Source organism: Molothrus ater, chromosome 4 (assembly GCF_012460135.2).
Source record: "Molothrus ater isolate BHLD 08-10-18 breed brown headed cowbird chromosome 4, BPBGC_Mater_1.1, whole genome shotgun sequence".
In the NCBI taxonomy this organism is placed as follows: Eukaryota; Metazoa; Chordata; class Aves; order Passeriformes; family Icteridae; genus Molothrus; species Molothrus ater.
The window spans coordinates 31692116-31965193 of NC_050481.2; the positions used below are offsets into that span (position 1 = coordinate 31692116).

General features: G+C 38.6%; 7 protein-coding genes across 8 annotated transcripts; 4 read left to right on the forward strand and 3 right to left on the reverse strand.

Annotated features, from left to right (window-relative positions):
* Positions 1-9611: 9611 nt before the first annotated feature.
* GASK1B (golgi associated kinase 1B) lies at positions 9612-26597 on the reverse strand. The gene is made up of 5 exons (XM_036382821.1): positions 26439-26597; positions 24566-25848; positions 17414-17628; positions 14185-14411; positions 9612-13885 (listed from the first exon to the last, which is right to left on the reverse strand). The coding sequence occupies exons 2-5, from the start codon at positions 25560-25562 to the stop codon at positions 13678-13680; spliced, it is 1647 nt and encodes a 548-aa protein (XP_036238714.1). The 5' UTR covers positions 25563-25848; positions 26439-26597; the 3' UTR covers positions 9612-13677.
* Positions 26598-30987: 4390 nt separating this feature from the next.
* TMEM144 (transmembrane protein 144) lies at positions 30988-46218 on the forward strand. 2 transcript variants are annotated; one of them, XM_036382989.2, is made up of 12 exons: positions 30988-31077; positions 33207-33403; positions 34461-34583; positions 34935-35034; positions 35615-35695; positions 37516-37597; positions 38289-38362; positions 39250-39368; positions 40636-40755; positions 41206-41303; positions 43235-43288; positions 44189-46218. In XM_036382989.2, the coding sequence occupies exons 2-12, from the start codon at positions 33265-33267 to the stop codon at positions 44270-44272; spliced, it is 1074 nt and encodes a 357-aa protein (XP_036238882.1). In that variant the 5' UTR covers positions 30988-31077; positions 33207-33264; the 3' UTR covers positions 44273-46218. The 2 variants fall into 2 exon arrangements, with proteins under 2 accessions (XP_036238882.1, XP_036238883.1); XM_036382990.2 differs by having other exon boundaries at positions 31040-31073.
* Positions 46219-98849: 52631 nt separating this feature from the next.
* RXFP1 (relaxin family peptide receptor 1) lies at positions 98850-145954 on the forward strand. The gene is made up of 18 exons (XM_036383125.1): positions 98850-98986; positions 115313-115468; positions 127605-127709; positions 128506-128611; positions 129876-129947; positions 131541-131612; positions 132659-132730; positions 133534-133605; positions 134365-134439; positions 134720-134791; positions 135643-135714; positions 136459-136530; positions 136935-137006; positions 138984-139055; positions 139291-139520; positions 140866-141276; positions 141794-142012; positions 144048-145954. The coding sequence occupies exons 1-18, from the start codon at positions 98938-98940 to the stop codon at positions 144347-144349; spliced, it is 2301 nt and encodes a 766-aa protein (XP_036239018.1). The 5' UTR covers positions 98850-98937; the 3' UTR covers positions 144350-145954.
* Positions 145440-147754, reverse strand: C4H4orf46 (chromosome 4 C4orf46 homolog). The gene is made up of 2 exons (XM_036383126.2): positions 147568-147754; positions 145440-147472 (listed from the first exon to the last, which is right to left on the reverse strand). Exons 1-2 carry the CDS (start codon positions 147727-147729, stop codon positions 147317-147319), a joined length of 318 nt encoding a protein of 105 aa, XP_036239019.1. The 5' UTR covers positions 147730-147754; the 3' UTR covers positions 145440-147316.
* A 155-nt stretch (positions 147755-147909) lies between these two features.
* Positions 147910-167543, forward strand: ETFDH (electron transfer flavoprotein dehydrogenase). Its single transcript, XM_036383127.2, is given in 14 exon segments — positions 147910-148000; positions 149950-150096; positions 150525-150754; positions 151603-151684; positions 151943-152061; positions 152369-152399; positions 152402-152445; positions 154982-155128; positions 156870-157010; positions 158965-159108; positions 163993-164161; positions 165888-166070; positions 166411-166632; positions 166939-167543. Coding segments are annotated over 14 exon segments (1857 nt in total). The 5' UTR covers positions 147910-147966; the 3' UTR covers positions 167103-167543.
* A 343-nt stretch (positions 167544-167886) lies between these two features.
* Positions 167887-182322, reverse strand: PPID (peptidylprolyl isomerase D). Its single transcript, XM_036383128.2, has 10 exons — positions 182178-182322; positions 180387-180527; positions 179834-179940; positions 176360-176548; positions 175483-175605; positions 173845-173951; positions 171068-171209; positions 168772-168858; positions 168655-168697; positions 167887-168118 (listed from the first exon to the last, which is right to left on the reverse strand). Exons 1-10 carry the CDS (start codon positions 182260-182262, stop codon positions 168030-168032), a joined length of 1113 nt encoding a protein of 370 aa, XP_036239021.1. The 5' UTR covers positions 182263-182322; the 3' UTR covers positions 167887-168029.
* Positions 182323-191149: 8827 nt separating this feature from the next.
* FNIP2 (folliculin interacting protein 2) lies at positions 191150-241675 on the forward strand. The gene is made up of 17 exons (XM_036381792.2): positions 191150-191508; positions 213700-213826; positions 215792-215926; positions 217003-217103; positions 217190-217261; positions 217860-217960; positions 219377-219448; positions 220058-220187; positions 223600-223801; positions 224370-224458; positions 225313-225459; positions 225577-225746; positions 228998-230306; positions 231091-231247; positions 232980-233180; positions 236462-236577; positions 237810-241675. The coding sequence occupies exons 1-17, from the start codon at positions 191414-191416 to the stop codon at positions 237886-237888; spliced, it is 3303 nt and encodes a 1100-aa protein (XP_036237685.1). The 5' UTR covers positions 191150-191413; the 3' UTR covers positions 237889-241675.
* The last annotated feature ends 31403 nt before the right edge of the window (positions 241676-273078 follow it).

The window sequence follows — 273078 nt, forward strand, 5'->3', positions numbered from 1 at the left end:
TTAAGACAGCCTTGTGTACTAAGCACGCCTCAGAAATGGAAAATTGTATCTTACGGTAAATTAGACGCCATCCCCCCCACAAAACAAGATTAATTCCTATAGGATATGTTCTGGCACAGTTTCAAGCAGCTGGGTTTGCACAAAGCAGCCTTTTCTTTCTTTAATAGATTCTGGTGAAGTTTTGTCCCTGTCTGTACAAATTGCCTGTATTATCCTGAAAATAGAAGCAATTGAGCTTTCCCTGACCTGATCTGGAGGAAACATGAAAAAAGTTCATTTAGTTATTAAACCTATTTAAATTATGCTCTCAAAGTTTATCACAAAAACTTTGTTGAGAATTATTTGGGAAAGCAAGAAGTGCCTCCAACATGCTGTTAATTACCATCCATTTTGTGGCTGTCACCCATTCTGATTCCAGGGCAGTGCTCTAGAAGCTTTTTGTGTGCAACAACTGCACAACAGTATCCAAGCCAGACACAGAATTTCCTAATATACTCCAATTTCATGCTGGGGAACTACTAAAAACATCTATTTGTGTGGCTTTCTGGGATGCAAGGTCAGGTCCCCAGCATCATCATATTGCTTTTGCAAATGAACACAAGCACAGCTGTGCCCAAAACAGAGATCCTCATCCTGCATGAAGGTTTTATTCCACAACAAGGAATATCTTTCAAACAATCACACCGTGTTGAATAGTCACAAGATATTTAAGGATTTATTCAATTTTTAATTAATGCTTTCATGCTGGTTTTTGTTTTCAGTCAGGTCAGCTTTAAAATGTTTAAAAGCGAGATTGGAAAGCTCAAACAGTGAGTTCTGTATGCCTTAATTATACACAAATAAACAAAACTATAATTCTAACACCAAAATTATCTAGATGTCCTTTTGGATTTTTCATTTTCCATGGGATTTTCTTGTCTGGGATTCCTTTTTCCTTTTTTAAAGCCTGTCTTCAAAGTATTGCTCTGTTTCAGGCCTTATCTCTTGCTTTAAACAATTAATTTCAAATATGTCTATAAAACATACAATTTTTAATGGCATCACTAATTATATTCTCAAAATTACATGTATTTCCATCCCCCACCAGATCTCTCTTTATTTGTTGAAAGTGTGATCAAGCCTGGATTAAGGAATTGAGGCTAAGTAAATGTTCAACTTGAATGTAGAAAGAAGTCTATGTATCCAATGTATGCCTCCCTTTATTGTATTAGGCATCTTCATCTTTGAGCAAAGCAATTTAAAGAAATAGGTGATAGTTTTTGAGGTATTACTTGATACACTTGGAAAATATAGGCAAATTTTCAGGTGCAGAACCCTAATCAATTGTAATTCAATGATAGCTCTGTTTCAATTTCGAATGTAGTTACTATCACAGGTCAATACACCAGGCAAGAATCACCATTTTCCCACGTGAACCAAAGTGCAATCCAAATTATATTCAATTAGAGACTTAACACACTCACAAACCTGTGCTCTAGCTCTTTGCAGACAGGCATGCAGGGCATCTAAAGTGCAAGAGACCTGACAACTTGTACCTGAACTGGACACCCATTCCCACACAATATAATTAGGTCTTTCTGCCAATGCTTTTTATATCAAATTAGCTTTTTAACTCCTTGCATCTTACTTTCAGGCAGAAAGAAAATGACACAGAACAATAACTCTGTAAAACCTGAAGATAGATCTCAGACAAACTCTGCATGCAAACTGAATCTGAATTTGAATCCTTCCAAGTTAACAAGTTCTTCCAAGACTCAAATAAAAACCATCTGAATGCATGTAATTTTTAGAGTGCTCTGCCTTTTTCAACCCATCATGTTTCCTAAATCCTCTTTTATATGTAACTGAAATGTCTTGGATGTGTGAGAAGTTTCATACATTTGAAGTTCTGAACTATATCCAAGCTCCAGGAAACAGGCCCATTTAACAGGAGGTAGATCTGTGTAGGTGCAGATAAACTACTTGACAGACAAAATGCCTACAGCTCTGATGTTAGGCTCTAACACTGATATTGCTAACTATTGAAACACACTTTTGTCTGCTCTCAGGGCTGCAACAAAAAATTATCACTACAAGAAAGCAGCTGCCTGTAGAGATACAGAAGAAACCCACAGAAAAGTAGGAGATGAAAAGGAAATATGTGTTAACAAGAGCCGGTGGAAGCACACAGGGCTTCATTAAGAGCCTTCTGGTCCCTTGGGGGCTTTGCTTCACAGCCCAACATCCCCCATCTGAGCCAAGCAGCTGGCAAGTGTCACCCCTTCCAGGACTTGGCTCCAAATCAGAATGGCCTAATTAAAGATTAATGCTCTCTGACAAAAATTAGTAACTCCTTCCCATGCTTCAGAGAATTCATAAAAATATTTTCATAAACTTTCAAGAAAATTAAAGCTACCTAATTAGATTGTAGCTTCGGGAACTGCAGGTATTTACCTGGACATACTCTTGTGATAGTTTCAAAGCTGATTTGAAGCTGTATTGTCACGCAGTGTACATCACTCAATTGACTGGCTTCCAAGGCTGCTATCAGATCCTAAGTCAGCTGTAACTCACAGCATTTTAGGAAATATTTTTCAATAGTAACATCACGTTCATGTGAAATTTTCTAATTAGAGTTTAAAATCACCCATCACATCATCAAAGTGACAACTGAAAGGGAAGCCAACTGTCTCAGTGTATCATACTTTTACTAGAGTATATCTAAAATTATATGTAATGAATGTCCATTTTAAGAACTGTTTGATTGCATAATTCTGTAACTAATTAATTAATTTTATGTGGCATCTAATATTACATCTTTAATAAAAAAGAAAACAACCAATTATATGAATGAGCCCAGAAAAAGGTATTATGAGCAGGCAGTATCAGAATCAATGCACAGTCCTATCCTTTGATAGCTTTTCCTCCATGGTGTCAGGCAGAAATGACTCCCACGCAGTGATTAAAAGAAGTTGTCCTCTCAGAATGCATTGTGATGTGCACACACTTTGTCAGCAGAGATTCTGTAACAAGCAGGTGGGTAGTTTTTCATATGGCTACACTGGAAAATGTCAAATGTTTAAAGTTTTCCAGCATCTGTGTATTATAAGAGAACTCACCCACACAAAATGGAGCTTTCTCCAAGAAAACTTCCTTGGTTTTAAGCCTGTTTCATTTATTCATCTTTTCCATCATATTTAGACTTATTTTGCTGCTTTATTTTTCTTTTTTGTGTTTTGATTTTGATTGTCTCCTTGGAGCAAAGTGCTTGATGATCTTCTATTTTGGAAATCATAGATCTAACACACCATGCTGGGAAGACAGATTAACCTGACTCTCAACTGACTGTGTACCATCATTATGAGAAGCCTGAGCCAATGGTTATCATATTCCCTGGGACTGCTGCCATTAGGTCTTCAGGGAATGTTCCACCAGATTTTAAATGAGGAATGACCTCCAGATAAAATGGCTGCATCCAAACAGTTTAGACATGCTGTTTTAGCTGGAAATCCATGTTGATCTGAAATTACCTTAAGATTTCTTTTCTGATGTAAATATTCTGCTATAATTGATCCATACTAATTTGCAATTTGAAACTGCAGCATTGTGTAAAATGTAGCACCCAAGCTAGTAGCTTTTGAACTGATCATGAAACCTGAACAAGAACAGAACTTTAAATGGACAAAAATTCATGATACTACACATTTGTATTAATTCAAAGGTGAAAGATGTTTTAGAAAGCACTAATGTCCTTCCTTGTGAACCACATTTGCAATATCTAATTTACCGTATCCTTCTATATTGGAGGCTGCAAAATTGGTTTAAATGAAAAACTACTCTGAACTATATTTGCAAAATGTGTAGAAGAACACTTGGATTCACAGACCCATAGAATGACTTGGTTGAAAGATCATCTAGTTCCAGCACTCCTGCTATTGGCAGGGACACTTTGCTCCAGACCAACTTGATCAAAGCCCCATCCAACCTGGCCTTGAATGCTTCTACGGGTGGGGCATCTACAATTCCTCTGGGCAACCTGTTCCAGTATCTCACCACTCTCACAGTGAAGAATTTCTTCCTATTATCTAATCTAAATCTACTCTTTTTCAGTTTGAAGGCTTTTTCCATTGTTTCATCGCTACATGCTTTTTGTAAGAAATCCCTCACTGGTGAAAACTTCCTATGTGGATAAAAATATATTCATTTTTCATGTGTTCTTTCGAGACCCTTGGAGAGCTTTCACAGGATATCTCTGTGACACATCCTTCCATTAACTCCAGATACAAGATTTTGTACCTGCAGCTAATGGAAAGATGTGTCACACCACACCTAATCCAGCAGTGCAATGTTATCTACTGTGCTTCTGAAAAGTTGATACTTATTTTAGCAAATATAGAATATATTTGGGGCTCATTTAACATGCTGAAGCACCTTACACTAAATTTACTGTACAGAATTCTCTATTATATAACTGCCAGCATAAATAAGAACCAGAACCCCGTTAGGAACACATTAAGAACTAATGTGGATAATTTGAAGTCTCCATTTTTTGTGAAATCATGCCCAGGGGTGTATTTAAACATTGCTAATGTTTAGGGAGGAGCTGGGTAAATTAAGAGAGAACCTAGATACAACCCACCATTACCTAATCTTCCATTAGCCATCTTCTTTCCAAACTATCTTGCTAGCCCCTTTTTTGCCTGTGACTCACTATGTGAGAGACACACCACAAAACACAACTCCGACTGGGCAATGTCCTAATTTAGCCAGAAGAATATGGTGAAAGCTGGATGTCTACATGGAGGAAATCACCTATTTTCATTGGGAATTAACAGCTGCAAACTTGGCCAAAAGGGTCTTTTTCTGGAGAATTCTAGTGTTTTTTCTCCACTGAAAAATATGAAAATTGCATAATCCATATTGAGTTCACTCCAGAATGCTTGAATGGATCTTGGTGACACCTGTTTGCCAAGTAAGAAACAGGAAACAATTGCAGAAGTTTCCCTAGAACTGGAGGCTCAGATGTGAGCCTTAAAGAATGCAGCCTTTGCTTTCACTAATGCAAGTAAGGACTTAATTACGAGTAAGGACTTGAAACATATGCATGACAAGGAAGGAATCCAGCAAAGCTGACCATACAGTGTGTTGTAACACAAGCCTATTGTGGCTCCAAGAAGTTGTAAGAGTGGCCCCCAGGGATGGGGGCTGGAGGAAAGCAGATTACAGACAGCTACGTGAGAAATTATGGCCTCCCTTTATCTGGATCCCACAGCGAAAGTCATCCAAAGTGCGGGACTTTTCCAGGCTTTACTCAACATATAGTGACAGGGAGGGTGGCAGTTTATAAAAAAAAAAACTGGTCAAGGAGATTCTCATAATTTTCTTAAACATTCATCCAGTCCTTAAAAAGTGGAATAGCCACAATATTGAGCTCCACAAGTGATTTTTGCAAAACTGAATGAGTATCAAACCACATTTTCAGACCTACACTTCTGAAGTATGCTTTTTTCTGATGATCTGCAGTCCCTTCTTATAATGCATATTTACGCAGTTTTTGGCAGGACTTATCCCCAAACCAAGAGAAAAAATTACTTTTTTTTGTTTGCTAATTATACCATTACCTATGCTTAAAATCAGGGAAATCAAATAGGTAGAAAATTCGACCCTAAACTATATGTGGGAGGCAGGTTGCCAAGAAGTACTGAAACACATGTAAGTTTTGTTTTCTTAGCAGGAAAGAGAGCAATTGTGAAAGCCCAGGGATATCTACACTGGGTAGTAAAGCTAACAGCAGAAAATGAAAGAAATCTTAGCACTAAGCCAACAGTGTAACAAAAAATAGGAGTCAGCTCTTCGTGGCCATGCAGATTATCGCTCTGATAAGACTGTGATAGAGGGTAAGAATTCTTTCCCGGTATGGTGTTGACACTGCATAAGCTTTAATCTGTTGCTCTTTGGCTTTCAGATCTCTTGCTTCGCAACACAAACACTAACAAATTGACAAAAGCTGTGTTTGCACATTAGAGCTACTTGCAAACTAGCATTTCAAGTTCAAGTTTGGACACAAAAGCACACAAGGCAAAATGAAGTGGAAAGCTGTGATTTTAATGGGGATTTAATCTCTTTTGTTCTTTGACCTTTGGCGGCTCTCAGAATACATCAACGCTTCTGTCGCATGAGTTGCCTTACTGGCTTAGCTCATGCTGATACAGCCAAGCAAGCATTCAAGTGTGACTGCAGTGTAGAGTTTGATGGTGTATTGCACTCTTCCTAGCAGCAAGTACAAGAGTCTTATCAGCACTACCCAATGGGGTACAAATCCCATCAATCAGCCCAGGTCCAGCTGTGATCCCAAGTGCAGTGACTCCCGCAGCTGGACAGAACGAGCCACAGAGCTCAGACAGAAAGTAACTTTTGAAGGAATGGCTCAAGCAGCTGGCAGTGCATTGAGTCTGGGAGAAACACCAAGCCAGCTGAGTATCTGTCCTGCAGAAGGTCAGAGAAAGGCAGAACAGCACTGAAACAGGACTGCAACACAGTTCCATCAAGTCTGATTATTAAGAAAACAGAATACTGAATTTAGTGTATGTAATAGGGCAGGTTTATTTCCCCTTCCCTTTTAAGCCACAAAGTCTTCTCATCTAAAAACCCTGTAATGGAACTCTCCCAATCACAAGTGCAGCAGGAACTGAATGACTACAAAAGGAACTCACAGGAGAAAAAGAACCCACAGCAGGAGAAATGAGGGCCACAATAGTGACCAGTCAAGATGGACCCAGCAATTCTTTGTGGATTACCTGTATTATAACAGTTCTAACATTCTTCCACTAAACTATTAAAGAGAAGAAAAAAACCCAATGACTAGGCTTCTGACATTTCTCATAAGAATCCTTCTCTTACCTAAGCCCGCTTTTCAAAAATTCAACTGGGTACAGTCTAATAATGATACGAAAGAAATAAATTGGGAGGTTCTTCCAAGCATTTTTCTATCCAAGCTGCAACTGAAATTCTGGATAGTAGCAGTGATATCTGCAATAACAGGAACATTATATGGAAGAAAAAGATCTGGTAAGGGAAAAAGATGTCACATTTGTAGTTGAAATCTGAGAAATTATTGGTATCAATGCTTAGCATTGTTAGAGATCACCAAGAGAAAAATTCCTGGTTAATGATCAGCTGCAAAAGAGATCTGTATTTTGTAGGGATCAGATGTAACATAAAAAGTGCAGGTGTAGTGTTCAGAGTTTTTCATGTAAGTGATTCAGTTCCAGAGGAAGAAAAAGTTAAGCCTATTACATTGAAAGAACCAACAAAATTTAGGCATATACTCGGTATTCTAACATATTCTAATTCAATTTCTATCTAATTTCAAAAACCTTCATGTTATAAGCCAGTGAATTGTGATGGAAGAATTGTTCATGTGATCAAGAAAAGCAGTAGTAGAATGAGTGAATGGGAGTTTGGGGAGTGAGCTGCTAGAGTCTTTTGGGCCTGATCATATCTCAGATCAAAAGCCCCAGATATCCCTCGGGGGATATCCCTCACATAATAAGGGTTTCTAAAGCTAAGTCTTGTCATATATAACAGGAGGAATCCTTTCATCTTCCTTCAGGACGATGTTTTTATCAGGCAGGTCTAGCTTTCGTTTGGGTTTCACCGCTGTACCGCAACTATGCCACAGCTGTATTCAGAGTATGCTTCAGCCAGTTCTCACTTTTACTTTTTGACTGCATATTTCTATTTTGGGAGACCTGAGGTAGGGAAAAAAATGCCAGATGACCAGAAAGACCCTGTCTTAAGCATGAGATATGTCCACTTACATCTGAAAATTAAGTTGTGTGACCTGCAGCTGTTTCAGAATTCCCAGAGCATAGAAGCACATTGGACTGCTAGCTTGTACCATCCATCAGGCATAATCCTCACACTTCAGAAGGCTGGACTTCACACAGTTAATAAATTCCATCCAAATCTCAAAGTGTTTCGCATAGCCAGCTGAAGAATACCTCTGATAAGGCGTGCTTGGACAGCTTAACAGACCTCCATGGAATGCCATGCCAGCTTTTCCATGGAAGGAAACAGAGATAATGTTCCTGAACAGTGAATGCTGAAACAAAATGATTAAATAAGAATTAAATGTACTGCAGAAGACTAAAAAGGAAATAACTACTGAAACTGAACTAATTTTTAGAGAAAGCCACTTATTTCAGTCACATAATGGTACTGGTATACCCAGTGCCAAATATAGAAAGGACAATGCATCACAGTAAGGAAAAAAAAAGTTTCTGCATTTTTGTTCATTTTGTTTTTTCCAAAAGAACAAAATCCATGGAAATGCTTTTGGAAAATTATCTTTAGGCATTAGAAGTTTGCCCTCTGTTTTCCTTCTCTTCTTTCATCAAAGACAAAGCAGATTCACAATACCCCAAGCATCCCCATACTTGCACACAAAGATAATTCTATATATTCTTATTTATAAGGGAAAGCCTGAAGAACTTACAATATTGCATCTGGATGAATAGCCTTCAAATATAAAGATATGTGGAATTTCCTGCTTGGTGCCACTCAGCCCAACAGTACAGCTCAGACTGTGAGCTGAGAACATGAGCTTGGGGCATTGGCTGTGGCCCCTTTCCCTTATATTCTCCAGCACCCAGAATTGTTGTATCAGGAATGTTAGAGGATAAAACCTTACCTAATTCTTACAAAGTCCATATATAAACTTGTTGTCCTTGAATTTATCTAATCCTCTTTGAATGTCCTGACACACAGAAATACAAGTGGAACAGGCTGAAAGTCTTCAAAGTACACTTGTAGATCCTTCTTGGATACCACAGATATTGTTTAGAGAACTTACATTCTAAGTTCTATATTCATGCTATATTTCAGGAAACTGTCCATATTTAATATGTCACTCTCCCAAGGCCTCACTTTGACCTGACGGTTCAGTTCTCCAACCTCTGAGAATACAGATTAATCTAACTGATTTAAATTGTTTTATCTGGAAATGGGATAATTCAGTGAAATGGAAATTAATTTACACAAATGTATCTGACAGAATTTTACCTGAAGCATGCAGTAATGTGCAAAAATAAATAATACTTTCAATAAAATGAACTACTTTTTGTGGGAAAGAGAATGTTTTAAATGTTTCCGCATCTTTGTGTTTCCCATTAGTCTCTCTTGGATCGTGACAAAAACTAAAAACTTCAGACGCCAAAAGTTTTTAGGCTACTTTAACTCTGTGTGAGTCTCTATACCACATGGAGTCCACTGTCTTTCTGCTATTCCTGCGTTTGCTCATGGCATGTTGGAAAGTTTACAAGTCATTGACCAATGCTTCTGTCCTGGCATTATAAATGAGCATGGCCTTTTCTGCTCAATGTTTGTGTAAGTGGCTATTGTCAGAATGGCTAAAGAAGGTAGCAAATACCCACGCTGTAGTAACCAGAAGATTCACAGCTACACTGAACCAGCTTAGTGAGAAAGAGTTGCAAGTCTCATGAGTAAATAGCTAGAAAATATTTCTACAGAAAGATTCCTATGATCTGTTTTGGATTGTTTCTATGAAGAAGCAGTTTCAAGGCCATAGTTCTTTCTAAACAGTAACTAATGATCCACGTATTACAATAATATGTATTAGGGTTCTTTTATTGGAACTTAGAGATCTGAACTGAAAATCTGATACAGATATTTCTTTATTTTGGATATGTCTACATATTACATGACAATAGCAGCAGAGATTCAAATGAGTCATTACCTGTGAAAATACTGTTACTGTTACTGATTAAAGTACAAATAGACTTTAAAAATTCACAAATTCCAAAATAAAATGTAAATTCAATATCTAGTATAAACATTTTTAAAAATCTGAGTTGATATCACTCTGGAAGTTTAGCACAGATACATACCGCTGTTTTACTCTACAACTGTCAGTAAAAAACTTTTAAGATAATATAAATGTGTTAGCAAAGGAAGAGTTAATCCTTTGAGGACAAAAGTTTCATCTATTATTTTGTTTAAACTTCAACTTGTGTATACCAAAAATTGGACTTAGGCTCACAAATACAATTCTTCATGTAAACAGTAAATTATATAAACAGCTCACTCTTTATTAGCCAAATTGACCACTCTATAGAAAAAGCCAAAGTATAAATACATGTACAAGTATTTTTGTGTCTGCATACACATATATGCATGAAAGTGTTCCCAGGTTTGCTGTGGAGCCTTGTCCCTTAATGTACCCTGAATCTGCATTTGTAAGTTTGAAACCACAGAATTAATCTGTTTATTTATTTATTTATTTTAATATGGTGTTATATAGAATACCCACACAAGAAAAGAAAGAAACTGCTCTCACAGTGCTCCCCAGTTTTCATGTCCTCAGCTTCTGGAACATTTAAGACTATTAACTTGCTGGCAGGCTCCCAAGGAATTTTAAGGCATCTGTGCCTGCGCTACTTATTTTAAGCTCTGTCTTCCAGTGTTATGAAATCTCAAACTCTTTTGAGAGCAAACTCTTCTGACTTTCTTAGTAATTCCACTTCATGTGGTTCTGGCTTTCAGGCAGATTCAAGAATGACATAATCGCCTTTTCCCACCCACAGGTTTTCACTGTTGCTGTTGGTTACACCCTTCCATGTAATGTGCAACACGAATCCTTGTCTGATCCCAAATGCCCAGAAATGGAAGACGGCCCAGCAAAGAGGACTGAAGCACAGTTTCTTGGCTTTCTATCAATCATTATAGGTTGAATAAGGCTTCTTCTGGATTTTTCCTGTGAGTTGATATTACTTTAGCTACAGTGCAGTTCCTGTCAGTCCAAAGTCATGGTACTTCCAAAGGATGTGAACCAATTTTCCAATAAACTTTACCCCTGTTACTGAGGCAGGTATCTTAAATGTAGTAGCAGAGAATAAACAAACTTAAAGTGCTTCTTTTGTATTTTTTACTATATCATTTATGCAAATGCACTCAAAAAATACAGAATTCTTCATTTTTATTTTTAAAAATGCTAGAACTTGGCTAGTATGCATTCATAAGAGCTATTGCAATCATATTTTGCATTATTAGCATTACTGAATTACATAGCAAGCTCCACAGAAGCAAGATAAAAAGCACTTTCTGGAGTTTGTTACCAACATGAGAGAACTAGAAGCAACCTGCAATCCTGTCTCACGGTCCAATTTCACAAAGAGTCTCCTGGCTTACCTGAAGACTACAAGAGTATTTGTACATGAAATATGGCATGCTAACACAGCATAGGTAGTATTTCTTTGCCCTTGGAAAGTCTCCAGAAATTTTTCTTTTTACAGTTACGCTTTTCATACTTGGTCAGATTTTTAAGTAATGCACAGCATTGTGACTACTCAGTTCTCTTGAGTCCAGGACTACTGAAAGGCATTGGTTCAAGTCAGCTTCAGGGCAATTTCAAAGGCAATTATATTGCTGCTTTAAGAGCTGGCACTGAACTGCCAGGCAAAGAAAAAAGCATGTATGATGCTCAAGGAAACACTAGTCCACGTCCAGAAGAAATGGAGAAGAATGCATCAAGTTATGAGCATAAAAAATAAATTATCCAGCCTGGAAAGATAATGGATTTCCTTGTCTTCTTCAGCAATGAGCCAATTCTGGAAAAAAATTACAACTGGGCAATGACTCAGCATCAGGATGTGCATTCTAAAGATAGAAGAAAAAGTTCTCATGGGACCTTGTCATAATCAGCTACATTCACAACTCTGCTGGGCCCTCTCCTAAGTTCAGTGCAGCTGAGAGTCATGCCTTTCTCTCACTCCCAGCAGTGAGGGATTATAAATTTGATTGCTAGAACAGGTATCTAGCAGGGAGAAACCTGTGAGACAGGCTAGAAAATGAGACAAACTGATTGTGATGGCTACCACAGAGTGAAATCCACTGCAACAGGAATTCCATGTGAAATGTATCCTGATGATTATTTATTTCTCTAGACTCTGCTCACAGTACAAGCCAAAGCAATATTTTTGTTTCTGTGATGAAAGTTATCTGGCTAATAAGTAACAACACTTTAAAGAAAGGGATGAATTCAAAATCCTGTAAAATTCTACCTTGGTGTTAAAAAGTCCAAGGCACTCTAAAACACATTCTCTTGAGGCAATAGTTAAGTTCTAGGAAGTTTTAATAAATTGAACTGTCCTTTGCTGACAAAATAAAATAAAAGATTATTTGGCTGACTAAGGTCTTAAAATTTTACTAACACTGCCTATAATGAGATCTATTTCTTCTAGTAATGCAATTATTGTTAATTGGTTTTCTGATACTATGAAAGAAAACTGATTTTAGCTTCAATGGAACTGTAGTTATTTAAAACATTAAATTCACCCATCCACATTAACAGCGACATGAGACATTTTAATTTGTCATTAATAACATTACACAAGCACTTTCAATATTCTTTCACACCCTATATATTTTTACAACACATAAAGACAAGGGTAGCTGTGAAAGCATCCAACTTCTACCATTACCTCATGGCAAAAAGATGATATTTCTCTAGAAAGATGGTAAGAGTGTTTCTAGACAGTCAGGTAGAAGATGGATGTGATGATAGGCTGTGTCAATTGATATTTACTTTCTGGAGCTTTTCAAGGGTAAAAATCTCAAGCACTTATCCAACCTTCCCTAACAACCACACTTGTGAGAACACTTGGGGCAAGTTCTCAGTTACAATCATCACCCCATAGTGGTCAATCTTAATGGAAACCCAAGCTTGAATTGCTGGCTGGAGCTGAGCACACGGAATAAACATTTCCTCTGCTGGGTTTAACAACAGTCTAGTTAGGAGTTCTGCTTTTTGATAATATTCTCAAAAACTACTGTCAAGGATTTTTCAAAAATAAAACATGTACTTAGTTAGCAGCATATTCACACAAAGATAAAGCTCTTTTGTTTTAAATACTCAGTTAATCATTAAACAGAAAATATCAGATCATCCACCCCCACATCAGAAGAAATTGCATTGAAAAAAATACATTGCAATGAGTGACTCATGATGAATTGTACTCCATACTGGACAAGTAAAAACTGTATTTGTCAGAATAAGCATTACTGCTAAAGCCATGTTCTCCTCACTCTGTTTTAAAATTCCCTCATGTCCAGTGCAAACACTCCTGCATCTAAAAGAGTTGAATTTAGTTCTCGTATTCCAAAAGATCAAAATGAAATAAAGTAAAAGAAGCCCTTGGAAATGTTGGCATTTTAGAATACTTAATAAAAGAACAAATTCCTGTACTATATATGTTTCAGCTAGTGTCATCAATGTATCAGGTGCTTACACATCTCTTTTCCCATTTAAACTCGCAATAAAATCTACTGACTTCAGTGAGGGAAATAAGAGCAATCCAGCCTAATGTACTGAAAATCCTGCTGCTAATTTCCAAATACTTCAATAGAAAGAGTGTTCATGGTACCTCCATATTACTGCATATTATCATTTGGTTATTTTCATTTCACTGGTGACATAGAAGAGACTACACTGTGTTAAGGTGCAGCTGACACTTAAATGTTGCTTTTAACCATGTAAAATTTCTTATTTAAAAGTAAACTTGAAAGTTTGGGAAAAAAATAATGCTATGAATTAAATCAATTTTACTGTCAGTTTCTGAGTTTCTGCCCCATAAAACATTTTTAAAGACTTTCTTTCAGATGGAAACAAGACTGTTTCATTCATTCATTCATGGGCAATACTTTGGCTCCATGTGCATTTATATAAGTAAGAAGAATTTTGGACCTCCTTTCTATTACATCAATAAGCTTTTCAATTCCTTTTCTGCCTCCTTGGCTCTCCCAGTATATTTTGTCAAGGAACAAAGACTGGAGCAACTTCTCACGTAAACGCTGGCTCCTCAGCACTGAAACTGCAGATGCAGGGAATCTGGAAAAGCACAAAGAAATTCATCAGGTTTTGCCATTACTCTGAATTGCAGTATTTATGTTGTGGTTTAGCAATCAATTCTAAGAATATAGGCTGCAACTCAGCAAAGGAAGTCCATGCATGCCTAATCATATGTATGTTAATTGTATCTTTTACAGCTGTGGGATTACTCATACATTTTTAGATACATCCTGTCAATGTCTTGGGCCAATAATATCAATTCCAGTAGCTTAGTTTCTCAAACTCAAACTGGGAAGAAATTATTAATCCTTTTACAAAATTGATAATTTAAAACTTACTCATTGATTCCTTGTAGTATTTTGAAGTCAAGATTGTCCTCATTTCTGTCAAAGAAACCCTTATTGTCTATAAAGACCAAGTGCCTTTGGTCATGCCTTCTCTGAACGATGTGTGTCAGGTCAACGGCATCCTGATCATTGCATTTCAGCTTCAGTCCTTGCTGCATACAGGAATCCTCCTTGAGAGGTTTGAATCCACAACAATTTCTGTCTAGTCGATTATAGATCTAAAACAAAGTAGAGCAGAGTGCCAAGTGAAAACAATACCAAAGTACTTGGGGCAAAGTGTCACTGTAAGACATTGCTCTCTAACCCAGCTGACAGGAAAGCAAGCTCAGGACAAGCAAGTGTAATTAAAAACAGTGAAACAGCATTGAAGACCTGGTCCTCACACCTCAGGTACTGCTAAAAGCAATTTCTCATACTGTGTATTTTATCCATTTTATAGCCATGATCTATTATGTCAGTAGAAATTCTTTGAAAATAATGGAACAATACCACTGTGTAACTGGAATAACAAGATGGTGAATACAATTCTATTTTCTTTGTCAGAAGCTTTCTTTTTTTTTTAAATTTTCTGTGCTGGAGAACAATAAAAATAGCAGAGTCTGACACACATAGAGGATGATCTTTATTTTGTGAGATCTATTAGGCTAACAGTATGCAAAATAACTGAAAAGATCAGTGAGGGGCACAAAAAACCATCAAAAGCTATAAAATTGTTCTTACACTGTAAGAACAGTGTATTTATAACCACAGAGCAGCCTCCCTGTGGTATACACTTTTATGACATGATGGTCTAAACTATTTTTTCCCATGCAAAACCTCAATTATTCATCACACAGCACTTAGATGGAAAGAATACATAAATCTGGACTAATTTTGGTGGTGTAAATGTTAGGCCTCTCTTTTGACTTGGTTGTTTCTGTTCCCTTTCATGAACAGTGACAAGAACAAGGCACATTCAGAGCAATGAATGCCCATTTTAGGATAACCATCTAATATAGGAAGGATAAATCACTCCTTGAAAGTGCTGCTACCCCTTGAGAGTAGATGAGAGTAAATATTCAACATTGCTACAGCCCTGATCACACAAATTTGCCTGGATTGCCCTTAAAAGCCTTCACCTTGAACTTTGCCCCTGGGCACAGGAGCCCCCTTTAAGCTCAGGCCCCCTTTAACTCCCCCTCTGAGTCCTGTAGAGGAGGGGATGTGGGGGGTGTTTTGTGCTGCTTGTTCCTGGGTTGTTGGTTGAGATTCCTGCCTGTCAGTCCTGGAGCTTTCTTGTCTATGCCTGATGCTCACAGGGCTACAAATGGGGCCTGTGGCTTTCAGCATCCTTCCTGCTGGCCTGCCTCTCCTGCTGCTGACCCTGCCTGTCCTGGAGCTGCCTTTGGCTCCAGCTCATCTTCCCAGACAGGAGACCTGCTCCTGCTAACAGGAGTTTGGAGAGTGCACTGGTCTGTGCACAGTGCACTTCTATGCACTGGTCTGGTGCATATAAGACTTGATGAGTGGCTCATCAAAGTTCAATCATTTGTTCTGTCCTTTGTTGTTTACTGTTAATTCTTCAAAATGCTCTAAGCATAAAAGCATTACTGTTCACATAAGCCTTCTAAAATTACAATTTTATTGTTGTAACTTCCCAGCAAAATTAGGACCCCATCCTATGCAGAATTTTGTTGCATGTTGAAATAAAAAGGTCACCTCTTTAATCAAATGAAAGTCTGAGAATTGGGTTTGTTTTGATTTTGTTTGGGGTTTTTTATACGTAGTTCTATTTCTAGTTGTATTGTTGACAGTGTTTCTTTCCAAACATCAAAATCCTGAGGAAAGGAACAGACTTCTCTTCCTCTTTCTCTTTTCATGAGCAGCATTCATTATCTGAAGGCTGTAGAACCCCTCTTGCTTCCAGTGTTCTCTCTCCTGGGATCTCTTATTCAATCCATCCAAAGGTAAAAAAGTAAAGCAGAGTCCTTCTAGAAAGACTGCTTTGATGTATAGACCCCATTCCTTTGCACTTCTCTGCATGCATTAAATAGACAAGGAAATCTTGTTCTTACAGCCAGCCTCTTCACAATATCTTGCACATTTCAGTGCTAAGATATAATGATGGAACACTCTGGAACTGATGCATATAGTTTGGCAGAATCTTCTGTCATATATTTATGCACATAAGAGGTCCAAACCCCCAAAATTAAAGAATCCATTTTGCTTGAGTTCTTGCAGGAGGCAAGTAAAGGTCAACTATAAGCATTTTATATCCTGCTCCTATGTTGTACAACATTTGAAACCAGAGATTAGGAAGATCTATTAGAAGTGCCAAACCTATTCTTCTGAAGGAATTATGCTTAACAGAGAATACTCTTCACCATTATTCTTTATTTCTGAATGACTCATGAAGCACAGCTATTATTTTTCTTAATACTAAAACATTTCTTGGCTTTTTTTTTTTTGTTTTCAAATTTTCATATTCTGCTGCTGATAAACTTTGAGAGCACACAGATAAAACTGTAATCTTTAAGAACTATGAGAGTCACTTTCACTCACTTTCTGGAATGCATGTTCTTGTCTGGTAGGCAACAGGAGATATAAATCCCTCTGATACCAGCTATTAGTACAAGAGTAATTTGTCTCCTGTCATGTGAAGTGCAATCCTGTTGTATCTTATTTTAACCAACCCCTCCTTCTGAATAATAGAACAGCAGATTTATCATTCATCAGTCACTGTTCTACTCCTTCTTTACTAAGTCACTGTCTAGGGTTTTGTTTTTTTTTAAAAAAGGAAAAATTATCCACTACAACTGTTACCTTGCTCCAGATTGCAGCTCACCAAAACCACTTCAGTCACCTCTTGGGGCTGGGGAGGTGCAGGAAGGACCACAGAGTAAACAGAGATTTACAGTTGTGAACACAGTCAAGATCTCTGTTTGGAGAAACAAGGAGTGAAGGAGAAACAGTATACCTGACTCAATATGAAATAAATCAAGGCAAAAGCCTTTGCTTCCTCTTTAAAAAGAAATGAGTCAGTTAGGTTTCCTGCCTAATTATAGGCTGCATTTTGGATATTTTAATCCTAAGAAATTACCAGAAATAATTTCAAACTATGCAAATACCTCTCTTTCCTATTTAAAAAAAAATTAAACACACTAAAATTACTATTTCTCAAAGTCCTATGTTTGATCACATGACTTATGAGGCGAATAGTTGTGTTCAGTAAATATTTTACCTGCAACAGAAAATCAAAGAGTGCCATCTTGGACCATTCATGATGATGAATTTCAGTACAGCCCCACTCAGCTTTGGGAACTTTACCATTCTGCCAGCATTTCTTCTTCAATAGCTGCTGATATTGTCCCCAGGTTAACCTCACTGAAGAATGGGTACTATTATCTGTTGGACTCAGCGAGGAATCCCAGAGAATAACAGGACAGGCCTGACCACCTGAAAAAAGGGAAACAAAATACCATTATTATAAGTGCAATACTATCAGTTTTATTTGATTCTTCTTTAGACATTGCCTAAGCATTAGTAATTGTACCATTTTACAGATCTGGAAGGAGAACCAGCCAAGGACGAATATCTTGACATTCTTTGGTTAATGTAGTCTTATCCTACATCCATAACCAGCCACTGCAGGACTGGAAACATAGGCATAAATGTCTTCAGTGTATGGAAGACTTTCTTTGTTTGAAGCAAGAGACTAATGTACAAAATCATATACTAAACCAAAGTATTAAAAAGTGTCTAGGTAGGTTAAAAGCCTCCAATGCCACTGTGAATCAACAATGTAATTTCCTTCTGATTGCAGTGAACTGCTGATTTTCAAGAGCTGGAAACTTATGTCAAAGGGGGTTTTCTTTGCATAATGGACATAGAGACACCACAAATCCCATACTCAAAGTGGATTTCTTTTGTTATTTTTAGTATTTTAAACCTATAATGTATTACTCCACAGCTCTGAAAGGATATATGAGAATACTAGTGAATGTAAGCATAGCATGAATAAACAACTTCACAAATTTGGGCTTTTTACCTAGATAGGAGATCTGTTTTGTATAGTAGATATTTTAGCCAAATTCTTTAGTTCTTCTGTGTATAAGAATATTCTTCTGTGTATAAGAATATTCTTCTCTTCCCTGAAACAAATACAGAGGACTTCTCTTTGGTGACTTCTAGTGTTCAGCTTCACTGTGAGAATAAACCTCATCAAAGAATTTAAAATTAGCTTCTCCAGTATAAAACTGATAAATTTATTTCACACAGCATCAAGGAACAGATAGATCTATTTTATTACAAAATTCTCCTTTTATTCCTGATGCAATGCTACTGCTGCTGAACTGCTAAGGACCCAGGACTGACCGCGGCTTGTACATATTAAAACAAAGAAATCCTTTATATTTTAGGGTGTGTAGACAGAAGATCAAAATATGTCTTAGTACAGAGAGGAAGAACCATTTAACTGCAAAGCTTAACTGCTGTTTACTAAAAAGTGTTGAAACACATATAAAGCTTTAAAATTATTCATATTTATCTTGAAGTTCATTGAACTTAGTCTACACTATTGCACAATTTATTGCATATTTAAGTGCAGCCTAAATTGTCTCTTTGTCTTCCACATGCCCAGGAAGACAGAGACAGATTTGCAAAAAAGCTTTTAGAAACACATGAAGGCAAGAGGTCCAGGCCACCTTCTTCAGAAGCAAACCAGACAGAAAATAGCCCATGGAAAACAGGTGTCAGTGCCAACAGCAGGGTAAAAGCTGCCAATGTCAATGCTCCATTTGTAAGCAGCCAGGACTGTGAAAAACTATCTCCACACAGCTGAATAAAAAAGCAACTTGTTCAGAGGATGCTGACTATTGTAAAACAACAGATAAGAAATTATCTTTGCCTGTACCTGGCTCTGAAACATGTGCAAAGTTCCATCTCCCATTCACCAAACAAGCATGACAGACCGGCCCCGCATGCAATACAGCCCAATAGAAAATCCAGCTCCTTTCCAAACCAGAATGTACCTGATCTTCTCTCTGCCATGGCTTGCACATACAAGGTTGTCCTTCCAAAGCCAAGCCAACCCAACCACCAGCTCTTTGACTTCCCTTCCAGTTGCCCAGTGTTTCCTTAGAAACACAGAATGTGCCTTTCCATTAGGAACATCAATCACTCTTTATTTATGATCAGTATTACCTTTATCAGCACCATGTTCCACACTCTCCTCCACTGAAAAAATGAGCTGAGCATTCCTGAAAATCAGGCTTCTCCTCTACTGAGGTGTCTGAATAAGTATTTAGGTAACCTGTTTGGGAAATCCTACCCATTTCTCCATCTCTCTCTCTCTCTGGCTCTATCACCTACACTGTAGATGAATTTACCCAGGTTAGATCAGCTATGAGATAGTTTCTTTTCCAAGAAAGTTTGGAGACAGTCTATCTAAGCACTGGGAAGTCTCACAAAAAAAAAAATAAAAGACAGAAGGACAGCTTTCATCAGGACCAAATCTGATCATCCGATCTATTATTTTTGTATCTCCAGTAACAACTTATGTAACTATTCATGAATTCTTCCACAAATCAAATACATAAACAGTTTTCATAAACATCTCCTGTCTACCCAAAAAGGACATGATAAACAATAGTAATATAAATACTTGAAAACTATGAATAATATCATGCCAGTTTCCATTAAGATACAAAAATATTTTTAAAAGACTAAGGTTAAATACAGGAAATGTTTGCATTTAAAAGGAAATGGGAGCAGAAAAGATGATCAAAAAAAAAAATCTTTCAACTCTGTAATATAAATTGGATTACAGGAATATGAAACAGCAGCTTCAGTAAAGAGCAGTGACTCAAATTTTTGACACTTACAGGAAAAACATGAAGATGCTGAATTAAAGCAGATAAGGGGTCTGATTCACAGCTGCATGAATTGACACGACCCCAATCAAATCAGTGGAGTTTTTCTGATTCAAACCTCATTAGGATTGGGCTGAAGTTGCCTTAACAGTGAAGAGACCTACAGCCACAACTGGAAAGGTGAAGCACATTTCAGAAAAAGTCCAGTGTATTCTGTATGTGCTTCTTTCCTAGTCGGCTTTACATATTAACACAGAGGGGTACTGCTTTTCTGTTGCTGCAGCTGCACTGCACTGAATCTCATCCAGAGCTGATTGGGTTAATTTTATTTTTATCTGCCATTTTAGATCTATATACCTACTTAACTGTCCAAAGGCAATCTTCAAAATTGTATGGGAAAGATTTTTCAAAACTCGTGCTGAAACCTCCTAGTTATTCATACACATTTTTAAACATTTCTGAACATTTTGAACATTTCTAAAAATGTCTTGGCTAAGTTGAAAAAGCTAACACAGATGAAACCTCAGGCTGTTGAGATTAGACCACCTCAAGGTACTCCAACTGCTTCATGTGCCGCTCGCTGACATACCACTGCATGGCTTCTTCAACACAGGCATCACCTTAGATTTCCACACCCCACATCACTTTGAAAATAAACTGCATGCTTCTGAACTTCACGTGGTTAGGAACCACATTTTGCTCTTGCAAACATTTCTCTCCTCATGTGCTCTGACTTATAGCTACAGCACTTTTTCTAACTTCCTCAAAAGAAAATATTTTCAAACATGCCCAGAAGATCAAAGGTAAAACCATAAAATCTTTCATGAGCTAGTTCAAGCCCTTTCTCAAACTCACCATTGTTCACTCTAAGGCAGTACATCTCACCACTGCCACATTTACAAGAAGAGTTCAGTTTTCCATGTATTAGCAAGAAAGGATAATTTAGTGTGGAAAATGAGAGGGACCAGCATACAGAGAATAATTTTGAGGGTTTAAGTTTTTAGGGAAAATATAGGGAACAGAAGCAGAAAGCAGAGAGAAGTTGGGACATTTATTTTTCTTTCTTCCCTATGCACCTTATTGCAATGTTCTGTCCTGTGCTCATATGGATGTCAGCATTAAGGAATGCATGAAATGTGCATTAGTTGCTCTCTAGACTATGGACTGCATTATTGCTTGTACATTAACTTCTCTACCCAACAGAATACTGGAAATATGCTTCTCATACCCCTTTGAGAGGTACAGCACTATGTGAAAGTATTTTAGAGCACTCTGAATGCATAAAGCAGTGTTAGGTTTTTATTCTTTGCCCTGACATTGATGATTAATATTGCATAATTTAAGATGGGATGGCAAGAGCAGGCTGATAGGAGAGGATATAACACCGAAAAAAATGGGACATGTTTTAGAGTCATGCAGAGGCCAGTAAAGCAAAACAAGTGCAACCAGTGGAGCTATCATCTCATTCATCTATTTGAATTAAACCAACCATGAAAGGTGTTACTCAAAGGAAGAGTTTCCTGCAAGTTTGAGGGAAAAAGGGGTTCTGGACAAATAGTGGATTGAGTACATCAATGCTTATTATTCTCAGTTTAGTCAGACTCAGAATATCAGAAAACCAGAGGGGAGGAGAAGCAGCCCTCAGCACACAGTAGTTCAGTCCCTCAGCAAGAGATGCAACAAAATTGCATAGCAACAGCTATTGTACCAAAAGCCATCGAAGCCTCACTGCTACTATCCAAGGAGCCAGAGCACTATCCTTACAGCTGTCAGCTCAGACAGAGAAGCCAGCCTGCCCCAGCCCACAAACTCCAGCTGTAGCTCAAGCCTAAAAAATACTGCCACTCTCCCAGCCTGCAAATGCAGTCACTGAGCTGGAGGCCACACATGCATTTGACTTAGCTCCTGTGCAAAGGTCATTAAGGTAGGGCTGCAACACCAAGCAAGGTCACTTATGTCTCATATTCCTCAGGTTAAGGTTATGAAATAATGAAGTACCTTCGTGCTGTAGTATTAATGTGACCATCCTATAACTCAGACACATAAGGGTCAGCCTTCATTTATTCCACAATAGACAAAATTTTATTATTATTTCCTGGTGTTTTACAGGATTGTCCTTCCTTTTTAGTAGGAGATATTTTTAACATCTTGTAGGTAGCAATGGAAGTAGTGAATGACTGCTTGTGTATGCACAAAATCATGCTCTTTTAGATTTCTACGCCCAGCTCAGATACCTATACTACTCAGGCTTTTTATATTCAGTCAATTCATTGTAAAAGTATGAGAGAAAGAGTTACCATACCTGATTTTTCCATCCAGGGTGGATGATGGAAAAATTAGACAAGCCGCAAAAAAATTCAGTTAACACTTAAAAGGGTTTACAGTTAACAAGGGAAGGTGAGGGCAGCAGACGGGGAACTTAAATACAGTATTTTGCTAGACTTTAAAAAAAGTCAGTGTCAGATCTGTGGGAATAAGGGAAATAGAAACTGTACAGGGATTTACTAAGCAGTTCTTTGAAACTGCTTTTGACAAAATGAATGACAGTTTTGAAAAGCCCATTTTTTAAGATTTTAATGCTACATCAAACATGTCTTGTTGGATCACATCACAACTGAGGCAAGCTAAAGGGATGTGTCAGGGAGAGAGAAATGTGCATAGAAATAATGTATATTCATACACACATGCAGTCTCTAATCCTGCATTGCTTGCTTTCCCATGTGAATAATTGATTCACACAAGCCACTCTGTAAAAAACTTTACAGTGCTCACCTATCTTAACATATCTAGGTCATTTCAGTGAGCTAATTACTAATATTATTTTTAGGAATTATATTTTTGCTCATTTTCCTACCACAAATATTTTCACATTATGCCAGACACAAGCACATAAATAGTAAAGAGCTTAAGTAGTTATAAGGCATCTGAGTTCCAGCATATTTCCAGGCTAAAGAAATCATGAGAGACAAGGTACAGTCACTGTTCCAAATGCTCTGTTCAGCCTTTAGCTGGAAAAAATGAAGTGAGACCAAAATAGTGTTATTTCTCTTCTCATCACCTAGCAACACTCCTCTTGCAATAGGAACTTAGCCAGTTATGAGGAAAAGAAAATTAGAGAGCAGAATGACACACTCTGTCCCAGACAGTCCAAAACATACTGTAAGGTGACAGACACTGAGCAGCACAATGCACAATTAGCCTAATAGCAGTTTTCTGAGGTTTGCAGTCTGTCATCTCTGCAGCCACACTGTGCAGAGTTCCCCCATCCGAACTGCCTTAATGCCTTATGACAGCTCTATAGCAATAGATCTTGTTCCTAAAAATAAAATGGGCATAATGTATCTTCCATGCTCTGCAAGTATGAATAATATTCAGAAGCCTCCAAACTGTTGTTCCTAGAGCTTCATTCCCATTGTTGTACAGGCTGCCAAAGGGAAGGTTTACAAAGAAGGAAGACACTGGAAATCACGAGGTTGTCTTCCTGCTGACAGATTTTAAAAAATCTTTCTAGCATTACTTTTCTTTTTAAGAAATGCAGACTGATCTAAAACTATTTGGTATAAGCTGATTTCAAAGCAAGAAATGAACAGCAAAAACATAGCTAGCTACTTTTGCAATGATTCACTAAAATGCAATATAGTCCCTTTGGATTTGTGATCGTACAAAAATAGGGCTTATGCTGAAGACATATTTAAGAAGGTAGCAATTTTAAAGCAGACTTCTAGCTCACATTACATGTCTGAATTCTACCTTTAATTTCACTAAAGGCTAAAAATCAACTTTTTAATTGGAAACTCTATACTAATCACGCAATAGGCATATTGAGGTATTTACTATGTGTGTTTCTTTAGATAATAGATATCTGTATATATGTAGGTACTGAACCTCAAAAGGTACAGCCAAATTCACTGAAATGTAGTTTGTTTGGGTTTTAACTGAAGAAAGGGAAGCACTTTTTAAAAATTTTCAGTTCCCAAGAGGATTAGTGCCATGAAAGAAGATTCAAGCTTCTGCAAGCAGGTTCCCTACCTCTCTGAGTAGATTATCTGACCCCATTCCTACCACCTGAGAGATGAACTTTTGTGAAAAGTTCCAATAGTATTTTATTAAAGTCTATTCTAAAAGATGAGAAGTATATTTTTAAATATAAGAAATACCCATTGAATCACAGAGATTCTGGACTCTCACCAGTTTCACTTCAGGCAGTCTGTACAATGTCATGCAATCTACTGATTGCTCCTTCTCTTTTTTCTTGTTCCAGACTCGTGTTAGGAAACTCTTACTGCCCTCAGCAACTCTATCGTATTTGAAGCAAACTTTGGGGAACTCATCCTCTGGACAGAATAACTGCACTGCAGAAGTTACACACATACACTGGCTTTATTTCCCTGTAACAATGGGGTTAGTGCTCAGGCTCACAGGAGTTAAAGGGGGTGGCTGCTGCTGCCCCATGGCTAACACCAAGCGGGAAGGAAACCTCTGCACCCCACCCGCAGATGCTGAAAACCACACAAATGTGTTACCTTGGAAGAACTCTGATCTCCTGCTTACAGAAGGTAAGCTCCTGTTTAGCCCCAAGATCCTGTCCAAATGAAAGGCAAACACCTCACTCATGTCCAGAGGTCTTTTGACAATTCCACAGTGTCCCTGATTACAAGCAGTTCCTGTAGTGCTGGGACCTCTTGCAAATACTGCCAGCACTGCTTTTTGTGAAGGAACTTCTTGAATGCTCTCTATGGGAGAGTCTGCCAGCATGCGCATGTTTAGGATGTCATCTTTGCTCATCCATGAGGGAGGGCTCTCACTATAAATCCTGATATTGCTTTCCTCAGGCTGGAGTTGTGACTTTATAGCTCCAGAAATCCTCCCAGGTCTCTGGTGACCTCTCTCCCTGATAGCCATTCCTTTATGCCCGTGTTCATCCAGTTGGTACTTTCTTGCCTCCAGAGGGATCGCTGCTCCCTTGGTGCCGGTGGCAGGTGTGGCCCGCCCTGGCTGTTGGGCAAAGGCCTCTTCCCAGCCCATAAAAGTGGCTTTTGGAAAGTGCTGCCCATAGGACAAAGGGATTGCATTTTTCTTCCTGCGTTTTGGCTTCACTGTGCCTCTGATGTTGGCGGGCTTGCTGCGCTTGGACCGCAGGGTGATATAAACTACATTGGGTGGCAGCAAGGTCCCATTGCTACCAAGCTGGGGTTCCTGGAAATTGGGTGGTGACAGGGTGCCATCCAGTGGGATGCCCAGAAAAGGAGTTTGAGCTGCATCTTGGAGACTCCTGGAACTGATCTTTTGATGTCCTCCTTTGTGCTGCGGTAAAACATGACCCACTTGGCTGACAAGAAATCCCAGGTAGATCACACAGGCAGTGCCCACGAGCAGATTCCTCCTTGTCCTCGGGCGCCTGCAAGTCCAGAGCCTCAGCAGCCGTGAGTGCCACAGGCAGCAAATAAACAAGTTTTTGATTTTACTTGGCTGATCAAAAGGGGTCATTTCTCTAGTGAATCCACATGATGAAAACAGCATAAAGTCTTCTGTACATCCCAGCCAGGATGATGATGCATTATTTCTCTTCCCCAATTTCTATTTCTCCTTTTCCAAGTAGCTTCCAGCATGGGTGATGGACAGAGGCTACTGATATGCCTGGGAAAGTGGTCAGCACTAAGGATGCTGACACTCCACCTTCTCAAACTGTAAATTCTTATCAGCCACCACAGAGGAAGTGATTGGCTTCAGAGAATGAATGGAGCCAGCTGCGTAAGCAAAGTTTACTGACTTGTAGTCTAAAAGATCTATGTATCTTCTCTGCAAACTGCAAAAAGAAAATAGTAGCATTTCCTTTCATTGCTTACACATAGCATCTGTGGCTCTATATTTTTCAGAGAAAAGAAGTTCTAGATGAGACAGTATGCATGTAGGAATTTGTCAGGATAAATCTTTTACTTTCTCATTACAGTATAAATCAAACACCAAAACCATTAAATACAGGCTCAATTTTCAATCTCAGCTAGATGTAGTCCAGCATTAGAAGAAATGCTTGTCAAATCCAGATCATTATCTTTTTCTTACAAGACAAAGTCTTCACTAAACCTCATGTTATGGAAATGCTGTAAATGATTCAAATATGAACCAGTGACTAGTAGTTAAATATGCACATATTCACTAATATAAAAATATATTAGCAGTGCCAAATTTCCCTAGTTGACTATGAATATAGTTTCCATAATACATAAATACACATTAAAATTGAAAGATGGTTAATTCTCTTCACTCTTGTGAAGCCATAAAAAGAATCTAGCTAAAGTTTTAAAAATAAAATGACAGTGGCTTATATATCCTTTCCAAGAAACAAAGAATAGGTGCACATTACATACAGATTGCTATAAAAGTAAAATTTCTTACCTATTCAGCTTCACACATCCTTTGTTCTGGTAAACTCCTTAGGTTAATAAAAGTAACTGAGTAAAAGCTGGCATCTAGAACATATTTCACTTTTAAGTATGGTTCACATTTAGGTATTTCATTGCAAGCTAGGAACTGTTGAGAAGCTAACTTTACTGAGAAATGGTTGCATATAAACTGCTGTAAACTTACATGAACCTCATGTTATAAAAAAAAAAAAAAAACCAAACCAAACCAAACAACCCCACACACAAAACCACAGCAACTTCTATTTTAAATTCTGTAATGAAAAGTCCTGTGAAGTATGTGCCTTTCAAAAGTGCATTCCATCTATTTCTAACTCCTGAGAGCCCTCTAGTGCACTACATGCAAATGTACTAAAGAAACTCCCTTAACTGCATTTATCTTTTGGGGGTTTTTTTGAGTGTGAAATACCACCCACTCCCTGGATTTTAGAACTTTTGAGGATCATATATTGATGTGGTGAGAAGTGAAAAAACAGCCACTTTTAAAATGCTCTTAATCTGCTACTAAACAGCTCAGGAGTGTCTCCTATTTGCGCTTTCTGGAGCAAGGCATAGCAGAGTCCCTGTACAGCTGGAAAAGTTGGGGCAGACAGAAGTTAAGGGCAAACTTCTGACATCTGACCCCTTTCCTAGTCTAAGTATAAAATAACAAAATGTATATGTTCACTGTAATTCAAAGAATTGAGATATTCTCTTCTCCATAGCTACTACTAAAGAATAGGTAAGAAATTAGTTTATGTTTCATGTTGGTCCAATATTAATTTATAAAAATTTTTGACTGTATTTTTTTTTCACAAGCCATCATTTATCATTTATCCTTACTTTTTGTCTAAATATGTACTGTCAAGTTAAAACTGCAGTACCCATGCCCATGAACAGTAAAAGAGCCTCCCTGTGACCTATTTTTTCCAAATCTGAGTTTTTGGAGGAATTGAGATTGTAACAAATCTCTTCATCCACTTCAGTTCTTCTTTCTTGTTTTGGTTCAAATTTGACTGATGGGACATACCCCAAATAAAGAGAATTTATTCCAAAATCTTCAGACAAGTTGCTTGAGTTGGAAATGCATTACACTGCAACAGTTCTTTTCAAATACCCAGTTCCTGCAAGTACACAGCACCTGTCTATTAGAACCAAGCAGCACCAAAGCACTCTACATTCCAGTCACTAACAGCACTCCTCTGCTGTAACAATTCTCTGAAATTCTCTGTAATCTAAGTATTCTTTCTACTGCTAGTCTTTAAATATTATCTGAAGGAAATTATAAAAGGATATGGAGGGTCATTCTTCACTTCTCATTTCATTTGTAGCCTTGAAATCATAATGTGGTGTACATACTGATGTACAATGTTGACTGCTGGGGTTTTTTTGAGGCTTTCTATGTGATAATAGCAATGGTAGTTCCTTTATTTATCATGTTCAGAAGAGAGAACTCAGGTACTGGTATGTTCTTTGGAATGGATGGTGGTAGAAAATCAACTAGATAGAACACAGTACCTTGTTAGTTTAACAGATGTTTGCCTCTAATTTTGGATCCTTAAAAGGCAAAATATCAAGTGATTTTTTTTCAGCCCCTGTGGTGTACAGCTCCAGTGCCCTAACAGATACCATAAAATAAGGAAGGCTGAAATTACTATGGAGTTGTCTGGAAAAAAAACATTCCATCGTGTTTCACAAGAAACAAAGAAAATGGTTTTTGTTCAAGTGGGTACTATTCTTCTCTCTGGAATCATTCTAACCCAAAGCTACAGCAAAGCACTAAAGAGCACTACCAAGCTGAAACAGTACTTCCCCTGTGGTGATAAAATATTTAAGACAAACTTTCAGAACAGCAGTTGCTGTCTGACCAAATTCTGGCCTGCATTATTTCACTTTGCTACCTACAGCTAGCCTGTAGTATCTGTCAGATTTTGTATTTGCTCCTTGCTCTAAACTATAACTGTGATATTGCCATCTGCATCCACTAAATTCAGCTTTTCATGTAATTTCTTCATATACTCATATTTCATGGTCAGTGTTGTATCTTCCTAAGGTAAGGAATAAAAGCATATAAAAACTAATATAGGAAAATAGCAAAGAATGGAAGAGGGGAATTAAAGAAGTATTTTCTAGTCCTTCACAGACCTAGGTATACTTTTTTCATGTGAATGAATAGCTGGATTAACTGTTTGCAATTATTTTCTTCATTTTTTCCCCTCTTTGTTTTGTTTTTTGTTTAACTTTGAAATTCACCTCCACCTCCACCTGCATTTGAAGAGGTTTTCTGCTGGTGGTGGACAAGCTGCAGAATCTGAAGCAGCTGGTGGCCTGCACTGCTCCAAGCAGGCGGCCTCTGGCCAATTTGCAGAGACAGGTGGAGTGTGCCAATGCCCAGCAGTCACAAGGTCCTTCATGTTGACTTTATCCCTGGGCACCTGAAAGGACATGGCTACAGACTAGGCTCCTTGATGTGTGTGCTCTTGCTTTCCATGTGCAGGCACTTCAATGGAATAGGTTAACATTTTTTCCCATCACTTCAGAATAAAATAACACAACACATATACTCGCACTGCCCTTAGAATTCTTTTTTCTGCATGTTACCGTTGTGGTTATGATATTATTTCTCTTAGATGCACTATAGCCATATTGTTTCCATAGAGATGTTCTGCTATTCATCTCTAAATGACACATGGACAGACATTTATGTTAAAATGATTGATAAATGGTGCATTCCTAGCTTTACTGAATCCATACGACTGACAACTTATTCTCCAGAGAAACAAAGTAAGCCCTTATTATGGATAATGCAGATTTGATTTGCAGAATATGAATCATTACTTTAGAAGGCTCGTGCTGTGTTTGTAAGGAGATCAATTTGGGCTGCCATCTGGAAACTGTACTTCAAGAGTGCAGAGAGAAATGTTTGCTTTGTGACTAAACATGCTGACTAATAGTCTGTGCTTTAACTGGTCCGGATCAAATCCTTACAGGGAAATCTGCAAAGACCTCTTCTTGACATCATGTAAAAGATTTTTTTCCTACTTGATTTTGCTTGCCAAACAACACAGGGGCTTCCAGACCAACAGCTGGTAATTTTCGTGCTTAAGAAAAATAAAAACCTGGATGCCCTGACTAGGCTTGGTGGTTTCCTTGCGTTGCGGCACACCACAGTGTAGGGAGATACAATGTAAGAAAATAAAGGTAGTATAGAAAGTAATCTTACCCCCTAAAGAGTTGCTGCTGGGTTAATTATTAAAGATTAGGAGCAGGCCCGATTTTAACAGGCACAGCTGTAGCCAGTAAGAAGAGGGTTATAAAAGAGTGGATTGGTTGGTTAAGGGGAATTGGAGTTAGTTGGCTGCTGTGAGGATGAGGAAGAGTCAGTGCCTAGAGGAGCTGCCTACAAGAAACATCAAGGAGGTATGAAACTCTAGCAATATGGAACCCTTGCAATGTAATGGCAATAGACCTCTTGCACTATAATGACAACACCGCAGGGCCAGCAGCTGTTGTATGGCCTCAAAATGTCCCTGCCTCTCCCAGGATGCCTGTCCCCTCTGCAGGTGCCTGCAGCCTCCAGCAGCCAGGGAGACCTCGGGAGCGGGAGGAGCTGCAGGGAGGCCGCGCTGTCCCCTCGGGAGCGGGAGGAGCTGCGGGGAGGCCGCGCTGTCCCCTCGGGAGCGGGAGGAGCTGCGGGGAGGCCGTGCTGTCCCCTCTGCGAGCAGTCCCATCCTGGAACCACGTCTGTGTTCCTGGGCGAATGCTGCCAAAACTCGGCTGCCTTTTCTGGAACACAAGTCCTGTGAGGAGTAGCTGAGGGAACAGGGCGGGTTTAGCCTGAGGAAGAGAAGGCTCAGGAGAGCCCTTACTGCTCTCTACAACCACCTGAATGGATACTATAGCCTGGTGGGGGTTGGCCTCTTCTCCCATGCAACCAGCAACAGGATGAGTTGGGCATAGCCTCAAGCTCAGCTTGGGGAGGTTTAGGCTGGACATTAGGAAGAAATTCTTCACAGAAAACATTGCAATATAGGGATTTGCGCCTAGGGAGGTGGTGGAGTCACTATCCCTGGATGTGAACACTGGAATGAATGCAGGGAGGTACTGGAGGGGCTTAAGACAGGATGTGGCACTTAGTGCACTCCAGGGTCTAGCTGGCAGGTTGGACTCGATGATCTCCAGAGGCCTTTCCCAACCTGATTGATTCTGTGACTCTTCAGTTACGGTCACAGCACCACCGGCCTGTGGAGTCCACAAGCTGCACTTCCCACTCGGGAGGGACTGTCTCATCCGCGCGCTTACGGCCGGGAGGACCAAAGGCGCTTTTATCACGACATGAGTGCATTAATTTAAATTTTCTCTTAGCGATTCTTCCCCGCCAGATGGGAAGCCGCCATGGCGGCGAGACAAAGGCAGTCGAAAACCACCCCCGGCTCGCCTCCGCCCCGCTCCCGGACGGGGAAGGAGAGCCCAGTGGGCAGAAGCGGATGGAGGCGGGCGGGGCCGAGGCGCGGGGCGGTACCGGCGCGGGCGGGCGGCCGCGGTGAGCGGCGCTGCGCGGGTCCCGGCGGGCGTGGGCGCGGAGGGGCGGCGGAGCCGAGGCCGCACGGAGGGACGGGACCGGGGATCTGTCGGTATGGGCCCGTTCCGGCCGCCTTCCGCCCCGGAGCGGAGCGCCCTAAAACCCGCCGCGGCGCTGAGCACAGGGCGCTGGGGGAAGGAAGGAAGGAAGGCGTCCGCTTGGAGCGGGGTCTCGGGTATCCTCTTGGGGTGCGGGGCCGAGGGCTGGGCCGGGCCCCGCCTGCAGCCCGGGCCTGCCTCGCCGCAAACCCGGCGCGGTGGCGTCAGTCAAGCCCCAGCGGCCCGGGTGGAGCTCTCAGCTGAGCGTTTTCCTTGTTCCGTGATAGCACTTAGAGAAAACAGTGCCCGAAGAACGTCTTTTCAAAGAGTTCACCCCAGGGAAGTAAAGATACATTGCTAGAGTAAGGGTTATGGTGTCGCTTTGGCACGTTGATCTGAGCCACCTTGGAACCCATAGGAGTGCCCTAAGTTGAGGGTAAAAGTATCCACCCTTAATGGTAAATGGATAGTAGGAGAAATATGCAAATGAACAGTCAGTACGACACGCAGCATTTAAAAAAAACCCGCTTAATTAGCAAAGAGGTTCTTTAGAATCTTAGCAACAATTTGGTTTGCCATTGAGGGTGAAGGCTCTCAAAGACAGGGCCTCTTGATTTTTGTCCCTCTGCAGAGATCACAGTGATGCATTGCTGTTCCAGTGAGTGAGCGTTGTGGTTTGTTGTGTCATATTTCTGAGGGAATTGTGGAAATGCAGAGCACAGCACTCCAGTGGGGTGAATGAGTGAACTTAGGAAGAGAGCAGTGTGCCAACAATATTTCAGCATCCAACAGCAAAATTGTATTTTTTTTCTGCTGCTGGGAATCCTGAAGTGCCTTTCAGGAAGGGCAACTTAGAGGAAAAAAAGCCTTCAATAACAGTATCAATTGCAGTTACCTTTGCTTGAGTTTCAGATACAATCATTATGCGTTAAGAGCATAGCAGCTTCAGCATTTGGCATTTGTTCTGGTTTTGGCATTTGTTACCTCTTAAGTCTTTGGAGGGACATATGCAAGTCCATCTGGCAATAACATAGGATTGAAGAGAAGAGGCTTCTAGTGAACTCTCAGAAGCTCGCTGATGTGGAAAGCATGTAGAAAAAAATGCAGTTGGCTTAATGTTGTGTAACAATTTATTAGTTGCTCTTGACATTTGATCATACAATATTAGAATTATTTAGCATGGAAGGGGTCTCTGTAGGTCATTGGTTCAATTCCTTGCTTAAAGCAGTGCTGTTATCAAAGTTAGAGCAGGTTGCTTTAGGCCTTGTTTAAGCTTTCTCTTGAGGATTTGAAATGGAGTTGAAAGTTGGGTGTGAAATTTAGCCAGATTTGGAACAAAGTGTCCCAAGTTTTGGAAAGTTAGGTACACAAAGTTCTCATTCTTATGGTTGTCCTCAGAGACACCTTTTCTGTCAAAGTGATACTCCATATCAAAAGTGCATGTGTGGGCTCATCTGTGGAGTGTAACCTCTAGATGACTCACTTTAAAAAAAGTCAGAGATATTCTGGGATTAAAACAATCTTTGCCTTTCTTACTAAACTTATGTGGAATGAATGAGGAAATTTTAGAGGCAGCTTCTCCCTTTGCTCCCCACAGAAAAATGAACCTTTATTCATATTTAGTATTAGCTAGAGCAATCCCTGTGGTTCCCTTATGATTCCCTACTGATCTCACTGTGGCACCTATAGAATCTCTGCACCTGTTCCTGGCTTCTTGACAATGGGTCTGCTGTAAATGCTTCTGCCAGTTGAGATTTTGTCTAACCCCATTTTTGATGCACCCCATTGTGACCTCCCCCTTTGACTACGTGAATAAGGAATATTCTGATAGCATCTCACTAAAGCATCAGTGCTTCCCATTGCCCTCACAGATTCATAACCTTTGAGTGCACCTCTGCATTCTTGTCTTCAGATAAAGCATACAATATTGGGGGTTTCTTTGTTTAACTGTTCTTAAGTCATTTTATTAATCTTTTTTGTCTGGTTTTTGTGGGGTTCTACATGAACCTTTTCTGCATTAACCTCTTTGCAGTTCATAGCAGCTTTGAGAGATTGATAAGTAGAGTCTTTTAAGTTTCAGATTTCTAAACCAGGTTGGTATTAATTAATAGTCCACGTACTTAATTCCACTCTTTGATTCCAGATTCTACCTGGACCTGCAGCAAAACGACTCCACCAAAAGAAACACCTTCAGAACAAAGATGAATATCGGGAAAGCTTACAGTGCTGCTAACATCAGCAATGGAACAGATCTAGCTATTGGCTTTACCTCTTCCACAGTAGCTGTCCTTCTGTTTGGGACAAACTTTGTGCCTGTCAAGAAATTTGATACTGGTGATGGTAAACTTAATTATATTATTTTCTTGGCTATTTTTGCTTAAAAGAATAATATTTTACCAGCAAATTACTAGAGGCCATCATTGCAACCTTAATCCAGAGAGTATGTTCAATTTTGTCTGCTGTTGCTAGGGTATAAAGCAAAAATACTGCTTCAGGATGTGGCACATCTTGAGAAGGGCCTTTTCATAAGTTGTACACTTTGACAGTGATGATGTACATTTCATGACAATTCACAATGGAAGGTGCGATGTTCTTTGTTCTACCCTTGTGGATATCAGATACATCAAGTGTTATTTATACATGAGGTAAAAGTTATTGGACTTTGGAGCATTACCTTTCAATTGTGCACCTTACATAAAAACCTGAGATTTTAGTAATTTTATTTGCTGACTTGTTCAGAGGAAATTTTCATGTTTATATGAAGCATAACCAATTATCAGATCTGTAAATGAGTAAATTTGCCATTTTGTTATTGTAATATGGTACCTGCATTGCAGGCTGGATATAGCCTCTGCTCTTTATGCCAAATATGACCCTAACAAGACAAGCTTGGGCATAAAGTTAACTGGTTTGCCTAATTGAATACTACCCTTCAAGAATATACAGAGGTAGAAGGGATCTGTTGCTGACCATCCTCAGTGTCTGGGATTACCAGAAAAGCTTGAGCTTTGAAAAAGTCTCATCCTGTGCAGTCCTCTGTGTTAGCAGCTACTGGAGTGGTGGGAGAAGTTTACAGCAACTGAATATCACCTTTGTCAAAAGTCCATCAAAATTTTCATGTGTTTAAGAATTAGGGCTTGCGTGAACTTTGGCCAGCAAAGTGTCTTTTGCAATTCTGTAGGAAGAATTTGTGATAAGGAAGGTTAACCAAATTATAAGCCACCCTAAAAATACATCCCTTAAAAAAATTATGAGGTTCCCAGCATTCACAAAGGCTGTGGCCACCTTTTTGATTTTTTTATCTACTAGTGTATCAAAGATAAACATAAACTGTTAAGATATTCACACATGCAGTATTCTACAAATTCCCTATTGTGTGCATTTGATTTTTCCATAGGCATGTTCTTCCAGTGGATTCTCTGTGCCTCCATATGGATAGTTTCTTTGGTGGTCAATTTGATCCAGAATTGCCCCCGGTTTTGGCCCCTGGCTATGGTTGGAGGTTTTGTGTGGGCTACAGGTGAGGATAAAGAGATTCCAATTCTTGAAACTTTTCCATATATAAGATATTAGTTATTTAATAGTTATTCAGTTCTTTAAAGCCTCACTGTTAATGGAACTGTACCCCTATGGTAAATACTGTTTTACTATGCTTATTTTATAAGAGGCAAATTCACACCAAAAATAACATTTAAAACTATATGGAGGAAAAGTCTATGTTCAGTGTATTTATTTTTGAAAACATTGTTTCATACTGCCTTGTAGCTTCCTAAATTTCTTTGCCTTCCAACCAAGCACAGAACCGAAAGCAAACATATACAAGATCACGTTCTATTTTTTACTGATTTCAGTTTTGGTTTTTGTATTTCAGGCAATGTTACAGTTGTCCCTATTGTTAAAACTATTGGCTTAGCTCTTGGTCTCTTGATATGGGCTTCTTTTAATTTGCTGACAGGCTGGGCAAGTTCAAGGTAAGTATGTTTTAAATCTTAAGTCATTAATTAATTAATAACATCATTAATGTTGCCAAGTGTTCATTTATAAGTGAAAACTTACCTGTAGAATCATAGCCATTCAGGTTGGAAAAGATCTTTAAGATCAACTCCGCCATTAATGTAGTGCTGCTAAGTCTACCACTATCCTATATATTAAAACTTTTTCCTTCTTAGTGGAAAGTACTCAAGTTAACTGTTTTAGCTTTTTGTATTTCCTCTGTTTTAATAGAAAGAAAAATGCCCAGTGATGTGATTGAGTCAATAAATAATGAATTTCTTAATGTAAAACTAGTATATATTTGCATTTTTTTTCTTCTGCAATCTGGTCTGATAAAATAACTTCAGTTCTTAAATATATATCTTTTAAAAATGCATGTTAAATTAAAGGTTGTTTTTGTAAAGTAGATGTTTTTTGCAAGCCGACTGAAGCACTGATTTAATACTAAAAATACTTAGGCAGATTTATTTACATGAGTCAAGACTTCAAGGACTAGGTTATAATTTAGCTATTTGTATAGAGCCCATGCATCTAAGTGAAACTGGTTAAATGTTCCAGGTTTGGTTGGTTTGGAATTGATCCAGAAGAGGTATCAAGACCAATCTTAAACTATATTGGAGCTGGACTTTCACTTATAAGGTAGAAATTGATTCTTATAATTAATATCTGTTATGTAGAATACATATTTAATAACCAACCACCAGGATGATTTAACAAGAGAACAAATATATTGAATAATCTTTGGCAAATCCATATACTTCCAAATTCGTGAGCTATCCATACCTAGTTGGTCAGTGTTCATGTAGAAACAGACATGTTATCCAGAACAGGGGTGAAATGGTTATCCATAAACACAAAAATATATTTTTTTGCTGGTAGGCATGTTCAAGGCAAAGCAGAGTTGCATGGATTGCCTCTCTTCCTAGCTTATTCTAATGGTTGACTTCCCCAAATCCTGTTGGAGGACAGACTGACTAAAACAATCTTGTTGAGAAAACATCAGATCTCACTTCACTCAGTCAGGGGTACAAATCTTAGTCTCATAACAATAGAATATGCCACAGACTTCCTTCAGGATTTTTGGAAGGACTTTATTCTCTCTTTTTGCTTGTTTGCTCTTTGTATGAATCTGTATGTTTTGGTCCAAACACAGAGGAAAGAGGATCTTTGTTATGTAGCAGTGTTCTTGCTTTCCAGCTGGGTGGCTGGGAAGATGGCCCTAAATCCAAAGGCTTACTGTAAGCATGCTGGCAGAAGATTAACAGAATGCCTTTCAAAAACGGAGGGTGTTAAGAACATGAAAATAAGCCATTTCTGACTGGTAGGACAGAGCTTCTGCCTTAGATTCATGATTTTGGCTTCCACTTTCCTTCTTTTCTAAGAGTCTGCAGCTTTGTATCCATTCCTCTTACATGTGGCACGTGATTTTGGGAGGTACTGAGAAAATAGCAGCAGTACTGCTATTCCTGCCTGATGGATTCATGCAGATCACCACCTGCTTCCTGTTCCCGAGATATCATGGAGGAGTGACCAGCAGGGAGAGGGATTGTGAGCAGACATGTTTCCCTGGCAAAGTGCACAAAGCCTGTGCATGTTGCTCTGTGGAGCCCAGAAACAGGCTTTTCATTTTAGCTTCCTGTGTGAAATCTTTGTTTCCTCTGGAGGAAACTGACATCCTTGTATAACTATGCTTATTCCATCAGTAAGAAATGAATCCTTCTTCAAATGGAAATATTCCGTTTACAGCTAGGAGAAGAAATTCCTAGGGCATTAAAATGTTTTTTCATAAAAGTAAAGAACAGATCCTTGCAGTTCTGATTGCAGGTATTTACCTGGTCTCCTGGAGGCAAGGTTAAGAGTAGTAATATTACCATTTTTTCTCCATTTTATTCACTTAATGCACTGAGCAATATCCCTTTTCCTTCTGTATGCTCACAAGGCCCTGTAGCAGCAGTATCCCATTCCTCACATATGATGGAAGACTAAACACTAGTATTTTTTCATGAATATAGAGGCAATTCTATGCGGGTTTAAGCTGTTTGATATAGAATTTTCAAGTGTGTATTCCATTTGTGTGGGGTATGGTACAAAAGGCAGTGTTAGCTAAAGCATCTGTTGTTAATATGGTTGTAACTACATACTGTTAAAAGATGATGTTTCAATAATACATAAGAAGAAAGATCTATGAAGTGAACAAAAACTGATTTATTTACTTTCACTTAGATTATCTTTTAGCTAAGTAAAATTAATAACTTTAAATTATTACATTTACATATTTTATGTATATATAATCATAGTAAGTTATGACTTTAAAGCAATTGCATTTTTAAATATACTGCAGTGACTCTAGGGTAATAATGAAAACAAAGGAATATGCCTCAAAATAAAACTTTTGTCTCTGGACACTAAATGTTCTTATAACTGACATGGTATTTATTGGTGTATTTTTCTCTTCTGAGTGCTGTCATATTTCTTTTTATAAAAACTGAAGTCCAGAGTTCTTCAACTTCATTAGAAAGCACACCTTTACTGAGAGAAAGTGTAAGTACTCTACAGTTGTTATTTTACAGCAGTGAAAATACATATCCATTTTAAAACAAAAAATGTGTTTGTTAGTCAAGTTTGCTAGGATATGATAGACTACATAAAACAACACAAATATGTACTGATTGTATCTTAATCTGGGGGTCTTGGACATCATTTTTGATATTAGCAAAAGATATTCCCAATTGTTCTTTCTTGTTTGTCAGCTTTAGATGGCTTATAAAGTCCTTCTTCATTATGATGGAGATCATATAGAAGAGTGTATTACTTTCTTACATGAAAAGAGGAAGCAATTTCATTTAAACATTAGCTGTAAAGCTGTGAGGGTGCTTAGGTGAAAGGCCAGGTTTTTGCCCTATTGCAGAGCCAGGAGGCTGCCAAGAGTTGCTGACTGTCATCAGCTGTGGCACAGGCTGGAGGCCAGTGAGGGGTACCAGATTGGCTGTCTGCTCCCTAGGGAGCCCAGAGTATGCAAGGAGAGCTGGAGAACTACAGGCTCCTCCTATTAATGTACCTTCCTGCTGGAGGTCAGTGCTCAGTGGCTGCCTGAACAGAGAGCCCTGAGAGTTTTCTAGCTGTGCAGGCTCACTAGATGTTCCAGTCCACCAGACTGAATCACAGAAGACTTTTAAAAAATTGCATGTTTTAAGAAATCAAAATAAACCAAATTTGCATTGGTTTTTTGCAGTCTATAAATGTTTCTGAAGAGACCACTGAGGACTCATGGGTGAACAAGCTTTCTCCAGCAAAAAGGAGACTCATGTAAGTTGCTCACAGTTCTTTTGCTGATGCATAGAAGTAGCCAGAGAGTAGTAAAACACAGTGTAAGAGCAGAATATGTGATTTCCTAGCAAAGTCACACAATAAATGACAGGTTTTTACATACAAGTGTAGTGTGCAAATCTATATATGAATAGTTGCACAACTATTTAGATTATTCCATTGGCACTGTTGAGTGTGTCTAACCTTACCAATCAGGTATTAGGTACTACTGTGAAAAATATCATTTGGCAAAGGAAATAATATCAACTCAGTAATTATAGAGCTGGGTTTTAGCACCTAGTTGATTAGCACTCTAGCATAGAAGAAGCCTGTGCTAATGACATGCTTCCAGGTGTGGTTTCCAAGTGAACACAGCTGGAGAAGGCATGGCAGCATGGTAAGGACACAGTAAAAGTGCTTCAAAGTGGAAGCAAGCCAACAAGAAGCCTTGTGTGGGGAGTGGAGACTGCCAAGAGTACAGCAATCTGGAGATGGAGAAACAGACTGAAGAGTCAATGAACCTGGGAAATTACAAAGAGTATATAGATGGCAACAACAAAGGTGAGGGTGGGAGCATTTTCAACTGAATTTTTGTTTGTTGTCCCCTAGCTCTGCTTTAGGAAATCCTAGTTATTTAATTTCCTGTGTCGTTAATCTAGATTGCTGGCTTTTGCAGCAGGCATTGTTTGTGTTGTTTGGCTACCAAGTAGGAAGAAACTACGTGAACCATTTCTCTACCAGAAAAAAAAATGTGCTAAAATGTTTTACTTTTATGGCTAGCAATTTTTATATGATGCACAGTTTTTACATGCACTACTAGGCTTACATGTGTTGTCTACTTCTTAACTCATGCAAGGCTATTTTCTCCTATTTTTGTTCTTTTAAAGAGGATGTAGCTTGGCTGTAGTGGCTGGAATACTCTATGGTTCCAGTTTTGTACCAGTACTTTACATCAAGGACCATGGAAGAAGAAATGAAACTGTATACACAGGAGCAAGTCAGTTTGGTAAAGGCTTATAGATCACTTCTACTTCATTTCATCATTGTGTTCTCCTCCTTTTTTGAAGGCATAGGGTGAAGTTTTTGATATGCCTGAAAATATACTGTGACAATTTATCCGTTCTGCACTACTTTAGGTGTCATAATCATAGCCCTAGCACTCCCTTTTACTCAGAGGTTAATTACACCATAAAAAACACTGAGAAGCAGCCCAAAGACTACCATACTTAACTCACAGGTATGTTTCTGAAGGCATTAAATACTAGCATTCTCAAAATACAGAGTTTGTATGAGTGGAGAATGAGGACAGGAGCTTGCCAGTTGCCAGCAGCAATAAAGGAAGAGAAGATTGATCATAACAGATGAGGAGAGCAGACATGTAACAACATAAGTAATTAAAACCATGTTGGTTTTTTAAATTGAAACCATTTAACATAAGCCTAATTGCCATTTTCAAACAACATTCCCCCAGGAACATTTTCCTTAAGGTTATACTCTTATCAGGTAATGCCTGAAGCACCTTAAGAGCAAAGTACTGCTGAGAACACATAATGTCACCATTGTCATATACATTTTCTCTTGAATACTGCAATGTATGTATTCCCCAGCCAGGCAAAACAGATGTTGTCATTACCACAACTGCCTTTCCTGTTGAGAATTTATAGCTCCAAGGAGACAAGGATCACCTTGCCACATGCTTCTGCTTCACCAAGTTGGAAATATGCTCTTAGCATGTACAAAATCCATAAAGGGTTTGTTATTGTTCATAATTATAGTGATCAAAATTATGATACATCCTTCAAGATTAAGAAAGGACAAAACTGAGCTATATATAGCTTACATAGTCTGTGCAGTTGTCTTGCCTTTAAATGTACAGAACAAAACAAGGATACAGGAACATAATTACAACTTCTCTTGACCATCTACAATTATGTAGAATACCCTACCCAGTTTTGTAGCCTCACTTGTGGATTTTCTCAAGGTTGTATTAAGTTTATTCAGGAATGTGTAATAGAGTTCTGAAAATAACAGCTCATAGAAATGTTTAGAAGCCTGTAATAAGTCAACTCAGCATTTAGTTCATATTTAATAGGTGTCACTGATTGTATGCATCCACAGACTGGCAGCTGTGTTCAGCACAATGAGATTTGAATTTGAATTCTTAGGAGTAGCACCTTTATGCATTTTTGTCTATATAAATGTTATCAGTGAATATAATTTTGTTAAAATTAATAACTGGTGTTTTTACTAACATTTTGTAATTTCTCTTCCAGATTTAGATTATGTTTTTGCACACTTCAGTGGAATATTTCTTACAAGTACTGTCTACTTTTTGATCTATTGTGCAGTCAGGAAGAATAAACCTTATGTTTATCCCCAAGCCATATTGCCAGGTATGACTGTTTTTTAAATCAGCATTTCACTTCAGCTACTTTTTTGGACCATTTTGCAGTGATTAGTTCAAGTTATGTTCACCTTTCAAGTATCTTCTTGTCTCTTTTGAAAGAGCACTATTAGGTTACTTAATTAAGGGTAGGAGACAGCGGTAACTTTTGTTCTAATCTGAGAAGAGAACAAAGTGACATTGCAGATTTTCAAAAAGTGATTGCCAGAATGGAGAGCACATTGCCCAGAAAATAATAAATTGATTTGCTACTTCAGTTTGAGTAGCTGATTTTTATTCTTCGAGCTTTGGTTTAGTTTGCCAGAGCCAGCTTGTTAAAGTAGTTAATGTACTAAACTACTTCTATACAATTGCTTTATTATGCTACAAGTATGAAACTTCCACAAACTGCAGCCCATACCTTGCTATGCATGTTTTTGATTGGGATTTATTTTTCTAGGGTTTGTTTCTGGTGTGCTTTGGGCAATAGCCAATTGCTGCTGGTTCCTGGCCAATCACTATCTCAGTGCTGTCGTCAGCTTTCCAATAATTACTGCAGTAAGTATATAAAAAATAAAATCTCTAACTAGAATTAAAAGTGAATGGCTTTTTTTGCCCTTCTGTCTTTGGATTTCAGTTGAAATTATGATGGGTCTAGAGCATTGTTAGTCAAAATTATGCAGTGCCTACTTTGCTTGTCTGCACTAGTCTTTGGATTTTTAGGAACATGAATGACTGTGACAAGCACCACTTTGGTCAATGTCAAGCATAAGAAAAACTAGATGAATTGAGAGTGTGAGTCTTCAGGTTATGTAAAAGCCAAAGCTTTGTAAACAGAATTATATCAATATTAACTAATTGAAGTGATTTTAAGAAGAATTTTTTATGCTTTCATCCCAGGAAGTACATTTTGGTCTGGATGTTTTTGAATTTGTGAATTTTATCCCCTAGTAGTCATTTTGCTTGCTTAAGTAATTTTTTCTTTTTACAGTTCGTGAACAAACAGAACAGATTATGTACTATTGAAAATAATGTTCTTATGCAAATGTGTGGAAAATAGTTTGGCCTGGTCTGTCTCTGTTTTATTCCTGTTCATGATGTACCTTTAAAGCATAAATTCCAATTACTAGGTAAAAGTAAACTTTGCATTTACTCTTTTGACACTGCCCTAGTTGGTAATACAAAGGTGGCAAATGGGAGTTAATAAATATTAAGGCCAAATTGTTGCCTAACAGCTGTATTTTGGGAGCAAACTAATGAAACAGCTTTAATAGGGATTAAGCTTTGCCTTAAGATGCAGTAAGTCAAAATACACTCTGTAGTGTGCAAAGAAAAAAAAAAAAAACCTTGGGATTATTCTAATTAGAAATTGAAGGATTAATGGGAAGCAGTTTTAGTAATTTAGTTATCAGTATGCCTGAAGGACAAGGATGTAAAATCACAAAATGAAAAATAAAAGGAAGCACTGATGAGAAACTGCCTATCTGGACCACATGTTCAGAACTGCTGCATTACTTCACTCTGGAGAAAATTTTTAGAGAGGTATTCATCACATCCCTTTAACACTTTGTTCCATTTTTTCAAAGTGCATTCCTCTCACAGCGCTTATTATCTATAAAGTGAAATAACCCCTCAAATAATAGTTGGCAAAGTCACTAGGAAACAGCACCCACACATATATTCAGCATGAGACACTGCTTGCTGCTTCTGTGTCCCATCAGCTGCATTGAGGATGAAGAGAGGAAGGTCACTGGCCAAACATCTGTCAAGTTTCTCAGAACAGCTCTAATGCAAAGCATTAACAGAGCCAGTTTTTGCTTCGTGTTCAGATATCTTCTCATGAGAGATGAAAATTCTGATCCTTTGTCCCTCAGGGGAAAAACTCTATTACCAAGAGTGCCTGGAAGTTGCTGTTGTGTATTAGTGTTTGCTGTTAGCCAGGAAACCTGGCTACAACAACATCACAGAAAACCAGGAGTTTCCCTGACCTGTCTCCCTGGCTGGCTTTGTGCTTTGTCCAGATGCCAGCTATACAGGAAATACATCTGTGTTTGTCTCTTGATAACCTACTGAGTGATAAAATCAAACTTTGTCCAGTAGTTAGTCATGCTAATAAAGGAAATGTTAGGAAACATTGTGGACTCTTAATTTGGACTAAAGTGAGGCATGTTATTTGGAGTCCACTGAAAGAGCATGTAACAGCTGGAACAGACTCTGCAGTGTAATGTAGAAAGAAGTTGTGCCTACTGAAAAAAAAAACCAAAAAAACCCAGTTTCTTGACTCTTTAGCCCTTCCTGAAGATTTTATTGTATCTTACTTAGTAAATATTTCAGTGATGTTTATGCTTTTGACATGAGTGCTTTACTTATACAGAATGGAAAGACTTAAATGTGTTATGCAGACAAAATTCAACCACCCTGAGAATAGTAATGAGACAGAGTAAATTTTAATGAAGTGCTGCAATGTACATATTAATCTTATTCTTTAGGGTCCTGGCCTTGTTGCTGCAATGTGGGGAGTCCTTGTATTTAAGGAAATCAAGGTAATGTAATTAGGTCTCTCACCTAATAACTCTTGCTTGCCTCTATGTGTAGAGACAGCATGACTTGGTATACAGCTGTATCTCAGATTCCTCTTCCTTACGAGTATTGCATTATTAAACTGAAAGTGATATCATGCCATATTAAGTTTTCCAAGAAACCTGAAGAACTGTGAACAATTTTTAATAGGAATGAGGATTTTAGTTCCATGGCTGTATGAGGGGCAGTGGATGTAAATGAAGACTGTAGCCAGGAGGCAGGATGCTAGGCACTGCCTGAAGACAGTTTGCATTTGAGCTAGTTCTTTCAGTGGAGCAGGGGAGTGAGCAGTTGTCCCAATAATGCATCAGCAAGTAGATAAGTTTTTAGGGTCAGGTTCAACAAAGGATGTAAAAATGCAACAGCTATTGTAATTACAGTTATATTGTAATTACAGTTAGTATTACATTGTTATTATTATTAGAAGTGTTATTGTTGTAATGACCTTTGTAATTACAGTGTAATGTAAAGATTCTAAATTGATACAGCAGTGGTTGTCTACAGCAAGCTAATTTACTGGATTTTAACATATAGAGCAGAACTTAGTTTTCTAGTGGAATCTGAAGCACTGATGATAGCAGTGTAACACCAGATTCTTTTTGCCAATCTATCCAGGATCCATAGGTGCCTAACTTGGATCTAGAACTAAAAGTTCTGTCTCCCACTGCAGATTAGTGTTCTGCCAAAGTAGAAGATCATAATGTTCATTACCCAAATCTTTTATAACTCTCTAAGCCTTTCATTCTTTTCATATAATTTCCACCTAAATGAAACTTAGTACTTTGTTCTACTTTTTTTTTTTTCAAGTGGTATCAATAATGACAAGATGATATTTTCCTTTTTCTCTTCTTTTGCCTGTGCAGGGACTGAAAAACTACATGCTACTGTCAGTATCGTTTTGCATCATTTTGGCTGGATCACTTTCCACAGCTTTTTCTAAAGTTTGAAAAGACCTTCTGGACCAGTAGATGGTGCTAGCATTTAACACAAATAGAAAGATCATGTTGGTAGATCACAATACATAATAATTTTCAAAATGTATGTCCAATGTTTACAGTAACTTACTTCAGCCAAGTGGAAAATGAAAACATTTGGCATGAAAGAAAATCTGGAAATATTTGTTCCTGTTTTTCTTGGAATAGTAAGAAAATCAAAGGACTTTGATTAATCAAAGCTAAATGATTTTATTGTTACTAATTTTTTGATTTTTTTTCATTCAGGTGCTAAACTTTATGTCATCATAAATTTTGGATAAATTGTTGTGATAGTGGATAGTGATTTTAATGTTAGTTTATAATACTGTATGTGTTTGCAAGCTGATTTGTTTTATTAAAGCATTTTTCTTACTGACTTAAATATGAGATACATCTTGAAATATTCCTTATGAAACTGATACACATGAAGATAATAAAGCTTTTCTTTTATTTAGAATCATTATTCTTTACATTCATTAGTTTACATGAAAATATTATCTTCCAGTCACTTCAGATCTGTGAAGGAAATTGAGTAAAAAGGGTGCTGCAAAATAAACTACTTTTGTTTCATGTTTTCCATAACCACCACTAAGAGGGACAACTGTTTATTTTCTTACTTGTGGCAGCTAACCTTCATGTATACAGAGCATGTTATTTGAATCTCCCCTTAGCCTTTTCTTCAATACATTGGACAACCCCAGCTCCTTCAGTCTTCTCTTGCTTGTAACTTGCTTGCAATTTCTCTGTATCTTTCCTGATAATAGAATGGTTTGGCTGGAAGGGACTTCAAAATCATCTAGGTCCAACCCCTCTGCTAAGGACAGGGATGCAGTTCACTAGACCAGGTTGCTGAGAGCCCCATCCAACCAGACCTTGAACACTTCCAGAGATAAGACATGAGCAGCTTCTCTGGACAGCCTGTTCAAGTCTTTCACCACCATCTGAGTAAAGAATTTCATGCTAACATCTAATATAAACCTAACCTCTTTCAGTGTAAAACCATTGCCTCTTGTCTTATCACTGTCTGCTTGTATAAAAAGTCCCTCTCTCTCCTTTTATACAGCACCTTAAACTTCTGGAAGGCTGCTGTGAGGTTTCCCTGAAGCTTTCTCCATGCTGATCTCTCACTAAATGGACTGGGTCTGTATAGAATACCAAAACATGGCAGTCAGGCTAGAGTCTTGTAGTCAAAAACTAGGAAGAGCAGCAGTAAGACTGTGGGTATTTTTTGCTATCATGGCTTGATATTGTTAACATGTTTAGATTGCAATCATAATTTCTCCTTTCTCCCACCATTCTTTGTATGCTCTGCACCAGATTTGATTTTAGAACTGTTACTCAACCTGCTTTTTCCCATCTTCTGTTGTTTATTCCTACCTAGGTCTCAGAACTTGGTGTCTGACAGTTTTTCCCCCTTTAAGGCATTTCTCTAATTTTGGTCTGTATGTTAAACTTGTCCTCCAACAAGGTGGCAGCATTTTTCAGCCAGATGTCATCTGCAAATATAATAAATGTACTCTCTTAATTACTATAAATAATTAATGAAAATGCTGCATGTTACTGGCCTTTACTTATATTTTGGTATCTAATACTTCTTTTTACTCTTCAGGGAACAATTGATTAACCTTTGAGTACAATTTTCCTATGTCTTGCAGTGCTTTTGTTTGGACTGCATTCTCAGAGCTTTTACATAATATCAGGTGGGAAAGTCAAGGTACATTATGTTTTCTACCCTAATACCTGATATTAAACTGAAAACTGGTATTTTTTTTCTGTCCAGTGCCCAGGTCAGGCACAATTTCTCCTTGACAGGCATTGACTGTTACTTACCTAGCCATTATTCTATTGACTCAGACAAGGAAAAGTAATATATTCACTGTGGTTTTGAAATAACTTGAATTAAACAGGACATTTCTTAATTTCCTTGGTTCTGTTTAATTTCTTAAAATTCACAGTCTTAAGGATTCCCTTCTTAAATATTCCAGGAAGTTATTCCATGCCAGAAAGTTGCTGATCGACAAAGAATTGGAAAAACCAAAACACAATTTCCTCAGGCTCCTCAGATTTACAGATAGGCTTTAATATGGCAGTGAGGTGCATACACTTCACTAGTTTATGTACAGTAAATTACTAATGCCTTAGTCCTGCTCCCTGGGCGGTGCAAAGGCAGCAGCAGGACAACGTGCCTTGGGCAAGCAGGTGATGGCGGAGGGGGCAGGTGCCTGCCCTGCACAGACCCTCTCCTGGCCAAGGGGAGCCACGCTCTCAGCAGTGAACTCTGCAGGAAATGTCCTTCCTGCTTCAGGCAGCTGCTCTGGGCTGTTCCAGTGCCCCTGCATGGAGGATGGCCAGAGGGTGCTGGTTTTCCAGCCATGCTTCCAACAAGACTATGCCTGCTCCACCTCAGGAGCAACGCAGATGCAGGCATGCTATCAGAGTTTTGGAACTCAAGGGCTTTGTGGTGTCTAGAATTATGATCACTTTAGGTAAAGATGTCACTTTTAGATGAAGAAAAGAAACTTGGTTGCAGTATTCCATGCTGAGCTGTACAGGAAATGTTACAAACTGTATGTTCTGTTCATCATCTCTGTAACAGCTATGACTTTAAAGGCTTGGGCTATTACATTTACTACAGGAAAAAATCCCAACCAAACTAGTAACCAGGGGTGTTTTCTTCACAAATAGACATAGACCTATTTCAGCTATGGAGAAGATACATGCTCCTGTGGCTGCCAATATGTCCATGATGATGAGAGACAGAACTTCCACCCTTTCTGCTTTCCCCATCCTGTATACATTCTCTGGGATAGATGATCTTACAGCCTCTGCTGTCTCTCTTGGGGGATGCTGTTAAATTAACTTTGAATACAGGCATAGCTTTCATCTACTGGATATGATTACAGGAAACAGTTAAATCTTCCAGGGCAGGAGCACCTTTGCATTTCCTAAATTTTGTACAAGATCATTGATTTTTCTGGGGGGGAGGGAAACAAACACAGAAAAAAAACAACAACAAACAAAAACCACCTGAGCTCCTGTCCATAGCAATTGCCATGTAAATAAATGTTTGTAGTCTGATGCAGTTCTCCAGTCTATGTTGTAAAGCTATCAGATGTGCAGGCTTAATTGCTGACTGCTAGGATGTTAATTAAAAATCTTCCTTATGACAGCTCAAGTATGACCTTTATTAAAAAATTTTTTTAGAAGCTATCCTATTAGATTTGACTTGTTGACTGCAAGATAAAAAATCCCACCTCTTCCAGCACTTTTCTGTGAAAAGTCCCCTGTGGCATTCCAAAATAATTTTTGTGATGTTCACTTGGAATATGTTGTATAAATATTCCACTCATTTCTGAGATTTTTCTTGGTCTTGACATTTCCATTTAGAAATAACACTGTTACTTCTTTCATGTGAGGATGCTGGATTAACAGCATGTTTACAGAGTTATTTGTACAAAATGGTCTGGAAGTAACTGAGTTTAGTAAGAGAAAAATCTACAGCTAATATAAATTGTCCTGGTTCTGTTTATATCAACTTGTTTTTGTATAATTGGAAGAATCACATCTCTTGGAGAAAACTAAGCTTTCAAATATTTGTTTATGCCTGTTCAGCAACTTTTAAGAATATATTTGAGCTTGCTTTAAGAATTTTTCTCTGGTAATACTTAGAGGCAAAGTAGCCTTTAAAATATAGGTAAACTGGGAGTTTTTGAAGATTTTTGTGCAGTCTTGTGAACTGGGGAACTCGGTGTCATCTTTTTTTAGATTTCTTTTACCTCTTTATTCCTTTGCCTATGTTAATTATCAGTGGATGTTTTGAGGCTCACTGCCCTTCCAGAGTTTAATACCTTCATATTCTTAGTAAAAATTATTGTAAGTGGAAAAATAATTTAAATACAATTGCTCCTGTCTTCAAGTGTAAACAATGAAAACTGGTGCTTTTTTAATCCTAGATACATTTTATATTTCCTTTGCATCATAATTTTCAACTGATATTCAAGGTTGATTAAATACTATTTCAACTGCCTGACCTGATCCTTGAGCTTTCTTGCAGCTGGCCTAAAAATAAAATTAAGATGATGCATGCTAACAATTACTGTTTTTTTTCTTTTCATTTTGGCATGTTTTCAAATATAAAACTGATGTTTAATGCCCTATTCCATAATTACTGAATTACTAATGGATTATACTTTCCTTTAGCTATATGTAATGCTGATAGATAGTGACATTGGAGTATATTATTTTAATTGCTGAAGTGGTGATTCTTACATTCTTCATGCTTACCATAATATATTTTTAAAAATCTAAAATATATTTAATTTTTAATAAATACCAAACAGTTCTTGTGTCTCTTGCTGCTCTGAAGGGCCTGTTTGAAAGTCTAACCTGAGAGAGGAAATAAAGGAAACAGGACCTGCATTAGTCCTGCTGCTATCAGTGATTCAGGCAGTCCTTGGGCAAGTAATTTGGCATAACCTCAGGTTTTGGTATTCATATAGGGACCAATTCACTGGTACTGACATAAACCATACCTAGAGATAATAAAGTTATTACTCATGTCTTAGCATTTTTCATGTTGTAGATCTTCTAAAAACATTACCTGCAGAACTGGGAAACAAACCACACATCTTCCAGGACCAAAGCAGAGAAGAGGTACAGAGGATGAGATTTTTCATCTTACTACTTAATAAAATGAGAGAGCTTGTGGCAGCAATTTTTCTGTGCCCCTTGATTGGTTTACTGCAGTGAGGGAATCTGTCACAGCTCTCTGAGCTAGTCTCACTGAGCCTGTAGGCAAGCCTCAAAGGATATTGTTCATTGACACCATTCAGGGATCAGAATAAAAATGTTGCTGTTTGTGGATAGAGGCTGGGGAAGAGGAGCATTTGTTCAGGAGTTGCAGAATGATAACTGTTCCCCACCTATATTTGTACACCTGAGCTTTGATCCCAGCCAAGAAAGAGCCCTGATAATACAAAAGCCACAGGCTCTTTGCAGATCCATCTCAAGAGAAGGGCTGATCTATTCCTTAACTGGATGGCAATATTTCACATCAGGTGGTGCTCTGACTCTGCAGGTTATTTTCCAGTTGATTTTATGTGCAATTGAAAGGTTGGAACTTGTATAAAAGCATCTCATGGCTTGTGTTCCTTGAAGCATTCTCTGCTTGTCAAGTTCAAAGGAAATGGTTTAGACTGTTGGCTTGTCTTACTTCCAGATGTACTTGCAGTGAGCATGCATGACCTCATCATCAATTTCTGCTTCAGATGTTTGTGTCTAGCATTTTCAAGTAGTTGAAATTTAGTGCATAAATCCAAAAACTAGCATTTCTATCTAACCAAAGCTTTATGTGATTAAAAAATAGCCTTGTTTGGATGTTTCTAGAATTTGGCAGCATAACACATTACGTTATGCGAACAACGAGATATTTATTACAAATAGGTTAAGCACTTGCAGCTTGTGAGTTGTAACATACATTGTGTTTCCTTGACTTTCAAGAGGCTAGTCACCACATTCTACTTATGCTCTTCTAACTTTGCAGACATTGAAGTGAAATGCAAATGCTTGTCCTTTTTTCTTCCTCGGTTACATTGATTATAGTTCAGAGGCAGATAGATTCTTTTTCTTAACTTAGTGGGCAACAGTTGATTCAATAAAGCAGTAGTGAATTTCACAGAAAGGAGGAAAAGCTGAACTATGTAGACATATTTCTGTAAGGGGTTGGTGATATCATGCCATGCTATTCTTTAGCAGATCACACCTTTTCATACTTTTATTTGGTAATTGTCATGTCCCCAGCATTTCCCTTTTTTTTACAGGAAATAGCGATAATCCAGTTAGGCTGATCCAATTAATAAACTTCTGCTATTGAATCTGGATTTCACTCATTGTTCTCTTTATGTGGGTCAAGTTGATTAAAGATTATGCCACTACCCAGCTGTTTGCTACTAACAGACACCTTGCAGGGAAACCAATGGATAGGATTGTGAGGGAGGTTGTGAACTTCTTGGCAAAAAAAACAGCTACATTAACTTTCTTCACTATGACGAGGTCACCTGAGGAAATTCTGGGGGTGGGGAGCAGCACTTTAACCTAGCACATTAAGAACATGTCCCTGCCACTTTTTATCTGTTTGTTGTGACAGAACTGCTCTTTCCATAACCCTTTTGCTTTCCTCTTTGTTTTACTTCAGTGAGAAGATTCAGCTTAATTTTTTTTACCTGAAGCTAAGAAATTTGCAAACGTCTGTAAATTTACCATGCCCTGCAAGGCTTGCAAATTTATTTGCTGCTTGTCCTATTTGGTATCATTTCCATGCCTTTACAGGTAACATCTTGATTTTACTAGAAATTCAGAATCCTGGCTGTTCCAAGCACAGTTTTTAATATGATCTTTTTAATATTATATGTTATTTATTAGCTATGCCTTGCACATTGCATCTTAAATATTGTCTGCTGTTGATTGCTGGGGCTGTTTAAGGATGAGATATGCAAAGTTTCATAGTCTCTTTCAGTTTTAAGTCTTCATAAAGTGTCATTGTGATAACTGCAACTTAAAACACAAGGAATTATCTTGTTTGCTGGGCCTCCATGAAATATGCCCTGACCAAGATTTGGAGATCTCTTACATTTCTTTCATGAGGAAGATCCAAAAGAGCATGGTTAGACTCCAGCAAATGGATTTCAAAGAGCTGCCATGCCATGAAATGACTTCTGAAAATTTAAAAGAATTAAGCACCCCAGTAACACTGTTCCACTCTGTCTTACATTAGTTGTGTCTATGTATCTGTTGCTAGAAACCTTAGCTTTCACATCAATGGCAACTTGCTGATGGAAAATTAGTCAGAATATCAAATTTTAGGGCTACCATCAAAACATTTCAAGGAATATCACAGATCAAGTGACCAAGTTATGTATATCTACAAATACCTAAAAGTGTAAATATCAATATATGTGTGTAGACATGTAGAGATACACTCTAAATTAGGTCCTTTTAGTTCAAAAAAGATCTGGGAGTTTTTGCAACTAGGTACCTGAAAATGTCAATTCAGTGATTAACAGCAGCTGAAAAATGCTAGCATGTTTGAAATTATTAAACAGTAAGGGGGGAAATATCACTATGTCAGTGTATAATTTCAATTCACTGATCACTGAAATACATGTTTAATGGATTTTTAAAAGTCATGCAGAAACAATAGATCTTCCCTTTTACAGAGTAATTCCTCCTTTAAGTAGCACAAGACCCAGCCTGAATGTGATAACATTGTCAAAATGTGATAACAACGTGTCCATACATTAACAACAAGAAACATGTTAATAGGGATTGATTAGTCACTGTGGCTTATGCAAGAAAAACTGAACACACAATAAAGTTATTAGAAATGAGGTCTGGAAGACAAGAGTGACTTTTTCAAAGAAATCATAATCAGTGTTTTGAAACTTACTCTCAGAGGATTTAGTACCCATTAGTATTAAAAATGGGTTCTGAGGCAATTAGTGAAAGATAAGGCCATTTCTGACTATCAGTCACTACAGCTGATCTGAATGGAACCTCTGACTCCAGCCTTTAAGCCACCTGATTTCCAGAAAGAGCTGTTTCATGAGAGAAAACATTTGGTTCCAGACATAATCATTCAAAGTCCAATATTTGCAGACTTCAGCTATTCTACTACATATAGAGAACATACAATATAATTTCATTAAGGTGGTGATATAAATTCCATGGCAAGGTTAAGCACATAAGCACCTTTTCAGTGTAATTTTTCAACAACTCTCATTATTGGGATGTTCCCAAACAGTGCAAATGTTTTGGGTAATACTGACATCCAATGCTTAAATTAGAACCTAAATTTTATCATTTAAGTCTGTTTACATTGACCAAGACCATTAGATTAAAATTCAGAACTTCGGTAAAAACTTTGAAATATTCCTTCTAATGCAGAGCTTTGCACAGAGCAGAGGCTGTTTCTGGCAGGTATCATTCACACTAGCAGCTCTGTGAAAGATTACACTGTTAGTTTGGTTTCTATCTGCTGTGGCTTCTGTCCTGTTGCTCACTGCCCAGCAAAGAAATTTCTCCATGGACTCAACGTGTGATCATTGGTACAGGTGGGGACTACTTTTGATTAGGGGTGATTGTATTTTTTCTTCAACTTCTGTCCAAATTTGTCACCGTGGTTTGTGCTAATTGTGATGACAAGCACAAGGAAGTCAAAAGGCAAAACTCCAGAAGATAGTAAAACAGAAAATATTAAAGAGAGATAATTGAGAAAAGCAGAAGGAACAAGCTAGTAGAAATGAATGTGATGAGAAATATAAGCAGAACATTGATGTAGGACTTCCACTAGAAGGACAATGAGCTTTTAATTAAGATGTGGCAGAAATTCAAGAAGTACAGATGACAGATCAAACCAAGATGAAGCTGATTGTCTTTCCACTGCAGTAATAAAATTAAGAAGCACTGAAGTTACAATAACATTTTCTGATTATCTGAATTAAAGGGACTTTCAGCAACTCTCTGACATACTGAACTGATTATGCTTCTAATTTAGGGACTGTGGAATGTTTTAGCATAACTTTGCTCAGATAAAAACTTGGAATCTGTCTCTTCCAGCCTTATGCAGTGAAGTAAAGGAGGCTAAAAAGAGCAGTCTTTGTACAATTTTATCAGGGAATGCTTTCAGTATTTCTCCCCAACCATTGCAATGTGTCAGCAGCATAACTTATTTTCCTAGTTACTTGAGTAATAATCCCATTATTTCTCTGTGTGTGTGTTCTCAAAATAAACATGACTTGGCAAAAGTTTCCATTGTGTCTTCATTTTGAAGCCTGTAGACAGTAAAGCTGGCTAATAATATTTGAGCCTATTAGAGAAAGGACATAATAGAAAAGAAAAAAATATGGTTTAGTCCTCTTGTGGCTTCTTAAATGACTATTAGAAGCAAATTCATTTAGAAAAAGTGTCCTTGTATGTAACTAAAAATATGAATGCATAATTAGGTCTTATTTCTGTCAGTTTCATAAGGGAAATAAATGTTCTAGTACCAGGAAAATAATCTTTCAATTTAAAGTATAGTTCTTAACAAATAGTCTTGAACTGAGCAGCATGCTGTCATTTTCTTGATAAGACAGTGTCTCAGTTCTCCTAACCTGATCATTCTAAATAAAATAGCTTCAGGGAGGACAATATTTCTGCTGTTTTTGTGATGTAAACTCAGCTGGTTTTCATATTTTTTAAAAATTTAAGCCTAGGCCCAGAGCCACTGCCTGGAAACAGGAAGTATGCATCTGTATACCATATTGATGCCAGTTTAAAGGGATTATTTTATTTTCCATTATCTTGTCTTCCACTTTAAAATGAGATTTGAGACCATGTCCTTCAGCTGGACAAGTTTCACAAGAGGCTCTGGATGAGCTGTGTAACGAGCTCAGCAGTGGGTGGAATTTAGTAAAGGTAGCTAAGATGTGCCAGTCTTGACAGGAATGAGTCAGGTGGACAAAATGTGTGTGCCCAACCTGTTCCTTGTGAAATGAAGTGCAAGGGGAAAAAAATAATTTCTTAAGAAAGGATATTCTCAAACACATCTTCACTGGCAAGAAGCTAGGGCAAGGTAATTTTAAGGAGTAACAATGTGCTTTGGTCATGAAGTGATAAAAAATATCTCTTAGTAGCCAGGATGCTTTGAACATTTCAGTAAAATGTTCTTATTTTGACCACACTGGTGTCTGTAAACATGAGCAGCTGCAGGGCAGAAAGGGTGGGTGATCTGTCTCTCTCTGTAACCACACCCTTATGCAGCAATGACTTGTACAGAAGAAAAAAAATCAGCTACTCCTAGAATCACTGCCTGTTTCTGGGGTAAATATTAAAGAGGTTTTTTTTTTATCATATTGCAGCAGGTATCAGAATAAACCAGTTTTTTCCCTTCTAAACATAGATAGGAAAAAAACCTATTGATTACATAGCAATATCATCATCATTGCTTTTTTATACTCCTCTTTAATTCTGCTATACTTCTACATTTTGCAAGATCAAGTAAATGTGATTATCTCCTGCAACACTTACTCTATATTTTTAGTATAAAAATTTTCCTATCAATTTCAAATACTGAAGATTCAGAGAGATTGTCAGCACCTGAGGTGAGCTGTCAAATTGTTTAATAAGAATGATTCAAAACATCAGCATGGGTTTTTCTGGTTTGGTATTTTTTGCATTTTTTTACATTTCCCATTTTTATTTATCTATGGAAAATCTTTTTATGGAATAAAATCTAAGAAAAAAATATAGATATTTATGTAGACTTGAAGCATAAATATGTATATATAAAGAAGACAAACTTATTTTGCTACATTAAGATTCACAGCAGTGAAAATATGCATAGCAGCATTACAAATCCAAGACTGTCAGTTCTCTTAAGCAGAGATTTCTAATGCAATTTTCTCAAAAACAAAAGCAAAATCAAAGATGTTTTATGGCAAACAAACATTGCAGATTGACATCCTGGGTGTCCTTATCACACTAAGGAAGAAAAATTATTCTGGCTTTGCTAGTAAGATGGAAAACCAGCCTTGGGAAGTTATGCTTGGTCTGTTCAGTGCTAGGAAGAGGAAAACTTTGAGCACTGTCCAAAGCAATGTATGTAGGAATGCATTTTTAAAATGTTTCTGCAGAAGAGTTTTGTGTACCCCACCAGAAGACCTGTTTAATCTTAACTTTCTCCTCTTCAGCAGTGTGATCAATAAGCAAGCCAAACAAATAGAGAAAGGAGTGTTGTTCATGGATGGTTTTGCTTTTCAGTCAGATTGAATCAAGGCATCCCTGAGCTGTAATGGGTTCGTGACATCTGAAAAATATTGGGAAAGAAATACAAACATGCTATGAAACTTCAATTTGAAAACAGTAATAAGGGTTCGGGTTGGAGGTTTTTGCATTTGATGTCGTGCGGAGGTGGCGGTGTGTGTATGAATAAAACCTCTTCTAACCCATAAAGGAATCTCCAATTTAAGTAACTTATGCGGTTTTCGGGGGGTTTTTTAGGTTTTTTTTGGGGGGAGGGTTTGGTTTGGTTTTGTTTGTTTGTTTTCTGTTTTGGTTTGGGGTTTTTTTGCATATCTCCTTACAGCAAAGAATCAAAATGAAGGAAGAAGTAGGGAGGAAACTCATGTGCTACAAAGATTTCGCGAAACACCTAAAATGCCTAAACTTCAGTGCAAATATAGAGAGTTATTTTCATTATATCTCCAAAAGAAAAAACAGTTTATTGAGATAAAAAAAATTTTGTGCCTAACTTATTCCAAAATACTGCTGCAACTAGGAAAGTGTCATGGTGATAGGGGAAAAAATGTTACTGTTGCACAGAGGATTCAAATATTATTCTTACAGCAAAGCATAACAAAGGCTGTAGATGAGTACAATATTTCCATATTATTGCAGATTTATAAATAATATGTATTTGTTATTTTAGGTATGTAGGACTCCCACCACTGGCTGGTAATTCTGCTTCTTGGAGGTTTTTCCTGAAGGAGAACTGGTTCACAGCAGTGCAAAAGGGTCAAGTGTCAGAACACACAGGAATAGGTCTGACATTATGAAAGCTGAGCAATGTACCATGAGGTACTTCAGGTAAATCTTGACAAGACTTAGTGGGGAAAAAAGAAGAACTCTGAAGAACTGTTAATGGCCATTCACCTTGGAGTCTAGGAGATCCACAGTGTTGGCTTGGTAAGGTGTTTATCCCTTCTGCCTGGGCAGAACTGAGAGTGTATCTTAAGATTTTGATTGATTTTCCTTCTAGGAAACACAAGGGGAAGAAGAAGGAAAGAAAAGGGGAAAACCCACCTTCCTAAATTTTTTAGACAGAATATATTCAAAATCAATAGAAAAAATTATTGTTGTTGCTGCTATTGGCTAACTAAGAAACTGAAACAAATGAAAGCTAACACATGTAAGAGAAGACTGTTTACATTTTTTTTCTTTAGAAAAGAGAGGCACCTACAAAAGAAAAGGCATTCCCAGGTAAAATATGAGCCAAAATTCAAAATGCCATCAGAAGAAAGATGTCTAACTATTAAGTTTTAATGTGCCCTTTCTCACCCCAAAACATCTCAAGAAATGTATACGTTAAGCTGCTGGCTCTTGCTTCTAAACTTTTTCGAGTCATAGACTCCCAGGTGTGTTCCTCTGCAGGATTTTCCAGTTCAATAGCTTTCAAATTGTTTAGTTCCATATAAAACATGAATTTTAAATATGTGTAAATTAAAAGTGCTCTTACAGTGAAAAACATTGACTTCAGCAGATTCTCATGAATGGAACATGAGCAATTATCAGAACAACAGCATTCTTGCTGACAGTCTGCCTTAAACATCCCTATTTCTGATTTTCTCCTGCATTCGTCTTTGCCCAAAATTGACTTATCTCATGAGCTATTCTTTTTGTTTGCTTGGTTTTGTTTCTAGGCATGGAGTTTGAATTAAGATAATTTAAGAAGATGTAGGCATTTAGGAGGACAAAAAAATGCACTGGAGAAGTGTGTGGGGTTTATTTGACTTAGGTGCAAATAGGGTTTTTAAAACACAGTGTTGTTTGTTGAGCTTCTAACTAATTGTTTGATAGGAAAGCATTAAAGAACCATCTGTTGAAGAAACAGCATTTTAAAGATGAAAGCTCATAATGCAAGTCTTAACAAAGAGGGAAATGTGTGAAATAAGCCTTCTTATATGATTCAAGAGAAAGGAGACATTTCCTAGGGAAATTTAAAATGTTGCAGGCTCAGAGGCCAAAGCAATTTGGGGTGCAATCTTTGAGAAGAAGTGACTTTCCTCTCCTCTCATGGTTTAAATCAATTAAATGAAGGGATATAAAATGAATAGTCATAGTCTCTTTCAAAGACTTCAAATAAATCATCCTGTTAGGTGGCACTCCTTCAGATTTCATTTTACCTCTGGCCCTACCTCATTTTCTCAATTACACAGTACATCAAGTTCCATTTTTAGACTATCATAGAAGACATATATAAGCACTCAAAATTCAAAAGTTTCTTATTGCCTTATACTTTTCAGATGTCTCTTACATGAAAAGTTCCTTTATTGCAAAATATATAAATACTTGTGTCTTTATGGTAACAGAATAAAGATCAGTATCCATAATATTATTTACTTAGAATAATTTATCTAATGATTATTACAAAGAAAAGGACATTATATGTCTCACTCTTTTCTTTTTAAAGGAATGATTGAATTTTTGACTGTGGTATAGAATAGCTGTGCTATAACGCTTGAAAAAACTATAGAATTACATATAGATATTAAAAATTCTAAATTTCTGCAAATCAGGGACAAGTCCTCTAATAATGAGACTTCTTATCTAATCCCTCTCTTATTTAATTAATAAAATCAAATCAGTAAATCTAAACAACAACTTCAAAATTCAGCTCTGGGTGTATAACACTATGTATTAGCAAACAATGGTAAAAGTGGTAACATTCAAGTAAAAGAAAAGGAGGACAACTTAGTGATGTTGAATACACCTTTAAAAGGATCTTCTCTCTGTTGATGGCTGAGCATCATGATAATGAGGCATGATAAACATGATAATGAGGGCACACTGAAGACATTCAGTGATTTTGCTGTCACTAAAACTACCAATACAAAGTAAATAAGACATCATCTGCAATACAAAATGACAACGATTAATTAAAGATATGCTCTTTGTGCACATTTTAGTCTTATTCAAGATCTAATATAATATTTTTAATTTTACCACCCACCACCCCTCTAAACTAAACAGTCACAACTCCTCTGAGATAAATAGAATTCACAATAGAGCTCTAATATTTTTATATTAATGCAAATCTACCTTACCTGTCGGCCATAAAGATAAAGTGACACAGAAATCCAGGCAGCCAGGTATTTTATTGCTTTTATGCAATTTCATAATTTCAAAGTGTTTATTTTGAAGTGCTGAATAATTGCAAAATCTTTTGTACAGGTTATTTATTAAGGTGAAATGATGGGGGGAGGATTACTTATACCCAAAACAAAGAAGAAATTCCTGGCACATCCCATTCTTTTCTGATGTGACATTTAACAATGTTTGATTGCTGGGCTTAAATGGCCAAAGTTATTTATGTAGCTAGATATTATTATTATTATTATTGCCTTTGGCTTCAAATTAAAAATTAATTCACAGGCATCATTACTGTATAGTCCTTTGAATATACTCTAAGGTCTTCCAGCTGCATAAGCTTTAGCTTTCTACCCTAGCACCTGTCACAATGCATCAGTCTCACAACTGCACTTTATTTAGACATTTATTTCAGAAATTGTATCCATGAATTTTTGTTTGTGGCTGTTTGAATTCAGCTCACAAACTGGGATTCTGCTACACCTTGTGCTCAAGGAAATTAACATCTGAACAATATTTGTTTGTTGATCTACAGAGTGATTCATTACAAGCTCTGAATCAGTTACTTCTGGGAAGGCTCCACATTGTTAAAGTGTGCCTTGCAGTGAGTAGAACTGCTGAGATAATTACAATTTGAAACTTGAAACTTTAAGGTTACTTCAGTACAAACAGGGAGCTGAGGTTTGGAGGCATTTATGTGAATCCATGAATAATTAGAAATGCTCATATGCATATGCAATTGAATTTATTAAGAAAAAAAATGCTTAATATCATCAGGAAGGTAACTGGGAAATAATTTTGTCTCCATTATGCTAGGTAAGTAATGAACCAATAATCTTGTTCTCCCAGACCATTATATGTGTCTGTCTCCCAACATGTTTGCACCTGTTTTGCAATAATTGTTCTGGATGTACCTTGGATCACCAGAAAACTGAAAAAGATAAAAAATAGAGTTTTCCTAAGATGGAAGATGGTATAACTATTACTAGATTAGATTTTTTTACTTCAGTAAAAAACAAAAAATTCTTTTTCCTGCCTCATAACTACAGTAGAATTTTCTTAATTGGTTTTGAGAGTTTTCTAAAACTCCCTTTCTCATAGATGGAATTTCTTAGATTTTAGTCTTCTATAGAAAGATATTCTGATAAAACTGTTAGATGCTAAGTTGAAGTTATATTAAGAAATTCATAAACTGGTGTTACACAAATGTATTTCTATTTATTTTCCCCGGGTCTCTAAAATAATTTCTAATGAAAAAAATAGGGCAGCTATAATAAAGAAAAAAAATCTTTACAAAACGAATAGTTCAAAAAATAGTTCAAGCCTAAGTTTTTAATTGTAAATTTCAAGTCTGATTCCCATCTGTTTAAATTCCATATTGTGTCACACAAACTGATTTGCAGACAAGGTTATTTGTGATGCTGCATTAGGATGTACAAAGAGCAGTGTGATGGGCTCTGAGCTCTTCCATCTCTGGGGCAGGGTTTGTAAGGAGGCCCTGAGGTTCATCTGGCAGGAGCCGGCAATGGGGGAAACCCTCTCAGTAGTTATTTCACCCTTTCTGGAAAACTTCTTTCTTCAGCATGTTACTGACTTGCTTATTTCTACTGGCAAAACCTAGGCCTGTAAATGTTATTTCACTGGGTGAATATTCTAGCTACTAAAAGTTGTTCTCTCTAAATAACTACAAATTTTATGTACAGGAAGTGAAAGTGAGTCTTCTCAAAATAATTCTTCTTTCACCCTCTTCAGTGAATCCATCCACAAAGAACCTCATACTGAAATGATGGGGAATGGAGCCCAAATTGCCATAGTAGGTAATTCCTAAATTGCTGCCTTTGGGGATCTCTTTTTCCACTACGTAGCCACGTGGTGCATTTTTAGGAGACCGAGTAGACCGATCCTACCCTTTCAAACATAAAAAAAGAGGAGATTTTCCACTATTTTTATAAATATGTTGCAGTTAGGAAGCATGTATGATTTAGTTTCAAATGCTGCTGGTAGAATTGGCGGTTTAAATGAAATGTTTGTTTAACTTACTAGACTAAAGGACACAGTATTTCATTTCACTCTGTGAGACAGAAAAATACTTTATTTAATCATTGTACCAAAAAGTGTAGCCTGCTGGGAAGGTAAACTTGCAAGAGATAATAAAGATTTTACTGCAGTTCTGTGAAAATATAATGCTTGAGTCTAAAGATAGAGATTGTAGCTTTTTCAGAGAAACTTTGTATAAATTCTGTATGTTGATTTTGAGTCTCTTCATTACTAATTTATTTCTATAAGTTAATGCACTATGAATGAACAAAACAGGACCAGAAGCTCTGGTTCTATCTAGCAGACATCTTGGGACCATAGAGGAGAAGAGGAACAAAACCAGAGATACTGAACAGAGACCTTTAATGTGGGCATAAAGTGCTAAACAAGCTGAATAAATCTAAATATAAGAGAGGGCTGACAAGAAGATCCTAAACAAACAGGTGAGTTAAATTGAATTTATGCTCCAATGTTCTTCAATTATCAGTTCATTGATCTTGAAAACTAAGGCCTTCTCAGAGAGAAGGAGGATTACCACATATCTTTGTAACAGCAGATTATTTTATTCATGATAATCTCTTCAGTTGTTAGAAATGGGAATTAACAAAAACGTGTTAGCATTAAATTCAGAAATAGTTAATAACATTAGCAGACTACTTCTGCATTTTGGCAGGTGTAGGAAAATCTGCATGTTCATGGATTTTTTTTTCTTCTCAAATTAAAATGAAATGTTTTGGCAACTTGACCAACCCTATTTCTAGTTTCTTTCTTGTCATAAATCCTCCATTCTTCTCAAACCATTCTCCTGACTTTCCTCTTGTAAACTAAATTCCTTATGCAATTTCCTTATGTTACCACATATTTTTAACCCTCTAGATCCAACCTAGATTACCCTAAATGCTCCTCAGTGAGCTTTCTGCTGCAGTCACCAGGAAAATGAGAGCATGGAACTGTCATGAATGCAGAATTTGGATTTGCTCAGTTTGGCCAAAACGTAATAGAACAGTGCACATGTGCAGGAGTGTTTGACAACAAGGATAAAATGAAGCCATTGACACACTTTGCTTGTAGGGCTGATCTGCTGAAATATCTTAGAGGTTTTCAAAATGAGAGAAATAAGTTCGAGTACATGGGAAACCATTTGCAGAGTTCTGGATGCAGGTGTTGAAATACCAAGGTAAGCCCTGGCCAGCCCTTGTACCACCCGGTGCTACCAGACATTCCTGTGTGAGGGATCTGGGGCCTCCAAAACCTTTTATGTTCACTCTCTGCAGTAATCTATGCAAGGGAATTAAAAAAAAAAAAAAAAAACAAAAACAGAAAAATGCAAAAGAAACATATCAGAAGCCTGACTTTGCAGGTCTCACATTATTTAATTAGGATAAGGATATTTCTGTGGAAGGGGACAGAGAGACTGGTCTGGAATGGGCAGCTCTGAACATTTCTCAGAGAATCCCATTGAGAAAGGGTCAAGCCTCAGTGGGCCCTGTGTTTCCTGATGGTTGGTTTCAATGTTTCTCTGTGGTTACCACAGTGACATCGTTTTGTTGTGGTTTACTAGGGAAAGTGACTTGTTCTTGATCCCAATTATTCACGTTGCATTAGTTTCTGTTTCCTCTTTCCTTTATTTGTTTAAAATTAAATTGAAGAAATAAATATTTCATGAACGTTTTAATTTAATTGTGCAAAGGAATACAGAAAGCAAGAACCAAAAACAAAATGCAAACTATCCTCTTTTCTTTATTTGTTTAAAATTAAATTGAAGAAATAAATATTTCATGAACGTTTTAATTTAATTGTGCAAAGGAATACAGAAAGCAAGAACCAAAAACAAAATGCATACCAAACAACAATTTTGGATTACTTTTCCAGAATATGAGGGAAATTCAAAACTCAGAATTATAATGGGTCCATTCAAAGATATTTTTTTAATGCAAAATAGAGGAAAAAAGCAAATGTTGGCAGAGGTGCTTGTCCAAGCCACTGCAACCTGCATCAGTTTAATAGTTTCTCCTTTACTGACAGCTAAGTCAATACAGCAGCATTAGACTACTGTGGGGTTCAAAATGTTATGGTGCTTGCTAAATTGAATTATATCAGCGGAAATCCCTAAAATTGAGAAGCTGTACCAGTAAAACTGCATTTTTCTCAGTAGAGCTCACATAACTAATTTACCACATTGGTACAGTGTGATCTTTTTAATACACCCTCATTTATACCAAGAATGTTTTGCTTCTTCCATACCTGACTCTGCTGGCATGGTAAAGCACAACTGAATTGAAAACATTTAAGAATACAAATGACCACTATTTCTCAACCTTAAAAACCTGTGTGCAGAACAATACATTCCATCATGAGCAATTTAAGAAGAGGCATGTTTCCCCATAGATTTTTTCTATTTCTATTTGCTATCCTCAGCTTAGCTTACAATTCTTTTTTTTTGTGATAGTTCCCTTCCAACATTATTATCATTGGTTTTGTTGATATTTATATTTTTGAAGACAAATTTGTTTCTCTAAAGGAGATGTCTGTGAAAGAGATTTTATCAACAGAAGGATAAGGACAGAAGGAATGCTTCTTTTTCTTGGTCCTTTGAAAGAAAGTTGGCTTTGAAAATTCTTATCACTGTACTAAAGATAATGTTGCAGACTGTTAAATCACAATTTGATTCCTCAGAGAAAGTTAATTAACCTTCAAATGCATTTAGTCACACATCCTATGCATTTCAGCATAGCTCAAGCATTAAGTACTGAGACGTTACTTTTCAAGAAAAGGTGAAATGAACATATAACATTTGAAAAGTAGGAATTTTAATCAAAACTACATTAAAAGGATATAATTTGGGATCCACAATGCTGAACCTCCAGATGACTGGGTTTGTTTCAGATCAGTGTTGCTGAGCATTATTTTTACTTGACAGCTGCTCTGCATCAGCTGCACTGAGCTACTGGTTACAGCTCATACCCAGCTGGCAAGGCCCTGGGTAGTAATTACCACTACCTGGTGGTAGTAATTAGCACTAATTGGTGGTAGTAATTACCACCAAGTTCCACAAGTACCCAGTTTACCTGGGTAGTGGGGCTACAGGCCAAAGATCTAACTACTAGCAGAGGGGTAGGATACAGAGGTAGGATAATGTGTGCTGCTTTTCCTTGGGATGCATTTTCTCTTTCAGAGCTACAAACTCTGAATTTTTTTGAAAATTTGCACAGCAACCTTTTCAAGGAACTTTGAAAATTTCAAGGTAGATATCTCTATTCAATTCCCCTTAGCAAAGTACATTCAATTTGGTGTCCATTACAGATGGACCCATTAACTAAATTAATTGGCTTTAAACAGGGACATTTCTACTAATGCTTGCTCTTTTCTTGCTTCTTATGATCTTTCAACTATTTTAAAGAGATGCTGTCAGTATATTATTTTTAAAAGAAGCAATTTCTGAACTCTGAATTTGGTTAAGACCATGTCACTCTTTTAAAATGTCACTTACAAAGTACTTTTCTTCCCTCTACCATTTTTTTTCCAGTAATGATTTTCTCTGACGCTTTAAACTCAATAACATGAATTTTCAGCTTTGAGGTTGGTGACCTCCTCCTTTATAAAAAGTCAGCTTTCAACTGCTCTGCATTTTAGTGAAATAACCTCATAACATTTTCCATAGCAAGAGGGTATGATGTAATTGCTGTTGAATTATGATCACTGCAAGATACTATGAATAAGAAAACCTAACAAGCAAAGTAAAGTAATAGCTAAGCATTTTTTTCTTATAAATAGTCTATTGCAAAATTTTTCTGTGTGGAAGTTTTCCTTTAATAGGCATTGTATTACAAATGTATGATGGTAGAAGATATGTTCATTCTGAGGAGACGTGGGCTTATTTAAACGGATTATTTCTCAACACAGCTGTTTCTTTAACATATGGAAAGAAAAACTTTGTCTCCATTGTCAGCTGGAAAACAGTCAATTAGATTCTCATCATTGTCATATGTAGTGACAATTAGGGTAAGAGCTATAAATAAGCACCTGACAGATATGAGGCTTCTTCTCCTCACCTGTGCCCTGCCAAGACATTTTTTGTAGACTGGTGCTGTACTTAGGTTGTTCTTCACAAATGCCCCTTCAAACAGGTTGTTCAGCTTCAGCTCTTGGAGGTTTCATGAGCCATCTGATGAGTGGTATTATTTAGAGTATCATATCAATGATTTGGGTTATAGTGTACTGTTGCTTTTGCTTAATTGGAAGATTGAGGTATTTCAGTTGTAAAATCATGCCTAAAATCTTGCTAGAAATCTCCTATATTTTACATACATAGTGCCAAGAATTTGAAAACTGTTTCATGTTCACCTACAATAAACAAAAAAATTTTTAATGCCGTTATTGGCTTTCTACTGTTCCTTCAAGAAAAAATCAGATATTTCAGGATACAAGCTGAGAGTGCCTTTAGTATGAAAGCTAAAGTTGGGAAATGAAGTGCTATTAGACAGGTATAATGTTTCCTTAAGACCAGAAACAAAACAAATGAAAAACCACCTATATTCTAGTTAAAGAGAATCCAGCTAATAATCATTAAATGTAAAGCTACTCTAAATCTTGATTTTTATGATTCTGCTGAATTTAAATCCTGAGAAAGATGTAATGGGAAAAAAATTCATCTCAAAGAGGACAGCCTTTGAGAAGAATGAATTAAGCAGAAGTCATCAGAGATGCTTTCCATTTCCATTTGTGCTGCTTGTCATGCAACATCTTTTTTTCCAGATTGCTCTTTCATAGTTTTAAAGAAGTGGGGAATGCTAATCCTGTTTGATTGCTAACAGGGCTAACATCAAGCTGGTGAGTGGTCACCAGTGAGGTTCCTCAGGGCTCCATAGTGAAGGGCCTTGGGGAGAAGCCATATGAGGAGTGGCTGAGGTCACTGGGGCTGTTCAGCCTGGAGGAGACTGAGGGGAGACCTCACTGCAGTTACAACTTCCTTGTGAGGGGCAGGCACTGATCTCTCTCTGTGGTCACCAGTGACAGGACCCAAGGGAATGACCTGAAGCTGTGTCAGGGGAGGTTTAGGTTGGATATCAGGAAAAGGTTCCTCACCCAGGGGTTGGTTGAACATTGGAACAGCTCCCTAGGGAAGCGGTCACAGCACCAGCCTGGCAGAGTTCCAGATGTGTTTAGACAATACTCTCAGTACATTGTCTGGCTTTGGGGCTGTCCTGTTCAGGACCAAGAGTTGGACTTAGTGATCCTTGTGTGAGTCCCTCAAAACTCAGGATATTCTATCATGTCTTCATAATTTGTAACAGTGCTGGACTAGTCCAGCTCACCCCATAGTATGAAATCTAAAATTCATGGGTGGGTTGAGAGTAAGCTTTGGCTCCTGTTGGCCCAGAGTTTTCCAGAATGTGCTTTCTAAGACTTCTTTAAACAACTTTTGATATGTACCATTTAATGAAAGGAAAACACAGTTATTGTCTTAGACTGAGATTCTTAGGACATGTTATGCCTAAATGAGTAAAGGAGGAGAAGGCATCAAAATTAGAGGAAATCCTTCTGCAAAGTTTTTTTATTGCTTTTTAATTTGATCAGAATTGTAAAATAAATTGTGCTGGGCTTTGATTCCCAAATTCTGTTGATGTCAACAAAAAGTCATGCAGCATTATTGATTTCAAGGGCTTGGTTGCAGAGGACAAATTATTTTTTGCAAACACAACAGTAAAATCCATATCTCCTGAAGGAAGCCTTGCAGTACCTAGAAAATAGCATGATGTTTGGGGTTTTCTATGGGACTACTTAGTTTTATTCTTTGCAAGTGAATTTTCATTTTTGGTAGATAAATAGCCTCCAGTCAGGTTCACACAGGAGAGAAATTACAGATTTTATTTTCATTTCTTTGGTACGAAGGCTGGCTTAAGGCTGCCTCTGATCCCATTCCAGTTACTTCATTCAGTGACAAGCTTCAGAAAGGCTGCTCTGAAAGTGAGGACAGCTACAATTCTGTGATACAGTCACATCAGAGGGTCTCCACAAGGCAACACTGAAAGACCAAGGCATAGCACTGACCGCGCTGAATACCACCTTCTTTAGTAGTCTTCTAAACCACGGAAAAACTCAGCAAACAGAATAAAAATCTTCTGGTTTCCACCTGCCAGTCTATAAAGAATTAATTTTAGGAGGAAAAAAAAATACTGTTTTGTGATCTGAAATCACAATATGATGTGGAGAAAAGCTTTCAGTCTACAGACTTCTTCAAAGACAAATTTGAAAGGTAACTGCTTGACAGTAGGCTTAAATTTGCTGTCCTTTACTTAAAACTTCATTAGTTAGCATTCCACAAATCAAGAACTGTTGAATGCTTCCACAGAAAGATTTTGTGATGCAGGGAAGGGGAAATCTATAGAAAATGTTTCGGTCCTCAATTAAAACAGTATTGCTTTGCAGCATGTGGTTTGGGCATAGATCTGCAAACAAATATGCTTTTCAGCAGCTATGGCAAAACAGTCTGAAAAAAAAATAGTCTAAAAGTTTGACAATATTGCAAATATTCATCTCTCGAGAAATAAGGCAAGAAAAAAGGAATAAAGCAATGAGAAATAGATTTTCTTAGGTTATTTTTTATTTATTCTCTTCCTTCTAAGCAGAAGCAAACAATTTATTCTCTAGAGCTCTGAAAGGTTAATCACTTGCAGGAAAATAAGGATGTGAAGGATATCTAAGTAATAAGAGCTAAAAATGTCAGATGCCTGGGGATAAAGCAAATGTTTCTGTGTTTTTCAAATCACTAGCTATTGTGATTTTTTTTTAACACAAGGAAGGATATTATTTTAAGTAAAACATTACCTCCTGCTTAAGGGGAATTGTCAGTGGATGCAAAGAAAAAAATCAGTTCGGAAGTGGTGAAGGACTGTGACCAGTATTCAGCTTTTTAGTGAATAAGTGCAGCAGGCAAGGAACTGCTCTGCTGTTGGAAAGCACATTCCCATGCACGCCCAGCAACAGGCAGGCACCAGCTGAATTCTCTTCAGAGCTATGAGCCAAGCTGTGAGCCTGGGTTCTGTAGGAAAAGACACTCAGAAAGCTCATGGTAGAGTGTATTCAAAGGGTGTTATACCATCCCTTTCCTAATCATCTCAACAAGCAAGGAAAAATAACTGGATCATTGCGCACAGAAATTGGTTTTCAAAAAATCTTGGTTTTCTCCATAGCAGGTTTTTCTGGGTTTTTCTCAAGACATTAAAAGATGTGGTTTTCAAAACTTGCTCAGAAATCCCTATTTCTGAGGGGAGTTTGCATCTGAAGACTACAAGTGTATCAGCTAGAAACATTTAAAATAGAATATTTCACCTTTAACTTAGTGGCAAGGGGCAAATGAAGAGTTTTTCAAGGTTATAAAATTCCTGATATATAGTCTCTCATTTCCCTTTCAGTAGATCACTGTAGTTGCTTAAGCTTGTCTTAGTACTGGAGTCAGAGGATCAGTATTTAGGTTAGAGTCAAGCCTCCTGATTTGCAATTAGTGCTTTTAGTATTGAAAGTCTGGAGATTATTATTATTTTTTCATCTTGCTTTCTAACTATTTACTTTCTGCTAATTTGTTTTGTGCTGCTCTCTGTCTTCATGACTCCCATGCCCAAAAATGCATACAAATTTGTAGAAGCTGGTTTGCAGAAGTGTAAATTTGTCCTAACTTATATCACTTTATAATCTACAATTAAGTGATTGGAAGAGATTGCCTTGGTGGTAAATACAATTTCAATGAAACACCTTCTAAATCATGTTCTGATTGTACACTCCAATCTTTTGGAGTTTTGTAAGGCATGTTCCTGCTCCGGGTTGTAGCCTGCTTTCATTCCCTTGCTCCCTACAGACAAGCTGAGGGTGTTCCTGCCATCCAAGGCAGTCCCAAAGCAGAAAGGGAATGGGGCTTTGGCTGCTCACTTCTCTTTGGTTGGCAATGAAGGCATTCAAACAGAACATTTTTCACATAGTGCACTTTGTGATTGAAACACATCTATTGCTTAAATGACCTTTTTCACGGTTGGGCACAATTTGGTTAATTTTGTGAAGGATTTTATCTCCCAGGGCATCGTGTTCTGTGGATACATTAAATGATCTGTCCTACATTTTAGATGTATCAGAGCCAGAGTTAATTAAAATACATACATGCTGTGTAATGTAACAACAGCACTGAGGCCATTCCTGGCTCCCAAGGAAATTATCTACGCTAACCAAAAGTTATTTTCTCTCTATACTGTGTAGCTGTTTCTTTTATTTAACATATTAAAACCATTTTAAGCTTTGAAGTTCTGTGGCTTACTTTGGCTGGTGTTTTCATCAGATGTTATTCATCCTCCTAAGGCATATGTTCTGCTTTCAGAGCAGATATGGGCACTTCTCAGTAATTTATTCCTGTTAAAAATTAAAATGCATTTAAAATGTTTCATATTGGCAGAGCTGGAGATGATAGTCTTCTTTACTTATCCACACGGCAGAAAATGCATAAACTGTAATAGTGTCAATTTTTCTTTGTTAACTTAATCTAGCACCTGTGAAATGATGGTTTGTTCATGATATTCTTAAATATGTATATGTGTGTGTGCGTATGTATATATATATGTGTGTGTCCTTCTTGTACCTTTCTTATGTAGAATAGCATCTTCTCCTCTTGCCATCAGTTTTAAGGACATCTTGCTATGAATATGCTTATACCTATTCTGGCTGTGAAAGTTTATCAGACAACTTTGTTTCTGTACAGATAAAAAACTGGTGGTGGAGATGATTCCCTTCATTGTCCTATGGGCAAGTAAAATCAGTTTTAGGGAACTGACTTCAAATAAGTTGGTCAAGAATTTTGAGGCAAGGGTTCTATAATGAGGACCATGAGATTTTTGAAGCAGTACAAATACAGTCTCTAGGATTTTTTCAATGAAAAGTTTCTGTTTAAATCACACTGAAAGAGCCATGTCCTTGAATTTTAAGAGACCTTATGAAGGTCTTAAATGAAGAACAATCTCCATTTAAGATGCATAGTAATCTTATGAAGACTATCCAAATAGCTTTCATTTTAAACCAGCAAATGCTACTTCTTGCTTTGGAGACATGCATAATATTTCTAAATTTTATTGTGAGGATAATGTTACAAATATCCACATACACATAAATTACTAATTTCTTTAGATCAAAGGGCACAATCTTTTTGGTGCAAAAATTCAAATGTGCTGCTGAGGTTTATGATGGATAAAATAACTTTGATCCAGTTTGTCAGAGATGCAGAGGGTGTCCCCATTTTTAGAGCATACTTTTTGGGTATGGTTTGTGGGATGCACTTCACAACAGACTCCATTTCTCTTTTGAGCACTGTTAGTAATAAAGCAGCTTTGTAGGTTTGGACAGGCATTTTCCACTGCCTTCTTGTCACATGCAATAATGCCATATTAGTACATCCAGAGAAGTAACAAGTACATTTTACATCTTGACCATAATTAGTTTTCTCACCGCTGCCATTTCTAAAAGATAGAGGGTTCCACTCCTGTGGCATTCACATTCTCTGAAAAATCCCTTCGCCCAGGATTTTTCTCCTGGGAAGCTGAGAAGACTCAGAGAAAAGGAAAGCAATTCTTATCTTATTTGCTTCTCCTCTATTTTGCTCACGTGGAATGTGTTTGGAGATTGTCAAAACAACTCACACAGGAATCCAATGAAACAATCACCTGTTGGTAAACAATCTGGCCAATCAGAGCTAAGCTGTGTCAAGACTCTGGAAAGGGTCACAAGTTTTCATTATTATCTTATCAGCATTTAGCATTAGTATCATTTAGCATTTACAGTAAGTATCCTTTCTGTATTTTTTAGTTAGTATAGTATTCTTTAATATAATATTATAAAGTAATAAATTAGCCTTCTGAAAACATGGAGTCAGATCTGGCATTCTTGCCTTCATTGGGGCATTCCCTGCAAATGCAATACACTCCTTTTTCCCATCATGGTAGAAAATTTGTTCATTTATTCTCAAGGCAATCCTGTTTTATAGCCCTTTCCCTTCATTAGTGTTTACTCTGGCAGCTATACCTAGAGGAATTAAGTTTAGTCCCTTGGCCTTCATTTTTTCTATGCTGAATTATACCACTTTCTTTTCTGTCCTATCATAAAAACAAACTGTGGCTCCCTCCTGACACGTGTCATAGCAGCAGCCCTTCCCACTTACAACTGGCATTGCTTTAAAAACTATTTCATTGAAAGACAGATGGAGTTTCTGGTTAATATTTTTGTTTTGTGTTCATGATGTAAGTGAATTTTTGGTCGGGTGTGTGAACTGAGAAGTGGATGGCAAAGAAGGAGCCATCCTAAACCAGACTTGCTACTCTGAGCAAGGGGTCGGACCTGAGAGGGGTTGGGGAGGGGACAGAGCAGCTCTCTAGAAGCTGAGTAAGGAAAAAAACAGATGTTGTTTCAAGGCACTTTGCTTTTGTAAGGCTGTAACTGAACAAGGGCAATCAAGCTTTCTCCTAAATTGTGATCCTGGAAAAAAACGACATATCTCAGAGGATGCCTGGTGGAAAAGAGAACTTAAACTGAATGTAAATAATTGCTTGGTCATCTCTTTTAAGAAGCCAAAGTTTGTTGCAAATACATTTCTTAAGAATAATTCTGAAAAGAATGCCACAAAGCATTTGTAGTAGAAACAACTAGCTCTCATAATTGTCAGAGCTGCTGCTTGTAAACTGAATCTAGACTGCTTCAAATGAGATCTGGAGTTCTAGCAGAAACAAAATCCAGCTTTGTGTACTTGTGTTTTTATTCAGCCTAATAGGAGACAGAATTCTTATAAGTCTTGATATAAAAAGAAGAAAAACTGGCTGTACTGACCTGAATCCATAATTAACAGCTCTCCATTCATGGAAATGATACTGAACTTTCTTGGCCTTTTAAAAGGCAACTGACATAGTTGGGCCTTCATCTTAATTTAGCTCTTCTTAGTGACTCTAGGGAAGTTTTGTTACCTGGAGCAAAAAAGAATTGTAATCTGAAAGGAATTCATGGAGACAAATTTTCAATCCTCACAAGAGATAATAAATGAACAGAAATTGGGTCAAGTATCAGGAAATGAGCTTATCGGTGGCTAAATCTTTTGCCTCTTTCTCTCCTCCAGCCACTTCTCCCACCTCTGAGAGGAGATCTTGAGATTCAGAATTTCCTGGCACCACAATTGAAGGTACAGCTTGGAGTTCTGCAGAGGCATTCTGTATGGACATGGTGTGACATTAGTTACATGCAGTTTGAGATCTTAAGAGCAAATTACAGCAGTATAATGTCTCTGTAAGCCTGGAAAGAAACAGGATGAAAGTGTAGCTCAGGCCTTGTGTTGGCTGAATTCTAGCAGCTGCTGGACCTGCCCCTGAGCCATGCAGGCATCTGTGGAATGCTGGCTCCTCCTCTCTGACAGCATTGGATGCAGTGTCTGCCTGACAGTCTCAGCTCCAGTTGCTATAAAAGTAGAAAAAACCAAACCACCAACTAAAAATCTGCTCCAGTCTGTTCATACTGAGTGTTGCTGTGGAGTAGGCATCAGGCATTATTTTCTGATGCTTACCTTTGGGATCGTGCTGGCTGCTGATTCTTCTCTACCCACACTGCTGTTTGGGATCTGAGAACACTAACAGCTCTAATATTTTGACCTTTTCTGCTTTTCATTTCTGAAGAGCTAACAACAAATGCTTCTTCTCTCATCTAAATACTTCTTTTCCAAGAATCTGTCATCTTTTTTCCAAAGAAAATAAGCTGACTTCTTACATTATAAACCTGTCATCATTCTCACTCTTTTTCTTCTGGACTCTCTATTGGCCATTTCCTTTGAGAACATGTTTCAAACACACCCAGTCTTTTGGCCCAGTGAGATCCCACCAGTATCAACTGGAATAAAAGAATAACCCCTTCCTCATACGCTTATTAATATGCATCAGTGTCATATCGAGATTTGGGGAACTTTTGCAACAATCTATAATAACAATCTATAATCTGTTTTGAAGTCTTTTGTTCACTATAACACCAGAATTTGTCCTAGATGTCAACACCATGTTGAACATCTTTGAAGCTACTTCACAAACCTTGCCAGCTTGTTCTCGATATGTTCATCTCTTTCATTATATAAAATATTAAATATCGGTACACATGTGAACCAGTCTTGCTCCCATGGAACATCTTAGGGATTTTTGTTTGTTTTCCTTTAGGATGAGACACATCCAGTGACTTTGTGCAAATCTTTCTACTTGTTTATACAATTCTCCATGATGTTGTTATAAACTCTCTCCACACACAGAGTATAGTGATGTTGCACTGATCATTCTGAGTTTGAGGTAGATCCTTTTAAGGAGGAGGTATGAGATTTCATTAACACATAAAAATTACAGAAATAAAAATAAACTCTGGTAACAGTTAACCAGAGGCACAATGCAGGGTGTATCAATATTCAATCAAACTTTGTCTTGGCTTTTTTTTTTTGTGGCTTTTGGTTGGTTGATTTTTTTAAGAGTTAGGATATGTGATGCTTCAAGTAATGAAGAAATCATGAAAGAAAATCAGATTATTGTGGATAACTTACTCTTTATAACTCTCTATGCAAACCTGTTAGTACTTCAATATTAAATATCTCCTGGTTTTTCTAGATATGCCAGTAAAGTCTGTGAATAATGATAGTACATGAGGACATGTTTGCAGCAGAGAGGTTTCAAAAAGCAATGCTTCTCGTTCTCTGTACAGGAATCACTTTTCAAGGAATTTCTGGACATTACACTTATTTTCTGGTTAGAGATATAAAAAGCAATTCTACAGTGCTTTACTGAGAATTCTTATCTGAACAGATTCCTGCTACTTTGGGATATTAGTAATTGAGGGGACCTTACTGAGTTTATAATGGAGTCCTCAGCTGTGTATCTAAGGCTGTTTTGTTGTGGTCTCTCAATAATTGGCATTAACAATATTCACTGCAGTGATGAATGGGGTTAAGATAACCTTCTGTAAGGCTCCTATTTATGCAATTTTTTATTACTTTTCTATAGGAGTTTGTACTAGATCAGATACAATTTCTGAGATTTTAGTTGAGGGGGAAATGTAGTTTTGATTCTATATTTCTGGAGTGATTGTGACTGAAATCAAAAACTAAAACTTGCATTTCACCAAAGTGTGGATTGTCGTGTTGAATTTTTCTGGCGCAGAAAACTACAGTTACTCAAGTAATTCCAAATACTCACTCTCAACTGCTCAAAGTCCTTCAAATAAAAACTGGTGTAATTTTTACATAGTCTAGTTTTTATTGAAAAAGGAAGAAAACTAGCTCACATATTTTAAACTTCACCTCCATTTCTACTATAGGGTTAATGATATTTACATCTTTCTGGAAATTGTATTCCTCCCTCAGCTGAGCTAATAAGCAGGAGTTTTTAGTTTAACTTGTTTGCTAATCATCAGTCATGTAGAAGTAATCTTTTTCTCAAGATCCTTAATTGTAAGTTTCACACTCAATATGCTGAATCTGATAATGAATTATATTCAGGCAATTTAATGTTCTTTATCAATTCTGTGTTGTTGAGGATTTAAAAACTAAAATAGCCCCATCAGAATTCTTGTACTTAATGTCCTAGCTTGAAAACTTTCCATTTTTATGGACTAATAGGGCCGTGTGTTTTCTTGTACTTTGTCAAATATCTCAGAGCAACACCACTACAATTTCAAGAATCTTAAACCATGAAAGTGCTGTCATCTGCTTTGTATCAACATCATTTTATGGGGTTTTAGAACAGAGGACAGTTTCCTGGGAAAATGAATATGCAGTTTTAGCCTGTGAATGTCAAAGTCTAGTTTGACCTACATTATGGCTAATGGTGATGGTTTTCTATTACCTCTGACAGAAACTTGATCCCACTTCTGTGAATGATGTTCAGAATTTTACTGCACTTCTACATATTGCATAGCTCACTTGTTCAAGATGGAGAATGTAGTTCTTGAATCCCTTGCCTATCCTGTTTCATGAAATAAAGCAATGAATTTCATTCCACTGGGATTAATTGGCAGCAACAGAGTTTCTACAGAATGTTATGCGCTCTTAAACAGTTCTCGCTTTATCAGTCTCTGCAAAACCAACATGCTGCACAATTCCATTCTTATAGCTCTTTTATGCTTGAAATGGAGGAAATATTATGCAATTTTTGTTTATTTCAGTAATTATTCAAGGATCTTAGAGAGTTTGCTGGAAAAAAAATCTTCTGAAGGATTTACTCTTCCCAGCAAATCACACTCTGCCCAGTTTGTTTTGTCATGCCTTTGGGTAAACAACTGAATGAGGATGTTTTTAGAAGATGTTAGAAGATTCTCAAGCAATTCCTCACCACATGGTATGGTTCAAGGAGACAGCTTGATCCCAAGCTGTACAGGAGGGCAGTGACTTTGCAGTAAAACTAATAAAATAATTTTTTTAAACATAGATCTCAGATTGATTTGAAGATCATAACTCTGAATAAAATTGTGCTAATTTTTTTTTTTTACCTGCTAGCCAATTTTTTTCCATATTGTGAGGTAGGAGTTCCCAAGGAATTTTTTTGGGGGGAGGGGAGAATCTCCTCTAAAATATTGTGTGTTGTGCAGAGAATTACCTCAAGAAAAATACCCTCTAACTTCCTTGCAATTATGAGGTTCCACAAGTTGTTCTGTTCTTTGGAAGACACCAGCCTATTTCTCTCAGTGCTGTTTGCTTTCTCTGTAGGTTGCCATGAAGGTAGTACAGCCATCATCCTGCTTCATTCTTATTTGTGACTGAAATTCATTTTTCTTTTACATGTCTATCACAAGAATAAGCTGTTTGCCCCTCTTTTCAGCTCCAATCTGTCTTAAAACATATACTACCAAAGCTCAAATCTTTTATGGTCCATAAAAGGTTTTCTGTCTCAGCCATGCTGTCACTGCAATTATTTTCAACTAAGGGACATCAACTCTTTTGTTGATAGCTTTTGTTGGCTGTCTTGCTTTTTACTGTGAACCTTGCAAGCCTTGAGTGAGAAGTATGAAATATAAAGTGAGGATGATTTTAGATAACAGAAACTAAAAATTAAACAAAAAGAAAAATCAGGCTATGCTTCAAGGTCAGTTTGCCACTGGCTTTAAAAATAAGTAATAACATTGCTGCAAATCTAAGTTGAGCTCCCTCACCATGACTTTTTTTTTATTTAGACACATATTCACAACATAAATTTCATTCTATTTCTGGACATTACTGCTTCCCAAAACTGTGGTTTAGTTACCCTGCTCCTGTACATCCTAAGGGTCACTGCTGACAGTATCATGAGTGCAGCATTTTTCACTGCTACCACCTTATGGTCACTTGGGGTTCATAAATCAGTTCTACAGGACAAATCAGGTGAAGCAAATAATTCAAGGCTTTAAGGATAACTCTTTTTTTATTATTTCTGAGAATTATATTATTAAATCTCTAAATAATCATGCCTCACGCAAAAGGAAAAATCCTGAAAGAGATGCAAAATATCTGTATATGGTCCCCATGTAATTTCCCTTATCTGTTCTGATCATTTCAGACAGGTCAGTCATCTTCCCTCCTCTCGCCTCTGTGAGCCCACAGAAACTCCTGTCTCTTTCTGCAGTTGTGTCACAGTCTGGTTTTACAGACTTCTGTTATGAAACGTGCACCTCACTCTTTCGTTCTCTCCCCAAGCACTAGAGACACCTTCCCAACTCTCTCAAAACTTGAGAGCCTTGAAATAAGAATTCTTGAAGTCCTGATTTGGCAGGTGTCCCCTTTGTTCTCCTTCCAAGGAAATACCACCATTTTCTAGAACTGGAGTAGGCTGGACAGTTTTCCCTAATCCCTACCATTCCATTGCTCATATAAATCCTTTTGACAAGTGCCAAAGTTTTGGTGAGCTTTCTCTTTGCCTGGTTTCCAATGGTGAAAGAGATGTGACAACCATGGCTTTGCTTGATTGCATTAATAAATAATGTACTCAAAAATTTAGCAGTTTAATATCCTCCCCCAGAACTAATAAAGTGCACACAGGTGATTCTTTTTTAGCTGACAACCCCAGTAGGTTACCTTTTCAGTATTTTTTTTTTAATAGTATTTTGTTATTGTGAGGAAAAGAAAAAATGTATAATTTGATTTTTTCCATGTTTAACCTGATTTTACAGTGAGTTATCTTAGAAGAGACAATCAGCAATTCTAAGTCCCTGCAGAAAAAAAAAGAAAAAAAATATTAAAATCATGTCTGCAGTCTTTAATGGGTAGATATAAATGTGCTAATCAGTCTAGCTCCAAATCCATCAAAGCAAAAGCACATCAAGTAGCAGAGGTTCATAAGGTCTAGATAAAAATCCCTTTCAAATATTCTGTTAGTCTATGTATATGAATTTACATTCATTAATAGACTTAAATATGCACAAGGAAAATGGATTCAGCTCTGGGCTATTATCATGAAATATTGTGGCACATCTATTAGTAGAGAGTAATTTCAATATCTCACTATCTAAATTCAGTACCTGAATAACTCAGCTTCAGCACAAGACTCTTAACAGTGTTAGCAGCATGATTTAGTGGGTGTGGAGGGACTCTCTTTGTTTCGCTTTACATCTAGGGGCACTTTTGCAACATATGGATGACTATTGGACTTGAGAAGAAAAAGCACCCTTTATTTCCACATTCCCATCCAGGAAAGCGTGTATGGAATATCTTTTGTTAGAGCTTGATGCAATAAAGGATTTATGATCTTGATTATATCTGAGTATTCAGGTTACACATTAAAAATATATAAAAGAGACCCCTCTGTGACACTCACCTCAACTTTTCAAATTCAGGTTGTTCTGGGGTGTCACAAAGATGCTAACTGACCTGAATCGTTCAGAATTCCTTCTAAGACTAGACCTGCAGCATCCTGGCAATCCTACAAATACATCTGCATTGCAGTAATGTGAAAAATCATTCTTTGCACCTAAGTGCTACTTCAAAAAAATGAGGTCATCTATACCTGAGACACATGCTATAGAAAACCTGAGAATAAAAAAATCATCCATTTATCACAAGCCCCTGTAAAGAACTTTGAGGTAATAATTGACTAAAAGCTTATTTTTTCTGTCACCAAGACTCTGCCTTCTGTTTTGTCATATTCAATGCCTTTTCATTTTGCCATCAGAGGCCAAATGGTGTGTCTCTTCTTCCAGTCAGAATAGTATTTTCCTGCTCTGAATGGACCAGCTCCCAGGGAGTTCACAGCTACAGGATTATTAGCTAATGCCTATTTCAACAGTGTCTGGAAAGATACAGCTACTTTAGACATTGAGTTATGAGGGCAGCATCCCTTTCACTTTCAGGTTTTGGTGAAATTTCAGGAAAAGATTCTTGGTCAAATCCTTTAATTCATAGACAGGGAATCTGAAAAACAAATTTAATTTTTCAGCCTATGTACATGACCTCAAAATCTCATGACACTCAGAAGGAGTATCATAGAATTATAGAATGGTTCAACTTGGAAAGGACATTAAGAATCAACCCCTTCCACTGGGACACTGAAGGAGAGAAAGAATCTTGTTTGCAGTTAAAGACCAACTTTCAAAAAATCATTTGTTTTTTTATAATATTTAAAGTATTATTCTATTGTATTTCTTCTGACAATAGTAAGAAGCAGCCTGTACTACTTAATGTGGCTATTGCAAAGTGGGTACTGCTCCTGCATTCCTTTTTATAATGTTGTTTGCATATGCATACTGTTTCTCTCTATTAACTACTCCATTATATATTTTCATTCTGTATAAGCAATCAAAAGAGGGCACTGTTAAGTGGTAACAACCAAAAAAATTAACTGCACAAAATTCCATGTCCCCTCAAGCTTTATGTCTTGTATAAGGTAGTGGTTTTTCACTAATTTTCCTTTGAAAAACTGCTATAATACTACAGATCAGAAGAAAACCTAGGAGGAAGGGCCTGAAAAAAAAATGGCATTAGAGATCTGAAGCTGATGGGAGCCACTTTCTGCTGTAATTTTTTTTCTACAAAGCCTTGGTACAAAATAAGTTAGCAGTGCTACTCAAAAAAAAAAATCTACTGATGCTATGTAATGTTGTTTTCTGACAGAAGAGCCTTTTATAAGTGACATAAAACCTGGGAGTTTCATAGTGGAAATGGGAACTGCTAGTTTGTTCAGTATTAAATTTGTAGTTGATTTTCTTTTAAGACTCAAAATTAAAGTTGCTTTCAAGGCCTTTCAGATATTTTATTTACTTATTTACTTTTTTTACTCTCATCTTCATCTTAAAATCACATTATAATTTAACATACAGCTTCATCCACTTATAAATTGGCTATCCATGTCCTATAACTCTGGGGATATGTCTCAGAGAAGGGGAGAGCACAGGTCCTGAAGCTTTCTGGGATGGAAAGCTCAAAGGCCAAGAGCTTGCAGACCTGAGAGGGCTCTGGCAGCTTTGTTTTCTGTGTGGCAATACAAACCCCTCCACAGAGAGTAAAAGGAAACAAGGGGGGGGAAAATATAAGAGAGGCAGGGGCATAAAAAGGCAAGATAGTATGGGAAAAGGGGCAACAGAGGAGGATGTTTAGGCACTGGTAAAAATCTGGGGGAAAGAGAAAAAAGGTTTAAAATGTAAGGAAGTAGAATAAGAAAAAGAGCAAATGGAAAGGAAAAAGGTTTCAATGGTAAAGTGTACCACTGCTATAAATTTTCTGGGAACTATAAGAGAGGTAAGAAGAACAGTCTGTGATCTGGTGTTCAGGAGTCAGAGCTGAATAAAGGGAAAATTAATCATTCATGAAAAACAAATACTTTATTCAAAGCATAGAATTGTAATAAATAATCACATTGGTCACTAGATATCTTGTGCATTTAGGGCTGGCACAAGTCTTTGTGTAGAAACCATTTTGTTAAGCTGTTATTAACTTTTGACTGTTGGGCTCTGAGAGGTAATATTAAGAGGGGAATAGGAGACCAGTCTTATGTTCTATGTCAGTGCCAATGGGCTGTGCAAAGCTCAGCTGCTGACATTATAAATTGCAAGCTGGCCAAATGGCAACTATGCCTGCTCTTTTTGCTTTCTCCCTCCCTTCTCCCCATGCTTTTTAAGGTTAGAAATTGCACAGCAGAAGATTTTATTTACGGAGACCACAGTTTCATACATCCTCATTCGTTTCCATTCCTTCTGAGAATATTCAGTAGGTGCTGCAGAAGGTCAATGTCTTCTGAGAATAGTTCAATGTCTTCTGGCCCCTCTACTAAGTGTCCTGTACCCCTAGACATCCAACAAACAGCAAGACAGTTTGTTAGAAAGGGCTTTTTGGTTCACCTTGAGAACTAGGATGTGTTTTGGAGTGAATATTTGAACATGCATAAATTCCACATTTAACATTCCATATGTGGTGGGCAGGGGTGTCAAAAAGCATAGACTCTTAATTCATTTATTCTTACTGTACTAATGTTACACCATATTTCAAAACATTGTATTAACATGCAGCTGCTGAGCTACACAGTTTTTAATGCTAAGCTTTTTTTGTATTTCAGTGGGGTCAAGAGAAAAGGAAGAGAAAATTAAATAGTTATCTTCAAAGCCCACCTTGCATAGAGCCAATATGTGACCTGAAGCCTGCTTTGGGGAAGTTGATGAGTAAAAAGGATGAAAGTTGCTTATATTATTTCTTATGGTAAAGTTAAATGAATTACAGAACTAAATATATGCAAATAAAGAATATTATACTAGCATTGGTATGTAGGCAGATGGTGCAATAAGTGCATTTTCATAACATTGTTGTATGATCTCAAAGCACAGAATTATCCACAGCTTTGTATACTGGGGTATATGTCTGGCTTGAAACATGTAGACAGCTCTATATTGTTTGAAGAACTCAGAACATAAGGAACCAAGTAAACATTAGAATATGAATTATGTAAAAATATTTTCAGATAAATATTTGTTGAAACTCTTCATCTTTGTTAGCAAAGACATGCTGTTAAGTGCAGTCAGACTAGATTCAGACTCTGAAAGAAATTGAATACTAGGAGAAAAAAATGTTCTATCTTTTATGTCCTAACCATAGGATAGCAATCAGTGAGGTTATAATTTAATTCTACAAAATATGATTATACATTTTCCCTAGAGTCAGATGAGTTCATTCAGATGAATCTTTCATTCTAAGAATGCCTTGAATGTGCCTGAGTATTTCTACCTGAGGTTCTTGCTATTCTGTTCACTCTTGCACCAAAATAAAGCATAAATCAAAACTATCTGCATATACCAGAAGTCTTCATCACCTACATCCACTACCTCCATTTTCTTTTAAAATTAAAGAGCTGTAATTGCTAAATGACATTCAAATTATTATCCACACACCTTGCAGAGACAATAGGATGAATGTCACACTAAAATATCTTTATTCACTTCACAGACTTATACAGATACCTGACCATCATTATAGTAAATTACCAAAGCTAAAAGTCTTTGTCATTTTAATGCACAAGCCTTTTCTTAATGCATTTTTTTGCCTTTTTCAGTCCCAGGACTATGAACTGCATCATACCACCTTCAGAGCACTTTTTTTCCCTCTGTTTCTATGAACAAAGGAGAAGGGGAAACAAGGTTTGAAAATGTCAAGGTTTTGAGGCTTAGTGTAGATAGAAAACATTCTTGTCTGAAAGGTGGTCTCTTGCATGGCTGGTGTGGTAGACACTGAAATCAGGGATGAATCCTGCTCAGCTAAGGACTGGCAATGTGTTACTCCACTTGTGCAGGTGACAAGGAAACAGAAAACAAGTCTGTTATAAGATGAAGTACTATGGAAAGGTGGAAAGAGCTGCAGAAAATTTTAAAAAGTGTCAGTGTAAGCTAATCTTATTAGGTATGCTTATAGTAATTGACTAATTGGGAGAGAGGATTCATCGTCTAAGGGGAAGCTTGAGGTAATTAAAAGATGTTAATATGCAGTGAATATGATAGTGTGTCCCAGAAGGAAAAAAGAGAAGACTTTAAGAGCATTTTCAGTACATATTAACATCTTTTAATTACCTCAAACTTCCCCTTAGACAATGAAACCCCTTTCTCAACTAAATGAGACTTCTGCGTGCAATAAACTTTTAGCAGGTAGCTAGAAATTCAGAGGAAAATGAAAAGAACAAGGTTTTTATCTTGTCTGATTTCAGTCCCTTGACTTAGTTGGAAAAATTTCAGAGACTTTAAACAGAATTTCTTGGATGAGCAAGGAAAAGGAGTGTTATTACTCCTGGCAAAATGTCACATTAATTGTAAGATAAACCTTGGGGACTGCAAATCTGTGAATGGTTTAGTGGAAAGGTTATGATGGGAAGGAAAAAAAAAACTGTTCAAGAAGAGCTTTTCAAGTCTGACTTATCAAATCGTTGAACTGTATTTTTTTCCCTTTTAATGATGTATTGACACATTCTATAACACTGTGTATCAGTATATTTCCCATACACTACTTCAATGAAGGGATTTAAGGGAGAAGCTGAAATTAAAATTCCTGTGTAAATCACAACCTTCACCTCCTATTCCTTTATATAAGTGAAATTGCAAGTGAAATCTGGCAAGCCAAGCATGGCTAACACAGAGATGGATAGTTCACATAGCCAAACCAGAATTCTTTCTGTTCATCAGTTATGATAACAAGCTTTGGTCATATACTCTCTATATGCATACTTGTCCATGCCTGAGTCAGAATATAGGAATTCAATCTCCTTTTCTTCTTTCCCTTTGAAGCCATATTCAGGTAATGAATTATGAGCCCTTTCCAGCTACCAATGTTTCATATGCTACTAAGTAGGTTACAAACAAAATTGATCAGTCTACATACATAAAACATACATATTCTTGCCATACAAATAACTAATTTGGGATAATTCTGACCATTCTTTCAATAGGCAAAGATGTCATTTTTCTGGAAGAGATAGTCATCATTGCTATTCACCAGTAAACTGAAGGAAACTGCAGCACCTCAGCTAAATAAAATAATAAATGTGGATTTAATAGCTACTTCTGGGACTATCACAAACATCTGTTTGCACTGTTGTGTAGGTGTGTGTAAAACTTTGTTCCTCTGGAAAATGTCTGCTACTTTTATTTTTTTTATTTTAAGTATTGGCAAAGTAACTGTACTACATTATTAGGTGCTTCTTATACCCAGAGGCACTTAAGTTCTACCTTATCTAAGTTTGTGCAGCAAAATGTGAATTTATGAGTAACTTTGAGCAGGATTCTGACACAGAGCTAGAATTTCGCTTTCCCTAAGCAGATGGCAGAAAAATAGTTGCTGTGGCCATCAACCACAAGCACAAGGCTTTAGGCTGATATTTTTTTTCTCTGATCCCAGTGGCTGTTCTGCAAAATGCATGTTAGCTCCTGTTCTCCCTCTGTGCAGGTCATGCAAGGTTTTAGGGAGTAGGGTGGGAGATTGATCATCTTAACTTCATCAGAAATAGCTGCTGCTTTCCACCATGAGAGCAACAAACACAGTTTTATTAAGGACTCATGTCAGTATTCCCCATTTTTCAGCCTAATGTGGATGAGGAATGTTACAGGAACAGACTGCTTGGGGAAGTGCTTGCATTGCTCTCTAAAATGTTGGGTGATATCAAAAGCTGTCTGTTACAGGGGAAATAAAACACTCTTCAATGCAACAGCCTTTATTTGCATATCAGTCAAAGGAAAGTTAATCAAAATAACATAACTACTTTAGGTTTAACAATATTCAGACAAAGTGTGCAATTATCAGATGCTCGATATTCCTGGTTCATGATCTTTCATTTTAATTATCTCCATTACTGGAAGTTACTCTGTTTAAAGTATATTCTGATGTCAGACACTGTGCATTAAACAGTTATTAGAGATCTATAACTGCAGGATAGCCACTAAATGATATGAACTGTCAGTGACTTGAAGCAGCAATTGTCCAGAAAATACAAGGGAAATCTTATTGAAGGAAATACTGATCAGAAAATGGTTTCCTTCAGACCTTTTCCTGTAAGAGTTGCAAATATAATCATTCTTCTCCAATAGCTTTACATGTTAATGTACTCAAAAGTTGTGCAAGAAGTGGTTTTAAAAAGCTTTGCTTATTAATGGCCCTTTGACTTTTAACTGAAGACCCACATGGATTTGGGATTTTGCACCTTTTGTTTCATGTTTCCTCTGTGGTCTGAGATAATTTAATCACTTGCATGTCAAGTTGATGCTATTTAGCTTTCAGTTTTAACTAAGCACAAGAAAACTGTTTTTATTTTAGGTTTGAGTAATAGTAAAAATATGTAAACAATTATTAATGTCAGTGTCTTCTTTCCAGGTATTACCTCATTGCTCAGACTAAAGAAATGTTAAGTTTGGCTAATGACATGCACTATTACTCAAAATTATTTTAACAAAAAAGAGATTTTTTAATAACCATTCTACCTTACCATTCTACCTTACCACAAGTATTGAAAATTTTAGAATGTAAAAGGAATAGGATTATCTGTTTGTATTCATTTGGAAGATAAATTGCAGTAAATTATATTTTCCTCAGAATATTTGTTAATTAGTGTGAGAGAGATTTTTATATCAGGTGTCCTGTGAAAATTAAATTGCTTACATTTTACAAGTGATTAGTATTCAGCATGGATGCTGAATCTTTTTGCTGTTAGCAAATCAGTACAGTTTTTCATAAACCATATTGTCAGCAGTTTTGTTGTAGTAACAGGTTGAGACACATTATATTCTGCATTTATGAAACAACTAAATATTTTGTGATTCCCTATTAAAAACAGCATGAGTACAGAAAGATTTTATGCAGACAAATGCTAAAATGCTGAAGCAATCTTAACGTGTTTTCTTTTTTTCCCCTCTCACTTCTGTTAAGGTGAACAGAGTAGTCATGGAGTCCAGTTGAAATTGCAACCAATAAACCCAGCAGCTGGATCACAGTAAAGGATTTGAACCAGGGAGATCAAGACTGGGTCATGGTGAGTTGATTTTTGATCACTAAGAAAACCTATAGAATTTGTGAAGACAAGAAAAGAAGGTTCTGTGGAAAAGACATGTAAGTAACAATAAAAGAGATAAAAAGAATAACAGCACTGCCTCTTCCTTGAGATGGTAATGAAATTACAGAAGTGTGGGCACCATTTTCAGTTAGTCTTGTACATCAGGACAACATACTTGCTATCTTTCTATTGAAATAATGCAATAAAAATCAATGTTCCCCGAGTCCATAAAGCTGATCTCTGAAATTCCTGTACCAAGGAGGCTTCTTTGCTTCCTTAGGGTAATTTATATTATGTCATATTTTAAAAGAATACTAAAAAAAAAGGAAATTCCATTAACTCCTTGTAATATTGGAAGGGATTATTCTAAGAAGGAAGCAAAAAAACCCGAAGTATTTCACACCTCTGCCAGAAGCAAAATATATTTAGCCATTTGAATCTTGATCATTAAATCTGGAAGAATGGTTCAGTAAACCCTGATGGTCCATCTCTAGCAGTGCTGACTGTCCAGCATTCTGAAAGACAGACAACATAGGGATTTTTCTTCATGGCTTTTCTTTAGTCTTAGAAAAAATTGGCTGATGAAAATGTCTGTGCAGGAGAGTGCTGTGCTCTTTAAAGAAGAGTCCAAAACAAATCTATTTTCCTCTTCTACAGTTTTGTATTGTTGCCCATCTGTTTGCTAGCTAGAATTTCATGCTGTCAAATCTGATTGTAGCATCAAAGTCATAATTGTATAACCTTCCCCAGAGGAAAAGGACTGCACAAGATGTAATCTTCTTCATTCATCGATCCCTTGCACTGAAGTGGTGTGTTCTACAAAAGTAAGGAATTTTTTTTTAAAAAAAATCAAATCTCCAGGGAACTCACTGAAACTCAAAAATTTCCTCAGCTAAGTCAGAGCAGCTCATGGCATTTTTCACTTGCAGACCCCAATATAATTTCAAGAAAACCCTAATACTGTTGCTGTGTTTTTAGGGAAGCAATTGGTACCTGTGAATCATTCCTTTTTTTCCCTACTATTTCCTATTCTTAATTTGCACAGAGAGACCCAACAAGGAACTGAACAACAAACTAGCATAAGACACCTGCTCCTGGTCTGAATGCCCCCAGAAACTAATTATTCTTAAAAAGAAAATATAAACTACACTGCACTGTATTCTTACATTCTTTTTTACTTGCCATTAAAATAATTATGTGCACCCAAATATTTTAAAACCTAAATTTCAATAAGTTATATTACTCAATATGTATTTTAAAAAGAACTTCAAAGTTAACTCAATTGATCTTTTTTAAGCAATATACTTGATTTAAATGTAATTCTGGGGAAGAGCTTGTATGGTTTCCAACACAAGGAGACTGCAAGGCTTGCTAAACAGCAATTCTATCTCTAGGAAAATAGATGTGGCATGTAATAAAGGAGGCCATAAGTGGAGAGAAGGAAAAAAGAAGAACCATCACAGGAATGCTGAGATGGTTGTTTTCATCAAACAGATTATCTCAAGCCAAATTGAAAGCAATCTGGCAGACTTAAAACAGGATGCTAGCAAGAATACTTGGTGACTATGAGTAAAAATGTAAGCATCAGTCTTCAGCAGTCTCCAACATTTTATAATGGCTGTTTAGAACTTCTGGGAGTGCATATATAGAGGCTAACTCCAAGTACCCTATAACAGCTCCCTATTGTCAGTAGAGCTTTTCAATAGAATGGTGAAATTTAGAATAATCCTTGTAAGTTTCACTGGAAACACAGGAACATGGGCTTCCTATCACAGACATCTAGATTAGGTGCCTAAATGTAGAATATATGAATTAGGTTTTTCTGTTTCATTAATTTGCCTTTTTTTTTTTTTTTAAATAAGGCACTACAAAGAAGCAATCTTCTCATTGTTTCTTTACATAAGTAATCAGGGACACTAGGAAGCCTCCTACCCACATTTTTTGGCTGAGCTGTGTTTGTTTTCTAATCAAATTGCCTGGATGAAACATCTAAATTGATCCAGTACCTTTACTCTCTAAAAAAGAAAAAGGGTTTATGGCCCAGTGAGGATCATGTGACACAGTTTCACCTCTAGTCTTGCACAAGTGATCGGAACCCCTCTGAGTGTTGCGCTTTCAATCATTACAGAACAAATGAGTAAATGAGCATCCCTTGATGGCCTTAGTGAAGAAGCTATGGGAGGGTCACATGTGACCTTCAGAGGCATTGCTGGTGTGCAGAGTCTTTATGACAAAGCCTGAGATCTCTTCAGAAGTGTCACATGAGAGCAGCCCAGCTTTTTGTGCTGGTTGTTTGGGGAATTTACCAACCAAATAGATGGCAAGGATGCTGACATTAAACATACAAAGGAATGCTGAATGTAGGGATTTCTACTTTAACTCCACATATGAAGTGGCAGTTCTTTATTAAGGCAGGCCTAATGGCTGTCCTATCATCTCATAGATCAGGAACACTCGCCCTCTGTGACCCACAAGATAAACCCAATTAGGAAACCACACAAGGCTTAGCAGTCTCAGAGCTGTGCTCAGGCCAGTTTTGCTGCAGCAAGCAAATACAAAACTTGTATTTATTCTCCTGCTGGGGGGGAAGGCCTGGCTCTGTTTGAGGTGGCACACATCAGCTGACTAAACAACCCTTCTAACACGACCAACAAACACATTTGGGAGCAGCTTCGTGCACATGCCATGGAAAGTCCATGAGCTTTCATGGAAATCACTGGACAGCACACAACAGCAGGAGCATGAGGAAACAGAGCACACGAGAAATGGCAAAAGTTTTCTCAGTGCCTGTGGTATGCTACATCTCCCAGTGTCCTTGTTCTAGCCATAAGGGAGTCTCAGGGTGGCAGAGGAAATGGGATATGCAGCACATAATCACTGGCCACACCACATGGGGAGATTTTGAATGATCAGCTCCTATGTCACGTGCAATTTTTCCCAATCTGGAAATATGGCAAAGTACATTGTTCTAACACACTTTGGAGCATTCAAAGTGCCTGCTGATTGTATTTTATTGTGCCCCTACAGAGAGGGAACTGCCAATCTGCATGGGGCATATTGTACCCAGCTAATTTTATAGGACACGTGGAAGAGGGGCACGTGTCCCTGCTGAATAAAATTTCAACTTAAATGTAACTCTCTGCTTGTTGTCTAGAGATGTGGAGTCACATTTAATTGGCTTGCATTGATCGTTTGAAACTGCTTATTAGTGTTAATGCAGTGTTTTGACAAAACTGTAGCCTTCACATAAATGGAAAGAGGTTGCTATTGTATTCAAATTTTCCATTTACCAATATATCAATTTATGAAAAGCACATCTATAATCTCCAAGATTTGCTGGGGTTTTTTTGACTATATACAAAAGTGGAATCTCAACAAAATTAAAAGGTGGAGACTGACAGAAAAGCATTACTCTTTCTTCTATATGTAGCTCTTAATCTGTGTCCCAAGGGAATACAAATGGCTTTAAACAGGGGTAAGAGTAGTGCAGCACTACTGGAATGGAAGTCTGCACTATCCTTTACAGGTAGTTAAGCATTTACAAAGGTACTTTACAGGACCAAAGACAAACAAATTAGTTGCTCTATTTGCATAAAGGTTTTTTAAACCTGCTGACCGTTGTTAGTGCGGTGCTCAAGTAAAAATTGCCTTGCCAGTTTATGAAGGAATTAAATATTTTGCAAATAGCACCTGTCAAAGTAGGGTGAAAAAAATCCCGAGCATAAAAAAAATGAAATAACTACTGCTTGACTTGGACTTCCTTTGGTTTCAATCTCAAAACTTTGGATGAAGAAGAGAAACAAAACCTGACTGATCTGACGATTGCTGCTGGTTTATCTTAGGAAAAGCTGCAATAAACAGCTGAAACAAGCAGGGTTTGTTGACTGTTTCCAAGGGAAGGAACCACTCCCATGAAGGCACAAGCTTTGCTAGTGTTCAGTAACTCCTTCATCATGCTGCATAGCAAAACCTTTATATTTAAGTCTTTGAAGTATATACAAGGGAAAAAAGACTTCTTTCCGCCTCGGTGGTCTGGTTAATAGCCATTATCAGAGCTCTTATAATGGTAAACTCTGCTTCAAAGTAAACTTTCAATAGCTCTATTTTGACTTGATTAAATCTATTCTATTTTTACAGCAGCCTTGCCTGCTGGGTCCAAATATATTGCACATTCACACCTGAAGATGCCCTTATCTTTTCTTGATCTCTTGTTCACACTTTTAATTTACAACTTTTGAACTATTGAGTAGCAATACCCACGAAGTTGCTAGGTGGGCTGTGCTAAACTTTAGCTTGCAGTTTCATGTACGGAGTTAGACTTTTGCTGAAAAGGGCTTTTAAATTCCACACTGGAAAAGCCCATGATTTTTTGGGGGAGTATTATGATGTTTTCAGTCTTTAAAATAAAGGAGCAGAGTTTTCCCAAATTCTCTGTGGCATCTATGCAACACCTGTGAATGGATGCAGTTCTGCATTTCAGTGTTTGCTGTGCCACAAACTATGTATGTTTACATAAAAAATTACATTTCTGGCTTTTATAAACTCATTCTTATCCAAAAAAAGTATGCATGTCTTAACTGTAAAGCATTCAAATTCTGATCAGGCAATAGGTAATAAATATATATTCTCTGTTCTGAGATGTAGCCTAGGGTTTCTGTGTGCCATCATGCTTCCAAATGGAAAGTGTATTATGTCATTTTTGGCCATGTGGATAAATGAAAAGAATTTTCTGAGTTTAAGTCTTCAAACAATAGCTGAAGGGAAAAGGGAAGGAATATAGCACACAAAATTCTACCGAAATTTCCCCCAAATGAGCCCAAACTGTTAATGGGTAAAGCACAGTGTATATAGTGTTTCCTCTGGTCATTTATTCCCCTGACTAACTATACCCATTATTAGAAAGTCATGAATTATTTCTTGTTTGTGCTTATCTGGCTTTCAGCTCCTCATTGCTGCTTCATATTACATCTTTCTATGTTATATTAAATATCCCATTAGTACCCAGCAGAAGTAACTCTGCAGGAAAGTGCTTATAACCTATAATCAAATTACCTTTTGAACTCTATTTTGAGAAAGTAGAGCAAGCAACTCACTAAAGATATTGTATTATTTTTTAGCATGTTCTCAGCATTTTTTCCTAGTTTTTAACTTCCCTTTTCACTAATTTAAATTTATAGAAAACTGTCAGGAAAGTAGGTCAACTATTCATGAACCTGACTGTGTGTAAAGATAATCATTAAACTCTGTAATTGACTTAGCCAGAGGTTTGAGGCACTCTAGAGTGAAGCTCATTGGTCCAAAGCAGTAGAAAGATGTTGGACTTGTTTACATGTATCCCAAAATGTTATTTACCTGCTTGCCTCTGTTTGTTGCTCTTATGTTGGCCAGCTGATCATCCTAAAGTTTTGAGAGAAAACATCCATATAAAGAGCATTAAAAACTCTTAAATGCTATTACACTACAGAGCCTTCACAGGACATTTAAAGCCCAATTTTGTCCTTTCTTTTAAATTATGTGTCCTGCAATTTCTTGTTCCTCTTGATGTCCCTTGCTAAGGGACACCTTGGTTTGCACCTTGGTTTTGTCCTTTGGTGATTTGATTTTGGCCAACATGCCTGATCTATACCTTTGTAAGTATAGATCATTTCCAAGAATCTGATTTCATTTGAATGTCCAGTATGGCTCTTTCCTGCACTAGAGAATTAAAAATTACTGGTTGAACCCATCTGATTTTTTCACTACTCTGTCTTTCTTCCCCCCAGAATAGTAGTGTTTACACTTTAGTTCTAAATACTGCATTGCTAGGGAACTGCCAGATTTCCTCAGGAGCTTTTTTTAGATCAGCATCCCAGAAGACTTCACCTATGAAACCTCTGATTTATGAGGTCTGCTTTTTGAAGCCTGCTATTTTTATTTTTTGTACTGCACCAACTTTTCAAGCCAAAACTTTCCCACAGCTGTATTTTGTCCAAACATGTCACAAGTTTCAGACCATTTGAGGGTTTGTTAAACCACATGCAGATGCTATAAAAAAGAAATAAAAATCACGTACGTGCAATAAGCATGCAGGGAATAATGACTGCCTAAAGGTGGCAGCTTGTCAAAGGATTTTGTGGTATTTTATTTCCTCTCATGAGAACATTAACAGGAGAGGAAAGCTTTCCCCAAAGGAAAAATTTGTGCATCATTGCAGCCAAGATGCAACTTTTTTAAAATGCATGCAGTAGCACACAGCTAAAACCATATGACCAAAATGGAAATCTTACGCCAAAAGAAACACCAAACTGATTTAAAGCAAAACAAAAGAAGTATTTCAAAAATTGTTGGAAAATTGCCTGCCTCACCTTGATTTTCCATAGCTTCTATCATCCAGCCATGAAGAAAACACCTGAAGAAAATCTTGTGGCTGGCTTACTTTTAGTAAAAATTACCCAGACTTTTATCTTGCTTGATGGTGAAGGATTTGACCTGTAACACTTGTCACTGAAAGGGATTCCACAGAACGAGAACCAGCAGATAGCTCAGAGCGTGACTGCTGTTGATTGCAGCAGTATTAAAATCTGGCTCTCTGATTTTAATACCAGGTAGATGTTGCATGGATTCCCACCATGGGTTCAGATCGCAGGTTGCAAATGTTTGTTTAAAAAAGTACAAATTTCCCACCTTGTTCTGTAAGGACACCAGCATACCTCCTGCTGCACTCAGTGTGGATGGGCTCTGTGCAGAAAGAACTCCTCCTGCTCTGGGCTTTTGGATTATATGCTCTATCATTGGAATGCAACTATTTAAACTAAAACTAATTCAGCACACAGTTATTGATTCATCTTTTATAGTAGAAAATTCAAAGGCTTTATAAATTTATATAGAAATAGAGACCTAGAGGAAGACAACACTACTAGGCATTTGAATGATGCCTGCATAAAGCATGAGAAATGTAATAATTGTTGCTTCTCAGAATTCTACCCATCAGTTCCTATTTATTTGTTTTAACATTTTGGGCAATTACAAAATCAGAAAACTCATACTTATTAATTATTAATTTATTATAAATAATAAATATTATTTATTATATCTGGTTTTCCTCAGAGACCTGATGATTAAAGCTGATGGCTAGAAATGTAGATAATCAAAACACATACATTAAGTTGTCTGAGATCAAGACCTTTAGATATAGACCACATCTTTTAAGCAAGCAATAAAGGCTAAAAACTGTATCAGCTTTTTGAAATCCCAGAGCATTTATACAAGTAAAATTCATTGCTAAATTGCTGCTTTCAGGCCACTGGAGATACAGTTCATTATCTGCAAGTTTTATTTCACTTTACTTCAACAGAATGCAGAAACTAGGTATTCATCTGCCTGAGCCCTCTGAAGACAATTTCAGAGCACACCTGTAGGACAAAAAAACTCCATACAGAACATAATGATGGCCCCTGCTGTTTCCTCTAATATGAGCATGTGTCAGCACCAAGCAGTACTGATTGTGTTGCCTCCTTTCATGGCAGAGCCCAGCATTTAAGGCTTTTGAGCCAGGTGAGAAAAATTTCATTCAATGCTCTCATGTCTGACAGGAGTACACAAGGGAGCAAGGGTAGCAGAATGAGCTGTTTCTTTTAACGAATCTGCTTTTCTGAACAAAAAATAATCCCAGACTCAGCCAGAAAGGGAGCACAAAACACAGTGTGCCACTAAAATTCTAGATGCTCAAGCACTTGTCTAGAATTTTTATTATCCCTATCACAAAAATATTTCCTATAATTAACATAGAAATCATCCTGGGATAAAATACAAAGCTAGGCTACATGCATTCTTTGATGTTATCTTACTCTTCATTAGATTCTACTTTATATTCTCAAAGATATTCGAAAATTCAAGAATATTGGAAATAAATACCATCAACGGGAAAAATATTATTTTTATAGCGTTAGTCAGCCAGACACTTGGCAAAAGCATCAAATATTTTTACTTGAATTGTAAAACTGTTACTTAGTCTTGCAAACCTGTAAACTTCTGCTATGTTTCAAAACAAAATAAGGAAACAAAATCAGAAAAAAAAAAACAAACCTGGACCATAGGTCGTAGCTTCCTATGGTTTAACCATACATTCTGCATGGTTATGTTGAAAAGGTTTTCTCTACTTGTAATATCCCAGGGCTTTAGAACTGTATGCTTAATATTGAAATCAATTCTCATTCTAGTTCAAGCTGGTCACAGAAATATTGATTTTTTTTTTCATGCACAATTTATTTGAAGGGAACGTAACAAAGCTCACCTAAATAAAAAATCTTCTGCTAATTTAAGCTCCTTCATGGCAGGGTATCAGCCAAACCAGACATCTTTGCTAGCTCTTTCAAGGAATTTTCCTTTCATACTTCTCAAAAGGTGCAATATTAGATACAGATAAATGTTATACTTATTTTCTGATTGCATCCAATGTGTATCTGTGTAAAAGAACAATCTAAATAGTACCCCAAACAATGAACTCAAAGCCCCAGTGAATTTAGGTCCTAAATGTTTACCAGCATTAGGAGAATGTTATGATACTGATCACTTGCAATTACCTAGCAATGACCGTGGGATTTCTGAATTTCACAGCTCCTTCTGCTGTCTCTGTTGGTTGGTTTGTTTGTTTGTTTGTTTGGGGGGTTTTGGTTTTTGTTTTTTTTTCAGGCTGTTTTGGAAATACAAAACTAGAATTGTAAATTAAGGCATTATATAAAGGCACTGGATTGGAAACCATACCTACTTCCCAAAATACGGGTTCATGTTAGAGAATTTATTTTCTTCACAACAGTGCAGTGGGTATGGATAGTCTTACATTTAATGTCCCAAATTCATTCTTCATTTCAGTGACTCCAACTTTTGTTAGTGTCTTCTTATATTACATATTTGCCCTCGAATAAGCCCTGCTTCCTCATACTGTAACTTTCATCCTCTTTCTCCTCACTTCTTTTGCATTTTGGGAGATGTTATTGGGCTCTTTTTGGGTTTGGGTTTTTTTTTTTTGGAGTGGGGGGAGCAGGGTGTTCACCTTTTTTTTGGTGGGGAGGGGAGTGTTCACTTCAACATATGTTTGTCCCACATGTCTAGTTGTTCCTTTTCTTGATTTTAGGTTAAATATTTCCTAAATTCAGCAATTTCCTTAAAGGGGCATTGTGGATTCACATGTAAAGGCATTGATGAGTAAGCAAAGTGTAAACAGTTCAGAAGGGTCCTGGTGTCCTCTGAGGATAATTTCTTAATCTGGGAGATAGCCCAAATGTACTGCCATTCTGCTACCACACATCAATTTCTCTCTGACTTCAAAGTTGACTTTGATAATTCTTTAACACAAAGGTTTCATAGCTGAGTTACTGAAAGACCTTCAGTTCTCAAAACTTTATATACTATATCTCTTTAGAGTACATTTTATCAAAGTGGGACTTAATTGTCAATGTTTATGTCTGGTACCATCTCATGTTCAAATGTATAAATAAATTCCTAGTGAACATTTTATGAACTTTTCACTTTGGATATTCAGCTATTCATACTTGGGAGGTCTGCCTTTTCTTCTAGAATCTTAAGTGCTATAAAACAAAAATTGCACTGCCCCAAATATGAAGGACAGAGGCAACATGGAAAGAGCCATATTGAAAAATCAAAATACAGTTAATCTTGCATCTTTCAGTCATAGGCAGTTACTATAATGTTCCCAAATGGTATAATGATTTACCAAAGCCATTAACATCATAGCTGTAATCATACAGTCATAAAAATACTGTTACAATCTTTAATCAGTCAAAAGACTGGTTGGTTAGGAAGAGATATCATTAGCAAAGTTTATATGTTTGGTTGTTTTTAGAAGTGTACTTTCAATATTTCAGTGGCAGCTTTGAGTCAGGCACGCTGGTGAGGTTTTATTTAATTTAGTCAAAACACCCAGTTGAAAGAAACAGCTGGAGAAAACTGGGGAATGAGGGAGGAAATAAGCAAGTTTGCTCTGACTGTGGCCTTCTTCCACAGCAGCTGTAGAAGGACAGCTGGGCAGGGTCACCAAAGCACCCAGTGGCTGAGGGTACTTTTGTAGGAGAGAGGAAAGTGTTTCAGTGAGCTCAGAGCTAAATTACTGCTGCTTGTACACCATTGTCTTCAGGCAATATACTGTCCTATCCACAAAGAAAAGACAAGTAAGGGAAAAATGGTCATCCAGTAAGGTCTCCTCTTCTGTCTGCCTGTTTCTTGTGGAAAACTGAAACCCATTGTCTGTGTTGCCCTTGTAGCTGCAGCCTGAGACCTAGCAAGGGAGTTATGATCACCCTGCAGCTGGGAGCTGCCACTAGAGGCAAATTTTGTACAATATCTTTAGCTTAGAATAACTTGGCAGAACTGATTTCTGTTTTAAGGCTTTTGGTGGATATACATTTCCACTGAAGAAAAAGCCTTCCAGGTGAGAATATCTAGCTCAGTTTTTCCAAGAGAGGAATATCTCTCCCCTTTCTCCAATGCAAGTGTCAGTAATCCCAGCTTAGCTGCAGCTGTGCTGATAAAAAGGGTCTGGAGAAGGAAGTGAGAAGTCAGAAGGTCCTGCAGCAGAGGTGCCTGCACAGTTAGCCTGGCCCATTAGGTCAGGTGTCCCAGGCTCTTCAGGTTTCGAGAGATAGACCCTATTAAATCTCTGTAATTGTGAAATGGGAAGAGTATCTTTTCCAAAAAAGTAGTCCATTTTTACAGCACTGCTTGAGGCACAAGGGTATGAGATAGAGAGGTAGATAAAGGTACTGTAGTGCAGCTTAATGTTTGGAAAGAGCTGCTGTAAATGAGGTCTTTTCTATCTTTCTGAGCTTAGACATTCTTGTGCTTCTCTTAAGAGGTCCTTTAGTTTGCTTTGCTCTGAACTCAGGGAACCTGAATGTGGGTGTTAAATGAGGAATAAATCCTCTGAAGGTAAGAGTTGCCCTGTAAAATACGAATGTCTTATTCTCAGTTGTACTGTCTGCAAAGTACACTGACAGAGCTTTGAATGCAGTGTAAATTAAATATAATTAAGCCAATTATGTTCATTTTCACAGCTAAGTCTTTTGGACTGTGGGATTGATGGACATAATGAAGGATTTAGATTTTAAATGCTGTGTTCTGGAGCCTTATCTGTCCATTAGTTATTCACATAACTATAATACAAACCTTAGATTTTGGTCATCAAATGGCTGAGAAAACAAGAGGGTCATTTCTGGGGCTGTCATTTTTAAGTATGAACTGCTGTAATACATAATCTTCATGATGCAGGTGGCAACATGGGCCCAGTTTTACTTTCAGTGCTTCATCCTGCACTGTTCTGTTTTTCACTAGAAACACAGCAAAACAGCTGACAAGTTAATGAGCATTTTCAGCTGAAAATTTGCTTTGCCTTATGAGCAACTCTTAGTAATAAATGCACCATTGGCATAGCAATTGTCTTGTGGGGCTTCAATTTGATGCATGACATAAAACATCTTTGAAAGCACTCCTAACTAAACCAAGGAAAATACCAGCATTAGGAAAGAGCAGAAGTATATCCATACAGTGAGATCCATACTACTCGCTACTTGGAGAAGCATGGCATCAGGCAGACTTTGGCTGAATCCATTTGCCTCATTTAGGCTAAAACTTAGAGATACAACTTTTCTCCTACCTCTACTGCATCTGCCTGAAGCTTATCAGTTGTAGCATTGAGCCAGTTTGGTGTACAGTGTTTGTTAACCTTCAAAGGAGAAGCTGCAGCCTGCGGATAAGTAAACCTTTTTTCTTCAAGCTGAAAAGGAATTCTAATTTATTTCCTTTGTAGCAGATTTACAGCTTAATATATTTTTATTTTAAATAATGAAAATTACAATGATGATGCATGCCGCTATGATTTCTTTACTTTTGTGAAGTTCCTTCTACCTAGCACCTAAGCGGAACTATAGAAAAAAGACTACAAGGTGCTGGAACTTCACTAGCAACTTATTTGAAAGTGTCTAATAATTGCAGTTAATTAATTCTTAGTTCAAAATTTGATTATGAGCACTTTGTCATAGACACATGAGGTGCTCTTCTGGGTGGCAAATGGCAATTATTTGGATTTAGTGAAACATTAATGTATTCTGATAATTTGTGGTTTGGTGTCACAATGTTTTTTGAATGTTTGGGGGGGGGGGGTTTGCCCCCACAGATATGACAATTAAGTTCCTTCAGTTTAGATACTCTTTAGACTGAATTTCAATTTTAGAACTCCTGTAAGTAGAAATAAAAGCAAATACTGACTATCCCAATGAAGTCCAATGTCTTCTCAAAGCTGTTTGAAAATATGCAATTCTGATGATTTATTTCTTTGCTGTGTAAGGAATTAGTCTATCAAACCTATTGTTTTCTTGAAAAGAGCTCTTAAATGCCAACATGCCATAACGTTTTACATTTTAGTCAGGAGGGAAACACTTACTGACTTTCTAATACACAGCCACGTTTCTTCTAATAAGAAGCAAAAATGCATTCAACTAAGGTAGGCCAAAACTACTTTTCAAAATCTAGTCTCTCCTCCTTTTCCTGCTTTGCATTCCACAGTTCAGCAATGCATGTGTTTGTAACTCTAGCTTCTTGATTTAAATACAATTATACTGACAATGGGCCGGAAACTGCTGCTGCTTCTGTTTGTGATCTTATGAATGTGTAAGAAGTTTAGAAGAGGGAAGATCTCAGTGGATTTTCAATAGAGCAAGTGTTTATTTGCAGCAAAATTAACTTTAATGAGTATCCTCGCTAAAGGTCCTTAAAAAAGAGGAAGGCTGAAAAGTGACAACTCCCACTGGGGCTGAGCTTCAGAAAATATGTGAGTGGTATGTACCACATTTGGGGGTTTTTTCTGTTTACTCTGAGGTAGAATACCTTCAACTTTTGTAGTGGGTCAGACTGCTTTTTAAAGAAGCAGTTTGCTTGATTTATTACGTTATCGGGTGAAAGGATCTGTTCCAAACACGTGTATGGTTCTTACACTTCTCAAGTAATTATGACTAGATCAGGAGCAGAAAGCTACAGAGGAATCTATACAAGAAAGAAAATTCTTTCTTTATAATGTAAGTTCTCTCTCACCCTGCACTGAAGAGGTAAAGCTTTTATTTTGCTTTCCATTGAAAGAGTATTTCACTTTTTATTACTTTCTTGGTTCAGTTTCTTCTTCTGTTGCATCACCTTAGAAGAGTTTTCAGCTGAGACATTAGCCCTAGAGTATGTAGGAGTTAGATTAACTCTTAAGCAGTTGTTTGAAGCATGTGTGATCTTAACTGATACGCTTAAAAGCTAGTCCCCACCTTATAAAAGAAATATTTTATGTCTAATCCTTTTGATCCATATTTGCCTGTACATTGCCTATTACTGGTGCTGTTTGTTACAGTAGATGTCAAAGTATTTCTTGAGGTTTCCATAGACAACCACCTTTTTGTAAACCCCTCTCTGTTCTGTATTCTTTTATACCAGAAATCAGGAGGCTGGCAGTTCATAATGCCTATTTTGTAGACAACTTTGCCATAGCAACAATGTGGACTTAGATTTTGACTGTGATAAAGGTCTTTCTATTTTTCTAAATTCACCATTTTGTGGATGTGTTCTTGTATGCACCTGTTTCCCTAGTCAGAGAAGCTCTTTTCCTTCAGTACCTGACATAACTGCTCACAGGTTACCAGTGCTTTCTGACTCATTGGTATCCTGACCAGCTGGTTTTTTTGAAAAAAAAAGAAAAAAAACTTAAAAGTCTGAAATTCTTTGAGTCCACATAAAATTTAGCTTCTCTCTTAAGTTCATTTCAACTGCCCAACTTGTTTTGAAGCATGTGTTGCTGTGCTGCTAAATGTTTAGCCTTCACATCATAAAACAGATTTTAACTTGTGATTGTTTATGTAATGGGGAATACCAGGATCTACTGGTGACAGTAAAATCAAGGGCCAGATAGGAATGTCTCAAAGTGTTCAAGTAAGACAAAAATCTGTGAAAAAACTTTTCCTCATAAAGAATACATTTTTGAACACTCCTCTTTGTTCTTTCAGATTGCTTTCCTTAGCATTAGTCTTGAAGAGTGGTTAGTGTGTAAAAGTACTGACACGCTGATACTGGAAATAAATTACATTGTGCATTTTTCTATATTTCAGTGAGTGTCTGAATTGCTACAAAGGGACTGTATTTATAAATTTCACTTCCCCTTAGTTGAAAAACCTCCAGTTTTTATCTAAACTACAGAAAACATTTGGTTTCAAACAGATTAGACTAAATAAAACTGTGTTTCTCAGACCTCTTGCAGGATTGAAATTTTAGGAAGAGAAAAAAAAAAGAGAAGGAAGAATGATTGGGCTATTGATGACAGCTCTTGGGACCTGGCTGTGTTTTGTGCAGCAGCAGCAGCAGCAGCTTTGCTTGGGGCAGAGCCGTGTCCATGCACACAGCCCAGCCTTTGCCACAGAGCACATCCCAGCCTGCAAGGCAGCGCTGAGTGTGATCCTGGAAACTCTCATGTGCCTGTGTGCCAGAGAGGGGGAGAGAGGGAGAGCAAAGACGAGTAGGGAGGAAGGCAGGGAGAGAAAGGAACTCTCCTGACACACTGCTGAGGGCTCTCAGAGGCAGGCTGTGCGTGCAGCTCTCTGCCTGGTGTGCACTTCGAAGGACAGCATTCACTGACTTTATCCATTGAATCCCTGAAGGACAGATATGACACCCAACTGCTGCTTCTACATGCTCTTGCTTATTGGCACCAAGGGTAAGTGCCCCTGGCTTCCTTTCTTGTTTTGAACATTGCAAAGCAGAGAGCTGATAAACTTCAGGAGCGGATTTCTTTTAAAAACCGTGGTATCTCATGTTATTTTACATTTCTTCATGTCAATTATTTTTCAATAGAATCTAAGTGTAATGCAGTCTCTCAAGGTTACTAGCTACATGTCAGGATCAGATGTTTTTTGCACTTAATGCCTTGAGTGTTACTATTAATAGTTGTGAGCTGAAATTTTAGAATGAGAGAGAGCTTAAAGATTGCATAAATACTTGCTGTAAATATTTATTGAAGGTACCTGCAGAACGGACTTTACTCAGATGCCACGAAATCCGCATTTTAGACTCAGTTCAGTAGTTTGAAGTGATACTGTGCAAGTGCTACTAGAATAGGTAATTCTCAGAGAGCAGAATGTGTTCAGGTAATGGGAATTTTTAGCATGATAGGCAGTATAACATGCAAGAGGGAGACTGAATTCAATTTTAGTTTTCCTTCAGATGCAAATCACTTCAGTGTGATGAGAGTTACACAAGACACACTGCTTACTTTAACTGTGTTTTCTTCATTTCATTTGAGTACTCTGTTTGGAAGTGCTTCTTATGACTTGGTAAAGCTGTCCCTTTGAAGCTGCTGGTGCTGATCTATATGCTGAAAGTTCCTAATGATTATCATTTTCTTTAGTTGTAATTTTTATTGCGCAACGCCAATACTACAATAGTGTTTCATTAATTGCATAGATGAAAATAGCTACTCTTTATAATATGAACAGTTTTGTTAAAATAATAGGAGCAAAAGGTCCAATTCTGTAATCTTCTTTTGTATTGTGCAACAGCTTGTTCTCCTTCCTGTTTTTAAATGAAATAACTTTGAGTTCATGTGTTCATAGGATGGTGCTTAAGATAAGATTTGTAAGGGGTATTGCCCCCACTAGGAGTTTGGGAAATAGAGCTCCATACACAGCTATTTTTCTAGTTGCAAAACTCCGTTAAATCAGTGGAAAAACTCTAAGCAATTCCTCTATGGTTTACAGGAATACATAATTGCAAGCTGCATTCATGAAAAAACCAGTGATATTTGGAATTTGGAATTAAGAAAGCAACAATAGTGACATAGTATCAAACCTGTGAGCAAGGTCTGGTTTCATATGCACCTGCATTTTCTGTGAGCTATAATTCAATATTTAAAGTAGTACTTCCAGTTATGCAGAATAAAGGCTAAGTGTTTTCAACAAATTTAGCCTTTCACATTACTGTTTTCTATGCCAAAACATTAAAACATAAAATATGTGCCAATTGTTGCTATAATTTCTGCTGTTAAATTCATCTCTGCTATGGAGTTTATTAAACATATTGGAATATATTAAAGCATACTGCAAGATAGGATAGCAAGGGAGGACTGTAAATTACTACAAACCTACTAATTATGATGACCATTACCTTTTTAGGTTTATACATCATATATAGTGTATTACAATAAAACCACATGGCTCATCTAGGTTTGTTAAAGTGAGGATTGAATTCATAGATTTAAGCACATCTATGCCCAGAATCTCTGGCACCTGTTAGTGCTCTGTTTTGCACCAAAATTAGCTCCTGTTACTGTCACATCTCCTCACTGGGCACAGTTACAGCTTCACTGCCTTTCAGAGTTTTAGCCAACAATACAAATTATAACCACACCTACAAGCTGACTGATTTCATCTGCTCAATAGACATCAGCTCTGCTCAAGCCTTTAGGCCAGCTGGTATTAAACATTCCTGGAGTAAGGATAGCTGTCCTTAGAAATTGGATTTTTTTTTTCTTTTTCTGTGGATGGCTGCAAGTTCAGCTGCATTTTGTCATGGAGATTTTTATGTTTGGTGCTGGTATATTTTTTTTTAATTTCTACAAAGTCACGTATCCTTCTAATTCTCTTAAAAGTAAAATAAGGAGTATGTATTGTACAAAAGCTATTAGTTTGATTTACCTGGATCCATTCAAGCTGTGTCCCTTTAGTTTTCCATTCAACAGCTGAAGTTCAATCACTGTTTTTACTCTCTTCCTTGAGATTCTTCATTAAATTTTTCATTTTATGTGTGAAAAACCTTTCCCTCCAAAATCTAAATAATCAAATTAATTCAAGCTATCAAGCTTTGTACGTACTGGCAACCACCTGAGTATCTTCCCAAGTGGAATACACTGTCCCAGGCAGAGCTTTCTATGAAAACAAAGCAGCATCTCTATCATGTTTTTCGTCCACACAACAGCAGTGGTTATAACATGGAGATAAGTAAATTCAGACTCCAGCTATGGAACTGGTGGCTCTGGATGTGTAGCCAGGATGAACTTCTGCCTGGGTGGGTCACCCCCCTTGCAAAGCTAGCAGGTCACTTCAGGTGTGTGGCTGGCATTGCTCTGGCTGCTGCTACATCTTAGCAAAATACTCAGCTGTAACTGCTGCAACCTCTGGAGTGCACGTTTGTGCCCCTAGAGTGCCTTTGGTTTTCTTTCTGGGGACAAAGGCTATTTTATCCTCCTGGACCTTGGCTAAGTGACAGGATCTCAAACAATTCATTTATCAATCATTAAGCAAAACAGAGGAGCATTCGTATTGAAAGTGAGTTCCAAAAGGGATTTGGCAGGCTCCTTGTGAAAAACAATTACAACTCTTTCAATTTTAACCCTTTATGCTCTGTGCCTCTACCTGATGCTTCCAATCCTATTTCTGTTTGTACCTCCAGCTCCTTTAGCCTCCTCCTTCTGTTCTTTCCTCATATTTTTTCCATCCTTTACCCTCACTTTAAAATGCCAAGGAAAACTTTCTTTAAACTATCTGAATCTCATTACTTGTTCTGGTACTTCATGCAGGTGACAGCTGTTTTCAAGGCCAAGATCTTTTATACCAAATGCTTTCTGTCAAATGTGGGAAAGAGACATTCCTGAATCCTTCAGAAAATTGCAAGTTTATGATTGTGCTCCTGTTTACATAGTTTGTAACATATTTTAAGAATCCTTCCAGATTTGTAAATAGGAAAGTGAAATTACTTCAGCCTTTGCACAAGCTGAAATAATCATTTTGTAATAATAATATTTGGTTATTTCTTTCATTTAACTTGGGCATTAATCTGTCTGGCTTTCCTGTAGTTAGAAGAACAGTGTGCATCTTGTGAATCTACATGTGCATAATAGTACATTTACAGAAAACTGGGGATTCAAGCTACATTTCCTGAGGAAAATTTATTCTAGTATCAGTTAGAGGGTAGTGAAAAATCTACACAATGGTAAAATGAAGCTTTGAAAGTGAGATCCTGCAGCTGCCGCTTGGGCAAGAATGTTTTCACCTCTTTGTTAGCAGCCCCAGGAGCTACCCAAGTTGAAAACTTGAGCTTTTAAAACTTGAGTTGCTCTCTTGAGTGAGAGCAACTCTACCAGACTTGAACCATTTGCTCTGAAATTTTATGTGCAGTCTGTGGACCTTGAGCAAGAAGACAAGCAAAACTTTACTGCATTTTTTTCTGAGGAATATGAGGAATCATTATTTTGCCTACAGAGATGAATTTGGATAATCTTGTATTGAGCAAAGCATTTTCTTAAACTGTACTTTTGTAGTATCCCTGTACAATATCACTGTGCTGAGAGACAATCCTCTGATGAGCCATCCCACTAGAGCTGATGAGGCTGCTCAAGCCTGGTTGCAGAAAAGTAAAAATAACCCTTTCTAATAGATGTTACTTGCTGCTAGAGACCAGTGTGACACTCAGAGGATCTGTCACCAGCCATCTCAGCATGAGTTTTCTCTTGAGTGCCATGACTTTGAAGCCATCAAATCAGACTTTGAAATGGCTGGTGCAAGGCTGAGAGGCACAGGAAGCTGAGAGGATCAGGAACTCATAATTGTGTGTCTGTAAGACAGAGGAGGTGACAATGTATTGGTAAGGACTGGAAAAGGACAACGAAAGCAGGGACAAAAGGGACAGGTAGATGGGACAATGGAACAGAGAATTGAGGGGAAAGGCTGGTGCTGCTTAGAAAGGGAAAATGGAAATCAGGAGGACTATTAATCCAGGAGAATAGAGACTGAGGAAAGGGATGTGAGAGAGGGAGCCATCAGGGAACAGAAAGTTAATTAAAGAAGAAGGACAGGGAGTTCTGAGAGAAGGGAGTGAGCATCTGAAGAATGAAGTCAGAGGATGGTGAGATCAGAACTAGGATTCTGTATGGAAAGAAGGGGATGAGATAATGGGAAGCAGACAAAAAAGGATGGGAGTGAAGCAGCTGGGTTGAGCCTGAGCAGAAAAAGAAGCTGTGCTTGGTAGGGTGAGCTCTGTATTACAAAGTCAGAATGAAGCCCAAGATTGTCCTGTGACTTACTGACTTCTTTCAAAATGTCTCCTCCTGAGTAGCACTTCTGCTCAGAGGCTGGTAATCACTCTACCCTCTCAAAAAACAAAGGTCTGGAGAGCTAAAGGATCTGAACTAGTGATGCAGCGTGCTGTCCTATTATAAAATGCTGGAGGGAAACTGATTTCCTCTTCTAATAGTAAATGTTACATATTTCAGAGAAAGTTATTAATTTTGTAAACTCAGTGCTTAGGAATTTAGGCAAGAGACACAATCTTAATTTGTGCTGTGTTCCCATACTGAATTTTCTTCATGTTATAACTGCACAAAAACACATGCTTTGTGTCGTGCATTAAAAGGATGAATCAAAAATTATGGTAAATTATGCTGCCTGTGTGATCCCTCCTTCATTTACTGGAGAAGATTAAGATAAAATGTGGATGAGGCTGGGGATTACAAAATGAAGGCCATTTCATGAAAGCAACTGAACTCCGCTGTGGAAAACTTTTCCTGTTTTTTGCTCTAAAAGCCTTACAATTGGATAATAATTATATAGCAGATTTTCTGGGGTTTTTGGTTTGATTATTCTGATGTGGCAGCATTCATTGCATGGCTGCCACTGACATCTGTAAAAGCTGTGCTCTAAGTACTCTGTGAAACTGACTGATTCAGAAAGTAAAAACCTCAAATTAGCAGAAACCTTTGCCATGCATATGTTAATGTCTCAGCTCCCCATCTGAGCAGTAATATCATATTCTAAACTGTAATCTAAGTAATCTCTGAAGACTTAAAAATGGGAAGTCTATTGTAGCAGTACAAGGAACTAATCAGGAATTTAATATGATAGCTTCGAAGTGGTTAAACTGTAGATTAAAGAGCATGATGCCAGTAATACACTAGAAAACTAATCAAAGCATAGATAAAATGCCTTTAGTAATATATGGAGGTGTTATCAGAAATGTATGAAATATAAGGATGTGGCACATAAAGTAGCTGTGGATAAGCAAAGTATTGCAGAGTCTTGTGCTCACTGCCTCCTTTGTCTCCCCCAATGCTCATGAGGGATCCAGCATGCAGCTGATGGTGTGACAGGGCAAGACAAATACACCAGGAAGAGAGACTGATGGGAAAACAAGGGTTTGGACGAGTCTAAGGAGCCACCAGCTGTGGCCTGATGGGGAGATCCAGGCTGAATTCATGTCCTGGTGTGAGGGTGAGCTGGCAGTGGGAGGAAGAGCCCAGCAGCAGTGACTCTGATCCTGGGGGATCTGTGCATGGGAGATGACTTAGCTGAGCTTATCCAGAGAGGATGTTAAATCACCCAGTCCCCTGTAGCACAGCTCATTGTGCTCCACCCAGCTGTTCTGTAGCAGTCCTAAGGCTTTATTTGGTCACAATGGTTTATCTCAGTCAAGTCAGTGCTTCCTCCAGAGAAGGGCAAGTGTCAATATGGCACTGGGAGTGGGAGAGGCTGTGCAGTCACTGGGGCTCAAAGGCATGCACAAGTCTGTCAAAGCAGGTGAACATTACCTCTTTCTCCTCTGGTCTGCAGGAGAAATAACTGGCTTGACCTGGGAGAAGAGACTTTCCCATCACAGACCTGATTGTCAATGTTATGCTCAACATAGGGAAAAAGGGATAGTGCTTGGGAGGGTAGAAGTGGTATTTTTAAACTTAGAAATATATTTTTGCCCTGTTTTTTTAGTTTTGTTTTGTTTTTAATAGATAGGAATAGATCAGCACTTCTTTGGAGTAGGCTAAGAGCAGAATCCATTAATGAAACTGCCCACATCATAGTTAAGCCAAAATTTGTGTGTATGGGGAAGAAAATCATTAAATTATTGAATTTAAAAGCCACATGATTGAATACCTTGATTAGTCTGGAGTACTTAATAGCAATACAGTTGACAAAGATAATCTACATTTTTAGAAGTTTTATTCAAGAAGGCCCATCTACTGTAAAAATATGCTTCTTGACCTCATTTTTTTTGACTCAAATTCCATGTAAAACATGTGAATCAACTGTTATGTAGTCTTACCTAGAAATTATAGACACTGGTTTTCAGACAGGAATTCTTTTCTAGTAATCAAGTAACACTGCAAACATGCATTTATAAATCCTGCTTTTTCTTCAGTATGGATTCTCAGCACCATGCACAAAGAGTACAGCCACTTTCTACTTTTTCCAAAAACATATCAGAAACAGGTATTAAATAGTTGTTTTTTCTACACCCCTAAGACTTAGATGTCATATGAGGTCTTAAAATGGTTTAGCAAAAATAAAACACCTTGTATATCTTTCTGTTCTATCACTATTTGGTTAAATTTTCATTTTTTCTTTTAAAATCTTTCATTTTTATATGCATTGCTTTCACACTATCATTTAACTAGGTTGGTTTCTTGGTTTCTAGATTGGCTCCACAGAGCGCAGAGCACTCCACTGCTGGCAATGAGAAAACAGTGTCAGGAGCAGACACCATTCTCTTTTAGGTTAGATGAAGTGGCATAAAATGAAGAGAAGCAGGAACTATAGACTGTGTGAAGGTTAAATCCACAGCAATCCACACAAAAATATTGCTTAGCCAAAGTGCATCCAAAACAGAGCCACACTTCTGAATGCTGTTTCTTGTTATATTTTCTAATTTGGATATACAAACTTCCAAATATGTGCTGCTAATGTGACATTTCTTTATGTACATTAATAAATGCATAAAATCTACAAGTTATAATTTAAAGATCTATTGTTCTCAATCTGCATGCACATGTTGATACAACCTGCAGAAGAAGAAACAAGTCAGATGTCTCTGGTCATGGGGTCCAGCAGCTGGATGACATGATCTCAGAGGCTTTTTCCAACCTAAACAAGTCCCCAGTTCTGTGGTTTAACCAGCTAACATTATTCACTTCATGGAGGTCAGAAATCCTATTAACTTGAGATAATTTCTGTTTTATGCACATAACTGGAGTGTCACAACTTTTAGTGGTGAGTTATGTGTACTCATAGTGGAATACAGTTGAGATTGGAAAACTTGTCATATTTAAATCGAAGCAAAGATTAATGAGTCAGAATCCAACAATAATGCATTTATTTAAGCACATTCTGCAAATTGATTTTTACAAAATAGGTCTGAGAGGTCTTAGAAAACATATTTTCTAAAATATTTAACTTCAAAACAGAACAACAAAGGGTTCCATATTTTATAATATCTAAGGAGGGTAGAATCTCATAGGGCAGAGGGCAGAGCCACCTCCCAAATCTGAACTTGTAGGTCTATATGCTATTTAAATTCTTAATAGTTATAAATGGTTCTTAGTAACAAAGGTATATGAATTAATAAAATATATCAGACAGCCCTGTCTCCAGCTGACCAAGAAATAATGTATTTTCATTGTTGCAAGATTAATCTTGAGTGTGCTTCAGAGCTTCACTTCAAATTATGCTGGCTTAGTTCCATTGTAAGAACTATTATTGCAATCCTTTTGGTCTTTACTAAAGCCACAATAAAGGGAGAAAAAAAAAGAAAAAGAGGGAAAAAAAACCCAGATTATGTTTTATATTTCAAATACAGCATTAGGGCTCCCAGACTTTTTCTCTGTCTGGAGTCTTAGAAAAAGCATAACTGAGATTATTTTTTAAAGACTTACTTGGGATTGTGCTACTTGGGAGAAGAGGAAAAATAGTGGAATCTGAAATTGTGGCTGATGTCCAGCTTGCTTAGCTCTAGTGCCTCTGTAGCAAAATAAGAGGCTAGAGAGCAAAAGAAGACAAAGATAATAGAATCTCCTGCTGCCACCCTTCAGGTTCTTTCCCTCAGACTGTTTGGGCTGGCTGTTCTCAAAGCTATTTTTCTATCATCAGCACTGCAAGATGCTCATTCTACCATGTTATTGGGGTTTTGTGGGGTTTTTTCCCCCATCACAAGAACATACCAAAGTTGGAATAAATTGCATAACTTAGCTATAACTGCTGTTTTGGGGTGGGGGTGAGAGTGTAAATACTTCACAGGAAAAAAATGGAAGACAGGTTTGCCCTTTTTGACAGAAGAAAAGTTAGGCAATTGGTTATGATCTTTTAGATTGTTTCTGCCTTGAGGACAATTAATGATACCCAGGTAATTCTTTTCTGTTCTGTTTTTTTGCAAAATAGTGTGTTCCTACAATCTGAATATCAGCAAGTAATTTCCATGTTCATTGCCTCTCTAGTTTCATTCCCCTTTCTCATTGCAGCTTTCTCTTAAGGCTTTGCTGCAAGTACTTTCTGTCTGATCTGCTGGATTTCTTTTTGCTTCCATGCATGAATGCGCATGTACACAAACTTCCTCCTGTATATGACATTGTGTCATGAAATCACTTAAATCTGCCTTTTGTTTATGGAAACTTAAGAGAAATATTACAAATGTCTGTTGTTTGTAATTTAAATAATTTAGTTTTCACTAGTCAGTGTTTCACTTTTGCTTACTTTATGCATGGCTGACTGGATTAACTCGCTGAAAGCAGCAAGTCAGAAATTAATTTCCTTATAGTAATCTCTACCTACTGTCCTTATGTATTGAAATTCAGAATTATCTAGATGAGGTGAATGACTGTTGCTTGAGGGACACTAGTTTATTGATAAACATATGTCCTTAATTTTTTTGGCTAAAGCATATTTTCAATTATTGGATTGCTCAGATTTTAAAAAATAAAGAACAGTCACTAGCATACTACTATGTTATAAGATACAAAAATAATTGTAAGGTACCTGGCAAATACTGCAGTAGAAGAAACCTCTTACCCTAGGATTACAAAACTTCAGCAATGCCATTCCAGGTATGAAACTTCAGAGGTCTTTTTAGATTTTTTTTTTATTACATGTGTTTAAATTGTTACCTTATAAATGCTGCTTTTCAAATGAGAGGGGAAAAAATTACTTACAACAAACTTCTTTTCTCTTTGGAGCTCAAAGAACCAGGCCAAACACACTCAATAGTGGTTGTGAGAAAGAATTAACTCCTGGGAGAGCAGTTTCCTTTTTTTTGATGGCTAACCCTTCCCTTTCCAGGCCTTCCAGGTGGGATGGTACTGACTGGTACAGTGTATTTAACACATTTGGATTGGTGCCTTCATTTCTACTCAATACCAAACACCATTTGAACAAAACCCCAGTGTTTCGCATAGCCAGCTTTCAACTTGATATTGCCCTGCTGTGAAAAAGAAATTAGTGAAATTGAGGAGTAACACTGAGGCCAAAAACACAGGGGCAAAGGAAAGCTTACCTTGATGTATTTTCTATTGGAAAATCATGTCAGAATATGGAGCTAGAACTTTTTTCTAAACAGAAATAAGAGTCAGATATCATTTAAATTCTGTTTATTTGGGGAGAGAAAGAAGAGGGGAAATGAAGCAATAGAAAGGTTTGGCCCTGTTCATTAATTTGTGTCTTTGTTAGGTATTATGCTGAACTCTCATCCTCTGGGAAAGCCCTACAAAATTTGAGGGTTTGGATTGAACTTATTTTACTTCATATTGAGGCTTTTAGAGGTATTATCTCTTTCAGTTCTTTATGCACTTATTCTAAATTCTGTACAATCAGAACAAAACAACAAATTAATAAAAGGTATAAAAGTCAAATGCTGTGGCAATGTGCCATGTCACCAGTCTGAGTTGTTCTACTGGCAGTTTCCTGCCCTGGAGTGGATTTATCTGGCAGCTAGACAGAAAGGATCTTCCAACCTTATAACTGCATTAATTAGACTGAATTATCTGTGACATAACTGATAACTTGTGATGTTGTTGTGAGATTGGAGGTGATATTTTCAAAAAAGATAGCACAAATTTTCTGGTTTAGAAAATGCCTCTGAATTTAAAACATTGTGTGATCCACAGCAAGGTATGAAGGTACTTTATGAAATTAAAATCCAGGATAATTACCAGATTGGTGTGCAAGAGTCATTATATATGCATCACTTTTGCTGAAATCCATTTCACTATATTGTGTTTCATAGAAGCAAATACAAACTTAGTTGTGCAGTTCAAGTACTACATATTCCTAGAGTGACATCTAATGTAGTTTGCTAAAGATAAATGTAATGCAGTAAAACTGAAAATGCATTTCTCGTTGCAAAGGTAATAGCTAAATATTCAAAACAATTTCTAGTGTTTTATAGATTAATCTGTCATACTGAATAAATGACACTGTGTCACTTGCACCCAATCAAACCTAGAATTAAAAACACAATGCATATGCAATAAATACATAAATTTAGAAAATGTTATGGACTTCAGTGCTGGACAAGTACCAAAGCAGAGGCACAAATTACAGAAAAGGCAGTTCAGTGTTAACAGTTTGATTACGCTTCTCTCAGTGCCCTGTACATATATTCAAATCCTTTAAGCCACAGACACTTTGTCTCAAGGATTAATGCCAAAGAATCTATTGCCACTGGACCAAGGTCTATTTTGGTATAGAAATTTTGCCCAGGGTGTTACCCCAAGTGTGTGTACATTAACAGCACTAAAGTACAAGTGTATGAACTCTGTTTTGTTCTTGTATGAATCTGGAATCTATTTTCAATATGCTATTTATGGAAACTTTAAATTTTAGTTTTATTGACATTTAATAATATGAGAATCCTGTTACATTTTGCCAGATATCACTAGAAAGCTTTTCCTAAAAGAAAATTTTAGGAGAACTTTTATAAAATTACATGATGGAAAAAAAGCACTCTCACTGATAAATTCATAGTATGTTAAATGAAATTATGCAGAAGTTAATTTTTATTTCTATCCTTAAACATGATGGACTAACTTCATCCTTGTCTTGGTCATATATTACTCAAAAATCCCATGTTTAGTGGGAAAAAGCTGAAAATTCTGAACAAAACCAGGAAAATTAATCTAAGAATTAACTCCATCTCTTCATTCACTTCTACATATTGTTGTAATGGTCAAATTCAGACAACAAATTATTTTTTAAAAATATCTTTTTAAGTTGTCTCTTCTTTCTGTCATTTGGTAATTCAAATACATCTGATCAAGGCTGGTCAGTCACTAGTCACTTCTATTCTTTGTTAATAATTAATTAAACATCTTGTAAGGTTAAATAATTCATAGTTGTAAACTTTTATAACCTTGTTCTGATGATTCATCTTTACAAATGAAGATAATAGGCCTATGAGACCTGTTCTATGTTATGTTAAAGGTTTTTCAAAACCATCTCACATGCCCTTAATATACCATTCAGCAGAACAGGATATTTTTTAGTCAACTGTCAGCTTGAAGTATTCAAGCTAGCACAAAAATTACAGGTGAAATTGATTTTAACTTCAATATTTTCTGAGTAGATTCTGTTTTATTAGAACAAAACATTCTGTCTCAAAGAAAGAATGTTTTCACTCTTCTGTTTCTCCAGCCCATCTCCCACTGTGTCTAGAAGTACAACAACTAGAAAAAGTTATGTAAGAGTGTAAAAGTGCCACTGGTTTTGCATGAGTGTATTTGAAGAACTTGGGCCCTTATAGGTAAAATAATTTTCCATCAGAAAAATACAGGGTGGATTCTTCAGGACCATAATCACTCCTCAGTTCTTGGCATCTAAGGAGACTTTTTAAAAAGCAATTGGATTTCCTCAACCCTTTTGAAGTGCTAACTCACTTAAAGTGAGGAAAAACAAGTTAGCTTAATTGGCTGATGGAACTCATGAGTCATTTTGGATTCATGACATTGGAGTTCATGTTATTCAAATTCTTGAAAACATAAAAATATTTTCCTGGTATTATGATATGCCTTTATTTGAAACTATGTGTGGCACAGTTGAGACTGGTGTGACTAGTGGGTACCAAGCAATGAGTAATGCCTTTGGATGGTTTCAGTGCTCATGGCTCAGTCCCATCAGCCCAGAACTGTTCCCTTTACGGAGTCATCCTCGCTTCTTTTACGGAACCTCCTAGTGTTAAGTCTGTGTTCTTATAAGTGCACGTGTGCCTTATTTGGTTTCTCAAACAGCACTTGTGACCCAATCACTGTATTTCAAAGAATGCACAAAACTAGCAAGCCTAATTAATCAATTCAGTTGGAAGCCAAGCCATGTTGTCCTGGGAACATCTTGTTCTTGGCTTTCCCAAATGCGTTCCTTCTTTCGATTTCATTTTATGACTGTTTAAAGAGGGACTGTCATGTTCTTTCCCCAGCGATTCTGCATCCATGCTACAGAATTAAAAGGCTTATCTTATTTACTAGATGACAACCCAACTCATGCTTATTCCTTTAGCAAAGGAAAGCAGAGTTAACTCAGTTAGGTATTTAAAGACAAGCAGGGAAAATTATCCACCTTCTTCCTTACCGCTCGCGTCTTATAGCAATAAGCATCTCAAAGCAGCCAGTCCGGACAAGCTTAAAAAGTGCACAACAGAAATTCTTCTTTTCTTTCTGAAAATTTGAGATTAATTTCGGGGCTTTCAGGGGACCCTAAATACACAACAGTCAGAAATATTTAATTTGCAGTATCACGAACATGCTGCTAAGTAGAACATTTTTCTGTATTGAGACAAGAGTCAGAAAGAATTGTTTTTGCCATTTTGCCATTTGTACTGATACCAGTTCACTTATTTTTTTTCTCTTTTTCTTGAAACATCGCAACTATTTTAATATTTATGCTTAACATTATGAAAAGAAATTTTCTGGTACAGAATAGCTGCAATGTCTGCAATTATCTCTATGTCACAGGAAGCAGAAGATGATTTTCTCTACGAGGTATATAAAGAAGAGGCCTCTTTACTTGGTATCTGTAAAAACTGATAAAAATCTGATAAGAAAGTCTGTCATGGGTTTATCACTTTTCATCTTCTTTCAGCTGCTAAAAAAAAAACAAACAAGATACAAGAAGAGTGGTTCAATTTTTTCACAGTGGAAAATCAATCAAATGTAGAAAAGCCAACAACCACATCACAAAGATGGAGTGATAGATCATTATCTTGTCATGGTGAACTCCAATGTCAGTAAAGTCTGTATTTGCAAAACAATAACCATAATTTTTAATTGCTGTTGTTGCATTGCTATCTTTATCCATTTTCCTCACATAAAAGACCGAAATTTAATTTCCTCAATCTGAAAGATAATTGTTTGAATATTATCTAGCATTTTACAACAGTTTTTACTGTCTTATCTTCTGTCTACCTTCGTCAGCTTTACCAAATATTTCCCCAGAGAACTGGGGGCTTTTCCAGACATAAATCTCCTGCAATCAGCAGAGTCCAAACTTCTGTCTTTTTTTGCATAAACAAAGTGATGTTAACAAGTCAGTGGACAAAGACCAGTGCTTTCACTGATTTTATAACTGGGATGAAGTTGTTGAGTTTTGAAGCTGTGTTGTCTCCTTTCCCAGGCAGATATTTACATGCCAGGGTAATCCAACATAGCATAAATGAATAATGCAGAGATTCAGAATAGATATCATTAAGGCTGTAAATGTACTGAGAATTCAAAACATTGAACATCATGAGGGACTTATTCTTTGTGGCAAAGTAAAGATTTCTAAAATGCAACAGCATTATTAGTTCAGGGATTAATATTATTTGAATAATTTATAATAATTTTTGGAACATGCTGTGAAATTCCATTGAATGCTAGTGTGAGAAGATAAATGCTTTCATTTGAAATTTAAATTGCATGGAGATCAGCCCCTTTAAGCACAAGGTTCAGGTCAGTCTAAATATGTCTCTAGCATGTAGGATAAAAAGCTTGACAAAATGTGTGAGGTTTTTTGATGATCTGTTTGGGATGTTTTCATTTATGGTGGTTTTTTCCATGCAGGTGTCTCTTACCAATGGTTTGGTAGACTGTAACAGGTAATTGCTCTTAAGGGAGCCTCAGTTGCCTGCTCAGCTTTTTGCTAAGACAGAGACTTAAGACACTAAGTAGTACACATACACTCTTTGCTTAACAGTATGCCTACATAAGCTTTTCTTGCTGCTTCTTTTTGGGTGGAACAAGTTAATCATAATGTTCTGAATACAAGCACAGAGCAGCAGAGAAATTTATGAACAATATGCAAGTGTGAATTCACCGTGTGACTAGGATTTAGCTTTAATTTTGGTACCCATACACAAAAGCCTTAAGGAGCTGATGATCTTTGAGTAATTGCATGGGTTATATACTTGTGGATAAAAGCAAATCAACTTTTCTAAATAATTCAGTGGTGGTTAGCTGGAATATAAGAATTTCTATGCAGGATGCTTCTGACAGCAAGGATAATTCTGTACATATAGAGGATACTTATCTCCATTTTCTGCAGCTACAGCTCTTACATTCCAATTTTCAGAGTTTTAAACATTGTCAAGGGCTTAACTTCAGAAGTAAGTTCTTCTGGAAGGGATTTTTTATGAATCTGAAGTAATTGATTGAATTTCAGGTGATTTCTCTTAGTTCAAGAGAAAAATGAGTGCAAAAAATCAGATATTTTCCAAGAAGATTCCTTGTTAATTTGGGAAAGTTGTGTGAAAGATTTATACTTTGTCTTTGAAAATAGCCTGGAAAAATAGTTGTGTGTTTCAGAATTAGCAGTTTACTATCTGAACAAGCATCACATCACAGTTAATAAGGTTTTTAGAGAGTATCTGAAGTGCTCTAAGATCGCAATGAAATTTAAAATAAAATCTGTATTTGATTTTTGGGTTTTTTGGTAACAGTATGCATTAAGTCAAATGGTAGCTCTAATAAGAAAGTGATACTCCTTTTTGAAAGTGTTTCAAAAATTAAATTAGCAGAGCCTTGCAGAAAGGTACTAGGTAGGTTTAGGGAAGCTTTGGAAGTGAAGAACACTGGGTAATGTTCTGTCCTAATGATGCTTTTCTCCATTTCCAATGTATTGTGGGCTGAACAAATTTAATTCTAGTGTAATTTTAAACTCTCTCCATAATATGTTCTTGGGAAGAAGTTGGTCTTGTACAACAAGAAATCTGACTTGGCATCCTGCAATCCGTTACAGAAGCAGTAGTTAAGTCACCCTTTTTTGGGGAAGAAAATGGTGATGGCAGAATTTGTCCCTCAGGTGCACTGGTGGGACTGGTACCCTGGTGCACTGGTGAGGCATCATGCATCTGCAGATGTGGGAGATTGCAGCTGCTGCAGCACAGAGAACTGAAGAAGAGATGACAAGCAGAGTGCTCCAGCTGCCCTGGCTGTCCCTCATCAGCATCTCTCAACCTTTCCCCTCAGCACTGTTTTAATGAAGTCCTGTGTTCTCTGAAATTCCTTCCTACAGAGCACGAGTTCAGCAGAACAGCACCTGTGTATCTAAACTTCACACTGATATATTCTGACCAATATCTCCACAGTTTTTTGGATCAGACTGACGTCAGCTCTTCTGAAGGATTCATAACTGGCACCTTCATGATGTCTTACTAAGTTTTCAGCAAAACTGTGTCACGGATTTTATCTTAGTTTCCTTGTTTTTTGATCCTTGATCCATTTACACCAAGTAGTTTCTTTAAAATTGGAATATACACAAACATATATAGATCTGACTTTGTATAAAGGGGCCTATCTATCTGGATCTAAAATTTCAGCACAAATGAATGTCGTAGAATGGTTTGGATTGGAAGGGACCATAAAGATAATCTAGCTCCAACCACCCTTCCATAGGCAGGAATTCCTATAGCTTATCTTGTATATCGTTATAATAAATACTGAAAAAATCCTTTAAAATGGTAGCCTTAGGTCATTTGTCTTGTATAATTAACATTTTGATCTTATTCTGAGGAAGAATAGGGAGGAATTACCTGTTTGAGAATTACCTGTTTGCTTTATATCAAATGAAATTTTAATTAGCTAACAATATAAAATATTTTTGCCAAGTTTAACAAGTACTTCATATACTGTTTTTAATTTCACGTCCAATGAATTAAAACATTTTTGTTTCTTGATATTCACATTCAAATGTAAATGAGTACTTACAAAGGCATAATATCAAATACCCTTAAACACATCATAAAATAACATATTTTTTCTGTTCCTATTTAGTCATCTGTGACTCTTTGGAAGATCATGTTTCTGCAGCTGGCACCAGGTGCCCCCTGGGCTACTTTCCATGTGGCAATATCACAAGGTGTTTGCCCCAACAGCTGCACTGTAATGGTGAGGATGACTGCGGGAATCGGGCTGACGAAGAGAACTGTGGTAAGTGGCTGCGGCTTTGCTTTGTGTCTAGCACCTGTAGTCACTGAAACCCAGGCAGTGCTCACACCAAACAGGAGGCTGTGGAGTGCCAGCAGTAGGAAAGTTGTATGCTTTGCACAGGATGCAGCAGGTCTGCTTCAGCTGATAAAGCCACCCTCTTTCCCTAGCAAACCATTTGCTAGGGAAAGAGTGGGCCACATTTTTCTTTGTATATGGTAATAGTTATCAGCATCCAATTTTTTCCCTACTTTGAGCTTCTTTGTACATGTCATTTTGATGTCTACAAAGGGATGTATGTGATCTATCAAAGACTGTTGCTGAGGAGTGTTAGATGTGCGTCCAACAGAATTTATGAAAAGCTTAATGTGACTTAATGTGGGAAATATAATTTAGAAGAATTTTCAGGGTTTTCCAGGAATTATTTATGCCCTAATTTGGGAGAAACATGTGCATCTGTAAGTGTACTGTGCAAGCTGCACTATCAGCAGGCTTTGGTGGTTGGAAATGTAAAAATCCCACGTACACATAGTTGTACACATGGTCAGGCCACCTGTGCATGCTGTTTTGATCCTTGTCACTCCTAGCCCCTCTGGATGGTAGCTGTGATCTTGACTTGGCTTGTGGGCTCTGGCTTTACCTCTACTGCAAACCAGGAAGGGCTTTGCATGGGCACTTACCTATCCATGCCACTTCTTTGTGAGCATGGCCCTGGCATAGCTCTTGTCCATGCTGAGCAGCATCTCCCATGCAGTGTTTGGACACAGCTCAGAGGTGGCACAGACCTGGCATAGTCTGGAAAGGGGCCTCTATGTTCTGTGAAGAGAGAGCTTCACCATTTGTTTGTGAGCTAAGACCACAGGGAGAGAAAATGGACCCTAGCACATTTTATTTACTGTTACTGCCACCTTACTTACAGCCTGGATATTTCAGAGATGCTCTCCAGAGCTGCTGATCTGTGGCAGATGTGGGAAGTAGGCTTTGTACTCCTTGGTAGTTTTCCTGTAGCCATGGAGGACAGCCAGGTGCACCATGCCCTGCCCCACACTCTGCCTCCAGAGCCAAGCAGCTGAACTGTTTGTCTGTCCCAGACAGGCACATCTGGGATCCAGGCCAACAGATCTGGGTGGGAAGACTGTGAAGAATTAAAATATTAAGTGAAAATTCCATGCTATGTATACTGAAAGAAATTTTGTGAAAGAAATTTCAAAAAAATATGGTAAAGGTATTTTTCACCAGCACTCTCAGTAAAGTCAATGAGGTTTTGAATGTAGTTGTTCTAATTGCGTGTGAAGCTGATTTGTGTACCTATGAGAAGTATCTTATTATTATACCTGTGCAATTTCAGGGTCTTACTCCATATGAAAGCAACTTTAAATTCTAATCCCATATAAAGAACCTGCACCATTTTGTAGTTTTATACCATTTGTTGGTGCTATAAATGTACTTTCTGTTGTAAATAATCAAAATCCTGAACAAAAATGGCTTGCTCTGTTTTTTCTGTGGTCATCTTGACCTACAGTAGCAGGAATTGCCAATGATGATGCCCTCTCATGTTTAAGTCCAAGGACAATAAACAGTTGCTTTATCCATATTTCATTTCTGTATAATACCACAAAGACTATCATACAAGGACTTGCTGGAAGATACAGCTTAGTATGATAATAATTAGGATATACATGGATTTGTAATGGAAGTTACAAGACAGTATAGGATCTCAGAATTTTTTAGGTAGGAAAAGAAATTTAAGATCATTGAGACCATTAATCAAAGAGCTCTTTGCATCTCATCTTATTACTAACACAGAACTGAGATATTCTTGGATTATGAATAACCAATTTCAAAAATTCAATTAGAAGTAACATGGGTTGTCAGTGAGCAGGGAGAGTGCTGCAAGTGATTTAATACTGAACCCTGTAGCAATGAATAAAAAAGTCCTTAGTAATGCCTTAGTGTTCTTCTATAGAAATGAACATACAAAACAATTCAGCTGTGATATTGAATCCTCTTCTGGGTATTGTAATTCAAGAATGAGCTAGCCTTGATTTTTGAAAACCTAAATTACAAAAGATGAAAAGTCATTGTATGGATCTACAGGGAAAAACTATGCTGCTCATGTTTTTCTCATATATTGACCCCCTCTTCTCATTTAGAAATGCATTAGTGTAATATTCAGCAGGAATGTTTTCTCAAAAATTGATATTGCAGTCATACTTTGTTGTACAGTTAAAGAGTCACCTCCTTGTCTGAGTATAGGGAATGTTCTGAGATTTTCTGCAATGACTCCACACATAGGAAGTGGGGAGATCTTTGTGGGGTAACTCTGGTTTTGATTATTCATCTTGCTTAAAATACAAGAAAAGAGGCCTCAATGTTCCTGAGACAGAGAAACCAGATGTCTTTTCTTTTTTCCCCTGCCATTCCTAGGATCACTTCAGGATGCCTCCCTCATGCCAGTAGTTATATCTGCCTCCTTCTCCCCATTTTTTTTTTAATTTTCAACTAGTTTTCAGTTAAAGTCATTGCTCTTGGTTACAGAAAAGAAATTAAAAATGAAATTATGCCAGTGTAGTAATTGTTTCATTCAGTGCCATAGAAATTTTAATCTTATATATGAGGTATTCTAATTAAATAACTCAGCTTCTCAATTCCTGACCACTTTTGCATCAGTGTGGGGAGCTTGGAGGTGACTAGTCAACAGGATTCAACCCAACAAGTGTGGGAGGCAGAAAAATCTATGAAGACCCTCAAAGCAGTTCAAAAGCACCCCCTGTGTTTTGCTTTTTTTTAGTGCATATATTTCAAACAAAGCTAGGTAAACCAACTGTTTCACTAACAGTAATGGTAAAGCACTATCTTAAGTCTATAGTAAAACCAGCTATATAGCATGGAAACACAAAGCAAAATATGTCATTAGATGTTTCACTCCAACTATCTTGTAATGGTTCCTTTCTTCTTTTAGTGAACAAATTTGTCTCATTCCCCATTTTATTTCTATAAGGAAATTATAGTTGTAATCTTTGTAAGATTATATTTGTAAGAAATTATTGTTGTAAGAAATTGTTGCTGTAGTCTCTGAGATTATTTGCACTATTAGTCTTGTTTCAGGGACTGTGTGCCTGGTAACAGCAAAACATGATTATGAATATTTCAAACCAAACCAAATCCACACTGAGACGTGTTATCAAATGTGCTGTGATAACGGCTCATTATCCAGTTTAGGCACACAAAGATTGGCTTTGTCGTGCCCTCTTCAATTCTGCTTCCTCTTTCACTTCCACCCTCCTTTCAACTTCCAAATAATAAACATCAAAATAAGGTCCAGAGTAGTGAAGATCTCAAATTAGGATCAAAGGTAGAGTTGGGATCAGACTCAGAATGCTGTGTTAGTGGTTAACCTCAGGGTGTGGATATCCTAGCTCTTCTTCAGCATTTCTTCCACTTCTGGAAAGGAATGAATTATAGCTGATATTTCACACTAGAGTGAAGCCACTCATCTTTGAAAATTCATGCCTTTGCCACTTAGCCTGCTTTCCAAAATCAATAAAATACTGTGTGCTATACCCTAATGGGGAAGAGCTTGAGGCAATGTAGTAAACTGCAATAAGAGGAGGCAGCTGGCAATTTATCCCTGCAGTGATGGGAGGCTCTGCTTTAACTATGGCTGGATAACCTTAAATGTGCATGGAAAATGTAATCTCACCTTTTGAACTCAAAAACATAGTCCACCAAGAGGAAGCAAGCATCTCAGAAAATCTGTCATGAAAATAATATTTTTAAATAAAAATAGTTTAAAGTTTTGTAATTTGTCATAAAGCTTAGGGTTTTGAGGAATTTCCTTTTTTAGGCTCGAGAGAGCAGTAAATTTTACTCTGTTGTCCTGCTCCATGCTCATCCTTGCTGAAGTACCAAGTTCTTAATTAGGCTGAGGGCATTGTGAGGCAATTTAGCCTCTATCAAGTTTCATTTGGAGTTATTTTTGTATCTATTTGCAAAATTCAGAATGTGTAGGGAATTAAGAGATAACAATTTCAGCATCCTTCTGCGCCCAAGCTTGTTTAAAGATGAAGTTGGCAAAGCAGAGCAGATATTGTTTACACCTAGTATCTTTGATTTCAAACATAATGGCTTCAGCCTGATTTTACAGGGAAGAGCTTTTCCCATTTATTTACAGCTGGAAGGTTTGAATCTGTAGCTACTTGGCATTTATAGATGGGGGTTATAACTTCTGTTTACTGCATAGCCTTTTAAACCTGAGCAAGGGTAAATAGGCATAATCACAAATTCTGCTCACATAATGCCATGGCAGTGTTGACATGGAAATTGTTCCTAAAATAAGTAACAAATATTTCTCTCATTGAAGACACTACTGCTGTCATATGAATGTTAATGCAGTCTAAACAAAATCTCTAGGCAAACTCTTTGATGTCCAGTGGCATACTAAACATGCCAGGTATGTGTTCCCAAGTACAAATTCATGGAAAGAAGAGTTTTGAGATGTCTGCCTTCACAGTGATGTTTAATGATAAAACAAAAACAAAACTAACAATAGATAACAACAGTGATTAATGCAAAACAAAAATAACAGAACAACAATATTTATATAATATTTGCAGTGAGCCTACGTGTGTTTTCTCATTACAAGGTGTGAGTTTCTTTAGATGAACAATCTTGACACACAAAATATTGAAAAAAATATTAAAAGTTATTCATAACATAAATGTACTCCATGCATTTGGAAGAAGACAGCTAACACTGTCAATAATGATCCATGGTTATTTCTGTTTTCAAAATATCTAGAATAGCTTTAGACACAGGCAAAGAAGTTCTTTCATATGCTTCTAATTAAATATTTACATTTTAAATCTTACACTTTTTTTCTTTTTTTATTTCTCTGATATGCCTTCTACTTAGAGGGCTAAATGAACAAGTTTTTTTCCTAGATAAGAGTCAGCTTTCCCTGACTAAAATTGTCCTACTATTGGTTGCAGTGATAAAAGAGCAAAGTTCTCAATCGAACAACTTTTGTGTAATTATCTCTGCTGGATACAGCACTGAGTCAGTTGCCATTTTGTAGTCATAACATACTAGTTAAAAATTAGTATGCAAAAATTCTAAATGCAGGTAAATTTTGAACCAGTGAAAGACTGAATAGATGTTTTTCCTGCCTGATTTTCTAAGAAATTTGTTGCAATATTTTTTCTCATATTCCATATATTCTGCTTGGTGATTAGCACAGTTTGATCATCAGAATTGTAAATTAGCTCTGCTGTTAATATGATGCCAGTTTTTGGGAAGAAGCCTCCCAGTAAATTGCAGTGAAGGTTACCAGGTTACCTCCAGTTTCTTGTTTCAAAACCACCCATCAACTGTCAAATTTAGTTTGGGGAAAATATAGAAACAAAATCAGACTTCAAAAGGTACTGGGCTTTCCTCTGGACTTTACATCCTACCTGGGCAATTTGAAAACATATTTTATATGTCTGGAAGATTGAGATTAATCCCTATTGCTCTGTCACTAATATAACTAATACTATGTGTCAGCATCCTGTAGCTACAGGTTCTGAAAATCCCTTGTATGTAAAGTAAAGCTGGACTCATTGCTTTATAAATAATCCTGCTGTCAGATTTAAAAGTTTTTTTCCTAACTTCCATTAGGGTTTGGTAGCACACAAACACGCACTTTAAATCTATACAGTTATTGGATTTGTTATGTTTTGTTCAATTTAAAATGCAAACAGTATGACTGATGTGATATCTGCAGTCACAACACCTGGCCTATGAAGCAAAGCCGAGCCCAGTGAGAGCTGGCCTGGACTGACTCCACTAAAATCAACAGAAAGATTCCCACTGTCTTCAGTGAGCAAAGAATCATACCTTCCCTAAATTAGGAAACTAATAAAATGCTCATATGCTTCAAAAACCCAGTTTGTTACTCATGTACCAGCCTTCCTCAATAGATCTGGAAAAGATTGGAAGCACTCTGCTAGCAGTGGGTTTTTTTTCCTTTAGATGAAGAAATCTAGGCTGTGCAACCTGTCAGAGAAATAATATAGGTATATTATGGTATGCCTTTATATATTATTATACCTATATTTATATTATTATAATACAGGTATATTATTATATTATACAGGTATAATATACAGTCTCTTCCCATGCAGTCTGTGATATATAGATTCCATAAATAAATGCCGCAATCCTTTTTATCTCAGACTTAATTGGTTGAGGAAGTACAGTTTATTCTTCGTTTAAAATTAGTGTTACTGTCATATCACACTACTGAATAGGTCTTATGCTCCATCTCAGAACTTGTTGTTAATATAGGCTCTTCATTTATTACTAATAAATCTCTAGAGGAAGTCTTTATGTGCAAGTAACACAGGTATAAGTCCTACTCAGAATAAAAAGTATTTTGACGTAAGAATTGTAAAAAATGCAAGCACCAGAATTCTTATTAATTTCAAAACAAATATCTCACATGTTGGCCCTAATCCCTTGGCCCTCTGCAAACCAGACTGTTTTGCCATGAATGGGGCATTATAAAACAGCAATTATTATTACACATTTGGCTACTCTTTACATAAAAGCAATAGTAAAAGGGAGAATGGAAGAAAAAATGTGCTAGTGTTTAATTCTATCTTTTTTTGTAAGCAGTATCTTTAATTATGTAGAGTAGTTAATGGAACAAAGTAGCCTGAGCTATTTTGAGAGCACAAGTTTCCTCAGTGGTTAAAAATTTGGCTTCTGGACAATTTTGCTGATAGTTCTGTAAAACTGTTTTTTTGGCAGCTAGGCAATGGTTGCAGTGTGTCTGCATTTGTTTTTTAATCACAGTGTCATAGGCACATTTTTCCAGTCTAGTGAAGCAAGAACAGGCATGCAGATTTAATTTGTTTCTGACTCCAGAGGAGTTTTTTGCTGGCTGAATGTATTTACTATTGTGTTGCTCTCAGCCCCAAGAGTTCCCTGAACAAAGGACAGCGTTCCGCTCCCCAGCTGTAAATTCACTTTTAGACGTTCATCACACACAGAGGTTTCCTGAAGAACTGGGGCAGGGAGTGGCTGTTTGAAGTCTTGCACCTATCTGCCTCTAAAAACACAGACCTCATCTGTTACTGTGTGCCACACAGTCACCAGGGGACTGGCTTGCCTGAAGAAATAAGTTACTAGAGAGCAGATCTTTTTGTAAAAGAGACCAATAAAAACTCAAAAGGATAAACATACTAACAACCTGTATAGTGTAATGCTGATTTGTATATGCTTCTTCGAAGGTCTATAATTGTTCACAGAATTATTGCAGTTCTGTAGGCTCATTAAATCATCTTCTAGATTTCCATAGCAGAAATCTAAATTTCTATGGGGTGCTTCAAAACATCTATACAAAAGATTTATATTTTAATATTACAGGATTGCTCATAAAGGATGAGAAATTTTATTTTTGTCTCAGCACACTCCAGAAGACCTTGATGGTTTTATATTTCTAATTAATACTAGTAATGAATAATTTAATAGTTGGTCCTGTGTTTTCCTGGCATGGCATTTTCCCAGCATGGCATTTTCCCCATCATACTTAAAATACAGGATTTGAATGTATGAGGTGCTACTCAGTTTTGAGCCTAGATAGCAAATTCTGCTTGTGAAGCATAAAGTAAATATTTGACAGTCAATAGTATACTCAAAATGTATCAAATACTTGGGAAAACAGAATTTTCAAGCTTCACATGGAAATTTTTTTGTAATGGCCAAATTTTATTATCATTCCCATCCATCCACAGTATATGGCACCAAAACAGGTGCCATAGGTTCACAATAAGGTTTACTCTAATGTGCAAGTATCAGCACATGGAATAGCTTTGCTGAAATTTTAAGGGTTTTTAATCAGTTTTGCTACTGTGATTTTCAAATATTGTTGGTAATTAAGAGGAACTTGCATTTCATAAGACTTATGTCTCTCCTGGTCTCTACTGTACTGGCTTACTGTCAAAGGAACTTTTAAGCAACTAAAGGTTCTATAGATGTATTCATGCTGTTAGATTATTTTAATTTTAAAAATATAACATATTTCAAGAAAATCAGAACATAAAATCTAGAAAACTCTATGCACATGTTTCACAGGAATAAAGATTAAACATTGAGAAGATGTTCATCTTCTGGAAATTTTAACCTGCCTGTTTTCTTAAAAGTTGCACTAGCTTAATTAAGTTGTCCTAAAATCATAAAAAAACTTTTTATTATTCAGTATGTAATCTAGTTCATCCAGAGAACTGTAAACCTTATGCAAATTTATTTGTTTCCTGTCTGGTTTACTATGGTTGCATTGTCACATATAAGATATATGTGATTTCAATTAATCATCAGGTAGAGGAGACAGTATATGTGCAGTGACATGCAGATTGCTCTGGGGTAATTTACCTTTGAATTGACTGATAAGGTGTCCAGCTTTAAGTTCTTAATTTTTTCTGCTTGGATGCTTAAACTGAGCCAGTGAAATTCCATCCCAACTTTGCCCTTCCTCCAGGCACCAGAGCCCTTGGTTTTGTGAAATCTCTGTGTGGTTTTGGTCTCGCTGTAAGTTATGAGGCTGTATCAGGATGCCTCAACACTGTGGGAAAGGGCAATTATGTTCCTTAATTCGTAAATATTTTTAAAGGAAATGCTTCTTGTCTGAAGGACATGGGTCTTCCTTGTACCAAAAGATACTTTTGTGAAAAGCCTGAAATAATTCTTTGCAGCGAGAAAAAGTTTATTTGAACAACTGACAAAAAGAAGGTTCCGAAGGTTCATAACCACCAACAGCAAACTCAAAGGGTGACACAGTGTCTCTTTAGAGTGTTTATGCATTTAGCTGATAACATTTCTCTGTATAATACCCATGAAGACATGGCTGAGAGAAGGGGGAAGTCATACAGATAGCATCCTCATCATGAATGCCATACTAAGTAAGAGATATGTCTTTAATTTAGAAAAGATGATACTTTCTTGGATCTGACACTGAAACGATTACTCAAATCTGTAGTTTGTCAGGATTGAGATGCTCTTTCTCATTCCCATCAGAAGTGGTAATTGGAAACTTTCAGTAAGAAAGAGCATATTAATCTCCAGTCAGATAAATCCAGTTTGCCACCACTTATTTCACTTATCCCATGTAGAGGAAGATTTGATGATGCTTTATTTTCTCAGATCTCTTTTTTTTTAACAGAACCGCAGCCAAAATAATCTATTTTAGAGCTGGCTCAGGGTAAAAGTAATTTCTCATCTGAGCTGTACAGCCTCAAATGATAGATTTGGGGTTTCAAGATCAGTATTATTACCAGTCATTTCTTAAAGTGTTTGGAGAACCTCACCTTGAAAGAGGTAAAAACAGGCCACAAACCTTCATCTAAACCCTAAATGACCAAAAAGTGATTTACAGTTCTGCCACTGAGTGTTTCACCAAATGGTCATACTAAACATAGTTATTGGCACCATACATTCTTCTTCAGGATTTACAAAACAACTTGAATAAAATAGAGACTGTCCCATGTTTGGGCACAAAGTTTGGCCCAAAGCATATATTTCTGGAGGTCAAGGGATGTTTAGTAACTTGTTTTATTATATTCAGATATGTCTTTTTATTTCTAGTAGAAAGCATGCCATAAGAAAAGCCCATTATTTAAAATGAACTCACTAGAAACACCAAACAGCTGGAATGATTCCAGTACAAAATAATCCATCTTCTCTGTGAGTCTTTCCCCTTTTTTTTTTATGGCCACCCAAAAATACACAGCTGCCTCTAGACTTCCTCAAAAATGCTGAGGAACTTCCCTTTTGTAGCAAACTGCTCCATCATTCCTGTTAGTGTGGGAGGCACTTCTCATCCTTTTTCTCTGCAGATGTGAAATGCATTGATGGTCACCTCTTGTACATGCTTTGTCACATGACAGGCATTTTAAAAGTACAAAAATGTGGAATAAAATCTCATATATCCACTTTCTATGAACATAATAATGAATTAGAAAATCCAAGAGTACTTTCATACTATATTCCTGATTGCAAAGCATTCATTTGGTATAATTTATACTTCAAGAATAATCTCATTTTTAAGCCTTTTTCCCAAGTTTCTATTTAAAAATCCTACTTTCTCTGTATATGTTGAATTCCCACATATTGCTGAGTCCAGTCATACAAATGAAAGTCAATGGATGTGCTCCAGTTAAATATTTAGGAACAGTGGTAGAGAAAACCTCATTGTGGTCCCATCTACAGGGCAGTAGGTTTTAATGCACATGCCACTTGACAAAGGGTCTATTCTCATCACTTCATCAATTACAGATTACCTGCTGCAGGCAGTCCTAAAACTGATCTTCTTTTGAGCATTTAAAGCAGGCAGGACAAGGTTGGCCAATACCTTTCATTTTGTTCAAAATGCATTAGGCTGCTTCTGAATATGAGCTTAATGATCTAGAATAGCAAAACTACTCATGGATCAGAGCATGCAAGGTGCTCTTGAGGAAGTTAGTAAAATGTTCTTAAATGTCTTATCAGGTCTGTCTTTTCTCTCATTGGAGCAATTCTTGAAGACAAGCACTTATGTTTGCTTTGAATCTTTCATCTTTTTAATTTATGCATAAGAAACAAATAACTAGATGAAGGATAGTTTGCCTGAAGTTACTTAATATCTCATATTATCATTAATCAGTACCTATAACACACCTTTTCAGCTTAGACAGCAAAGAGGTAATCATCTCTCAAAACCAGCTTCATCTGTAGGCAGGTGTCAGAAGATGCTTTCAAGGTCGTTTCCCTGCCTGTCTGAGAAAACAACTGAGTTGTAATGTGGCATGAAAAATGAGAAGCCATTTCAGAGCAAAGTAAATATTTTTTATTTCTCCCTGCCTATTTTGAAGCCTATATATATTATAATAATGCTTAGTTAAATATAAAGATTTATAGAGAAATGTCCATGAGGAATTGTATTTAAGTATAACTAAACTATTAACCTGTGAAATAGCAGGGGTAAAGACTATTGCCAGTACATAAAGGTGAATCTAAGACTCTAATTACTAGCAAAGCAGAGCCATCCTGAGAGTTCTCATAGAAATGTTTTGCAGTAGATATCCTTGAAGTGTGCTGCCTTCAATTGTCATGGATGCTTTGGTTCACCAGCTAGTGAGTGCCATCCCAAGGAGCATTTCTGCTACTGCTGCATGTTCATTAAAGGAGATGCTTGAAAAGCTGAAGAGAAGACAGGCTCAAATTAAGAAAACTAAAGTCAGATCCAAATTAAGAAAACTAAAATCCAATCACAGCTTTTGAAGGCAAGTTCCCTTTCCCTTTCCAGCCTATTTGGAAAGTTGCTACCTGATCAATCAATTTACAGGTCTCGGATATACAGTAGATTTTCAAGAAACAAGTTACTAATAGATCTGTAGCTATTTCTAGCACCACTATATCTTGAAATGTCCATTCTTTGGAAGGAACTAAAAGGTTTGCTCTTACATTTTGCTCTTACGGCCATTAACTACTCAGTTCCAGTACATCTGTGCACAGTGACCAAAGGGGTAATATGGAATCATGCTTTGTTTAAGATGCATATTAAGCTTAACATGAACATTCTGACTTGAATATGTTACACCAAGTCCCTTCTTCTCCTGAAAAGCAGTGTTCCTTTGGCCTTCATCGAGATTTTCAGGAAAGAAATTATAGGCTGTGATAGTGCAGAAACCCTTCTGTACAAACTAGTCAGAGTCATAGTAATCATTTCAACATTCCTGGACAAAGTGGCAAACCTGCATGTTTAAGGAAGTATGAAAATATTGTTCCCTCTCATTTTTAGGCTCCTACACAAATAAACATTTCTGAAAACACAACTATGTTTTTTCAGTGTGACTGTCACAGCAAATGTTATTGAAGGTATAATAAGCTGTTACTTCTATGCAGCTCATATCATTTGTAGACATGTAAGATTAAGCAGCTGTATAAAGTTATCTAATGGTGTGTGAAACACTCTGGAATAAAGACCTGTATTAATTAGACAAAAATTGATGCAATTACATTAAGTGAAGACATTTCTACCTTCCATTTATATATTGATATCTTCTATTTGTGGTCTGTTTATGTTGTGTGGTTTTTGTTTGTTTTTTTTTTTTTTTATTAGAGGACAACAATGGATGGTCTCTGCAATTTGATAAACATTATACAAAGGACAAATACAATAAATTGAAATCTCTGTATGCATTTCAGACAAAGACACCTGAGTGCTGTAAGTAAATTACAGATATTATTTTATTACTGATGATTCCTAGGAAGAAATACAGAGCAAATATATTCTTAGCAGGAAATTTAGTGCTGTTTCATTTTTAGTTAAACAGCATAATATCTCAAATGAACAAATGCTAATTTGAAGCTAATTTCAGTTCCATTAAGGATGATTCATTTTCTGCAAGAAAAGTGTCAAACATATTTTAATTAGCATATGCCAATTAGGAGGACAATATAAATGTTTATCTAAATATGCTCATACTGCTAGAGAGACCATAGAAGTGCCATATATTTCAGAGTGAAATGAAAGCAACATTGCTCCCAGTTCATTTCTTTGTACATCAAATGAAAATTGCAAATCCCCTCCATTTACACAGGTCTTTGCACAGACTTTTTGGTTCTGCTGTCTACTATATGAGCAAAGACTTCCTGACCCTTTCTTGACCTATTTTCACCCATGGAAATTGTGTTCCTTCTAGTAATAAGATTGCTGAATAATCTAAAGAAGTGTTGAAAAAATCGTATTCCAGATTCTTGTATATCGTGCCTAAGGTTCAAGAGTTTTTACAAGGTCTTTCACAGCAGTAATATAATTTTTGTGTCCCTTTATATTTATTGTTAGATTCTTCCAAGGTCTAAATCAATTTTGTAAAAAACATGTGCCTTAATTGTGTTTAAAAGAGCCTGCTATGTCTGTTTTTGTGCTTGTTGTTCTTTAATACCATATTTCTTTTCTCCACCTCCCATCACATCTCACATGCCACCCCTTGCCCTGACCATGTTCTTGCTCTCTGCAGTGGCTGGTGATGTGCCAGCAGAGTGCACCTGCCAAGGCCTGGAGGTTTTCTGTGATGCTGCCAAGCTACGTGCTGTCCCATCAGTCTCTTCAAACATAACCATATTGTAAGTAGAGAAGTAACCTGGTCTCTTGCTCTGTTCAGGTTTGACTGTCAATCCTACAACTTTTTCACAACTACAGCCTTATAATTATCATCAGCTGATGCTTGGGAAACACTGTGTCTCTCTGTTGACAAGTACCTTAATATTTTAAGTACAGATTTTCCTTGCACAAAAGGGGAGAGAAGAAACTAAGGAACCAAAAAACTCTGTGAACTGATCATTTCATGTTTGCAACAGTGACTTGAGCTACAAACAATTTCAGGATAAAGGAAAATCTACAAAAGAAATGCTTCCTTTTAAGAAAAAATGCTTAGAGCCTGTTTCTTTTTCTATGATCATGCCAATATTCCTAGTCTGTGTTCCTGTCAATAAAGTCAATAACCTTGAACGTGGTGGTACTCCCTGCTGGAGCAAATCTATTTAGTTCTCATTTGATGTTTCTGAATATGCTGTTGTTTAAAAGATTTAATTGGTCTGACTCATCATGCAGATATGTATTTGTAAGCCAAACTCTTTTTTAAGAGACCAGAATATGGTTGATGTGCTCTTGATTTGCACATTGCTGTTTGAGAAGCAGTTTTAGATGTGGTGAGCAGGGAGCAGCATCCCATGTCCTTACCTGAGGTGCTCCCCTGCAGATCCAGGTCATGGATCTTTCCTTTTGGTACCAGCCTGTGTTCACATGTGGCTGAAGTTCTCCTTGTTGGGTCCATGTTCAAACACTGCAACCATTCATAACAAAAACTGATGGGGAATGTCAAACATCTATTTCAACTGGCTTCTGGCTCAGGGTCAGAAAAGAGTTCAAAAATACTGACCCAGTTCTAGCTGTAGAAAAAGCAGTGAATTCACCTGGCTTTCAGGCTAAATTCTCTTCTAATCAAACCACATCCTAAAGGAATTTTATTCTTGACAGGACACTTGAGTGTCCCCAGTGGAGATGGGACATAGGGACGCATGAACTGGGAAACACACTCTGTATGCATTTGAGGTTTGAAATAAACCTGTAGTTTATATTCAAATCTTTTTCATTCTTAGATGTAACTATTATTTTGCCAGTTTTTCCTGGGGACATGGATTTTTTTATTATAATATATTTTTCTTACTGTTTAAGTAGATACAAACATACAGAAAAATGGAAGTAGCATGTTCAGATGGTTTCATGTTGTTTTCTTTATTTAGCAGAGTGAGAGCTGCCCTTATTAAATAACAGAAGTGCTGTAGGAACCTGGGACAGTAGTTTTACTGTATGCATTCATTCCTACAGGTCTCTTCAGAGGAATCTCCTGAGGAAACTTTCTGCTGATGTTTTCAAGAAGTACCAAGATCTTAAAAATCTGTAAGGGAGCGCTATAACATAAAATACCTATTTAGTGTCTTAAATTCATCCTTTCCTTCCCCCATACGTACACACATGGAGCTTAACATTTAAGTACCAAAAGTCTTGTTTGTCTCACCCTTTGGTACGTCATGTGTACCCTGTTTTGCTCAAGCACCTTGATTTGACATCTGTCTTTTTGCAAGGCCATAATTTCTGCATATTCAATGGTTTATGTTTATAGACTGGTTTATACCAAAAAAATACTAAATTTTAATTTTGTCTGAAGGATGCTACATTTATAATAAATATGCCAAATCGAATTAAAGTAATTTAATTGATTTATTCTGGCCAAAAATTTGAAAACTCAAACTTCCCATTATCATGGGAAGTTCATTCCCATGGCACATGGTTTTACTCCTAATTATGTCTGGTATTGATTTGATAATGCCCAAAAAGTCAAATTATCATGGCAATATAATACTGTGTTATGTTTTCCAGGGTGTAACATACATACCGTTCAAAAATCATAGACTGAAACAAGTTTTCTTTATATAGAAGTAGTGAAATAAAAAATAAATGCAGAAGTATGGAGTAGGGCTTCTATGTAACCTATTCAAAGTGTTCTTTCATGGGAACTGTGCTACACTGCAGCACCATCTTGTGTTCTGAAAGTTAAGTCCCATTATGTCCCTTAAATTCCTGAAAGGTAAGTTTTCACTAAAATAAATAAATCCATACCTATCTATATAGGCATAAAAAATTTGATTCTAATATCAGCTTCACACCCTTCTGATAGATAATTTTACATTTTCCAAAACGTCCTGAGCAGTGTTTGGCAGAAACCCATTTTGTAAATGCCAATGTCCTATTTCTTACTGCTTTCCAGCAGGAATGTATCTACATGCTTCATTAGGTGGAATTTGATTTAAAGGACCTATGTTTAAATACTATTTAAAGAGAATAGTGTTATAATGCCTTAAAATTATTTGAAAAAGATTTGGCATTTGCAGTTGATACTTTTCAATTCATTACTTCATCAAAGTATATAAAGAAATCCAGAATTTTAAAAAATAGTATCTATAGTTTACAGGAGATCAATAAGTTTTGCTGTATATTTTTAAATATCTTACAAATGCAATATTTTGAGAATTTTCAAGTACCCCCAAAAAATTCCAAAATTAAAATAATTTTACGTTTACTGTGCAAAATTTTGGTTGCAGCAGAGATCTTGGTAAACACAGTGATCACACAGGTGAGCACTGCAAGGTTAGGACCTAATCAAGGAGATTGCAAACCACCACTCCACTGTTCTTCTTTGGCAAAGCAAGCATCCATTGGAATGGTTTTTGTAATTTTGCTCTTTGTGGGAATTTCTTTGAAAACAACCTTGCAATCTTTCCAGCTATAGCTGTGAAATGGTTTTTGGAATTTGGAAATGGAAAAATTGGAAAAAATGGAAATTGTCAAATTCAAGGTGTAACAAATATAGCAGCTTCTTTTAAATTATCAAATGTGCATTCAGTTTAGCTGATAGATTTTAATTGGTTACTTATGTTTGCTTTAACTTCACTTGTTTAGAGAATAAATTGTTTTGGGTTTGTATCCTCTTAGGTATCTTCAGAATAATAAAATCAGAGCCATATCTGAACGTGCTTTCAAAGGTTTATACAACTTGACAAAACTGTAAGTATTGCTTTTAGAATACTGAAGGAAAAAACAGCAGGCAGAATTCTGAGAATCTCTCTCTTCCTGATTCCGTATTAGGATCTTGCAAAGTGGTCCAAAACTTTAATCCAATGACTGAATGGAGAAAGCAAAGACAGAATAAGAAGTATCTGTGCAAGTTTATCTCGTAGGACACTATTTTGAAAAGATAAGCTGGCTCCATACTTCGATCCTATTCCCCAAATCCTCAGGATGGAAGAAGGAGACAGTATGGTAGTTACACTGCAGGAAGTCAAAGAGAATGAAAAAAGAGTAAAATGAAAGCAAGAGCTTGTGATGGGTGAAAATTCTTTAACACAGTGTTTGGTTTGCAAATACAATTCAAACTAACCAGTATAGGTGATGAAAGGAGCATTTTTTTATTTATTTTGAAGCAACTTGTTGAAAGGTGTTTCTAACTTTTAAGGGAAATGCTCAGTGAAAGATACAACAATACATAAATTGCACTGTTTGGTTCAGAACTTTTACTGCAATGTTTTCAGAAGGAAAGTTTTACAAAGCCGTACCTCTTATTGTTTCCATCACACAAGTGTGGCTGAATATCTGTTATTACAGCTGCTGTTATTATCTTCCCAGACCATTTATACTACCCCTCCCCATTCATTTTCAGCTTTTCTTTTTCCATTATTCTGGTATCTACATTTATGACTAATATCCTTAGCAAAGACTGAATGGGATCCTGGAAACTTTCATGGAACAAATCACTCCACAGAAGGAAACTGGAAAGGGTCTAAAATAAGACGCAGTGAAAATATTTAGCTGGCTGTGCTTTCTTATAGATAAGACAAAGTGCTGTACATAATTGCTCTTAAAATCCTCACTAGAGAGAGTCCTGCCTTGATCTCAAACAGTGGCATGAAAATTACCAAAGTAAAATAAAAGATGTTTAAAAAATACGAGTATTCTGGTATATTATCAAGGAAAAATAATCTTAAAACTCATCTTCATGTGTTTATGGCTAAATAATCGTTCCATTCATTCATCTTTGATTGGTTTTGCTTTAGATACCTGAGCAACAACAAGATAACGAATTTGGAGCCTTTTGTCTTTGCAGACCTTCACAGACTTGAATGGCTGTATGTTGTTTTTCTATTTGTATATTTATTTACTCAATAAATAATTCATTTTTATCTATAATTAAATATTTTGATTGCTTTCATTTTTGTGCATAGCATTATTTTGGACTAGCTAATAACTAAGGAACTCCTGTTAGACTGTGCAAGGTAAAAGTGCAATTGGCTTTGGTGAGAGCAGAAAATAGCTCTTGAGCCTTAATGGCTTCAATGATTGATAACTTTTAACAATGGTAAAAAATGTTTATTAATAATTGCTTGTTACAAAAGAATATGTTAAGTAACCTAGGTACTATAAAACAGTAGACAAATATTTTTTGGGCAGGTCTTTTCCTGTAAATAGTGCTTAGAATGTCCAGACAAAATTACTGTCATAACCTGAAATATTGGCTTATTACTGCTTTTCAGAGAGATTTTGAATAAGTTATTAAAAATAAGCAAATACTGTCTTACATTCTCCGGCCTGCTTGGGACTGTTGGATTGCCACAGAATACTGTTAGGTTGGGCTACTTTGTTTTTACAGAGAATCCTTTCAAAGTGTCTTATCAAAGGATTTAAAAGCCTCAAAGGAAAACACTTTTTTCTAAGTTGAAATTTTTTTTTTCTCTGAATTACTTTTTTTATTAAATTTTTCTGAAAGGAAATTAATATCTTAAACCATCAAGGAATAGTGTGTTAATTTTTATAAGTAGTTTGACTGGACTTTTGAAGAAATTCACTACACAGTTTGTTAGCTTTTATTATCTCTTCAATTTAAGACTGAAGTCAATAATCAATCTGATACATATTCTGCTGTAATTTATAGGATAATTGAAAACAACAGGATAAATCGGATCTATCCATTAACATTCTATGGACTCAAATCTCTTATTCTTCTGTAAGTATGAAACAAGGTGCTATTTAAAAGAACAGGATAGGAAGGGCATACACATATGAAAACATTTTTACACCGACTGTGCTTGCTCACCCCAGAGTGCTGGCAGTACCCCTGCAGTTTTCCCTTAACCCAGGCAAAATGTGCTATAGTGGGAGGATTTTGGCAGCAGTGGACACACAGTGTCTGGAGAAGTATAGAGAAAAGGGTGAGGAAAATGATAAAAGGTGTCACTGAGAGGGCAGGGTGGAGGCAGCTGCAGCTCTGGGTTCCAGGTGTCCTCCAGAGCCATGGTGGGACAGGAGGAATCCCATAGTCCCTGCCCCCGGTGACACCCCAACCCCGCTCCCCAAGACCCTGTCTATGATCTGCCACTGCCCTCTCCAGCCTAAAAGATGAGGGACCCTCTTCCCCTGCATGCCAGAGGGAAACCTCCCTCCACATCCCACTTCCTCCATCACCCATAGAAATTACATGTTCTGACTGAACAGTAGATTTGTACTGGATTTCTATATTTCATTTCAATAGCAGTGAAGTGGAGTGAACATCTTTCCTTTATCTGGACATTAGCAAGCTAAGGATCAAATATTGCTGCACAGAATGCCACAGAGAAAATATGTGAATGTTGAAGAAAATAATACTACTTTCAAAACTATTCAAGATTGGAATGATTTTTTTTCAGAAGTGCATAAGAGAATTTTTTCTATGATATAACTGTGTAAATATAACCAGCTGTACTATTCCTTTTTTTTTTTTTTTTAGAGAAATGATGAATAATTCTCTTGCTCGTTTGCCTGACAAACCTCTGTGCCAATATATGCCAAGATTAAACTGGCTGTAAGTCTACCTTATTTCACTGGAAAAATATTATTTTGTTGTCTTTGTATGGCAGTTCCACACCACTTTTTCTTATGGGGTGCTGGATCTTGCAAAGTGCCTGCTGGGTCACTGCAGGGCTGATGGCCTGAAGTCATCAGTTGAATGTGCAGAAGTATTCCATGTCTGCCTCCCACTCTCTTCTGTGTAGTCAAATTCTGGTAGTAGTTTTCTTCAATTACCTTAGAATAAGTGCCTGAGTTTATTTTCAATGACTTAATGGGGTTCTTTTATATCCCAGAGACCTTGAAGGCAACCATATCCATCACGTGGAAAATGCCACTTTCATGTCCTGCAGCACTCTAACTGTACTGTAAGTAATTGGATATGCTGGCTAGCCAGAGTGAGATGTGCTTATGCTGAACAGTCAAGTGATTCATTACAGCTAATATTAAAGTTTCCTGAGTATGGTGGTTATTCATCTCTTGAGGATATTAAATTAAAATGTTTGGTTTGGAGTGAGCACCACACAGAATATCCACTGTTTATATTTTACAGCAAAGTTCAGTATTGAAATATATAACTAGACTTCACTGAAGAGACTTTGGCTGATACTAAGATTTAGAAATTTTCATTATAACCTTTGTATTGGAGTCAAAGATCTCATAATGAGAACCAGAAAACATAAAAATACATAGCTTGTTGCTTGTTTTGATTGGCGGGTGGTTTGACTGGTTCGTCGGTTTTAGAGTTTTCTCCAAAGTTCCTCAGTGACGATGCACCCATCTTCAGAAAATCCCTTTTTGGTAGATCAGTAGGCTCCATGGTAAGTGTCACTTTCATTTTTTAACACTTCTGCAGTACCCATGTTCTTGGCTTTCTAAGCTCAGTGGCAGATGAAATAAGGGTGAATGAAAAATTGCACAACCGTGTACCTGTGTCTGAGACATGATTAGGTCACAAGTCTTTCAGCCCTCAGTCCTTCCATGGATGTACATGTGTGTATGTATACATATGGATATATGTAGAAGTACATGCATGTATAGGCAAAAAAAAAGTTATTTATCAAATGATAAAATGGCAAACTTCTAGATGCAATTAGCTTGTTAACTGAATTGAGCAAATATTTGAAGATACAGAGAACTTTTAAAGTTTATAAAATCTTATATTCAAAATTAAATAGACACCAAGAAGAAGAAACATAAGTTTGTTTTATTCTTTCAGAGTGATGAGACGAAATAAAATCAGTTCCCTAAATGAAAACAGTTTTTCTTCTCTCCAGATGTTAGATGAATTGTGAGTAGATTTCTTCTCTTATTTATAAAAACACACAGTTTTGTGATTTATATTAGAAATAGCATTCATCACAAATTCTATTTCCGATAACATACTCTGGAGATGGCATCCTTCCTTAGGGTATTTTTTAAAGATATGTTGAACAGGAAAGAAATAATCAATAAAATACATCATCTGTATCAATCATATTGGGGTTTTTCTCACATTATGTTCCCTGAATATAATAATATTAATTATTCTTGTATCACTACAATCTAGGTGCATGTGTGCCTTCAGTGTCTTTTAGGCCAGTTTGACAGTTTTGGTTGGACTGAGACTATATTCCTCTGTTTCTAGGATTTCTGCACAGTTAAAGTAAGATGAAAGGTAGAAATAAAAACAAAAGTAAAGATATGCAGTTTAGTCCATGTGGAAACATTCCCATCATGAAAAAATATGTTTAATTAATTTGTAAGTTTCTACAAGACAAATTAATGGTATTTTACTTTCTTTTTGATGGAAATAAAATAACGATAAATTATGTATCTAACAGCATATCTGAACTAATGAGACAAAGCAAGATCTGATAGATCTAGCTTCCCACCTTGTTTTAACATCATTCTTTCAAAATCCAGATTTCTGATAACCTCTAGAATAAATAATATTCTATTTGGCAAATAAAATTGTATATATTGAAACTGCAAAACTATTCAGTAAAATTACTGCGTGTAGTAAGAACTTACTGTAACCTGTGTGTTTCTGCAGAGATTTGGCTAGCAACAAGATTGAATCACTTCCTCCATATATATTTAAGGAACTAAAGGAGCTTTCACAACTGTAAGGATTCTTGTTTATTGTTATACATAACTGTATATTCATCATTTGATATGATGCTTTCAGTCATATGTGTCAGAAAAGAGAAGAGCACATTTATTTGTATGTATCATTTAAGCTCTGCCTAAAAAGCACACCAAAAGCAGTTTTATATAGCATTTTGTCCAGAATAATTTTGTCAAAGATGTGCATTTTCATGTCCTAAAAGACAGCATGTCCAAATTCTACCGTTTTCTAGATCTTGTTAGTCCATACAAGATGAGCTATGCTAGCTACATCATGAGAAATTAATAATTTCATGAAAACACTTAACATGATATCAGGATTTAACTTTAAAAGTAGATTGACTTTATTTTTAGAACAAGTTGTAAGGAATGTGGCCAAAGTTATTTTTGTTGCATTTACAGGAACCTTTCTTACAACCCCATCAAGAAAATACAAATAGACCAGTTTGATTTTCTAATTAAACTCAAATCCCTGTAAGTATCAAGTTTTTATATTTTAGCTATATTTTCTTTGTGATTTTGCACATCTTACTCAGTAGGACATGATCCAGAATATGTTTTGTAAGAAATTGCCCCTGCAAAGTTTAGGGGGAGTTTTGCAGGTGCATTAATACAGTAGCTCTAACTTGAATTCTGCCAGCAGAGCTCCTCCTAAAAATGTGAGATAGTGCAGCAACAATCTTGCAAATCTGAAATTATCCTGCAGTAGATTTAAGTACCTCTTCACTGGTCACTTCAGCTCTGAAGTATTGGTTCTTGTCAGACATCACTTCAAAATCATAGAATAGTTTGTTTTGGAAGTGACCATTAAATGTCATCTAGTTCAACTCCCCTGCAATGAGCAGGGACATCTTCAATTAGGCCAGGTTGCTCAGAGCTCTGTCCAGCCTGACCAGGAATGTTCCCAGGCATGGGGCATCTACCACCTTTCTAGACCACCTACTCCAGGTTTCACCACCTATTCATAAAGAATTTTTTCCTAATATCTAGTCTAAATCTACCTTTTTTCATTTAAAACCGCTACCCCGTGTCCTATTGCAACAGGCCCTACTAGCAATGGTTGTGGAGATTAAAAACCAGATGTTTCTTGGACATCTTGGACATCTGCACAGCAGTGCAGTAGGAGTTTATGGTTTGACCTGATGTGATTATGTGTGAGCTGTAGCCAGCAGTACACATACCTTTGTTGATCAAACCAGCTTCCTCACAGTGACTGCAATCCCCTGGCCAAATTCAACTAAATTTGGTACAAGGCTAATGAACTGAAAATACTAAATCTATATAAGTGTTATGAAAATAAGCATCTGAGCACAGAAAATAATAACCAATTACCTCCTTAACAGTCAAGCTACAGCATGATTTTATCATTTTATCTATTATTTAACACTAAAGAAATCGTACAACTCAGTGGTGATGGCCTTCCACCTGTTGTAGTCAAAAAAACTGTTAAATCTTGAGATAGAAACAGGCAACTGTATTTTGGCTGCTCGTAGAACACCAGTTCCCTCTTCATCTGTTTGAAATAGTAGAAATAGTTGGGGAAAGCACTCTCTAGGATTCATTGTAGCACTTAAATAAAAGTAGCACAATTCCATGTTGGGGCTTTCTCACATCTGCCAGCAAAACTGCCCACCAATCCACATCAACTAACCAGTTCTCCATTTTTGCCTAAATGAATTCAGAACTCACAGGAATATTACATTCAAATCTTTAACAATAAATCCAAATAAGGGCTCCCCACAAGGAGAACCAAAGACCCCTGAACAGGTGCACATCTAACCAGAGAATAGGAGGGACTGGAAGGATACAGAACCTGAGTTCTAAAAGAACATCTTACAGAGTTAAATTTTATTGATCTAGCACTGCAGGGGAGAAAATATTACCGCTTTCATATATATAGGTGTAAAATTTAAAATAAGGAATCCCATCTATGTGTCACAAAAAAGCCAGCATTTTTCCTTACATGCTGTGTTCTGTGTCCCAGCTTCCTGCTGGTTTTGACATAAAGAAGAGACTGAGTTCTTGGGTTGGTTTGTTTGTCCAATAAAGCACTCCCTGGGATAAAAGAGGGAAGAGATGTGTAAAAATATTACTACTAGACCAAGTTATTATTTCCCCAGATATGATGAAAGAACATCATTAGAGTAGTATTTTGAAAGGGCAACATATTAATAAGACATTCATCAATTCTCATGACTGAGTGCAGCACTAAGAGTTTTCTTCATGAATCTGGAAGAACAGTGAGTTTATTAAAATTATTTGCAATTCCTTTTTGTTCCACTCCAGATTGTACAAAGACTTTTTGGTCAGGTTTTGAAGGGTTGACAGATTAGATGCAATAAAGTTATTCTCTAGTTTCCTATAATCATAAAATCTCAACTAAATGCTCATAAAATCTGGGGGTTTGCCACTGATTTTCTATGGCCTTTTACTGAGAATGTATTTTTACAGCAGCTTGGAGGGCATTGAAATTGCAAACATCCAGAGGAGAATGTTCAGTCCCTTGAGAAACCTTTCCCACATGTAAGTAGATTATTTTAGAAAGTTTGCTTTCTTTGGCCTGAATTTTACAATTACAGAATACTGGATAATTGAAAACAAAGGTGTATGAAAAGCAGTACATGAGCAGTTGTCAAATTTTGATCATTTTTGATTCACTTTCCTTCTTTCAAAATATGTTTTCTGAGCAGTTACTAGATAGTTTTGATTATTCTGACAACCAATCTAGAATTATCTCTCATCTGTTTCTCACAACCAGATATTTTAAGAAATTCCAGTACTGTGGGTATGCTCCTCACGTGCGCAGCTGCAAACCCAACACTGATGGGATTTCCTCCCTCGAGAACCTTTTAGCCAGCATCATACAGAGAGTGTTTGTCTGGGTTGTATCTGCCATTACCTGCTTTGGGAACATTTTTGTTATCTGCATGAGGCCTTACATCAGATCAGAGAACAAGCTGCATGCCATCTCCATCATGTCTCTCTGCTGTGAGTACTCCATATCTACAATATCATTTTAGTCTGCTTGTAGCATGTATGATATTTGTTATTATAGTATACTGATGTATTTCCAGTATAGGATTAACTCTGCTTTCGTGACCCTGCAAATGAAAACACAAAATGCTGTGGTTTATATACCAAGAGGTCTCATTAAATGCTGCCTTTGGCAGCTGGGACATTCCAAAGGTTTCATGTTTGATTTTCATGTCGTGGGAATTCTGCCAAATTCCCACTTTTTTCAGCAAGAAGAAATAAAATTCCAATATTTCAAATGCCCAAAAACCTGTATTTTACTCTGCATTTCTCAGTAAGCAGTGATTTCTGCATGTAATTATTGTGTTCAAATATTCTATTCTTTGCACAAACAAAAGTTGTTTATGCAAATATATAAAATTAATTTGTCCTAGCTCCCCAATATTAGGAATTGGGGTGATTTTTTTTTTTATTTCAGTCCTGCAAGCACGACAAGTTTATGGATGAACTACTTGGCAATACAATCACTACAATCCTGAGTCTCTCAACACAGGAGAGTCTATAAGGATTGCACAAATGCAATTAGATGCATTTTGAGAGGTAGTTGTCAACATTGTCTAGAATTATCACAACATTTCTAAATACAGCCTGTCAATGATTTTGAAACTTTGTTTTTCCCATAGAAAATCTGAATAGTATGCAAAATTTTTAGCAAAATACCCATGAAGCCTTCAGTTCTGTGTTGACAGGTCATCTTCCCTTACTAGTCTTAGAAGACTATGCACATGAACTTTGAAGTAGCAAAAGGTGGAAAAAATAAACTTTGAATTCAGCAGAGACGGCCTACTCATAGAAAATTATCTTAAGCCAAATGTTAATATAGAAATAAATAAAGAAATAAGACCTAATTAAAAAGGGTTGCAAGAAAATTTCTGTAAATAAAGCTGTATATTTTTCTATCTGCAAAACAATTTTACAACTTAAAAAATGGAAACAAGTATGAAACATGAACTGTCAGATGAAATGAAAAGGAAAACAAAAAAAGGAAAAAGTAATATAATTACTTAATTACTAAGTAATTACTATAATTAAGTAATTATAATTACTTAATTGTAATTCATAGTATGTAATTGTAATTCATAGTACTATTCCAGATGTAATATTGATTTGATAGCTATGTAATATTGATTTTATATCTAATATCTATTTTATATCTATATCTATGTAGTAGCTTACTTGTAAGTAGATACTTATATATTTATTTATGTGTGTATGTGTGTGTCTGTTTTCCAAGATACATGTACAGAGAGAATGGGAAATTCAGATGTGTAAATAATGATGTTAAGCACTGTGCCCACAGGTGCTGACTGTCTGATGGGGATATATTTATTTGTGATTGGAGCTTTTGATCTTAAATATCGTGGAGAATACAACAAGCACGCTCAGTTGTGGATGGACAGTATCCACTGTCAATTGGTTGGATCGCTGGCTATTCTGTCTACAGAGGTGTCAGTCTTACTGTTGACTTATCTGACTTTGGAAAAATACATCTGCATAGTTTATCCTTTTAGGTGTTTGAAGCCCAGAAAATGCAGGACAATTTCCATTTTGGTTCTTATCTGGATAATCGGGTTTGCTGTTGCTTTTATCCCACTGAGCAATAAGGAATTTTTCAGGAACTACTATGGCACCAATGGCGTCTGTTTTCCTCTTCACTCAGAACAATCAGAAAGTTCAGGAAGTCAGATTTATTCTGTTGTGATTTTCTTAGGTAAGTTGCTTTTCTTCTTTATGTATTACTAGAGATGCAAAGGAGCCAAGTTTTCCAACAATTAAGATAGCTGTGATGTTCACACCTCCTCGGATTTAGATGCTTCAGCAAGCATTTAAAGACTATTTCCAATATAAATACTTCACTGTGTTAGATGTGTGCCTACTTATCTTAAAATGCATGAAGGGATGAGAAAGTAGAAAGAAATTATTGATCATTATGTTCTTGAATTAATAGACTATGTTAGGGAAGTAAAGCAATGGTAAGGCTAGAGAAGAGCTATTTAGTTTTAATCAGATGGCAATCTTTTGCCAATTATCAGTGAATAAAATTAATACCTGAGTAGAGACAAAAATTCAGTCTTCAGGATGAGGACAGACTCAGATTTTCTGGCCACTTAATTCCATGGGACTAGCAGTTTAGATGAAATATTCTTCTTTATTATCCAGAATGCAAATAGGTGATGTAGAATTGCAATTATTCTTTTAAGGTATAATTAATTTTAACTTTTAAACAGGTGTAAACTTGGCAGCTTTTATCATCATTGTGTTTTCCTATGGGAGTATGTTCTACAGTGTTCACCAGACAGCTATTATGGCTACTGAAATTCGGAATCATATTAAAAAAGAGATGATCCTTGCTAAACGTTTTTTCTTCATTGTATTTACTGATGCACTATGTTGGATACCTATTTTTATTTTGAAACTCCTTTCTTTACTTCGAGTAGAAATACCAGGTATGTCCTTTCTTTTATGAGGCTGTTTCAACAGTGCCTGCATGAAATGTTCCTTCTACTTCAGAAGAAAAATAATTTAATGAAATGAACTATGTTGCTGAAATCAACTTAATGTTCTATGTCTATATATATGTACACACAATATCATGAACTATATAGTTTTGCTATTTGATTAAACTCTATTACTATAATAATGAAAGATTAGTCACCTTTGAGTTACAGAAAAACCTCCAAAATTCAAATCATTAAAGTGTGTCTGCATATAATATCTATAAATGTATAAAATATATTTTAAAATCAAGGCTGAGTTGCATTGGCTTTTCTCATCTTAGGACTTTTGCTGGTTCTGTTGCCTAAATGTCTCAGGACAATATAGTATTTTCTATCTTGATTTAATAACCTAACTTATTCTGAAATGACTTTATTTTACAAGCTGGTATTTATAGTTCAAATCATTAAGTCACATAAAGATGTTTATCTTCTTCATGCTGTGAATATACTCCCATGTCAAAATAGTGTAACTTAAAAGACTAAAATTGCACCTTAATTTTTTCCTTCTCTTTGCAATACCAGTAGATGCCAGAAAAAAGCCTCTTCGTGTGGGGCTTGTTAACCCTGTTAGAAAGGACATGTGAGCATGAACAGAACAATCAGCAACAGCGGATTCAGACTCAGTATACAGATGTATGTCACAATATTACATTGGCAAGAAAATGCTTCAGCTCAGATGATTTTGCCTTATGTGCTGACCAGGAGGGTTGGGATTTGAAATTTTCAAAGTTTGGACTTGCATCTCAACTGTCCGGAAGTAACGCTGATTATGTTAAATATTTAGTTATTTAAAATATTTTTAAATTGTTCTTCAAGAAGCTATCAAACCACCTATGATATTTGAAAGAAAATATCTTGAAAAGTAGAAACAGGTGTATTATAAGTCAAGAAACCTTGAAGAAATCTTGCTGAATCACAGGGTGATCTTGGGTTCAGCAAATTAATGTCCTGCGATAGATGAACCAGATTAAAGAGTAATTACTCAATTCATGAAACTAAAGACATGACAGCTAGCTGTCCAAATTGACACAAATTGTAAACCTCCTTTGACAGCATTTGCTTTGTGTTGGTGATACATTGTGATAGTTTTAGAACAAAGCACCTGCTTGTTTCCAAAACTGTAGCCTATGTGATGGGTGCCAACAGGGATGTCTTTATATTGCAACAAAGTTGTAAAAGTGGAGAGGGGCGTGGAGGGGTGTCCTGTAAGGAGAAAGTCAATTAAGGTTTTTATGCCTCCTGGAACAGTTCTGTAACAATTTTATAAGTCAAACAACACAAGGGAGGGCATCCACTGGCATCTTTCAGCACTTTAATTCTGTCCCTTCTCCACCTGCCCCACAGGTAACTTATCTCCCAAACAGTAAAGGACGAGAAAGGGATGTTGTAAAGATGCACAGACTGACATGGGCATACAGTGAACACAGAAACTCTTACCCCAGGAAAAGGCAATTAGGAGGATGTATACAATGCTCTTTTTCAAGGGGAGGAATAAAGAAGTCCTGGTGCAGAAGAGAAAACTAGGCTCTGAAGGGATACAGGGAATGGAAGATAGTTTTGCAGGACAGAACATCAGGGGCATGATTAGCGCTGCATGTCATCAGTCCTGGGAAGAGGATGGGGAACAGAGATCACAAGAAGAGATAAGGAGGAAAGCAGAGACAGAAGGTTTTGGGCAAGAAAAAGGTGCTTAGCCAGAACAAGAAGTCTGTCAGGGCAAATAGGGAGCTGTGGCATAGAAAAGAGGGATAACTGGAACTACTGGGAGAATAATAAATGTCAGCTTTTGCAGGGAGTACTGAAAACAGAGGGAGATAAGAAGCAGTGCAAGTGTAACAGAAAGAAGAAAAAGAAAAGCACCTGTTGTGCCAGGAGCTAAGCCTAACATATAAATATATATAAATATATTTATATATTTATATAAATATAACTAAATATACACTGGGGTGCATATTACAGCTGCCTCTCTTTTTCCCTCCCTAAGGTACCATAACTTCTTGGGTGGTGATTTTTATACTGCCAATAAATAGTGCTTTGAATCCTCTTCTCTACACTTTGACTACACGACCTTTCAAAGAAATGATTCACCAGGTTTGGTACAACTACAGACAGAGAAGATCCAAAAGAGGTAAAGGCAGCCAGAAACCGTATGGTCCATCATTCATTTGGGTAGAGATGTGGCCAATGCATGAAAGCACGCCAAAGGTTATGAAGCCTGTGCTTTGTACCGACTCTTCTGATGCTTCAGTGACTACACAGTCAACAAGACTGAATTCCTACACGTAATGACGGCTTGAGTCCTCACGGTGACATCAGCACTGTTAGCGTCACATCCGTGGGCTTGCTGCTTTACAGCCACAGGAAAATGAGGCAGGTGTGACATCAGGGCTCACCTGAACCACTGCGGGAAGAAGAGGGAGCCATGTGTCTGTTTGCAGGTAGAACTGGCATTTTACCATCTCACAGCAGCACCTGACATTTTGACAATTCATCCTAGATCAGAATGAGAAATCAGATGTTTGGGGATTTTTTCTTCCAGAAGCCAAGAGTGTGGAAAAAACATGAATTGTCATTTGAAACATCTCACCCTGAAAGCAGATTGTTTGAAAATCATCTATTTATGGGGAAGTGTGTGTGTGTGTGTGTGTGTCTGTGTTTTCTTTTTTCTTTTTTTCTTCTTGTAAGTTCCCATTTCAACAGGTGATTTTTTTAAGAGTTAAAGGTTTTCTCATTAAGAAATGTATTTTCTTCTCAAAGTTTCTGACTGGCTCTATTTAGGCTGCATCATCTCTTAAAAGCTTTAAGGAGCAATAGCTGTAAGAAAAACATTCAAATTTCATAATTAGGTCAGTTAGCTATAATTGTCAAAGCCAAATAAGTGAAAATTATATTTGTTTTATAAATTTACAGACTTTTTCACTCATGTAAAGGCAATAGTGAAGTGGTAATGATAGTTCTAATGCAGTTGCCAGGTTGGACAAGGCCTTGGTCAGCCTGGTCTACTGGAAGGTGTCCCTGCCCATGGTAGGGAGAGGCTGGGACTAGATGATCTTTAAGATTCTAATTCAGGCAGAATTAGAACTGTGGTGAAGAAAAAAATAAAAATAAGGGGTTTGGTTTGTTTGGTTGTTGTTTTTTTTTTTTTTCCCAAGTGAGTGTCCCCCAGCTTTAACTGGTGGCAGTTTCTCCCTTCTTACTCTGGAAAGACTGGACTGAGTATCCCAGCACCTTGCTGCTGCTCTTTCCCTCACTTTTCTTAACAGGCTACCAAAAGTAGCTCACCACAGCTTGCAGACTTCAACAAATACCAGTCTTTAGATGTCTCTCTATGTACAAGGGAGATGGTCAAATAGAAAATTATCAGTCTTAATAGGTGTCATGACATCTACACTTTAATCACTTTGTACATGATTGGATGCATTATAGTTAAAGTAATTTAAAGACCACAGCCATTCAGCTCTTTTTGAAGCATTATTTTACTTCCCAGAATTACAAGGGTAAAATAAAAAATATCCCATCTGAATCAATCCCCTAGAGGCAGTTCCTTCACACATTCTTAATGAAGAGAATGTTTTCTATTATGAATTATTACAACTTCCCTTCTTCTTTCAGTACCGTATTCAGTCTGATGGCCTAGAAGCCCAAAAAGGTAAAAACAGCTTCTTTTTTGTATTGATTTGAAACTATTTAAAATTAAGTTAAAAGATACTTCCAATGTTTGCACTTAACTTCTTAGCAGTATAAGAAGTAAAATTTTGAAAAAGTGTGGCTCACACTTCAACTGTTTACAGAACTTTGGATTATCTTTTGATTTGAAACTGAAGATTGTTAAGCACCTTGTTCCCACTACTGTATGTTCTACTGAAATAAAATATTATCTGCTAAACAAAACTTCTTTTCCAAGCTGTTCAGCAACATTTCGGCTTGTTGGGGTTAAAAACACCTGAGCAAAATCCTGCCACATGGATTGTCTTTAACTAGGACAATTAGAACTCAATTCAATAGAAGTTCCTTACTCATGGGCCAAGCCCCTCTCAAGGGCTGCAACCGCCTTTGGTGAAATGTGCAAGGATCCCTGACCTTGCCACTATCCGTTTTCCACTACACATGATTATGGTTATATTCACTGTCACCTTTGTTTCTATCAGTATCACAATAACAGTCAATACTTGATAGTTTTTGCGACTTCTTTATTGTTTGGATAAGCAAGCTACAATGGGTCTTTCTCAAAGTCCTATAAGTAAAAATAAGGCCTGCTAATAAGTCATGGCAGTCACATTCTCCTACAGCCTGCCCTTGCACCTCAGCATTACTTTTTTCCACAGTGCCTGGTTAAGGTACAGGAGTGTGAGGACAGCTATTTATTACAGATCAGCCATCCTTCAGACCAAAAGATTCTATTAACAGTAAGCTCTAGACTATCAAACTAGTCACTGCTTAAGGCAAAGATAAAAAACCAAATACTGAAAAAGCTCTGAGGTGCTTCCCCAGGAATGGGAGAATACATGTCACAGATTCTATTCCAACTAATAGAAGCTTTTATTTACAGTTCAAAATAATCCATCCTATCAGTAAACAATGCTGCTAAATGTCTACCCTACAGAGATATAGAGTTCATCATAAGGCACTTTATTACAACAAAAGGTTGGGTAAAATTGTTTGCAGTAATAAAACATCTTGCAAAAAATAATCAGCAGCTTTATAGACATACATTGCAATACTGCTAAAAATAGTAAGGTTTGGGGTATAGGGTTTTTCTACAGCTTATAAATAAGCCACAACTTGTCTCATTATCCCATACTTCACATGAAAAAAAAGAGGGTGTAACAAAAAACTGAAGTTAGTTGAAGTTTCTCTGGGGTTGGCAGGGTTTCTGCTGGTGACAGCTCTTAAAAAGGAGGGCTGACAATTTTTTATCATAGGACACCGCTTCCCCACCAATAAGGAGTTCTGAACGTAGCACACATACTAACTTTGTATCTACCACATTAGCACGAAAGAGAGAGAAAAAAAAAAAAGAGAGTATGAGATCGCTTGAGCTTCAACGAAGAATCTAAAAGTCAAAACTGATTCCCTAAACAAAGTTTTTTTATTCGGTAGGCTAACATAAAACATCCATACGAGAGCCCCCAAGTATTTGTGTAAGAACTCTGGGGGAAAACAAAGCTCCACGTGAGGTCCCTGAAGGCGGCGGTCGAAGAGAGCCCCGCCGCAGCGCGGGCCGGGCGGGCGGCTCGGCGGGCAGGGCCGGCCTCAGCCGCTGGGCTTCAGCGACTCGTAGCCCTCCCTCAGCAGGTCCCGCCACGTCCTGAGGAACCGGGCGTTCTCCGAGCACTTGGTGGCCAGCTCCTCCACCTGGGCCGACACGGCCGACGTCGCCTCCAGGATCTTCGCCAGCGAGAAGGCGGCCTGGAGGGACGGCAGAGAGGTTGGGGGTCACCGGCGCCCGGCAGCGTCCCCGAGGGGGCCCCGGAGCCCGCCCGAGGGCAGCGCGCCGCACTCACGTCGCCGATCTGCATCTCCACCTCCTCCAGCAGCTCCCGCGTGTCGCCACCGGGCAGCTCCGGCGACCCCGACCCCTCGCTCCCGCCGCGGACCCTCCGGGGCTGGGCGCCGGGCGATCCCTCGGGCACCGCGGCGGGCGGCAGCGGCCCTGCCTCGGCCATGTCCCGCTCGGCTCTCCCGCGCCGGGAGCTCCTCCCACCGAGCACCGCCCACGGCCCGCCCAGGTCCGCTCCCGCCGAGCGCCGCCCGGGCCGCGGATGGGCGGGCGGCCCTGGGAGCTGTAGTCCTGCCGCCCGCACGGGGCGGGGCCGTGGCCGGGCGCGCAGGCGCGGCGGGGCGAGGCTGGCGCGGTGAGCGCGGGGCGGTCGCGGGAAGCGGACGGTGCCGGGCCCGCTGCGATGCTGTTCCACCGCTGCCCGGCCGCCGGCCGAGGTAACGCGCCGGGCCCGGCGGGAGGGCCCGGGGCCTCGGCCCCGGCTGGGGCGGGCTGGGCTGGGGCGGCCGCTCGGCGCTGCGGGTGGGGCCGGCGGCTGGCGCGGCGCCGAGGAGGAGCAAAGGTCGCGGCTGGATCGCGCCGGTGTCCGGCCGGGCGCGGGGCCGGAGCAGGGCCGGCGGGCGGGACCCCGGGGCTCCCCTTGCTCGGGGCTCCCCTTGCTCGGGGCTCCCCTTGCCCGGGGCTCCCCCTGCCCGAGGCCTCTGTGTGCCCGAGGGCCGGAGGACAGCGCTGTGCGTGAGCGCTGCCCGCGGCCCGGCTCCGTGATATTGACGTGGGTTATTCACCTGCAGCGGGGTGCCTAAAAACATGGGCGGGACGCTAGGTGTCACCTGCTTTAAAGGGTGAAATAAAGCAGCGGAACGAGTGTCCTTGCTTGGGAAGTAGTTGTGGAGACAGCATCCCGACAGCTGTGACTGAAGAGCTGCCGCAAAGTTTCTCCTTGGGGATTGCCTGGGTCGTGCAGGCGTTTCCCATCGCTTTCCGAGTCCCTGAGCTCTCAATAGCCGTGGCCCAGGCACTGTGCGCTCGCTGGGCAAGAATCTGCCTTCTATTATCAGAGGTGTTCGGAGCAGAGTTTCACTTCTTTTGCATATGTGCAAACGAATTGGTTTTGTTTTGTTTTTTTTTTTTTTAATATGCTGTGTGATTCTTAGTACCATCACTTATGGTCAAATAAAAAAAGATCCTGAAAGTTAAGTTAAAGTTTCATTATATATATATATACATATATATGAGTGTAGTTATTATCAGCCTTATAGAGTACTTGTTCTCAGATCCTGCCTGGTTGCAGGTAAAGGATAACTAAGAATCATGAGGTGATATGATAATACCACCTTTTATGTTATATTGCTTAGGAACGGAATTCCTGTTAAGGAACCAACATGGATAATGCTTGCTACCTTGCATGTAGAGATCTCTGTCCTAATTGTCACCGGGCGAGGTTGTGACACAGGATGCTTGTGCTGGCCTTGCGAATTGCCGTTCTCAACTAAACATTTCAGTCAAAGCACACTGGTGATTTTACTTATATAATTTTGCAGAAATACTCCACTTTAAGGATGGTATTCTTCATCCCTGAATAAAGCAAATTCTTTAAGGAAGTAATATTATTAAGGAAGGCACATTAGTTCACAGACCTTTTAACTAATTCATTTTCAGACTAATGATACTAGGTTTTTTTAATACAAATCACACACATTGATTACTTGTTTCTAAAAGAGGGAAAATATGACATGTAATAGCCCTCTGAAAAGAGTCCTGATAGGTTTGATAATTTGAAACTTTATTTTCCATCCATTTGCTTACACAGAAATTCTAATTTGTTTTCACAACAATTACTGTATCTGCAGCAAAGGTAATGGTTACCTGTATCTACTGTTCCTAGCTTTGGCTAAGCACACTTGGGTTCAGGTCTGTGCTTTTACTGCAGACCATGGCATGTACTTTAGGTGCCCTGCCTTGTGTTAGTAGCCTCAAGCTGTGTGTCTCAACAGGTGTTGAGATGTCAGAGCTAAACTTGCATGTCCCGTTTCTACCATTGTTTGGTCACTTTTAATGCAGTTTGAAATAAACCTTTTGAAGTTCAAAATTAAATCAGAACTTAAAGTGTGTTTGGCACCTGTGTATATTATCCTATGTCAGCTATGCATGGCTGGCCTGTGTACTGAGTAAAGAATGCTTAAAGGGGAAGCTGCTAATAAAAAATTACACAGCATCCTCCTTACTTGAAAATTTTAAAATCTGTGTTTATGGTTCCTCATCTTCACATCACCTGGTAGCCTTTGGGAGGGGGAAGCTGTCATATTTGTTGTGCTTCTTGCATCTCTGAAACTTTGAAAAATTTGAAAAGCTACTGATTTGCTAAAGTTGTTTCTGGTTTTTGCAGCGCGTCAGTGCTTTCATGCTCTGAAGTTGGTAAAGAAGGATTGCCTTCAATCGCTGCGTGTCTCACGATGTGCCTCCACTGCCGCTGTGCCTCGCATAACCACACACTACACAATTCATCCTCGGGACAAAGACAAACGATGGGAAGGTAAAAACACTGCCTTCTTTAAAAGCTGCTTTATTATTATGTCATTATTATTACAATTGTCATTGCCGAGTCTTAAAGACATTAAAATGTGTTGCTGGTTTTTTCTCATTATGGAAATTCTCTGTGCTTAAATACAGTACTAATATTTCAAATGGTATTCTTCATCAAAAATGGAATTTTTGCTTGCTATCTCACAATGAGTGTCTTTAGTGCTATAATATAATATCAGAAGAAACTTTATGCTTTAAATAAAGAAAATATACAAGCAGCTTTTGGTTTAGCGATTATCACAACAAGATTTAGTTCTGTTCAGTATGTATCTGCTTGATTTTTTAAGTTGTTCTTACCATGAGGGTTTGGTTTTAGTGAGAGAGAGGTTGGAAGAAATTGGAGACTGGCTTATGTTATTATCATTTTTTCTATTGAAGGGGTAAACATGGAAAGATTTGCAGAGGAAGCTGATGTTGTGGTTGTTGGAGCAGGCCCTGCAGGCCTTTCTGCAGCCATTCGACTCAAGCAGTTGGCTGCTGAGCACAGCAAAGAAGTGCGTGTGTGTCTGGTGGAAAAGGCTTCTCAGATTGGTGCACACACATTGTCTGGTGCTTGTGTCGAGCCAAGGGCCTTAGAAGAACTCTTTCCAGACTGGAAAGAGCGAGGGGTATGTATGAGCATGTAAACACCAAAGTTCAGTGCTAGATTGTAATGAACTTCATATCTGACTCATTCAGGTATGAGTTAGTACCTGGTACCATTGGTAATGAGTACCATTTTAAAATACATTAATGGAACAAAACAAAAATGGGCACCTTCTTTTTAGTCTGTTTCCTGTAGTTCAACAAGGCTAAAAGTTTTCTGTCTACACAGTTATGCTGTGGCCCTTGCTCTTTTCTGCAGTAGTCCTACTGCACATACACAATATCTGGTGCAGCCTGGGGTGCCCTGCACTTGCTGCCTTTGTGCAAAGTCCAGCTTCTGTGTAAAAGGAGGAAGATGTTTGGCCCTTACCAATGACAGACGTGCTGGATCTGTACAATAGCTCTTCCTGGAGATGACTGATACTGACTTCTTTGCAGACACCCTGGTGTAGCAAAGGCCTAAGATGATTTTAGGAGAGAGGTCCCAGAACAGCTGTCTGACTTGCAGTCAGCTGCCTGCTATCACCTGAGAGCTGCAAGTCAGCTGTCAGCTCTTTAGTTTGCCTTATGGTGATGAATCTGCAGGTTGAGCTGCCTTCTTTAAAAAGGTCTAGAATATTAATGTAGTACAGGCCTGTGTACAATAGATGTTATTTGCAAAGCCTTTTTTTTTTTTAACCTCAGTAGTTGTGTTGATTCTTGCCTGATGACTGCTCATAAAGTACTTTATCTTCTCTCTTGTGATGCCTTCCTAAAGAAGTGCTATACTAAACCTGTACTTGACTGCCAGATTGATTGTTTGATTTTGTTGTTTCTGTTGGATTGGCTGAGAAAACATAACTCTCTACTTCTTCTATTTTATTTTTTATAGGCTCCACTTAATACTCCTGTAACTGAAGACAAGTTTGGAATTTTAACAGAGACATCTAGAATTCCAGTGCCAATCCTTCCAGGTAAAATTTAGTTAGGGAAAAGAGAGTCAGCTTCCTCTGTGTCTTTTTGAACTTCTTCATGAATCAAAAGAAGTTTGATTTGGTGTAGTGCAGCAAGTGTATGTAGACTATAATAGGTTACAGTGATACACTCTGTGTAGGTGATAGCTCTGATAACACATGAGACTAGCTTGAAGGTAGTAGCTGTAGAGGTGACAGCTTTGGTTATTTTGCTTAGTGTCCCATGTGTTATATATGTGTGTGTCTTTTTTTGCCTAGGGCTCCCGATGGTTAATCATGGAAATTACATAGTACGTCTGGGCCACCTTGTGAGTTGGCTAGGTGAACAAGCAGAAGCTTTGGGTGTTGAGATATATCCAGGCTATGCAGCAGCTGAGGTACTAATGACATTGTGTGTGTTTGTGAAGAGTGGCTTTAGAACCCCCTTCAGTGCAGTCATGATCATTTGTACATGTGCAACATTCCTTTTAACTGATATGTATTGTGAAAACTGTGTTTCTCTGTCTCAATTCCCTGGCTCAGATCCAGCAAAGTGCACACAATACATCAATAAATACATAATCTTCATGTTTGACCATTTAAGTCATAGTGTTTAGAAGTTCTGCTGTAGAACTTTTAATTAATAGATTCAAAGTACAGTTTCATTACAATGTTTTTTGTTTGTTTGTTTAAATATTTCCAAAGGTACTTTTTCATGAAGATGGTAGCGTGAAGGGATAGCAACTAATGATGTAGGCATTCAGAAGGATGGAGCACCTAAAGTGAGTATCTATCTTCCCCATAACTAGGGGTCTAATTATGAAAATCGTGGTACATCTGCTTCTACTGCCATCAGTAGTCTTGCTGCAGCATAAGAAAAGGTGTAAAATTCAGTACCTGTCTTCCCTCTCTATTAAATTTGATTGATTGCCCGTGTTCTCGTCTCAGAACATTGTAAAATTCTTCTGAGATTAGTAGAAAAAGCCTTTTCATAAAAGTTGTCTTGAAGAAGATTATGTAAGGGTGTTTTGGCATATGTGAAATCTGGAAACAACAGAAAGAACTCCAGGAACTCCTGGAAAAAGGTCCAAAGGTGAAATAGAAAGTTTTAGTCCATCTGGTAACCAGCATCATGTAAGAGAGTGTACTTCTGGCTGGTTTGGTTTCCTTGATATTTACAGCCACAGTTGCACTTGCTAACAGTCTGTCTACCTTGTTGGGACAAGAGACACACTGAGTCTTTATGCCTCTATGCTGGTTGTCATGTTTCTGCATCCAAAAGGATGCAGTAATCTGCCCTAGGTGTCAGACTTGGATTTTTGTTTTGTTCAGTGGAATCCAGAATGTGCCCTAAGTCTGCTGTTTCCCTGTAAAATATGTTGGGAAAATGTGGCACCTCAGATTTACTTGGAGTGACTTTCACACAGAATTATTTGACTACATAAATTAGGAGTACAAGTTTTTCCTTAACATTTACTTTCCTTTTTTATAAAGTTTTATATTCTAGTTTCCTAGAGTTTCAAAGAGGTATTGACTTGCACATAAAGTGTGGGCTATTTTTCCCCATTTAAGGCAGGGAGTGAGAAGAAAAGACTCTTTCTTGTTTTGAGAGAATAAAGCCAGTGGAGGAGTAATTTATTTTTTCAGTGTAATTTTTTTTTATCTGCTGTAGGGGACAGCCACACAGACAGCTCTCATTTTCCAGTGCATGCTTTGTCCAGAAGGTGGCACAAGTAACGTGTGCAGCTTCATTGGGAGTTTGGGTTTGTTTTAAGATGGGAAGAAACATTTTAGATGTATTTCTTAACATCCTCAAAACAAAGATAGATTCATTTTTTTTCTCTGTTTGTTCTGGGAGAACGCATCTCTTAACTTCTTTCATGTACATAATGAGTATGCCTCTACTGCAGCTTTTTTTACTGCACTGTCACTCAATTCAAGTTTTTTAGCTGTCAGTTTTGTCAGTTGGTACTACCTCCAGTGCATAAAGGCTCAGGTAAATAGGTGTAGTTTGTATAACCTCCAAGACAAGAGTATCTTCAACATGTTTATACAGAGCCTAATCAAATAGACTGTGGTTAATGAATAGATATTCACCTTGCAGTCAGCACCAACCAAATAAAAATGACAGTGGTAAAAAAACGTTGTAGCAAGTTGCATATTAATTCTTGTGTAGATACTGGAGAAGATTGTTAAATGTGAAATACAGCTGTGTCACATTACTGAAATGTTTCAAATTAATGAATTTCTAATATTTACAATGTGGAGTTGTAGTTTGTTTGTTTTATATAAAGCTACTTCAAAGTGGACACTATATATTCAAGAGGTGACTCTTGTTTAGAATTTTGTAAAATTAATTCAAGTTCACATTGACAATCAGAAATTCAAGAGTCCAAGAATTGCACAAAATCCTGTGACTCCTCTTTAAATGTAATTCTCAACTAGAGGGAACATTTTCATTTGTAAGTTACAAGCAGATTGCACCTGAGAGACAATTAAAAACCAAAGCAGTAAACTTCTTTTAAACTTATGCTGGCTTACCTTGAGATGGTTTAATTGAGTACTCTTGATGAGGTCAATCCAAAACTGTTTTCCTTGTCTTTTTCAACTATAAACTTTCTGACTGAAAGCAAGGTTTTTTCATTATGAAAAATTTGTAGACATAATCTATATTCTTGTCCAGTGTGCTCACAGATGCAGGTCATGTACTCATACAGCAGTATGCCAATTCCCCTTACCTGGTTCTCAATCCTTGTTGGAATTTTTAATTAGAATTTTTTTTATAGCTGTATTTTATTTAGTTTAATTTTATTGTATGTTTTAACATGCCAGATTGGGGTAATGTCATGTGGTGGGTCCTTTTGGGAGCAGGGGTGATTCAGGTTTTTCAGATATGGTAGTTCTGTCTAGTCTATGACATTTGTGTTGGGGCACAAAACATTACAATGTAATGTGACTTCATGAGCAAAAATTAAAGTGTGATGTTACAGGTAAAGATTCTTTGTCAGAGTTCCTTTGTACCTTGTGAAGGAGCAGATCTGATTTAAGTATTCTCTGACCTGGAAAGATTCTCTTTTTCAGTGATAAATAGCAGTTCACTGTGGGGCTGCTCTACTGGAATCCCCTTCCAAGACTTGCCAGGGGTGTGTCATGGTTGGGTGGAAAAGACAACTGAACTAGAGCCATAATTTGCAATGGTCTGTGGTGTCTGAGCTGTGTCACCAAGTAGTGTAAAATCACTTTATTACTCTCCATTTTCTTGCTGTGAGTTTGGTGTGGCACAGACCTAATTGCTGATGAAATGCTGTACTTTTGCAGGCTACCTTTGAAAGAGGCTTGGAACTCCATGCTAAAGTCACAGTCTTTGCTGAAGGTTGTCATGGACATCTAGCCAAACAGCTGTACAAAAGATACAATCTAAGGGAGAATTGTCAACCTCAGAGCTATGGCATTGGATTGAAAGAGGTACCACTTGCATCATTTTAACAATTAGAGAAAATAGCATAAGACTTAAAGGTAGATTCTGTTTGCTTCCTAGCTAATTTTTGTAAGATGTAAGAATTAATTTGAGTTACACTTTGAAAATTCAGAATCTTTGCTGTTCTGAGGCTGATCAGAGCAGATGTTCTCTGAATGTTGTGACTGTTCCACTTCAGCTGCTGCTTCTCTTGTATCTGTTATAACTAGAGGTACCTGTGAATCTGCTCTGTTAACACTTTCAAATTACAGTCACTTGTGATATCTGTTTTCTGTGTATCTGCTAAACAAGGAAGGAATTTGTGCTGCCTACTTTTGGGGGGGCTTTAGTACATGAGGAAGGAAGAAAATACTTGCTGTGGGCTTTTCTGTATGTTAGTAAAAAGGGAGAGAGGAGAGCTGTTTCAGATGATGAGTTGTGGTCTCTGAAGCACCTTCTGGATGAGCCTTTCTTTAAAAAAAAACTCCCTTCGTTGGGCATATAAAATTGGGATAGGAATGAGGTTTCCTTTTTAAAATACTCTTTACTCAGCAAATATCACTCATGAAAAAGAGCTGTATTATTTTAGAATATGTTCAGAGTTTTGACTGTAACAGAATTACTTAAATATTTTGTAGCTGTAAGCACGTACTAGTTAAATGATTAGTTTACACTCTGTAGAGAATAACCATTCTGTAAATATGACATAATCTTAGTTATAGTCTCTAATACTGAAATTGTCATTAAAGAAGGGTTTTCCTGTAGAGGTCCCTTACTTCCAGTTGAGACTGTCTGCTTTAGCAAATAGTGCAGTCCGGTAGCAGTGGGTCTGAAGTAGTTGGTGCTGAGGAGCTGTTGTCCATACTATGCACGCCTCAGGTTTATTTTTACTTTGGACTAGCTGTCATCTGGTCCCATGGACTGAGTGCCCTTTCATGACTGGAATGTTTTAGATGGACTTTTAGGACCCTGTCTTTGAGTTTCACATTGAATGAATCCAGTTCATGCCTTGGCTGCTGTATGATGTGAGTCAAAACACAGTAAGTGGGAGGAATCAGAAGTCCCACTCAAAAACGTGCTCTTTAATCTAAACTGGAACATTATTGTAGGTGTGCTCTCAATGCTTGAGCTGATCTATGGTGCTCAACTGCCCTCCTGTCATTAGACTGTGCCTGGCATGTACCTCCATGGTGCAAAGATGTTTTGTGAAATGAGCAGAAAATTGACTCACTCTTGAAAACATGAAAATGCTTCTCTCAGTTCACCATGGGTCAGTGAAGCACTGAAAACGTGTAGAAGACAGCAGAGACAGGATAATTTGTTTGACAGAAAATATTTAGATCAACTCTTTGTCCTGACCTTGAAAAACTGAGAAGATAATTCATAGAATCATATGAAAAAGTAATACTTTCAAAGAAAAAAGGCAACATAAGCATTGCATTCTGTGGCAGAAGTATCTGTCAAAGTCACTAGTATTAGGAATCTTGGAATGAAAATTTTGGGTGTAGTACTGGAGTCTCAGTCACATTTTCTGATGCACAGCATTTTAAGAGAGGTATTGGGAAAACCTTAAATAGTAATCCAAAAAACTATACTGAACAGTTGGTATTTTGCTGTATGAATTTTTGCATTGCTCATAGGAGTAAATTAAGTTTCTCCTATATGTAATTGTGTGTTTGTCTCTTAATATATTATTGCAAGGCCATTACTTTGCAATCTGAAGTAATTTTTTGGTCATCCTCATTTCAGTTATGGACTATTGATAAAACAAAATGGAAACCAGGAAGAGTGGAACATACTGTAGGCTGGCCATTAGACAGACATACGTATGGAGGATCCTTTCTTTATCACTTAAATGAGCCTGAGCCTTTAGTTGCTCTTGGATTTGTGGTAAGTGAAGTTAGTTTTTTCATTCTTACATGTTGTTTGATCTTCATTTTATGCAGTTTCTTTTCTCTGTTTTATTGAGAAAATGTAAATACAAGAAAAGGAGCAGACCAAATTTAGTCCTGTCTCAATCTGAAGTGTGGTTATGCCCATACTAGGGAAGGCTAATTTGTCATATTAATCTGTCTTTAATCCAATGTCTTTTATTGAGACCAGCTAGAAAACTTATTCATAATTTCTTTGCAAACAAAGCAAATTTTGGTAATGGCAAAACCAAATGACTAATCAAAACTGTGCTCAAAAAATTCTTGTAAGTTAGGAAATCTAAATCACATGCACTTTTTACAGTTCCATTTCCTAATCCATGTGTCAAACCTGTATGTAACTCCACTTTTTGAGAGAAGTCTCTAAAATGGAAGCACTGCAATGCTACTAGCAATGTCCCTTTCATTTCTGAGCTCTTCACTTTGGTTTTGGTATTCTCGACCCCTGTTGGCATTGCCCTCTTTAGCAACTGCCTTTCTGAATTGAGCAGGCAGCTTCTTCCTGCTTATTGCCACTTATCAGAAGTGTGAGATCTCTAGAGGTAGTCTGGTGTCATTCTGGCAGCCAGGTGATGCAAGGAGCAGGGATTGGAAATTCTATCACCTACAGTTCAAAATGAAAAATTCACTATTTACCCTGTGCACGTGCTTCAACACGGATGTTGTAAGACCCAAGCATACAAATTGGACTTTCAGCAGCATGGGACTGAGCTGACACTTCTGTCTCCTAGATTTCAAAACGATTACAGACTGTGTGGAAAAATTCTATTTTTGTCTAACTGTTTTGTAAGAAGCATTGAAAAAAATTCATTAGTTTTCTCAGACACGCATACTTGTCCTGTACAGATTTTCAATATTGGAATTAATAAGTACATACAGTAGATACTCAATTTCTGTTTGATTTTAGAAGGGCTGAGAGCTCTGATTCTTGCAGAGAATGGTAGGTAATCAGTAACATTCATATTCTCTCCAGAGAGGAAAAAATCAACTTCTGTGTGAACACACAATCACTTTTTTGTCTTTGAACTTTATACGTATTTCAGTCTGAGATGATTCTTGTAGTAGGGTTATTTTACCCTTATTTTGGAACTTGTTCATTAATTTTGTCTTGTCAGCAACGCAGATGCAAGCACTGCTCTAAAAGAAGTGAGCTGCCACAGATACCAAAGTCTTGATTGCTGCTGACTCATGATGTATTTTGTTACTTATCCCCAATAAAGCTCACAGGAACCAGAAATAATCCCTTTCTCAAAAGATAAAAATTCAGCAAGAGAATTCTTTTTAAGAATATCTTAAAGATGGGAAATGCAGAGTATATATTTGGTCAAATTCTCAAATGTATAAGTATCCTGAGCATCCAGCCCACTGGCAATCAATTTTACCCCATTTTCTGCTTTCATCATTGCTCCCCTGTGCTTTATTACAATGGTTCACCTAATTGGAAATTATAATTGAGTACTAAACAATTTGAAGAACTGTTTAAAGTATGAGAGCTCAAGGACATAACAATCAAAAAATAATTGTTTACTCTTTTTTCAGCTTTTTTTGGGCAGAGGTATGAAATGCAAATTTAAAACAAGTTTTGCTGCTTATCCCACCCATTAAATCATGCTTAATTTAATTCTTTTTGTACCAAAGACAGCTGAAGGGAGGTTACAATGCAATTAAATATTTTCTATATTTCAGGTGGGGACAAGGCCAGACTTGTAGCAGCAAATTTTCAGATTTGCTCCTGCTGTACCATTAATAAAATATATTTTTGGCAGTAGATTAAGTAGAATGATCCTGAGGTTGCTTTAGAATAAAATAGATTTAAAGACTTGATGTGGTAATATGCAATTGCTTTGATTTCAAATTTTTGTTGAAATTTCATACCTTGTTTTTATTGATGTGCACTTTTTTCTTTTTTTAAGGTTGGTTTAGATTATCAAAATCCCTATTTGAATCCATTTAGAGAATTTCAGAGGTGGAAGCATCATCCTAGTGTACAGCCTACTTTGGAAGGTGGAACAAGGATTGCCTATGGTGCCAGAGCGTTAAATGAAGGTGGTATCCAGGTAATTTTTTTTCACAAAGCTTTAATCTTTGAATTTTCTATAGCCATAAATTTAGTTCTGTAGATTTGGTTTGCATGCTATACCAAATGTTTTGCTGGACAGAAAAAGCTTTTTGTCTTGCTGGGTACTGGCTGCTGAGATTAGCTAGTCTTAGGCTCTGTCATACTGAAAATCTTCTGACATACTCACTTTACTTTCTAAATGAAATACAGAATCATAGAAGCATTTAGATTGGAAAAGACCATTTACAACGTTTAGTCCAATAACTAGTCCACCACTGCCAAGTCCACCACTAAACCATATCCCCAAGTGCCACATCTATATATCTTATCCAGGCATGGCAACTCAACCACTTCACTGGGCAGCTTGTGCAAGTGCTTGACAACCCTTCCTGTGAAGATATTTTTCCTAACATCCAATCTAAACCTCCTCTGGCACAACTTGAGCCCCTTTCCTCTCTTCCTGCCACTTTTGAGAAGAGACTGACCCTCGCCTCAGTGCACCCTCCTTTCAGGTGGTTGTAGAGAGCAGTAAGGTCCCCCCTGAGCCTCCTTTTCTCCAGGTTAAACACCCCCAGCTCCCTCAGCTACTTCTCATACGACCTGAGCTCCAGGCTCTTCATAAACTCCATTGCCCTTCCCTAGACACACTCCAGCATTTCTATGTCTTGTGAGGGGCCCTAAACTGGGCAAAGGATTCAAGATACAGCATCACCAGTGCTGACTACAGGGAAATAACCACTGCCCTGGTCCTGCTGGCCACACTATTTGTGATCCAAGCTAGGATGCCATTGGCCTTCTTGGCCACCTGGGCACATGCTGGCTCATGCTCAGCTGGCAGGACTCCCCATGTCCTTTTTGCTGGGCAGTTTCCCAGTCACTCTGCCCTTGGCCTAAGGCACTGCATGGAGCTGTTGTAACCCAAGGACAGGACACAGCACTTTGCCTTACTGGATGTCAGTATAATCAGCCTTGGTCCATAGAACCATCCTGTCCAGATCCCTCTGCAGCAGATCAGCATTCCCACCCATCTTTGTGCTGCCTGCAGACTGACTGAGGGTTCACTCAATCCCCTTGTCCAGGTCATTGGTAAAGATATTAGCCAGGTCTGGCCCCAGTACTGAGCCCTGCAGAATCCTGCTAGTGACTGGCTGCCAACTGGATGTAACTCCACTCACTAACATTCTCTGAGCCCAGACATCCAGAGATTTTACCCAGCAGGGTGTTTGTCCAAGCTATGAGCAGCCAGTGAAGTGGAATTTATATTGCAGTCAAGAATGTTCATCACAAAGATGCCATTTATCTTTTGTTTTGCCTGGAATCTTGGGGAAGACAGGGTAGTAGCACTGATCTGTTCTTTTGGGGTCTTCCAAATTACTTATTTATCCCAGCAAAAAGAACTCCTTTTCAGTGCTTGAACCTTAAGTCACTATTGATGCTGAAACTGTAATGTAGTTTGACAGGTAAATCTTTAGCTCTTCAAGTACGAATACCTTGAGTTTCTTTCATGCTCAACTTTGAATTTCTGCTTTCTTGGGAGGTGGAATACTTTGTTCATTTTGTTAACTTAAGTAGTGCAAAAGGTAAAATTTTGAATATGTATTATTCAGAACTTTCTGATTGATACATTTCCCTTTAAATACTGACCTTTCTGACTAAGGTCAGTTGAAAGGGCTGGAAAAGCTTGCAAAAAAATGGTCTGGAGTTTATATTTAACAGTTTTAAAGTACATTCAACCTGTTAGCTTCTCATCTTGAAACACATGGTGTGGCAGTATGTTCTGTACTCCCAGATCCATCTTCCAGATGCTCCTTTCAGTTTGGACCTTAAAACTAGCCTGAGTGTCCATGATCTGCATCCTGTATGTGGGGCCATGCCACTCTGCCCTCTGACTACTTTGCCTTTCCTTTTTGAACCTCTTCTCAGTATAAACGTGGCTTCACGAGGTTCTTGCAATACAAGCAGAATTTCATCACAGCTTCACTCTTGTCACAGTCATGTGGAGTTAGGCTTTGACCCCAGTGTGCATTCCTGGCAGTGAGTCATGTGAGTTCAGGAAGCAGCTTCTTGATTACACCCATGCTGCACATTTAATCAATCTGAGCGTTGATTTTGTCCACTCTGCAGTGGAAATATGTCATATCATATTGTAACACAGCTGTGTTACTGGCTTATTTCAAAAACCATTGCCACTCCACTATTAGCACAGACACCATGGAAAATACCAAGATGTTCTAATCTAGACTTTTATGCAAGAGGGGCTTCTTTTTCCACCTTGTGCCCTGGTTTCTCTGTCACACATAGTCATTGAATTTCTGGCTTTGGTGAAGTAGCCAGAGTGTGACTTTAGTTGCACCCTCCTTATACTCAAAACCTATAGCTGAAAAAATACAGTATTTTTAAGTCACTTACAGACATTGTGCTAAGTTACATAGTAGAACTACATATCTTGCACATCTCTGCCTCATCTTTGAACATCTTTGTTGGATTTAAACCAATATGTCCCTTACTTTCCATTGTTCCTAATATAAAAGCATGTTTTGCTTCATTGGCTTTTTGGTGGGTTTTTTTAATTTCCTGTAGATAGATTTGATTAGGTGATCATGAAGTCACTCTTCTAAAAGACTTTTTTAATACATGGCTTCAGTAAAAAAAAGCTTTATTGATGATTCACTTAGGAAGAGTTTTAAGATTAGCTCTTCTTTTGCATGTGTTGCTTTGATTAATAACTGTAGCAGTGTGACTCATTTGTATCACTGTAGTCCAGGAATATTTTCTTATGTAAGTCATTCCATAGCTCCAGTTTTTGATTTTGGTAACAGAATTGCATCAAATAGGTGTATAGAGTTACCACCAACTTCAGCTTTTTTGTTATAGATAACCTAATGACCATGATCTTCAATCTTTAGCACAGAGTGAAGGAGGAGAGAGAGTGCATGTGTTTTTTAATGTCTGTGGAAGAAGGATGAGAGTTTAGTAACTTAATCTCTGTAGCTACTATTTATAATATTTATTAAAACTGCAAAACAAAGCACCTAAATTCCCATGTACTCTCTATTTTGTCTCTATTTTATCAAAAGCTTTTGAAAGGTTTAAGAGTTTTGTGGAGAAAAAGGTGTTGCAGTTATTGAGCAGTGTATGCTATGAATATCGGGGGGGGAAAACCTGACAACTCATTTCAGTGTCAAACATTAGACTCACTTAACAGATTTTAAGCCCTGGTCTGGAGCTAAGGGGAGGAAGAACATGAGGTTTCCTGTCTGCCAGCAGGAAAGACTCTGCAGGGAGCAGGTGTCTCCCCTTCTCTAAAGCAGTCATGTTTTGCTTCTGTATCTCAGAGGCATGATGTGTTTCTTCCACTGACTATGAAAGCAGGCACCAAGTGCCATAGTACTAATAATGAGAATTACTACCAAAGCTGCAGTATGTGCTACCTTTTGTGTTACATGACTCATCGTTAATCTGATTTATTCTTTAGCAGTATGGTGGGTCACTGTGCATATTACATGAAACAGTGTTTGCAGGAGAAAAGTACTTGATCACCATCTTCCTATGCAATTCAGAGTCAGTCAAGAAGTCTTTCTATGCTTTTGTCAGTGCTGCACCATTGAATCCTAATAGATAACATAGGATGGCTGTTTTCTGAGAGAAGAGAGAGAACATCCCACATACTTAATCTCTTTGAAATAGTGTTATGTAGCTGAACTTGAACTTCTTTTCCCAGAAAACTAAGTTGTAGTTGTGTTTTCAGCCTGAATTACCTTTTCTGTGAACCAAATCACTAGGTCTCTGATTAAACAAATTGCACAAAACACAGAGGAAATGCTGTGTAATATAACTTTTAAGTGATTGCTATATGACTATACAAAAGTAAGCAGTCCTGGATGACTAGTAAAGAGGTAACAATTGACCAAGCAGAAGAAACAAAACTTTTGATTTGGGTTACCCTAAATTCCAAGGGATACATTTTTTTGACATTTTTCATGAAATTCAACTACTTGTTTAGTATTTAGGTTACTGCAAAATTAATTCTTTCAGACAGTTTTGATAAAAGCAGGATGCTAGATTAAGATGTGCTGCTCAGCACTAAAGACTTTAGGAAGAAGGGTATGTTCAAAACTTCAGCAATTTGTGACTTAGGCTTTGATCAGAGCTTTCTGCTCAAAGTTCTGCAGTCAGTCTGCACTTCGAAGCTGTTTCCAGTGTAAAATCTTAATCACCTTGATAGCTGAGGTATTCCTTAGTCAATATAGGTGTATAACGTAGTATATTAATACTATTGACCTGACCAAATCATCTTGGCTGTGTTAGGTTTGTGAGTTGACCATACTCTATGACATTATGCTTACAGAATGGGAGTAAGATGGTGATTTTGCACCAAAATATATTTGCTGGCTGTGAGCAACTTCTAAAATAAGGAGATGGGGGGCAGGCATGATAGCATTGTGCAGTTTCACAGAAAAAGATTTGTGGAATACAGCCCTGTGAGGTGAGATGAGTACAACTTACTGTGTGGAAATCAGGGAAGCAGATGGGAGTTTGGGTTTTTAATTTTAAAAAATTTACTTGAGCTTGAAGGAGGAACACCTATCGGTGGGTGACACTACTGGAGTTTTGCTGCAGATAAGGCAGCTGTGGAGAGGATATAAGGAAAATACCACTTTCATATTCAGCACAAGTAAAGTGTCTGTATTCCAATGTGCATACTATGCTCAAATTCCACGAGTAAGTGGAATAACTGGTGTATGTTTAGAGAGTACGTATGCCAAGTCTGAAAATGGAGAGGACACTCAAGCCTTATGCCATTTTAATTTCAGAATGTTATTTTCACTTCAACAAACAAAACCGAACAAGAACAAAACCTTTCTTTCTGTTTTCCTTTCAGTCAATACCCAAACTCACCTTCCCAGGTGGATTATTAATTGGTTGCAGTCCTGGACTCTTGAATGTTCCCAAGATCAAAGGAACACATACTGCAATGAAAAGTGGCATGTTGGCTTCAGAAGCCATTTTTAGTCGATTAACCAATGAAAATCTCCAATCAAAGACAATAGGTAAGATCATTTTACTTTGATTTGTAATCACCTTGTGTTCAATTAGAACCACCACCAACTAACAGCAGTAATTAATCAGGCTGAATGAATTAGTTGGAAATGTGAATAAGTCATGAAATGGGTGTGTTTAAAATATATTTTATTGTTTATTTACTATTGATAATGTCAAATTATTTATTAAAGAAATTAATATTTGCTGTTATTCATAAGTATTGATCCTACTGCTAGAAGCTCTAATGACCATCTGAAAAGTAAGCTTATGCTTCCTGTGTAAGTAAACAAGAATAGTTTTGTTCCTACAAACACAATAAAAAGTAGTGCTTTATGATTCAGAAAGTGTTACTGAAAGCCTGCTGAAACAAGAAAAAAAAAGGGAATAGATTAGATGAAGCAAAACAGCATGAGATTTTTCAAATTTGCTCTTACTGTTGTTAGGATCCTGTTTTCATCCAGTTCTTTTTTCTGTCTTTTAATCTTTTAGTTGTCTCAGTTTGAGAATACGTGTATTTTATTTTATACATAATACAAGCACATTGTAGTAATCACCTGGTCCTGACCACCTTGTAGTGATTTGTTTAAGCCTTAGTTGTCCCCTTAAATCTGTTAATAAAATCTGTAGGGAGAGTGAGAGAACTAGAATTTTGGTCACTCTGGAGCTAAGACTATATCTAGGTGCCACATGATGATTATTTTAGAAATCTTCTCTCTGTACTGGAGGATTGAGGCCTAATGAGCTCTCATTCAGCTGAAACACACCATACACAGAAGGTGTGCTGAACAATTAAAACTTCAGCTAGACATGCTAAAATGCTTAGAATCCATCTGAAGCTATAAACACTGTTGGTGGGTAGTGTGCCACTCCTGTTTGATTATGGACAGGTTTTATATGCTGTTTTCCAGTCTTGTCAAGACTGGACTGCTACAGCCCACTTCCTTCTCTTTGCAGAGATAATGGACTTTATGGGAAATATGGACTGAAGCATGCTTTTCGTATGTAGACAGGGCTTAAAATTCATTATTTAGAGCATTTATTCCTATACAGTAGTAATGGAGAGTGGTGAAGAGAAAGCTCTCAAATAATCTTCATTTGAAGAAAGATTATTTTTAAATATAATTACTTGACTTTACACTGTGGTAGATGTATCAAGTGTGAAATGTCTAGTATTTGTAAAGAATACAAAGAGTTTAAATCAAAAGTTTGCAGTCAAATACATCTCATGAATGTGCTAATTACAAAGGGAGAAATTATCTAGTATTGGCATTATCTGTTGGGCCATAGCTGTAGTTACTGAAATGGGACTTTGGTTGCAAAACTTCTTTGGAAAAAGCTTTAGAACTGGACATTAGAATTGCAAACCTGGCTTTGGATCACAGGTGGACTGTCCTGGTCAGCACTCAGGTTCTGTGAGTGAGTAGCTGCTTTCCCACAGAGGTGCCAATGGAGCCACCTGTCTGATTATATTTTGCTGAGTTTTGAGACAATTTAATGCTGCTTGTGGCTAATTTAATAGAGGCTACAAAGGAGCAGTACATGTCTGCCAACAGAACACATCTCTTGATTCAAGAGGCTGAAATATGTTGTCTAGTATATTCCTAGCTTACAGTTCTGAAATTCTCATTTTGCTGATTTCATTGCTAGCAGTTGCTTTTATTCAGCATTTATTCTTTTATTTCAAGGATAGTCTTGATGTACTGTAGGTACCTAACAAGTAATGTACTGCCTTAGGACTTGATGTGCAAGAATATGAAGAGAACCTGAAGAAGTCCTGGGTGTGGAAAGAGCTGTATGCAGTGAGAAACATCCGACCATCCTGCCATACCGTACTTGGTGTGTATGGAGGAATGATATATACAGGCATATTTTATTGGATACTGAGAGGAATGGAACCATGGACATTAAAACATCCAGGTAATTCTCCTGAAGAAGATTCTAAATTTGTATGTCAATCTTTTCTGGTCTGTTTCGGCTAGTGCACATCCAGTCCAGTCATGAGGCCTTAAAGTGTACAAAAGAAATAGATGATAAAATTGAAGCAGACCCTCATATCAGCTACCACACAATGTAAATTAAGACATTAAAACATTGCTTAGTATAACTTGGTATAGATATTTGTCTCGTGAAAAAGGCTGTCTTTTATGAAGTACTTCATTCTGATGACAAGGGAAGTTAAAACAGCTTAGTTAAATTGTTCTTGAGTAACTGCAAATTACAATAATTCTATACTGAAATTTATTAAAAATGTATTTAGGACCAGATTATGCTCAGCTCAAGCCAGCCAAAGACTGCACCCCTATTGAATACCCAAAGCCCGATGGAAAAATCAGTTTTGATCTCCTGTCATCTGTGGCTTTAAGTGGTACAAACCATGAAGATGACCAGCCCCCTCATTTAACTCTCAAAGATGACAGCGTCCCTGTGAACAGGAATCTGGCTGTATTCGATGGACCGGAGCAAAGGTTTTGTCCTGCAGGTAGGTAACCAAAATGTGTGTGTCAGCTGTTTCTGCAAGATGAAAGACTAAGTACTTCAGGAAGGGTCCACCTGACCTCCTGCTTACTTCAAGCATTCCATCCCAATTTTCCTCCAAGAAGGGGGTTCAGTTGAAGGTCTTAAACATGTTAGCAGTACTTTTGTGATGAAATAACTGTTAAATGTGTTAGAAGGGAATTAAGTCACATTAATAATATTCTTCCCTTGTTACACTTGCTGGTAAGTAGAATATACATGCAGGGGGAAGCTGTTCAGCAAAGTGATAGCTCCCTTCTTGTCTTTGCAGGAGTCTATGAGTATGTTCCTCTGGAATCAGGAGAAGGATCAAGGCTGCAAATAAATGCTCAGAACTGTGTCCACTGCAAAACATGTGATATTAAAGACCCAAGTCAGAACATTAACTGGGTAGTACCTGAAGGTGGAGGAGGACCAGCTTATAATGGAATGTAAACTAACAGATCAATTCAGTGACTTCTGATCACCAACAAATATGTTGGAGTATTTTATGCTGCAGCATAATTAATGTACAGCACTGACTTGAATGTTAAAAGAGTTTGAGACTAATGTGCCATTCTGAATTTTACATTTGACTGTTGCATTAAATACAAAGTTAGTGCCTTCTGGTTAAACCCTAGCCTTATTTAATAGCACTTCTTTACAGGAGCTGTATGGCAGGCAAAAGTTCTTATCAGGACTGACAAAGGAGCTTTGGATCTTGGATTTACTGCTGAAGTTCAGTGATAGCAGGAGCCATATCCAGAAAGAACTGTGCGTATTACGGTGGAATAATTTAGTACCCACCTTTAAAAAAGTATTTTCTCTCTCTAGATGGAGTGATTTACATGTAATCATACCTGGCAGTCAGGGAAATAAATCAGTCTAGAAAATTGTCACTGCTTTAAAGTGTTACATTTTACATCAAATTTTCAGTTTGGGGTGGGGTTTTGTTTTGTTTTGTTTTTTTTTTTCTGATGATGATAACAGGGAATACCTCTTGTAAAGTGGTTCTAAAAAAAAAATCTGCATCTTCATTCTATGTAAGGAATAAAAATGCTGTTAAACATCAGGCCTGCTCTAATAGGAACTGTGAAAATGCCTACATTCTCTTCATGTGAAACCAAGCTGCTCAGGAAGCACTACTAAGCTGTGAAAACCACCATTGCTTTATACATTAGAAAAATACCTGAGTTGCAAAACACAAGTTACTACAGCTTAAAAGAGAGAAAACCACATCAACTTTGAACAGTTTGTCTTTATTATTAGACTTTTGTGTTGTAAACGCTGAAAACTGCAGCAGAGGGCAAGTGAAAGAAGCAACTCCATTTATCCTTTTGCATGAATTGATGCATAGATTGAAATGTTTAGGGAAAAAAGAATTCAAGCAAACATTTTAGCATAAGCTGCTTTCTCTTTCTCCTTTTGGGCTTTTATCTTCTGCTTGATTTTGAGTGTTTCCGTCTGGATAGCTGCTCAAAAAGAAAATGACAGAGTTACAGTAATCGCTTTACATTAGGTCTCCTCATAGGTTAACACCAGGTCACTGCTGGAACTTACCTATGTCATATTTCATAAAACTGCATTTAATCTTTGATTAGGTCAGATACTAGCAGCAAAAGCCTTGTCCCTTGCTTTGTGTCAACTAGTATGTCAACCACATAGAGGAGCATGCAGCAAGAATGGTGTGGGTGCCAATACAGAACTTAGGAGGTAAAAATGTCACGCAATTAGAGGAGGAAATTAAGCTAGTAAGAGCCCTGTGAGATACAGACATAGTTCAAGAGGAATGCTGCTGACCTACATAAGCAGGTTTTCCAGTGCAACAGAAGCATCACTGCTGTATAAAATCAGGTTTTCCACCTCAGTGGGTTCTGTGCTTAGAGAACATCAGTGTTTAAGAAGCTAGCATTTTAGGCATCACACTGGTATTAATTCCAACCGAATACGACCCTGGATATTTTGCTAAATTCTTAAGGGAATTTTTAAAGAAACAACTTTATTTTACCTTTATCTTCAGGGGCTATTTCATGAGCCTTTTTAAGATCAGCCTTAAAAAAAAAAATATAAATTAATGATCTGACAGAACTTTAAATTTAAAAAGACAAAAAGAAGTGATCATTACCAGTGCTTGATCAAGATCTTTTATTCCCTGCCATCCTTGAGCCCGTCTGTAGAGAGCTTTAGTATTTGCTGGATCTATTTTAAGAGCCTGTAAATTTAATAAAATTGTCACATTAACATTTCTTATACTTCACAGCCTCCCATCTCCACAAATGGCACAATTCACACCAGCAGACAATCTTCACAGTTGGTTTGAGGGTAAGCTGTCAAAACATTAACTGTGTAAAAAGGAATGCTATAATGCAGCACACTGAATAGCAAGTAATCAGCTTCAGTATGGCTGCAGCAAAAGTGGTCTTTTGTGAAGGATGAGCACACACAAGGCCCAAATGGAACAGCTGCTGTGTGTGTATATATAGATAGCTGTCAGGGCTGAGGAGTTGCTGCAGTTCAAATTATCCTAACCTCAAGTCTCACAGGGCATCTCTCTATTGCAGCTCCTTCCTTCGCACCAAAACCTCCTCAAATGGCATCATAAATAAAGAGATTTCCTGTAAAATTTTTTTCACTGTGGGCTAGAAAAATACATGCAAGCAATCCATCTCATCATGCTTCAGGAACTTTGCCAAGTTCCAGTCATTATGCCTTTTTTGAGCTGAATGTTTTCAATAATGTGTATATGCCAGCTCTAATATGACAATATCAAAATAGGAAATACAGTGGCTGGGCAAAAAGATTGTTCCACTATTTGATTACTTTGATCATTTTTTCAAAATACCTCGGATAATTTGGTCAGCTAGCTGTTACCTTATCTTGCCTGTGAAGATCACATTTTTACTGCAGTTAGTTCTATAGTGTGTCTTTAATTTAAAGAATATAGCTTCTCAGTGTTTAGAGGAAATGTCTTCACAGCAATGTGTTGCTTTATTAATTTAATTTACTAACCTTAAGTCATTAATAGACAACACACCCATATTTTCTCAATCACTTGGGTATTGTCTGTTAATACAAAGGAAGTGTTACTGTGGGTGCTCCTATTGCTCTGCCTGCTATAAAGCCTTCAGCCTCTTCTGTGCTAAGAATTAGTCTGGATTGTATACACAGAAGTAGCATTCTTTGGTTTTACCTTGACCATTGTGCTTACAGCTATTTCAATGCAAGGTTTGTTTGAACAGGTTCAGTTGTTCATAATTCATTATTTACACCAAACAATGCATGTATTCCAGACTGTTAATTTGAACTGCTTTTGGCCTTGTGAAATCATAGAAGTGTACAGTTTCTCATTAACAATTACCTAGAACTTTACTAGCTAATTTTAGGAAACTGGTGTTCTGATTAAAGCACTGACACAGTTATGGAACATAAGCTAAATGACTTACAGAAGTCTATTATAGCTATGGAGATGCCTTCATCTAACAATTGTTTACTCTTGAAAAAAGGAAGTGCGATTTTCTTCCCACAATGGCAAGTATTATTAGTTATAGTAATTTCTACCTATAACACTTTTGTTTCAGTTTTTACCATTTTCTAGGTGACAGCACATTACACAATATTTTTCCTATTTTCTTCTTTCCTCATTCCCCATTTGTCCATTCTAAATATAGGTTTATGAAAGTTTTCCACCATCAGCAAGCTAGAAAGCAAGGCAGCATTCTAACGACCTCACAGATAAGGTGAGACTCCTGCTTTCAGCACAAGGCCCTAGGAGATGCTGCTCAGGATCCTTTGCTAACAGATAAGAGCGTTCTTTCCTCTGTTTCCTTCATATTATTGGAGTTTTACTGAATTATTTAAAGTTTCCTCAAATTTACTAAATTTTCACTATGCCCATGTCATGGTTCCTTTTTTTTTTTTCCTTTAATTCTACTGGTTTTTTCCAGTTTTATCATTACCTTGTTTCTTTCTTGCTATTCAGTCATTTTATTTCACTATTAAGCCTACCTGGAAGGTTAGTTATTTAGTTAAAGTCTCTGCCATGAATAAAATACAAGGCCATTAAATCTAGAGGCAAGTAAAACATTTTGCTCATATTTGTCTTCCAGAGAAAATTATTCCTCTTTCACTGAAAACAGTTTAACTCTTTGTAATGTAAGAAGTAGCTCTACAATCCAAACTGACAATGATGTGCATTTTTCCTGGCAGTAAGCAACAGCCCTCTTTTGTTTGTTTCTAATGATTCATTTCAATTTCAGAATCTCTTTTAAAAGCCACGTATTGGAAAGTTAGTACTAACTTCACCATGAGCTTCTACTTGTTTACTTTCAAATCTTAAGCTTGTCTGAAGACTTTAAAAAAGCTTTGTGGTCTTGTGTCTATACAGGCCAATTCTTGACCAATATATTAAACATTACATTTACCTCTGAACAGCTGTCAATGGCTCCCTGCCAATCTGACAGTTTTAGTTTGCAAGCACCAATGTTTAGAACACAGGTCAAAGCAACAGTCTTTAACTTGGGTTTGTCTGCCTCCTCTGCCACTTCTTCAGAAGCTTCTACATACCTGCAGAAAAACAGATTCATACACAACATGGATGAGTGTTGCAACTTCCATTTTGTCCTGCCCTTAGCTATCTCTCCACAGATATGTGTGAACCAACCTATCCACACTACTTCTAAAGCAGCTTCAATTCAACTGTTACAAATCCTTATTAAACTAAATACATAAACCCCACCCTAAAAAACCAATCAACTCGCACTAAGGAATGTTTTCCTGTAACTCTTAGTCTTCCACTGTATTGGCACATTCTTTTTCTTAGACAAATTCACTATTCCACTGCAGGAAAACATCAGAATTTATCTCAAGTTTATTCTCAAAAAACACGTTGCTCATCAGTGCTAGAAAATCAACACCACCACTGCACCTTCCACATTCACGAGAAGCTTCATCTCTTCTTGAGTTCCCTCAATAATATTTTAATTAGCTCAGGCATTTGTGGCTAAAATCTGAAGCTAACTTTACTTTGTAAAGGAGTGTGGTTTATGAGCATTAGTAACACCACCTTCTTCCCACTGTCCTCCTTCATGACTTTTCCTGAACTTCAAAACTGACATTGGTTCAGGACAGAGCCACAGCAGTTACTACATCTCTGTTTTGAAAGCACATTTCTTAATTTACAATGTGCTAATGCTGTCCAGTTTTTATTTCCAGTGGCAAAGGTCTGCTGTGGTTACAAAAGTTTTAACTCCTTAATGGTCTATTTGATAGAACTTCTCTGAGTTTTATTTAAAAAACAAAAATAGTAGTTGCATACATTCACATTTTAAGCATGCTATGAATTAATGTAGTCTTTGCAGATCAGGGCCTATGGAAGTTCACTTTTTGCATGCCCTGTCTTTTTTGTTGTTCATATACAACCTTTGGATGACAAAAATTAGCAATACTTAAAAAGTAAATTAGAAGCTTTGTGCTTCTAAATTAGATGCAGTCCCAGTGCTTGTTCTACTTGCTGAAGATGAGAACAAGAAGAAGAGCAAACATCTAAAAGGTAAGGAGAGTTATAACACAAATCTGTATTATGTTCAAAACAAATGGAACACATGTATAATATTTATAAATCACACCAAAACATTAAAGACTGCAACCATTCTGGACAGAAGGTTAGAGCTTCCAAGTTAAAGAAATGAGTGAAGTAAGTATCAAGGGAGATAATAGGAAGTAATACTTTGTTTTAAAAAAAAAGGTGTCAATTCTAACATGTAGAATGTATTTTTTAAAAAATGCTAAGAAGTAATAAAACAAGAAAAAGAACAGAAGATTATAATGGTTACTGTAGGTGAAAAGAAAAAAAACATTTTCAGATGGTGTGCCAGGTGGATTGTACCTAAGCCATGGGATACCCTGGCAAGAGCTATTCTTTTCCTATCAGTTCTAGTGAAGTGCCAGCTAAAGGCCACCATCCTGCATGAAGTATTAGATTCTAAGCTGCAGTTACAGGGCATGTCCATAAAAGCATGGCCTATAAGGAAAAGCTGGAAAGATCAGATTCATTTAGTCTAGAAAAATTACTATGATTTCCACCTACAAGGACAAATAAGCACCAAAGCAGCTCAGACAGGAAGAGCTTTCACTGGGTGTGCTTAAAAGTCAGCAAGACACCTAACTGGAAGGGACACCTAACTTTTACTGTACTTTTTAGCTGCCATTGCCCAATTTTGCAATTTGAAGACAGTATTTCCTATATTCTTTGTGTCTTCTGCTATGGCCACAATCTTGTATACCTGGCATTTACTTAAGAATGGGGAGAGAAAATGGACAGATACAACAAAGGTCCTTCAAGATCCATTACAGCCTTTTATATGTACAGTTTCCAAAAGGTTTGCATAGAAATCCCTTTTATTTTGGGGTTTCTGTTTCTATAATGGGCTTTTTGAGGGCAGGTTGAGACACTGCATCTTGGGTTAATATCTGCAATTAAAGGATTCATTTTATGGTTCAGAAAGGTGACATTTATTTGAAACCCAGTCTGCTAAAATCTCAGCTGAAGCATTAAATATGCCTGATTTTTTTTCTTACATTTTTGTCATTGTTGCTTAACCAGTGATCATTAAGAAGGCTGGGATAAAGGTCAGTAAGTATAACTTTATTTTTAAGAGATGTTCATATACTTAAAGCAAAAAGCATGAAAATATGAAAGGAGCAGTATGGAAGCAAAAGCAGAAAGACTAAGATTTTGAAGGCAAGTCTGAATTATTCATGAAGTGAGGATGATGGTATGGACCCACAGAAAAAAAAAAACAATAATGAATGAGTAAGGGCCACATTTGTCTTTTGAACTTACCAATTTCCTAAAGCTACTGCTTTTAATAAATCATAGAAAATCATTTCCCTTCCTTGCTGTCCATTAACTACCCTGGATACTACTATGCTTTTCTTCCCAGGTATGTACCAGCACAGTGGCAGTATTATAAAGAGTATTTAGGCAGTTCTCAACAATACTTCTTACCTAGCAAAGAGTAGAAGACTTACTTGATTATGTAGCTAAAAATCAACCAGATGTTTTCAAGATTCAGAAGGATCTTTGTTTAAAAAAGAAAAGAGCACTGCACCAGGCACCTTTTAAAGGCACAAAACATTGCTTAATAGTGGTGTTCGTTTGGATTACAGGAACTACCTGATTGAGGGATGAGAGCCTTACCGTAAACTTTTACTGTACTTTTTAGCTGCCATTGCCCAATTTTGCGATTTGAAGAAAGTATTTCCTATATTCTTTGTGTCTTCTGCTATGGCCACAATCTTGTCAACCTAATAAAATAGATGGGAAATATAAAGAATGAATATATTTATGAAGGAAGTCATGAATTAACTAATGTTTAACAGTACGATCCCAGGCCCATCCTCTTTCAAGGTTTCTAAGATCTCAGAACAGAAATACTCCAATTTTAAACAAAATACTAACTTCAAACCACTTCTGTAATATTCTCTACTTTATGTAACACAAAGATCTGAAAGATGAAATTCCTAGTGGCTTTCCTACAGTATAAAGGGTGAGAAAATACTAGAGAAGACAGAGTAGTGCAATTCTTTTCCCTAAATGCTGCTACCCACATAGAGCTATATATAAAGGTGTTGACCATTATTCAAAGAAAAGAAGATAAATTTACAAGCAAAGTATTCAACCAAGACTGCCTTATTCCTGATGAAATGTTGTCTTCTGCTTCTCAAAACAGTATCACTCACATGACTCTGCACACGCTCAAAGTGGAAGTCATGTCAACACAATTCTCCTCTCTGGACACTTAACGTATCAATGGAAGGAGAAAAGAACTGCCTGTCTTTATCAAGTCCATAATTTCACTTCCACAACTGTATACACTTCAAGTTACTTCTCTAGTGGTAATTATAAATAGTTTATCATTACAGCTGTTTATTCTACCCTACTAGAATCAGTAACCTTGGCAAAAACTGATCAGTGTGAGACCAATGTCACCATGGTTTCTGTAGTTGGTTTACATGAACAAGTTTTAAGTTAAAGGGGACAGACACCTGCCAACTTCAATTCTGCACCACATCAAAGGCTATCCAAAAACATTTTCATAAGTTGAAGTGCTTCTCAACAGCCAAGGAGTTTGTTTTCTAGCACAAGTGGATTTTTACTATTTCAATTCTCTATTTGGAATCTACTCATGCAGCCCCCTTTTCTTCCCTCTCTCACAAATCACTGTTTGACTTACACAGTTTGTCTAGTTCACCTACATGAGAAATTAAAACCCTGCAGAAGAGCTGCTTTCACCAGTCTGCCCCTGCCCCTAACTCCCAACAACAGATCTTCTGCAGGTTTGAACAACCTAAAAAGTAAACAACTACTGGGAATAATGAACAACTACCTCTGATGTAGTAAAAACCTTTTTAAAAGGCCAATCCTTTATTTCTAATAAGTGGGGCAGAGTCTGTTAAAGGGTGACTATTTTAAAAAGTGTGTAGATAACAATATTAAGTTAATTGTCTGCAGGATGGAGTTCTAGTAATTGCAACCTGACATTACAGCACAAACAGAAATAAAAAGAAATCAAGAATAGAAAATAAGTATGACAATTTTAAGTGAGGTTTTTGTTATTGGGGGAAAAAAATGGGCTGAAATTAGCACTGAAAAAAAGAGATCACAATCCCTTCCCACACAGCCTTCTCTTTCTTAAAATGGAATGTCACCATTTAACCAGGACCTCGATCCATTCTTAAGAAAAAAAGCTTAATGAACATCATTACAGACACCACGTAACTCAGATCACCTACAAGTCTTGAAATCTGTAAAATACCCAAGAGGAAAAATACTTACATCTTTCAAGTCTACATCTGAATCTTCGGGAAAATCTGGATGAGCATCTCCAGATCCATCCTGAGGAGTAATTCCCCAGTCATCTCCTTCCTTTAGCTCTCCACATTCGGCGATGACACACAACTGAAAAAATGAAGTGTAAATAGTAGTATTGCTTATTAAGACAATTTTTAAAAAGGCAGTAACTTCCAAGTGCTCTTTGAAATTTTTGAAAGTCCATAAAAAGGCTTTTTCATCTGTTGTTTGGGTGCATTTATTTCAGAAACCCATCACATCATTAGCCTATCCTCATCAAAAGGCTTTTATCACACCAAGTGTTGTGTTCAGAGGATCAGCATTCCTAAAACACCATACCCACGCTTCACGGGGAGGCTGGAAGAGGAACTGGCAGCAAGCTGAAGTGCAGCAAAAAAACAAGACATGGAAATTCTACTACATTAGAGAAGATGGTTTTTTCTTCAACTGCCAAGACTTTTAAAGTTAGAGGTATTAATTCATCCAACACCCACAAGCTGCTATGACCTACACACCAATTGCTTTTTCAGAAACATGACTTCTGACATAAAAATTATAAGAATTACATATCATTTAGGTGGGATTGTGAATTCCACCTTTTCATTTCATCGCCCATCCTACACTTCTGGCAAAGGCTTCCACCCTCACAGCTGTGTTGAACAATAAATGGTTTGTGCAAGGAAAATGTACAATGCAAGAACAAAAGCCTCTTAACAAGGACAGTAAAATGGAAATTACCAGTTAGTAAAAATAACTAACATTTAATAGTTCTAAATATTACACCAGGAATTTAGAAGAAATTATTATACATCATATAATGAAATAATAAGCATCATCCCTCAGTGCTTTGCATTTTGCTTACCTTAGCAGGATTTTCTCCTTTTACTTCAACATTTTCTAGTAATTTAACTACACCCATTCCTTTGATCACTTGGCCAAACACCACATGTTTCCCATCCAGGTGAGGAGTAGGCACCGTTGTAATAAAGAACTGAGAGCCATTAGTACCAGGTCCTGCATTTGCCATGCTCAGCAGACCTGGTTTGTCATGCTGCATTGGGGGGGAAAAAATCACCATCAGCATTTAAAACATGTTATAAAACCATATGGAAGGTTCTGTAAGGCTGATCATAAGCATAGCCAGGACAGCCATAGCAACTTGGTAAACCAATTACATACAGGTGCCAACTAATTTTACCCACCATGACTGAAGAGGGCAAATGCTCAGCTCAGGGTCTTTACCTGCCCCCTACCGATCCAGCAAGCACAGCCACATGTTAATGCTGTAACACCTGTCTGCTTCTACACTCCACCCCCTACACAGCTGATGAGTTTACACAGATCACCTGAGAAAGGAGTGAAGTTCCTCACTGAATTATTTAAGACCACTGGCCTTAAGAAATGAGGTTAAACACTACTGAAACCAACTTTAATGTTGAGCTGCTAAGATGGGTATGTAATGTGAATTTTATAAGGGCTACTCACACAAAGTCTGGTGTAGAACTGTGGAGTTTAGAGGACTGTGGTCTTTGAAATTCACGATTTGGTGATTTTTGTTTGGGGATTTTGTATCTCCTTCACTTTCCTAGAGACACAGCTTTTAGTCTGTTGGGATTTTTAACAATATAATTGTTTTGCCACTTAAGCCACGAGGCCTCAAACTAAAAGAACTTAAACAGCCTAATGTAAGAAGATACTGTTTATCCTGTTTCTTGCAAGAACTTTTTCCTTTTTTGAACTACAACTTTTCTTGTCCTAGCACATAGATTATTCTGCACTGCAAAAATCTATTTTTTCTTATGTGTTGTGAATGTCTTGTTTAAATGGCACAACCCAGCCATGAAGATGTTACTCTCCCCAAGTTGGTCTGGTTATTAAGTGCAAGCAACTCCATTTAATATAAGTGAGGATGTTATACCTAGACACTGGTACACATCTAAAGCATTCATGCTGTGGTACTGTTAAGAAGCTTGATACTCTGGGAAGGATGATAGCACAGAGGACATAGAAACAGATTTCAGAGCTCAATGAGAGGTTGATTAGTTTGAGATAACAGTCTGAGCCTGGTGTATTTAAGCATCTGCTTTTTCCCTACATTCTCTACCAGTTTCAAGAACCTGCTGTTTTGAAAATTGTTTTCCCACACAGTGTTTGGATTTCCATAGTGGCAGGGAGACCTCCCTGTCTGAACTGTTCATCTGCTCATAAGGCACAGTAAGCCTGAATCTCTTCAGTCAGGATTTGGCTTAGGAACTCTGGGAAAAGGTTCTACAGCTAAGAGCCAGAATCACACCCAGCCAACAGAAAGCTACTGGATTCTTGGCTTTATCTGTTCTAACCTTGAAACTTGCCCTGGGAGTCAGAGATGGCAAATGACAGAGGAACCTGTGTCCCAGAGCAAGAGAAGGCAGCTGGTAGGATTGCAGCCTCCAAAACAAATATCTAACACTTTGCATTGTAGTTGCTGGCAAACAAGTTAAACAGAAAGGTTGCCCCACAGCAGTTTTGCAAATACCATTTGAGGCTGGTCACTGCTTCACTGCCTAAGACCTGTAAACCTTAGCTTCCCACCCCCCGCCTAGTTACAGCTAGTGCTAGACAGCAATGGTTTGTAAACAAAAAAACAAGTCACAGTAAGTTCTGGTGTAGCCTTATACCTGCAGGTTTACCTTCTGTCTGTAAAGATGTGGGGGGACAAGTTGGAAATTACAGAGAGCAGTCTGGTGCCTTCAGTCTCCCCACTTATACCCAACTCCATTTTGTCTGGGACCAACTATCAATTTTAGTCCCAAATTATGAGAGTCTCTATAAAGAAAACTGTTGTCACTCATGAATTTTCTTGCTGTGTCTTGAAAAACACTGCAGACAGATGGAGTGTCTTTTTCATTATGGTTTCTGTGGTCATTTTGTAAGCTTATAAAGCAAGCAAAAAAATCTGGACAAAATCAGATTCCCTGACAGATCCAAGGCTTGCAAAACTATGCCATAGTAACAGTGCTTGGGGTTGTGTAAGCTGGGTGTTCCCCAACAGCAGGGCCATTAGCTGGAGAAGTGGCATCAAGAAAAGCCTAGTGGGATTGATCTGAGATGATAAGCTGACTGCTGACAGAAGTTTTGCAGTTTACTGCAATTTGCAACAGTCCATGCACCCAGCACAAGAAGAAACAGTTCCAGTGTCCTCAAACATCAACAAAAACAACTCTTTGTTTTCTGAGATAGTGGGTGAGAACACTGCAGGGCTGCTGGATTAAGTGCAAGAGCCAGTGAATTTCTACGTAACAGAGACATTTAAACTCCCAGTAAAATCCTAACATACTCGGCAAATAGGTAACAGGAATCAAGCTCTTAGACTCTGTACAGGATCCAAATGGGTTCTTCAACACATCTCTGGAACTTTGACAACATTTGTTAGAGCTGAGAAGTACAGAAATGGGAATCATTTGTATCATGTTCATAATTACCTCCAGATCTCAAAGAACAACCAAAAATGTAAGGACACAAAGTCATCTTCAGGGATGTGACCCTGTGACAGTACCAATGAACAGACACTGTTAGCAGCAGTGCTGTGGGCACAACCAGAGTGCCAGACTTCAGAGAACACAACTGGAATTATCTTTATGATGAACACTGGAGTCACATTTCCAGTTTGTGCTCCAAACTTAAGTCCTTTCAGTCCTGTGAGGAGTGGCTGAGGGAGCTGAGGATTTTTGAGAAAAAAAATGTTCAAGGGTGACCTCATCACTCCCTACAACTACCTGAACACAAGGTGGGAGGGGGGGGGGTCAGTCTGTTCTCCCAGGCAATCAGCAACAGGATAAGAGGAAATGGCCTCAAGTTGCACAAGGAGAGGTTAAGGTTGGACATTGTGAGGAATTTCTTGACAGAAGGGGATGGGCTGCCCAGGGAAGTGGTAGAGTCATCATCCCTGGAGGCATTCAAGACCTGACTGTATATAGCACTTAGTGCTATACTCTAGCTGGCAAGGTGGTGTTTGGTCAAGGCTTGGACTTGTTGATGCTACAAGTGTTTCCTAACCTAACAGACTCTGTGATTTTGTAAGTCTGATACAGGATTTTGTTATCTGATTAGTGGAGGATTGCTGTATTTTCTTCTCCTAAAATACTGTTTAGGGGCAAGTACAGCTGCAGTCAGGGCTTTGCTTTAACCATGGGACAGTGATATCTGTAAGTTTTCCAGTCAGTTTTGCTCATATGCTACCACACATAACATGATATGTAAATGGTTAGTGCTCATGCTGATAATTATTATTACTGCAGCAGGAGTAACATCACTGAAACATCACAACTGAATAGAATCAGTGTTTTCAACGGAGTACCTGATAATGAAAGTTTTCATCTTCAAATTTTTCACCATATATACTTTCTCCACCTGTGCCATTTTGGTTTGAGAAATCTCCACCTTGAACCATAAATTCCTTAATAACTGTAAAAGAAAACAGTTATAAAATCTATCAGCAAGGCACAAAAGCACAAGGGAAAAAAAAAAAAACTAAACAATTCAAAGATGAAAAGCAATCCTTGTCACCAGCACCTAAATGGAACCAAAATACATCTTTTATTTACCAAGTCACCTAAGTACTCCTTTTCAGTTATGTGGATATCACTTGATATTTAAACCTTTACCTGAAATTCATTTCAACCTATTTACAACTCAAAGTAAACTAGTTTTGCAAAATTCCTACTAAATTTAAAATTTACTATTGTCAGTGCATGTTAAGAACACATAATCATTCAGAGGATCAAAAAGTGAAAAACTTTCCTTCAGTAAAGTTGTTTCTTTAACAAGTACTTGAAATATTTTTTAATATTATTTCAATGGTAGACAACTTTTGTTACCAATAGGAAAACAGAGGATTTCCCAGAACTTACTCCTGTGGAAAGGACATCCTTTATAATGGAGAGGTTTTCCAGTGGTAGGCCCTGTTCCTTTTTCTCCTGTACACAACGCACGGAAATTCTCAGCAGTTTTAGGTACAACGTCAGCAAATAATTCAAAGACAATGCGTCCCACTGAAATGACAAAGAGAGAATAAGACATTTTTAAGTCTTGTCCTTGGCATGGCGATGCATTGAGCATTACATGTCAAAAGAAATTAATGTTTCAAACTTTATTATTATTTTTATTTAGATTACTATTTGATTTCCATCTTGGGGTTACTCCATGGCAATTGCTTGCGGAGTTACACTGGGTTTTTAGCAGCGTTATTACTAACAGTGAATTCCCCTGTCAAGCATAATGTAGCAGAATAAAGGCAGATTCTGCCAAAAACTAATGAAAATGCCAAACACATTTTCTGCCAAAAAAAAGGTGTGTGGGAAATCACACACACATATATTAATGCCAAATTATGAATTTTAATATGCACATTTCTTTTATGTCAATTTTAGTATATATGTAGTTTGTTCAATCAAAAGTAGATACAATACAAACAGACTGTTTTGTGGAGACTTTTAATCCATAAAAAATCTCCTGCTAAACACATCCCTTACCCCTCACTCTCTTAAACCTGAATTTTACTAAGACACAGTGATACACTTTATATGCATATGAATAATGGCTGTTTACAATTGGAGACACCACAAGCAATTGTTTAACAATTGCTGTACATGTTTTAACTGAAGGGAATTAGACTTGAGTAGCAAACAGATGCTGTAATTGCTGATAAATGGATTCTGTGCTGAATTGTCTTTCCTTCACTAACTGGCTTCTCACAGAGCTATTTCTCACTCCTAGCAGCCTCCATCAGTTGACGCTCCTGTTTTCTCATCAGCCTCACAGTCAATTAATTAACATAACTTCACTCTACCGGTAGCTAAATGTAAATATATTGATTCTAATTAATACAGGAATGAAAACAAATTAGACAACTGAAAGTCAATAAAAGGCAAATCATCTCATAGACTTTCTTCTTTTATTCTTCTGATTAACAGAATGAATAAGTGAAAAGCAGTATCCTGACATGATTTAGGTAGTCCCTTTTTTTTTCCATGTAAAATTTTTAAACGTTTCAAGTAGCATCCCAGCTAACTTGCTGTTGTTTCCTTATTTCGATTTTGACCGTTCGCCCAGATTTTTGAGTGACCTCTGGCAGCACTGGCGCTGCCAAGAGAACCAGGGCTGCGGTTTCCCCGAGCTTTCCCCGCGCAGCCCCCGCTGCCGGCCAGGCTCGCCGTGCTGCGGCAGCTGCGGGGCCCAGGGATGGGAGCCGGGGGGCAGCTCCAGGCGAGGCCGCGCTCGGCACGGCGCAGCACGTGGAGAGCGGCGCGGGAGCGGCCGCACACGTGGGCAGCGCCGGGAGCCGAGGCCGGGCAGCGCCGACTGCCATGGGAACGCCGTGCCCGACCCCCGGCATCGCCCCCGGGGCCCCCGGCCGGGTGCCTGTGCTGCCATGTTGCCTTTCTCGCCATGTTCCTCGGGCCTGTTCGCTCTGCCGGGGGAGGCCCGTTCGCGGCGGGGCACCCTCCTCCTCCCGCTGCCGGGGCTGAGCGCTCGCAGCCCGCAGGGCAGCGCCCGGCCCGGCCCAAGGTCCCCCCACGTCCTGAGCGCTGCGGCCCGGCCCGGCCCGGAGCCGCTCCTGCAGCCGGGCCCGGGCCCCGCGCGGCCCGCACTGCGCCCCGGCCCGGGGCGCTCGCCCGGGCTCCGTCGCGCCCCCTCCCCACCTCGCTCGCCCCCGATGTCCACATCGAAGAAGGCGCGGGGGTTGCTGGCCTTGCCGGGCCGGGCGACAGGGGACGGGTGCGACATGCCGCAGCTGCCCGCTGGCGCGGTGGCTCCGCCCGCTCGGCCGCCCGCGATCCCGGCCGCCCGCGGGTCGGGGCCGCTCGGCGCTCCTCCCACCGGCGGGGGCGGGCGGCCGGGCGGCCGGTCCCCTGGAGCCGGGAGCCCGCGGGTGGCTGCAGCACTGGCCCGCCCCTGGTCCTGCCTCTCGGCGGCCTTAAGTGACTCGGAGATAATCCGCTGAGAAGGAGCATTGCTTTCTCGAGGTTACACACACGCACGAGGCCTGGAAATAGGGGGAAGGAGAGAGATTTTAGGTTTTGCCTGGGTTTGTATTTTATGAGAGAAATGGCAGGCTGTGTGAAAAGTGGTGATCCGTGGTAAAATGGGCAAATTGTCCGAAGTGACTATTATCCCATAAAGATTTAGAAATCCAGAATAACTCCAGCCTTCCTAAGGTCTGAAAACTAAATATTTTTCATCTCAAAGGATGAATGTCACAATAATTGCTCCAAGGCAAACAATCTCTTTCGGACATTTGTGTTGACTAATGGACGTACTATCAATACACTTGGTTTGGGCTCCTCAGGGTGTTCCTTGATTCCCAAGCAGATGAATGGTGCAACATGGCCATGTCCTGTACTCAAAGGCATCATGGAGACAAGGTACCTGTGGCAAAAACAGAAGAGGCAGAAGAGTTCTGGGGTCTGACTTCTGCAAAGTTATAATCCTTCTGGGAATCCTGCTGATCAAAATAAGCCTCTTTATTTCTTGGACTTCTCTAATCCATCCCAGAAACCTCTCATTCTTTGATTCCTTATGTTCTCCAAAGGCTTTCTCCTGTAATTCATGTCTATATGTCTGGACTTGAGCGCCATCAAGCTGGTTTTCATCTCTCTCTCAGCATGTTCTCAATATTGGATGTGTCAGAGGGCAGTTGTAATTCCCAGATTGAAAGAAAATATAAAGTAGCATTTATATTAATCACTGCAGTCCATATACTGCATTGTAATCATTCCCACACATCTGTACAGATGTTGGGTGGGAGAGGTGATCGGCACGGAGTGCTGTTACACATTGCATCTGGGAACCCTTAACAGAAGGAAAAGCCATCTGCTACCATCTGGGAACACTTAGTGAGAAATCAGTGGAACCACACTGAGGCATTTCTCTCTCTGAGCCAGGTCATGCAGCTGTGTCAGGGATTTCACATGCTCCACGATGTCAGAGGCCACCAAAGCTTTGAGTCATCTGTAATTCACGAGGCATTTGGCCACAGTCACTGGCTGAGATATTTTTATCATTATGCTTAGCCTAGATGAGGTGCAGTGGTGTGGTCTCGCACCAGCAATGTGCACTTGCCACCCTGTAAGCCAACCATATCCTGGACTACATTAAAAGCAGTGTGGCCAGCAGGGCCAGGGAGACTATTCTGCCCTTCTGCTCTGCCCTCGTGACCCCACCTGCAGTGCTGCACCCATCTCTGGGGTCCCCAGTACAGGAAGGATGACAGCCTGTTAGAGAGAGTCCAGAGGAAGGACACCAAGATCATGTAAAGAATGAAGGGATGATTACAGGACCTCTTCTATGAGGAAGGGATGAGGGAGCTGAGATTGTTCAGTCTGGAGAAGAGAAGGCTCTGGGGGAGAACTTAATGGAGCAGCACTTCAGGGAGCCTATAAGAAAGACAGGGACAAACTTTTTAGTAGGGCCTGTTGTGATATGGCAGGGACTAATGGTTTTAAACAGAGGAAGGGTCAGTTTAGATTAGATAAAAGAAAGAAAGGTGTTACGATGAGGATGGTAAAAGACTGGAACAGGTTGCCCCAAGAAGTGGCAGATACATCATCCCTGGAAACATTCAAGGCCAGGATGGGCCTTGAATAGGTCTGCACTACCTAGCCTAATTGAAGATGTCCTTGCTCATTGCAGGGGAGTTGGGCTAGAAGACCTTTAAAAGTCCCTCCCAACTAAAATATTCTATGATCTCAGTGAGTCAGTTGCTAGCCAAGTGAGTAGAGTCTGTAAGAGATTTCTGTAGCAGACAGCAGAGTAAAGTGTGTGTTGTTGGTGTGTGTCCCCCGCAAGAGCTGTTGGCAGCTTCCTCTCAGGAAGAAGCAATGATTCATTCTTCCAGGAGTAGACTTATTCAGTCCCTACAGGCTTTTTTGCTGGTGAAGTTGGAATAGTCTAGATTCTAGATGAGTAATTCTTTTTACACTAGTTGCTTGGAAGTCCCTATGTGCAACGTCCTTCAGCAGTACAAAGAAAGATGCATCTCATGGTAATTTGGAGATGTGAGCTGAACAAGAGAGAAATCAAGTGATTTTCTCAGTGTCAGTAGGAGATTCTGGAAAATATGTGATCTGAATTAATATCTCCCAAGCACTGCAGTAGCACAATTAGTTTCACATTAATTTATTGTCATTCACAGATTGTAAAAAACAAGCATAATGTGACTTCTGTCAAGAATTTACTGAGTGATTTCATGTTCAAATTCATATATTAAATTATACACTGAATTTATATACAAATAACTTCTTACAAAGTCAGACTTCCATTATGAAGTCCTCTAAAATCTGTTTTCAAGAAGTAAAATCTCCCATGATCCTCTAATCCTTTGTGATCTTGTAATTTAAAAGTATTTCTTATCACCAAAATACCTCTTTTCTTTTGACACTTCCAATAGTTTATGTAGGAAATGCATGTAAAACAGTACATTGAAAATACTCACTATAACTGAACTGTCTGTTAATATTTTAATTCACATATTTATTTTTCCACACATACAGGTTTGGCTTCCCAGTAAAGTAGATCAAGTATTATCAATGGATAAATGAGCTGTGAGCCCTAAAATCCTGAAGCAAATGGCTTCAAGTACAGGTCCCCCTTCTACCAAGTACATCATACTTGCTGGAGTATGACCCTCCAGCCTAATTAAACTCAAAGATCAGCCTGTTATAAAATCCTTGGTTTTACCTCTTCTTCCTTCACTGACTAAATAAGCAAGCAATCATTGATAAATACAGAGAAATACATATGTAATTCTAAAACTGGGACTCTGATGGAATACACAACAAGTGGATTTATTTCATAATTATTCTAGCCCATCAATTTGCATTCATGAAAGAATAAACTGCAAAATAAAGATTATTTATAGTTGCTGCAGATTGTGTTAAGATGGGGAAATGTGCACACATACAGACTAGGATTTTTTTTCTTTTTGTTTTTCTTGCTTTTTTTTCACCTTTAAATCTTATTTGACACTGTAAAGAAAATAGAGGCTTAAATATGCTAATTCCACTGGAAAGTGAGTGCTTTGGCTCAGTGCAGGACTGCCTTGTCTAAGGATATTAAAAGCCATTTTGCTTTGTACAGAAGTAATCATATGTGAGGTTCTCATTGGACTGAACTGCAGCTTCAGAATATGGTGCAGTACTGATGGGATCCATCTGACAAGCAATTCAAACACATACCTCATCAGCTTTTCAGAACAGCTATCAAGAAGCTCCCAACATGCAAACATTCTTGAAAAGGATGCTTTCACTGCTGGCTGTGAAAGAGAGCAGCCACTCAGCCTTCCCTGTGCCCTGTGACACACAGGGTGCAGCATCATGTGCTATTCCCATGTGACCTGGCACATCAAGCATGTCACCTTCATGAGAGACACACGAGACAGGAAAAGTAAATCTGGTTTTTCACCGTCAGGTTTATTGTTATTCACCTGCACCAAGCCTTTTTCTGCATAAAATTGAATAAAGAGGGCCCAGATTAAACTGATACTGAGCAGTTACTAACTAGTGCAGATTCCTCTAAGCTGAGTTAAAATGCAATGTTAAACAATGAAAGAACTACATGTTCTTGTCTGAGGATGTTTTAAAAAGAAAATTTTCCACACAGAGATGACATGACAGAAACTGAAAATAAAGTCATGTGTTCACTTGTCACTAACTTTCAGAGATGCTGATCCCCGAAGAAATGGTTAAGATCCAAGCAAGAATAAGCAGACTTTTTTTGCTATATATTTTAGGTCTGCTTAAAACATGTTTTAGATGCAAATATTCAGATTAGTGCTTAGGAACTTAGGATGGGAGGAGGCATGGAAGAGGGTGCCTGTGACTTCTTGGTAACAGTAGAAGCCATGGCTTTCAAGGAAAGGCCCAAGGTGTCAGCTAGCTGCTGGTCACTGCTGCAGCATTGCAGGCTATCCGTTTTGCTGCTAAATTTCTGTCCTCACCTTTGATACAAATGTATGTCCTGATATTATTGCAATTTCATGTAAATGCCTGTTAATCACAGTTACCACCAAAAGGTACTGAATTATCAATTATAATGACTGCAGTCCTTCTTATGTAAAAAATGGTTTTGGTCTGCACCTAATGTGGGTAGGATGGAGTTCCAGGTCAACTACATCTGCATGGAGTTAAAGACAAGAGTGCAGCCAACAAATAGGAAGGCCCATGGCAGATTTCACCATTGAAAATCAAGGACACAAGGATTTCCAGATAGACTCTGGATGGAGTCCTGGGCAGGAGACTTACAAATACAATTTACCAATGCTAAGAGCTTTATTGAAAAGAGGAACCAAACCAGGTTCTAAACAAGTGTTTGAACATGCACAGGTATGTACATTTTTAGGCTCTTCTGGGGGAAAAAATAGTGAGTGTACCCTTGCTTTAGGAAATTTGACAAGATACTTATGTACAGGAGTGATTCCAGAGGACTGTACTTATCACCTTCACATAATCCAGTTCTCTCCATATTACTTGATATTTATATATTGGTGATTAAAAAAAGACATTCCTCATCTGGCCATTCTCTTTGCTTTTAACACCAAAGACTATTGAAAATTAAATGTTTCATAACACACATCAATATTTCCCAGTAATTTTGAAACAATTAAATTAATATTTCCCTTCAAACTTTCTTTTGTTTCTAACTGAATATGTGTTCCATGTAAAAAGGCAGTGAAACTGCTTATCTGTATTATGGCAGCACCTTTGTGGCTCTGTTCAGGGGCTGGGGAAAGTTGCTGCAGCAACAGCTCAAGTTATGTAATGCTTCAATGAAGGATGAGTAAGCTGGTTTGCAGGGGGCTGCAAGCCCAAGCTTTCCTTTTCTGTCAGTTTCTGTCTGTGCATTGGAAGTGAAATACATTTTACAATAGGTTTTTAAATCCTCTGTGGAGAGTAATTTAGATTGAATGTGCTAAATAGTAATAAGAACAATATGGAGAGAGAATAATTCGGGGTATTTCTTAATATCACATTTTACTTGGCATGTTTGAATAGGCATAAAAAACTGGATTTTATTTATTTTACAGAATCAAAAATGTTGCTGATGCATTGCAAAGTGTAGCAAGACTTACCTGTGTTCATGTAACCTAAACAGCATGAATTACTGCACTAAGCAGTAAATCATAAACAAACATCTCAGATTACCAAACTTTTTGTTAAATCTTCAGAGTTTTCCTGTTCTGGCCTCTCACTTCTCTTTGCAGTAATTCCAAAGGTTGGTTCTGACAACAGAGGTTTAGGAGCATTTTGGAATTGTACATTCAGGACTGAGCAGAGTGGAATGAAAGCATCCATAAAGAAACTCAACATTTCATCCAGGTGTAAGTGATGGGGAAGCAAAGTGTGACTCAGGAGACTTGGCTTTTAATCCTGCCTGTCCTGGCTATTAAACCTGGCTACATTTTCAGGAAAGAATTTTAAAAGAGATTTATGCAGTATGAAATATTGATATGCTTTTCCAAGCATTCAGTGATGCTGGATTTGAATGATCCTTTTTATGTATTGTCAGTTTCCTAACAAGGTCTCATCTATTTCTGCATCGAGAATCTGGCTCCTTTTCTGACTGAAATTTAAACAACTAAATTGTCTTTCTCTGCACATAAAGAGTCTGACCCTCAGGCAGAATATCAGTTTTTGATTTTTAAATGCCATTTTTATTTCCTGTATTTCCTAGAAGAGTGAGGGCTGTAGACACACTATCTTGCTGTAAATGATCTTTGCTTGACAGTGATATGGCTATTTTCTTTACATCTGCTCCTGTTTTGCACTCTGAGGTTAGTGAAAAATCAGAGTGCAAAATCAATCACTGGCATTGGCTTTGCCAGGGGTTCTTTATAGCCCACCTCTCTTTGGGGTGTGACAGTGCATTCTGATTGTGAAAATTATGTTGCAGTGCTTTGCTGATTGTGCTGTTTTCCCTTTCTGTTTTATTTTTTCAGAAATAGCCTTCAGAACACTAGTGTCTTAATGTGTTGTTATCAATTTCAGTAGTGATGGTCACACACATTAACAGAACACACTGAGAACTAATTTTGCACTGAGCATCAGCCAACATGTAGGGTGCATTTACACTGCTATTTGTGAAGAGAGTATCCCAATTGTCTTCACTGACTTTGTTTTGCTTCACATTTTGGAGTGGCATCCAGTCATATAAAATGGATCATTTTCAGATGAAACTAAACACATATTTTTCAAAAATGCATTCAGTGCTCTTCAACCACTGACATGCATTCTGCTGCCAGGACCAGACTGCAATCAGTCGAAAATAAATGGACTGGTGAAATGTTTGTGTAAAATGTAAAATGTTTGTGGTGTGGACACTAGGAGATGACTGGTTGTTAGCCTCTGATTCTGTCCCCATTGGTCAGCACTCCTTGCTACACTGAGGCACCTTAGAGGGGCAGCCACAGTATTTGCAACTTTAAGTTTCTCAGGACTGTTCCTTGAGAAATGCAGTCCAGTGATTACTTCTGGAGCTGGATGCCTAGATTCTCATTTATGTTGATTACTGTGTTAACTATGATGTCTTTCATCTTGTCCAGCCCCACCCTGCTATTCACCTTTCTGTGTGCTATCATCATCACACCCTCTCTCTTCTGTCCTTCAGCTTTGTTTGAGTAGATTGACTCTAATAACTGGGGGCAGTAACAACATCCAGGCTGAAAGATTCACATTGGGTATTCAGTCTCACAGAGGAAGTGGTGAAAGCCCTCCTGAGAATGGACCTTCATACAGGATCAGTTGAGCCTTACAAGATTCAGTCGGGTGTTATCAAGGGTGCAGCTGATTAGATTATCAGGCCAGTAGACAGTCACCTCTTATTTTAAAGAGAAATCAGCTTCTCCAGACAGTGAAAGGCTGACTCTGAAATACATTCACCACCTCTTCTACCACTGCTGGATGCTGAGTTTGCAGACAGCTATTGTAATGATTCTTTACAACCATTATAATAACCACCGTTCCCCATGTCTCATCTTCCAGTTTCCTAAAAAGAGCAGGAAGTAAATGTGATTCTGCTTTTCTTGGGGTTTTGGGGGGATTTGTTTGGTTGGTTTTTGTTCCACCACGGTATGCAGTGACTTAGGTGGTTGAAAAAGAGCATTTGAAGTCATGTTCTCTTGCTAGGTACATCGAGATGTCATCCTGCTGCTGGGCAAAGCCACACAAACAATCCTTTCCCTCAAATTAAACAAACATAAAGCTCCAAATGATACTTAAATACTGTAGCCTCATCTAATTATTTGTGAATAGGATAGATCTGTGTGAAAATAGGCACCATTCCAGCAGACCTATCTTCCTGCAAAAATATTGCTGCTTGCCTGTTCAAAGATTAAAGTAAAGGTTCACACTCTCCAAGGGAATCACAGTGCTTCTACAACTGTATGCTAGGGATTTCTCTATTACAGATATTCTAGTCCTGACTAGGGAGAAAATCCCATGAAAATCTTCCTGGACCAGTGACAGATTTGCTCCAGTATGAAGCGAAACGAGGGATGTGAGCTTCCTGAAAGCCAGTGGATTTGTGTCAGTCTGTGGGTTTGGCTGGTGTGAGAAGGATGGGAGGACACTTGGACACCACATTCTGCTATCAGCCCAAGTAGGGAGCCCTTTCTGACACAGGCAGTGCTTTGTTCTTGCTTCACTGCAGAAATACAGTGTTGTAAATCACAAATACATCATTTACATGTGTGCACTCATATGTATGCAAACAGCTGTAGAGAAATGTATTGTAAAAGACACATTATCCGTGTGGATGTGGATGAAAAACTCAACATACGCTGGCAGTGTGTGCTTGCAGGTGAGAAAGCCAATCAAATCCTGGGCTACATCAAAAGCAGAGTGGCCTGCAGGTCGAGGGAGGTGGTTTCCCCCCTCTGCTCTGCTCTTGTGAGACCACACCTGGAGAACTCCATGCAGTTCTGGTGTCCCCAACATAAGGAGTTGTAACCATTGGAGCAAGCCCAGAGGAGAACCACAAGTTTAAGAGGACTGGAGCACCTCCCATAGGGAGACAGGTGAGAGAGTTGGGGCTCTTCAGCCTGGAGAAAAGAAGGTTGTGTGGAGAGCTCTTTGCATCCTTCCAGGATCTGAAGGGGACTGCATGGAAGCCAGAGAGGGACTGTCAGGAACTGTAGTGATAGGACAAGAAATTATGGGTTCAAACTGAAACAGGGGAAGTTTAGCTTAGCTATTACAAAGAAATCTTTTATTGTGAGGGTGGTGAGGAGCTGGAACAGGTTCACGGAGGTTCATGGAGGTTGTGGATGCCCCAACCCTGGAGGTATTCAAAGCCAGACTGGATAAGCCCTTAGGAAATTTGGCCTAGTGGGAGGTGTCCGTGTCCATGGGAGTGCAGTCTGTGACTAGATGAACTTTAAGGCCCCTTCAGCCCGGTTCTCCGGTCGGATGTATCGGCGCACGCCACTCCCCGCGGGCCGTACCCCAGCACAGGCGGCGCGGCCCGGCCGGGCCCTGTCCCTTTAAGGCCGCCTCCGCGCCCTACCACGTGCTGGGGCTGGGCGGGGGCGCCGCGCAGCCAATGGGGACGGCCCGAGGGGCGCGGCGCCACCGCAGCCCCGGCCCCATCTCTGTCTGCCGGCGGCGTGGGGAGCGCTGCCTCGCTCTGCCTGCCCTGCCCTGCCCGGTGCACGGCCGGTGTCAGCGCCGCCGCCGGGAGCACCCGGCCCCTCGGTCAGGTGACGGCTGGCGGCCGGCAGCGGCGCGGCTGAGCGGCCCGGCGCTCCTTTCGCCTCCTCTCGCCTCCGCGGAATGCTGGGCGGCTCCGCAGCGGCTCCGGGGATGCTGCCGCGGCCGCCGCCGCTCGCCGCCCGCTGAGCCGCTGCGAGGGGCGCGGCGGGGCCGCCGCCGGGCGGGAGGGCGGCATGGCCCCCACCCTGCTCCAGAAGCTCTTCAACAAAAGGGGCGGCGGCGCGGCGGCCCCGCACGGCCGGGCTCCGGGGGAGGGGCCCGCCTTCAGGTGAGCCGGGCGGGCGGCGGCGGGCGGGCCCGGGGGCTGCCCCGGCGAGGCGGCAGAGAGGCCGGCGTGGGGCGCAGGTGTGCCGCAGCCCCGCGGGGTCCCCCGCCGCAGAGTTTCCGGGGGAACGGCCGGGGAAAGGGGGTGCGGCGGGAGGCACGGCCGCGCCGGGGTGGCTCTTCTCCCGCCTTTCCCTCCCGTTGGATCTCTCAGCCATTTTCTGCTCGAGTTGGCGGTGGCACGCCCGGGAGCCTGGGGCGTTCGCCCCTCGGCAGCGCTGGGGGAGAGGCACCGGGCCCCCTGTCTGGCGTTTGTGCGCGGTTGATGGGATAACTCGTGCCCGGGTCTCATCAGCACTGGACAATTAAGAAACGGCTTAATTGTTATGACCTAAATACACGTGCGCAGTCTGGTGACCCGCTAAGCATTAGGCACCTTTCACTGCCCCCTGCTTTTGATACCGTGCGTGCTGAAACGTGAGGCTCCGTAGCTATGGATGCTTCGGGGTTTAAATGTATAACCTCTAAATAATATCGATTCTCTGTGTAATATTGAACTTTTAATGTTTTCTGAACCTTCGGGGGCAGCGTTTTGCTCAGGCTGGTGCTTTGGAGCTTTGTTCGTGTGACATCTGTGCTGCTCACAAGACCGAGCGGCCCGGTGAGCACAGTGACAATCACATGCGTGCCCCGTAACCCCTGTGCCTGTTTTGCTGTGCGGCATGAGTTGGCTGGTCTTGTGATCAGATGGTACACGGGGCTGAGTTGGAATCCGGGCTTTAAACGCTGAAACTACTAAGGATGGTCAGGGAGAGCAGTGGGCAATATTTTGATCCACAAAATGCCATCGTGCCAAGTATGAAAGATCACAGTTGTGGAACCATTATAATTCCAGAGATGATCTGTGCAGCATATTGCCATTTGTGGGCTAAAGTTACAAGATAATGGAGAAACAGTAGTGTAAGATGAAAATGACAATATATTTGGGTTACAAGGTGATTCCTTTGAAAGTGATTGGACACAGTCTTGGAGCTGCAGTCAGAGAACAAATCTGGTGAATTTTGTGAAGCTGCAGAGTCGATATGTTGCACTTGTAACTGCAGATTATTTTTCTGTAACTGCCACTTCTTTTAGCACTTATTCACCTTATGAGTTAAATATCTCCTTTAATGTGGAAGAAAACAGTTCCAGGCTAACTCTATTATTTTGCATTGAATTTATAAATATTCTGTGTCAGAGACCAGTGTTGTGAGTTCTGGATTATTGGATTGTAATTGGATTATCAAGTGTCTCCATGAAGGCAGATTCCTTGCACAGTGTGTTTCCCCCTAAAATCAGTAAGATTATTCTGTCTGGAGTATTTAGTGAAGTTAGGGATTGTACTTTCTCCTCCTTTCTGTTTTTTGGATAAGATATTCCACACTTGGTTTTCAGCTTAAGTAACATTTAAGTTATGTGATGCTTTGCATAAAAGCTATTATAATGAAAATACTTCTGTAGGTACCCTTCACTCTTTTTATCCCCTATTTTTCCTCATTCCCTTTCTATCTGCCTTTTTTTGATGCACCTAAGGTTAATAAAATTTTTGAAGTATTTTACATGTGAATGGAGGGGGTTTTTGCTTGTTAATATTAAGCTTCTTCCTTACAACTTTTAAGTATGCTGTAATGCTTTTTCTTTCTTTCCAGTGATCTGTTCATGATCTGCAAGAGCATGCTTATAGGGTCTGAGAAGCTTTGCTGCAATGCTTTTAATAGACTTTCTGTTCAACAGTAATCTCTGTTTGAGTGGAGAGATGTGATTTGATCTAAGTAAAGTAGGAAACATAATCCTTTGGTAGCTTCTGTATTAAGCACATACTGCTGTTCAGTGTTGGATGCAAAGTGGCAGAATCATTTTCTAATGACAAGGCTGTCTTTTTAAGGATCTTTAGTTAGTTTTATTCCTTCCAGGTTTTGGTTAGTGAGGTCCCTCCATGCTCAATATGTCTGACAGTGTTTAGCTCAGCTCAGGGGTCCTGTGAGACCAATAACAATCTGTATCCTTGGACTTTCAATTGTTATGAATGCCTTGAAAGCTTAAGTGTATTCACACACCCTCCTTACCCTGAAAAAGAGAGGAATCACCAAAAATCTCTTTAGTAGATAATGCTCCTCAAATTAATGTGATTTGACAACTTTTTCCAACTATGTTGTTGGAAAAACTTTGTGTTTTCTAGTCTTCCCAGGAACACCAGAAAAAGTTCTGTTGCAGGGGGCTATCAACCAGGCTTGCATTTTGCCTGTAACAGGCACTGCATGTGCTCATTCTGTTGCACTCTCTCATTTAATGGGAACTACATCTTGGCCAGAGGTCCACGCTCCTTCTGCTCTGAAGGAAGCATCAAACTTCAAGGTCTGTGCTGCTTACCAGGATGAGCTGGCAGTGCCTCAAAGAGCAGGAGACATGGAGCCTATAGGTGAATGTGGAGCCACAGGAAATGATTTCTTGGGTGCATGAATATGAGCAGATTAATTTGGCTCAGGAGTGCTCTTTTAAAGAAAACCTCTAAATTGTCCCACTAACTGCACTTTGGCTCACAAAGCCAAGGGGCTTCAGTACATAAACTGGATTCCTGTTGGAATGAATGGAATTAGAAAGTGTGTTCCAACCACTAATGGGTATTCAATCCCTGGGACCATTCTACAGCTGGTCAAAAGTAAAACTCCAGAGCACATGCAGTGTGGGTGTCAGGTCCTTAGCAGCAATTAATGCACTCTGTGAAGCTAGTCTGAGCTGCATTACATGTTCACATAAGCACAACCTTCACCTGCAGGGTGAGGAGAGTGTAAACATGAGATGCAGATGCTAATATAGAGCTATTGGGATAGTAGGACTTTCTACTGGCCCAGGCCTCCCTTCAAGATAATGGAAGTATGAAGTGCTAGAAGGGTAGTAGTTAGAATTATAGAATAGCTTAATTCCTTTTTTACAAAAATTATAAACCAGCTGGAGAATAGATGTGTATTAGTGAGATATTACATTTGTTCTAAGCAGTTTTGTATACAGACTTGAGCTTCTCTTTTTTTACTGCTGCTTCTTGCTTCCCTTAACTAAAAATATATATATCTATGTGTGTAATACATATGTAAAGATGGATGTGTGTGTATACACACATCCCCTTCAACAGAGGCACTTGAGTGACTGTAATTGAATATATTTCTTCTTAGCCTCTGAGACTCTGGGAAAACCCTAATTACTTTGTGTGCAAGCAGTGTGTATTTATGTGGCTGAATTCCCCTAAAACTTCTTATTTCCTTATCAAATGTTGCTTTCCATGTAAAATTGGTTTAGCATAGTTTGTACAATATTTTGGAGTGCTACCAGGGTCATGTATTCAGCAGAATCATAGATCAGCTTGTGTTGGAAGAGACCTTAGAGATCCTCTAGTTCCAACCACTGCTGCCTTAGACAGGGATACCTTCCACTAGACCACACTGATCAGAGCCCCATCCAACCTGGCCTTCAACATTTACAGGGATGGGGCATCTGCTGCTTTTCTGGGCAGACTCTTCCAGTGTTTCACCACCCTCACAGTAAAGATTTTTTCCTAATATGTCATCTAAACCTGTTCTCCTCGTTTGAAGCCATTCCCCCTTGTCCTGTCGCTGCATGTGTTTTAAAATTTCTCTCTCCATAATTTTGTAGGCTCCCTTCAGGTACTGGAAAGCAGCAATGAGGTTGTCCTAAAGCCTTCTCTTTTCCAGTTTGAACAGCCTCAGTTCTCTTAGTCTTTCATCACAGGAGAGATGCTCCATCCCTCTAATCATGTGTCTCTCCTCTGGACTTGCTCCAACAGGTCAATGTCCTTCCTCTGGTGGGGACCCCCAGAGCTGGATGCAGCACGGCAGGTGGGGTCTCACAAGGGTGGAGTAGAAGGGCAGAATAGTCTCCCTGGTCCTGCTGGCCACGCTGCTTTTAATGTAGTTTGGGACATGTTTGGCTTCCTGGGTTGCAATGCACATGGCTGGGTCATGTCCAGCCTCTCACCCACCAGCGCCCCCAAGTCCTTCTGGGCAGGGCTGCTCTGAATCTGTCCATCCCCAGCCTGTGTTGATACCAGGGTTTGCTCTGACCCTGGTGCAGCACCTCGCATTTGGTCTTGTTAAACCTCATGAGATTGCCATGGGCCCACTTCTTGAGCTTACCTAGGTCCCTTGGGCTGGCATCCCATCCTTCAGGTGTGCAGACAAGCACAGCTTGGTGTCATCTGCAGATTTGCTGAGGGTGCACACAATTCCATCACTGATATTCCCCAAGGGACACCATTTGTCACTGATGTCCATCAGGACTCTGAGCCATTGACTGGTGCCCTCTGGATGTGGCCATCCAATCAGTTCCTTGCCCACTGAACAGCCCATGAAGTTTTAGGGATTGCATAGAGTATAAGCACATAGTATCTCAAGAGTAGAATGTCTCAAGTGCTAAGCATGTATTTGAGTAAGGTATTGGGGGATGGCCTTAAGGAAATTGATCTGGGTTGCAGATAGTTTGATTTTACTTAAACTGATAGCAGTTTTTCTGTAATTGTGTTTACCCGATTCTAGAAGAAATTTCACATCTCTGCTTTTCTGCATTTTTCAACATAAAGTCTGAGGTTGTCCTTAAGCTGTGGATTCAGACTTCACCTTAATTTCAGTCTTTTGTAGTTTGATTTGGTTTTGGGTTTTTTAAATGAAAATAAATGTCTTGGAGTTTTTGGAAGACTGCTTTCACTGCTGAATATATAATTTATGCATTGCAACCTGTGATTAAATTTCTTTGATATTAGTATGTGTAGTGAAGGTCTGTTGTAAAGTAGGGAATAACTTCATTTCAAGTATTTGTTTTGTTTTTTTTTTTTTAAAGGTTGTGTTATTTCAGCTGTGTCTGAAACTTGCATGCAGTCTATTTCCTCAGCTTTAAGTATCAGCTGCTCCTTCTGATGTCTATAATGGAACGAATGTCATGTTGTAGCTGCAGGATATCTATCTGGTAACAGTTTGTTAGCTTTGGTATATGAGATCATTTGTTTGGCAGCTGGTACTAGTGATTCCTTTGGTCATAGTACTGAAATGCTTGGTGAGCTCCTACTTGCTAAGCATTATTTCACAGCATTTATTACCAGCCTGGCAATGTTCCACCTTCTGAAAAAGGAAAGAAAGCAGTAGTGAGCTTGGAGTCTGCTTGTATGTCAGTTTGTTCAAATGAAACACTCCTCAGAATGTTCTTGTGACCTAATATGGGTTTTTTCTTGAGCTTCTTGCAGTTTTGTAGAGATCCACACAGCACTTACCCTACTGAGCACACATGTACATCTTCATACATGGAAATACCCATAAACATCTGGCTGTAAACCTTTTGAAAAGTATTTGAAAAAAATTCACTGTTTTACGTGCTGTAAAAGGGCAATCCAGCCCAAGGCCAGACCTGAGCATGGGGGCAGGACAGGTCAAAGAGCAGATCTAAACTGTACACCATTTCACAGACAGCTGAAGATGAGCCTCAGGCTGCAGTATTACACCTTTGCACTGGTGTTAGTCTTTCATCCATAAAGTGAGCTAAAGAATAAGTTCTGCAGAAAGAGATTTATTAGAGTCTCACTCAAAAAACCAGCTTAGACAGGAAGTCATTGAAAGTATGGTCCTTTGACATGGAAACCACACTTCCAGCCTGGGGCTTTTTTGGAGGAAAACAAGCCCCAAGTCCTCTGGTTTTGAGCTTAGCAGGAGCTAAGGCCATTTCTGCACTAGTTGTTTGAATTTCCCCTCCCCTAAACACTGCTGTCACTGAACAAACCCTTGGTTTGCTCTAGCTTTGCTCTGAGTCTAGCTCCATCTCTCTTAACATTGCAAGAAGACACCCTGTTTTTTGTTTTGGTTTTTGTCTTTGTCACAAATGACAAAAAATGTGTGGGAATGCACAAGCTACTGACATTCTGAGAGGGATGGCTGTACCTTGATTATTTAGTTCCAGGAAAAGATGCATTATTGCCTTGCAGTCAAATGAGTTTTGCCTGTGGGTTATCTTGTTTCTGATTTACAAGTAACTTATCCATGGAGTTCCATGTGTTTATTCTAAAATTGGTGTGCAGTTGGATAGTAGATGCTTGATTCCTTATTCTTAGGGCACTTCTGCTGTTGACATGTCCAAAACTGGGTGAGTACTGTGCCACATACCGTGCTCAGTGGAAAGTGATTTGGGGAATGGTAGCAGCAGAAAGCCTTGGAGGTATCTTTCCTTGGTGGCACAACTTAAAGCAGGAAACACTGCAATTTAACACAGTGATGCTAATGCTGTAGGGGAATAGCTGTAAATGGCTTGATGTGAATGGGAAAATAAAGCTGCTTGGGGCTGAAAAATGTGGACAAGCATTCATAAAAGCTGAATTTGTGGAGAAACGTTTTAAAAACTGATGGAAGTCTTTGTTGCCAGCAGCGGGTGGCTTCATGTAAACTTACATAAACTTTGTAACTTTTCTTATGTAAACTAAGTTCAAGTTGCAAAATAGCTTTATTAAATTTTGGGGGAAGGAAGATGGAAGAGTTTTCACAAAAATGTTTTAGTCATTAGTCATCATATCATCCCACTTTGAGGTTGTGGGATGTAGGTGTTTCCAGTGCATGGTAGGGGCCTTCAGCTGTTGCTTTGGTCTGAACAGTGAGTAACAGCAGACCAAATGCCCTGAGATAGTAGATGAGACAAAGGAGTTGGGGTCAGAGGGGACAGAAAATGGAGTAATTTTTCTCATACAGATAATCCCTTGTTCTGACATTTTGGTATCATTGAAGATGCTGAGGACTTCCTTTGCAAAGAAAATTCTTTAGATTAATACTCACTCTATGTGCTACAATCCGTGGTGATGTACCTGTTCCTTTAAGAATTCCTTCTGACTCTAACAATCATGTACTTTCATCATGTACTTTGCACCTTAGTGATGTTCGTGGATAGCTTCTGAAGAGTAAATTCAGATTTGGAGTCATGTGTTGTGTTTTATATTTGTCTAGAGTTACTGCTAAGTGCACCCTTGATTAAGAGCACACTGTTGTCTTGTATGCAGCTTAGATGAAGCATTGTAAGAAGAATGTTCTTAGGCTGTCCTAATTACCAGTACTTGCTGTGTGAAGGTTTCCATGGGTACATTTCTTAGGCAAAAGATGAGGAATGCAGTTCTGTAGGGTGGTGGTGAACAGGCTTGCAAGAGAGAATAAGCAGGAAAAGGAGGACTTTGAATGGGGTACTCCTGTGAACACAGCAAATATCTGTCTGCACTTTTTCAGTGTGCTTCCTGTGATAGTGTCAGATTACTGCTGATCTGACTAACAGGCATGGACAGGGCAGTTCACCTTTGCCTGTCATGAATCAGCTCCTCTGTGTGTGCTCCACCTATGCTGCTTCTTAATCTTCATGCTCAGGTTCTTCTCTGTTCTGCTCTCTCCCCACTGTAAGTGCCCTTCTCAAGTCACCCTATTTGCCTGGGTTTGTCACTTGAATACCTCAGTAATGTCTTGTGTTAATGTGCAAGGCTGAGATCTCAAGACAAGCTCCTGTGCAGGCTACAAGACAAAGTGTTCTGAGACACTCACTGAGCAAACGAGCGTAGGAGCTCTGGCAACAGTGCTCGTGTCTTCCCCACATCCATTAGGGCAAGTGCAGGTGCATCTACCTGACCAGCAGCTGAAATGTCTGTGGTCAGTCAGCACACTTCTCATAGGGGTGAGATTCTTACAATTGTACTGATAAAGGGGCACGAGGGCTTTACATCACACTTGCTACTGTTAGAACTGAGTCATGATTCTGCTTCCATGGACTTTGCTGAAGTGAAACTTGAGCTGCGTGTGATGTAATTATTGAATCAGTGTGGAGCTTTCTCTGCAGGATGCTCTCACTTCAGTGCAATACAGCTCAACTTTTCTCCTCCAAGGTGCTCAGTGAAATTTTAGATGTACTAATGAAATCAGCTGTATTAAGTAAACAATTGACAATATTTATTCATTTTGCTAATAGAGGTGCCAGCAGTCTGAATTTGGTATTAGCACTTTCAAATTAGAAATCTGAACACAGTAGTACTTAATTTTTTATAATGGAATCGAGAAGTTTCTTACAATAACTCAGCTTTTGTTTTCACTGAGTTTACTGACTTTTATGAAAGAAAACAGGCTTGAATGAACTCAGTGCTCTGAATTTCTGTGCAGAGTATTTGTACTGAATTCTGAATCTGGATGTTATCCAACACCTGGAATTGCTCAACTCTTGGGTTGGGTTTGTACAGGAGTACAGAAAAGCTGAGCAGAGTACATTAGATAAAGTTTTTGAAGGAAACCCCAGAGAGAAGGCTGTACAAACTGTTGAATACATAGTCCTGAGCAAGTTATTATTTAGTTATTATTATTACTATTTCACTGAATGTGGACAATTTTACAGAATGTAATGTTATTATGTTAAAACTCTCTGTGGTCTGGAAAAGATAGTTACTGGAACTTTTTGAAATCTGCAATTCACAGAAATTAGTTTATGTTCAGACAAATTTTTGTTGTATCTTCTGTTTTTTTATGTGGGCACATGAGCTTGTCCAGCTATTGCTTAACAGTTGAGTGCTTGTGTCTGTCACATTTGCTTGCCTTTCCTTCACATTCCCCCAAAATGACCTTTTAAAATCTTCACATTTAACGCCCTGCTCTCTAACTTGCGCTCTAAAATGGATTGTACTTTTTAGGACAAATCATTCTATAGGAAATGTCATGAGCCTTTTGTTTCTGAAGTGTCCTGTCTTGTTTAACAGCTTGGGTTGAACAAGGTGGGTGGAGACCTGTGAGGTGCTGGGAAGGAAGGTGCAGGAGCAAGGAAGAAGAAATTTGATGCAGAAACCACTTTGCTCAGCTGTGGAGCAGCAGGGTTAGTCCATGCATATGAAGGCTTGGTCTTGGTGAATGGCTCCAATGTTACAGGATGCTACTGCATTCTCCTGTTCAGTGCTGGAATTGGGTATTGCCTGGACATTTGTCATTTCCACAGTAGCACTGATAGAACAGTGTTGAGACGCTCTCAGTGGTGTCTGTGTAAAGGTCAGGGATAGAACCAGCTCTTCTTACAGTAGTCTGTGTAAAGCTGTCACACCACATAGGAATGGTTATGGAGGGCTAATCCTCGGCTGTGTTGAGAAGGCTGGAATAGAGAACAGGGATTTAGGGGCCACTTCAGTTCACTTAGCAGACAACCATAGTGACATGCATCTTAGCTCCTACTTGTCTTGGCTTTTAGCCTGGAGGAACGTTGCTCTCCCTTGTTAGCCACTTCAGGAGTGCAACCTCTGCACTCCCAACTGTTAAAAGCATTTCTAGATCACATCAAGTTAAAGAGTTGGAAAAATTAACCCTTTCTCCTTATAAAGGTAGTTATGAGATTTGCCTGTGCATATAATCATGCTTACAAAGCACTAAAATGATTTCAGACACAATTCTAACTTAGGGAGTGGGTGAGTAATACCTAATGACTTTGGTACTTGGGAGACTTGGGGATAGATGTCAGTCACCTGCTCTGGACTAGATCACAGTACAGTTGAGTTCAAAAAAGTTCAGGTACTAAATTTCTTGTGCTCAGAAGTTCCTGGAAGCAGTCTTAAAACAGGGATATATTTGGGAATGCTTTTGAATGGAACTAGGGAAATAACATCTATTTGAAAATAGCTATTTCTGTTTGTCACTTTATCATAGCACTTGGTGTTTATGTACAGCTAGACTGGATAATAGGTGTGCAAAGAAGATGAAAATGCAAACAGAACAATGTATTTTGTAGTGAATGTGGGTTTTTTGAAACAGTCAACTCAATGAACCCATGTGCACATTGATAATGTATCTGTCCAATTTCTTCATTTTTAAGCAAAACACATCTGTGTAGAGTGCCAAAGATGACTTGAACCTCTGATTAAAGAAATAATTCTGTATTTGGATTGAAATGTGTTAGCATGTGAACTAGAAATTTGATTGAAATTTGATTTGATGTTGGCTTTTTGTTCACATTACTGAAGCACTAAAAGTTGACTGTAGTCTTCATCAGAGTTGTATCCTTGGTCCCTGTTTTGACAGAAAGTGAAAAGAAAGTGAGTTTTCTTTGTATTTAAATGAAGTTATCCTGAATCTGTAGTTGTTAGGATGGCTTCTAGAGAGTCTGTTCTGATAGACTTCATCTCAGGAGTAAATCAGGTCTCTTATAAAGGATTTTCTTGTACACTGTTTTTTTGGGGAACACTAAAGGAGCTTGACCAGTTTTTACCTTCTTGTGAGGAGGAAGGTTTCTAATTTGTCTAATAATTGCTACATAAGCTTGCTGACTGAAATTTGTTTGCATCTATCAATGTGCAAATCATTCTTATTGCAGGACAAGGATGCAACTGAATTTTCTAAGTGATTTTTATTTTTTTTCCTCAAACATTTCAGGATTGATGGACTGATACTTGGCAGCCAAATGCTAGCTGGGTGTGGTCAGCTGTAATTACAAACAAACCTGACTGGATAAACTTCTAAGTCTACTATAATACCAGTGTTTTTGAGAAAATGTTTGAGATCCTATGTGAGTAGTTTAGAGTGGTTGGCCTGCTTTAAGGAGGGGAGATTGTTTCATAACTTAATGACTATTTATACATTCAAAGTCCTACGCAATTGGTGGTAAACAGAACGTAAGTCTTTAGCATAGTGGCTTGCAGCAAGGGTAGGTTTGCCCATGCCAGTCAGCTGCAGGACTGTGGTTTGTTTGGTTGGTTTTGTGTGTATTTTTTTCATTGAGAAGGTATATGGTATGAGTGATTTAATTGCCATGATCTTCTGCACATGGTCCCAAGGTGTTCCTCCTTCCCTTTCCAGTGAAACTTGAAAATAAATCTATGTAAGCCTTCAAGATTCAGGTCTAGTTACTAGAAAGCTACTCCGTGTGCTGTCTACAACAGAGAGTTAAGGAAAGTGTTTTGGATGGAATAGACAAATTGTGATAACAAAAACAAGAGGAGCAAAATGTATTTTTGGCCATAACTAGTGAAAAATGCCGGAGCTGACGTTATATCCGTCCATGTTATCACTTCATTCAATCTAAGTCAGGATTTCCTGGCATTCATCTAGACCGAAGCAATGGACTTTGCTGTTCGTGCTGCAGCAACTTTGGGTGATCAAGCATGGCTACTTGTGTATGTGTTCTTTCCCATATTCTTGCCAGTTGGGTAAATCAGTACTTTCTCGTAAATATTCAACTTAGTTTTTCTTCCTTCCCTTCCTGGTTATTGCAGACTAACTTTTCAGCTGCATTCTCTGTTTTAGAAGGATCAAAACACATCTTGTTCTTACAACAGTTTAACATAACCATTTACAGAGGTCTTACCAATATTGTGTTAGCTGGTCAAAAAAACTGGGCTGCTTCAGCTCTCAGCACTGTTGGAGAGCCACATGTGATATCTTTTCATAGAATAGGAATTTAGGAGGTAAATATTAATTTCTTTTTAAGTGAAGTGATACTGCTGAGTTTGTGCTTTTGGGTTAGATGAAACTGACCCCTTCTGAAGCAATTTCCCTTGGAAGAGGGCCATGGGGTCCTTGGATAGCACTTGCCTCTAGCCCTCCTTGAGTGTGTTCTTTTGTACAGTGGGAGTGCGTGTTCTGAACAATGATGAGAAATGGGGATTTGCAATCTTTCTGTGCCCCTGGAGAGAGTACCCTAAACTTCTGTCTGTAAAGCTTGAGAAAGTGCCACATCCTCTGCAGTTCACAAAGGCCTCTTGTGAATGTAGCCTTTTCATAGTAGAAGTGGAAGAAATTTCTAAAGAAATGGTTGCTGTTAACATGCGGGTGTTTTTAGCTACTTGGAGTGAAGGTGTTCGTGTGTGTTACAGCAGAAAAAATTCATTTAGCTAGAAAAAATTGGGGGGAAATGTTCAACACCAGGCATTGTTTATCTCTCTGTATCTATATATTTACATATGTCCAATAAATAACATTTTTTCTTAGTAATTTTTTTTCATATTCTGAAAATAATCCTTTGAACAAAGGTTTAAAAGCTGTATACAGAATCTTCCTTAAATAAAAAGAATAAAATATAGCATACAGGGCTTTATAGAGGAGGGAGAAGGAACAGGAAAGAACAGGCAACCAAACCCATGCCTCAGGATACCAACCCTAAGGTGTGGTGATGTCTGACTTGGCCTGCTCACTTATGTAGGAGATACTAAGGTCTGAGATCTGTCAGAACTTTTATACAGCACTGCAATGGAGTAAGAGCCAGTACAGTGCTATAAATACCAGATTCTGCCTTGCACTGTTGCTCAGAATTCTCCTTCAGACAGATGTACAATGTGTAGTTCTTCCTTGTGTTCAGGAGAAGGTGGGGAAAGGCAGAGGCAGGATAAAGGATTTCTCTTAATCTCATTTTCTGGCAGAGGCAGTTCCCAGACGTGCCTTGGCAGTGTCTGTATTTAGTAGCTGTGTTCCTGGCTGCTGGCCCAGTCACATGGCGCCGCTGGAACAAGTGCCACGGGAATGATGCATTAGCTGGGACCCAGCGCTGCGTGCCGGAGGAGCTGGGGTGGCCTGGCCAGCCCGGCCACGCAGCACAGGCGCCGGACCCAGCGCTGCCTGCTCCCGGATGGCTGCTGCTGTTTGGCTCCAGTCAAAGCTGGAAGCTGGTTATTGCAGGTGCCTTGAAAAAATAAACAGGGAAAGGAGCACAGTCAAATCCTAGAGAGTGTTAAGTTACAAGCAAATTTTCAGTTCTTTGAAATGATAAAGATCATCGCTCTGGAACAGCTTCTGCAAAATGCTTGACTTACTTTGGGTCAGCTGAGCTCTCCTGACTGTTGGAAGCTATGGAGATGACGGCAGAAAGTGGGATGCAAAGGGGAAAGTTGATAAAACTTAGCACAGCTTTCCGTGTGGATGAAAGAGCTAGGTGGTGGACCAAGGGTGCTAACCTTACTGCAGACTTTATCTTTCTTTGTTTAAAGACCTAGTTTAACAGAAACCACACTTTTCTTCATTAAGAAAGAAGAAAACCATTGTAAAACACAATTAAATGCATGCCTTTTTTCATGCAATTACAAGTCTTTAGCTCTTCTCTTTGCTAATGAGGAATTCCACTTCTGGAGTTAGCAACTGAGAGTGCTGTATCTGTGCTATTTGTGGTCCTACTTCAAACAATGTACTTGCTGGGTGTTTTCTTTGATTAGGGTTTTGTTGTATTGTGGGTTTTATTTTTTTATTTCTACATTATTACTGAGATACTCTATTAAAGCTAACTCCCAAACTTCAGACTTGTAGATAAGCCAGTGAGCAGTGATTCCTGATAACTTAGCTCTAAGCTGAGTTCTGACGCACTGGTTTAATGGGCTGCTCTTTATGTTTGCGGAAAGCTGATGTCTGCACTTCATGGCGACTCCAACTTGCGTAGATCTGTTTGTTAACTTCTATCAGCAGTGTGTGTGTCTTGTCATTTTTTGTGCATGTCTGTGATGATACTGCTTTGTAGCAACAAAGATGATGAAAAAATGCTTCCAGCCTTACAAAAATCCAGCATATTGTCCTTGCCTAAGCAGGGAATCTGTGGAATTCTAGCTTTTCAATGAACAAATATATCCAATATTGTTTTGGATTTCATAGAGGAACATATAGAATTATCCTAAAAAAAGTGACCCTTCTGTACAGTGATTTGATACCTAGAACTTTATTTTTCTTCACCTGAACTTTTTCTTCAGGAAAATGTGTGTTGAGAGAGAGAGCAGTGCTCCAAATAATACCTTCCTTCACTTGTTGCGTGACTAATCTGCAATGTATCCCGCCTAACTTGTGTGAAACTAGTAACTATGTATCATCCTTGAACAAGGTAGTTCATCTGAGGTTAATAGAGCTTTGCCATATTAGGACTACTTTAAGTCATTGTGGAAAAGGAATGTGGTGTGGCATCAGCACAACTCTTCTATATCTGAGGTTTCAGAACGAGAAGAAACAATGCAGGGTAAATGAGGCAAATTAGGAGGGAGGATAGAAACCTGTGTTCCCCATAAGCTATTCAATGGACTAAAAGAGGGAAAATCATTATTAAGCAATCCAAAAGATATTCCACTTCTTTAAATACGTGTTTTGGCACTAATCCTGAATGTCTGGGTCTAGGCATTTTATGTGTATCAATCTTGCTAAGTGTATGTTTTGCAAAAAGAAATGCTCATTGAAACAGCAGGTATGATTCAAACTTTGTTTCCTTAAGCTTCTCTAGCCGGTTCTAAAAGCTGTTTGGAAAATAAAGCCTTGCAGGGGTCTCAGAAAATATTCTCTTATATTAAAAACAGTGTTTAAGTTTTAGTGGACAGCTGTAACTTATACAGAAAATTATTCTGAACTACATCGCATACATTTATTTCTCCTCCCCCACCCCAAATTTTCTTGCTAAAGTCTTACCTTGAGTCGAAATCGTTTAGGCAGTTGTCTTGCAGTGAAGATGGACAGGAAATGACCTTCAAACAGAGCAGGTGACATGCTGTCACATAGCCTAGAAAAAGAGCAATTAAATTCTGCTTCACAGAGGATTATATCTGCAGAGCAGGACACTTTCTTCGATTTTCTGTGTTATCTACTTTATGGACTGTGTGTGTTTTCCATGTGTGGATTTATGTAGTATTTTGTTGTTGTTTAGAAACTATTCTGTGGATTTGCCATGTTAATTCCCCAGGTACTTTAGGATTTGTATTATTCTACAGATGATTGCATTTACAGAAGAAGTACTGTTGTGAAGCACGTCTATTTAGTGAGCTTACAGGAGTTCCTTGTTCTAATGCCTGATGGGAATTTGGTAGTTTGATGAATATTCCAGAATTTTGGTTTGTTTGGGGAAAGGGTAGTACAGAAGTGAAAGCTATGATTTCCTGATCTTAGTCAAAGTGTATTATTTCACTTATTTCATTCACACTTCAAAGATTACTGGTAGCACTGGTGTTTAAAGTAGTCTTCCTCAATGAGGTGAGGTCTAGAGTTGTCTTCTAGATCATTTAAGTCACTTGAGAACAGGCCAAAGATTTCACTTGTTTGCCATACTCGGGAGGAGGAGTAATTGTGATCAGTACTTGTCATTTCTCTGGGGATTGAAGTGGAGTTGGTTTTTTTTATTGCTGTAGGTTTCCCTCAGCAACAGAGCAAGTTGTTCAACCTAACCTTGCTCTAGTTTTTTGCTTTGCTTCTATCCAGATTTTGGAGGTTGGGGTTAACTGTGATTACAAAATCATTTTAAGGGTGCTGTGCTATTTAGCAGGTAGCACGTAGCACTGGATTTTGAAATCTTGCTTCTAACTCTACTGCTTGTCTGGTTGACCATTAACGAAGTTATTTTCCCTTTTTAACCTGGAAGGGAAATTGCAGTACAGCTGTTATCTTATAAAATGTTTAAAATTTTACTGATGGGGAGAAAGCCCATCATAATTCATGAGAGATGTGAATTATGAGCAGATATGTCTGGATAACTTTTTTTAGTGCAAAGATGGGGAAGAGGACTTTGTTCTGCAGTAGAATTACCAGAGTCAAGGAGAACATCCTGTGTGCAGCTTTGGTCACTGCAATACAAAAAAAGATATTTAAGCTATCAGAGAGTGCCCAGAGGAGGAGGGCAACAAAAATGATGGGGAGAAGGCCTTGGGGAGAAGCCATGTGAGGAATGGCTGAGGCCACTCAGTTTGTTGAGCCTGGAGAAGAGATCAGGGCAGGCACTGATCTCTTGTCTGTGGTGACCAGTGGCAGGACCCAAGATGGCCTGAAGTTGTGCCGGGGAGGTTTAAGTTGCATATTAGAAAAAAGTTACTCACCTAGAGGGTGTTTGGGCACTCAAACAGGTTCTGCAGGAAAGTGGTCACAGGACCAATCCTGACAGAGTTCAAGAAGCGTTTGACAACACTTTGGGGCACAAGTGTGACTCTTGGGGATGCTCCTGTGTGGACCCAAGAGTTGGACTCTATGATATTCTGTCTTCTGTGGTCCGATTCCTTTGTTCTGTTCAAAAACTTAAATTTACTTGGTCAGGAGTATTTTATTAGATATTTTTGTCATCAGTACTGTTATTGAATTATTTTAAGAGGCACATGACTATAAATTCTCATCAAGCAACTTGAAGTCTACAACCTTTTCTCATTGTTTTCTTTCATACTTTTTCAAAAAACTTTTCAAAGTACTAGTGCCAAGTTCTTGTCCAAGTATAAGGAGTTCTTGTCCTTAGAAGTAAAAGCATTACAGTGCAGAATATCTAGCATGTTTCTTGGTGTTGGTAGTTGGGTTTTTTAAACTGGTAACCATATGGCAATGATGACAGATTCTTACTTGCTCCTAAGCTATACGAGGTTGCTAGGGGTTGTCAGATGACACTTGCTCACATGAGAGCCATTAACAGGGTGTTGTAGCCAGTGTTAGAACAACCTTGCAACTAAGGGCGAGTCACTGCAGAAGCAACTATGCTTTTTTTTTTTTTTTTTTAAAGAGGCCATATGGTTCAGTCTTGTGACTACATAATTGCCAGCTACCTAAATCACATACCAGGAAACAAACATAGCTAAAGTCAATATTAGCTGTTGTATCTGCTACAGCTTTGCACCAGGCTTAGTAGGAAAACCTCTGACAGCAGCAAGAGCAAGTCCGCCATGGCTTCTGAAACCTGAAAGTCATGTCTGTTCTGTCTGGAATAACTGCAGAAGTACATTAGCAACAGCTGTCCTTTTGTATTAATGGCTAATAGAATATATGAAGATCGTTTTGCCTTTTTTTCCCCCAGCTGGAAATTCGGCAGACTGTGTTCCTTTATAGGGAAGAAAGCTGATGGTAAATTACCATTGTTAATGGTTGATCGATAGTGAAGAAACTTGCTTGAGGCTGTTTCTCTTCAGCAGGTATTTAGTTTCTTTGAGAGCTTTACAAGAGGATTTGTAGCTTAGAAAATGTGTGGAGGTACACCAAAAACTGCAAATGGCACTGGGGGACGAATAGAAAGAACAAGAAACAACAGTGATGTACCACTTGGAAATAATCTCTCTTGTACCAAATTGGATGAAAGAATTAGAAAGTCTTTGAGAGACGAAAGTGTCAGCTGTGCCAACAAAGTGACTAGACTGCTGCAAAACAGGTATGCATGTAACTTTTTTGACATATGATTTTTGATGAAGAAAGGACATTTTTATGTAACATTAGATTTATAATCATGTGCTGAAAGGCTCTTTTGTAAATAATTGAAAAAGTTCTGTTAGAAACTTATTCTTGATGATGATGATGACTGAAACTCCAGAAAGTCTTTCCTTTTTGAAACTGAACTGACATACTTGACCGACATACTTGACTCTGATGTGTAAGATTTATGTATATGCAAACTGAGGCATAAAGGGTAATGGCCTTTCTTTTCAATTAAGGTTAAATAATCTTACCTTCTCTTTCTAGTTTCCTAATTAGTTTCCCCTCTTTTACTTTTTTTTGCCACCTCCTGTGTTAGTGGGTCAAGTACTAACTGTGTGGAGCTGACAGGAGAGAATGCTGTGATGTGGGGGAAGAACAGAGAGGAGAACCCTCTGCTTTACTTGTAAATTACCTCTAATTCGAGCATTACATCAGAGTAATATGAAGGGGGAATAGTATTTATTTAACTTTTGTGTTGTCCTTTTTAGACATGTGCCAGCATGTCTCCAGTGTCTGACTCTTTAGAGCTATGTAGCTGTGTAAAAATATGGTTCAGAGTGGCTTTTTCCAAATTCTAGCACCCAAGGGTCTTAGAATTAGTATTCTACATTCAGGATTGCTGGCCTAAGAACCAGAAAAATGTAGATAAATATACATAGATGTTTCAGTCTGTGTGGTTCTCTAGCCTGTAGATGTTGCACTGGAGGAGTGAGGAGTTAGTCACTTTCAAAAACAGTTTAAGGTCAGCTGAAGTAGTTTTTGAATATAAATGAATAGGTCACTCTTCAGTTATTGCATGCATGCTGATAATTATAAAGGTGAAGCAAAAGCTTTCTTTGTAAACATTAGAGTTTGGAGATCTATATTAACTGAAAGTATTTATTCAGGGCAGAATGTGGCAATTTTATTTTTTTTTTTTCCCCCAGAACAAACAAGTTTGCTCTCCCCTAAGTAATAGAGATCTTACCTCCATGTTTCATAACTGTAATTGAAGAAATGTTGAAAAGAACAAGGGAAAGTAGCATGTGTAGGAGAAAATAAAGCAAGCTTAAGCTTCTCTGGGGAGGGACAAAACTTTTTAGGATATCAGTAAGCTGTTCCAAACTTTTGGCTTCCTTTCAAAAATTAAAAAAAAATCAGTAGCATTTTAGTATCTGTGCTAGACCTGGTTCTACTGTCATATGAGCACAGCTTGATTTGGTTTATTTATTTTGACTTGAAGATAGTGTTTTTAGTTCTGGTGTCTTCCACCTACGGTAAAGGTACAATCTGAAGGTGAGGCTGGGTAATCTGTGCTGCTCAAACAGACTGATGGTGTTGAAGGAGCCACTTCTTCCTTTGATTTTTGGCATCATGCTCTTGTCCTTTTTCCCCTTGTTCTGGCCTTGGCCTTTTAAGTCCTTTTGGAACTGGCTCCCCTTAGGGAGTCAGCTCACTAAGCAGACAGGGAACTGACTTGGGAGCAAGAAAACTCAATTAAAATCCCAGCTAGCCTCAATACTTACTTGGAATGGATTGGGAGCATTTTCTGTGTGCCCTTTCCTAAAGGTATATAGGAACTAACTCACTTCCATGGACAAAATGAGTTAGTGTAAGTCATGCTGCCACCAAGAGGTGCAGGTTCTTCTTCCTTTCTACTTTCCTTCTTTCAGGTGCCTTCTACTTCTTCCTTTCTCCACCCATATTTCTGGTCCACTTTCATGTGCTTGGACAGGCTTCTGTTGCTGCAGAGAATTCAGTTTATGGGAGGGTCCAACAATTACCAGCGCAGACATAAGTAACAGAAAGGGTCACATAGTTACGAAAAGGGGTGAAAAGACTTGTGGGGCTCTTACTTCTGTGGTTAAATTAGAAATCATATTTAGTCAGAACAGCCACATTTCACCTGAAATGTGAACATGTACACAAGATCATGTTAATTCAGCTGATTTTTAAGAATATGCAGGACCTGGAATTGCTAAATAAGGAATAAGCTGATACAGAGGTAAGGAAGTAACATTTTGGGGTTTTGGTTTTTATGCGTGTGAAAACAGAGCTGACCAATAAGTCTGCATCCTGTCTGTATTCTTCAACACTCTGCTTTTAGGAGATGACTGAATACTCCTGCTGTCCCTGTTTTGGGGGAACTGTTACATAACCTTGCTTAAACAATAAAGGGTGGAAGTACTGTAAGCAGTGCTCATCAGCTTTTGTGATGGGCATAAACATCCCGGTCATCTGACTGGTCTTGGGCCTACTGCTGGATTCCATGTGGAAGTAATGAGGCTACATGGACTAGTATGCCTGTATAAATTGCCTATAGATGTGCTTGATGTTGTCAAATGAGGATCTCTTCTGTAATGGGTAGGTTTGCTGCAGGAAATGCATCTGTAAGCAATGGCATCATTAAAACATAAGTTTGATATTTGGTTAGAACTATAAGAAGCATTATCTGAAATTACTTCCTTAGATTTGGTTTGCTGGTCACATAAAGCTCTGTATGATAGATTTAGTTTAATTTCTTAGCTTGTTGCTGTCTGGTATTAAAGAATCTGTTTGTAGTTTTGGCAGATTGCAGCAATCTTTAGTTCTAGCATGTTGTGTGGAAAAGACTTAAGTTGGCTTCTACTTGAACATAAAATCCAGTTCATGTCTTATACAGAAGTCAGCACTGCATGAACAACATGAGGTTTGCTTTAGTGCGTAATGAGGGAGAGTTTATTTGTTCATAAGGAAAACTGAATTCATGCAACCCAGCCTGCATGCAACCCTGCATCAGTGGGCAGATGCAGGTCCAAATTGATTCAATCTGTGTCTGAAATGAATCTTTCTCAGTTTAGACTTGTAAGTCTGTGGTCTGAAGTATGGACGCTGCTGTGCCATGGAGATAAAGTCATGGAGATAAATAAGGCTTTACTCTTGCATAGAATTTAAGCTAAAGCCATAGAGATGTAACTTTTCTTTGTTGTTAAAGAAAGGAATGGCCTGCAGACTTTTTAAGAAAACAGCATAGTTACTTCAGGTTGTCTGTTGCAGCAAGTAAGTAAATAGATAGCTGTGTAACTGAAGAGATATTGGGGTATCTGCTACTGAAGAGTATCAGATTCATGTGGCAGACTAGGATGAAGTATATTGATGGCTCTGACTTCTCTTGCATTCAGTATAACTGGATTTTGTAATACCATTGCATAGGCAGTGGGCTGAGAAACCAGTAACAGACTTCTTACACAGATGGTGTAGTTGCAGCTCTCTGTGTAAGCAAGGTGTGTAGGAAATTTGTTGGGCAACTATCAACAATGGTATCAGGTCTGGTCTCATGTAGGTTAGCATGATGCTCTGACTGTCTTTGTAAGGGAAGGCTTGAAAAGAAATCTGCCTGGCACTCTCAGCAGTTCTAGAGGGAACATGTTACATACAGGTCAAGAAGTTTCCTCACTGTGGATGGCAAAACAGCCTTTAGCATCATTCCACGATGAGAAACCTTGTATGTTATGTACATAGAGCATACTTGTATTAGAGTAACTTATAGTGGAGATAGGTATCTGGCTTATTCTGCCTCAAGATGTTTAAAAATAGACCTCCAGATAGAGTTCTTTCAGGTTTGAAAAAGATGCCTATTTAGGCTTTTTTTTCTTAGTTACATAGAAATAGCACAAAGAAGAAATTAAGCTGGCTTTACTTAAAATTATTTTAAAATCCCAAGTCTGCAAGTGTACTTCTAAAGCAGTTGTTCTGACTCTAGCAGGATTTGATAGTGTTTACCTCACTGTTGATTTATGGATGTTGACAGAGCATGGAATAAAAGAAATAGCTTCATAAATTCTAGTCTTTCATCTGTATAGGGGTTTTATGCTCTTCTTTCCATTATCCACCTTCCGTTTCTGTAAAGCACAGTTTGGGGAAATTCCAAAATGTAAACCCCCTTTTGGGTGGAAGATCAGTGTGGCCTTGACTGAAGTCTGTTGTGCAGTTTGTTAAACCAACAACTATTAATAACAGTTGTACTCTCACCCCCCAGGTGCAGTCCATCCAGGTCATGGCTGGGGCAGTGTGACTGAGCATCAGTCCTCTGTGGCACTGCTTCATGCAGTAGTAGGTTTTTTCCATTGATTTCAGCTTGTCAGCTGCATAACCTGGAAGTGTTTTCTGTAGCTAAAGCTGAGGCCAAGCAAATCTCCATGCTCTGATGTGTAGACTGACTCCTTTTGGAATTAGAAAATGAGATTTCTTGTCATTGCCACGATAATCTCTTTGGCTTCTCAGCCTCTGTGGTAGTGCAGCGAGGCAGGTCATGTGCCATGTTGCATCTTTGCAGAATGGACAGATTCTGGCTTGAGAGAATTATTTGGCTTCAGATTGAAGTTCAAGTATCTTGGTTTCATGTACTAAATTATTTTCATTGTAGCTGGACATCGTCTTAGTAATCAATGGCTGCTCTGTAACCCCTGAAATGTCTCCGAAAAGGGAGAAGAAAAATGGAACAACAAAAACCTTGTCTAGCCATTGCAAGGCTTAAACTTTGGGAAAATCTTAACTTGCATTGTCAGGAATACATCAAAAGGAATTAGGTTTGTGTTGTTTAGAGAAGGAAGAGAGAGGATGTAAGCCTTGTGCTTTTGAAAGACTGCAGTAGAGAGGATAGTAATCCACTGTGTTTTATTGCCACTGGGAGTATTGCATAAAATAGTACGCTTACCTTATAATAAGGATGATCCAGGCTGTGTACAGAGAAGAGAATAATAGTAGTTAAGCCTGGAGCAGATTGCTGAGACTAAGTTTTGTGTTCTCTTTCTGGAAAATTTTGGAAGAAGATTGGCTGAAAATTGGTCTGGCTGTGCCTGCCTCTGTCAGTGACACTGAGCTTAGACACTCCTTTGGAGTTCCTTTTTTCTTGGAGCTATGTGATTCGCAACCTGGATTCTGTAAATGTTGAATAAAGCAGATATTTGCCTAATACCTGTTTCTTCACTTAAAAGAACCTGCAGAGTAAACACACTATTTTAATATCTCGTGTTTCTAATCCGTAGCTGGTCCTCGTCGGAGCTGGACTTGAATGAAATTCGCCTGATAGTTTACCAAGACTGTGAGAGGAGAGGCAGACAGGTCTTGTTTGATTCCAAAGCAGTCCGCAAAATTGATGAAGCTGTGGTTCAGGTATGAAATTTTCATTTTGCTGTTGTCTTACTGCTCTTTTGTTTTCCTTTCCAAAAGTAGTTCTTTTAATAGGACAGTATTAACTTCTTAATCTTGTGGTCTTTCAGTGTGATAGCTGCAACAAGCATCATTCTAACAAGCCTATGATCCTGTCTGGTATTTGGTATTTATAATATAAATATGGTATTCAAATGTAACAATACAGATTTGCTTTCAGGCAGAGAAATCTATTTACCCTTAAATTGAGATTGCTTTAGCCTTTCTAATGTTGACTGTTTGCTTTTTGTTGCTAGCCCTGGCTGTGCAATCTGTTTCAGTGATGTACACCATGTGTCTAAAGGTGCTTTTTTCCTTTGGTGTTTGGAGTAGTAAAGCTGTTGTCTCTATGTGAATTAAAACAACTTCACTGGCTAACCACATAAGCATGACACATGGTGGTTTATATGGCCATGTAAGTTTTGGTGACACATAGAAGCAAGAGCAGATGCTCTCAAGGTGCAAGTTCTTTTTTTTCTCTCCAAGCACACTAATTGTGGAGTAAAGCTTACAGCAAACTTAGGTCATTTTAAGATCAGGAAGCCAACAGTGTTTTCTGTTTTGTGGTGGTTTTGCTTGTTTTTTTCCCACTGCCTCCGTTTCTCTTCTACATTAAATTATTTCTAATTTTTGTTTGTTTTGAAGTTTTTTTTTAGAACCAACACCTTCAGCTTGTTAGACTAACATGGTTTGTTGCAGAGCTATATATATACACCTGTATAAGCCATAGAAGAACAGTCACAACTTGTAGGATTTAGTTATGAAAATGCTTTAAAAGCACCAGTCTGTATTTCGGTCACACTGTAAATATGCCATTGTGCTGAATCAGTAAGACTGATGAGCATCATCAGCTGATGTCTGATCATCTACTTAAGAGCGTAAATGGGTCAGACTGCTTGTTAATCTTGCTTCCCCTCTTCCCCCACCCCCTGCCCAAAATCAAGGTCATTACTAAGTATCTTAAAGTTGTTTTAAAACCAATAGCATCTTAGCAAAAAATGCATTTCTGGCTTCATTTAAATACTCAAATTATTCCACTTGCTTGAATACCTTAGCTAAAAGTTAACTACAAAATGTCCTACCAGAAACACTCTATGCAACACTGACATAAAACAGATTATAACCTCCCTCATAACACATAATACAGGCTATAATCTCTTTTCTAGCCAGACACTCACTAATCTAAGTACCCTTTTAAAACAGCCATAGTACTTTGAATGCCATGCAAACACATGGATGTTAAAAATAATTTTGAGTATTTGGTTGTTGTCAAGCACCAAAACTAAAACTTGATTCATTTAAAATTAAGACAGAACTACTTTCAAATTCAGTCCTGTTTAAATTGAAGTCAAAGGAGTGTATGTGTGTCTACTGTGTGTTTTTCTGAAATACACTAAGGCTTATTCACATTGAGTATTCAAATACATTGTTTGTCTTTAACCTGCTAATTCTACCAAATAATGGATTATCTATCCCTTATTTTTGCTGGCTGTTCTTCTTTTTTAGAAATGTGTTAATCATTTGGGGAGCAAAAGTTACATGCAATTTGAGTGATTAATTGTGCAAATGATCACAGGAATTGGTTTGTAAGAAACCCATAAACTGAGATTTTGTTTACATAAATTTTGGCAAAGATTACAAAGAGTAATTCATAACAATTGGGAATGATCTTCCTGTGAAACTGATTACTCTGATTATATGTGATACTATGAAAACCTATCTGAAGTGTGAATGTGAGAGCAGTTCTCCACTTGCTCTGATGCTGGCATTTGAAAAAATACTTTAAAACTGATACATTTTTTTGAACCAAATAAGAGTATTCTTTATTTCTGTTGCTTTCCTGTAGTTTTAAGGAGATTCTTGCCATGATATGTTTAGAATGGGAGTTCTCAGATTTACTTTTTATCACATTGTTCTGTTTTAACATAGAAAATGGCAGATGAGGCTTCTGTAAAGACTTCTGCCAAGAGCTGCCAAGCAAGCAATGGGAACAACAGTGTTTCTTCCCATAGTCCCTCTGTAAGCTGTATGCAAAATATCAAAGAACAGATACCGAAGTATCAGGTAATATTTGTTACTTTGTTACTTTTGTTTTTCCATTTTACTGAAGGAGTTAGTTTATTAAAGCCTGTGCTTAGATGCATTGAATGACTTTGGCTTCTATTACATTACAGCTTAATCTGAACCTTGAGGTCTACTCTATCCTCAAAGTGTTGTAGAATAAAAATATGTGTTGGGTGCATCTTAACCTTTTAGTCTATCTTGGTCATACCTTTCAAGGAGTTGTGAAATATATCTAATAGCATTTTGTCATAAGAAGGTTGTAAGAAGCACTATACTGTTCTCTGTTCATGTGTGCTTGTGGTTCAGGTCAGTTCTGAAGAGGCTGTTGAACATAGTTTATTAAGAATCCCTTTAGTCTGTCTTACTATAACATTAAATTTTAAGTACTTTGTCACTTTCTTAGTAAAAGCATTAGCATTTCACCTAGAAAAATGAAGTTTGAAGGATGTATAGGTTAAGGTGGGAAAAGAAAATGATGATATTTAACTGAAAGGTTATTTTCTTCAGCATTAACAAACTTCTCTTTGTATTTGCTATTGATGATCAGTCTTTGAAACAAAATAAGCAACTGATCTGAAGACTGCATTTCTAAGTATAATCACAAATAATTTTCCAATAAAAAACGTTTCGAAGAAGTTTTCTACAAAGACAGGGAAGGTGAATTTACTCATTTGGATAAGGAAGGCAGTTTATTTTTTGGGGATCCAGACCACAGAATCCAAGTCTTGTGAACATTTACAGCTTTTATCAAACATTCTGTTATATAGGAATGTTGCTGGATGCAATTATTTCTTTAGAAATGCAGAAGATCTTTTTTTCTCTCTTGCTTTTGGGGGTCTGCCCAGAACAAGGATAGCACTGCTCATCTAGTGAGCAAAATGCAGGTTTTCTTCCTGCTGAACTTGCTAAATCCACAGTGTTAAACCCACACTGAGTGCACACTGATCTTGCTTTGTATGAAAAAGATGAACTTCTTTGTTCTCCATTCCCCATGCATCGCTGTGGCACTATGGTAAGTTGAAATAGTATGCCAAGTTATTTTTGACTTTGCTGTTCCCGTCTTCTTGTCTGTGTAGTACACCAGACCAGCCTCCGATGTCAATATGCTGGGAGAAATGATGTTTGGCTCAGTGGCAATGAGTTACAAAGGCTCCACCTTGAAAATTCACTACATACGGTGAGTGTCCTTTTCTGTGATGCACTGTCTTTTCAGGCACTGGGAATTGATGACTCAGTGAAATAAATGACTGTTTATCCTTTCAGCTCTCCCCCACAGCTGATGATAAGTAAAGTCTTCTCAGCCAGGGTAGGAAGCTTCAGTGGAAGCAACAATAAGTAAGAACATCTTTTTTTATATATAATTTCTTTCCTTTCCCAGCCAGTGCAGTGTCTTTCTTTCTCCTTTTGTAGTTCTGGTAGAAAATCGAGAAGGCAGCTGTGGAGAAGAATTCTCTTAATAGATCCTAGGCCAGCCAAGATTTTAATTAAAAAAAAAACAACTCCAAGTTTCCGCTTCCTAATTTGTTCAGGTCATGCAATAAAGTTCAGAGGTTGGGTGCTTTGGACAATCAAAATGTCCATCTCTTACTGCTGTCAGAAGGGTGAGGAAGGGATAGGCTGAGAATGCTTTGACCCCGTATCCCACTTCTGTTTCCTTCAACAGATACGCTGTTCTGTTGTACCTCCTCCCCAAAACGGGCAAATATGAATAAATTGAATCCCAAGTGTCCTAGAAAGAAGCTTCCAATAATTTAAATATAAAAAATAAATGCCTGCTTCCTTCCAGTTTCAGAAATCAACTCGTCCTTCAGTTTGGTTTTAAAGTTAATATTCAGCCTTCTTTTTTTATAAAATGAACCTAATTCTTAAGCTAATATTAATATTAAATATTGATCATATTCTGAAGGAATACTGGCTTCTCCCCCTATTTTAGCTTGCAAGATAGCTTTGAATGCATCAACCAGGATCCCAGTCTGGGAAAGCTGAGCTCCAATCAGAATGGTTTGGGAACCTGTCGCAGTGGAAGTAATCTAGGTAAATATTTCCAGGTTCTGTGTCTTTCTGACAACACGAGGCCATCTGTTCATTCAATTTTGGCTTTTTTTTTTCCCAGTACATCACCTCCTTGGGTTTTTTACCTTTTATTTGGCTTGGTTGTTTCTGGTTTTTTTTTGTTTGTTTGTTTGTTTTGTTTTGTTTTTGGGTTTTTTTCCCCCATTTTTTTCCATTTTCTCTACGTTGCTTTTGTTTCCTAGGTGTGTTACAGCTGTGTAGCAGCAAACTGCTGCAGGGTGTGTCTGAAGGAGGTCCCCTCCGGCTCATCCGCAGTGCTTCTTTCTTTGCAGGTTTGTGTGGAATGCCAGCCACAGTGTGACCCATCCATATGCACACACAAATCCAGCTCCTTCTGAATCTTTGCAGGACATGCATAATTAGTCTCTAGAAACAGAGGGCTGAAATAGTGACAACAGGTGTATCTGGTATATACTTAAAAAATATGTGTTCTGAAAAGATAGCTAAGCTAAATTACTGTGTTTTGTTTTAAAGATATTTTATGCAGTCTTTTAAAGATGAATTAGCCCTTATGTTTCTTAGAGAACTTATGTTTCCTGGCTTGGTGCTGGTTTCTTGCTAACATGCAGGTGTCTTGCTAGTGTACAGCTTTTTCTTCTCTGATCTCTTGCTACTTTTTAATTTGGTGGCAGACATTCAAAATTTTTGAGCTAAATCTGGGAGGCTTTAAAGGTTTTTTTTTCCTTAAGCAATATTAATTTCTTTAATTCTCAAAACTTTAGGCTGCATAAAGTCTCTTTTTACAGGCAGAATGATGATCCATACAGGTGGGTAGACCTCAGGCCTAATTACTTCTGTTAATTGCAAAAATGTGAACTGAAATACCAATGCAGTTTCTTCACAGCCTTTGCAAATCTTGCATGCTCTACAATTTGAGTTACTCTGCACTACTAACACTTCGATGTAATCTGACATAGACTGAGTATTTCTTATGGTGAGGCTTTGTGGACAGTAAATCTCAGTTCAGCAAGTGAAACAGAAGCTTTTAATGGACCTTGTGCTAGACTATATCATTCTGATCTTAACCTGTGTCAAAGGGCAATCTTGCATACTCAGTTTATCAAGAGTGATGAGGATACCACCAGCCCTCACTTTCAAAGTATATCTGATTTCTGATAATGCAGACTGTATTCATATTCTTAAGCTCCTTAGAGATGTTTTTACATTTGGGCAAATAACCTTCCTGTGGTAACATGATACTCAGCACAGGCTACTGTTTGCTGCCACCTCTCTTCACACCATACTGGTTTTGAGCAACAGTACGGGATGTAATTTTTTTGGTGTATGACCTTTAAACTTGAACATTTTTTTAAAATGCTGACAGATAGTATGATGAATTATGTAATATTTTCTATTGATCTGCTCTGTTTGTTTTAGCACACAGCACACCTGTTGATATGCCTAGCAGAGGACAAAATGAGGACAGAGACAGCGGCATTGCTCGGTCAGGTATCTGCTGTCTATCTTGTTTGCCTGCTTTTGTAATTGTTACAATTCCTGGCTGCAGTGATTCACCTGAAATATAGACACCTCGTGACCTGTAAATCCATAATTGTTTTTATCTGCTAGGTAGTTTGCCTTCTGCATTTGCCCCAAGCCTTTATGCAAAAATATTTGCAATTATATTCTTTGTTTACAGCCACCATGTTCTGGGCTCTTAACCAGTTTATAATTTGGAGGAAGAACTGGTTGGAGCCTTTATTAGAGCAAATGAAGAGAAATGGCTTTTTACACTGAATAGGAAAATGAAAAGCAGAAGTCATCCTGTCTATTGTAATGGGAGTGCAACAACTCGTGGGAGAGAACACTTTTAATGAGAATAAGATACATTTTAGTATGTTTAAGTAGGGATGATCTCCTACTTTATAACAAATTAATGTCCTCAAGCAGCAAGATTTATTTTAAATAATAGTCTCTCCTGTTGCAAGTGAGTTGTGTGAAAAAGACCAGAAAGCAAGAGCAATATTTGTGAGAAATTATTGTTAGAGTATGAAGAAAAGTATTTAACCAGCACTCTTTGTGATTCATTGTATGTGGGGTTTCTTACTTTCTTCATAGCATCTCTGAGCAGTCTTCTGGTTACTCCTTTTCCATCTCCAAGCTCTTCATCATCATCTTCTAGCAGCTATCAACGTCGCTGGCTCCGAAGTCAGACAACCAGTTTAGAGAATGGAATTATTCCAAGATGGTGAGTGAGCCCCTTTCTTCTTACAACAAGTGTTTGAGAGCTTAAGCCTCCTTTCTTTAAAAGCACAAACCCTGTTATTAAATGCTCTCAACTCAGTCTATCTTCTGTGCGTGTTACATAAGATTGCCAATATAAAAAAAGGTGAAATTTTGGCTGAACATGAACTTCAAAGCCCAATTTGGAATATAATTCTTTTTATTGATTACATAGGCTGTATATTAATATGGTGTGAATGTATAGGCTGTGTATGAAGCCATATTCTGAAAAATAAATTAAATTGTTTCTGAAGGAGCAGAGCATCCTCTTGAGATGAAAGGGACTGTAACAGCACTGCTGCCATAATGACTTTATGCTATGATCAAGTCTGACCAGTGAGCAGTTAGTGAAATTTTGGAGTAATAGCCCATGACGACTCTCTTAGCTGGTACAGGATGTTCCTGATGTGACTTCTGCCAAAACAGGAAGAAAAGAAAAGCTGTGATCAAAAAGCTTGGCTTCTGTTTTGGAATTTTATTAGCTTTTGTAGCTCAGTGGCATAACAAAGCATGGAATGCAGCAGACTTTTCATAGCTAATAAGCAAATTCTTCCCTTGTCATTTGCAAAATAGCAAATGGTTCTTGATTATCCTCTCTCTGTACTCATCCACCTGTACCCAGAGACAGAATGGAATTAGTGGAGACCTACAAGAAATTCATGCTGTTTGGCCTCTCTCCCTTGTCAGTTAAGAGAAGCATAAAAACTGCCAGTTAAAATATGTAGTCAGTAAAAAATAAAAATTAAGCCTCATTTGCAAAGCTTTCCCTAGTGTAAATCAACACTTGCAGCATTTTTCTAGCTATTCTTAGTGAATAATTTTTAAGATGAAGAATTGTGCCATGGTACTAAAGTAGCAGTTGTGCTGTCTCAATCACACTTGCAGTTGAGAATAAACTGGTTGCTTTAAGTAAACTGAAGTATTTTTTCCTAAAGAAAAAAGGCTGAGAGCAGCCCATGTAAAAAAGGTTAAAACATCTAGGGTAAATAAGATCATTTCAGCCCAGTTTAAGAAGCAGCCAAATTTTCACAAATATAAATTTGTGCAAAACGTTCTGAAAGTTACAAATTGTCTAGAGGAAGGCCTTTTTGGGCTGCTTATTTGCTGTCTGGAGCAGGGTTGTTGGTTTTTTTTCCCACTGGAGAACCTGTGCTGGGGAAAGATACGGGAAACAGCACATCATTATTTTTACTGTCTAGAATTATTCTTGAACTGGGATTCTTTCTAAGCCAAAAGGCCTCTTCAGATACTTGTTTTCTGGTTACTTGCTAGAGAAACAGTAGGCTTCTGGTTGAATATTTCAGTGCCACAGAGTTTGCACCCCAGGTTGTTACAGCCAAGATTCTACAGTCTCTGTGACTGATGTTTTAGGCCAATAGCTCAAAGAAATTGAGATGTCTAGTTGGAACTCCACATAGTCAATTGGCAAGCAAGCTAGATTAGCAGTTTTGTTGAAAAGGCTTCTCTCTCAGACCTAAATTCCCCAATTTCTGTTCCTGGGAAGCAGTACAAAAGCTTGTGATGTTTCTTAGATGCTGACTGACCATCCTTTCCTGACTTCCTTGGGAATTTCTGTCTCTGTATGCAAGTTCCTGAAGTTCAGATGAGGTTATGTTTTTGTCTTGAACTCTGTTTTCCCACAAGCTGTTTTTTTTCTGGGGTTTAATTGTCTGTTTTGTCCTGTGTTCATGGACTCATATTTCTGTGATGAGAATTTTTTGTATATTTAACTTTGTCAAACCAATTAAACTGTAAACTAAGTATTTTTAGAATGGACTAAGAATGAATGCTTAGCCCTGAGTCTTTCCTTTTGTTAATTGCTTCATAGTGTTCTATAAATACTACAGACTCCATTTCAAGATACTTTTGATATGAAAAGACTTCAAACTTTTAATTACCACTGACTGGTATTGCAGTCTTAACTTAAAAGAAACTCTAAAACCAAGCTATTTCCAGATGAGTGCTGCTCAGAATGCGTCCATGGCTTTTTTGTATTTTACCTTTTTCTCCTATAATTTCTCACTAGATTAAAACCCATTATTCAGTTGAAATTCCTTACAACAGACATTTTTCCATACTATTTTACTTATTTATTTATACATATTATATATATATATATATATATATATATACGTATGTATGTAGTGGTTTTCAGTTAAATTGATCAAGACTCTTTAAGCAAGAAAAAATAATAATTTTGTTAATTCAGCAGTATCAATATCTAGTGCTGCAAGGCTAGTATTTATAGAAGAACAGGGTGAGGGATTTGTCACCCTTTTGTATAATCACAGTAAAAATTATGCTGGGCTGAGACTTGTGGGTATCATCCAAGTCAGTTGCCTGTGCCAAGCAGTAGCTTGGAATTTACATCAGGTGTCTGTGGAACTTGACTCTTGAGTAAGTCTTGAAAATCTCCAAGGATAGAGATTCCACAACCTTTCTGAACACTGCCATCCCCTTGATTGACCAATTTCCCCCCATTTGAGATTATCTGCAAACTCACTGAAGGTGTGTTTTGGTCCACAGGCCAGGCTCATAATCAAAACATTGAGCAGTATTGGTCCTAGTAGCAACCCATGTGTAATATTGAGAAAAGACAATTGTTGAAAGAAATGTGGCAGCACTCTCAAGGAAATAAGCAGAACTTTGGGAAATAATAATGGTTATGAAACAGCCACTGGATGGGTGGTTTTTTTTTTCTTTCTGGTATTTTTTTATAGTTTTAAGCAGAAAATAAATCTTTCTAAACTAAAGTCTACACAACTTTGAGCTAGGCAAACATGTATTTGTATGCATTAAGTTTGTGTTTTTACAGTAATTACTGGATGGTGACATTTTGTCTTCAGTTAAAATAGAAAGTTTTATTTTGTATGCAAACATCCATCTTAAGATGCCAGAACAATATAGATAGTATAGGTTATATGTTTCCCAACTTCCCTCATGAGCAACAGTCCAGATTCAAGAGCATCACAGATATGCAGCTGAGCACCTAGAGAGGAGCTCGAGTGCTGGATGCAGTTCACAGCTCCCAAGTTACCTTTAAGCTTTTTTTGGTTATGATTTTGTGTGATGTATCTCTGTTCCCTTTTCTTCATCTCCCTCAAAGGTAAATTGAGGTGGGAATTAGTTCTGTCTCAGAGCAAAGTGTTCACACCAGGCCTCTCTGGGGATTGTCTTCTTCCTATTTGAACAAGCACAGGACTTATCCATCAAAATGTCAGGCATCCTCTGTTCAGAAACATGTGACAGCAAAGCCTTATGTAGTCAGTCAAAGGAGTCCTACAAATGAGTTACCTTCCACTATACAGAGAGCTATGGATAGAAGCTGAATTCTCTCTCAGTACACAGGTAACTGTCCTAACAAATCTGTCTTACAGGTCCACTGAAGAAATGTTTAGTATGGCTGATGAAAGCTGCAGCTCCAATCCTGCGATGGTTCGGAGGAAAAAAATTGCAATCAGCATCATCTTTTCTCTGCCTGAAAAAGAAGAAGCTCAGAGAAACTTCCAGGATTTCTTTTTCTCTCACTTTCCTCTTTTTGAGTCTCACATGAACAAGCTGAAATATGCAATAGAAAAGGTACAGAATACTAATTTGGCATAATGTGGAAAAATGTCAATCAGAATGAAGTATTCTAGAATCTGATAGATGAAGAGTGGGAGAAGGTGCGTGGTTTCAAGCTTGCCTCCCTCCTTACACATGCAGTCTTGAGCTTGAGCCCAGTGTAGGAACTCAGCATTTGCTGAAAGAGGTGCAGTTTCTTTTCTAGACAGAATTAGAATGGAGAGTTTTATGCTATGGGTGGTTTTTCCTTCATTCTTGCCATATTTCACTCTGAGGTTTTCTTGACTCCCTAGAGACTGTGGAAATGATGGTACTCTGACCTTTCATGCAGTGTCTAAAAGAGAGACACAAAATATTTGTCTTGCTGTTGTCTTCTTAGAAATGTTCTCTTCTCTCCCCTTGTCCAGTATTAAGGATTGGTCTCCTATGAGTTGGAGGGAGGTTGGCATTTGTTGCTGTCCTGAGTGGCTGTATAGGACTGGGGCTAGATCTTAGTTATTTTTGACATGTGTAATGAAGTTTAAAAAGATGAAGAATGTGAATCCTTTAAGCAGCTGTTTTGTGTCTTTAACTCTTAATCAAGGCCATGATCTCATGTAGAAAAATAGCAGAATCCAGCCAGAGAGTGCAGGTTTATATCAGCCGTGTCATGGATGCCCTGGGAGAATTCAGGTGAGTTGATGGAATTCTGAATTACAAGGAGAGCACTTTTCATGCCCCATGAAAGATATTTGTCACTTCCAGTTATAAGCAACTGAATGTAAGGTCTTGTATTTTAGACAGTCTTGCAGTTAGTGTGAATGAATTTTCTGCATTGGTTGTTGGGGAAATGTTTTCAGAAAACTTTAGCAAACCAGCTCAGCCATTTTCCAAATGAGAATGAAAGTAGTTCTGTTGCACTCACATGTTCCTGGGATTGTCAGTTAAAGTCTAAACATCTCATCAAGAGCTGGCTTCTGCTGATGACTGTACAGTTGGGTGGAGTGAGGTACTCAGGCAGATAGATGTGTCTACTCCTAGCCAGGGATGTTGAACGATGTAACTGGCAAGAAAGTTGCAGTCAAAAGCTCTCTTTTCTGTAGTTGAGAAAGGAAGGAATGGTCAAAGGCTAAGAAAGTCAGCCCAGGAGAGAGAGAAGGCTTTAATGGAATGGAGGTTCTGTAATATCTGGAATGTAGAATCAAATCTGTGCAATGAATAGAATGAGTTCTTCTTCCCCTCAAATTTATTTCTGAATGGTTTCACTGAATAAAATTCAAATGGGAATGCAAAAAAGAGAAGCCAAATATGTAATTCATATGAAGACACTGGGTTACTGATAATATGAATTGAACAGACTAGTGTTCTCAACACTAGTAATTACTGGAAGAGTAAAAACTCTTCCAGTTTTAGTCTCCTAAATCTTAAAAAAAAAAGGCAGCAAATTATAATCTGGACAACAGAAGAGGAAAGGGGCTACTTATATTTATTTGCAGAATTGAGATGTGCATGTTAACACTGACTTTTTGGGACTTATCTTTGGGCAGAGTTACCATCTGGAACCTATATTCTGTTCCAAGGATTGCAGAGCCTGTGTGGCTTAATATGATGTCCAGCACCCTGGAAAAGAATCAGCTATGCCAGCGTTTTCTTAAAGAATTTACCTTTCTGATAGAACAGATCAACAAAAATCAGTAAGCTTCCCCCACTCCCTTTATTTTTAAGAAAAAGTTTTTGTGCTTCCCAGTGCAAAGCACTTAATGGGATGTTCTTTTGCTGGACAAGCTTTTTTAAACGTTTTTCCCTCCTAGGTTCTTTGCTGCTTTGCTGACCGCAGTGCTGACATATCACCTGGCGTGGGTCCCAACAGTGATGCCTGTTGACCATCCTCCCATCAAGGCTTTCGCTGAGAAGCGCACATCCCAGTCTGTCAACATGCTGGCAAAATCCCACCCATATAACCCACTCTGGGCACAGCTGGGTCAGTATGATTTGGAAAGCTTCAGCTTATAACAAGCACCTTTGTGCATCCACTCCTTTTAGATAAGGGCTGCATGTAGTCCAGGTCATGTTTCCTCCTACCAACAGGTGTCTTTTGCCTGATTAATCAGAGAATTTGGAGGCCTCTTTGCATATCCTGCTTTTTATTCTTGTTACTTGTTGACATCCTCTGTTACACTGTCTGGTTAACTTGTTATAGAGGTATTAAGATGATGCAAGTGCTATGAATGTTGTGAGCAGTTTGGGAAAAAACAAAACGAAATAGACTGGATTGAGAGGAGTTACCTGGGCCTTGGAGGTCCTTTGTAGTTGAAATTGGCTACCTCCCTTTGTCTCTTTCTCACATAGCTAGAATAGAGAGCAGGGCGATAGATTAGAAGTCTGGCAACTGCCAGTAGCTCCATTCACTTACTATTACATGAATGGGCTTGGGGCAAGATTTTTTTTCTATGCTCTGTGCCTCAGGCTGGTCTCTGACAAATTTTATAGCTTGTAAATTATCTTGATACAAGGGACTAGATAACTGATGTCAAATGAGTAGGTGAATGAAAGCTCAGAAAGTAATTCTGTCAGTGATAAATATTTAAAAATTCCTCCTCTTCTTGGCAGCAGATGAAATCCTGACATCAGATAGCCCTTCACTTTAGCTGATGTACTATGTTGTCATGTAAAATAACACACATGCACACTGAGGCAGTGATGTGACTTACTCTGTGATGCTGGTGCTGTCTCTTCCTGATTGTCTCAGGCTTCTTTTTTTCAGTAACCTCTATGAAAGCTTTGCTACTTTGGCCATGTAGTTGTAGTGAGTTGTTTCCTGGTAAAAGATGTCATTTAAACATTGTGCAGAGGTTAGACTGAAAGGGAAATTTCAAGTGTGCTCGTGGTGTTGAGGACAGAGCCAGGCCTGGAGTTACAAAAACCAGCTGGACTGGAGGCGTAAGCTCAGTAGTAGCTCTTGTGGTCGCTCCCAGGAGTCACCACTGGTGACTAGTCAAGAGTCTGTTTCTCTTTTTGTCCTGCCAAGTTCTCAGTGCCTGAACTCAAAATGCTCTCTGATTTTGTTTCATTCTTATAAAGCCCAAAAAGCTGTTACTCTTGTGGTTGCAAAAGCTGATTGTGAAAGGGAGATGTTGCCCTCTGCTGGCCCTCTTCTTTAGGAACAGGGAAGAAAAACAAAAAATCAAGTCTTGGTGCTTAGAAATGGAAATGACAGGATTTTGATGTACCCGTCTTTCCACCTTCAGACCTATGTTTTCATTACATATTACATATCAACTGCAATTATGTACTAATACAATTGTAAGTCCTTCTGTCATGAAGACATACTGTCTCTTAAATACCAGCTTCAATCTAATGGTATTAACAAGTATTAGTGCTTTTTCAAGATAATGATTTTGACTTGTACTGTCTTATTAGTATTTATATAAAAGCCAATTATGCAAATGAACATGAAGCCTTAATCTGATTTCCATAGCAACTGTGCTCAACTCAAAAGTAAAACAATATATTCCAGTTTCATTTCAATATTGCTTGTCCTTGTGACCTACCAGCCTTTTAGATTAATTGAGGAGTCTGAAGCCCACTTTTGGTTCCTGAGGAATGAATTTGCTCGCTTGTTAGGATCTGGGCTTGGTTGCAAGGGTGTCCCTAACAGAAGGAGAATAGCACCACTGATGTTACCTACCACCCAGGAACCTCTCCAGTGCATCTCTGGCATAGTGGGAAATGGCAGATCTTAGCAGGGGAGACAGTAAGAGAGCCATGGAATTACAGTCTCATCAATCCTTGTTTTGTAGGAATGGAGTTGGGAGCCTTATTCCTTTTATGTTCTGTATAACGAGGAGAGGAGGCTGGACATAAATGTGCTCTTGAGGTTTTTTTTTTTTGCTGTGTTAGTGTCGAAACCAGAGGCAAGGTCTTCTTTCCTTGCCCTTGGAAGAAGCCTTTCTGAAGCTCTGTTTGTAACTCTTAATATAGTGTTGCTTCTTGAGGTCTAGTACAAAATCCTGATGGCAAGCTCTGTCCAGAACAAAATTTGAGCAGCCCAGAGGAAGGATTTAGCACCTGAAAGCAGTCTGATAGATTAGCAGGTAGCTGATCAAGCCTCAAGGTAGAGAAGCCTGCTTTCCACACTTCAGGTAGCTGCAGAAAATTGAGCGTTTGCTGGTTGTCTCCCATGTGCTGGTGAGACCAGACATAGATTGGTTAACCAAAGACAATTTAGTGAGTGTGCTCTGATGGGTGTCATGTGAAGACAACTGGGTTAACTCATCCTAGGAATAGACACTTGTTTGAGTTAGCTGATCTTTTACCAATAGGGAATGTGAACATTCCCTTACTGGCTATCTATGTTTACTTCTCCCAGAACTCTGGAGTAGGAACCCTTTAGCTGATAGATGATTATAAGCAGCTGGAAGATAATTGCCACTCTCCCAAAGAAATATGTTGAAAGTAGGATAAGTACAATCTTAGTTCTGTTAAAAATCAGATCTTCAGGATAAATAGCAAATAAGTCATTCTTGGGGGGACTCAGATGATGATGTTGTAGTGCTTACCTTTCATATTGCAGTTGTATTTTGATTTTCTGCTTCTTCACTCCCCCTGCCAAAGTTAAATGCTCGTGTGAGTGAGGTTGGCTCCCACATACACAGCACGTGCCTTGCTCAATAAGGTAGTTATGTGCCTCTTTTTTCTGAACCTCATTTATTAAGCTAATATTTCTTTCTTTTTTTCTTTTTTGATATCTTAGTCCTGAAAAACATAATTAAGATTTTATTTGTGTAAAAATGCCTGTGTTTAACAGAAGGGTCACTGCACTAACACAGAAAAACTTTGATGTGAAAGAAAACTAGTAGAAAAACAGAAAATAGTATAGCTGGCTTCAGAGTTTTGCTGGACCTACATTCTTCTTTGCCCCATCTTGTGTCAGTTTCCAGGTGATAATGTCTTGTAAGCAGAGTGTAAATTAAATCTTAGTGCCTCTTATCAGAAAGAAAATGAGTAATAGCAGCTGATTCCTCACAAAAGCGCTTCTGGACAAAAGCCAGGTGTAAGAAGCATTAGGTGACTTTCTTTGTTACTCTTTGTTTAAGACTTTTATGAATTCACTGTGGAAGAAATTAACTGTTCAATTGTGTCCATAGTAAATGCTGTTTCAAAATGTGTTGAACAGTGTAAATTATATTACAATGCAAGATAAACCTGTGAAATTTTTGCTTTCCTGTGTAGGTGATCTCTATGGTGCCATAGGCTCTCCAGTTAGACTGACTCGGACTGTGATTGTTGGGAAGCGCAAGGAGCTGGTGCAGCGCTTGCTCTACGTTCTAACTTACTTCATCCGGTGCTCTGAGCTGCAGGAAAATCAGCTGACCTGGAGTGAGAAGGCTGGGGAGGGGGAGCAGGTGCTAAATGGAAGCAAGATCACAACTGCACTAGAAAAGGGAGAGGTAGAGGAATCTGATTATGTGGTTGTCACTGTTAAAAATGACCCTGCTCTTGTGCCTCCAATCCTACCTCCAAAGAATGATGGAAGTAAGAACAACAGTACTGCAGAGTGGGTGCATGAACCAGAAAGCACTCAGGCTGTCCCAGTCTCTTCAAAAGAAAAGAGGGAAGCAATAGAAAAGGCCAGTCAGACCTCTGAAACATCTGTTGACTGTCTAACTGGCAGTTTCTGTAAAGGAGCAGCTGATGGTAGAAAAAGAACTGTCACTAATACAGGAGTCCTATCCTACCACTCTGAAGAATCATCTAAATTAGAGGATGTAATGGATGTAAAGAAGAACAAGAACCAGAATGAGAGAAAAGTGGAGAAGCAGTTTTCTAGTAGGTCATCTGCTGTACCTTGTCCTGAAAGGTCTGGCTACAGGAATTCACACTTAGAAAAGGTCACGTTTCAGATTGGAAGTTCAGCATCACCAGAGTCAGACTTAGAAACTCATAGAAGAGAAATGGAAGAAAATCTGAAGGCATTAATTAAACATCCAGAGGTGATACGTTGTGCCTCAAGTTCCACAAATCTGACTGTGGATGCTTCTCAGAATCAAGACAGTTGTGAAGCTGCCTTTATCAGTAAACATAATGTTTGTTATGCACAAATCCCACCGTGTGAGGAGAAGGAAAGTACACTTAACCAACATATGGAAAGTAAAGGAACTGAAGTGAATTTAGTTAATTCAATATCTAGTGAAATGCTTTTGCCCACAGATAACATAGAAACTGTAAAATTGCCAAACATGAAAGAAAATAGAACTTTATGCTCTGGCAATCTGGAGAACTATTCTTCTGACTGTGTAGAAGCAGATTCTGCTGTCAAACAGGATTCTTCTAAAGTAGGTGCTAAAGATGTCCCCTATGGGGATTCTGGAAGGAAAACCTCCTTCAGGGTTGAAGGGGACATTCCAAGGAACGAGAGTTCAGACAGCGCTCTTGGAGCTAGTGATGAAGAAGGTGATTGTTGTATCCCTGATGAAGTGCATCATGATAACATCAGCAAGCGGCTTGAAGAATTTGCAGAAGTGGAACTTCCTTTGCCAAGGTAAAGAAGTCTGATTAATTTAGAACTAAATGGAGTCAAAAGCTGTAGCTACTTTGGAGTTGTTTAAAGTTTCAAGTCTGAAGTCTTCTGGGAACCTAAGTTCCTTGTAGGAACAAATCAGTAGCAGACAGCGATGCAGTTCGTTAGAATTCTTGTAAGCAGATTTGGCAGAAAGCAAACATAGCAGATTTAATAAAGTTTTATGACAAAGGTATATTTCACATGCCTAAAAAAGGTGATCAAACTTTTTATGTAAGCCTACTGAAACATTTAGTGTAGACATGTAGATAGAACATCTGAGGACAGGCAAAACTTGCTTAAAAAGATAACTGTTTAGATTTGACATAATTCTTAAATGAAACACCAATTTGGAATAAACATGGGCATGCTGTTTGAAAATTTTGAGCATTCCAGGTGCATATGAAGTTTGGTACTTAAGGTCAGTTTCTAGACTTACCTTCAGCATGAGAATTGAAGAAAACTCGAATTTAGCAAAACTGTAAGCTGCAGAACATGGAGGCCATATATCTCACAAACTCCAGAGCATATAAATTTTCTTATGTACAAGTTTGAGGAAATCAATACACTGTTAAATTTTAGCTTTTAAAATTCTTGTTTCAAGGAGCGGCAGTAGATGTTTACTGGTGTGGACATTTATGTATACTTGTAGTGCAACTGTTGATTAGTATTTGCAGTAGAAAGAGGCATGACTTTGCATTTACGTAAAATCTGAATGCAGGTTGGCAAGCAAGAGTCTCACCTGCTTTGTATTTCTGTATTTCAGGTCAAATACCATCAGCAGTCAATGTGTGAAAAACTTTGGAAGATCACTTCTGGGTGGTTACTGTCATACATATATACCTGATCTAGTGCTGCATGGAATAAACAATGATGAAAAACTCAAGCAGTGTCTACTAGCAGATCTACTTCATGCAATGCATGTGAGTTGAAGTGCTGAGTCAGAGTTGTGATATTACTGAAATCTACAGAAGTAGGTTTTTTCAGTAGGTGACTTTTTTTTACTTACCTGTTCTGAACAGCCACAACTGCCATGTCTGCCTTTTTGAAAGATGTAAGCCCTTAATTTACTATATGCAATGCTTGTTCATGCAAAAATCATGTGCTTTCCTTTATTACTTTTAAGGCTTTTCTTCCAAGATTAACACAAGGAAGATTGTTTGCAACTGCAATTTACAAACAAGGAAAAGAACCCTTGAGCTGCTTCTCTTTCCCATCACAATAGCAGACAAAATTACCTGCATTTCAGAAAAATTATGTGCAAGTTGAAACATCTTATTTTGCTACTTAGTGGCATGTGTTGCAGGTGAGGTAAAATCATGTTGAGGCCTGTATGATGCTAGTCTGTAGCAGAAATGACTGACTACAGAAGATAATTGTATATAGATAAGAAATTTGCTGTGTTCTTTCCTCACTGTAAGTACTCCTACATTATAAAATTTATAACTAAGCTTTCACTGGAATAACTGTGTGACCTCAGTATGCAATTTAAAATGCTTATCTAGTAATTGTCAGCAGCTTCTTTCTGTAGCAAGAATGATTCTGCTGGCATGACTGCATGTACTATCCAGAGCAGTGATGTGTGTGTCTGTCTGTTCCTTAAGGAACATCAGATTGGTCTGGTGTGATAGTGTGGCTCTTCTTTGGTGGATGACAAGTGGGCCGTGAGCTTGCACAGCTCTTGCTGCCAGGAGAGCCAGTGCTCTCCTGGGGTGCATAGCAAGAGCATTCTAGCAGGTCAGGGGAGGTGAACCTGCCCCTTGACTCAGCTCTAGTGAGGTCACATCTGGAGTGCTGTGTCCACTCCTGGGCTCCACAGGTCAAGAAGGATGAGGAGCTACTGGAGAGAGAGCCCCAAAGATCATTAGGGATCTGGAACATCTCTCTTCTCAGAGGAGACTAGACTGAGAGGGGATCTCATTGATGCATATTAATATCCTAAAGGCAGGTGTCAAGAGAGTGGTGCTCAGCAACAGGACAAGGAGCAATGGCCATAAACTAAACCACAAGAAGTTCCACCTCAGGAAGTTGCACCTTCTGAGGAAGAACTTGATGTTGAGGGTGGCAGAGCACTGGAACCAGCTGCTCAGGGAGGTCATGGAATCTCCCTCTCTAGAGACATTCAAAACCTGCCCGGCCTTGTTCCTGTGTCACCTGCTCTAGGGGACACTGCCTTGGCAAGGAGTTGGATTAGAGGATCTCCAGAGGTGCCCTCCAACCCTCACTTTTCTGTTATATCCTTCTAGGTTGTGCATAGTAAAATCCCTCACATATCTCTGAAACACTGAAACTCTTTCACCATACTGGATCAGTGTAATTATTACACTCTTCATTTTGAAAGAAACTAATCTCTTCAGGGTAGGGGGAATACATGAAGAAAAATAAAATTGAGTAGTGACTTTTAGGCACGAATGAAAATTAAATGTCTCAATCGGCAGATGCAGTGCTGCTGGATGCTGAATGTAAATCTTGTCACTGTCTTGTCATTTTTTGAGATGCCTTTGGTCCCCTAATGGACAAAAAATGCATTGAATCACTTCCTTATTTGCTACATCAGTCTGTAAAAGTAGAACATCAAACTGAGCTGTGGAAATGTATATAAGTATCACATAATGTATATAAGTATCACATAATTGTATTTTGTTTCTGTTGCAGCATCCAGTGCTAGATGAGCCTATAGCAGAAGCTGTCTGCATTATTGCAGACACAGATAAATGGAATGTACAAGTAGCTACAAGCCAGAGGAAGATGATGGACAGTGTGAAGTTAGGCAAGGATGTTCTGGTTTCAAGTCAAGTATCCAGTCTGTTGCAGTCTATTTTACAGCTTTACAAACTGAACGTCCCAGCTGACTTTGTAAGTATTTCTTTGAAGGCTGAAGGCTGAAGCTAATGGAAATTGCTTAGCTCAGATAGCAAGCATAGAGTTCTGTAACTGTGTTGCAATATCAGTGAACTAAAGCCTGATATAATGCAGAGCTGTTACAACATGTTGAAAAGAATCCATCCAGTAATGGATACCAATGGGAACCAAGTTGGTTCTGGCAAACAGCTTCCTGTTCTTGGAGTTTCTATTCAACGCTGTCATGTTGCATACTCCCTATGCCACAGCATCCTTTGCTGTCCTCATTTGTAGTGGAGTTCATCAGAGCAAATCATTAATGCTGGTTTTGCTGATTACAACAAAATTACCCCCAAGTCTGACTGCAATAACTATAGTTCAAGTTTTAGCACTTGATTATTGGTGAGGGGAGATGGAGGGGTTTTTCAGTAGTCACCCCTTTTCTAATAAACAGAATTGATTTGTCCTTCAGCAGATAGTTTTGAGAAATTCTCTAGGAATCTCGTGTAATGACTGTGCTGGCAGATGGAAGAGAAAGATAGAGGTAAACACTAACAGCCCTAAATAGTATTAGTTGGCACTGTTTTGGGTTAAATTGGTGGTATTGATTACACTAAGTTCTTCAAGTCAAATACTAGGCAAAATATTTTTGAGTGTTTTCTCTGGATTCTTGTGGGCATTGAAAAATACAGAACTGTGGTTGAAATTGTATCTTAACACTTGCACAGTCACACCTTAAATCCTGGCATTTTTAAACTGAGTAGTTGATTTTGCAACTGAAGTGTTCTTTCCAGTGTTTCCTTAGGATTTGTGTATGCAGTTTCTATAGGCATTGTGTGCTTTAGGAGGTGTCTGGAGGCAGAATGATTTTCAGGGGTTTTTATTTCCTTTTTCTTACAAAAAGGAACTGTGAAGTGACAGTGCTAGTTGTTTGTAAATTTTTCATCATTTGTCTTAGAAATACTTTGATCCTTCTGTCAGGAGATTTTGCAACTCTGCTAAAACAACATCAGTGCATGGAAGCCAAGTGTTCCTAAACTCTAGGAGAAGTATGACATTTTCATAGTAGTATGTCTGTTGATTTGAATTTGGATAGAAACATATGTATTGATGTACTCATATCAACCAGAAATGACCACAGTGCAGTATGTTTGAAGCTTCCTTTAGGAGTGCAAATCTCTTTACATGCAGTTACTGTTCAGATGAGTAAGTATTTCTGCAGTTTTGTGGTACCAACAAAAAACAACGCAATTTGAGACCAGGTGAAAAGCAAGTGGTGATATCTTTATTTTACCACTTCAGACTGATAGTTGTGCTGCAGAGAGCTTTGCAGTATGCCCTGGTGAAAGGAAAGTGCTGGTAGCAACTACTGCATTTTAGCGAAAGTTTTACCTGCACCTTTAAGCTCAGTTTAAAGTACTCTTTAATTCTTAGAAGTTACTTGACTTTTTTCTATTTGGTCAATGAGAAACTGCAGAGGATGCTAGTATAAAAACTAAAAAATAAAAAAAAAATACTTGTGGACACTGAACAAGATGGGTTAATGTACCAAGCCTGTGGGCAGAAATGTCTTTTGATTTTTTCCTGGTGTTCAGAAGGAACAGATCATATGATGTAAACAACACTTCTTTTAAAATAATGTGGGATTCTTCCTTACTTGCTCCCTCATGACTTAAAAAAAAAAAATCCATAATCCTTAACACAAATACTGGAATTGAAACAGATTGAACTGCTACGTTGTGAATCAGCTGCATGCCCCCCATAACCACTGAGAAAGTGCTCATAGGCTTTTTGCATGAGGGTTACCTGTAATGGAAAAGATAAGAGTGCTTGCTTCCCTTTTGGCCAGAATCAGAAGTGTTATGATTATAATGACTTGAGTGAAAATTTGCTTGAAGCAAATTGATCAAACTATTGTCAAAAACCTTCTGCCTTTCCTCCATTGGTGGCAGTGATTTTACTCTACTACCATGAAAGCACATTTTTTAAAATGCCTCTTTATTTTTCCATTATTAAGACTCTATATTAGCTCATTGAAAGAATAATTAAACATCTTCATCGTGCTTCAGATGATCAGAAAAATGCATCTTAGGCTGCCTACAAGCCTGAGTCTTATTTTTCTCATTAGTTTTTTAATTTACAAAACTGGTCTCACCAGGTCTCACTTCTAATACTTAGGGTTTTCATTCAGCTCCAGCACATGGGATGATGGCCTGAAGCTATTTGCTGCTACTGTTTCTAATTGCTGTCTGTGCCTGCTGGTTGATTATATGTTTGATAATGTGAGGTTCTGTATTGCTTCCTGCTTTCATCTCCTGATTTCAGAGAGCTGCCCTAATTTAACTTTTTTGAAGTGGTTATCCCTGTGAAAAGAAGGAATATATCAAATTGAATGTACCTTTGTCCTACAACAAAATACCTGATAAGACTTCCTACCTACTCAGCTTGTGAAGACATGCTGCCTGCTGACCTTGTCTTGCCAGAATAACCCCTCTCTCTCCTTGAAGCCAAGGTTCCTCTGCTCTCTTGTAGTTGGTATATGAGAAATTGCCATGAATCACATGACTGTATTTAAAATAATATGCATTTCTAGCATTCCACTACTGGAAGTGGAATGATTAAACTGATGTTTCAACTTGAACTATTACCTTTTGGCAATCAGCATCAAATGTTTAAGCAATTTTAAACTAGAAGTACTTAGGAATTATGAAAACAAATGCCTAAAATGGATTTGTAACTTAGTTGCTACAGAAAAGCAGTCAGCAAAAGAGTGATAATTCTCTTACCAATAAGGTTCTGGTGTCTTCCACATCTTGAGTCTTAGTTTCTTGAATGGCACTAGAGCCTTTGAGCTAGAATGATCATTTTAGAAACTGTTGTTTAAACTAAGTCTTTCAGAAAAATAGTACTAACTTATAACAAAGACATCTTGATCCAAGAATACTACCTTAATTCTTAGTAAGATATCTTGAGTTGTTTTGAACCTCATTAAAACTGTTTCAGTTGGCACAAATGCAGTGATGTGAGTGGAAATGTGAGGTGCAGTTTACGCAACAAACTTGCTGCCCAGGAGAGCTGGAACACCCCAGTTCTATGAGGGGTTTCCTCTTTGTGGAGTAGTGTAACTTTTTTATGTTTATAGCACAATTGTAATAAATCCAATTGCCTCTTCTAGATTTTGGAGTGGAAGCTTAGTTTATCTTCTGAGATAGAAGGTAAAGTGATGTGCTTACATTTCTGTAATATTTGCATGTGATTGCAAAAGGTATTCTGAGCTTTGTGGTCTGTGTTTGCAGTGCATAATGCATCTTGAGGATAGACTGCAAGAGATGTATCTCAAAAGCAAAATGCTTTCAGAATATCTGCGAGGACATACAAGAGTGCATGTAAAAGAACTAGGAATTGTATTGGGGTGAGTATTGCAGGTATCAGTCTTCAGCAATGGCAAAAGCTGAGGCAATTATTTTTCCTTTTCATCTGAGTGTTGACAGCTTGTTCTCATGAGGATTTGCTTCATATTTAACACTCCTCTTTCATGTGCCTAATAAGTTGCAAAAATGCCTCTACTGAGCTATCTCAAAATCAGGAGGAGACATTTAGACAACAACAACAAAATACTTGTCATTTTTAAATTTTCAGAATTTAGAGAGTTTGGATTTTCATCATTAGGAAGTTATCCAAGCATTCATACACACTCTGTCTGTTGTGATCTCCTTACTGAGAACTTCATCCCAACAAATACTTCGGAATTTTTGGAATGAAAAGGGTGCGTTTGTACTTAAGCGACAAGAGGGTCTCAAAAATCAGGTGTATAAAAATCAACAGATGTCCTGTCAACAGCTGTCTTCTAATAATAGTACTTGATTGGCATATAACCTTTAGGGAGCTGCCTGCTGACAGCAGAAAAGGGGGAAGAAGTAAATACACTTTCTCAAGATGTTTTTTAACACTGTAGATTAAATCTAACTTATCTTTTTCCAGACTGTTCAAGATTTCATACTCAGAAATGCAGCTGTAGATAGTGAAACAGTGCAATAAGCACTTTTCTCAGTGTGTGTGTACCTGTTAAATGTATATAAATATGTACATACATCCTGGCCTCTGAGCAGCTTCACATTTGGAAATCGTTGGAAAGTGACCATTGCACTTGAGAGACATTCCTTGAACTGTTACTGCATAATAATTAATAATTTCAGCTTTTGGTAATTTTTGGTAAGAAAGTGCTACTATGTAGCAAACTTAATTATATTCGAAACCTGAAATGCATAATCTTCCATAAGCTGATACTATTTTGTTAAACTGGGCTTATTGGTGCCTACTGAGAGACTACAAGCTGAGGCTTAGGGTTTAGCAAATACATAAAAGATTTTTTATTTAAACCAGAAGAGATTATATAGCACAGAATGTAATACTGCTTGCTATCTTTTGTTGTAAGTGCTAACATACTTCTTGGTTTTAAGCATTATTTACCTACCTTTACTGGAAGTACATGATTATTGACAATAAATAGTAATTAAACTATGAATTTATTAGTAGCAAGACACTTCTAGTTTCTTTAAAGTGGATGAAAAATATCATTTTGTATTTCTCTTGTGAAAGTGACTGTATATTATTTTAAAGGCTGTCTTTTTTTTTAATTTCTAGGATTGAATCCAATGACTTGCCTTTGTTGGCTGCTATAGCAAGTACTCATTCCCCATATGTTGCTCAAATACTCTTATAAATTAAATTCTCAGGATAGTCATTCCCTTAAAGTACAATTATGAAAATGGGAATGTTGAATGAAGAACAGAGGTGCCAAACACTGGTAAAGGGGAGCACTGATGAAAGCAGGTGATGACTGTACATTCTGCCACCTTCCGATTCTGATTTCAACCGGATGTTTTATCGGAGGACTTCAGTTTACATAACACAAAAGGCATTCAGGTTTTTCTTACAATCTCACTTCTGACTTAAATCAAGAGACTGCATCCTTGCATTTTATTTTTATTCAAAGGACAAACGTTAACACTATGTGGCAGACCGGGTGCTGCCATCCAAAACGCTGCTCAAAACCATGAAGTACCAGTTAAAAGAACAAGTGGGTTAGAATGGATTTCATAATACTATGCTTGTGAGTGTGGTGTGGTGTATGTCTCTTTGCTGGGGAGGAGGAGGAGGAGTAGCTGTTAACTCTGTATATAGCATTCCTATACAAAAGTGTATTCGGTGGGACATGATTTTCTTGCAGAACATAAGTGTGGTTTTGTATAGTAGAAGTGATGGGCTCAGAACAAGGGACTTGGATTCAGCAGCCAGATGTCATGTGGGAATGGAGGTGTGCACGAGGTTGATGTGACCTTTCCATTTAAGGACAAGAGGTTGAGAGCTGTGGCTGCTTCTGTTTTAATGAGGAGGCATTCTAATGGGCCCATGGCTACAAGTGGAATGGAATGGACTTCCAAGAGAGGGATTTTGTGGGAAAGCCTTATGGAACTTCTGCTACAAGTTTACATTTGTTGCTGATGCAACTTCAGTAACTGTTGATTTGCTGTATGACTGTGGTCCTGGGAACTGAACTTGTCTTGGTGTCATCGAGTATTGCTATCTCCAAGGAGTATGAATTTGGAAAACTTGCGAACGATGCCAGTGCTGTGTGAGCATGTGTCCGTGTGCACATACACCAAACAATTGGCACAAACTGAAGACAATCGTATTGGGGAAATACAAGACATCAAACAACCCCCACCAAACCTTTAGTCAAAAGTATTACTTTTTTCCATCTATGAGTTGTCACTCTGAGTAGGAATAGAAGAGGAACGTTGTTTGAAGTAAAATGAAATGTGGGGGCAAACCCCAATATTTGATATTACTCTGAATGTTTGCAATTACCCTTTTTGATTCTACAGAAATCTTGAACTATTATCCAGGTGCCTTTCCTTACTAGGTTATCTACTCTGACACCAGAAACTACTTCTCCACTAGTTGATACTGGCCTTTGGTGTTTCTAGAAAGCAAAATAAAATTTTGTACTTCACTGTTTTCACGTGGTTGATTAAAATGAATGTAAAAAATATCTTTTTTTGCATAAAGCACTGTTAAGCTGGATATGAAACTATGGACCAGACTAAGGAGAGAACAAAGGATCAAAACATGCTTAAATGGAAAACTCAATGTTGGACTGTTCCGTTGTGAGCCACTGTGAATACGGTGTCTGAAATTGTTATCTTGCGAGCAAATTTCTGGCAACGCAATTGCTTGAAAATAGTGAATTCTAAAAAGAAACTCCTGGTCACCAGTTGTGAGTTCTCCTTGTTGGTGGTTACAGATTTTTAACACTGAAGGGACACACTTTTATTAAAAGTGTTTTTATTTCCTACTACCTTGATGTTTGGACTTTTCTACAGTAAACTTTCAATTATTTGAAAAAATGAAATGTGCTTATTGTGAATTGTTTAAATGTGATGGGGTTTTATTAACCTTGTGTTGCTTTTTGAGGGAAATAGGTAGACTGGCCTACTGTGAAAAGAGGTTGTTTCCACGTGGAGGGATACTTAATATTCTGATACAACACTTCTAAAGCTGTTCCTTCTATGCTGGTTTTCTGACCTGACATTCCAAATATTTCTTTTATTGCTTTTCATATTTCTCCCTAGTATTCTGCCTAAAAAGGCTGAAACCTTTCTATGGTTCAGGGTTTTTTTTCCTGCTGTAGAGTTAAGCAAACTTTTCATATCTTTGGTCTGTGAATCCTATCTGCTGGAAAGTAAATTTACCTCTGCATATGGCTTTTAGCAGATACCACTTTGTTTCACAAGGTTAAAACAAGGAGTGAACCATAGAGCAAGTCACGTATTCCTAAACTTACCCTCTTGATGGAGAATGTATGTGTGCATGTGTAAGACTATGAAACTGCTTCTCTGAGTGTATATAGAAATCCTCTTGTATTTTCTCTATTTCATGTCACTCTTGAATAGTAGCTGACATCATTTAAATCTGCCCAGTTCTTTTAAAGTGGGGTTTTTATCTGAACAGACTCTTGACAGTTCTTCAAAGAAATATATGCTAACTTAAAGATGTGTTTTTGTTGTCACAGGGTTTACTAAAGAGGACAGAGATCTGCAGACATTCAGTGATTTCAAGATTAATACCATAATCAATAATAGATCTGATTTTACCACATCAACTGTTTAAAAAAAAAAAAAAATCTGCCTTTGGGCAAGACATCAGTTAGCTTTGTGGTGGCATGTGAGCTGATGGTCAAAAGCACTTGAATTTTCTTCAGCCCAGGCTAAAACTTTATAGTTCTTGCTGCTTTCTCTAACATTTTGCTGCTCTTCAGAAATTACACGTCGAACTATTTTATTCTCACAAGTTTTAGTTTTGGGGGAAAGAAAATTCAAATTGAAAGCCCTTTATTACTTTTAAAAGGCTTTAGACTAATGAAAGCTAATTACATATTTCCCCTCCACCAAATGTACTACCTCAGTTGACAGGATTCCACTTTCTAGGGCTTTTTTTGACTCAAAGTCTTTAACTTGTTTTTAGTAGCATCTTGATGTTCATGTAAATTGGTGTGGCATGACAGGGCAGTAAGTATTTACAGATGTGTTTTTTTAGACATTTTTAGGGCATGTTTCTGGTTTTATTTTAATAGGATGAAAAGTGATATGAATGTACAGCTGTGTTGAAAATTGATAATGTAGCTTAATTTTCAAATATTCCAAAGTTGTTTTTATCAGTATTATGTAGGTTTTTTGTAAACTTAAAAACATACTTTCTTGGTTAGGTGGGAGTGCACAGTCTTTCCAAAATCCCACATAAATGCAGTTTACACACTGAAATTTAAAGAATGTATGCTGTTTTCGGGCAAGACTAAACATAGGGTAGGAATGAACAGCTAAATTGTAGAATTTAATTGAAATGAATTCTTTAACCCCAAACAATACCAAGATTGGAACATTTTAATTTAAGTGAGGTACACTCTGAACTAGTCTATACAACTTTCTTTTGCTCCCAAAAAAACAATAGACACTGATTCTGTAATTCACATTTCTGATGGCATCTTCCAGAATTTTAGATTGATTTTCCCCCACTCCATATTACAAGCATCTTTGCTCTTAAAGTCAAAACCTCTTTTCAGATGCATCAAATTCTTGTAGAGAAGGTTTATGCAGAATGATCACTTACCCTTCAAGGATAACTTCAATTAAAAGGACCCAAATAAAAATCAAGTCTGAACTACTGAATTTAGTCTAGACAATTTCCTTCTTTTTTTTTTAACTTTTTTTGGGGGGGGGAAGGGTGGGGGATTTGAGGTCGAATGAGGTAATTTGACATACATGGCAAGTTTTCCATAGTAGAAAAATGTGTGTTGCTATTGCATGTTTGGAGAACATAGGCTTTTTTAGGAATGACTGAACACCAATGTCAAACTACATGTTTTTTTCTTATAGTTGTTTATGTACACTATCTTTTTGGTCAATTTCTTTGCGGCATTTGGTGCAATAAACTTTCTGAAATCAACATAAGTGGTATTTGGTATCTTCCTTTTTAAAGCTTCTGAAATAGCTGTTGTTGTTGTAGCTGAGGTCTAACAGCACATGGACTATTAGATAACCCTTCAGCAAAGTAAGTAACTCTTACAAGAGGTGTCTAACAAGCTACACAAAATTTGGAACTTGGTTGGTTATCCTTGGAAGTTTTACCCCACTTATATGTAAACAAGAGCTCTTACAGTGTGAAAAATACGGGCAGAAATAGTGGAAAATGAAGACAGTGACTGTTGGAGTAGGTGGTGCAGAGGTTTCACAGGTATGTTTTCTTTAGTTCTTTCCATAAGCTTTTGAGCTAGCTAAAAATGTGTTACTATTAGATAATAAATCTAGTTTCTAAAATTGCTCAACTGAACAGGAGTGAGTGACCCCTCATGTCTACTAGATTATTAAGTGGTTTGTGCATTTGGTCTGATTTAGTTTCAAATAAAGAGGTTTTTGATTTCTCTCAGATCTTCCATGACCTTTCTATTTAGTATTCTGAAGCTTATTGGAAAATTCTTATTTAGAAATAAAAACAAAGGAGATGAGATGATCAACTGTATTTGTGCTTCTTTGAGCAAGTCTGAATTAGTCTGATTTGTAGGATCTAAGCATTTCTTACTTACAGACTGAAATGCTTGCTTGTGGGTCAGGTTACCAAGGATTGGAAGTAAGAAAAAAGCCAAGGAACTTTGGCATCAAGGACTTGATAGTGAGGAGAAAACCCAGCCACCTGACTGCTCCAGTCCCTGATCTCTTTGATACTTGTTAACCATTGGACTGTCTTAGTGATTTGTGCAGTTTGCCAACCTGTTTTTCCATCCAGGCCTTCTAAGACTCCATGAAACTCCTCTGCTCTGATTTCACTACTTTAAAAAAATTGTAGTTAAGCTGTTGCTCATACCAGCTGGTTGAATTTCTTTTTAAAGGGCACTTAGCCAGTTTCTCAGAATCCAAATGTTCAGGATGGTGGCAGATTAAGAAGAGGGATGTGCAGAGGCCGGCAGACATTAAATAGCCAAGCACTGGGAAGGGGTGGAGACCTGCATTAATGAATAGTTGCAAGGTATGGCTGAGAGGGTGGCCAAAGAGCTTTTAGAACTGAGAGCTGCAAAGGGGAAAATAATAACTCAGATTTGAAAAATCTCTAACACTGAAGTCAGATTCCATGATTTGTTCAGAAGACGTGACTAGAAGTAATATGAATGTTTATAGTGAACAAGCAACTGAACTGTTTCCCTGCTTATGTAAGTGGCAAGGAAGATCACAGATCTGATGGAGGAGTTCTCCTCATATGTAAAAATGGTTTCAAGGCTACAGCAGTAAACATGAACTATATTCCAAAGTAACTAAGTCTTGTGCCAAAATTCTGCCAGTCTTTCTCCCTACTTTTCTCTCTTTTTGAAAAAGTTATATAGCGAAGCTTTCTGCTGATCATCTGTGCACCATATCCTTTGGTTTTCTGTACTTACAGCTTTGAAGAGGTCAATCAGGACTAAACATACAAAACAGGATTTTGGATATAAAGGACACGAAGCCAAGTGACAAACCACGAGACTGTGACTTGTGTAAGGCTTCTGATCCCATATAAAATTAGCTTAAGTGGACACATGCTAGTAATCCACATGCTGGAAAATTGCTCTTATAATAGTTGCAGTCAGTTGTCTGTCTGGCACAATCCCAAAGCTAAAACAGTTTAAGCAGTACAAGTAGAGTAGCGCTTTGTCTTGAAATCCTAAGGTCAACACATGGCTGAAGGGCTTAGGAGTGACAGTCAAGTGTTCAAATATAATCTCATAAACTGGATTTTTTTTTTTCATTTGGAGCTACAGAAGAGATTCCTCTGATATCTGACAAAATGATGTTTGAGATAGAGCAGATTTCCATGAGGAATGAGTTTCTCACCAAGGAATAAAGCTCCCTCTCCAATGGACAGCGAAATGGTCATGGGTGTGGAAATACAAAGTGATGCTTAGGTCTGCTTGGGATTGTCCCAGGGTGGGTTTGTGTGTTCTGATAAGAGTGCCATAGTGTCAAGGGCTGGGGTGTTTTGGCTCACAAAAATGTTTTGCCTTCTGTTCGATTGAATTCCTACCCTGCATATAACAAAATTGTTTCAAATATGTCTGTAATGTTACCATTTTAGCTCTCTTTTGCTACCTCATCTTGTTTTCCCTAGCAAAATGAGACTGAGGAGTTTTCTGTGTGCCATGTGGATGTTATAATTTTTCGTTTTCTACAGTATTACATCAGTTTTTCCTTTTTTTTAAGATCTGCAGAAGTCCTGTTAGCCTCAAAAGGACAAATCTAAAACTGTTCACTTTAGCTTTGAAAAATATAGGGGAATGTATTTTGTTGAATTAGTTGTGTTATTCTGTACAACATGTAACTTTTGACCTTGAAACACAACTGACCTGAAAGCAATGTGAAATTAAAAATCACGTTTCCAAACCATTCCATCAGATCCTCCTGCCCTCTTTAAGGCACTGACTCGTGTAAGGACATTGCAGTCATAGTGCAAGTGCTTTAATTCTCTAAAGGTTTGTATTTAATTCGGGAATTATGCCTTAACTTTTGATTTGGGGAGCAGAGCTTCCTGGGCTCCCTGTTCACCATGTGGGTGAAGGGAGCCTAGTTCTGCATTGTGGTCCTGTTGATCAGGAATGTTGGGAGCAGGCTGCCTGATGGGGGGGATAAAACAAAAATGGAATTAGCTCTGAGAGAAAGCTAACTTTTTTCCTTTGCCCTTTTGTTACTGCAATTACACTTCTGGCAGCCTCCTGTCACAGTCTGATGTCCCTAGCGTGGAAAGGGTCACTGAACCCCAAGGCTTGTTGAGCGAGGTTCCCTGGGTGCTGAGCTGCTGCCATTGCCAGAGCCGTGGAGTGAGCTGTGCCACGACAGCTGGGACATGACTACCAGAGTTCCAGGTGAGTTTGTCAGGCCTCTGGTATTCAAACCATTTGTGTTACACCGAGCCACAGCTGCACCCAAAGATAGACAGCTGCCTCTGGTTTGCTGTGTGTCATTTTCTTCCCACAAGAATGCAGTAGCCTCTCCTGTTGCTCAGGAGTGGGTAAACACCACAAGCAAAAGATGCAAAGCCCATTTGTAATGTTGCTAAATAAATTCTGAGTCTCACAGGTAATTTGTTGGCTGCTGGGAGTGGCTGCAGGAGTAGCAGTGCATTATTATGTGTTTGAATTAAAGAAGATCTGGTGGCTTCCCAAGTGCAAGTGCTGATGCTCTTGATGTGAAGGCAAGCTGGTAATTAGAGAATGCTGTTCTTGTCCTCACAAGGCTTCCTGTCCTGAGCCTTGTGCTGTTTAGACTGTATTGCTGCAAAAGACCTAATTAACTAGTTCATCCCTGGGATCATACTAAACTTTACAGGGGAGCTGGCTTTCCTCCACCCTGCCTTACTTCACTTCAAATAAGTATTCGCTCTTTTCTTCTAAATATACAAAGCTTTTTTGGCATGTCTATTTTTGTGGCCAGCAACTGTTCTGCCAGCCCTAAAAAAGAGCTGGTATGGACTTTGCGATGAGTGCTGAGATTTTAGATCTTGGTTTAGTTGGAGAGCTAAGAGCTGAATGGTCCCACCCAGTAGGAAAAGCTCTTGAAGGAGAGCTCCCCGGGAATTGCTGTCCCACTGAATCCAAGCAGCAATCTGCATCTGCAGTTTGTCTCACTGCATGTTGCTGAGTGTTGCTAAGTGCCATTCTTTTCTTAACAACTGGGGACTGTGCTAAAAAGAACAAAGATGTTAATGGTCTGGGGTGAAGTCACTGCAGCACCAGCCTGCCCTTTGCCCTGTGACAATTCCAATAGTTTGATGATGGTTGGCTGCCAAAGTGCACACTTCTGCCCTTCTTTGAGCTGTGATGCAGAGCTGGGTTGCATTGTAGCTGAGGTTGAAACATGACTGTGAACTTTACAGCCTGCTGGACTTGCTCAGGTTAAATGCAGTTTTATGTAGTCTGTGATGATGTATAGCACAGAGCATCCTGATAGCACAGCTTGTCAGTGTAGCACAGTGCTTTGCAGTAGTAGTGAGATCATCTCTGGATGTGCTAAACCTGTTTCTACTCATTCTGTAACACATCTTTATCTCATGCTGGGTTAACCACACTGATTAACCATTCCTCATTCTTGACTAAGCTTGACTGGTGGCAGGTTGGGAATTTTCACCCTGTGTCTGTGGCTCATCATTAAATCAGCTCCTGCTTGTTTTCTCAGCATTCTGGTAATTGCCACTGTTCATTACAGAAGGATGGAGCAATTGGCCAAAGGTACGCAGGGATACTGTGTCAAGGGTTAGTATCTGATCTTCTGAGTCCTCAAATGATGACTTCATCATCAAACAGTCCTACTGGCCAAGCTGGGCTGGGGGCATGCATACAACTCCCTTTTCCCTTCCTGGCAATTTCTTTAAAGAGTCAGAGACACCACGTCTGGCATTTAGACAAATCTTTTGTGAAATTTTTAAAGAGAAAATGTGTGCTCGTTCTTATACACTGTGTACAATTACAATTCTGCCTGTAAGGCTAGTTTAGCTAAAGTATCTGCCACGTGCATGCTGCCAAATAAGTGTATTTTGCTTTTCTGAACACCTGCTTCTTTGCTGTTATGCATCTTTATTTTTTGCTTTAGATGCATGACTTATGTGGGAAAAAGTAACTCATGACAAGCAGCTGAGCAACACGTAAGCAGACATAGCAGGAGTCAGTAATCACCCAAGGTAAGTGCTAGTTTTCAGAAAAATAAAAGCAGAAGTGAAAGATCAAAGTCTCTTGAGCAAATTCCTTGTTTGAGGCAGTGGGAAGGTGTTACAGGCAAGCCTGTGGATCATACAAGATGTTAACTTACTACTTCACAGAAACAGCTAGTTTTCACACATTGGCATGAAGTTATCTGTGATGATGCTGTGCTGTGGCAATGCAGCATGTTTATATCTGCCCATTTTAATATAGAGAACAGTGATACAATACAGTTTTTCTTGAAATTAGCCATAAGGGCTGAAATACTGCAGCCAGTGTCATGGCTTTAAACTATGTGAAAGAATAGGGGCAGGAGGCAGCATAAAAATAAGCAAAACAGTAAAAACATGGTACAGAGTCATACGTGCCATTTGACTCTGTGCCACTGTCTGTGTTCCTGATTCAGTCTTGGTGCTGTTTGTTTTAACCCATGTGGTGGGAATCAAGGATAAAAAGCAACCATGACCAGACAAGATGTGACTGTCATTCTCTAAGGGGATAAATTGCCATGGCAATCCTGGCTGTTGCTGTTGAGAGATGGCTGATTTTGGCCAGCTGCTGGGTAGCTGGAGATGGTGAATCCCCTTGGGGATAAGGTGCCTTTTGGATAATTAGACAAGCATGCAAACTCTCTCAAAACAAAGGCCATTAAATTATTTCTTCCTGCTGTTTGAGATGAAGTAATGGCTCTTGTAAAAGTGAATGCCTGAGAGGCACCACCAGTTTCTGAAGGATAGCAAATGCCAAACCCAGTTGGAGCCTCAATTTTTCCCCCATGTCAAGGGGAAGGAATGCAAGGTTTGACAGCAAGAGAAAGAGAAGGCTGGGTGCCTGCTGTAGGAATAGTATTTATAGAATCCCAGAATAGTTTGGGTTGGAAGGGCCTGTAAAAGGTCTTGTAGTTCAACCCCTCCCTGCAATGGCAGAGATATCTTCAGCTAGATCAGGTTGCTCAGAGCCTCACCCAGCCAATGAACAGTATTTGATCTTTGTGCTCATGATGAGGATGAGGTTGGAGCACTCAGCTGTCACCCAGTGCAGGCGCTCCTGCCAGCACAAGGGAAGTGGCTGCAGCAGGGAAGACAACTACTGGTCTGCCCCTTTCACTGAGGTCTGCTTAAAGCAGTGGTGAAATGGGAATGTGGGGCAGCAAGTTTCACCTTAGTTAAGCCAATCTGCTACTGATCCCTTGTGTTTGCTGGCGGAAATATGCCCTTACCCACCTGCTTGCAGTAGGGGTCAGATGAGAGCTGCTACTGTGATGCCTTGAGAATCCATAGCCAGGTGTAAGGATGAGAAGGAGAAGCACGACTCCCCTTTCCAGCATCGTCTCCCCATTGCTTCAGCGTAGCTGTAACAGGAAAACTGCCCCCTGAAGGGCTGGGGAAGTACCGGAGCTGCAGCTGGCTGTAACACCGAAACGTCTGCTTGGTGGGACCACTGCCAATCGTGCTCCTTTTCCCCAGCTGCAGTTAGTGTAAAAGCTGGTTTCAGGTTGCTTGCCTAGCTCTAGATTGGCATCAAATAGCTCAGCTTTGCAAACCCTATTTGCTGTTCATGATGTATTTATTGGACCTGATTGTTATTCTGCCAGACTAAGGTAACCTATGGAAATATATCCTAATTTCTCCCTTCCTCGCCACAGAAGCACCCTGTGAGGGTAGCTATCATTATTTCTGACCTTAATACCATGCTAAGAAGAGGAGTAACTCCTGGAAAATTGCACGATGCATTTGTTCTGTTTCCATCATTTTTACTCTGCTCCGTGGCCATTACAGAACACTCTCAGGGACTTGGGGCTGGCAGTGGGCATCAGCAGGAGTGGGAACCACTTCATCCAAGTATCTCCCACAGCTGTGAAAGCTGCAGAAGGGCATTGTGGAGCTCTTGTTTCTTTCCAGAGTGGAGTCCCTGTTCTGTGTGAATTATGAGCACAATTGTCAGTGCTCCCAGCGCCGGCAAGGGAAGCTGCTGATAAATGAGGTGCAGTAGCAGCAGCTGCAAAATCGCTGTCCTGTTGGCTGGGGAAAGGCAAAGTCATCAGAGAATTAAGATGAACTGCTAAGCATATTTTGCACTCAGAAGGCAGTTCCATAGGAATTAAAAGGAAAACACTGCCATATAGGAGTTTTTCTAACTTCTGCTGGAGCTACAGCTGTTGCTCTTCAGGCCTAGTATTCCTTCATGAAATGAACTGCCCCCACACAGCTTCTTCAAATAGGATCAAAAGGGTCAGATGGAAAAATTTATAAAGAGGTGGAACAATTCAAAGAAGAATGCAGAGGCATAGAGCAATGACTGCTTGGAAATCAAGGTCAAATCGTGCCTTAATAGCTGAGTACACCCAGGAGTTCAGACATCTTAAATCAGACCCTAATGACCATGGCTGGGTAGAAGACAAGAATCCACATGTCTTTTTAAACTGCTGTCTTGTGCATGGAAATGTGGCTGTGTGCCACCAACAGAGAGTAAGAAAGTGCTGTCTTCCTCTTTCAAAGCTTTTTTTTGCTCTCATGAGATTGAGATTTTACACTAGCCATCCTATAAAAAAGAAGTCAGTAGGGAACACTAAAGTAGTACTAGCCACTTGAGCTGTGCTGTGTTTGGCACATTGGAGTGCCTCTGGTACTTGGTCATCTTGTCAATGTAAGAAAAAAATTAAATTAACAATATCAACCTCAAGTTTGTTTTTCAAACTTCTACTTCAGTGTGACTTGTTCTCAGTTATTTTGGTCACATTTCTACAGTTGAAGACTTGTGACTGTTTGTACCTTTTGCACTGTATTATTTCAGTTATAGGTGAAGTGTAGCAAATTTTTCATTTCTCTGATTGACTTTGCAGCTAGCTTTCTTCACCCAAGGAAACTGGAAGCTACTAAAACCATGCCTTTTAACCAGCACAAGGAATAGAGCTGCCTTCTGCCTTTCACTTCTGCACATTCTTTCTGGTGCAGTAAAAATTCACTTTAAAATTACCTGTAGACCAGCTACACAGATGAATTTTGAAACACTACAGCTTTGAATTAAAAGCATTTTTTACCCTAGGTCTGATACTGTGCCATCCTCAGAAATGGCATAAAGAACCTGGCAGAAGGCTGTTTTGCTGAGCAGCTTCTATCTGGTCAACATAAAGTAGACTTAAGTAGAGCTTTAAGACTAATTCTCTGTGCATTTCTCACTTGAGGCCATGAGCAGAATGTGAACCCTCAGGCTCTGAAATTAAGAGATGGGTCTCTTCTAAAGCAGCCCTTCTGAGGAGCCAGCCACAGCCCCTGTGTCAGGTAAGACATGGTTTTCTTCCATGAGTTGTGTCGGTGTCTGCAGGGCTGCAGCAGAGCTCTAGGCTTAGGCTTGGCCTTTCTGTCTCAGATCTAATTCCTGGCCTGCAGCATCTTCTCTTCCCCCCCAGATAAATCCCCCTTTCTTGCATGGGCAGCAGTGCTCTCTCTTGGCACAGGGAAAAGCAGCCCAAGTGCAGGCCAGCGGGTTGTGGCTGCCAGGGCCATGTGAGCAGAGCAGAGATTTACTCCTTTAACTTGACAGGTCTAGGCTCTTTCACCATCTCTGTCTGCCCAGGGATTGTGAAACCTCTTAGCACGCTGCAAAGTGCCTCAACCTCATAGTAATTTCTCTTCCCCAAAGGTATAATGAGGTGAAAAGCTGGCCCCTCAGCCAGTGGTTCAGTACAGGCTCCATGAGGCTACAGGGCAGGGTACGTGGCTGATTCATTTCTCTTTCACAAGACTGCCCGGCTGTGGTACAAAACAGGGTTATTCCCAGGGGCTGGGCTCACTGAGGTTAAATATGTGCCTTCCTTTGTCAAACTGTTTTCTGCCATTTCTGCACGTTTCACAAGAGGGTTGAGTTACTGGTGAGTAAAATTTACAACCAGAAACCTCAGGCCCTTCAGAAAACCAAAGGAGAGTTGGAAGGAATTACGTGCGTTTCAAGAATTAATTTTTAGGTGTTCTGACATGCAAGTGTAACCAATGATAATGACAGTGACTGTTTTTTTTTAAATAAACTCTTTGCAGCTGAGAAATGTGATCATTCCAACAAAACAAGAAAGCTTAACCTGCAGAAAAGCTTAACCTGCAGCCAGCAGTTTGGCTGTTCCATAAACTCCCTAGGCTAAGAGGCTGTATTTGTGCTGTCTTCCTCTGTGACAAATGTGCTTGGTGCCACAGTGGTGTCACAAGCCCGAGCCAATGGTGCTTATGGCTTCCAGCTGGGCTGCTGAGTGCTGGGAATACAACAAGCCAAGCAGATCCCGGGTTTGGTGGAAGCAGCGTCCAAAACCAACCTCATTTCTAATGCCTCCTGTCCCAAATCCATTATTAGTCAGGGAAATGTTGACCTTGCCTGCTGTACCTCAAGCACAGCAGCCTTCTGGTCATTTTTCTGAGCTGACTGCTGCAGTTGGCTCACCTCAGGTAGACTTTCTTCAGGGACTCAGATAATAGTTGGTGTTCACTATTGCAGTTGAAGTCTGTGTTACTGGAGAAGGTCTGATGTGACACTGGCTAGGAGACAGGGGCCAAATTCAGGAAGAATTCTCGTTCTGATGAGAGGAGAAACCCCAGGGAGATGTTTAATCACTGCAGATTGAGTGATACTAATGGTGAAGTTTTTTATCCTTTGTGTTAGCAGTGACATGTTGTGCTGTGCAAAGTGCACTGATCGAGTTACTCTGTCGCTGGCCAGAATTCTTTCTTTGCTAACCCTCCTCTGTCTATGGTATTTTTTCCCCTCATGTTCACTTTGGCATATCTGATATTACATGGCCGGCTTTCCCAGGCAGGTACCTGGGCTTGTCAAGTTTTTGGAAGGCCACAAACAGATTAGTTACCTCTTTCCATTTACCCTCTCAGAAGGGAAACTGCTGAGACAAGATCTTTCAGGAATGTAAATGACTCCCTTTGTCTATGCTACAAATGAAGAAACGTAGATTAATGTCACCCCTGGGAGGCTCCTTTGGAGAATTTTCACGTCCAGCACTATCGCTTTGGTTCATATATTCCAAGCCAACAACATTTTCATACCTGAATTAGGAAATTATGGATTTATCTGATGCATACATGCATGTATTTTCATGTATTTTCAAAAATTACCTGTGTGTTAGAGGTTCATCTGCAGTGCAAGGTTTGGGGGTCACTGGAGTGCTTCTCCCTGGAAGGCAGCAGAAGACTGGCAGTAAAACCTCATTTTTCAGGCTGCTTGATGTGAGGAGGGCAGCGTGCCCTGTGACCTGGCTGTGACAGGGGAGCAGAGCTCAGCGTGTGGGTTTGCACGCACAAGTTTTCAAGAATTCTGGCTCTTCCCTTGGGGAGAATGCTCTTCGCTCACCTTTTTCACTTCAGAGGGAATAATTAGCAATGTTGTGGGTTTTTTTTTTTTTCATTTGAGGTAGGTAATATGCAAACCACGGTGGCACATCCAGGCTGCAGTTTCAGAAAAATTTGCTTGAATTTAATGTTGATGAAAATCTAATGTTCCAACTTCGAGTCAATGCGTCATGTGTCAGGCTTTCAGCAGCATTAAGTTGCCAATACCTATAATAAAATCCTTATCCATCTGGCTATCCTTAGCCTTAAAAAACAACAGAAAAATCTCAGCTACCATCCAACTCTAAACCTGTTTTCTTACTGAACCAATCTGGTTGTATCATATGCCATTTAAAAGCTCATATCAATAACAGGGATATAATCACTGGTTTTGTTTGAATATTTTGCCTCTTAGTGCAGTACTTCTCTCTCAAAATTTGCCTTGAGAAAGAGAGCCTCTATTATGATTTTTTTCCCAAGTTGCATGGATAATTGATGTTTAAGATGTTCATAAGAAAAAAAAAAGCCTGCATGTAACTGATAGGACAAAGATTTTATATCCACACAGCAGTTGTTCTGTAAGGGGACCAGAATTTCTAGGTTGTCAACTCTGTTGATTATTTGCACTCTTGTACTTTTCTTGTACTTTGCCCAGCACTCAAATCTGATTGTATTTAATGCTGCTACAGTAGAGATATTTTTATTACATTGAAAACAAAATTAAATTAAAAATAAGGTTTGAGAAAGCAGCATTTAAAGGCAGAATATGAGGGGGATGAGAAAAAATATTTTTCCTTGTTGGGTTTTGTAGCTGTTAGCTACACAGAAGAGGCATGTTGAGGCTCAAAAAGATGTCTCTTCATTGCCAAATTCTGAAACAAAGTGTGAGAGAGGACTGATTAAAAACCTCTTCAGTCCTCACCTCTACCTCTCCAGCTTCTGCCTTGCAGCCTTTTTCTCCATCCTCTGCTCCTGCTTTTGGTTTTGGGCTCTTGCACTCATCTTTTTCCATCATGGTCACCTTCTCTCACTCAGTATTGTTTTCATACCTTCTCATCCTTGGACCTGTTCTGTCTTTTGCCTGTTCAAAGGACGTGGAGCACATGCAGAACTGGGCATATTCACTGAACCTAGGTGACAAATTCTGATTCAAATATAGATTGCTTCTGAGAATGGTGAACCATGTGTCCCAAGCTGTAAGGCTTGGTCAGGTGGAAACTGGAAAAGCACAACCTGCTCATGATGGCACACTTGAGGAATTTCAGGTGTCCTTTATGGAGTCACTAGGTGTGACAGCTAGCAAAAAACCCATTCCTTCTACTTGTTTTTTGTAATACAGAGAAGGAAACATGCTTTTATATGCCCCAGTTACTGAGATAAAAGTGATCCATTAAAGGTGAATCTTTAAAAAAGGAGACTACCCATGCATCAAATTTAATGGAGTGGTTTCTTAGGAAAACATATACATTTAAAAAAAAATAGTTCCTTAAAAAGTAATCATAATTATGAGTGTTTCTTAGTGTAATATTGAAATACAGGAATCTGGCTTCTTTTAAATATCATGCAGGACAAAAAAAGGAGAAGAATTAATATCACAGGCAGTACTATATTTCTCCCCATCTACCTGGACTGATGAGAATTCATTTTTCGCTTGGATAACATTTTAAAAAGACAAAAAATTCAGCCAATAAAATCAGCAAAATTCTTCCCCTTCATTAACTAAGTGCCCAAGAGACAAATGGACAAAAATATAGGTTCCTGTATTCAAGCGGAGGTTGCAGATTAAATGATGCAATAAATTTACCCCTGGGCTAAAAGCAAATTTTCTTATAACGTAAAAGTCACCTTTCAGATATGTTGGAATCTTTACAGGGTGCAGGCTAAAATGATGGGGAATAGCTCTTTAGAGCTATGGGCGAGATCATGCAGAAGTGGTGTGTGTATCTATGGTGATGTTCTTCTCTCTGTCACTGGAAACAGGCTGTAGGGGCTGCAGACATTCAGGTGGAGAGGAGAAACTCCCTGAAATGCTGGGTCATGTTTAAGTATTTGAAGTTTAGTATGGACTAGGTGGTTTCCAGCTAAATGTTGTGGAATGTTGCACAATTAGGTAAACTGCTAAAAGTCATAATTGTGATGATTATTGTTTTTCCCAAGGAGACTCCTAACAGTACATTTCCCATATGTTATCCACTTTATGGGACTGTATGTCTTATTTCACATGTGCCTCGTTTTAAATATTCAGTTTTATGTATTTTTAATTTATAGCCAAATATCTCAGCATCTGAGAAGGCAGGTAAATATGTTTGCCTCATTTTTGGAGCCCAGGCAGCTAGGGAACAAAGAAGTCAAAGGTTTGTTATATGATATATTGGCATTTAAGCAAATGACTAGCAGTCTCCTCAAAACTGAAAGCATGACCTTTTGTGAAATGGCATTCTTTTATTGAACAAATGTGATTTTAATGTATTCTGTAATAGCTGCTTGCTGTTGTGATTATATGAAATTGAACTGCCTTTTGCAACAGTGAAAACTACAGTGAGAACAAAGGGACTGACCTGGTTTTGACTCTATTCGCTTCTGCAAATCTGCAAATGCATTTTTTGTAGCCTGTGGAAATCAGTTGCTGCAAATATTAAATCTCAACCTCTACAGTTTTGCTGTGGGGCAGCCTCTAAGTCATGAGTTAGTGACAGGAGAAATGAGAGAAACTTGAGCTGCAGTGTTTTTAATGTTTTTTTTTTTTTTTTTTAAGTAGAAGCATTTAGTTAAGCCAAGTAAATCCCTACTCATTTACTTGCAATTTTAACTCAAATGACAAACCAGCAGTTGCTGAGGACAGGTTATGTGGGTTCCTTGCGAAACCCCTTCATGAGAGAGACAACATCCTCTTTCCCTCAGCTGAAGGCTGGGAAAACAGCAGTTCAAATTTCTGCTTGTACTAAAGCCCCAATTCTTGGTAGTCCTGCAGCAAGCACAGTGTCAGCAATTGTAATTCCTGACATTTCTAACTTGGAGGAGGGGACTGAGAAGAGTAGATGAAATCTGTTTACTTTAGACAAAAATGGAAGGTATGTTCTTTGCTGAGAATGTACCCACAGAGGGCACAGACAAGAAAATCATTTTGGTAGTTCATTGCTTAAAATACAAAATATATTCCTGGTCTTGAACAGAAAACCTTGGAGCTTTGAACAGGTGTGCAGCTGAGAGTGTGGAGATAGGAAAACTCAACTTCTTTGGACACGACACTGTGTACAGTGAGACATGACAGCTGTGAGCTGGAGCTGCCGCCTTCATCTCTGAAGGTGTCCTTGTTCTAAGCCATTTTGCTGCTGCTGTCTTGAATAGATAAAGCTGAGTACACAGCCAGAGCCCAGAAGAATATCCCCCTAACCTTATCACTGGCCTTGCTTACATCTTTGGAAAGAGAATTTGCTGAGAAAGTACATGGCCTCTTCATTACAAAGTGTGAGATGTTAATTATTGAGAAATTCATTATTCCTTTTTGTCTTAAAGGAAAATGCCAGGAAAAAAATGCATTAAAATTGAAAAGGGAAAGGCTGTCATTAGTCATTTCTGGATTAAAAATTTGGGATAGGATATTCTGATAATACACATGGAGGGAAATAGGCAGCCAGATAGATCCAGCAGGGGGTTCCCAAAGCGTTTGTGACCTTGAGATCCATTTAGCAGATGCTTGGGTTGGTGGTTCCTGGGTCTATTTATGAGGATGTTTCTTCAGAACATGTCCGGCTTTGACAGATCCTTCCTCTTCCAGAATAACTCACACTCCATCCAGGGAGTATCTCTGTTGTGTGCAGTTGTAAACGACCTCTGCATAGGGAGGTAACTCCCAGCCTTTCCTACAGCAACCATGTGATGGCTGGATGCAGTTTGGCAGCTTTGTGTGTCTGATCCATGGTGGTCTAGTGGTTAAATGTATTCAAGTGTCAATATAGAACAAGGAACTTCTTCTGTCTTCACCACATCTATGGCCAAGGACAAATTATTTGAGATGTCTGTGTCTCAGAGTTTTCCCAACCATAAGATCAGGATGAAAGGCTTCTCTGGGTTACTGAATCACTTGAATGCTTTGATTCCCAACTGAAAGAGAGATTTTTTTTTTAAAGTATTTCTAAATTGATTCTAAAAATAAATAGCCCCTAATTGTTCTGCCACTGGCTCCTCTCCACTTTGATAGAGCAGTTCTGGTTCTCAGTGGAAAGAGGAAGCCCTGCACATCACACAAGATATACAGAGTCAAACAAGAGTCAATCTCCAGCTTTCTCTGACTACTCCAGTGAGCATTACAGTGTTAATGGTGAACAGCAGGGAAATGGCATATTTACTCATTCTGATTTCACTTGCTGTAATGGGAAATAATTCTCCTGAAGTCAATGGGATTGCATTGGTGTAAGAGCTCTATGAATTTCTCTGCCCTCAGGCTGATGACAAAAATTGTTTATGGCCATACCATAGCAAACACATATAGGAAAGGCCTCAGAGCAGGGTAAGATTCTGTAAATGAAATAAAAGCAATGTATTTAGCAGATGAACATTTTAAAAGTAAGACCCTGAGGAAGTCTTGCTGTTTGGCTTATATACAGAGCTCTCCCCAGTATTTTGCCTTTCCACCCCAGCACAGAGCTTCAGCTCTTCTAGAATCAAGCTTCCCTCACCAGCCACTGTCTACTGGCCAAAAAGGTTCACATTAAATCAAAAATGTTCAATCCCCATAAAAGATAGCTGCATAGGAGAGGTCCTTGGAAAAGGGCAGCTGTTGTCTTTCTGGCTGCTCCAGCTTTATGCTTAGTGTTGGAAAGCAGAACAAAAGGAAAAAGATGAAGGAGGCTGAGGAATTGAGGGGATGCAGCCTGTTGCTGTAACAGAGGGTAACACCCTTGTATGGCAAACTCCAAGCATGAGGTTCAGCCTTGGCCTGTGACATTCCTCTCCCTGCATGGTGACATCCCACTGTTCATCCTCGCTCTGATGCTGGCCCTGGTGCTACAGAGGCTGGAGGTCATTGAGCAGTGGGTAGGGAGTCAAAAAGGGAGGGTGAATGGGAGGTAGGAGACCCAAGAGCAGTTCAGCAACATAAGAGTACATATTAAGAATGAAATGGGGAAAATAGGGTTGCTTTTTGGCTTCAAGAAAGTGATGTTGACCATTATTCCTTAAGAAAGAAAACAGGCAATTAATCTGGCTCTGGTACAATGTCAAGGCAGTTATCCAGGGAAAGTGGGATGGGAGGGTGCAGAAGCCACAGGTCACTGGGGGCTGCCAGGACAATGCTGATGTCAGGCAAGTGGTGAAGGACAGGGAGGGCAGAGGAGAAGAGAGTTAGGATATCATGAAGAATGTGGCAGGTGCAGGACAAACCAGGAGATCAGGCCCAGACAGCTTGGATCCATGAAATGCAGGTCCTAATTGACCCGCCTGATCTTCTTCTGTGGCAAGGTAACCCATCTGGTGGATAAGGGGAAGGCTGTGGATGTAGTCTACCTGGACTTTGACACAGTTTCCACAGCATTTTACTGGAGAAACTGGCTGCTCACAGCTTGAATGGGTGCACTCTTCGTTAGGTAAGAAACTGGGTGTCCATCTGGATGGGTGGGCCCAGAGAGTGGTGGTGAATGGAGTTCCATCCAGCTGGCAGCCAGTCACCAGTGGTGCTCTCCAGGGCTCAGTACTGGGGCCAGCCCTCTGTAATGTCTTTATTGATCACCTGGACAAGGGGATTGAGAGCACCCTCAGTCAGTTCACAGATGACACCATGCTGGGTGGGAGTGTTCATCTGCTGGAAGGTGGGAAGGCTCTGTAAAGGGGTCTGGACAGGCTGGATTGATGGGCCAAGGCCAACTGTATGAGGTTCAACACAATGAAGGGCTGAGTGTTTCCCTTGGGTCACAACAACCCTTTGCAGGGCTACAGACTGGGGGAAGAACAGCTGGAAATCTGCATGGCAAGAAAAGGACCTGGCTGGCAGCAGCTGAACATGAGCCAGCCTGGATCAGCAGGACCAGGGCAGGGACTGTCCCCCTGTGCTCAGCACTGGTGAGGCCTCACCTCAAGTCCTGTGTCCAGTTCTGGGCCCTTCATTACAGCAAGGACATTGAGGTGCTGGAGCATGTCCAGAGAAGGGAAATGGAAGAAGACTACAGCAAGGTGGGGACTGGTCTCTGCTCCCAGGCAACAAGTGACAGGAGAAGAGGAAATCGCCTCAACTTGCACCAGGTGAGGTTTAGATTGGATATTAGGAAACATTTCTTCACAGGGAGGATTCTTAAGCACTGGAACAGGCTGCCCAGGGAAATGACTGAGTCACCAAAATTAAGGTATTTAAAAGACATGTAGATGTGGCACTTGAGGACATGTTTTACTGGTGGGCTGGGCAGTGCTGGGTTAACAGTTGTACATGGTGATGTTAAATGTCTTTTCCAACTTAAAAAATACTATGATTCTTCAGTTCTGTCCCTACTTCAGAGCAATGGGATCTGCTTTGGGTCTGAAGGTGGGGGAGGCTCAAAAGAGAAAGGAAGGCAGAGTTCACACCTTCTTTTCTTTGCAGCTGTTCGGTCTCTTTTCATCTTACAATAGAGGATTTGGGTACATTCTACATACAACTCACCTGATTAGCTGAAAGGGATTATATTAATGCAACTTTGAGTTTAGGAAGCCTTAAATCAGCTTTAGTTTTACAGGAACATATTAATTGCAGTGCTTTTTAATTTTTTTCTTTTTAAATGACACAAGCATGTCCTTGGAGAAGGTCACAGAAGTTTTACTGCAACAGCTGAAACTTTTGTGAGCTTTGTGAAGGAAACTTCCTCTTGCTGGTTTCACACCCTTGTCATAAAAATCCCTTCTCACTTCTTAAGTCAAGCCCAGAGAAATCCACTCAGTAAACTACAGTAAGAAACAGGTTATTCCTTGGGAGGAGCAGACAGTTTGCTCCAGGGAGTTGAGGTTGGAAGTTCCTCATTGGAAAGCTACCAGGAAAAGTAGCAGTGCTGGGCAGGGAGAGGGTGACTGGGATGGGGGAAGCATTTTTAAGGTATGCAGGGAATAAGTAGAGCAAGCCCAGGGAAGTGGTTGGACTTGGGGGATGATCTTGCTGATGGATGCTTAAACAGCTACATCACCAGTCCAAAATATCTCAGTTACTAAAGGCTGCCTACAACTTAGTTATTTTCTTTTTCCAACAAGGAAAATATTATGTCTTGTGGGAAGTCATGAGGATGACATACCCAAGAACATTGCATATTTGATCACTAATCATATAAAGTTAACATCTTCTAAATATTTCCAGCAACATCTGTCCTAGTTTAACTACTGGTTTTTGTTGCATTCTTTTATGGAATAATATCCCATAAAGCAGAGTGAGTGTCACTGCCATCCATTACAGGAATTAAACTTGTGGGATTTTCCTGCTTATTGAAGCTGAATACCCTTCATCCTTTAGAAAATGCTTTCTTCTCATTTTATGCCATTGCATAATCCTGATTGCCCAAAAATTTCAGTGTTTGCCTATGATCTTACATACTTAATATTTGGCTCGGATAAAAAGGGAGCACAGTGAGATAGTGATTTCACTCACAGTGAGGGGGGGAAATAAACAAACAACCCTACATCAATATAACAGGAATACAACCTTAATTTTCTGGGGTAAAAAATTAAAATCAAGTACAAAAAACCAAAAAAACCTGACTACCCATCTTTGAACCAGTAGAAGAGATTGGCCTCATACTCCAAAGGAGAAAAAAAAAATCAATAAATTACTTAAAACTGAAAAGAACAAAGAATAACAAAGAAGAATGTGGACAGAACTCCCCCTATAGATGATGCCACTGAGACAAGACACATTTGTCCTGTACATATATATAGATTATATGTGCTATAATAGGGAGTAAAGTATTAAGCAGGTATATGTGCTGACATTTTGGAGGAAAATATTTCATTTTTACTGAAGGCACTGCCTTCTTGGTAGATTTGCCAAAAGACTAACTTTTTTACAGCAGAATTTACAATGCATCACAATTCTAAACAGAAGTGTGGATATATTTCACAACTGAGGTGATGCCTTTCTGTCATTGAAGAGAAAACTTTTTTTTTAGAGTAAGAAATCAAAGAGAAACCTTTGGTGTTACTAGAGTAGTAGAATTCTAGCAGTTCTAAAACATTTTGGATGTGAATTCTCTGTAAGGTTGAATTACACAGGAAATTTTTTGAGACCATGAAATACCAACACATATTGGTCCTTGAACTACTCTGCAAAATCCAATTTTTTCACTCCCAAGAAAGAGCAACCCCAAGAAATGCAAGCACCTTATAGCTCTGTCAGTTCTACAAAGAAACAAAGGTATGTCAAATCCCAGTTCTCCTATAGGGAAGTTTACCCCTCCTGTATCATCCCAGAAATGTCTCTGGTCCAAGTTTGGATATACTCTAAGATGAGAGTAGCTGAAGTTAGGCAGAAGAAGAAAGGTTGTGAGGGTGAGAAAAACTCCATAATTTCATAATAAGGCAGAAGTTCCAACATAAGATGAGGCCAGTCTGTTTTAGTGAGTCGGTGCCAGCTCAGTCACCCCTGTGGCAGAAGTTCTCCTTGTCCATGCAAGTGGTAAATCCTCCCACTATTGATCTAAGGGTTGGAAAAGAGTTGTTTAGCATTTCAGATCATCAATGAGCATTTTGGCTCACTCACCCAAGCAAGAGAGAAACAAGGAGAGGGAGAGGAGAGCTGTACGAGGCTGGTTTTCTTTACGGCGATTTTTACTCCTGGATGAGGTTGAACTGTTTGCTGATGGTCCTTTGTTGATTGTTTGTATTATCAATGTAAATCCCCTCACTTCTCATCAACATGGAAGCCAGTAACCTAGCATTGCATTGCTAATATCACAATTCCTCTTTCCTGTAAAGGATGTTGGACTCAGGAGTGAGACAAAGGGTAATGTTTCAGTGGGACTGAAACAGCAAATACAACTATGTTGTTTTGATTGTTTTTATTTTTTTTAAAGCTGAGATGTGGACTCTGCTAATCAGAGATAGCAAGACTCACCTAAAGATACAGAGTTAGTTTCCATAGCAATGAAACCTATAAGTTCTCAAAATAGTCAAGTCTCTATTAGGCTAGAAGCAGATAAAAATAATTTGCTTACATAAGGGCATGCCAGATCTCATGCACCAAAGAGTTCAGTTTTAAGCACATGGAGATAATGGGTCTCCATACGTACCTGAGTCTTTTATTTGCCTGGGAAAGAAGCACTCTTGGTGTGAAAAAGAAAAGTGCCTTTATGTCCCTGGCTGACTCTTTTTCAACCTTGGCCCCCTTGCCCAGGAGCTTTGCCTTCGCTTTCTGCTGCTGTGCTACCTTTAATGCAGGCTTTGGGCTTTCCCATGGGACAGATGGGTTCCATTTCACTGAGAAAAAGCGGCAGCACTGAGCTGCTTCCTGCAGACTCCCCTCTAGCTTGGCTGGATATGCTTAGGACCCTCCACCTCATGGTTTGGGTGAGATCACTTACACTGACAAAGAGGAAGGAGCACACTCTGAAAATAGGTGAGCTTAATTAGGTAGGTACTTGCAGGAAATATCCTCATCCCTTCTTCCCATCTCTCCAGCAAGGTCTAGGTGGAGTTACAGAGAGGTGACCAATCATGCATTGCATTTCCTAGCCACAGACCCTGCAGGATTCCAGCTGGAATGGCGTGGAGGCAATGAGAGTTCTGCCACCCCACCACGCAGAGCACTGGTGTGCTGACCTACGAGGTGTGGCTGGCACTCTGGTGCTGTCCCAGCAATGCCACACTGCTGTTAATTAACCCCATGTAAGCTGGATGGGGTTAACTTGGAATGGCATTGCAAAGGCAGAACTGCAAATTTAAAGTGCTTCTATTCCCTATTTTCTGTTGCTTTGCTGTAAAAAGGCAAACGAAGACACCAGTAAACACGCTTGAGCTGAGACCTTTTGTAACCAGTGGTATTAACTCATATAATAGCTTGTGAAGCTGATCTCTCAGGACATCATGTTCCTTTAGAAAAGTCTGAAATATGTTCCATGTACTCATGAATTACACCAAAGTCATTTAACTTAAAAAGGCTTTTCACAAATTAGCACTGTTTCCAAGACTAAGAGAATCTGAAGAGAATCAAGACTGAAAGGTATGTCAGGGAAAGCAAAAAGCCAATGGTGAAAAATAATCCCCTGAAAATTTCAGCCAGTTTCTAAAAAAAAAAAAAAAGTGTTAATGACTGTTAGCATATTGGGAAGATCTAATTTAATTTTCTAATAGCGCAACCTTTTGTGAGACACTCCATTAACTAATTGAATGCATTTCATTTATTTGTTTCCAACTTGGGTGACTTTGTTTTCCTATCCACCTTCCTGTGGTGAAAAGCAAATAAAATATTCCCCAACAGCAAATTGCTGTTCCTTTGTTCATCCATCAATTTAAACTAGGATTACCTTTCCAAGCACTTAATAAGGTGCATGTCTTATGAGTGCTTTATAAAAATGACAGAGCTGCAACACTGCCTGGTGGTGCTGGCTGCCTTCCAGCGATGGGCCAAAGACACCATGGAATCACATAGTTTATGGAAGGAATTTTTATGTTGTAGCTTGTCACCAGGCTACAAGAGTCTCAGCAATGCACTACTATAATAACCAAAATAAGCAGTGAGTTGACAATGGCTTCCTGCTCCCAGCACATGAGGAAGCAGGGCCATGCCACAGCTTAGAGAGAAATTATAGCTTTTGGAGACCAGCTGGCCCATCTGTTCCTGGTGCTGCTGCTACCCCAGCAAGGTGGAGTTCAGCTTGGAGGAGCTGCTCAGGCTTTTTCTTGAGCCTGTCTCTCGTGCCCAGTTGAGCTTCTGGAACCACCTCTGCCATTCCAGGTGTACAAACAGGCAATGGGGGCAAAAGGAAGCTGCTTACAATGCTGTGAGAGCTCCTCGTGCTGTGGATCACTGTGAAGGGAAGCACAGTCCTGAGCAGCAGCTCCTGCTGCAGCACACAGAGCTGAATGCAAAAGGGAGGGAGAAAGAGGCTGAGCAGAGCTGTGTCTGTGTGTCTGTCTGCATGGCCTTGTCCTTTCCTGCAGCACATCTGAGGCAATGCAGAGATGTGGTCGCATCTACTGAGCAAGAACTGGACCTTTCCACAGTGCTGGGAGCAGCTGGGCATGCTTGGACACCTGCTGTGGCTGTGAAGGCACTTCAGTCATCACCTGCTGCTTCCCAGGAAAGTCCTAGGAAATTTGGGCATCTCTCATTTTCCAGTGGAGGTCACTGCCTTGCATATATTAACATACTATTCCCAGTGGTCATTTTTTTGAGGAAGGTGAGGAGATACAATGAAATTCCTTGGGCAGTCCTTCTTTATAAATGCCCCTAGTTTGTTTCACAGCTCTGTGTTTTACCTAGATTATGAATACCTCAGCAGCCAAAGCTTCTGGTTTTGGTAAACCTCTTGCACTCATATATTGCTGGGGTGGTGTAAGTTCTTTGCACATGCATGGTTTGGTGGAAGGGTTCTGCCATTCCCATAAGGCCTTTTTCTACTGCCACTCTTCAATTTCTGTAATGCATTCCTAGCTGTAGATGATTATTAGTTTATAAACATGAGATTTCTTTCAAGATGTGTTAATCAAAATAACTGGCAAAATTAATTCTCATTGAAAAAGGAAATGGGGTTTTCTGTATGGCACTCTTTTCTGTAAAAGAGTGCTCTCTCATCAAAAGGGATTAAATATTCTCTAGAGAGCTCTTCTAGCTGCTTAAAATGTATTGTAGTTTAACTCTGGAATACTTCTATGGATTTATGACAAAATATCAGCTCAATACTTTATTCTCAGCAGTTTTCTGCAGCAGTGTGTGCCAGTGGTAGGATTTCATTAGATCTGTTGAACTTCAAAGTCAAGTATGCCAATAATTTGCCTATTCCAGAGATTTTCAGAGTAGCTCTTTGTAGGGCACTGATCAGAGCAAATGTTAAAAAATTAATGAGTGGTTACCATGGACTTTGGCACCAATGTGTTGCTTCATCTTCAGCAGCCTGTCAAAGCAGTATGCTCTGCCAAAGAGAAACAGAAATGTGGTACAAGGTTAACCTTAACACATCTGTGACACCCTCAGATAGCACTGGGAAAGAAGACTAGGTCCATTTCCACCTGGGAGATGCAGACAGAGAGGTGCCTATGAAACCAGAGAATGTGAGAAATAACAATCACTAGTTTCTTCTAGATTGTGCAAGTGCTGCAGAGGCAGTGGGCTTGGCAGAGATTACTCCTTTAAAATTTCCCCAGAAAATTATCTAAAGAGGCAATAAAGCATCAGGTAGAGAAATGCCTTCCTGCAGAATTTTTAAGCAGAGGAACAGTAGCTGAAAAAGTACGGGATTATTTGAAATGCATCTAAAGGTCACAAAAGGAAGTCAGAAAAGGGATAAGATCCAAAGTCCATGACAGACTGTACCTCTGAGGTCATGGGACACAAATACAGCTAGGATGGCAAATATCACTGTAAGTAAGTCAAGGTTCAATTTTCAGTAATAAGCAGTATTTTAAACTTAACTTGCTTGACTGAGATAACCACATGTATTACATTTATCTTGGGGAGAGAAGCAGCACTGCAATGTATGTGTTTGTCAGCAACACTTTGAGTAGTCTTTATTTGAATTCCTGTCATGCTTATCTGCAGGCAGGACTTGGACCATATGTTGGTAAAAGAATTGCTACAAATAGCTGAATCAGAGGCTCAACAGAACAGGGTGCCTTAATTGTTCTCCTTGAGTTCTTTGCTTTTCATCTTACTTGCTCAGTGTAATTGTTCAGGTCCTGTGCAATCAAACAGCACATCAGACATAGATTAAGCAGTGACAATTGCTCAGGCAATTTCTTTTTCCTTCTCCCTCAGAACTCAAGTTGCTTCTGATTTGCCCAGGCTGTACATAAAGCAGTATCTGGGCAAAGCCTTCAAACTGACCTATGTCCTCCAGTTTGTCTACTCATTTACAGCTGTCCTTCCCTTCATCCCCACTACTCCTCCTTCTCTACATTTTCCTTAGGACGGTACTAAAACAATTGTATGTGTCTGGTGGCCTCTTTCAACTGCTGAAGAATTTAGACATGCACTCATAAAAATAAGCATCCCTGTTCCCAGCTAAAATCTAAAACAAGATCCATTTGTTGATCATTGCAGGACTAGCAAGTCTGAGCATCAGGGATGCTTCTGCTGCAAGGGAAAATTGGATTTCTCTCCTGCAGGTGTCATAGCCCAGTTAGAAACATTGTGAGGAGACAGCTGGGTAGGCATTGGTGCTTGGATTCAGGCACACAGATGGAGATGCTCATTCAAATGGAGAAGGACTTGCCAGCACTTCTGTGGCTGTCACAGCAACCCACAGCACAGAAGGGGACCCAGCTCCTTTTTCCTGTGCTGGGCACTGAAGGCTGGGTCCCCCACAGCTGCCCCCTGAGCTGGCTCAGCTGACAAAGCTGGGGACAGCAAGGCAGCCTGCACTGGGATGATGCTCAGCACAGCAATCATAGGGGTGGCTTTTTTGGTATGTGGTTTTTTGTGGGCTTTTTTTTTTTTTTTTTTTACCCTGATAAAACATTTTGAGATAAGGGGAACTTATAACAACTCTGTTTCTCAGACATGTCAGAGGAAATAAACCGAGTTTTTCTGTGTTTTTTTTCCTCTGTCAGATATGAACAATTCACTCTATAATCTCTAGTAAAAGGAGCAACAGCAAATTACTCTTAAAATTTTCATTGGGTTTGATTCCACTGTGCCATTTGCACTAAGGAGAGATGACTTCTGATCGGGGGGGGTGGTTTAAGCTCCCAGGTCACTTCTGCCTATGCAGCTCAAAATAGAGCTGCAGTGATCTTACCTACCCCTCTGGGCCAGCTGTGTGAGTTCAGGCTCAAGTTCACAGAGTCAAGTGCCTCAAATCAGCTGAATCCATATTGACTTCAGGGTCAAAAGCTCAAGTCCTGACACCACCTCCCTCATGCTTGCCTTTTCTTGTCTGGACAGGCAGGCTGACTATTTCTAGAAAATGCCATCAGCACCAAGAGCTGGGGGATTTGGGCTGAGTGTGAGGTCAAAGCTGACACGACAGAGCAATTAGATAATCAGCTTCTGGAATCAGTGGCTATTAAACATCTGCAGCCCAGACAGCATGGTGAGGGGCACGGAGCAGTGCTGAGGCTGAGGGTCTACTAGCTGAGCCAGCAGCTCCTTCCTCCAAAGGCAGGCAGGATTTGGGAAGAGCAGATTATCTGCCTTCAACTCCTCTGCCCCACCGTGGCCAGCAGGTGTGGCAGGGCTGGCAGGTTGTCCTCTGGGTTGGATTTGGACCACGGGTCACAGTGCAGAGCTTTCTGTGTCAGGACAGGGCTTATCTCTGTGAATGCATTTAGATTGCTATAATTTGATAAAAGCTTAATCAAATTGGCATTTTAAGGGGTTTCGGTTTTATGGCCCTAGCTGTCATGGAAACAAGCTCATTCAAGAAAGAATAAACTAGAGTAAAAGCCAGAAAAAGAGGCAAAAGACCCATTTTAATCAGTAGCTTAAGGAACTCTGCTCCTTGGGTCCAAGGTTGGGTTTGTCAGGAGCCAGGCTGGGGAAGACAGCTGCAATTGCACATTAACTCCCCATGCATTGCTGACCAATCTCACTGTGCAACCTGTTCAGCCTTAACTACGCTCAGTCTGGACACCAAACTTTGTGTTGAAGTCTGTTATTGTTTGAAAATTAAGATGAAGTGTGACTTTTGCCACCATCTATTGTTTTCTTTGCTCTCAGTGAGCACTTGTGCAGCCCTATAAATGTGGATGGCACTTCACTGAGCAGGGAAATTGTTTCCCTGCAACAATTGCTCAGTGTGGGGGTGGTGGGGAGTGAGGGCAAGGGCTTCTTGTGGTGGGATTGCAAGGCATGAAAGCTTTGGAGGTGGGAGTGCATAGCCCTTTTGCACTGCATTGATTTTCACTCTGGCTATTTTGGAATAGGGCTGGGTGATTATTTTTGTATTTTTTTTTAATTTACTGGTAAACAGCTCATGCGATTTATGAATTTGAGTCGGATTTTGCAGAACTTTCAAGTGGGGAAAAAAAGAAATATGTTGTAAAAACACTTCTAAATTTTTTTCTTCTTTTTTTTTCCTGTTTTGAAGGAAACATGAGTGATTTTGGTTTTCCAATCTGAGAAAAATATTTTTGGTTTAGTTTATACAAAATATTTTCTCTCCTGTGTTTTCAAATCGACTGGCCAAATACAAATAACAGGTTCTTTCATCCTTGTTTGTGCAGACAAAGAGACTGTCCTGTCTCTCTGTGTTTTAACAAAGGAATTTTCTTTGCATTTATTCAAACTGATTCTTGTCTGTCTCCTATCAGAAGAGCTACTGTATTCTTTGTTGTGTAAATTTCACTGCACTACAAAATAATATTTATGTCTCTACAAAGACATTATTTAAAGCATCATCTAGAGAAATGATACTCAAGAAACCAAAAGCATTTGTCTGCAGAGAGAGTGCATTTGTTTGGTGCAATCAAGGAAACAAATAAGGGTTGCAAAGTGTCATCTCTATGGTGACAACATTAAGGCCCTTGTTCAGCATGCAGTCTGCTTTCACTCTCAAAAATTTGGGGGTGTTAACACTGGCAGGAGCCCTGTGAGCCAAGAATTACTACTTTGTACAATATGTTTGAAAGCATTATTCTAATAAGTGGGTGTCTGGGTGTCTTAAATACAACTTGGTTAGAATATCTCCACAGTGTATCTGTGTTGTAAATATAAGCACTGTGTTTTATCTTAAAATTCGTTAAAGATCATATGATAAATCATGAACTAGAAATTTTATTTTCCTAATGAATTGTTCTAAAAGCTATTTAACTTCACTAAGCAGCTTAAATTGTTTTTATTTTAATCTCTGTTGAGAGCAATAGCTGCTGATCAAAAATGAGAGCAGTGAAATTTGCTGGTGCTTAGATATTTAAGAGAGAGACCTGGATCTATGTCTGCTATTGATTTTACAAGAAGAAAATAGTTCAGATCCATTTTAGTACTGGAGAAAGCCCACTTGGAAGTACAAAGTAGGCCATAAAATCTATAGACTGTAAAAAAGGAAGACCATTGAATGCTGAGGGTTCATTTATGAGTGGATAGCTGATAATGGAAAAACCTCTGTACCAGTATGCTAAATTGAACTTCTGTTGCTGCATAGCGGGCAGGGGACAAGGCAGGAGGGCTTCTGGTCACCTATGCAGAGCTCAGCTTTTGCTGGCCTCTCTCATGGCCAGAGCTGCAGCATTTCAGGCTGTGGTAGCACGTTTTATGCAGCAGCTTCTGCTGTAATTGAGAGACACCTTACATGTCCTTCCTGTGCTGCTGAAATCAGGCTGCGTGCGGGCACACGGCAGTGCCCCGGCATGTACCCACTCACACTGGACAAGCCTTTCCCTAAAGACTGCTGCCTCCCAAGTAAGTACAAGTACACACAGCTCTGCACAAGGGTACAAATTGCCCCTTAGCACTCTGCATTGCTGCTGATTTGGTAAGAACAGAAATGATTCAGGTGCATGCTGTTAAATTCCGAGAAGCAATATCACAAATAGAGTGTTTAGGTATAGCACACACACACCTCCTCAGGAGGATTATTCACACATGCAAGACATACATGTGAACCCTTATTTCTGTTTTCCTAGCTTGGACTCACACCAGCCTCGTTTCAGCAGGAAATGTTTTTTGAGTAATAGCAGGAGATGTTAGTCAATACAGCATGGGCACTGCACACCTTCCCTGTACAGACTTTGCAGGGAAATTGTCAATGAAGATCCAGAGTTTGACCTACAAAGGTAGTGTACAGCAGGAATGCAAAATGGATGTACTGAGGCATCAAAGGAGGCTTCAGAGGGTCTGAATGCTGCTGACTTGTATCACTTTAAGTCCCTGCATCACTTTAAGTCACAAAGGATCAGCCCCTAGAAATTAATTATTTATCAGTTTTGTGCCAGATATCAATTCCTTTCAGAGAGGTCTGGTGCAGTTAGGTTTCTTATTTTCAATGGGTAGTCAGCCCAGCCAATTAGCTCCATCAGCTTATTGCACTTCTACCTGCAGCTCTTTCCTATCCTGTTAGTGGATAGGATAGTGGATATTATTCCTTTGCTGTGAGTAGTTGTGAGTAGGAGGAAAGCAAACAGGGAGAGTTTCTTCTCTTTCTCTTCTCTGTGTCCAGTGGAAGGACCAAATAGGAAAGTCTACCCGTCTATCTTGCTCTTCTTCCCCCTGGGAAAGGTAGGGGGAGGAGATAATCTCTTGTGTGTTTGGGAAGACAACACCAGATACCCATGAGGACCAAAAGGGACAGCGGTTTAGAGCTGATCACCCTGTGGCTGTGGTCTTTTCTGTTTGAGGGGGCTCCTGGTCAGCTACAAATTCAATTTACCTCTACAACTTTCCTTCAAAGGTCTTCAGGAAGCATGAAAACCACTTAAGCTCAAAAGCTGTTTTGTATGGGCAGATATAAATCGAGGCAAATTTTATAACTGCAGAAAGCTGAAGCTGAAACTCTGAAAAGTTTGTACACACACCTAACTCTGCTTACTTGGTCCATGGGGCATGGGTCCTCACTTCCAAATTCACTCCTGCTCTTCCACCAACTCCCTGGGTTACAGCAAATGTTGTACAATATCCTTTAGCTCCCCAAAATTATTTTTCTTTCCTTTATTTGAGGAACCTGTGGCTCTGCTGTTCCATTAATTTTTCTAATCCCAATTATACCACAGTTTTCCAGTTCCTGAGATTTCTTATTTCTGCTTGCTTTTCCTAGCAGTCTTGTTCTGTCCTTGGGAAGCCTCTTCCTGCCCAGCAGGGTCATTTGCTCCAGGAGAGACCAATTTCCCTTCCCCTCACTGTGTCCACTTAATGAATTATGTCTGTTTTCAACATGGTGTATAACAGGCAAAACCCATGAATAACTTATGTACTTCCTCTATTTTTGGTGCTTTAAGAAGGGTATACTTGGAAGGATGTAGAGTGTTCAGTGTAGACATGCTGCAGCATGTTGTAAGAGCACCTTAACTATTGAAAAAGCTTGTTTAAGAAAATGTAGCATATTTTAGCCCAAAATAAATCAAAATTCTAGCCTATTCTGGGCTTGTAAAACTACTATGCTGTAAAGATAACAATGTTAAATATAGCCATATCATCACCTGTGAATTTGCATGCATATGTCTAAGAAAAAATGTGGTATATGTCATATCCACATATATACATTTATATTATCTCAGAAATCAAGCCATATTTATTATAACCTATTGCAAGTATGAATTCAGCTGTAGCTAGATGTGTAAGAGGTTCAAAATAAAGACTAGGACAAGTGGAAGGGGGAAAAATTCAGGGTGTCTGAAGCCTGTTATCTGCTTCTGCACCCCATGTTCTGCAGGAGGCTGACTAACGTGCAGGTTTGCATAATTACCAGGGTCTGTAAGCATCTGTGAGCATACAAACCCTGTGGGATTCTGGTCACACAGAGGCTGCAAACCTGATGCTTTGTGTGTCTCTGCAGTGTTTGGGAATCATCCAGGCGGGATCACTTCATGGCTCATATCACATTAGAGCTGGCTGCCTCAAACAGCTCCTGCTGCATCCCTGTCTGCTCTAGTCAAGGGGGAAAATGCAGCCCACAGCCCCTCAGCCCCCTGAAAGCAGACCTTGCATGATCCCAGGTAGCTTGCTTCAGTTTCTGATCTATCTGCTGTATTCACTCTTGTTCCTTCCTTAGCCTGTGATTAATCCTGGCCATAAGGATGATTCAGAATGAAACTGCAAAGTGGAGCAAAGCCTTTTTTCTGCCTCCTTCAACCCAGGTAATTTCATAGACAAAGTCTTTCTCACCTTAATCTGTGCTCCACTCTACAAAGGCTGGTGAAATTGCTGAGTTTCCTCACATATCACCCAATTTTGCCCGGGCAGTGATGTTTGTGAGGTGACACATATGAAGGATGGGGGCTGGGCACCACAAATAGTTGGCATTGCTGGTGCTGCCTATCACTGGAGATGTCTTTCCTGTGGAGGGAGTATGTTCAGGCTTCCTTGTTCTGTAATCATGTATAACATCTGGGCCTAAAGACAGACAAGTCAGAGAAACTCACTATTTAATTTACTTTTGCTATTAGTCTGTTTTAGTATGCTTTGTTTTCATTTATCTTACTTATAAAGCAACAATTTTATATAGCTGTTCCACTTTGCAAGTACATTGTACTTGTTATACCTTTTGTTAGAGTGCATCTCCAGCAGTGGGGTCACATAATCCTTTTTCCTGCTCTAAAAATCTGGCCATTGAAAAAACAGTGTGCTAGGAAACAAAATTAGTCTCTTAGTAAAAAGCAACTTTTTGTCATTTTTGATTGGGTGCCTACCTGTTAAAATGGTGCTTTCAGTTTTATTTACACAAACATATTCAGGAAATGAATATGTATTGGCCAAAGATATGAATTTAGAGTAGGTTTGATTTACTAAATTAGATCACATGATTTTATTCTAATCTACAATTAAAGTGCCTTGAATTCAATTTAATTTATCTCAGTGTCAATTTAAAATATAGAATACAAAGTCATTCTGAATAACAAAACCCTAGGATTTTAAAAGACTTTTCATGTCATCCATAGATGGAGCTACAAGGAATTTTAGTGCAGAGTGATGAAGAGGTCTGGATTTCTGGAATGTGATGCTGTTTGGGCTGATCAGGTGCACGGCCAGAAGAGCACAGTGTAGGAAAAGCAGAATGAAGCTGTACTCTCCATTGCTGGTGGGACATCTGGCAAGAAAACCTCACAAATCCCACCCAGCCTGAGCACCTGAGATTTTTGGCAGCAAGAGAGGAGGGTGGAGGGTGAGGCCCAGAGCTGACCTCTGAGTTTCACTCCTGCCCAGGTTCACCAGCAGCCTCTGCAGCACTGCTTCATGGTCAGTGCAGCACAGGCAGTGGGGTCTTTGCAAGAGCCCTGTGCTCACAAGGGCCTGGATTGACTAAATATAAATAAATAAAGGTCTTTCTTTTAGCAACACAGAAAGCTTAACCTGAGGGCTGATGATTGTGAGCTGTGCCTCTGCCCTGCTCTGACAGGACAAGAGTCTTATGGGAACTCATAAATCACCAAAGTCTCTGTAGCATCAATTTACAGCCTGAGATTAGTATTGATATTTTTACTGCCAAAACTGAGGGCTGTTGCAGCTTGAAAGCACACAAAGGCAGATTTTTGCCTTAATGGTTATTACAAAGCACTTGGATAATAGCTTCAAAAGAGATATCCCAAATTTACTACGACCAAGTTGTTGAAATTATGATTCTCTGAGAGGCACAATCTTGTTACCATTCCCATCATCACATCTATAACTGGGAATTTATAATGATTCAGCTTTTGAATATAATTTAGCCAGACAAACTCCACACAGATTTACAGCTGAGGGGGAAATATTTGTGACAAAAATGTAGAATTCTAGAAATATTGCAATGTTAGAGTGGAGCACAGGTCTTTCTTTGGACAGCAACCAGAGTTCCTTCTGCACTGCCCTAAAGCTTTGTCACACAGAGAGAATGTAAAACACAGTGTGGATTCAGGCCTCTGAAAAAGCCACAAGCCACATTTTTAGCTAAAAGGAAAAACATTAGAAGTGTGCTGAAATAGTCTCCTACTAGAGCAGCAGCCGATGATGCCAGATGACTTCATTGCTGCTAAAGATTTAAACCAATTCCCTGCTGGTTTACTGGTATTTATGCTATTGCTTTAGGTAGTAGAACTCTATTGATCCAGAGGCTGGAAAAAAAAATCATCCCCCAAACTATCATAGTTATCACAAAATAAAAACAAAAGTGCAAAACAGGAGGGTGAGATTTCACCTGGAGCTGCTCTTGATATGGGTGAAGCAAAACAGAAACAGAAAGGAACTTTTTTGTGAAGCATATTAGAACCAGAATAGTTTCTAAATTTCTCACTTAATCACACTGGATAATATTTGACTCCTTTTCTTAGGCAAAGGCTTAATTTCCAAGCAGTGTGTTTCTTCATGATGCATATTAACTGAAAATACATCACTTTGTGCAGAGGCAATTAAGACAAAGAGCGCTCTAATACAGTTCAGAGTTGGACCAGCCTCTCAGTAAAGGTCAGCAATTTTGCTTTGACTGTGTTGCATTAACAGGGAAGGACACCTTTTAAAACTGGATTCAGTCCTATTCAGCATGGGGCTAAAATTTAAGTAGAGGTAGTCCATGCAATGCTTCCCTAA

Excerpts from the sequence above, each read along its gene's own strand:
- GASK1B (XM_036382821.1), bottom strand. The coding sequence starts at position 25,562 with ATGCTGTTTTCATCATGTGGATTCACTAGAGAAATGACCCCTTTTGAT. Across the intron at positions 14,412-17,413 it reads TCTTTGATTTTCTGTTGCAG|ATCTATAATCGACTAGACAG; the intron begins GTAAAATATTTA and ends ACTTTGTTTTAG. Across the intron at positions 13,886-14,184 it reads ATACTACAAGGAATCAATGA|ATTCCCTGCATCTGCAGTTT; the intron begins GTAAGTTTTAAA and ends GTGCTTTTCCAG.
- TMEM144 (XM_036382989.2), top strand. The coding sequence starts at position 33,265 with ATGAATATCGGGAAAGCTTACAGTGCTGCTAACATCAGCAATGGAACA. Across the intron at positions 39,369-40,635 it reads CACAGGAGCAAGTCAGTTTG|ATTTAGATTATGTTTTTGCA; the intron begins GTAAAGGCTTAT and ends TTTCTCTTCCAG. Across the intron at positions 40,756-41,205 it reads TCCCCAAGCCATATTGCCAG|GGTTTGTTTCTGGTGTGCTT; the intron begins GTATGACTGTTT and ends TTATTTTTCTAG.
- RXFP1 (XM_036383125.1), top strand. The coding sequence starts at position 98,938 with ATGACACCCAACTGCTGCTTCTACATGCTCTTGCTTATTGGCACCAAG. Across the intron at positions 128,612-129,875 it reads TCTTCAAACATAACCATATT|GTCTCTTCAGAGGAATCTCC; the intron begins GTAAGTAGAGAA and ends TCATTCCTACAG. Across the intron at positions 139,521-140,865 it reads CTCCATCATGTCTCTCTGCT|GTGCTGACTGTCTGATGGGG; the intron begins GTGAGTACTCCA and ends CTGTGCCCACAG.
- C4H4orf46 (XM_036383126.2), bottom strand. The coding sequence starts at position 147,729 with ATGGCCGAGGCAGGGCCGCTGCCGCCCGCCGCGGTGCCCGAGGGATCG. Across the intron at positions 147,473-147,567 it reads TGGAGATGCAGATCGGCGAC|GCCGCCTTCTCGCTGGCGAA; the intron begins GTGAGTGCGGCG and ends CCGTCCCTCCAG.
- PPID (XM_036383128.2), bottom strand. The coding sequence starts at position 182,262 with ATGTCGCACCCGTCCCCTGTCGCCCGGCCCGGCAAGGCCAGCAACCCC. Across the intron at positions 176,549-179,833 it reads ATGAAAACTTTCATTATCAG|CATGACAAACCAGGTCTGCT; the intron begins GTACTCCGTTGA and ends CCCCCAATGCAG. Across the intron at positions 168,859-171,067 it reads CCATTGACAGCTGTTCAGAG|GCTCTTAAAATAGATCCAGC; the intron begins GTAAATGTAATG and ends TTAAATTTACAG.
- FNIP2 (XM_036381792.2), top strand. The coding sequence starts at position 191,414 with ATGGCCCCCACCCTGCTCCAGAAGCTCTTCAACAAAAGGGGCGGCGGC. Across the intron at positions 217,104-217,189 it reads TTGAAAATTCACTACATACG|CTCTCCCCCACAGCTGATGA; the intron begins GTGAGTGTCCTT and ends TTATCCTTTCAG. Across the intron at positions 225,747-228,997 it reads CCCACTCTGGGCACAGCTGG|GTGATCTCTATGGTGCCATA; the intron begins GTCAGTATGATT and ends TTTCCTGTGTAG.